This window comes from Ranitomeya imitator, chromosome 8, assembly GCF_032444005.1.
Source record: "Ranitomeya imitator isolate aRanImi1 chromosome 8, aRanImi1.pri, whole genome shotgun sequence".
Taxonomy (NCBI): domain Eukaryota; kingdom Metazoa; phylum Chordata; class Amphibia; order Anura; family Dendrobatidae; genus Ranitomeya; species Ranitomeya imitator.
In genome coordinates this window covers 19,821,619-20,109,976 of record NC_091289.1, presented here as the reverse complement: position 1 = coordinate 20,109,976, position 288,358 = coordinate 19,821,619, and the positions used below count along the sequence as shown (strand labels likewise).

Here is a 288,358-nt window from a genome sequence, read left to right as displayed (position 1 = left end):
TTATTGCCCAGTCACGTAGTATATTGCCCAGTCACGTAGTATATTGCCCAGCCACGTAGTATATTGGCCAGCCACGTAGTATATTGCCCAGTCACGTAGTATATTGTCCAGTCACGTAGTATATTGCCCAGCCACGTAGTATATTGCCCAGCCACGTAGTATATTGCCCAGTGACGTAGTATATTGCCCAGTCACGTAGTATATTGCCCAGCCACGTAGTATATTGCCCAGCCACATAATATATTGCACAGCCACGTAGTATATTGCCCAGCTACGTAGTATATTGCCCAGTTACGTAGTATATTGCCCAGTCACGTAGTATATTGACTAGCCACATAGTATATTGCCCAGCCACGTAGTATATTGCCCAGTCACGTAGTATATTGCACAGCGATGTAGTATATTGCCCAGCCACGTAGTATATTGCCCAGCCACGTAGTATATTGCCCAGTCACGTAGCATATTGCACAGCGATGTAGTATATTGCCCAGCCACGTAGTATATTGCCCAGCCACGTAGTATATTGCCCAGTCACGTAGTATATTGCACAGCGATGTAGTATATTGCTCAGCCACGTAGTATATTGCCCAGTCACGTAGTATATTGCACAGCGATGTAGTATATTGCCCAGTCACGTAGTATATTGCACAGCGATGTAGTATACAGCACAGAACCACATAGTATATTACCCAGCCACGTAGCATATTGCCCAGCTACGTAGTATATTGCCCAGCCACGTAGTATATTGCCCAGTCACGTAGTATATTGCCCAGCCACGTAGTATATTGCCCAGCCACGTAGTATATTGCACAGCCAGATAGTATATTGCCCAGTCACGTAGTATATTGCCCAGCCACGTAGTATATTGCCCAGCCACTTAGTATATTGCCCAGCCACGTAGTATATTGCCCAGTCACGTAGTATACAGCACTGAGCCACGTAGTATACAGCACAGACACGTAGTATATTGCACAGCCAGATAGTATATTGCCCAGTCACGTAGTATATTGCCCAGCCACGTAGTATATTGCCCAGCCACGTAGTATATTGCCCAGTTACGTAGTATATTGCCCAGCTATGTAGTATATTGCCCAGCCACGTATGTCAGGTTAAAAAATAAAAAATAAACATACTCACCTTCCGATCCGAGGGCCCCTTGTAGTTCTGTCACTGCGCGGCAGCTTCCGGTCCCAGGGTGTGATGACGTCGCGGTCCCATGACTGTGATGTCATGGCAGGTCCTTGTCGCATACCATCCTTGCCACCGGAACCTGCCGCTTGCATGGAGCGGTCACCGGAGCATCGCGAGGAGCAGGAAAGGCGGCGGAAGGTGAGTATATGATGATTTTTTATTTTTTAAATTATTTTTAACATTATATGTTTTTACTATTGACGCTGCATAGGCAGCATCAATAGTAAAAACTTGGTCACACAGGGTTAATAGCGGCGGTAACGGAGTGAGTTACCTGCGGCATAACGCGGTCCATTACCGCCGGCATTAACCCTATGTGAGCGGTGAGCGGTGACTGGAGGGGAGTATGCGGGCGTCGGGCACTGACTGCGGGGAGGAAGGAGCCGCCATTTTCTTCCGGACTGTGCCCGTCGCTGATTGGTCGTGGCTGTTTTGCCGCGACTAATCAGCGACTTGGATTCCATGACAGACAGAGGCCACGACCAATGAATATCCGTGACAGAAGGACAGACAGAAGGACAGAAAGACGGAACAGTGCGGAAATAACACTACCATACTCTACTTATATATAGGGGTGGAGCCGCATATTCATCACTGTAATGAGCGGTACCACGTGACCGCTCATACAGGACAAGCTGCCGACGCTGAGAGAAGGCATCGCGGGAGCTGGGTGAGTATTTCTCTGCAAGCGGGCGGGCGCACGGGAGGGTGAGAGGCGGGAGGTGACCCCAAACTTTATTTTTAACAAAAAAAAACTTGATTTTTCATCCCTTCTCTCCTGCAAGTGCTGCTTTCAGCCGAGCAGGACAGAAGGGATGAATGCCTATCTGAAACTAAACCTGTCAAAAACTGAACTCCTCGTGTTCTCTCCCTCTACTAACCTACCTTTGCCTGACATTGCCATCTCCGTGTGCGGTTCCACCATTACTCCAAAGCAACATGCCCGCTGCCTTGGGGTCATCCTTGATTCTGACCTTTCATTCACCCCCCACATCCGATCACTGGCTCGCTCTTCTTACCTGCATCTCAAAAACATTTCTAGAATTCGCCCTTTTCTTACTTTCGACTCTGCAAAAACTCTGACTGTTTCACTTATTCATTCTCGTCTGGACTATTGTAATTCTCTACTAATCGGTCTCCCTCTTACCAAACTTTCCCCGCTCCAATCTGTCCTGAATGCTGCTGCCAGGATCATATTCCTCACCAACCGTTACACCGATGCCTCCACCCTGTGCCAGTCATTACACTGGTTACCCATCCACTCCAGAATCCAGTACAAAACTACTACCCTCATCCACAAAGCACTCCATGGCTCAGCACCACCCTACATCTCCTCCCTGGTATCAGTCTACCACCCTACCCGTGCCCTCCGCTCCGCTAATGACCTCAGGTTAGCATCCTCAATAATCAGAACCTCCCACTCCCGTCTCCAAGACTTTACACGTGCTGCGCCGATTCTTTGGAATGCACTACCTAGGTTAATACGATTAATCCCCAATCCCCACAGTTTTAAGCGTACCCTAAAAACTCATTTATTCAGACTGGCCTACCGCCTCAATGTATTAACCTAACGATCCCTGTGTGGCCTATTTATAAAAAAAAAAAAAAAAAAAAAGGTTCCTCGCATCATGTTCTCATACACTTTATGCAGTATTAGCCCTCTGTGTCTGTACTGCTACATACTTAGGCAGGTAACTGGTTCATGCAGCTTTACATGAACACCTGAGCCTTACACTATGGCTGGTCCGAATAACTAAAGCAATTGTTACCGTCCACCTCTCGTGTCTCCCCTTTTCCTCATAGTCTGTAGCTTGCGAGCAGCAGGGCCCTCACTCCTCCTGGTATCTGTATTGAACTATATTTCTGTTATGCTGTAATTGTCTATTGTCTGTACAATTCCCCTCTATAATTTGTAAAGCGCTGCGGAATATGTTGGCGCTATATAAATAAAAATTATTATTATTATTATTATTAATGCCGACTTCAGCACCACACGCAAGGGACTGCGCAGTCTCTCCTGCACGGTCCGTGTGGTCCTCAGGCGGCACACGGCTGCCGCACGTGTGCCACACTGATGTGCCACGTGAGTACACGGACACGGATAACTCCGGTACCGATTTCTCCGGTCTGGGAATTATCTGGACGTGTGAGACTGGCCTAATAGAATACTAGATAGGAGCGGGATGGTGAAAGCTCCTGGTCACGTGCTCATTTTTCCTATCAGCTATGTGTCTTCTGGATCTGTAAAATGATACACAGTATACACAGGTACTATAATTTACATAAAATCAGCTTATTATTTTTTTCGCATTACCTCTCCCATCTGTTTACACCACTGACAATGCAAGTTTTCCTTTCCAAGATAGAAGGAAATTTTATGTGGTCAGAAATAGTCCTTTTGCCCCATATGTTTTAGAAAAAAAAAAATGCATCATTTGCATGGAAATTTACATTCAACTTTTTGATTTTTTTCCCCTAATTAGAAAACTTTGTAAAAGTTTGAGACAAGTTTCAGAGTATTATGCTGACATCTAGTGGTAGATAATGATAATGACAGCACAAGATGTTAAAGCCTAATTCTATTTAACCACTGTCCCTTTGCAGACAATTTTTGTTTCTGCAGAGGTGTCAGCTGTGGCGTACAGCTTAGGAGCTGAGTCTAACTTTTGGGATCGGCTAGCTCTGATCGCTCTGTTTAACTAATTGCAAGCTCTGTGAATCGTGACAGTGGCAAGTGGCCGGATATGGGAAGCCGTTGGTGTTGTAATGGCACCCTGGGGCCTACCTAGGGGTCCTGTAGCTGCCATTTTTGGATACCTATAGAGGTAAACTTGTAACTGGGCATCATAGGAGAGTTGTAATTTTACAATGCACTGAAATATTCTAGCATTTCAGTGTCTTGCTCAAGTGATTGCAGGTTCATATACCCCAGGACAGTGATGTGAACCTTTTAGAGACCGAGACACGTTTCACGTATACCAGTTTATATTCTAATTTCTTTCATTTTGCTAAACATGTATTTGATATTGCAGTGTGTGTAATTGTCCAAATAAATGATACACTGCTCAAAAAAATAAAGGGAACATTAAAATCCCACATCCTAGTCCTAGATATCACTGGATGAAATATTCCAGTTGCAAATCTTTATGTATTACATAGTGGAGTGCACTGAGAGCAATAAAACATAAAAATGATCAACGTAAATCACGACTAATATCCCATGGAGGTCTGGATTTGGAATGATATGCAAAATCAAAGTGGAAAATCAAATTACAGGCTGATCCAACTTCAGTGGAAATGCCTCAAGACAAGGAAATGATGCTCAGTTGTGTGTGGCCTCCACGTGCCTGTATGACCTGACTACAATGCCTGGGCATGCTCCTGATGAGGCGGCGGATGGTCTCCTGAGGGATCTCCTCCCAGACCTGGACTAAAGCATCTGCCAACTCCTGGACAGTCTGTGGTGTAACGTGACGTTGGTGGATGGAGCGAGACATAATGTCCCAGATGTGCTCAATCGGATTCAGGTCTGGGGAACGGGCGGGCCAGTCCATAGCTTCAATGCCTTCATCTTGCAGGAACTGCAGACACACTCCAGCCACATGAGGTCTGGCATTGTCCTGCATTAGGAGGAACCCAGGGCCAACCGCACCAGCATATGGTCTCACAAGGGGTCTGAGGATGTCATCTCGGTACCTAATGGCAGTCAGGCTACCTCTGGCGAGCACATGGAGGGCTGTGCGACCCTCCAAAGAAATGCCACCCACACCTTTACTGACCCACTGCCAAACTGGTCATGCTGAAGGATGTTGCAGGCAGCAGATCGCTCTCCACGGCGTCTCCAGAATCTGTCACGTCTGTCACATGTGCTCAGTGTGAACCTGCTTTCAACCACGAAGAGCAGTGTCGAATCGGCCAACCTTGGTGTTCTTTGGCAAATACCAATCTCCCTGCATGGTGTTAGGCTGCATGCACAACACCCACTTGTGGTTGCAGGACCCTCATACCATCCTTATTGAGTCTGTTTCTGACAGTTTGAGCAGACACATGGATGTTAGTGGTCTACTGGAGGTAATTTTGCAGGGCTCTTGCACTACTCCTCCTGTTATTCCTTGCATAAAGGAGGAGGTAGCGGTCCTGCAGCTGGGTTGTTTGTTGTGAATTCTGTGGCAGAGCTCCCTCCTGTGGTCACAAGTGGTACTTCGGCTGATTCTCTCTGGGAGCTTCCGTTTGTGGAGGAAACTGGTACTGCTGCTTCTGAGTTTCCTCCCTCAGGTGATCTGGTGAGGTCGTTAGGTGCTTCTCTACTTAACCCCACCTAATGCTTTGATTCATGCATCCTGTCAATGTTCCAGTGTTGGACTTGTGTTTCTCTGGATCATTCCTGTGGCCTGCTGCTCTGCATAGCTAAGTGCTTCTTTGCTATTTGTTGCTATTTTTTCTGTCCAGCTTGTCTATTTGTTTTGCTGGAAGCTCTGGGACGCAAAGGGTGTACCTCCGTGCCGTTAGTTCGGTACGGAGGGTCTTTTTGCCCCTTTGCGTGGTTTTCTTTAGGGTTTTGTGTAGACCGCAAAGTATCTTTCCTATCCTCGTTCTGTCTAGAATATCGGGCCTCACTTTGCTGAATCTATTTCATCTCTACGTTTGTCTTTTCATCTTACTCACAGTCATTATATGTGGGGGGCTGCCTTTTCCTTTGGGGTATTTCTCTGAGGCAAGGTAGGCTTATTTTTTCTATCTTCAGGCTAGTTAGTTTCTCAGGCTGTGCCGAGTTGCATAGGGAGCGTTAGGCGCAATCCACGGCTGCCTCTAGTTGTGTTTGGAGAGGATCAGGGATTGCGGTCTGTAGAGTTCCCACGTCTCAGAGCTCGTTCTGTTATTTTGGGTTATTGTCAGATCACTGTGTGTGCTCTGACCTCCATGTCCATTGTTATACTGAATTGCCTTTCATAACAGTACAAGAAGCCAAAAGTACTAATGATTCTCAATAGAGGGAAAAAAGAAGTTCTGAGACCATTTTTTTTTCTTGGCATTGTGTTTTGTCTTTTTTTTCCCCTAGACATTTGGGTGGTTCAGTACACAGGTGTAGCGATGGACATTAGAAGTCTGTCTTCATTTGTGGATCAGCTCTCGGCAAGAGTACAAAAGATTCAAGACACTATTGATCAGAAATCTATGTTAGAACCAAGGATTCCTATTCCTGATTTGTTTTTTGGAGATAGAACTAAGTTTTTGAGTTTCAAAAATAATTGTAAGCTATTTCTGGCCTTGAAACCTCGTTCCTCTGGTGATCCAGTTCAACAGGTTTTGATTATTATTTCTTTTTTGCGTGGTGACTCTCAAGACTGGGCATTTTCTCTTGCGCCAGGAGATCCTGCATTAAGTAATATCAATGCGTTTTTCCTGGCGCTCGGATTGCTGTACGATGAGCCTAATTCAGTGGATCAGGCAGAAAAGAATTGGCTGGCTCTTTGTCAGGCTCAGGATGAGATAGAGGTATATTGCCAGAAATTTAGAAAATGGTCAGTGCTCACTCAATGGAATGAATCTGCCCTGGCAGCTATGTTCAGAAAGGGTCTCTCTGAAGCCCTTAAGGATGTCATGGTGGGATTTCCTATGCCTGCTGGTTTGAATGAGTCTATGTCTTTGGCCATTCAGATCGGTCGACGCTTGCGTGAGCGTAAATCTGTGCACCATTTGTGTATTACCTGAGCTTAAACCTGAGCCTATGCAGTGCGATAGGACTTTGACCAGAGTTGAACGGCATGAACATAGACGTCTGAATGGTCTGTGTTTCTACTGTGGTGATTCCACTCATGCTATCTCTGATTGTCCTAAGCGCTCTAAGCGGTTCGCTAGGTCTGCCACCATTGGTACGGTACAGTCAAAATTTCTTCTGTCCGTTACCTTGATCTGCTCTTTGTCATCATATTCTGTCATGGCGTTTGTGGATTCAGGCGCTGCTCTGAATTTGATGGACTTGGAATATGCTAAGCGTTGTGGGTTTTTCTTGGAGCCCTTGCAGTGTCCTATTCCATTGAGAGGAATTGATGCTACGCCTTTGGCCAAGAATAAGCCTCAATACTGGACCCAGCTGACCATGTGCATGGCTCCTGCACATCAGGAGGTTATTCGCTTTCTGGTGTTGCATAATCTGCATGATGTGGTCGTGTTGGGGTTGCCATGGCTACAAGCCCATAATCCAGTATTGGATTGGAAATCCATGTCGGTGTCCAGCTGGGGTTGTCAAGGGGTACATGGTGATGTTCCATTTTTGTCAATTTCGTCATCCACCCCTTCTGAGGTTCCAGAGTTCTTGTCTGATTACCGGGATGTATTTGATGAGCCCAAGTCCGATACCCTACCTCCGCATAGGGATTGTGATTGTGCTATCAATTTGATTCCTGGTGGTAAATTCCCAAAAGGTCGACTGTTTAATTTATCCGTGCCTGAGCACACCGCTATGCGCAGTTATGTGAAGGAATCCCTGGAGAAGGGGCATATTCGCCCGTCATCGTCGCCATTAGGAGCAGGGTTCTTTTTTGTAGCCAAAAAGGATGGTTCGCTGAGACCTTGTATAGATTATCGCCTTCTTAATAAGATCACTGTTAAATTTCAGTACCCCTTGCCTTTGTTGTCTGATTTGTTTGCTCGGATTAAGGGGGCTAGTTGGTTCACCAAGATTGATCTTCGTGGTGCGTATAATCTGGTGCGAATCAGGCGAGGCGATGAATGGAAAACTGCATTTAATACGCCCGAGGGTCATTTTGAGTATCTAGTGATGCCATTCGGACTTGCCAATGCTCCATCAGTGTTTCAGTCCTTTATGCATGACATCTTCCGAGAGTACCTGGATAAATTCCTGATTGTGTACTTGGATGACATTTTGATCTTCTCGGATGATTGGGAGTCTCATGTGAAGCAGGTCAGAACGGTTTTTCAGGTCCTGCGTGCTAATTCTTTGTTTGTGAAGGGATCAAAGTGTCTCTTTGGTGTGCAGAAGGTTTCATTTTTGGGGTTCATCTTTTCCCCTTCTACTATCGAGATGGATCCTGTTAAGGTCCAAGCCATCCATGATTGGACTCAGCCGACATCTCTGAAAAGTCTGCAAAAGTTCCTGGGCTTTGCTAATTTTTATCGTCGCTTCATCTGCAATTTTTCTAGTATTGCCAAACCATTGACCGATTTGACCAAGAAGGGTGCTGATTTGGTCAATTGGTCTTCTGCTGCTGTGGAAGCTTTTCAAGAGTTGAAGCGTCGTTTTTCTTCTGCCCCTGTGTTGTGTCAACCAGATGTTTCTCTTCCGTTCCAGGTCGAGGTTGATGCTTCTGAGATTGGAGCAGGGGCTGTTTTGTCGCAGAGAGGTTCTGATTGTTCAGTGATGAAACCATGCGCTTTTTATTCCAGGAAGTTTTCGCCTGCTGAGCGGAATTATGATGTGGGCAACCGAGAGTTGCTGGCCATGAAGTGGGCATTCGAGGAGTGGCGTCATTGGCTTGAAGGAGCTAAGCATCGCGTGGTGGTATTGACTGATCATAAGAACCTGACTTATCTCGAGTCTGCTAAGCGTTTGAATCCTAGACAGGCTCGTTGGTCGCTGTTTTTCGCCCGTTTTGACTTTGTGATTTCGTACCTTCCGGGCTCTAAAAATGTGAAGGCGGATGCTCTGTCTAGGAGTTTTGTGCCCGACTCTCCGGGTTTATCTGAGCCGGCGGGTATCCTCAAGGAAGGAGTAATTGTGTCTGCCATCTCCCCTGATTTGCGGCGGGTGCTGCAAAAATTTCAGGCTAATAAACCTGATCGTTGTCCAGCGGAGAAACTGTTTGTCCCGGATAGGTGGACAAATAAAGTGATCTCTGAGGTTCATTGTTCGGTGTTGGCTGGTCATCCTGGAATCTTTGGTACCAGAGAGTTAGTGGCTAGATCCTTTTGGTGGCCATCTCTGTCGCGGGATGTGCGTTCTTTTGTGCAGTCCTGTGGGATTTGTGCTCGGGCTAAGCCCTGCTGTTCTCGTGCCAGTGGGTTGCTTTTGCCCTTGCCGGTCCCGAAGAGACCTTGGACACATATCTCTATGGATTTTATTTCAGATCTTCCCGTCTCTCAAAGGATGTCAGTCATTTGGGTGGTCTGTGATCGCTTTTCTAAGATGGTCCATCTGGTACCCTTGTCCAAGTTGCCTTCCTCCTCTGATTTGGTGCCATTGTTCTTCCAGCATGTGGTTCGTTTGCATGGCATTCTCGAGAATATCGTTTCTGACAGAGGTTCCCAGTTTGTTTCGAGGTTTTGGCGAGCCTTTTGTGGTAGGATGGGCATTGACTTGTCTTTTTCCTCGGCTTTTCATCCTCAGACTAATGGCCAGACCGAACGAACCAATCAGACCTTGGAAACCTATCTGAGATGCTTTGTTTCTGCCGATCAGGATGACTGGGTGTCCTTTTTGCCTTTGGCTGAGTTCGCCCTTAATAATCGGGCCAGCTCGGCTACCTTGGTTTCGCCATTTTTCTGCAATTCTGGGTTCCATCCTCGTTTCTCTTCAGGACAGGTTGAGTCTTCGGACTGTCCTGGTGTGGATACTGTGGTGGACAGGTTGCAGCAGATTTGGACTCATGTAGTGGACAATTTGACCTTGTCCCAGGAGAAGGTTCAACGTTTCGCTAATCGCAGACGCCGTGTGGGTCCCCGACTTCGTGTTGGGGATCTGGTTTGGTTATCTTCTCGTCATATTCCTATGAAGGTTTCCTCTCCGAAGTTTAAACCTCGTTTCATTGGTCCTTATAGGATTTCTGAGGTTATTAATCCTGTGTCTTTTCGTCTGACCCTCCCAGATTCTTTTTTCATACATAACGTCTTCCATAGGTCATTGTTGCGGAGATACGTGGCACCTATGGCTCCATCTGTTGACCCTCCTGCCCCGGTTTTGGTGGAGGGGGAATTGGAGTATATTGTGGAGAAGATTTTGGATTCTCGTGTTTCAAGACGGAAACTCCAGTATCTGGTTAAATGGAAGGGTTATGCTCAGGAGGATAATTCCTGGGTTTTTGCCTCTGATGTCCATGCTCCCGATCTTGTTCGTGCCTTTCATGTGGCTCATCCTGGTCGGCCTGGGGGCTCTGGTGAGGGTTCGGTGACCCCTCCTCAAGGGGGGGGTACTGTTGTGAATTCTGTGGCAGAGCTCCCTCCTGTGGTCACAAGTGGTACTTCGGCTGATTCTCTCTGGGAGCTTCCGTTTGTGGAGGAAACTGGTACTGCTGCTTCTGAGTTTCCTCCCTCAGGTGATCTGGTGAGGTCGTTAGGTGCTTCTCTACTTAACCCCACCTAATGCTTTGATTCATGCTTCCTGTCAATGTTCCAGTGTTGGACTTGTGTTTCTCTGGATCATTCCTGTGGCCTGCTGCTCTGCATAGCTAAGTGCTTCTTTGCTATTTGTTGCTATTTTTTCTGTCCAGCTTGTCTATTTGTTTTGCTGGAAGCTCTGGGACGCAAAGGGTGTACCTCTGTGCCGTTAGTTCGGTACGGAGGGTCTTTTTGCCCCTTTGCGTGGTTTTCTTTAGGGTTTTGTGTAGACCGCAAAGTTATCTTTCCTATCCTCGTTCTGTCTAGAATATCGGGCCTCACTTTGCTGAATCTATTTCATCCCTACGTTTGTCTTTTCATCTTACTCACAGTCATTATATGTGGGGGGCTGCCTTTTCCTTTGGGGTATTTCTCTGAGGCAAGGTAGGCTTATTTTTCTATCTTCAGGCTAGTTAGTTTCTCAGGCTGTGCCGAGTTGCATAGGGAGCGTTAGGCGCAATCCACGGCTGCCTCTAGTTGTGTTTGGAGAGGATCAGGGATTGCGGTCTGCAGAGTTCCCACGTCTCAGAGCTCGTTCTGTTATTTTGGGTTATTGTCAGATCACTGTGTGTGCTCTGACCTCCATGTCCATTGTTATACTGAATTGCCTTTCATAACAGTTGTTGCCCTGCTAAGGCTCTGTCCACATTTCCTGGTGCACTGGCCTGTTTCCTGGTATCTGCTACATGATCTGGACACTGTGCTGGCAGAGACAGCTACCCTACTTGCCAAAGCTCACATTGATGTTCCATCCTGGATGAGCTGTACTGCCTGAGCAACTTATGCAAGTTGTAAACTCCAACTCCAAGTGGCCAAAACAACAGCCAAAAATGATGAGAACAGAAAAATGGTCTGTGGTCACCCCCTGCAGAACCGCTCCTTTATAGGGGTTGTCTTGCTAATTGCCGATAATTTCTACCTGTTGTCTGTTCCATTTGCACAACAGCAGGAGAAATTGATTCACAATCGGTGTTGCTTCATAACTGGACATGTCGATTACACAGAAGTGTGATTGCATTGGAGTTACATTGTGTTATTTAAGTGTTCCCTTTATTTTTTTTCGAGCGGTGTGTATTAATGTTGAACCTTGGAATAAAAATAAATTTGATAAAGAAGTATTACTGTTTTTTGTTCATTTTGCCTTAAAAATAAAACAAAACAGAAAGATCTGAAACACTGTATGGACTCCAAAATGGCAGCACTGCAAAAAACAAGCCCTGATATACAGTAGGTCTATTAAAAAGTTGTGGCTCTTAGAAGACGAGGAAGAAATATCAAACGCTAAGAGGGGCCTACTGGGACCCGGGACTCACCCAAGGTGTCTGCATAAACCGTGAGCTTGCACTGTATGTAGCATACATAGGGAAAGGGATAAAAGCAAGTATAGCTGAAGCGTCCCTCCTCTCTCAAGGTGCAAAATCCGATAGATGGAAAGTCAGGTGCAGCTGTGCATCCATAGGGGTCCGGTCAGTGGAGCACCCCCAAGGGCAGTGGGGTACTCGGAACCGGGTACTTCGGTTCTCGGGGGGGGATGTCACACTGGCTGACCTGGTCCGTGGCCCTCGGGAGGTCCGTTGTAAGAGGGAAAGGTCTTTAAAGGGATAATGTTCGTGACACCACCTGTGGTATTCGGTCAGGGTGACCGACGCTGCTTTAAGGGGTCCACTGGGGTGATGTTATGGCAGCTAGATGGTGTACCTTCCCACAGGTGTAGGATGTCCCCAGGGCTTCCCAGTGTGTGGATGGTGGATGGTGAGAGGCGCAGTGAAGAACGAGGACACAAGGGTGCAGTCTCTTTACCTTTTACTGAAGGCTTCAGCATCCACAGTCCAGAGCACCAGACCACGGGGCAGGCAGAGTCCGGCCGGTTTGGAGGCAAATCCAGAGTCCCCTTATCCAGGTGGAAATCAGTAGCCTTCCTCTAGTGCCTGGGCGTTGTAGTCCCTTACTGCTAAGCCTCTCATAAGGTCCTCACAACTGTTGTAGATGTTTTAGGTGTTATGTCTCTCTCTGTCCCCCAGATGGATAGGACAAACCCGTATGACTGGTGGCTTGAGCCTTTTTACAGAGATTCTAGCACGCCCCGGCCTCCGAGAGTTGCCACCTTGCCTCCTGGGTATAGGTCGGATCAGTAACTTGCAATTAGCTGTCCTGCCGGTGTCTGGAGCAAGGCATAAAGGACTGTTGCTCCCTCGGTGTTCCGGCTACGGGGATCCTGCGCCTCAGAAGGAGGCAGCCTGTGCAGGGCAGAACTCCTTCTGGTTTCCACTCCTTTTTCTATGACTTCTTCTCACTCTCTACAATACAGCTCTCTGTTCGTGTCCTTTCTTAGGAACTGCCGCACGTGGTGGGGCAGGCGCAGCTCCGTGAACTTCCGTCTAGGCCTCTGACAGGATCCCACCCCTGTCGGGGACCAACTACCTGAGCCGAAGCTCAGTCAGCAACTGCCTGAGCCAAAGCCCAGATAGCATCTGCCTGAGCTGAAGCTCAGCCAGCAACTGACTACCTTCCTATCCAGGCCACCAGTTTTACCTAATTGTGAAGAGTGCCCTAATAAATAGGAGCATAGCTCCCCCTGGTGGACTGGAGTGTGAAATGTGTTGTATGTTGGTGTTACCTTGTAATGAGATCTCCTTTATTGCCTCCAAACGTAACATCACTCCCCCTAGAGGGAAATTACATTACTGCAATGACCAGGACCCTGGGGCGCTGCATCAGCATTGCTTTTAGCTACCTTTTTGCTCTATGCATATAGCATATTCTACTTTAATTTATGAAGTTAATTGGAAAGGGTGGACAGGATGGTAAGGATCATAGATGGACAACCCCCTCCCCCCCCAAAAAAAACCCATAAATATAAAAATTACCACAGATTTTAGAAAGCGCTGAATCACTGCACATATCAGCTGTTTCCTCTGTAGACACGAGTTATGTAAAAGCCACAAAAACGTCACCTCTGGAAATCTATTTTCATCCTGTTTACCCAACTGACAAGCAAGTTCTGCTTTCTAAGATTTCCGGAGATGTGCACAGTCTTGTGCACTATTCCTCGTCTTGACTTGTTTATACAAGACTACAAAAAGACATTTTTTTTCCAGAAACAGCGCCACTCCTGCCCAAAGGGTGAATCTGGTATTGCAGTTCATTCTCATATAAGTGAAGTGGATTGAGCTGCAATACCAATAACCAATTGTAGTGTGCTCTGTATATACAGCGGAAGCACTCCATAAATATATGGGGTGGGCTCAGGAGCTGAGCTGCTCCATACAGAGCGGGTGGTGGCTGTATTATACAGCTGACACCTGAAATTAACTCCTGTGATTGGAACTAGCAACAGGTTCACATCCTTGATGGCGCTGTCATTCATAAGGCCTCCTTCACACGTCCTGGTGATTCCTGTACAGAAATAAATAGTACTGGTGAGATCCGTGGTCCGTGTCTGTGTGCCATCCTTAAGGACATATGTGACATCTGTGAATCCGTGTGACACATGCCAGCGCCTCTGAAAAGCAGTACAGTTCATGCTGATCTGAAGTGCCGGCTCCTGAAGCCTGGGATCCTTTTGGGATATTGGCCCCTTCCCCAGATTAGTAACATCAGCCCCCAGCTGTTGGCTTTACCTCTGCTGGTTCTGATAATTATGTGGCAGTCCACGTCATATTTTTATTTAATTGTTTATTTTATTTAGAAGGGACAGAGCGGGTGCTGAATACAACTCCCATCATTGCCTTCTGGTTGTGCTGATCTCAGTGAATGTAGACAGGTGAATGGTGGACAGGTGAATAGTAAACAGGTGAATGATGAAAAGGTGAATGATGGTCGTGTGAATGGTAGATAGGGGAATGTAGACAGGTGATTGGAAAAAAGGTAAATGGTGGACAGGTGAATCTAGACAGGTGAATAATGGAGAGGTGAATGGTGGACAGATGAATGGTAGAAAGGGGAATGTAGACAGGTGAATGATGGACAGGTGAATTATGGAGAGGTGAATGGTAGACAGGGGAATGGTAGAAAGGGGAATGTAGACAGGTGAATGGTAAAAAGATAAATGGTGGACAGGTGAATGTAGACAGGTGAATGGTGGACAGGTGAATGGTAGACAGGGGAATGGTAGACAGGGGAATGGTGGACAGGTGAATGATGAACAGGTGAATGGTGAACAGGTGAATGGTAGACAGGGGAATGGTAGACAGGGGAATGGTGGACAGGTGAATGGTGAACAGGTGAATGGTAGACAGGGGAATGGTAGACAGGGGAATGGTGGACAGGTGAATGGTGGACAGGTGAATGGTGGACAGGTGAATGGTAGACAGGGGAATGGTGGACAGGGGAATGGTGGACAGGGGAATGGTAGACAGGGGAATGGTGGACAGGTGAATGATGGACAGGTGAATGGTGGACAGGTGAATGGTGGACAGGGGAATGGTAGACAGGGGAATGGTGGACAGGTGAATGATGGACAGGTGAATGGTGGACAGGTGAATGGTAGACAGGGGAATGGTGGACAGGTGAATGATGGACAGGTGAATGGTAGACAGGTGAATGGTAGACAGGAGAATGGTGGACAGGTGAATGGTAGACAGGGGAATGGTGGACAGGTGAATGGTGGACAGGTGAATGGTGGACAGGTGAATGGTGGACAGGTGAATGATGGACAGGTGAATGGTGGACAGGGGAATGTAGACAGGGGAATGGTGGACAGGTGAATGGTGGACAGGGGAATGTAGACAGGTGATTGGAAAAAAGGTAAATGGTGGACAGGTGAATGTAGACAGGTGAATGGTGGACAGGTGAATGTAGACAGGTGAATTATGGAGAGGTGAATGGTAGACAGGTGAATGGTAGACAGGGGAATGGTGGACAGGGGAATGGTAGACAGGGGAATGGTGGACAGGTGAATGGTGGACAGGTGAATGGTGGACAGGTGAATGGTGGACAGGTGAATGATGGACAGGTGAATGGTGGACAGGTGAATGGTAGACAGGGGAATGGTGGACAGGTGAATGGTGGACAGGGGAATGTAGACAGGTGATTGGAAAAAAGGTAAATGGTGGACAGGTGAATGTAGACAGGTGAATGGTGGACAGGTGAATGTAGACAGGTGAATGGTGGACAGGTGAATGTAGACAGGTGAATTATGGAGAGGTGAATGGTAGACAGGGGAATGGTAGAAAGGGGAATGTAGACAGGTGAATGGTAGACAGGGGAATGTAGACAGGTGAATGGTAGACAGGGGAATGGTAGAAAGGGGAATGTAGACAGGTGAATGGTAGACAGGGGAATGTAGACAGGTGAATGGTAAAAAGGTAAATGGTGGACAGGGGAATGATGGACAGGTTTTTGTTTTTGTCTTATTTTTTATGGTGTACGTCTTTAATTGTTTAATAAAAATGATTTTATTGGGCTAAATAAGATGGTTGTGCTTTTCTGTGTCACTACTGTTGACAGTAATATGTGATATGGACGGAATGGTTAGGTGGCATTTTATATATATGAAGCAGGGGGATCAGGATAAACACACATCTATAATGGTAATCTATATGAATCCCATATAATAGCCCTATAAAATGTATCAGAACAGCCGGAGATAACCACGGCTCAGATAAATCATCCTTTATTTCCCAAAGAATGAACACTTCAACCTTAAGTGATTGTGACGAGGTGATAAAAGAAATGTGAAGGAACTAATTGCAGAAAGGTAAAAAAGCAGAAAGATTAGATCAGCGCAGGCTGAGATATAAATTACCATATGAGTATAGTAACTGATAAAATAAAACTACACATACACTGAACTGATGAAAGTGGTGGAGGTGCGGAGGGGGCATTACCTGAAATAAGGGATGTGGCTATGGGGGAAAATTTTAAAGGTGCAATTCGGGGCCACATACATTATCCTCCTACGCGCTGTTATTAAAAAACTATGATACTATACAGCTAGAAATTACCTTAAGTTGATCTCTTAGACCTTATGACACAGTTGTCTTTACTTTGAAAGTTTACGCCAGAGTGACTGTATGATATAGAAATGGTGAGCTAAACAGAAAGAACCGCCTGGCTGATAGCTGCAGCTTGTACTGAGCAAGGTGAGATCTCAGCAGCGGAGGAGGGACACTGAGGAGCTGTAAGTGGGAAAAGATTGTGTTAAACTTTCATAGCCACCGCTTCATTCACTTCTGTGGGTCTTAAGGGAGAGGTAGTCCACAGGTGTGATCACCACTCCCTTTAAGTGAGTCGAGCAATGGTTACACAAGTGCCTTAATGCTCCATTCACTTGGGGGTCAAAGGACTCCAGTGAGCAGAACTCACACCCATCATACTTTTAGATTTTTCACTGGATTTTTTAAAAATTTAACCTTGAGTATCTCCTCCAATTTTTGCCGCTCCCCTGATTCTGGAACAGTTTTTCTTTTTCTCCTGTTCCCCTCCGTTCCAAAGTTATGCCCTCCGGCAATATACACATTTTCCCTTCAGCCAAGTGGGTGTGTAACATCGAAATTAACTGTGTGCGTGGCCTTGTTTTGATTCGCCAGTGTCAGATGTGAAAAGGCAAGCGCCCGCAGAGATGCCCTGTGGTACACGCCCAGTTGGCTGAAGGGAAAATTGACACCGTTATTATCAGGGGGCCATAACTGTAGAACGGAGGGGAGCAGAAGAGAAAGGAAAACTGATCCAGAATCGGTGAAGCGGCGGCAATCGGAGGAGGAACTAATTTAAATTGAAAAAAAAAGTAGTGAAAAGTTTTCTTTAGACCCAAACTAGACCTCCAGGGATATTAGGTGTTAACCCGCAATCATAGACATTATTGTTAAAGGGATTGTCCGGGACTATAACATTAATGACGTGTCCTTAGGATAGGTCATCAATGTCTGATAGATAGGGATGTGACACCCGTCCCCCCGCCGATCAGCTTTTCCCGGGGGCGGCAGCCAGGACTGTTCAGTTACGGAGCTGCACAGCACAATTCTGTTGACTGTATAGTATAGTGGCCGCCGCCGGGTACTGCACCCCCACCCCCTATTTAAATCAATGGGGGGCAAATGTGCAGCTGATCGGCGGAGGTGTCGAGTGTCGGACCACCACCGATCAGACATCGATGACATCCTAAGGATAGGACATCAATGTCAAAGTCCAGGACAACCCCTTTAAGTCATCATTCTAGACTTCCAGTGCTGAAGCCGGGGGTCCTGGTGGGAACTGTGTAGAAGGGTAATGGGGTCCTATTGCAGTCACAGGAACCATCTCACTAACTGAGAACTTCGTGGACAGGTCATCCCTTTGGTCAATTATTGGTTGGGGGGGGGGCGGGGGTGTGATACCAAATTTCCACAGCCCTTGATACACAGATTCAGGTCACTGACCTGTATCAGAAGAGTCACTGGATTTCTATCATTATGTCACTCGCTTATTATCACTCGCTTTGACGATGATGCCATTTCCTATTGCGAAATCTCACATGTTTCCGAAGACAGAGGAGATAACGCGGTAACCTGCGGCGGCGTCATCGGAGAACAATGTCACGACGGTGATGACAATGAGTCACTGTGTGAAAGTGCAGAATGCTCAATAAGAAGAAAGCTGTCACACTGTACATTCAGAAAACCGGACAGTCACTGGACACGATCGGTGCCGGACATGTATACTTGGGTCGGGAGAATTCCTACCGAAAAAATCTCAAAACCTTTACCCATTCTTTCTTCTAGAAACAGCGCCACACTTATCCATGGTTTGTGTCTGGTATTGCAGCTTATATATATTTACTAGATGGTGGCCCAATTCTAACGCATCGGGTATCTATAATATAACGCTGGGAGCGTCACTCTGTCTGAAGCCTTTATAGACTGCGCAAGCGCCGGCGCCGTCTGGACTCCAAAGAGTGACGCAGCCCAGGAGATCGCGGTATGCGTAAGCACTGAACGCACACCGCGATCTCCAATGGAGAAGCAGGGACATGCCAGGAGGGTAAGTATGCTATATTCACCTGTCCCGTTCCAGCGCTGCGCGCCGCTCCATCTTTCGGGTCCTCTGCCTGTGACGTTCAGTTCAGAGGGCGCGATGACGCCCTTAATGCGCGCTGCCCTCTGACTGACCAGTCACAGCCAGAGGACCCGGAACATGGAGCGGACGCAACGCTGGATCAGGGCCAGGTGACTATAGCAAGTGTCGGGGGCCTGAGCTAGCGGCGACTCCGGCACCTGACCCCCACAGCGCGCCTGCCTGCTCAGGCCCCCCAGCACTCGGCGCCTAGTGACGATAGGTGAGTATGTTATTTTTTTTTTTATATATATCGCAGCACCATACGGGGCATATAATACTATGGAGCATCTTATGGGGGCCATCAACATTTATAGAGCAGCATACGGGGCATATACTATGGAGCATCTTATGGGGGCCATCAACCATAATGTAGCAGCATATGAGGCATATACTATGGAGCATCTTATGGGGGCCATCAACCATAATGCAGCAGCATATGAGGCATATACTATGGAGCATCTTATGGCGGCCATCAACATTTATGGGGCAGTATACGGGGCATATAGTATGGAGCATCTTATGGGGGCCATCAACCATAATGGTGCAGCATACGGGGCATATACTATGGAGCATCTTATGGGGGCCATCAACATTTATGGAGCAGTATACGGGGCATATACTATGGAGCATCTTATGGGGGCCATCAACATTTATGGAGCAGTATACGGGGCATATACTATGGAGCATCTTATGGGGGCCATCAACCATAATGGTGCAGCATACGGGGCATATACTATGGAGCATCTTATGGGGGCCATCAACCATAATGCAGCAGCATACGGAGCATATATTATGGAGCATCTTATGGGGGCCATCAACCATAATGCAGCAGCATACGGGGCATATACTATGGAGCATCTTATGGGGGCCATCAACCATAATGCAGCAGCATACGGGGCATATACTATGGAGCATCTTATTGGGTCCATCAACCATAATGGTGCAGCATACGGTGTTGTGAATTCTGTGGCAGAGCTCCCTCCTGTGGTCACAAGTGGTACTTCGGCTGATTCTCTCTGGGAGCTTCCGTTTGTGGAGGAAACTGGTACTGCTGCTTCTGAGTTTCCTCCCTCAGGTGATCTGGTGAGGTCGTTAGGTGCTTCTCTACTTAACCACACCTAATGCTTTGATCCATGCTTCCTGTCAATGTTCCAGTGTTGGACTTGTGTTTCTCTGGATCATTCCTGTGGCCTGCTGCTCTGCATAGCTAAGTGCTTCTTTGCTATTTGTTGCTATTTTTTCTGTCCAGCTTGTCTATTTGTTTTGCTGGAAGCTCTGGGACGCAAAGGGAGTACCTCCGTGCCGTTAGTTCGGTACGGAGGGTCTTTTTGCCCCCTTTGCGTGGTTTTCTTTAGGGTTTTGTGTAGACCGCAAAGTTATCTTTCCTATCCTCGTTCTGTCTAGAATATCGGGCCTCACTTTGCTGAATCTATTTCATCCCTACATTTGTCTTTTCATCTTACTCACAGTCATTATATGTGGGGGGCTGCCTTTTCCTTTGGGGTATTTCTCTGAGGCAAGGTAGGCTTATTTTTCTATCTTCAGGCTAGTTAGTTTCTCAGGCTGTGCCGAGTTGCATAGGGAGCGTTAGGCGCAATCCACGGCTGCCTCTAGTTGTGTTTGGAGAGGATCAGGGATTGCGGTCTGCAGAGTTCCCACGTCTCAGAGCTCATTCTGTTATTTTGGATTATTGTCAGATCACTGTATGTGCTCTGACCTCAATGTCCATTGTGATTCTGAATTGCCTTTCATAACAGTACAGGAAGCCAAAAGTACTAATGATTCTCAATAGAGGGAAAAAAGAAGTTCTGAGACCATTTTTTTTTCTTGGCATTGTGTTTTGTCTTTTTTTTCCCCTAGACATTTGGGTGGTTCAGTACACAGGTGTAGCGATGGACATTAAAGGTCTGTCTTCATTTGTGGATCAGCTCTCGGCAAGAGTACAAAAGATTCAAGACACTATTGATCAGAAATCTATGTTAGAACCAAGAATTCCTATTCCTGATTTGTTTTTTGGAGATAGAACTAAGTTTCTGAGTTTCAAAAATAATTGTAAGTTATTTCTGGCCTTGAAACCTCGCTCCTCTGGTGATCCAGTTCAACAGGTTTTGATTATTATTTCTTTTTTGCGCGGCGACCCTCAGGACTGGGCATTTTCTCTTGCGCCAGGAGATCCTGCATTAAGTAATATCAATGCGTTTTTCCTGGCGCTCGGATTGCTGTACGATGAGCCTAATTCAGTGGATCAGGCAGAAAAGAATTTGCTGGCTCTTTGTCAGGGTCAGGATGAGATAGAGGTATATTGCCAGAAATTTAGAAAATGGTCAGTGCTCACTCAATGGAATGAATCTGCGCTGGCAGCTATGTTCAGAAAGGGTCTCTCTGAAGCCCTTAAGGATGTCATGGTGGGATTTCCTATGCCTGCTGGTTTGAATGAGTCTATGTCTTTGGCTATTCAGATCGGTCGACGCTTGCGTGAGCGTAAATCTGTGCACCATTTGGCGGTATTACCTGAGCTTAAACCTGAGCCTATGCAGTGCGATAGGACTTTGACCAGAGTTGAACGGCAAGAACACAGACGTCTGAATGGGCTGTGTTTCTACTGTGGTGATTCCACTCATGCTATCTCTGATTGTCCTAAGCTAGGTCTGCCACCATTGGTACGGTACAGTCAAAATTTCTTCTGTCCGTTACCTTGATCTGCTCTTTGTCATCATATTCTGTCATGGCGTTTGTGGATTCAGGCGCTGCTCTGAATTTGATGGACTTGGTTTTTCTTGGAGCCCTTGCTGTGTCCTATTCCATTGAGAGGAATTGATGCTACTCCTTTGGCCAAGAATAAGCCTCAATACTGGACCCAGCTGACCATGTGCATGGCTCCTGCACATCAGGAGGTGATTCGCTTTCTGGTGTTGCATAATCTGCATGATGTGGTCGTGTTGGGGTTGCCATGGCTACAAGCCCATAATCCAGTATTGGATTGGAAATCCATGTCGGTGTCCAGCTGGGGTTGTCAGGGGGTACATGGTGATGTTCCATTTTTGTCAATTTCGTCATCCACCCCTTCTGAGGTTCCAGAGTTCTTGTCTGATTACCGGGATGTATTTGATGAGCCCAAGTCCGATGCCCTACCTCCGCATAGGGATTGTGATTGTGCTATCAATTTGATTCCTGGTGGTAAATTCCCAAAAGGTCGACTGTTTAATTTATCCGTGCCTGAGCACGCCGCTATGCGCAGTTATGTGAAGGAATCCCTGGAGAAGGGGCATATTCGCCCGTCATCGTCGCCATTAGGAGCAGGGTTCTTTTTTGTAGCCAAAAAGGATGGTTCGCTGAGACCTTGTATAGATTATCGCCTTCTTAATAAGATCACTGTTAAATTTCAGTACCCCTTGCCTTTGTTATCTGATCTGTTTGCTCGGATTAAGGGGGCTAGTTGGTTCACCAAGAATGATCTTCGTGGTGCGTATAATCTGGTGCGAATCAGGCGAGGCGATGAATGGAAAACTGCATTTAATACGCCCGAGGGTCATTTTGAGTATCTAGTGATGCCATTCGGACTTGCCAATGCTCCATCAGTGTTTCAGTCCTTTATGCATGACATCTTCCGAGAGTACCTGGATAAATTACTGATTGTGTACTTGGATGACATTTTGATCTTCTCGGATGATTGGGAGTCTCATGTGAAACAGGTCAGAATGGTTTTTCAGGTCCTGCGTGCTAATTCTTTGTTTGTGAAGGGATCAAAGTGTCTCTTTGGTGTGCAGAAGGTTTCATTTTTGGGGTTCATCTTTTCCCCTTCTACTATCGAGATGGATCCTGTTAAGGTCCAAGCCATCCATGATTGGACTCAGCCGACATCTCTGAAAAGTCTGCAAAAGTTCCTGGGCTTTGCTAATTTTTATCGTCGCTTCATCTGCAATTTTTCTAGTATTGCTAAACCGTTGACTGATTTAACCAAGAAGGGTGCTGATTTGGTCAATTGGTCTTCTGCTGCTGTGGAAGCTTTTCAAGAGTTGGAGTGTCGTTTTTCTTCTGCCCCTGTGTTGTGTCAACCAGATGTTTCTCTTCCGTTCCAGGTCGAGGTTGATGCTTCTGAGATTGGAGCAGGGGCTGTTTTGTCGCAGAGAGGTTCTGATTGTTCAGTGATGAAACCATGCGCTTTTTTTTCCAGGAAGTTTTCGCCTGCTGAGCGGAATTATGATGTGGGCAACTGAGAGTTGCTGGCCATGAAGTGGGCATTCGAGGAGTGGCGTCATTGGCTTGAAGGAGCTAAGCATCGCGTGGTGGTATTGACTGATCATAAGAACTTAACTTATCTCGAGTCTGCTAAGCGTTTGAATCCTAGACAGGCTCGTTGGTCGCTGTTTTTCGCCCGTTTTGACTTTGTGATTTCGTACCTTCCGGGCTTTAAAAATGTGAAGGCGGATGCTCTGTCTAGGAGTTTTGTGCCCGACTCTCCGGGTTTATCTGAGCCGGCGGGTATCCTCAAGGAAGGAGTAATTGTGTCTGCCATCTCCCCTGATTTGCGGCGGGTGCTGCAAAAATTTCAGGCTAATAAACCTGATCGTTGTCCAGCGGAGAAACTGTTTGTCCCGGATAGGTGGACAAATAAAGTGATCTCTGAGGTTCATTGTTCGGTGTTGGCTGGTCATCCTGGAATCTTTGGTACCAGAGAGTTAGTGGCTAGATCCTTTTGGTGGCCATCTCTGTCGCGGGATGTGCGTACTTTTGTGCAGTCCTGTGGGATTTGTGCTCGGGCTAAGCCCTGCTGTTCTCGTGCCAGTGGGTTGCTTTTGCCCTTGCCGGTCCCGAAGAGACCTTGGACACATATCTCTATGGATTTTATTTCAGATCTTCCCGTCTCTCAAAAGATGTCAGTCATTTGGGTGGTCTGTGATCGCTTTTCTAAGATGGTCCATCTGGTACCCTTGTTCAAGTTGCCTTCCTCCTCTGATTTGGTGCCATTGTTCTTCCAGCATGTGGTTCGTTTGCATGGCATTCCAGAGAATATAGTTTCTGACAGAGGTTCCCAGTTTGTTTCGAGGTTTTGGCGAGCCTTTTGTGGTAGGATGGGCATTGACTTGTCTTTTTCCTCGGCTTTTCATCCTCAGACTAATGGCCAGACCGAACGAACCAATCAGACCTTGGAAACCTATCTGAGATGCTTTGTTTCTGCCGATCAGGATGACTGGGTGTCCTTTTTGCCTTTGGCTGAGTTTGCCCTTAATAATCGGGCCAGCTCGGCTACCTTGGTTTCGCCATTTTTCTGCAATTCTGGGTTCCATCCTCGTTTCTCTTCAGGACAGGTTGAGTCTTCGGACTGTCCTGGTGTGGATACTGTGGTGGACAGGTTGCAGCAGATTTGGACTCATGTAGTGGACAATTTGACCTTGTCCCAGGAGAAGGCTCAACGTTTCGCTAATCGCAGACGCCGTGTGGGTCCCCGACTTCGTGTTGGGGATCTGGTTTGGTTATCTTCTCGTCATATTCCTATGAAGGTTTCCTCTCCGAAGTTTAAACCTCGTTTCATTGGTCCTTATAGGATTTCTGAGGTTATTAATCCTGTGTCTTTTCGTCTGACCCTCCCAGATTCTTTTTTCATACATAACGTCTTCCATAGGTCATTGTTGCGGAGATACGTGGCACCTATGGTTCCATCTGTTGACCCTCCTGCCCCGGTTTTGGTGGAGGGGGAATTGGAGTATATTGTGGAGAAGATTTTGGATTCTCGTGTTTCAAGACGGAAACTCCAGTATCTGGTTAAATGGAAGGGTTATGCTCAGGAGGATAATTCCTGGGTTTTTGCCTCTGATGTCCATGCTCCCGATCTTGTTCGTGCCTTTCATGTGGCTCATCCTGGTCGGCCTGGGGGCTCTGGTGAGGGTTCGGTGACCCCTCCTCAAGGGGGGGGTACTGTTGTGAATTCTGTGGCAGAGCTCCCTCCTGTGGTCACAAGTGGTACTTCGGCTGATTCTCTCTGAGAGCTTCCGTTTGTGGAGGAAACTGGTACTGCTGCTTCTGAGTTTCCTCCCTCAGGTGATCTGGTGAGGTCGTTAGGTGCTTCTCTACTTAACCCCACCTAATGCTTTGATCCATGCTTCCTGTCAATGTTCCAGTGTTGGACTTGTGTTTCTCTGGATCATTCCTGTGGCCTGCTGCTCTGCATAGCTAAGTGCTTCTTTGCTATTTGTTGCTATTTTTTCTGTCCAGCTTGTCTATTTGTTTTGCTGGAAGCTCTGGGACACAAAGGGAGTACCTCCGTGCCGTTAGTTCGGTACGGAGGGTCTTTTTGCCCCCTTTGCGTGGTTTTCTTTAGGGTTTTGTGTAGACCGCAAAGTTATCTTTCCTATCCTCGTTCTGTCTAGAATATCGGGCCTCACTTTGCTGAATCTATTTCATCCCTACGTTTGTCTTTTCATCTTACTCACAGTCATTATATGTGGGGGGCTGCCTTTTCCTTTGGGGTATTTCTCTGAGGCAAGGTAGGCTTATTTTTCTATCTTCAGGCTAGTTAGTTTCTCAGGCTGTGCCGAGTTGCATAGGGAGCGTTAGGCGCAATCCACGGCTGCCTCTAGTTGTGTTTGGAGAGGATCAGGGATTGCGGTCTACAGAGTTCCCACGTCTCAGAGCTCGTTCTGTTATTTTGGATTATTGTCAGATCACTGTGTGTGCTCTGACCTCCATGTCCATTGTGATACTGAATTGCCTTTCATAACAATACGGGGCATATACTATGGAGCATCTTATGGGGGCCATCAACCATAATGCAGCAGCATATGAGGCATATACTATGGAGCATCTTATGGGGGCCATAAACCTTTATGGAGCAGTGTACGGGGCATCTACTATGGTGCATCTTATGGGGGCCATCAACCTTTATGGAGTAGCGTATGGGGCATATGGATGGGAGCAACAAAATACAGAATGGTGGCGCAGGATGGTAGCAGCACATGACAAAATTAGGGCGCAGGATGGAAGCTACATATATCAATATAAATGCTCGCCACCCGGGCATAGAATGGGTTCAATAGCTAGTTCTAGAATATTTATACATATTAGTCCAAGAAAAGTCAAGAACACATTCCACTATATTGATACACAAGAGGCCTAATAACTATATAAATCAGGCCACAGAATGTTTGAAACATTCTGTGGCCTGATTTATATAGTTATTAGGCCTCTCGTATATCAGTTCTAGAATATGCATGTATGTATATAGCAGCTACATAGTATATAGCAGAGGCCACGTAGTATATAGGAGCCATGTAGTATATAGCAGACATGCAGTATATAACACAGCCCATGTAATATATAGCACAGCCCACACAGTATTTAACACAGCACACGCAGTATATAACACAAGCCATGCAGTATATAACACAGGACACGCAGTATATAACACAGGACATGCAGTATATAACACAGCCCACGTAATATATAGCACAGCCCACGCAGTATATAACACAGGCCACGCAGTATATAACACAGGCCACACAGTATATAATACAGGCCATGCAGTATATAACAGTGGCTGCACAGTGTATAACACAGCCCACTCAGTATTTAACACAGCCCACGCAGTATATAACACAGCCCATGCAGTATATAACACAACCCACATAGTATATAACACAGCCCACGCAGTATATAACACAGGCCACGCAGTATATAACACAGGCCACGCAGTATATAATACAGGCCACGCAGTATATAACAGTGGCCATGCAGAGTATAACACAGCCCACGCAGTGTATAACACAGCCCATGCAGTATATAACACAGCCCACGCAGTATATAGCAGCCACGCAGTATATAACACAGCCCATGAAGTATATAACACAGCCCACATAGTATATAACACAGCCCACGCAGTATATAACATAGCCCACGCAGTATATAACACAGGCGACGTAGTATATAGCAGCCACGCAGTGTATAACACAGCCCACGTAGTATATAGCAGCCACACAGTATATAACACAGCCCATGCAGTATATAACACAGCCCACGTAGTATATAACACAGCCCATGCAGTATACAACACTGGCCACGTAGTATATAGTAGCCACGCAGTGTATAGCACAGCCCACGTAGTATATAGCAGTGTGGGCACCATATCCCTGTTAAAATAAAAAATTGTTATATACTCACCCGCCGGCGTCCAGCGAAGCTGTCCCGATGCGCATGCTGCTGCAGCCAGCTTCCGTTCCCAGGCTGCATTGCGAGGCCGCTAAGTCTTCTAGGTAATTTCGCAATTCATCTCTGTGAACGGAAGCTGGTGGCAGCCGCGTCGGTGGACGACGGAAGGTGAGAATAGCAGATATTTTTTTTTTTTATTATTTTTAACATTAGATCTTTTTACTATTGATGCTGCATAGGCAGCATCAATAGTAAAAAGTTGGTCACACAGGGTTAATAGCAGCGTTAATGGAGTGGGTTACCTGCGGCATAACGCGGTCCGTTAACACTGCCATTAACCCTGTGTCAGCGCTGACTGGAGGTGAGTATGGAGCGGGCGCCGGGCACTGACTGGACGGAAGTAGGGAGGGACTAATTCTTGGCCGGGCTGTGCTCGTCGCTGATTGGTTGGCCGTGGGATTTCCGTTACAGACATACAGACAGACAGACGGAAGCACCCCTTAGACAATTATATATATTTATGGCAATATTTCTGAAGAAATCGGACCATTTCATAAAGTGATAAACCAGTCTTGTCCAGCAGATGGCGCAGCAGTGCTTTGTGTGTTCAGGACTGGCAGGTAGTAGTCACCTATCTGCATATCTGGCACACCCAAAGGTTTGTGACCCATAAACCTTGAAAGCGTGCACACAAAAGATTAGAAGGTCGCACGTCCTTTCCAGGGTTTTTATCTCCTGTCTGTAATAAAAAAAAGTGTAAAGTAATCAGTCGGAAACTCTTAAGTAAGTTGATTACGTAAATAGTTTTATTTTAAAAACTTTATGCTTATTAATAAAAGTTTCCTTCAACAAAAGCGACCCCAGAGTAGTTACATATTGTGGCACCATAAGCCTCAGCATGTTTATTAGAGCAAAACAGTCTCAATCAGATTTGTCAAATATTTATTTTTTAACAGTGTCATTTCTCGAATATTCCTGCGCCTGGCATGGTCTAACAGGCCACCTTAGCTTGCGTACCTGGAGGCCATTATTTGACCCGGCGGCCCGATATTACATCACAGGGGCGTTTATTAGGTGGGAGAAGGATCCAAATGTAAGTGAAGAACGGCCGCCGTTACACACTGTCAGAACTGGAAAGGTGGCTGCGCATGTGCGCTATCTCCATTCATTTCTATGGGAGCTCTGATCTTGGTGACTTTGTGGTGAGTCTTTGTGGGTGTATACGCTGTATATTACCAGTGCACGCCCGTCCTGACTGTCCGTGTAAGTGTTAGCAGCCGCATGGCTGTCCCTGGCCATCTGTATGGCGAGATCCCTGTGTAATCACCTCCAGCCATCCCGCTATAGGACACAACTGTTTTTGCAAATGATCTGTGTAGGAAATGACTGACACAAGGCAACATTACAATAATAGGTTTGTGTAAAGGATTTATATTTAATGATAGATTTGTTTCCCCTCGATAATATAGCTCTGACGTACTCTGTAGCGCTGTACAGGGACGACCATCATTCATGCTAGGGACAATTTGTAAAGAAGCCAATTAACCTATCAGTATATTTTTGGAGTGTGGGAGGAGACCGGAGAACCCAGAGGAAACCCACGCAGACACGGGGATAACATACAAAACTCCACACAAACGCCCGTGGTCGGATTTGCTTCCATGACTCGAGTACTGCAGACACCAGTGCTAACCACTGAGCCACCGTGCCGCCCGAGAGATGGTGAGAAGACGTTATTATGGTGGAAGACTGAGATGTGACTTTCCACCTGTCTTCTGGATGCCTTCATCCACGTTCTGCCATCTTGGCCGGACCGATGGTCGGACTGATGATGGAGCTGGGTGGTCGGTCTTCTGGATGCCTTCATCCACGTGCTGCCATCTTGGCCAGGCCGATGGTCGGACTGATGATGGAGCTGGGTGGTCGATCATCTGGATGCCTTCATCCATGTGCTGCCATCTTGGCCGGGCCGATGGTCGGATTCATGATGGAGCTGGGTGGTCGGTCTTCTAGATGACTTCATCCATGTGCTGCCATCTTGGCTGGGCCGATGGTTGGACTGATGATGGAGCTGGGTGGTTGGTCTTTTAGATGACTTCATCCATGTGCTGCCATCTTGGCCGGGCCGATGGTTGGACTGATGATGGAGCTGGGTGGTCGGTCTTCTAGATCAGGGGTCCCCAACTCCAGTCCTCAAGGCCCACCAACATGTCATGTTTTTCAGGATTTCCTTAGTCTTGCCCAGGTAATAATTGCATCACCTGTGCAATGCAAAGGAAATCCTGAAAACATGACCTGTTGGTGGGCCTTGAGGACTGGAGTTGGGGACCTCTGTTCTAGATGACTTCATCCATGTGCTGCCATCTTGGCCGGGCCTATGGTCGGACTGATGATGGAGCTGGGTGGCCGGTCTTCTAGATGACTTCATCCATGTGCTGCCATCTTGGCCGGTACGATGGTCGGACTGATGATGGAGCTGGGTGGTCACTGATAGATCTTCTCAGGTTGGGGAGACAAGAACCAACTTCCTCCTACAGTAGTTGCACCCAAACTTCTCTGTGTCGAGAGAATTCGTCCAACGTCTGACTCTGGGGTGGGAGATTATATTAAAGAATGATCCTATAGGTTCAAACACATCCAACATAAATGACACAGGTCCTTCATGTCTGACCGCAGAGGCCGTGAAGCAGCGGTGCTAGTGGAGCGCTCCCAGACACAGGGCCACGCGTTTCGGTACCGGGCCTCTCTGGTTCGGTTCTGAGGCAGTCACGGTGGCTAGGTCCGGTCCGTGACCCTGCTAAGGGGCGTCCAATAAAGGTGATGGTACAGTCTGTCAGGGGTTTGTGACGCCACCTGTGGTGTTCGGTCAGGGTGACCGACGCTGCTGTGGGGTCCGCTGGGGTGATGGAATGGCAGCTGGATGGTGTAACTTCCCACAGGTGAAGTATGTCCCCAGGGCTTCCCAGTAAGGTAGATGGTGATGGTGTGAGGTGCAGGCAATAACGAGGACACAGGGTTGCAGTCTCTTTTCCTCTTTACTGAAGGCTTCAATATCCTCAATCCAGAGCACGTTCAACCAGGCTATCAGAGACCGGCCGGTCCGATGGGCACATCCAGAGTTTCCTTCACAGATGGAAATCGTTGCCTACCAATAGCGCCTGTGTGTTGTAGTCCTATCCTGCTGAGCATTCAGAATAGTCCTCACAACTGCTGCTCTCGTTCGTTCGTTCTCTACAGCTCTCTCTCTCTCTTCTTTGGTTCCAGATGTTTCTGGTTAGTTTCTAACGTCCCCCAGATATGTTATGGCTAGGACGTCACCCATTTGACGGGAAGGCTTGGAGGTCTTCCGGGACCCTAGAGACGCCCCTCTCCCAATGTTGCCCCCTATGTCTTCGTAGGTGTAGCAGGTAGACAGCCAACCTATGATTAACTGTCCAGCGGAATTTGAAGTAAGGCCTGAAGTCAGTTACTCCTATGGTGATCCGGCCACCGACTACGCGCCTCAGTAAGATGTTGCCTTCCCCTCTCGGCACGACTCTTACTGGCTCTCCTTTTTGCTTGATCTCGTTTACACGTTTCCACAATATCCTTCCCTTCGTGTCTCCTTCTTAGGATACCGCCGCAGGGTGTGCAGGCGCGGTTCCGTAACGTTCTGTTCTGTTCGCTAGGCACCTGCCAGGTTCCCACGCCTGACAGGGACCCCCCTGTGCCTTCTCCCTGCAGCACCCCCTGCCACGGGATGTTGCCTGAATCCAACCCAGTCAGCTTCTGACTAACTTCCTCCCCAGCCCCTAGTTTTACCAGTGTGAGGAGTGGCCCAATAAATAAAGCCTTTTTCTCCCCCTAGTGGCCGGAGTGTGAAGTGTAATGTGTTCTGGTGATACCTGGTCAGGAGAACTCCTTAGTGCCATCGGACGTGCCGCTGCTCCCCTTAGTGGCAGAGCGCTATACTTCAACGACCAGGTTTCTGGGGCGCTGCAATAGTAACTAACATGTACACTCCACGATCAGTATCAGGCTCCCGTCTGTCCGTGGTTTATGGGCGTCGTATCTTACCTGTACGGGCACTGGTATAGCACTGGGTAGTGGTACTCCCAACAGTGGAGTACATTAATGAGCGGGAAGTCAGGGTGAATCTGTGCCGCCTTCTCACAATATTGCATCCATAGCGGGTGATGCCTAAAGTCTCCATTGCCATCGATGAGCCAGCAGGCGGCATGACACATCTCATGGATCAATGTGTCTCGGAGTCGATCTGAGGACAAAGCAGCATTTATTTACAATCAGGAGTAAAGACGTACGGAAGATGTCACCGCAGCAAATTCATAAATTGTGCCCTAAGTGAAGCCTACTTGCAGAGTCGCAGACTTTGTCCGGTAACTGGATGATGGCGTAGCACTGCCCGTTATTCTCCCGGAAGCCGGTGCCACCGGCCATTGTACACAGTCTTTTATTCCAGCTGATGTCCGTATATGTAGGAAGCTATGGAGGAAAGAAGGAGAAAATACAGAATATATATATACTGTATAATGGATACACTAACCCTATATGTAACCGTCCATTCACTATCCCCCATATCACCCCATGCCTACAGAATACAGAGGTATATACTATATACACTGGATACACTAACCCTAGCTCTAACCCTCCAGTCACTATCCCCTATATCACCCCATAGCTACAGAATATAGAGGTATATACTATATACACTGGATACACTAACCCTAGCTCTAACCCTACAGTCACTATCCCCCATATCACCCCATAGCTACAGAATATAGAGGTATATACTATATACACTGGATACACTAACCCTAGCTCTAACCCTACAGTCACTATCCCCCATATCACCCCATACCTACAGAATATAGAGGTATATACTATATACACTGGATACACTAACCCTAGCTCTAACCCTACAGTCACTATCCCCCATATCACCCCATACCTACAGAATATAGAGGTATATACTATATACACTGGATACACTAACCCTAGCTCTAACCCTACAGTCACTATCCCCCATATCACCCCATACCTACAGAATATAGAGGTATATACTATATACACTGGATACACTAACCCTAGCTCTAACCCTACAGTCACTATCCCCCATATCACCCCATGCCTACAGAATATAGAGGTATATACTATATACACTGGACACATTAACCCTAGCTCTAACCCTACAGTCACTATCCCCCATATCACCCCATACCCACAGAATATAGAGGTATATACTATATACACTGGATACACTAACCCTAGCTCTAACCCTACAGTCACTATCCCCTATATCACCCCATACCTACAGAATATAGAGGTATATACTATATACACTGGACACATTAACCCTAGCTCTAACCCTACAGTCACTATCCCCTATATCACCCCATACCTACAGAATATAGAGGTATATACTATATACACTGGATACACTAACCCTAGCTCTAACCCTACAGTCACTATCCCCCATATCACCCCATACCTACAGAATATAGAGGTATATACTATATACACTGGACACATTAACCCTAGCTCTAACCCTACAGTCACTATCCCCCATATCACCCCATACCTACAGAATATAGAGGTATATACTATATACACTGGACACATTAACCCTAGCTCTAACCCTACAGTCACTATCCCCCATATCACCCCATACCTACAGAATATAGAGGTATATACTATATAGAGCAAAAAAGGGGAGAATCCAGCGCAGCCTAAGGTTAAGACGCAATACATAAAGTGCAAATGCACATATTAATTTCTAACTGTATTTTCAAAATGAGACATTTAGCAAACAATTGATCAATTCTTTGAGCCACCCCGCCTCTTCACGGCAATCTCATATTGGGGCAGTCCTACACTACGTTTTTTATATTCGCTGTGCCATAAAGGCCTCCTAAATGAACTAAAAGCAAGACCACATTAAAAGCATGCTGTACCTGGGGCATTACTGAGTCACCCCCATGGCGCCAGAGTAGGCAAGCGAGGATAAAGGTTGACCAGGTCCAGACAGACATTTCGGATCCAACCTCCACACTGCCCATCCAGAGCCACAGATGAAGAGTGAGACAGGCTGAGACACAGGTGGCGGGGTGGCTCAAAGAATTGATCAATTGTTTGCTAAATGTCTCATTTTGATAATACAGTTAGAAATTAATATGTGCATTTGCACTTTATGTATTGCGTCTTAACCTTAGGCTGCGCTGGCTTCTCCCCTTTTTTGCTCTATATACTATATACACTGGACACACTAACCCTAGCTCTAACCCTACAGTCACTATCCCCCATATCACCCCATACCCACAGAATATAGAGGTATATACTATATACACTGGGTAACAGGACCGCCCCCCATTTAAAACAGTATCCTCAAAAAATAAAATAAATACATTATTGCAGTAATAATTAATTAGCCCCTATGGTAACAATATTCCACATCCTGGCCCCGTGTGTCTCATTCCTGGCTCCAGCCATATGTTCTCCTATCCTGCCCCCATGTGATGTCCCATCCTGCCCCATATGATCTCCCCATCCCGCCCCATGATCCTGCCCCATCTGTCCCATGATCCTGCCCCATGTGTCTCCATCCTATACCATCTGTCTCCATCCTGCCCCATCTGTCCCATGATCCTGCCCCATCTGTCTCCATCCTGCCCCATATTCCTGCCTGATCTGTCTCAATTCTGCCCCGTGTCTTCATTCTGCCCTCTGTCACCATTCTGCCCCCTGTGTCACCATTCTGCCCTTTGTGTCTCCATTCTGCCCCGTGTCTGCATTCTGCCCCTCGTGTCTCCATTCTGCCCACTGTCTCCATTCTGCCCCCTGTGTCTCCATTCTGCCCCCTGTGTCTCCATTCTGCCCCCTGTGTCTGCATTCTGCCCACTGTCTCCATTCTGCCCCAGTGTCTCCACTCTGCCCCAGTGTCTGCATTCTGCCCCTCGTGTCTCTATTCTGCCCCACTGCCTCAATTCTGCCCTCTGTCTCCATTCTGCCCCCTGTGTCTCCATTCTGCCCCCTGTGTCACCATTCTGCCCACTGTCTCCATTCTGCCCCAGTGTCTCCATTCTGCCCCACTGCCTCCATTCTGCCCAGTGTGTCTCCATTCTGCCCCCTGTGTCTCCATTCTGCCCCTCGTGTCTCTATTCTGCCCCCGTGTCTGCATTCTGCCCCCGTGTCTCTATTCTGCCCCAGTGTCTGCATTCTGCCCCTCGTGTCTCTATTCTGCCCCAGTGTCTGCATTCTGCCCCCGTGTCTCTATTCTGCCCCAGTGTCTGCATTCTGCCCCCGTGTCTCTATTCTGCCCCCGTGTCTGCAATTCTGCCCCCGTGTCTCTATTCTGCCCCCGTGTCTGCATTCTGCCCCCGTGTCTGCATTCTGCCCCCTTGTCTCTATTCTGCCCCCGTGTCTGCATTCTGCCCCCGTGTCTGCATTCTGCCCCTCGTGTCTCTATTCTGCCCCAGTGTCTGCATTCTGCCCCCGTGTCTGCATTCTGCCCCGTGTCTGCAATTCTGCCCCTCGTGTCTCTATTCTGCCCCCGTGTCTGCATTCTGCCCCCGTGTCTGCATTCTGCCCCCTTGTCTCTATTCTGCCCCCATGTCTGCATTCTGCCCCCGTGTCTCCAATCCTGCTCCCGTCCTTGTGTCTTCATCCTGAAACATTGCCGCTTTCAATTAAAATAATAATAAAAAAAAAACCTTTCTTCTTACCTGGCCGCGCTCCTGCGGTGAAGAGAAGATCCCTCCCGGCGTTTCAGCGCGCACTCGCCAGCGAATGACAATGACGTCATAGGCTGGCGATGCGCGCTGACGTCAGCTGCCAGCCTCCGATTGGCTGGCGGCTTTAACCATTGCCTTGCGGGCCCGGAAGGCAAACTGAACCTGCGTCTCAGATGCAGGTTTACGATAGAAGCCGCCTACCGCTGGGACCCGGGCCCAGTGAGCAGAAGAGACGGGGCCCAATGCGGGCTCCCTCTGCCCACCGGGCCCCATACGCCAGTCAGGGCAGTAATGCCCTGATGACGGCCCTATATACAGTATAACTGTAACCCTGCATCCCCGTATCGCCCTATGGGGTGTGTTATAAGTGAATACCTGGTTCTTAAAGACGGTCCAATTATAAAACTTGTATGGACTTGTGTGGAAATTGGTGACATATTTGGATGTGGGAGAAAACAGATCTCTCAGTAAACAGTTATTGATGGGACGCTCCAGTCTCCTGGTTAGAAAACATCAATGATATATACTATGGTCGTACGCGACCTGCAGACACACAGCTGACGCCATATCTGAGAAGATGCCAATAACTGCGCCACCTCGCGACCAGATAACATGACCCGGATAATACGGATATATAGGAACACATTACCTCGCTGTCTCCTCCTGCACAAACTTGAATTGGGGAGATTTGGGCTCTGGAGAAAAGAACAAATATTGTCATTAACTTCTGTGTCGTTCAGTTTACATAGGTAAATCATCAAGATCCGCCGCTGGCAGCTCCCTATGCAATTGTCGATCAATAACGCTCCAGATTTGCTGAATAGGAGGCAAGTCTGGGGATGCTGCAGCCATGGTAGCACCTATAGCACCACTGGCTCCATGAACAGGTCGATGTATGATGTCTGCGTATAGGACAGTCCTTTAGTCGTAGGTACAATGAGTGATATCCTCACAGATCTGTGTTTTGCTACATTCAGAATAAACAAACAATACAAACATAGAACGAGTCTTTGTGTCTGCAGCGTTCCTTCCCGGCCTCAGACCCGTCGTCTTCAGGCTTCACATGACCTGACGTGACGAGGGGAAGTTTTACCATCGTGTCAAACTCATGATTCCGGCATTATGTAATTGTTTATTATACTTATTATCAAAAAAGCAGCGTTGGACAGTGGGAGACATTGTTCCCCTCTCACTACCAACCGAGCCGTTGCCAAAACACTTGAAAGTATTTTGTTCTTAAAGCCGATGATATCTGCTGATACGACGAGGCTCCGTAATGATAAGATGATTATATTTGTGGCATTGTTGGATCCGTCTATATAACTGAGTTCATATTTGCAACATGACTTCTGATTTTAAAGGGAATGTGTCATAAATAAGACCTCGTGATTAAATAGGGTTTTTAGGCCATTTCTGAACATTTGTTTTTATTTTTAATTTTTCAATCTGTATTTTTTTTTTAAATAGAAAACTTGCTTCTTCCGTACTGGGCACTAAGGCTAATCTAGACTGACCTGTCCTGTAAACTCCGGAAATCCACATGGACATTAGCAGCAACAGACTGACGCTGACCCTAGGGTTTGTATAAAAGCATCTAATGAGCGTGTGCAAACGTCATTAGGAAGAGAGGGGGAGCTGTGACATGTCCTATTGTGATTGATGTCCTTTGTTATTAGATGTTACCTGTGATTGTAATCCTGCCAGTAATGTAATGTATGTACACAGTGACTGCACCAGCAGAATAGTGAGTGCAGCTCTGGGGTATAATACAGGAGGTAACTCAGGATCAGTAATGTAATGTATGTACACAGTGACTGCACCAGCAGAATAGTGAGTGCAGCTCTGGGGTATAATACAGGATGTAACTCAGGATCAGTAATGTAATGTATGTACACGGTGACTGCACCAGCAGAATAGTGAGTGCACCAGCAGAATAGTGAGTGCAGCTCTGGGGTATAATACAGGATGTAACTCAGGATCAGTAATGTAATGTATGTACACAGTGACTGCACCAGCAGAATAGTGAGTGCAGCTCTGGAGTATAATACAGGATGTAACTCAGGATCAGTAATGTAATGTATGTACACGGTGACTGCACCAGCAGAATAGTGAGTGCAGCTCTGGGGTTTAATACAGGATGTAACTCAGGATCAGTAATGTAATGTATGTACACAGTGACTGCACCAGCAGAATAGTGAGTGCAGCTCTGGAGTATAATACAGGATGTAACTCAGGATCAGTAATGTAATGTATGTACACAGTGACTGCACCAGCAGAATAGTGAGTGCAGCTCTGGGGTATAATACAAGAGGTAACTCAGGATCAGTAATGTAATGTATGTACACAGTGACTGCACCAGCAGAATAGTGAGTGCAGCTCTGGGGTATAATACAGGATGTAACTCAGGATCAGTAATGTAATGTATGTACACAGTGACTGCACCAGCAGAATAGTGAGTGCAGCTCTGGGGTTTAATACAGGATGTAACTCAGGATCAGTAATGTAATGTATGTACACAGTGACTGCACCAGCAGAATAGTGAGTGCAGCTCTGGGGTATAATACAGGATGTAACTCAGGATCAGTAATGTAATGTATGTACACGGTGACTGCACCAGCAGAATAGTGAGTGCACCAGCAGAATAGTGAGTGCAGCTCTGGAGTATAATACAGGATGTAACTCAGGATCAGTAATGTAATGTATGTACACGGTGACTGCACCAGCAGAATAGTGAGTGCAGCTCTGGGGTATAATACAGGATGTAACTCAGGATCAGTAATGTAATGTATGTACACAGTGACTGCACCAGCAGAATAGTGAGTGCAGCTCTGGGGTATAATACACGATGTAACTCAGGATCAGTAATGTAATGTATGTACACAGTGACTGCACCAGCAGAATAGTGAGTGCAGCTCTGGAGTATAATACAGGATGTAACTCAGGATCAGTAATGTAATGAATGTACACAGTGACTGCACCAGCAGAATAGTGAGTGCAGCTCTGGAGTATAATACAGGATGTAACTCAGGATCAGTAATGTAATGAATGTACACAGTGACTGCACCAGCAGAATAGTGAGTGCAGCTCTGGAGTATAATACAGGATGTAACTCAGGATCAGTAATGTAATGTATGTACACAGTGACTGCACCAGCAGAATAGTGAGTGCAGCTCTGGAGTATAATACAGGAGGTAACTCAGGATCGGTGCAAAATAAGGATGTAAACGTTTATCTGATGTGGATTTTACCTACCGTATGTATAATGTTAAAATAATGATCAGAACAGGAGCATAGTTTATATCACAGCATGATTTAATATCATAGACATAAGATTGGATAGATAGATTGATAATAGATAATAGATAAATAATGGAGAGATTGATATTAGCTAAATATCGACTCTTCGTAATATTTGATGTTTATTTTCCATATTTTAATTACATGCTGTATTTCCTTAGTGAGGGATGTGTTAAAGTTGCGATTCATAAACAGATATTAATAATGTGCTATGTTGATTTTTCACCATAAGTTGTGAATCCACCGCTGTTCCCCATAACCTCAGCTTCTCCCAGGGGCTCATAATAAATAATCTCTGTATTTGTGGATTCTATAACTGTGAATCTCATTTATACTGTGTAGTAACTTAGAATGTGGCACGTTTTTCATCAGGTCTTCGAAGACGCACAAATTGGATATTCCTTAGAGACGATCCTTTCGATTCTCTGTGCTTTGGTCGGTCTTCTGGGGCAGCTGATCTTCACTTCTGCGCCCGGCATTTCCCTATATCGCCCTCCTTGTATTCTGGTTACGTGTGGCATAGCAGCTCAGCACTCTTCATTTAATTTCTATGAGCTGCAATACCTGACACAGCCTGCAGAGACCTATGGCGCTATTTGTGGAAGTCATTTTTTTTCTTTATTGGGACGGATGACGGTTTACACGTTATATGATCGAGTGATAATTAAATGTCGACACCAGACGTAGCGGTGCACCTACACTTCCTGGCATGGCGGTATAATCACTGGGGTCATCAGCTTCACAGTCACTGACGAGACGCTGCCTTTTACCTCCAGGCTGTCTCTCTACAACACTTTGTTGTTTTGTCACCATATACGCGGCATTGCAACATTGCGTTATAGTAAGTAAATGGGTCACTATGGCATGGTGCACATGGCAGGGAAACTATATGGCGGTACATGCAATTACCAATGGACCTTCATCTGCCAATACATGGTGCCTCTGTAGGGTACCACACATTTTTAGGGATGTTTTCCCCTAAAAGTAATACTATGTAAAAGCTTATGGAAAAAGGCAAACTGGTGAAACACGGTGGCCACTAGAGACGGCCACGAATACATTTAGCGTGAATTGAATTGACCAGAAAGATATTAAAGCAAAAACATTCTTACACTCACCTCTCCTTAGCCCTCCCCATCCTCCACCACCACCGATCCGCCAATCGACTCATCTGTCTTCTTTTTACTCTCGTAAGTGGGCCTCCACCAATGCCGTACTTGACTTGGCTTCTCACCATCACATGGGGCGCTAATGGAGCACTAAGGAGTGTAGAGCAATCCTACAGTCCTAAAATAACAGTGAATATCTTCAATAAAGGCAAATTATTAGTTATATGAGGCATACCTATAAAGGGGAAAGTGCAAGGGAGTACACAGATATTCTGGGGCCCCAAACCAAAGGTCCAAATCATGTTTTCATGATCAGGAGCCTATAAGGGATGACAGAGGGGCTTCATCCTTCTGTAAAACAATTTAGGCATTGTAGTTGCCGTTGATACTGTAGTCGCCATTGATGTTGTAGTTGCCCTTGACATTGTAGTCACCATTGATGTTGTAATCACCATTGATGTAATCAGGGTGATGTTGTAGTCGCTGTTGATGCTGTAGTTGCCCTTGACGTTGTAGTCACCGTTGATGTTGTAATCACCATTGATGTAATCAGGGTGATGTTGTAGTTGGTGTTGATGTTGTAGTTGCCCTTGATGTTGTAGTTGCCGTTGATGTTGTAATCGGGGTGATGTTGTAGTTGGTGTTGATGTTGTAGTCACCATTGATGTTGTAATTGCCCTTGATGTTGTAATCGCCGTTGATGTTGTAGTCGCCGTTGATGTAGTCATCCTTGATGTTGTAGTCGCCATCGATGTTATAGTCGCCGTTGATGTTGTAGTCGGCATCGATGTTATAGTCGCCGTTGATGTTATAGTTGCCATTGATGTTATAGTTGCCGTTGATGTTGTAGTCGCCATTGATGTTATAGTCGCCGTTGATGTTATAGTTGCCGTTGATGTTGTAGTCGCCATTGATGTTATAGTTGCCGTTGATGTTCTAGTCGCCATTGATGTTATAGTTGCCATTGATGTTGTAGTCGCCATCGGTGTTATAGTCGCCATTGATGTTATAGTTGCCGTTGATGTTGTAGTCATCATCGGTGTTATAGTCGCCGTTAATGTTATAGTTGCCGTTGATGTAGTCGCCATTGATGTTATAGTTGCCGTTGATGTTATAGTCGCCATCGATGTTATAGTTGCCGTTGATGTTGTAGTCTCCATCAATGTTATAGTCGCCGTTGATGTTATAGTCGCCATCGATGTTATAGTCGCCATTGATGTTTTAGTTGCCGTTGATGTTGTAGTCGCCATCGATGTTATAGTCGCCGTTGATGTTTTAGTTGCCGTTGATGTTATAGTTGCCATCGATGTTATAGTCGCCGTTGATGTTATAGTCGCCGTTGATGTTGTAGTCACCATTGATGTTATAGTTGCCATCGATGTTATAGTTGCCATCGATGTTATAGTCGCCGTTGATGTTGTAGTCGCCATCAATGTTGTAGTCGCCGTTGATGTTGTAGTCGCCGTTGATGTTGTAGTCGTCATCGATGTTATAGTCGCCGTTGATGTTGTAGTCGCCATCAATGTTGTAGTCGCCGTTGATGTTGTAGTCGCCGTTGATGTTGTAGTCGCCATCGATGTTATAGTCGCCATCGATGTTATAGTCGCCATCGATGTTATAGTCACCATTGATGTTGTAGTCGCCATCGATGTTATAGTCGCCATCGATGTTATAGTCACCATTGATGTTGTAGTCGCCATCGATGTTATAGTCGCCATCGATGTTATAGTCACCATTGATGTTGTAGTCGCCATCGATGTTATAGTCGCCATCGATGTTATAGTCACCATTGATGTTGTAGTCTCCGTTGATGTTGTAGTCGCCATCAATGTTGTAGTCGCCGTTGATGTTGTAGTCGCCATCGATGTTATAGTCGCCATCGATGTTATAGTCGCCATCGATGTTATAGTCACCATTGATGTTGTAGTCGCCGTTGATGTTGTAGTCGCCGTTGATGTTGTAGTCGCCATCGATGTTATAGTCGCCGTTGATGTTGTAGTCGCCGTTGATGTTGTAGTCGCCATCGATGTTATAGTCGCCATCGATGTTATAGTCACCATTGATGTTGTAGTTGCCATCGATGTTATAGTCGCCATCGATGTTATAGTCACCATTGATGTTGTAGTCACCATTGATGTTGTAGTCACCATTGATGTTGTAGTCTCCGTTGATGTTGTTGTTGCCTTTCAGCACATTGTCTAAGGAGAATAACTGCTGTGATCAGAGCTAACTGGCACCGGCCAGGTTTGGAGCGGATGCTGCCTATCTTCCTCCTGCTTCTGACATACATATAGTTTTTGTATTGGAGGAATGGAGCTTACAATTACCCCTCTGGGGTTGGGCATATTCATGTTGGCATCTGGGAAAAAAACTGGTGTGACATTTGAATGATAATTATACATTTTACAATTGCCATTTCAGCAGTTCTTCAACGCTGAAGAGATCCGATAGGTGACTCTAATTAGCAATTTACTGACTTGATAACATTTCTGGGGGTTTGGCTGCAAGTGAAATTTGAATGTCTCCATCCACAGGGAGCAATGCCTGGTACAACACAATGATAGGGAATTGCTATGTAAGCGATTTGCCAATGTTTCCATCACGATGGTTTCGATGACAGAGCTAGCATTCCCTATAAGTGTAACACAGGCGGGTTCTGGTGGAGAATCTGTGCCCTTAGTGTTCCCTTTCAGTAATCTGCAGCATCTTGTCACGTTAGGAAGGAAACGCTTCTTTAGATACGGTCAGGCATTGCAGAAATGCGCTATATGAATTAACCCCACGAGGACGGGGTGGGGCTGCATATCTCGTTAAATGGTTGCATTTTTCGGCAGTCTTGAACCAGAATGCCTGAAAACAGGGAACAATAGCCTGCATTCGGCTACATAATTGGCAGAAAGAGAATAGAATTTCAAACATCTCCGACTCTGTGAAAGGATAAGTCACGTTTACGAGAATTCTGCAGCATATTATTTAGCACGGAGGGTCTTTCTAATGAGAATTTCCCACCAGTGGAATGAGAGCGATGGATGGATTCCAAAAACTGATCACTTGCTACAAACTGCACCTTACTTTAGCACTTAACGTCGCAGATAGTGATGAGCGACCGTGCTGGGATGAGGTGTTATATGAGCATGCTCGAGTGCTAACCGATTGTCTTCGGAGTGCTCGAATTATATGTTCTAGTCCCCGCGGCTGCATGTCCCAGCACGGTCGCTCATCACTATCTGCTCCAAACCTCCCCAATTTATGGGCAGCTACAATGCGACGGAACATATATACGTGCATGGTAAAAGTGAGGTGTCAGAACCGGAGCATTGGGGGATCAGAGGAGGTGATTATATCCCCGTTTGCTTTTTTTTCCGCCACAATAAAATTAGTCTGGTAACTAGGGTTGAGCGACCTTGACTTTTTTAGGGTCGAGCCGGGTTTCATGAAACCCGACTTTGCCAAAAGTCGGCGACTTTTGAAAATGAACGATCCGTTTCGCTCAACCCTACTGGTAACCCCTTTAAAAAGGACCTGTCATTTGGCCAAAATGTGTAATTTTACCTGGTGTAAATGCCGCCGTTCTCCAGAATCCGGCATTTTTTTTTCTTTTGTTCCTGCGCCTCTCCATTCCTGAGATCTCTGTATATAAATTAATCTTCTCCACCAAGTGGGCGTGGCCCTTCAATTCTAGGTGACCACGCCTACTTGGAAAAAAGGCTTGATTTTAATACAGGGAAAATAAAGGTCAATAACTCGGCAACGGAGAGGCGCAGGAACTAACGAAAAACAGCGCCGAGTTCAGGAGAACAGCGGCAAGAGACAGGTCCTCCTTAAAGGAGAATGCAATAAAAAGGATGCAAAGCAATCTTTACTCAAACTGCTTTACAAGCAAACAGTTAAAAATGCCAGGAAGTGGCTGTTTTGTACCAGTTGCTGGATTTAAAAAAAAAAAATTACGACATTGTTGGGCTACCCCAAGGATAGGTCAGCAATGATCAGTGAGTGTCAGAGGTCCTGAACCTGGAATGGAAAAGTGGAACACAACAGCTCCATTGACGTGTAGTGGTCGACCTTAGGTACTACAGCTCAGCTGCTATTCACTTTAATAGGAGCTCAGCTGCAGTACCTGAGAACGACCACCAAAAGTGAATGGCGCTGTTCTATTCCAGAAGCATGGAGCTGATAACAGCTGATCAGTTTGGTGTCAACCTGGAAAATCCTTGTAATCCAGCATTCGCAATGTACATCTGGCCACTAACACAGCTGATTGGCGTAGGATCCTGTTGTCGGACCCCCACTTATTTAATATTGATGACTTATCCAAAAGTATAAGCCATCGATATCTTAAACCCCTTTAACGTGAATTAACCCCTTAAGTGATGACCAGGAGGTCTCAAAGCCCTTTTTGTGTCATTGATACACAGCAGTAACTTGTAATGGTAGTTTGGATAATTTGGCTCATAAGAACATGAAGAGCTAATATGATTATCCTCCGGAGGAACTGAAAGCTGTGATGATGATTGTCACATGATATGTGTGACGGACAAACTTCTGCTATAGGGACGCCGCACACATCTGATCGTCCTGAAAGGGGAAACCCAGGAAAATCCTAAAATCAATTTAAAGGAGTACAACTGGAAATGACTGTAATATAAAATGAGTTACAATCATGCAATGCATTAACCAGGTGTGCCACTAGGGAGTGGTGTTTCCAATATTTTTATGCTCGTTGTTTCCATTGTTTATCATAATTTTGTCTTTTCAAAATTCTGTGCTGATTTATCAATTTAATGTTCGGAGATCCATTCTTCTGAAACAGAGAACATTAAATCCCCTGTATAGAAGCAGCATTTAAAGCTGAAATTGTGGCTACTTTGAATCCACCACTAGAGGGAGCTTTAAAGCTTCCTGCATTCTATAAGTACACAGTATGGTAGTAAGCTCCCTCTAGTGGTGGCTGCAGGTAGTCAAAATGTTACCGTTTCGCTCTACACCTATGCAGAGAATTTGGAGCATAATATAAAGAATAGAGCTCTCACCACTATTAAAGTATAATAAAGGAGTATTTCTAGAATTCAAAGTTATTCCATATGCATAGGATAAGGAATAACTTAATGATCGCTGAGGGTCCAACCACTGGGACACGCGAGAACAGGGCTCTGGATCGGAGGGGAGATGGAGCATGTGCACCTCAGCTCCAGTTATGTTCCGATCCTCTTTCCGGATCCAGTACTTTGAGTGATCTCTGGGGTCTCGATAGTTGGACTCTCAGTGATCAGTAAGGTATTCGCTATCCTATGGATGGGTGATGATAACTTTAAATTTTGGGGAATAACCCTTTAAGAAATTAATAGCAGACTTTTGTACTTATTTAGGTCCTCTGTTAAGACGCTGCACACAGAAGGGCGACGGAAATCAGACTCCTCACTGTGTGTCACGACACAGAATTTTGCATAATCCTGAAATAGCCAATCTGGTAAAAATCCTGGAGTGAACACAAGGGTTAATTTATTCATATTATTATTAATAATAATATTTTTATTTCTATAGCGCCAACATATTCCGCAGCACTTTACAGTTTAGAGGGGACTTGTACAATCCATTGATTTCTTGCTGTTAGTTATATAGTTAATACAGTTGGGAAAAGACAAATTTTCCATCACGATCAACCAAAAAAGGGAAAAAGACAAAGGGAAGAGAAATGAGCACAACCACAATGCATGATCCGGACCGCCCCAAAAAAGAGCCCAGCTTTCCTTCCTTATCTCAATTGTCGATCCACTGGTCCAAACATTCAGAAAAGAACTTTACTGTCACGTCACAGCTGTGCAGGTAGATGCACGCTCCACTAGATGGCAGTAGAGTGGAGGGAAGACTGCAACATTTGCCAGAGCAGCGCTGCAGCGAGGTCACCACCAGGTGGCAGCATGGTAGTCAAACAAGCCGAGTCAAAACCAGGAGAGTAACGTATTACCAAGGGGAAAATCAACTCAGAGTCAGAGACGCACCAGAGGGTCAATACCAGACAGAAGCAAAAGTACCAGGAGCAAAAGACAGAGTCAGGTCAGAGTCAAAGCCAAGTCAAGTGCCAGAGAGTCTAAACACGAAGGGAAAACACTTAGTCGGAATAGGGGGAGGGGAATGAACAGACACAGGAGACAGTCAGGAATCGCAGCAGGACAAAACAGGATATAACCAGAGTCACATACTCACACGGTAGGCAGAAGCTATAACTGACACCGCCTGCAGGATGCAGCGGAGATAAATAGCAAACCTGAGACCAGACTGAGGCTGAGAAAAGTTAACCCCTGACATGATCGGACCGGGAAAAGAGAAAACGGGACTCAAAACCGGGTCTTGATCATGACATTTATGCATTTACACAAGCATCAAATCACTCCATATTGCAGACAATGATGTGGGGAGAGGTTCCTGCTGCAGCCAGTTGTATTACTGACACGCACAGGACGGTGATGAATGGACACAAAGAGAATTGTCTGTCATTTTGGGACAAAATAGGATCAATAAAAACAATAAAAAGTGGGAGATTAAGGGAGGAATTGCTGAATATATATGTTTATTTTATTTCTTTAGGATTTTTCTGTTTTCATTATTTCTTTAAACAATGGAGTGTGGAAGAGAAGGGGGAAAGGTCATAGGTGTCAAAGGAATTTGTCATTTCACGGATGAGTGAGGACAGATCTTATTTTACACTCATTAAACACAATGTCAACTTTTTCCATCCCCGCCCCGGTTCACCTCTACCTGGCAACGTGGCACGGTGCATCGCGGGTCCAGCAGCCGTCTATAGGGTTAAATACTGGATCGTGTGCGCATTTGCCTTTTTGAAAAATAAGTTAAGTGTTAGAAATACAATGTAAACAGATAACAGCTGCGATGAGAGGGAACAAATGGCTCGTGTGTGAGTCAGCAGAATGCAGAAAATACTGGGAAAAATCTGTGAAAAAAAATAAAAATACTCTGCAGGTTCCTCCATTTCAGTAGCAAAAAAGTGGATACAAACAATTGAAAACTGGTAAACAGCCCCAAGCTACGGCTCACTGTTCTGTTTTATCATTATCGCAATTTCACCCCCCCTTCAAAGAAGAAAACACATTCTAGATTTTTTAGAGATTTAAATGTTGAAAATTATTTTTCTTTTCTAAATTCAAATTAATTCGAGCCTCCCAAAAGTCACACGGAAAAAAAGGGAACCGCAAAGAGACGTAGCCTGTGTCAATTCGCAATCAATAGATGCTTCTAGCCGATTTTTGGGTGCGTTTATAGGAAGGACGGGGTCGGGACTTAAAGGGGTATTCTAGGGAATGTTATTCTCTGCGTAAGGGCGGGTGTAGACGAGCGTATTTTTGGTCTGAGTGCGATCTTATAAAATTACGGATTGCACTCAGACCAATGTTATACTATGGGGCCGTTCACATGTCTCATATTTTATTTGGACAGAGACTTTCCCCCCAAAAAAATCGCTGCATTTTTGAGTTAGATCTCATATTCGGACCGTAGTCTGCCATGCAAGTCTATGAATGAGTGGAAAAAAATCGAACTGCACTCGGATGGCATCTGAGTGCAGTCGGATTTCCACTGAACTTACTCTATGGAGAAGAGGGAGACCTTTTTTTCTCCATCTTCGCCTCATGCAAGAGAATCGGATCACACTCTGATCAGTGTGTGATTAGTGTAATCGGCTCGATTCGAATCTACGGCCGTCTGCACCTGCCCTAATGAAACGTTATACCATTTTTTCAGTATACTATCTGTATCAACTTCTTGTGCTTTTCAACATCACTGCTTGCTGTCATTCAATAGGAACCACCGGGAAAAAGACAAAACTCTGTCGTGTTGGTGTGATCACTACCCAGGTGCTCAGTTCGTTACTGTTATCTGTATCCCCTAGAAGTAAACAATGAAAATATTTAATAAACAAAGGAAAAGAAGAGATGTTTACAAATAAGCGGAATTTCTACAGATACTAAATTAGTAAAATTGCATAACTTTTCAGTATTCAAAAAATAACTTTTTTTTTTGTTGCTAAATCCCAGAATACTTCTTTAAATCCTACCCCAGTTCTGCCTGGGGCAGCTAACAATTTTGTTGACACCGTGATGTTGTGCAGCAGCAATGTGTTCCTATGGCACAGACAGGGTTAGCACTTGATCTTGCTTATTCAGATGGGTTCCGTAGATGCTGGACAGCATCATAAGTCTAAAAAAAGAGCGCTCCATCTGTAAATGCAATTAATGAGCTCCTGGCTGACACTGATCGTGGGGCACAACAACATAAGGATAAACTCTGGACAGAAGGGGAGGGTATGACAGGTAGCTTTCCAGTTTATATAGTTTTACTTAGAGGTCCAGTGATGACATACAGGTTCAGAGGGTCCTTAATAACTTGGATTGGTATTTTACTTTGCATTGATTCTCAGCTATATGACCAACTTTTTTTATATTTATTTCCCCTTTAAATCTGCACTAAGCAGGTTTATACTATTGATTTATATTAGGGAATAAGATTTTCTGTGTAGGGATGACGCAGTATTTCAGTGCACAGTGTTAGTGGTCGTATATTTAAGGGCATGTGCACATGAACCTTCCTGATAAAGTGCTCAATACATTTAAAAAAAAAAAAATAAATAATAACATGTGCACTGTAATGTCAAAAACGACTTGCTGTGCACATGTTCAGTCTTTTTTAACTTCTTGTAACAGCTCAAGGCTTCGAAAGAAGTGACCAATTCATTCTTCTGGTGGCTTCCGCTTGGAAATCGCTCGCAGTAAGTTCACACTAGGTTGTTTTTTAGTGTTTTTTTGCAACAAAACTTGAGCTCTTAGCAGGAAAGAAGCTGCAAAAAATTCTTTGTTTGTTTTCTTGTGTTTTTTTGTGCATTTAACACATGTGGAATTAGATACTTAACAAAAAAGTGTGAAACATCTGAAATGATGTCTTATATTCTAGGTTCTTCAAAGCAGCCACCTTTTGCTTTGATGACTGCCTTGCACACTCTTGGCATTCTCTTGATGAGCTTCAAGAGGTAGTCACCGGAAATGGTCTTCCAACATTCTTGAAGGAGTTCCAAGAGATGTTTAGCTCTTGTTGGCCCTTTTGCCTTCACTCTGCGGTCCAGCTCACCCCAAACCTTCTCGATTGGGTTCAGGTCTGGTGACTGTGGAGGCCAGGTCATCTGGGGTAGCACCCCATCACTCTCCTTCTTGGTCAAATAGCCCTTACACAGCCTGGAGGTGTGTTTGGGGCCATTGTCCTGTTGAAAAATAAATGATGGTCCAACTAAACGCAAACCGGATGGAATAGCATGCTGCTGCAAGATGCTGTGGTAGCCATGCTGGTTCAGTATGCCTTCAATTTTGAATAAATCCCCAACAGTGTCACCAGCAAAGCACCCCCACACCATCACACCTCCTCCTCCATGCTTCACGGTGGGAACCAGGCATGTAGAATCCATCCGTTCACCTTTTCTGCGTCGCACAAAGACACGGTGGTTGGAACCAAAGATCTCAAATTTGGACTCATCAGACCAAAGCACAGATTTCCACTGGTCCAATGTCCATTCCTTGTGTTCTTTAGCCCAAACAAGTCTCTTCTGCTTGTTGCCCGTCCTTAGCAGTGGTTTCCTAGCAGCTATTTTACCATGAAGGCCTGCTGCACAAAGTCTCCTCTTAACAGTTGTTGTAGAGATGTGTCTGCTGCTAGAACTCTGCGTGGCATTGACCTGGTCTCTAATCTGAGCTGCTGTTAACCTGCGATTTCTGAGGCTGGTGACTCGGATAAACTTATCCTCAGAAGCAGAGGTGACTCTTGGTCTTCCTTTCCTGGGGCGGTCCTCATGTGAGCCAGTTTCTTTGTAGCGCTTGATGGTTTTTGCCACTGCACTTGGGGACACTTTCAAAGTTTTCCCAATTTTTCGGACTGACTGACCTTCATTTCTTAAAATAATGATAGCCACTCGTTTTTCTTTACTTAGCTGCTTTTTTCTTGCCATAATACAAATTCTAACAGTCTATTCAGTAGGACTATCAGCTGTGTATCCACCAGACTTCTGCTCAACACAACTGATGGTCCCAACACCATTTATAAGGCAAGAAATCCCGCTAATTAAACCTGACAAGGCACACCTGTGAAGTGAAAACCATTCCCGGTGACTACCTCTTGAAGCTCATCAAGAGAATGCCAAGAGTGTGCAAAGCAGTCATCAAAGCAAAAGGTGGCTACATTTAACCTAGAATATGACATATTTTCAGTTGTTTCACACTTTTTTGTTAAGTATATAATTCCACATGTGTTAATTCATAGTTTTGATGCCTTCAGTGTGAATGTACAATTTTCATAGTCATGAAAATACAGAAAAATCTTTAAATGAGAAGGTGTGTCCAAACTTTGGTCTGTACTGTATATACACTGCTCAAAAAAATAAAGGGAACACTAAAATACCACATTCTAGATATCACTAAATGAAATATTCCCGTTGAAAATGTTTATTCATTACATAGTGGAATGCGTTGAGCACAATAAAACATACAAATGTAAATAAAAATTTATATCCCATGGAGGTCCGGATTTGGAATGATACGCAAAATCAAAATGGAAAATCAAAATACAGGCTGATCCAACTTCAGAGGAAATGCCTCAAGACAAGGATCTCCCTACAATGCCTGGACATGCTCCTGATGAGGCGGCGGATGGTCTCCTGAGGGATCTCCTCCCAGACCTGGACTAAAGCATCCGCCAACTCCTGGACAGTCTGTGGTGCAACGTGACGTTGGTGGATGGTGCGAGACATGATGCCCCAGATGTGTTCAATCAGAGTCAGGTCTGGGGAACGGGCGGGCCAGTCCATAGCTTCAATGCCTTCATCTTGCAGGAACTGCCGACACACTCCAGCCACATGAGGTCTGGCATTGTCCTGCATTAGGAGGAACCCTGGGCCATCCGCACCAGCATATGGTCTCACAAGGGGTTTGGCAACAAATCTTGAGCTCTTAGCAGGAAAGAAGCTGCAGAAAAAAAAAATTCTTTGTTTGCTTTCTTGTGTTTTTTGTGCATTTTTTCCTGCGGTTTTGGCACGCTAGATTTGTCTCTTGTGCATAATGATAAAGTTTAGTGTTGAAAAAAAAAGTCCTACTCTACAGAATCAGGATTTGGCACAAAAAATGCAGCAAAATCTGATACCTGCGTTTTTGGTGCGTTTTATTTTACCACCTGTTCATTTCAATGGGAGCAAAATGCTAAAAAAAAAACACTAAAAGAAGTGCAAAGAAACATGCAAACACAAAATCCTGATGACAAAAAAACAAGCTGTGTGCATGAGATTTCTGAAATCTCATAGACTTGGCTGGTACTGTAAAACGCAGCTGAAAGTTTGCATAAGAAAAGCTTAAAAAAAAAACCGAAGCAAAAACGCCCAGTGTGAACTTGGCCTTATCTATATATATAGTTGACAAAAAAAAAAAGATGCAGGAGACAAAGCCGCTGCAACAATGTCCAAAAAGTCGTAAAAAAAGTAGAATATGCTCCTGAAGCGTCTTCATAAAGTCAGCAGTTACACCGACATCTATATATAAGGAGGTTTCCCCAGCTCAGTAACTGATGACATAAAGCTAGAACATGCCAGTGTTTAATGAACAGCCAGGGTCCTACCTCTAGGACCACCACCGCAGACCAAAGCGCTAGTATAACCTGTAGAAAACGATTTTGCCAGTTGGGACTCTTACCGATCCTGAGATCCGGGCATCATAAATGTCCTGGTATGATATCGCAGTGGCTACACAGGTGCCACCGCTCCATCCATTCTGTACGGCTCTCTCAGATCAGAGGTTGGACCCCCCATGACTTGCAAGTTGGAGTTATTTTGCGTGATCTATATATATAATTGTCTAAGGGTTTTTCCGTCTGTCTGTCTGTCTGTCTGTCTTTCTGTCTGTCTGTCTGTCCTGGAAATCCCGCGTCTCTGATTGGTCGTCACCATGGCAACCATTATGACATCATCATCACCATGGTAACCGTTATGACATCATCATCGCCATGGCAACCATTATGACATCTTCAGCACCATGGCAACCATTATGACACAATCATCAAATGCAACCATTGTGACATCGTCGCCATGGCAACCTATTATGACACCATCGCCACGGCAACTATTATGACATCATCACCATGGCAACCAATATGACATCATCATCACCATGGCAACCATTATGACATCATCATCACCATGGCAACCATTATGACATCATCATCACCATGGCAACCTTTATGACATCATCACCATGGCAACCATTATGACATCATCATCGCCATGGCAACCATTATGACATCATCACAATTGCAACCATAATGACATCATCGCCATGGCGACCATTATGACATCATCGCCATGGCAACCATTATGACATCATCACCATCGCAACCATTATGACATCATCATCAATATGGCAACCATTATGACATCATTATCACCATGGCAACCATTATGCCATCATCATCACCATGGCAACCATTATGCCATCATCATCACCATGGCAACCTTTATGACATCATCATCACCATGGCAACCATTATAACATCATCGCCATGGCAACCATTATGACATGGTTTGTCTATATTTGCCCCGTATTCACATGTAAAGCGCCATGGAATAAATGGCGCTATAAAAATGTATAATAATAATAATAATAATAAAATGACATTATCGACATGGCAACCATCTATATATATAATTGCCTAAGGGTTTTTCCGTCTATCTGTCTGTCTTTCTGTCTGTCTGTCTGTCTGTCTGTCCTGGAAATCCCGCCTCTCTGATTGGTCGAGGCCCCCAGGCCTCGACCAATCAGCGACGGGCACAGTATCGACGTAGAAATCCCGCGTCTCTGATTGGTCGAGGCCGCCAGGCTTCGACCAATCAGCAACGGGCACAGCGACGATGATGTCATAAAGGACGTAGATATCCCACGTTTCTGATTCAGCGACGGGCACAGTATCGACGTAGATGTCATAATGGTTGCCATGGCGACGATGATGTCATAAAGGTTGCCTCGACCAATCAGCGACGGGCACAGTCTGCCGCGAATTCTGGAATCATCATTGTCCATATACTACGGGGACATGCATATTCTAGAATACCCGATGCGTTAGAATCGGGCCACAATCTAGTATGAAAATAATTGTTAGCTCGTTGGCTGGTCATGACTTTGCCAAGCTGTCTGTTGGGGAAGGGGGTCACTGAGCAGAACATAGTATGCATTTGTTCGGACCATAACTGATCGGTGGGCATGCAGGCTGTCAGACCACCACCAATCTAACATCACTCACTTATTCCAATAATTAATATTAAGCTAGTGGATGACCCCTTTCCTACACTCACACTTACTGCCATAATAATCCTGTGCCATAGTGACAAACCCCAGAAGTTTTTGGCGGGCTAAGACTTGGACTCCTCGGCTAAGACTTGGACTCCTCGGCTAAAACTCGGATTCCTCGGCTAAGACTAGGACTCCTCGGCTAAGACTCGGACTCCTCGGCTAAGACTCGGACTTCTCAGCTAAGACTCGGATTCCTCGGCTAAGACACGGACTCCTCGGCTAAGACTCGGAATCCTCGGCTAAGACTCGGACTTCTCGGCTAAGACTCGGACTCATCGGCTAAGACTCGGACTCATCGGCTAAGACTCGGACTCATCGGCTAATTAATATTAAGCTAGTGGATGACCCCTTTCCTACACTCACACTTACTGCCATAATAATCCTGTGCCATAGTGACAAACCCCAGAAGTTTTTGGCGGGCTAAGACTTGGACTCCTCGGCTAAGACTTGGACTCCTCGGCTAAGACTCGGATTCCTCGGCTAAGACTAGGACTCCTCGGCTAAGACTCGGACTCCTCAGCTAAGACTCGGACTTCTCAGCTAAGACTCGGATTCCTCGGCTAAGACACGGACTCCTCGGCTAAGACTCGGAATCCTCGGCTAAGACTCGGACTTCTCGGCTAAGACTCGAACTCATCGGCTAAGACTCGGACTCATCGGCTAAGACTCGGACTCATCGGCTAAGACTCGGATTCCTCAGCTAAGACTCGGATTCCTCGGCTAAGACTCGGACTCCTCGGCTAAGACTCAGATTCCTCGGCTGAGACTCAGACTCCTCGGCTAAGACTCGGACTCCTCGGCTAAAACTCGGACTCCTCGGTTAAGACTCGGACTCCTCGGCTAAGACTTGGACTCCTCGGCTAAGACTTGGACTCCTCGGCTAAAAATCGGATTCCTCGGCTAAGACTCGGACTCCTCGGCTAAGACTCGGACTCCTCGGCTAAGACTCGGACTCCTCGACTAAGTCTCGGACTCCTCGGCTAAGACTCTGACTCCTCGGCTAAGACTCGGACTCATCGTCTAAGACTCGGACTCCTCGGCTAAGAATCTGACTCATCGGCTAAGACTCGGACTCCTCAGCTAAGACTCGGACTCCTCGGCTAAGACTCGGACTCCTCAGCTAAGACTCGGACTCCTCGGCTAAGACTCGGACTCCTCAGCTAAGACTCGGACTCCTCGGCTAAGACTCAGACTCCTCAGCTAAGACTCGGACTCCTCGGCTAAGGTTACTTTCACGCATCAGGTTTTATTGCATCAGGCACAATCTGTCGAATGTTGGGAAAACCAGATCCGGCGCAGATTGTCAACAGCTGATGCGACGGATCCATTTTTTCGACGGATCCGGCTAGCATATCTAGATTATTGGAAATTTGGAGCATGCTCAGTTTAAAAAAACGGAATGCGGCGCCGGAATCCACCATTTTCTGGATCCGGCACCTTCCGGCTTCCATAGGCTTCCATTCTAGCAAACAGCCGGAAGTGCCGGGTCCGGCGCTTCCGGCTTTTTCGCCGGAGACAAAAAACGTTGCTATGGACGTTTTTTTCCAGAAACTGGAAACGGCAGATTTGCCGTATCCGGCGAAAACCGGACGAAACGAAATGTCATCCGGCGCAATCCGGCACTAATGCAAGTCTATGGGAAAAAAACTGGATCTGGCGGCAACATACGCCGGATCCGTTTTTTTAAAAATTTAGCCTGACAGCGAAAACCTGATGTGTGAAAGTAGACTCGGACTCCTCGGCTAAGACACCGAATCCTCGGCTAAGACACCGACTCCTCGGCCCCGCTAATCTCAAACATGAATGCACTTTATCGCTACATCCATGTATAATAACCAGTGAGGGAGCACAACAATGTGGCTTTTTGGTAGTAAATCTGGGAAAAGGACCCAAGAACTACAAACTACTCCTTTGACCAAATTTTATTTTGGTGTTTTTTTGCCGCCATATTTGTATTGCACACTGTTCACAATATTGTTTTCCTGTTTTGTCACTTGTAGATGAATGTGTGACTCAGTCTTCATGCTAATAATAGTGGTGTATCTAACACATTATGGGGTCCTCAGCACGGAATATAACATTTCCACATGTCAGACTATGATTTTACAGTCTAATTTGGAGAGCGAACCATTAGGCGACACATTGGAGCTCGGCTGTACCTGGCTCCAGACACATCACATAACCTCTACCTATGTATTGAATGACCTATGTAAAGTTTTGCAAACTCTGATGTCCGTGTTTTTCCTATGTAAACCTAGAATCTGCTCCTTTAAGCACCTTTATGATTGTCGCCTAAAATTTACTCCCTCCATCTAAGTACATTAGTGGTAGAGAGGAGCCCGTAGAGGCGATGGGCAGCCTCAAAAGAAACAACGCAGCCTACGCTCTATACATTGTATCTAAAGAGATCTGCCTTATTTATCAATGATTTCAGTAATAGGAAATAGTCCTTACTCCCAGAAATAATTGTATTACAAAGGTATTCACCTTCATAGTTACCTGAGCACAGAAATCTCCAAGGGTGCCCAAACTTTTGCATCAGCCCATTTTCCTTAGAGATCATTTCATCTTCAACTTGCTTAACTGTTCACAATAACAGTAATTTTGACCAGGGGGGCACAACCTTTACATGCCGCTGTAGACAGATATGAAATAGATAATGAATACATAGATAGAGAAATAGATAGATATTAGCATAATAGAAATAGGTGTTAGTTAAATAGATAGATATTAGGCTGAGATTATAATATACAGTACAGACCAAAAGTTTGGACACACCTTCTCATTTAAAGATTTTTCTGTATTTTCATGACTATAACTATGAATTAACACATGTGGAATTAGATACTTAACAAAAAAGTGTGAAACAACTGAAAATATGTCTTATATTCTAGGTTCTTCAAAGTAGCCACCTTTTGCTTGGATTGACTGCTTTGCACACTCTTGGCATTCTCTTGATGAGCTTCATGAGGTAGTCACCGGGAATGGTCTTCCAACAATCTTGAAGGAGTTCCCAGAGATGCTTAGCACTTGTCGGCCCTTTTGCCTTCACTCTGCGGTCCAGCTCACCCCAAACCATCTCGATTGGGTTCAGGTCTGGTGACTGTGGAGGCCAGGTCATCTGGCGTAGCACCCCATCACTCTCCTTCTTGGTCAAAAAGCCCTTACACAGCCTGGAGGTGTGTTTGGGGTCATGGTCCTGTTGGAAAAGAAATGATGGTCCAACTAAACGCAAAACGGATGGAATAGCATGCCGCTGCAAGATGCTGTGGTAGCCATGCTGGTTCAGTATGCCTTCAATTTTGAATAAATCCCCAGTAGTGTCACCAGCAAAGCCCCCCACACCATTACACCTCCTCCTCCATGCTTCACGGTGGGAACCAGGCATGTAGAGTCCATCTGTTCACCTTTTCTGCGTCGCACAAAGACACGGTGGTTGGAACCAAAGATCTCAAATTTGGACTCCTCAGACCAAAGCACAGATTTCCACTGGTCTAATGTCCATTCCTTGTGTTCTTTAGCCCAAACAAGTCTCTTCTGCTTGTTGCCTGTCCTTAGCAGTGGTTTCCTAGCAGCTATTTTACCATGAACGCCTGCTGCACAAAGTCTCCTCTTAACAGTTGTTGTAGAGATGTGTCTGCTGCTAGAACTCTGTGTGGCATTGACCTGGTCTCTAATCTGAGCTGCTGTTAACCTGCGATTTCTGAGGCTGGTGACTCGGATAAACTTATCCTCAGAAGCAGAGGTGACTCTTGGTCTTCCTTTCCTGGGGCGGTCCTCATGTGAGCCAGTTTCTTTGTAGCGCTTGATGGTTTTTGCCACTGCACTTGGGGACGCTTTCAAAGTTTTCCCAATTTTTCGGACTGACTGACCTTCATTTCTTAAAGTAATGATGGCCACTCGTTTTTATTTACTTAGCTGCTTTCTTCTTGCCATCATACAAATTCTAACAGTCTATTCAGTAGGACTATCAGCTGTGTATCCACTAGACTTCTGCACAACACAACTGATGGTCCCAACACCATTTATAAGACAAGAAATCCCACTTATTAAACCTGACAGGGCACACCTGTGAAGTGAAAACCATTACCAGTACTCTACCTCTTGAAGCTCATCAAGAGAATGCCAAGAGTGTGCAAAGCAGTCATCAAAGCAAAAGGTGGCTACTTTGAAGAACCTAGAATATAAGACATTTTCAGTTGTTTCACACTTTTTTGTTAAGTATATAATTCCACATGTGTTAATTCATAGTTTTGATGCCTTCAGTCTGAATGTGCAATTTTCATAGTCATGAAAATACAGAAAAATCTTTAAATGAGAAGGTGTGTCCAAACTTTTGGTCTGTACTGTATAAAGATAGAAAAATTAATAGATTTAATAAAGATTCTTGATAAATGATAGCTAAATCAATAAATATTAGTGATGAGCGAACGTGCTGGGATGAGGTGTTATCTGAGCATGCTTGGGTGCTAACCGAGTTTCTTCGGCATGCTCAAAAAATATGTTCGAGTCCCCGCGGCTGCATGTCTAGCTGCTATTTGACAGACACAACACATGCAGGGATTAGCTGTCTGTCAGACATGCAGCCACAGGGACTCGAACATATTTTTTGAGCACGCCGAAGAAACTCTGTTAGCACCCAAGCATGCACAGATAACACCTCATCCCACCACGTTCGCTCATCACTAATACATATGTATTACCTGGATTAAATAATAGCAGACAGGTAATAGATAAAATTGATAAGTAGATGTAACATGGATATAAATAGAGAAAGAGAGACAAAGATATTTATTAAAGATAGATAATATAAAATCGATATGAGATGTAAAAAAGAAAGAAAGAGATAAAGAAAAGAAAGAAAGAAAAGAAAGAAAGAAAAAAGAGAGAGAAAGGTAGAAATGGAGAAAGAAAGGAAGAAAGAAAGGGAAAAGAAGGAAAGAGAAAAGAAAGAAGGAAAGAGAAAATAAAGTAGGAAGAGAAATGGAAGAAGGAAAGAGAAAAGAAAGAACCAAAGATGAATGAAAGAAGGAAAGAGAAAAGGAAGAAAGAGGAAAGAGAAAAGAAAGAGAAAAAGAAGAATGAAAGAAGGAAAGAAAAGGAAGAAGGGAAGAGAAAAGGAAGAATGAAAGAAGGAAAGAAAAGGAAGACGGAAAGAAGGGAAAAGAAAAGAAAGAAGCAAAGAGGAATGAAAGAAGGAAAGAGAAAAGGAAGAAGGAAAGAGAAAAGGAAGAAGGAAAGAAAAAAGAAATAAGGGAAGAGAAAAGGAAGAAGGAAGGAGAAAAGAAATAATAGAAAAGAAAGGAAAGAGGAAAGAAAGAAGGAAAGAGAAAAGGAAGAAGGGAAGAGAAAAGGAAGAAGGAAAGAAATAAGGGAAGAGAAAAGGAAGAAGGAAGGAGAAAAGAAATAATAGAAAACAAAAGGAAAGAGGAAAGAAAGAAGGAAAGAGAAAAGGAAGAAGGGAAGAGAAAAGGAAGAAGGAAAGAAATAAGGGAAGAGAAAAGGAAGAAGGAAGGAGAAAAGAAATAATAGAAAAGAAAGGAAAGAGGAAAGAAAGAAGGAAAGAGAAAAGGAAGAAGGGAAGAGAAAAGGAAGAAGGAAAGAAAAAAGAAATAAGGGAAGAGAAAAGGAAGAAGGAAGGAGAAAAGAAATAATAGAAAAGAAAGGAAAGAGGAAAGAAAGAAGGAAAGAGAAAAGGAAGAAGGGAAGAGAAAAGGAAGAAGGAAAGAAATAAGGGAAGAGAAAAGGAAGAAGGAAGGAGAAAAGAAATAATAGAAAACAAAAGGAAAGAGGAAAGAAAGAAGGAAAGAGAAAAGGAAGAAGGGAAGAGAAAAGGAAGAAGGAAAGAAATAAGGGAAGAGAAAAGGAAGAAGGAAGGAGAAAAGAAATAATAGAAAAGAAAGGAAAGAGGAAAGAAAGAAGGAAAGAGAAAAGGAAGAAGCAAAGAGGAAAAGTAGGAAAGAGAAAAGGAAGAAGTAAAGAAGGAAACAGAAAAGGAAGAGGAGAAAGGAAAGAGAAAAGAAACAATGAGGGTATAGAGGGGAAGCCATTAGTTAATCAGTGCTACACATTACTCCGAGTTTATGGAGAGTTCAGGGGCTGACATTCTCCCACCGTACTGCATACATGTGAGCGGCCGCTAGGTGGCAGCAGCCATATCCGGGAGCCCAGAATCCAGGAGCTGTCAGTACAGCAGTGTGCACGGTGCAGGGACAGTCAGGGCTGTCAGCACTCACACACAGGCGGACGAGGAGCAGCCTGCACTCTGCACTCTGCACTCTGCTGCTCTGCACTCTGCACTCTGCTGTCCTGCACTCTGCACTCTGCTGCTCTGCACTCTGCTGTCCTGCACTCTGCACTCTGCTGACCTGCACTCTGCTGCTCTGCTGACAGCTGGAGACATGCAGGCTGAATCAGGGATTGTACCTGACTTTGAGGTTGGAGAAGACTTTCATGAAGAGCCCAAAACATATTACGAGCTGAAGAGCCAGCCTCTAAACTACAGGTCAGTGCCATCTGCTTCTTCCATGCAGCACCCTATGATAATACAGAGTTTTGCAACATGGTGTCATGAGTTCTATGTTTGGCAACAATGTATATTTGTGTCTTCTGTATTGCAACATTGTGTCAGCCTAGCTGCACGCTTCCCATGGGACATGGAGTCCACATCAGGCATGGCACAGTAAAGCATGGTGGAGTCTGGACTGTTCTGAGGGCTCTCAGTCTAAGTTTTCTGCTGTGGGCTGCATTGTATTTTGGAGTCCGTGGGGCTGAATATAAATGACCGCCGGCTCCACCATAGAATGTTCTGCTGTGTATAGTGATAATAATGAGTGCTGCTCAGTGCTTGCCCCGCCATACAATAAGGGGCTGTATGCAGAATGTATTTCTTTGTTAGGGGGGGTGAGGGAGTTTGCAAATTAGTGGCTGCAGTATATCTATTGAACCTTGCCTGCTGCGAAACCTCTTGGATGGCAGAGGTGGTAGTCACTTCTGTCCTTATCAAAGGGTTCAATTATTTAAAGGGGAATTGCACATTTTTTCTTCTGTACATTTGAACATGATAATTTACCCTTACCGACGTGGGCCAATATTGACCTTCGTTTGCCTGTTTTACCACCAGCAATTGTGAAAACCATAAATAAATAATTAATTTGGCGGTTAGATACAGAACATGATCATATGATTACTTTTCATGTAGGTAAACACTACAGGGAAAGATCGTTACATTGATTATTTGTTAGGGATGGTTAATGGAGTTCATTTGCAGGGTTTGATTATGGAAAACACTCATTTAAATGTTTGTTTATTTTTGCTTTTTGATTAGTTTTATGCAATGCTGTATCGCTTGGAGCAACGGTTCTGATTTCTGCCCTAGCCATTTAACCAAATGTCATGGGCAAGCTAATGTGGCTTGTTGGCCTCCACCACTGGCACTCAGCACCAGGACACCTGCCCCTGTAAGCATTTATTAAACCTTTAGGCCGGGTTCATATGTCGCGGATTTGCGGTATGGATTCCGCCCTAAAAAGTGCAGCGATTTACAGTACAATACAAGTAAATGGGTTTTTCTTAATCCCAGTTACACTTTGGCGAAAAAATTCTGCAAGAAAATGAAATCTTAATACGGATTTCATATCTGCATCATCCTGATTAATTTGCAGATTTTATCCCATTTGATGTTTAGTAAATGGAGTAGGGTCCAATCCGCAAACTCCTCGGTCTTCTGACAACTGACTCAGTTCTTCTACCTCTATAGTTGACAGGAGCGTTTCAACCTGCATTACCCACAGGGCCATAGCCTCTGCTAGTTACCTACAAACAATAGAGATTCTATATCTAGAATATGTTGCTAACCTTTGTTGTGCCATTGTATCCTTTGTGTGACCTTTGTGATGAGTGCACATAGGCGCAGACCTCCAGTTTCAGTTTTTTAATTGTTCTGGTTTATTTGCTGGAATCAATAGTTGAAGCTGCTGCACAAAGTGATTGAAAGAACATATATATATATATATATATGTGTGTGTATATACGGCTCAAAAAAATAAAGGGAACACTAAAATCCCACATCCTAGATATCACTGAATGAAATATTCCAGTTGCAAATGTTTATTCATTACATAGTGGAATGCGCTGAGAACAGTAAAACCTAAAAATGATCAATGTAAATCACAACTAATATCCCATGAAGGTCTGGAATTGGAATGATGCTCAAAATCAAAGTGGAAAATCAAAATACAGTCCAACTTCAGTGGAAATGCCTCAAGACAAGGAAGTGATGCTCAGTAGTGTGTGTGGCCTCCACGTGCCTGTATGACCTCCCTAGAACGCCTGGGCATGGTCATGATGAGGCGGTGGATGGTCTCCTGAGGGATCTCCTCCCAGACCTGGACAGTCTGTGGTGAAACATGACGTTTGTGGATGGAGCGAGACATGATGTCCCAGATGTGCTCTATTGGATTCAGGTCTGGGGAACGGGTGGGCCAGTCTATAGCATGAATACCTTCATCATGCGTGCACATGAGGCCTAGCATTATCATGCATCAGAAGGAACCCAGGGCCAACCGCACCAGCATATGGTCTCACAAGGCGTCTGAGGATCTCATCCCGTTACCTAATGGCAGTCAGGGTGTCTCTGGCTAGTACATGGAGGGCTGTGCGGCCCTCCAAAGAAATGCCACACCCACACCATTACTGATCCACTGCCAAACCGGTCATGCTGAAGGATGTTGCAGGCAGCAGATCGCTCTCCACGGCATCTCCAGACTCTGTCACGTCTATCACGTGTGCTCAGTGTGAACCTGCTTTCATCTGTGAAGAGCACAGGGCGCCAGTGTTGAATCTGCCAATCTTTTTGTTTACTGGCAAATGCCAATCACCCTGCACAGTTTGGGGCTGTAAACACAATGCCCACTTGTGGTCCTCGGACCCTCATACCACCCTAATGGAGTCTGTATCTAGCAGTTTGAGCAGACACATGGATGTTAGCAGCTTGCTGGAGGTCATTTTTCAGGGCCCTGGGACTGCTCCTCCTTTTCATCCTTTTACAAAGGCTGAGGTAGTGGTCCTGCTGCTGGGTTGTTGCCCTCCTACGGCCCCCTCCACATCTCCTGGTGTAGTGGCCTATCTCCTGGTGTCTGCTTCATGCTCTGGACTCTACGCTGACAGACACAGCAAACCTTCTTGCCACAGCTCGCATTGATGTGTCATCCTGGATGAGCTGCACTACCTGAGCTACCTGAGCAACTTGGAGTTACACTGTGTTGTTTCAGTATTCCCTTTATTTTTTTAAAGGGGTACTTCCGTATCCCACTTTCTTTTAATTTCCTCTGGATATGCCATATGCGCATTCATCGCTGATACTCAAAAAAGGGACTTCATTGTGCACCACAAGAGATGGAGAGGTTGCATCCACGCATGGCTCTTTCCATTTGTATGGTACTTCCAAAAATTCTATTGAGGCCTTGCTCACATCTGCATGAAAAAAAGCTCCAATGTTGATTCTGAAAAGTAGGAGATGTCACCAGGAATCTTAGCGCATTTTTTATCCCATTCACTTACTGTATGGAAGTACGCACTAAAAATCTACCAAAAATCTGTTTAGTCTCAAAGGGAACCTGTCAGCACGATTCTACATATGAAAGTAGTGAACTGGCTGTTTAGGTGCTTCGCCCCTATTAAAAATAATACCTTTTTGATAGAGAACCGATGTTCCAGTAGTGAGAAATTTAGAGTAAAAGCCACATGCAAATGAAGCTAGGAGTGCAAAGAGGCGTGTCAGTGAACTTGGAAGAAGCAGTCCAAATGCATTGACACACCCACAATTCACTTCCAGACTGATTTGCATATAGTTTATACACCAGATTTATCACTACTGGCATGTTAGATTTCTAAAAAAAACTTTTTTTTACTGGGGTGCAATCGAAGAACTACAGCACTGAAGAAAAAAAAAATAAATGCAGCTTTCCTATAATGGTTTCTATACTGTTTGACCTACTATTAAGTGGCTAGCGATATAGAAATGTTTTCTGTAGTCACATTCTAGTCTAGAGGTGGGGATGTATTGACAGTGAGACATAGTGTTAGTAGTTATATAATAGTCATCAAGCTGAGAAAAGTTGACAACAAACTTTCCTAAACTAATAGCACGGGGGCATCACTCATAATCCTGCAGGTAGATTTTCCCTGGGCAATTCCTATGATAATAAGTGATGGTATATGGATAGGATGAGGCATCATTTATTGATCGTGGGGGTCCGTTTGATGGGACACTCATGATTCTCTAAGGCTATGTTCACATTTGCGTTGTTGTGTGTTGCGTCGGCGACGCAACGCACAACGCATGCACAACGCATTAAAAAAACGCATTGTTTTGTGACGCATGCGTCCATTTTTGGCTTGATTTTGGACGCCAAAAAAATGCAACTTGCTGCATCCTCTGCGCCCTGACGCTTGCGCCAAAAATGACGCATGCGTCACAAAACGCAAGACAACGCATGTCCATGCGCCTCCATGTTAAATGTAGGGGCGCATGACGCATGCGTCGCCGCGGCTGCGCCCGACGCAACGCTAATGTGAACGTAGCCTAAATGAAGGGTCTTAGCAGGTGGCTATGAGTGTCGCAGTCTAGGACATATGTCTAAGGTACCGTACTTTGTCAGTCATCAGTCTCGTGACCCTAAATCATAAAGTTACGGCAAATCAAGGTGTCATTATTAAAACTTAACGTTTTGGTCCAGGATAACAATAGAACATGGCTGCTTAATTCCAGCGTCACCATAGTCCACACGTTGTGTGCGGTCCCTCACGTTAGCTCCATTCACTTCAATGATTTAATTTGCAAATAGTCTTGATTAGAGATGACGACTCAATCAGTAATTAATGGAATTTGATCATCTCTTTTCTTGATTAAAAATGTCAACATTTTATGTATACAGCTCTAAGGCAAGCATGAGTGTCTCCATGGTTACATGCGACAAACAAGCCCCCCTGTAGCCTGTATCTCCCAGTGTAAGTCTAGTACACTTTCTTTTACACCAATGTGGAACGTTATCTGTTTTGTGGACTTGTTAATTGGGACTGCATGACAAGGCCAAATTAGATTTTCCAACTGAGGGGACTGTGTTTTGTTTGTTTTGGTTGCTTTTAAATAAAGCTAATTGAAGTGAACTCCCTTGGCCTGATTAATCAACAGTGCCCAGAAGAAATACTGTCCTTGTTGCCCGTAGCAACCAATCAGAGCTCAGCTTTTATTTATAAACCTGCTGTAGTAAAACGAAAGCTTTGCAGTGATTGGTTGCTATGAGCAACAAAGCTATTTTCTCTTTTAGACATTTCTGATTAATCTTCTCCCTATATTTATGTACTCTGTCTAGTGATTTGTATGAAAATATCTAAAAAAAAACTTGTTAATTTCGGACACTAAAACAGTTTTTCTAAATTTGTTCAGATAAATGCATTTCAAATACCAGACAAGACTCCTATATAAATATAAGACCCCTTAACAAATATGAAACCCCAGTCAGGACCCTTGCCTGACTGTCGGACTCCTATATCAATATCAGACCACTGACCAGACTTCTATATGAATGTCAGATACCAGACTTCAATATAAATATCTGACCCTATATAAATATAATACCCCTACATAAATATAAGACCCCAGACCAGACCCATATATGAATATGAGACTCGTATATAAATATAAGACTTCAGACCAGACCGCTATGTTAACTTCAGACCCCAGACCAGACTTCTATATGAATGTGAGACCCCTATATAAATATAAGGCCTCAGACCAGTCCAATATATTGTGAGACCCCAGACCAGGCCCCTTTACAAATATAAGACCCAAGACCAGACCCATATATGAATATGAGACTCGTATATAAATCTAAGACTTCAGACCAGACCGCTATATTAATGTCAGACCCCAGACCAGACTTCTATATGAATGTGAGACCCCTACATAAATATAAGACCCCAGACCAGACCCATATATGAATATGAGACTCGTATATAAATATAAGACTTCAGACCAGACCGTTATATTAATGTCAGACCCCAGACCAGACTTCTATATGAATGTGAGACCCCTACATAAATATAAGACCCCAGACCAGACCAATATATTGTCAGACCCCAGACCAGACCCCTTCATAAATATAAGACTACAGACCAGACGTCTATATGAATGTCAGGTGACAACCACACACACACATAATATATATACAGTTATATGAAAAAGTTTGGGCACCCCTATTAATCTTAAGCTTAATGTTTTATAAAAAATTGTTTTTTTTTTTGCAACAGCTATTTCAGTTTCATATATCTATATGAATATCAGACCCCAGACCAAACTATTATATAAATATAAGACCCAGCACCAGACCCCTACCCCAATGTATTAGACCCTATATAAGTAACTCCTATATAAATATCTGACCCTGAGATCACAACCTTATATAAATATCAGATCGGGCCCCTATATGAATATCAGATCCACGACCATACCTCTAAATAAATATAAGAACCCAGACCATACCCCTATATGCATATCAGACCCCTATATAAATATCAGCTTCCATACCATACTCCTCCTCTCAATATATTAGACCCCAGATCAGATGCCTATATAAAGATATATATATATATATATTTACATATTTATTTAACCCAAGACCAGGCCCTAAATAAATATCAGACCTTACACCACATCCTTGAATTAATTCAGAACTCAAACCTTGTAATGTATTCAGACCCCCAATATTAATATCAGACCCCAGACCAGATCCATAATGTAATTGTAAACCTCAGACCGGGCCCCTAATTTGTTTTTGGACTTCAGATTCCTTATATTTATTCAGACCCCCTTTAAAAAGATACTTATAGTAATATCATACCCCAGACCCCTAAATATATTTGAATTTTATTCCACATATAATAAATGATCCAAGATCAAAAAGGGTGATTGGCAGTAAAAAGTAAAGTAGCTTGCGTCCCATGTGTATCTGCTCGGAATGGTTGTCAAGAAGTCCGTGGATATTAAGGGTCCAAAAACCGTCTTTGAACAGTGACCCTCTTCTTCTCATGCCCACACTATTTCCTAGAAAACCCCCTTTCCTGGGACTTTCATGTATAATACATGTATGTGCAGTTCCTTTTTTTACCTCTATTCTTTTACTTATGCAAATTTTGCATCCCCCAAAACACTCATCCTAGAAAACGAATGATTAATATATCCAGACTCATGCAGATTTGCGCTGCGTTCTACCACGTCGCTCCTATAAATAGGTTTGCAGAGTGTCCATTTTTTCACCTTCCCGTGCAGAGCTCCATACAGGGACATTTATTGTGGGGGGGCGAGGGCTTTGCCGTAGAGCTGGGGCTGTTTGCACATAGTGCTGACTGTTAATCCAGATGTGTCTACCAGCCCTGCTATTGCAGAACTCAACCATTCCATCTGTTTCTGCTTTTTAACTTCTTTGTATGTCAGTGTGTAATGTTTGTTCTAGGAACGACCGTTAATGAGCTCTAAGCAGATAAGAACTCAAAACTGATCAGAGATGGAGAATTTTATTTTGACTCATTCAATTTATCTATCTATCTATCTATCTATCTATCTATCTATCTATCTATCTATCTATCTATCTATCTATCATCTATCTCTCTATTAACTATCTTTCTATCATCTTTCTATCTATTATCTGACTATCTATCTATCTATTATCTGACTATCTATTTTCTATCTATCATCTATCTATTATCTATATATTATCTTTCTATCTATCTGTTATCTATTTATCTATCTATCTATTATCTATCTATCTTTCTATCTATTATCTATATATTATCTATCTATTATCTTTCTATCTATCTATCTCTATTATCTATCTCTCTATCATCTTTTTATCTATTATCTATCTATCTTGTATCTATCTATTATCTATCTATCTATTTATTATCTCTCTATCTATCATCTTTCTATCTATTATCTATCTATCTATTATCTATCTTTCTATCTATTATCTTTCTATCTATTATCTATCTATCTTCTATCTACCTATTATCTATCTATCTATCTATTATCTATCTATCTATTATCTATGTATCTATCTGTCCATTATCTATCTATTATCAATCTACAGTTGTGCTCTAAAGGTACCGTCACATTTAGCGACGCTGCAGCGATCTAGACAACGATGCCGATCGCTGGAGCGTCGCTGTGTGGTCGCTGGAGAGCTGTCACACAGACAGCTCTCCAGCGACCAACGTTGCCGAAGTCCCCGGGTAACCAGGGTAAACATCGGGTTACTAAGCGCAGGGCCGCGCTTAGTAACCCGATGTTTACCCTGGTTACCAGTTAATGTAAAAAAACCCAAACACTACATACTTACATTCCGGTGTCTGTCGCATCCTCCGGCGTTCTGCTTCCCTGCACTGTGTAAGCGCCGGCCGTAAAGCAGAGCGGTGACGTCACCGCTCTGCTTTACGGCCAGCCGGCGCTGACAGTGCAGGGAAGCAGAACGCCGGGGGACGCGACAGACACCGGAATGTAAGTATGTAGTGTTTGGTTTTTTTTAACATTTACACTGGTAACCAGGGTAAACATCGGGTTACTAAGCGCGGCCCTGTGCTTAGTAACCCGATGTTTACCCTGGTTACCAGTGAAGACATCGCTGAATCAGCGTCACACACGCCGATTCAGCGATGTCTGCGGGAGATCCAGTGACGAAATAAAGTTCTGGCCTTTCTGCTCCGACCAACGATGTCACAGCAGGATCCAGATCGCTGCTGCGTGTCAAACACAACGATATCGCTATCCAGGATGCTGCAACGTCACGGATCGCTATCGACATCGTTGTTAAGTTGTTTAGTGTGAGGGTACCTTAAGGTTTACATACCCCGGCAGAATTTTTGCTCTCTTGGCCTTTTTTCAGAGAATATGAATGATAACACCAAACCTTTTCTCCACTCATGGTTAGTGGTTGGGTGAAGCCATTTATTGTCAAACTACTGGGTTTTCTCTTTTTACATCATAATGACAACCGAAAACATTCAAATGACCCTGATCAAAAGTTCACATCCCCTGGTGATTTTGTCCTGATAACCTGCTCAGAAGTTGACACAAATGGGTGTGAATGGCTATTAATGGTAACATCCTCACCTGTGACCTGTTTACGTGTGTGCGTAAAAGCTGAGTGAGTTTCAGGGATCCAGACAGACTCTTGCATCTTTCATCCAGCCACTGATGTTTCTGGATTGTGAGTCATGGGGAAAGCAAAATAATTGTCAGCGGATCTACGGGGAAAGGTAGTTGAACTGTATAAAACAGGAAAGGGATACAAAAAGATATCCAAGGAATTTATAACGCCAGACAGCAGCGTTCAAACTGTGATTAACAAATGGAAAATCAGGTTCTCTAAAAACAAAACCACGGTCGGGTAGACTAACAAAAATGTTGTCCATAACTATCAGGAAAATTGTTCGGGATGCAAAGAAAAACCCACAAATAACATCAGTTGAAATATAGGACTCTTTGAAAACTAGTGGTGTGGCTGTTTTAAGGATTCTCATTGGCTGTAAGCCATAATCATCAACATTAACAGAAATAAACACTTGAAATAGATCACTCTGTTTGTAATTATTCTTTTTAATATATGAGTTTCACTTTTTTGTATTGAAGAACTGAAATAAATAAGCTTACAGGTAATAGAATGGTTAATCCAGTCTTATCTTCTGCGCAGGTGCCGACGACTCACTGCGCAGAAGCAGAGACTCACCGGCACCTGCGCAGGCGGATAAGTTTCACATAACCATGCGAGTAGACGGCGCATGCGCGGGAATACAGCGCTGCAACTGCCCATCACAGGTCAGTGTGACCTGCATGGGACAGGGTTGCCATTATAATGAGGGGCTTCTAGGCACCGCACGCCCCGAAACCTGGAAGAAATCATTAACATAAAATAACATTGTAACTGCATTTCTCAAGATCTACACCCCAGCGGTGAGGCATACAGGTAAGACTGGTTTAGCCATTCTACTACCTGTATGCCCATAGTAATAGCTTAAATTCATCCGGGGGGGGCGTTTACCGATGCTCCTCGCGCGCTCCGGTCTCAAGATTGCATTGCGGTCTCGCGAGATGATGACGTAGCGGTCTCGCGAGACCGCTACATCATCATCTCGCGAGATCGCAATGCATGGAGCTGTCACCGGAGCGTGGCGAGGAGCGGGAAAGGCCTGACGGATGGTGAGTATATAACTATTTTTTATTTTTTTAAATTATTTTTAACATTAGATCTTTTTACTATTGATGCTGCATAGGCAGCAACAATAGTAAAAAGTTGGTCACACAGGGTTAATAGCAGCGTTAACAGAGTGCGTTGCACCGCGGCATAACGCGGTCCGTTAACGCTGCCATTAACTCTGTGTGAGCGCTGACTGGAGGGGAGTATGGAGCGGGCACTGACTGTGGGGAGGAAGGAGCGGCCATCTGCAGAGATGCATTGATTTCAATGTGTCTACGTGTGTCAGTGGCTCCGGTACGTGAGGAAACTGTCACCTCACGTACCGGAGCCACTGACGTGTGAAACCGGCCTTATAGAAAAAGTCTACACCTCCACCACATGGATCTCTATGTAGTGCCCACTCGGGTCAGGAAGACTTGATGCCCCTTTATGGCTGTGCACTCAGCAAATGGGAAATCTAGAATGCTTCTATTGTAACCTTATTGCCAATTTTCAGTTTTGTTTTTATCTATATATTTAATTTTTACTCTATAAAGTGTGAAGCAAAATCTGGAAACTGTCAATAAGTAGACAAACAAATAATGACCAATTGAATTTAAGAATGTTCTAATTATCACATTAGAAATATTAAAAATAACCCAATTGTAAATGTAATGCCTGCTGCAGTGCAGTAGCACACAACCTCCACCAGGGGTAGAGGGTGAAGGAAAACAGGTATCCTCTCAGTGAAATCACAGAGCAGCAGGCAGGAGCCACTAGGTGGCGAAAGAGTGGTCAGACAAAGCCAGGTCAGCAACAGAGAGGGAATGAAGTACCAGAGGTCACAGCAATACACGTGGTCAGAAACAAGCCAAAGAAGTCAGAGCCGAACGGGAGCAGGAAAGCCAGAGACGCAAGACAGTCAAACAGGTCACAGAACAAGCCGAGTCAAATACCGAAAGGTCACAACACGGGGAGCGAGTACTACAACGAGCGGAGTCACAGGGGAAACACAGGAACGGCACCTAGGTAGACGGGCAGAGGACAAATCAGGGTATAATGGGGTCAGCTGCTCAAGCCAGAGACAGGAACTATAACTGACACTGTTAGCAGGTAACAGCGGACTGAATTAGCCGGACAGATCCCAAAATGAGGCAAGAAAGATTAACCCCGACATGACCATCCTGGGGAGAGAATAATCAGAAACAAACCCCTGGACTGGATCATGACAGTAAACTTTGATATACAAACTAACCCTACCCTTTTTCATAGCTCTCTAATGAAACCTTGTAAGTAGAGAAAAACTAACCCGAACTTAAGAGTTTGGTGTTTGTATTGAACAGTTAGTGTCCGGTGTTAAACTTCTCCTGGAAATCCATTGTAATGATCGGAGTAACGAGGGAAGTCTGTTGCAGTGAAGAGAGAGAATTTTCTGGCTCAAAAGTTCTGGTCGTCTTTGTTTTTCAATGGCGTTTGAGTTGTTATTCAAGTTCAGGTAAAGTTCTAGTACCAGAATCGAACTTCCAGCGGATCCCCTCATCCCTACTTTTAAGCCAATGTCAACTCTGTAACTGGTTTTGTCACATCAATTGGGTTATTTAGCCAAAACAGAGAGTGAAAGATCTCCATGTATGGACAGTTGTTTCAGGCTCATGCCCCTCATCAGTGCAGAGTCAGGCACAAGTTGGTCGGGTTCAAGAAATAAACTTCTTGTAGAGAGTACCAGATAAGAAGATTTAGGGGCTGAACAGGGAAAAAAAGATATACAAAGATAAAGAACTCTCTCTCTCTAATGCCACCTTCGGCTATGTCCACATGTCCAGTAACGATCTGTTAGGACGGATCCAGCAGCAATCCGTTGGCAAAAAGTTGTACAGACACAACAACTTTTTAGTCCGTTTTTTAAAAAAAACTGATCTCTGCTGGATCCGTTCTTTAACATTGAAGTCTATGGATCCATTAATTAGCCTTCCGTTTTTCTTCTTTTTTGTAAAGGATCCGTTACAAATAGAAGAAAACAAGTGGCTAACTAACGCATCCGTTTTCCGTAGAATTCAATGTTAAAAAAAAAACGAATGCAGCAAAGATCTAAATTGCATCTGCACAACTTTTTTTTTGCCAACAGATTGCCACTGGATCTGTTCTAATAGATCATTACTGGACATGTGAACATTGCCTAAAGAACCACGAAAACAGCTGACAATAAGTTGGCTGAAGATCCTAGTTAGTAAAGTTCCATATAGGATTGTCTTATAGGGAGGTTCCCCTAGTAGTCGGCACAAAAACTTTCTTCCTTTTGGATGAGAACTTTTCTGCATATCTTTTTTTCCCCAGGAAGTATTGCCTGAGTAATAAATCCCCCTATGCCGGCTTGACGCCCCCCACATGGAGAAACTTTAACAACTAGACTTCCGTATCATTGAGCAAAGCTCCATAGAAGCAAAACATCATACAATAAAAATGCAAAAAGATATAATAACAATAGAAGATCCGTCCATGACACCAGTAAAGGAAACTGTCAGATTTTGATCAGATAAACAATACGATATTCAATATTTACATCTTTTGGTTTTCTCCGTTGTTGCAATACTAAGTTGTTAAAAAGTTCAGGTTTCTCCATTTATCTCTTGCGGCTCATAACTGACAGGCTCTTCCTCAGTGGCCATAACTGATCAGGCGATCCTCCAATATAAGCTGTTTCCATGAGTCACAGACCTACACATTACCGACCGTATCTCTCTCTATCTGGGCATCTTTAGATCTTAGACAAAAGCAGATACATTGTTTCACGTTGGATAGCAACTCTACAAGAAGGAAAAAAAACAGAATTCACCCCCCACCCCACCATTGAGTTGAGTTGGGGCTGAGCAACAGTTTTAAGTGACACATTTGTAAAAAAAAAAAGCCAAGCATGCTTGCTCAGTTGTAGCCCCTTAAAGGGGTTGTCCAGTTTAGCAGGTGGGTAGGTCATAAATTGCTGAACTGGGAGCCCCACTGTTTCAGAGAGCAGGACACTGAAGTGTCTCATTTGAATGTTTTGATATCTACTCATGCGAACCTTCGTGCCATTCATTGTCTATGGGATAGTTGAGTATCTTTGCCAGTACCATAGACAGTGGAGTGGTGGCGTGCATTTGCCTTTTAGATAGGCATTGATTTATTCAAACGTAGCTCTGAATAATTTTGGGGATCAGTGAAGGTCTCTATTATGGGACCCTCAGCAATTTATCATCTATCCTGTGGACACTTCCCTTTAACAAGTTTCAGCTATGCCCTTAAAGGGGTGCTCTCAAGTTTGAAACTTATCTCCAATCCAAAGGATAAGGGATAACGATCCGATTTGCAGGGGGTCCGACCTCCGTGACCCCCACCACCGATCCTAAGAACTGGCTGAATGGAGCGGAGGTCTCACCATTCATTCTAATAGGAGCACTGAAGGTCTGCCGAAATCTTCCATTAAGAACGAATGGTGCGGTAGTGCACATGATCTCGGGATCGGTTGGAACCCCAGTGATTGGAAAGTTATCTCACATTCCGTGGATAAAATAGAAAGCGCCGTGACTCTTCTATGTCTCCTGTGTTCGTTATCTTCTTTTCTGATGAGTTCAGCAAAGTTTTGTCAAGTTTTCTACAGTTGTAAAAGTGTGATGAAACATTACAATAAGTCAGGTGTGGGTAGTGATATAATAGTAGTGATGTCATCTGAACCTCTGTCCTCCTGTCCTGTATGACATCACTTTACGGTGTGTTCAATCTTATCAACTAAGTGGAAACACATACTACCATAAACCACGCCAGGCTAAGAATAGAAGGACAGCCCTAGGGAAAAAATACCGTCCGATTTTCCACTTTTAGCTTGTGACATCATCACCGATAGACAGGTAACCTTTACAGGACGCCGCACCCTTCTCGTTCTCACGGCTCCTTCCTCTGTTACATCACCGCTTCCTAGGATAGCTCACACCTTCTAATGAGACAAAGGTGAGCATAGCTTGAGCATTAGGCAACTGCTTACATAACAATTTCCTGATACAATCCGTCATTGGAATCGTTCCCTTCGTGATTGATTCTAGGAGCTGTTTGATTTCTGTAAAAATCTTTCAGATTCCAAGGATGATTTTAGAATAAAAAATCGGGCCGATCATACTAGCTCTGCCACAATTTGATCCGAATGTCATCCGAGTGTGATCTGATTTGTATGAGAAAGTCACATCACAGGTGCGGAGAAGACAGAGACGGTAATTTTTCCATTCTCTGTGTCCCCTGTAATCGGACTGCACTCGGATGACATCTAAGTGCAGTCCAATGTTTCACACCCATAGACTTGTATGGGTGCTCGTGATACGATTATCGGTTTCAGGGCTCGTTCACGTTTGCTTATGACACGGATAAGTGCTATCCGATGTTTAATCAGATAGCACACGGCCCTATGTTATACTATGTGGCAGTGCCGGTCTGCGATTATTTTCTCACGCCGATTTGGCATGAAAAAAATCACACCATGGTGCAAGTGCATCCAAGAATCCAAGTCTATGGGTGCGTGTGAAACATTGGACTGCACTTGGATGACAACCGAGTGCAGTCTGATCATCGCAGACACAGAGAATGGAGATGATGGAAATAAAAAATCACAGATCTGCGCTGCCCTACAGTGTAACATTGGAAGTAGTGCCATGCGGGTCGTGATCACAATCTCTGGTCTAGTTCATCCTAAAGGCGTTGGATGGGGTTGAGGTCCGGGCTCTTGTTCTTCCACCAAACTCCCCAACCAGTTCTGTCTGGACCTTGTGCGTTGGGCACAGTCATGGGGAGCAGAAAGGGGTCTTCCCCAAACTGATCCCTACAATTGTCCACAATTTCTTGTGCTGGAGAATTAAGAGGAACCTGTCACCTGGTTTTCCCAATATAAACTGAAGCCACCAAGTGAGGACGGAGCAAAGCACCGTAACGTTCATGCTCCAGCTTTACTTACAGGTCGTGGGTGCTTTTTTGTCCTCCCTCTTGGCGCATGCGCAGTACAGTACTTTGTTTTGCCAGTGAAGAGTAAAGTACACCAGGATGGAGAATGGGGGCACTGTGTGGGTGACGGAGGACACATGAAGCAGGACAGGGGGACGGTAATCGCAGGAAGAGAGATGGCGCTGAGCAAGACCAGCAACCCCCATCAGACCGGACCGCTCCGTATGGGGGGATTATAAAGGGTATTTCTGGGATATACGGGCGGGGTTGGGGGTTTATATGCAGGTTGCTAGAATGCTGTAAAAAAGTGTAAAACAAAAGGTGGTAAAGGTGATGGGCTTAGTTATATTGGGAAAATCTGGGGACAGGGTTAGGGATAAGATTTCTATTCAATAACTAAGGAACCGAGGCCGCCCCCTGATAACAGCCCATAGTATTATCCTCCACCATCTGTACAGTGGGCACAATGCAGTCAGGGGGTAACGTCCTCCTGGAATCAGCGAAAGCATACTCCTCCATCAGACGTCAGATAGAGAAGTGTGATCCATCACTGCACAGAACACGTCTCCTCCAGAGTCCGGTGGTGGCGGCTTTACACCACTCCATCCGACACTCGGCATTGTGCTTGGTGATGTAAGGCTGAATGCAGCTGCTCGGCCATAAAGCTCCCAGTGGGGGGCGCAGTGTTTGTGCTGATGTTAATACCAGAGAAGGTCTGGACTCTGCAGTTTTGGGGTCAGCAGAGTGGTGGTGACTTTTCTGCCCTCTGCTCCTCAGCACTAGGACCGCCTCTCTGTAAGATTACGGCGTCTCCACTTTATGGCTGAGTTGTTGCGGTTCCTTTTATTTTTCAGTAATATCTCTAACAGGTGATGGGGGAAGATTCAGGAGGAAGAAATGTCATGAAAGGACTTGTTACCTCAGTGGCTCCTATTACAGGACCGCGCTGGTATCAGGAGCTCTGCACCACCGGCCGATCTGTCAAAGGCAAATAGCATGGCGGGGGCCTAATGTGATACACCAGGGAAACAAGGGTGTAGATGTTATACGCCAGGGGGAGAGGGTGTGTATGTTGTACACCAGGGGTTGAGGGGCCTGATGTGGTACACCAGGGGGTGAGGGTGTGGATGTTATATACTAGGGGGTGAGGGTGTGGATGTTATACACCAGGGTGGTGAGGGTGTGAATGTTATACACCAGGGGGTGATGGTGTGGATGTTATATACTAGAGGGCGAGGGTGTGGATGTTATATACCAGGGGGCGAGGGTGTGGATGTTATACACCAGGGGGTGAGGGTGTGGATGTTATACACCAGAGGGTGAGGGTGTGGATGTTATACACCAGGGGGTGAGGGTGTGGATGTTATACATCAGGGGGTGAGGGTGTGGATGTTATACACCAGGGGGTGAGGGTGTGGATGTTATATACCAGAGGGCGAGGGTGTGGATGTTATACACCAGGGGGTGAGGGTGTGGATGTTATATACCAGGGGGCGAGGGTGTGGATGTTATACACCAGGGGGTGAGGGTGTGGATGTTATATACCAGGGGGCGAGGGTGTGGATGTTATACACCAGGGGGTGAGTGTGTGGATGTTATACACCAGGGAGTGAGGGTGTGGTTGTTATATACTAGGGGGCGAGGGTGTGGAAGTTATACACCAGGGGGCGATTGTGTGGATGTTATACACCAGAGGGGTGAGGGTGTGGATGTTATACACCAGGGGTGTGAGGGTGTGGATGTTATACACCAGGGGGGTGAGGGTGTGGATGTTATACATTGGGGGGCGAGGGTGTGGATATTATACACCAGGGGGTGAGGGTGTGGATGTTATACATTGGGGGGTGAGGGTGTGGATGTTATACATTGGGGGGTGAGGGTGTGGATGTTATACACCAGGGGCTGAGGGTGTGGATGTTATACACCAGGGGCTGAGGGTGTGGATATTATACACCAGGGGGGTGAGGGTGTGGATGTTATACACCAGGGGGTGAGGGTGTGGATGTTATACACCAGGGGTGTGAGGGTGTGGATGTTATACACCAGGGGTGTGAGGGTGTGGATGTTATACACCGGGGGTGAGGGTGTGGATGTTATACATTGGGGGGTGTGAGGGTGTGGATGTTATACATTGGGGGGTGTGAGGGTGTGGATGTTATACACCAGGGGGTAAGGGTTTGGATGTTATACAGTGGGGGGTGTGAGGGTGTGGATGTTATACACCAGGGGGTAAGGGTTTGGATGTTATACATTGGGGGGTGTGAGGGTGTGGATGTTATACACCAGGAGGGAGGGTGTGGATGTTATACATTGGGGGGTGTGAGGGTGTGGATGTTAAACACCAGGGGGTAAGGGTGTGGATGTTATACATTGGGGGGTGTGAGGGTGTGGATGTTATACACCAGGGGGGAGGGTGTGGATGTTATACATTGGGGGGTGTGAGGGTGTGGATGTTATACACCAGGGGGTAAGGGTGTGGATGTTATACATTGGGGGGTGTGAGGGTGTGGATGCTATACACCAGGGTGTGAGGGTGTGGATGTTATACACCAGGGGGTGAGGGTGTGGCTGTTATATACCATGGGGTGAGGGTGTGGATGTTATACACCAGGGGGTGAGGGTGTGGCTGTTATATACCAGGGGGTGAGGGTGTGGATGTTATACATTGGGGGGTGTGAGGGTGTGGATGTTATACACCAGGGGGGAGGGTGTGGATGTTATACATTGGGGGGTGTGAGGGTGTGGATGTTATACACCAGGGGGTAAGGGTGTGGATGTTATACATTGGGGGGTGTGAGGGTGTGGATGCTATACACCAGGGGGTGAGGGTGTGGATGTTATACACCAGGGGGTGAGGGTGTGGCTGTTATATACCATGGGGTGAGGGTGTGGATGTTATACACCAGGGGGTGAGGGTGTGGCTGTTATATACCAGGGGGTGAGGGTGTGGATGTTATACAGCAGGGGGGTGAGGGTGTGGATGTTGTACACCAGGGGGTGATGGGTCTGGAGTAGAAATCTGAATTTAACGATTAAGACGTGTCCAATATTTTGAACAATATGGGGTAACAAAACAGATTTGTAAACATAATCTGAAAATAATCCGGGTCACTTTTATATGACAATTCCTAACAATTCACGATGGACTTATTGAGTGTATGAGTGAGAAGAGCTGACAATATATTAGTACCGGCTGCCCGGGAAATGTGCAGATGGGAGAAGTGAAAAGCCAAATATGCTTAGCGGTCCATTAGAAAGTCATAAATCATCATCCCCGTCCCTCCATTACAAGTGTGAATGATCTCCTAATTGCTATTCATCAAGGCTGAGCTGTCCGGACGTTTCCTACTTGTCGTGGGGATGTATGAAAATAAATTTAGTTCAAAGAAGTTGTAGCATTTTACTTTTCTTGTATATATACACTACCGTTCAAAAGTTTAGGGTCACACAGACAATTTTGTGTTTTCCATGAAAACTCATACTTTAATTAATCCAATGAGTTGCCAAAAGAATTGAAAATCTAGTCCAGACAACTGTAAAGCAGTTAATACAAGAGAAGATAGTATTCGGCTACAGATGGATCTGGATAAGTTGGAAACTTGGGCCGAGAGGTGGCAGATGAGGTTTAACAATGATAAATGTAAGGTTATACACATGGGAAGAAGGAATCAATATCACCATTACACACTGAATGGGAAACCTCTGGGTAAATCTGACAGGGAGAAGGACTTGGGGATCCTAGTTAATGATAAACTTACCTGGAGCAGCCAGTGCCAGGCAGCAGCTGCCAAGGCAAACAGGATCATGGGGTGCATTAAAAGAGGTCTGGATACACATGATGAGAGCATTATACTGCCTCTGTACAAATCCCTAGTTAGACCGCACATGGAGTACTGTGTCCAGTTTTGGGCACCGGTGCTCAGGAAGGATATAATGGAACTAGAGAGAGTACAAAGGAGGGCAACAAAATTAATAAAGGGGATGGGAGAACTACAATACCCAGATAGATTAGCGAAATTAGGATTATTTAGTCTAGAAAAAAGACGACTGAGAGGCGATCTAATAACCATGTATAAGTATATAAGGGGACAATACAAATATCTCGCTGAGGATCTGTTTATACCAAGGAAGGTGACGGGCACGAGGGGGCATTCTTTGCGTCTGGAGGAGAGAAGGTTTTTCCACCAACATAGAAGAGGATTCTTTACTGTTAGGGCAGTGAGAATCTGGAATTGCTTGCCTGAGGAGGTGGTGATGGCGAACCTGGAGCAGAACAATATTGTATCATACAATTATTAGGTTCTGTAGATCTGGGGATTTATTATGATGGAATATAGGCTGAACTGGATGGACAAATGTCTTTTTTCGGCCTTACTAACTATGTTACTATGTTACTATGTTAATATGTTACATCGACAAGGTTAAAAAAAAGATTTTTACTTGAAATAATAATTTTCAACATCAATGTTTCCTCCCTTTGCAGCAATTCCAGCATTGCAGACCTTTGGCATTCTAGCAGTTCATTTGCTGAGGTAATCTGGACAAATGTCACTCCATGCTTCCAGAAGCTCCTCCCACAAGTTGTTTTGGCTTTATGGGCACTTTTTGCACCATACGGTCAAGCTGCTCCCACAACAGCTCAATAGGGTTGAGATCTGGTGACTGCGCTGGCCGCTCCATTACAGGTAGAATACCAGCTGCCGGCTTCTTCCCTAAATAGTTCTTGTATAATTTGGAGCTTTGGGTCATTGTCCTGTTGTAGGATGAAATTGGCTCCAATCAAGCGCTGTCCACAGGGTATGGCATGGCGTTATAAAATGGAGTGATAGCCTTCCTTATTCAAAATCCCTTTTACCTTGTACAAATCTCCCACTTAACCAGCACTAAAGCAACCGCAGACCATCACATTACCTCCACCATGCTTGACAGATGGCGTGCACTCTTCCAGCATCTTTTCAATTGTTCTGCATTTCACAAATGTTCTTTTGTGTGATCCAAACACCTCAAACTTGGATTCGTCTGTCCATAACACTTTTTTCCAATCTTCCTCTGTCCAATGTCTGTGTTCTTTTGCCCATATTAATCGTTTCCTTTTATTAGCCAGTCTCAGATATGGCTTTTTGTTTGCCGCTCTGCCCTGAAGGCCAGCATCCCGGAGTCGCCTCTTCACTGTAGACGTTGACACTGGCGTTTTGCGTGCACTATTTAATGAAGCTGCCGGTTGAGGACCTGTGAGGCGTCGATTTCTCTACAAACTACAGACTCTAATGTACTTGTCTTGTTGCTCAGTTGTGCAGCGGGGCCTCCCACTTCTCTTTCTACTCTGGTTAGAGCCTGTTTGTGCTCTCCTCTGAAGGGAGTAGTACACACCATTGTAGGAAATCTTCAGTTTCTTGGCAATTTGTCGCATGTAATATACCTAATTTCTAAGAACAAAAATAGACTGTCGAGTTTCACATGAAAGTTCTTTTTTTCTGGCCATTTTGAGAGTTTAATAGAACCAACAAATGTAATGTTCCAGATTCTCAACTAGCTCAAAGGAAGTTCAGGATTATAGGTTCTCTAATCAGCCAAACTGTTTTCAGCTGTGCTAACATACTTGCACAAGAGTTTTCAAGGGTATTCTAACCATCCATTAGCCTTCTTACACAGTTAGCAAACACAAAGTACCATAAGAAAACTGGAGTGATGGTTTTTGGAAATGGGCCTCTATACACCTATGAAGATATTGCTTACAAACAAGATATTTGCAGCTAGAATAGTCATTTACCACATTAACAATGTATAGAGTTTATTGCTGAATCATTTAATGTTAGCTTCATTGGAAAAAACGGTGCTTTTCTTTCAAAAATAAGGAAATTTCTAAGAGGCCCTAAACTTTTAGACAGTAGTGTACATGATGTGGAGACCCCGGGGGGCCGCTGCCCCTTCTGCCCATGCCGGCCCTGTTCAGGGTTGTTTGGTCGGAGGTTCTGTACCTTTAAGAACCGTCCCCCTGTTTGTGACTTTTTCCTCCTTGTATGTTTACTCATCACCATCTTGTTTGTTTGAGAAGACAATTGCACACATGGTAGTAATATTTTATTTAAGGATGTTTGTGGCAGCTTTTTTTTTTTTTTTTGGGAACTGTGAAATATGTTCTGCGATGTTAAACGTTGCCTTCAATTGTTTCTAAATAAAGATGGGAAGGAAAAACAGAAGTCATTTGGAGACTTAAAAAAAAAAAGAGAACAATAAAAAAACATTTTATACTCGGCCTTTATTGCTGAGTTTTGCATTGGGGAGCGGCATGTAAAATATGCGAGGTGGAAGCGCTGGCGGCTCTCCATCAAGACTCAGCATTACTGCCTCTGCAATAGGGGAGAATACATTAATGGATGGCTTATCAATGCTTAGAGTAAAGGGCTAGGGATGAGCGAACGTCCTCGGATGAGGTGTTATCTGAGCATGCTCGGGTGCTAAACAAGTGTCTACGGCGTGCTATATTCTAGTCTCCGCACCTACATTTCTCGCGGCTGTTTGACAGCTGCAACAGCCTGTTTGTTAGACAATCCCTGCATGTGTCAAACAGCCGCCAAACATGCAAGCGCGGAGACTCGAACATATTTTTCGAGCACGCCGAAGACACTCAGTTAGCACCCGAGCATGCTCAGATAACACCTTATCCCATCATGTTGGCTCAGTCATCACTAGTATGGGCCAGAAAACAGGAAGGGCTAAAGGGACCATTTTATACTTACTAACTCTCCTACAACGTGAGAGAAAGAGGAGATCTCCCCAACTCCTGGAAGAGTTGGTAACTTTTGCCAATAATAGAAATAATGCAACGCTGTGTACTTGCAGCCACCACTAGAGGGCGCTCACCGCATACAGTGTTATTATAGGGCTTGATATATATACAGTACATAGTTGAGAACGTCACGACTTCTCATTGTATACAGGGAGTTACAAATCTGTATCTGGAAACCGAACTCCAGCAGCGTAATCATATGTAACCTCATCATGTGTGGGACGCGGCGGGACATATCGGACCCTGTAGTGTAGGATAGTGGAAGCCATTCATCATATGTAAAGTATCTCAGAAGGAACAATGGACGTTTCTGTGCTTTCCTAGAGATTACTGATCTATTGTGTCTGACGGAGAAGCAGCTCTTCAGACAGATTTTTTTTTGTTTTCGTGTTCATGACTGATATATCTCTCCTCGTGGGGTAGGTGGTGAGGAATAAGCAACTCTTTACGAAAAAAAAACAGGTTTGCTCCTCTCAAGTTTCTGGGGGCTGATTTGTCACCCACATGTTTGAGTCACAGTTACAGAAAATTTGTTCTCAGATCGATCGTGTCCACGCTGACGGTAATGAGATGCTCAGAACAGAGGAGGGAGGAAGAAAAGGATTTTTTTTTTTAATTCTGTTGGATTTTGAGTCATTCCAGACTGCTGTCCCACTGGGAGCGAACGTGCTGGGATAAGGTGTTATCTGAGCATGCTTGGGTCCTAACCTAGTGTCTTCCTCCTGCTCGAATAATATGCTTGAGTCCCTGCAGCTTCATGTCTTGCAGCTCTTCAATAGCCACAACATATGCAGGAATTGTCTGTTTGTTAGGCAGTCCCTGCATGTGTTGTGGCTGTCGGACAGCACATGTTTAGAAGCGGCATGGAGTTGTCAGGCTTACTAGATGACGTAGATCATCAAAGTTCGAGGTCCGGTGGGTACAAGGGCTACGGTCATTGGTGCAACAAGCAGATGAAGTATGTGGGAAACAGGTAGCAGAGGTACTGGAGACCACAGGTGGGCAGGTGAGGTCTTGGAGACTGCAGGTGGGCAGGTGACATCTTGGAGACTGCAGGTGACATCTTGGAGACTGCAGGTGGGCAGGTGACGTCTTGGAGACTGCAGGTGGGCAGGTGACGTTTTGGAGACCGTAGGTGGGCAGGTCACGTTTTGGAGACCGTAGGTGGGCATGTGACGTCTCGGAGACCGCAGGTGGGCAGGTGATGTCTTGGAGACCACAGGCAGACAGGAGATTTCCTAGAAGCTGCAGGCAGACAGGAGATTTCCTGGAAGCTGCAGGCAGACAGAAGATCTCCTGGAAGCTGCAGGCAGACAGAAAATCTCCTGGAAGCTGCAGGCAGACAGGAGACCGGAAACCGATAGCATTGGTCCTGAAAGTCGCAAATGGACATGTAACAAAGGTCCTGGAAGAGTGCAGACAGGTAGCATAAAGAACTCTGGATCAACTACAAAGTAAAACAATGATGTGTCTTGGTGAGCCTAATATAAACCCATGCAGATAATCACATGGGATCACATCAGGCCATATGCAAAGCCCAACGAGCCGCACAACAGAGTTCAGCGGACAAGGGTGAGTGGGGCAAAGCCCAGATCTGGGACAGGTGTGTAACAGGAGGATATTATACAGCAGTACTGAACAGTGTAGCTGTGAATGCAGCAAATGGGTGAGATAAATACATTCTAGAAAGCAACAGCACCATCTGTCTCCCCGTCGCTGTCTTCCTTTCCCCTCTCCATAGACTTTAATAGGCAGCTGTAACCTGATTCCTCAGTCAGCTGGCAGTATAACTTGACTTGAGCAGATTTTATCTTTTTTCCAGAGTGAATGATGAGTTCAGGAGGCGAGAATGAGAAGTAACTTATCAGTAGATCAGATATTTACAAAGTTTTTTTTATTTTTGATTTAACTATTGATTTATTCAAAGTGTTTTTTGATCGCAGTATTTTTTTTTTTTTTTTAACTCCATCTCTACCATATCATTTTTTTTAATTACATCTTCATTAGCATTGTGGTACTTTAGCTTAGTATTACATACTGGAAACAGTCAACAAGCAGGTTCACTATAAATGTACTTGTGTACTTGCGCTGCAATGATAGCCGTAGTGAATTAGCTTCAGTATCGTAGGAATCCGATTAAAAAGTTTGGCGCATGGGAAGAAACTCGCACGTACATGAATGAAGCGAATAAATTCTGTTTACTATAGAATGTATCGAAAAAGGAAAGGTGTTCTGTTTTTATAGTGTTTGTTTACGATGTGTAAAGGGGCCACAAGCCGATAATCTGTGGTCGTTTGGCAGAAGTCTGCTGCGCTGCGCAGTCACAGCCGCCTCCCCGCACAGAAAGAATTGTGGTTCTGTTGGAACAACAATATAATGGGCTCAGCACTCGCACGTTTCCCTTGTGTATTGTTCCTTCCTTTATTATGTGTATTTAGAGAATGCCATGCACAGAAAACCGCTGACGGTATTAATGCTCTGGAATGAGGATCATCTGTGCAATTTTACAGAATGTAATCGCTGCATCTCTCTGGCTCGCTCTCCGCTCCGTCAGTACAAGAGCTTCTTTTCCAGCCCCGGGCAGAACACTGCTTGGCCATTGTGTGGGCAGCACAATGTAAGACTGGCACCACACGTTGCCCGCTGTCTCTTAGTGTTTGAGATCTTGTTCGCTGGGCGGTCCGAACGTTACTCCCAAGGGTTGTCCCATAACCAGCATGTATCACCTGTCCGCAGGAGTCACACGAGCCACTCTAATGCCAGGCAGCTGCCCTACTTGCTGATGGTTTCCAATTTGCAACACATTTTATTGCTTCCTATTCAGAGGAATTCAATAAGTTATCCATCAACTTATGGGCCCTGATTTAAGGGGCTTTGGCCATAGGAAACCAGGCTTTGGCCACATGGTCAGTCCAACCCTGCTAATAGGAAGTGTTTGGAGTTAAAGGGGTTGTCCCAAAATCAGTATCTTGCACCTATCCACAGGTAGAATAATTAAGATATGATCGTGGGGGTCCAACCGCTGGGATTTCCAATGATCAAAAGAAACGGGGACCCAGTGTGCCCTATCAGATGAAGCATTACTGAGCATGTGCGACCACTGATTTCCTTCATTCATTGTCTATAGGAGTGGTGGTCACACATGATGACTTATGCTCCGTTCACACCGAAGACTTTGGACTCCCTGATCTCAGGAACAATGCAGGTCCCAGCAATAAAAATAATAATAATAATTATCTATCTATTCATCTGTCCACCAATCCTTCAATCCATAAGGATAATAAATAATAATAATACAATTATAAATATAATTATCTATCTATATATTATCTATTTATCTATTATCTATTTATGTCTATTATCAATGTATCTATTATGTATCTATTATCTATTTATTATCTATCTATGTATCTATCATTATTACTATACTCCTGGGATTATGAGACCTCACTTTTAACTCCAAACAGTTAATAATGAACATTTCTAAATATATTGTTAGCAAGGCTTGCGATTTGATTTGCGTAATGCCATGGGGCCCAGGGCCATAGGGGTCCCACAGCCCCTTAACTTGGGGAATAAACCGCTCTCAATCTACTTCTGGCTTTTTAATCTTTCACATTAAAATTTAGCAGTAAAAAATGCGCCTGCAAATTGGAAACCATAAACAAGTAGGGAATATTCCGATGACTGAGGTTACTGCATCTCATGTGAATATGAATCAAACCCAACTTATTTACACTTACTTGCTTAAGTATAAGTATTCCTATAGTCTTGTTTCTACATAGCTAATGCTTTTTTTAAGTATTGGGTTAGGCAATGCTCCTTGGGAAAAAAGCTAGACAGATTGGCTCTCTTCCAGGCTGGCTCTCTGCTGCCATCTATTGGAAGCATCTGCTCTGGAAATGTAGGAGCCTTGCAGCATGACTAAGGTTAGATAGCCAAACCAAAGTGTTCTCCAAAAGGAAATGAATTGGGTTTCAGAGTTTATACAAGTTTATTCAGGAATTTATAGAGGTAAATAATTGATTTTGCCACCTTGTGTGCACTAGTGGAATTGCACTATAATAGTGCAATTAGTGCAATATTATTATTGCTATATATACTGCAATATTATTATTATTATATTATATATATATATATATATATATATATATATATATACTGTATATATAGTGTCTTCACTGACATAGGTCTTGGCCTCTCGCTGAGACAAGGTATGGACATGATGGCAACAAAATAATGAATTAATTGTAGGATGTGATCATTATCAGTAAATCTGGCAAAATAGGCTTCTTGTTGTTTTTCTCCATATTGTAATATTTCAAAAGATTAGCAAAAGGTAGAAAAACTTCTTTGAGCAAAAGTGTTGCTCAACAGTCCACTGTAAGCATCTACATAATTTCTGAACATTTGTAATGCCTTCTTTCTCCTGTGGGGGCACTGCAGGGAAATCAAGTACAGTACACTTGGAATGATTTTTTTTACTTTTTTTTAATCTTTTTAGGCTTTCATTATTCTTTATATTACAAAAATTGAAATGAAAAATTCTCTGACGGCTCCTAATGTTCATTCCAGACGACACACCCAAAGTGAGAGCCGGAGGCCGCAGGTCAGAGTCAATCCATCAGGCTCTTCTCCTTTCATAACTTTCTCTTTGGGACAGTTCCACCAGGATTTGGACTGATTGCAGGAATGTTAGGAAGATTTTTATTTTTTTTTTCAAAGCAAATTCCTCAATTTGGACTTTTGTGCAGATTATTAAGGGTTAATTGAATATTAAATGCTGAACTGTCCCTTAAACAGGCTGTCTTATATTAAATAATTATTTTTTTTCTTTTGGGGGGGGGGGGAGGGGAGGGTTGGGGTGTAGAAAGGTCTGCCCCGTTAGTGTTTATACACTGCTCAAAAAAATAAAGTGAACACTTAAACAGCAGAGCATAACTCCAAGTAAATCAAACTTCTGTGAAATCAAACTGTCCACTTAGGAAGCAACACTGATTGACAATCAATTTCACATGGGGTTGTTCAAATGGAATAGACACAGATGGAAATTATTGGCAATTATCAAGACACAGTCAATAAAGGAGTGGTTCTGCAGGTGGGGACCACAGACCACATCTCAGTACCAATGCTTTCTGGCTGATGTTTTGGTCACTTTTGAATGTTGGTTGTGCTTTCACACTCGGGGTAGCATGAGACGGACTCTACAACCCACACAAGAAGCTCAGGTAGTGCAGCTCATCCAGGATGGCACATCAATGCGAGCTGTGGCAAGAAGGTTTGCTGTGTCTGTCAGCGTAGTGTCCAGAGCCTGGAGGCACTACCAGGAGACAGGCCAGTACACCAGGAGACGTGGAGGGGGCCGTAGGAGGGCAACAACCCAGAAGCAGGGCCGCTACATCCGCCTTTGTGGAAGGAGGAACAGGAGGAGCACTGCCAGAGCTGTTATGTAGGCAATCCAGTGACACAGTGTGCCAGCAATCAGAGCACATACAGTGATTTGATAATAACCCAAAAACAATAGTACGAGCTCTGAGACGTGGAATCTCTGTAGACCGCAATACCTGAACCTATCCTAAACACAACTAAAGGCAGCTGTGGATTGCGCCTGTCACTACCTATGCAACTCGGCACAGCCTGAGGAGCTGACTAGCCTGAAGATAGAAAAACAAGCCTGACTTGCCTCAGAGAAATACCCCAAAGGAAAAGGCAGCCCCCCACATATAATGACTGTTAGCAAGATGAAAAGACAAACGTAGGGATGAAATAGATTCAGCAAAGTGAGGCCCGATATTCTAGATAGAGCGAGGATAGCAAAGAGAACTTTGCAGTCTACAAAAAACCCTAAAGCAAAAAACCACGCAAAGGGGGCAAAAAGACCCACCGTGCCGAACTAACGGCACGGCGGTGCACCCTTTGCGTCTCAGAGCTTCCAGAAAAAACGAATAGACAAGCTGGACAGAAAAAGTAGCAACAAAAGCAAAGAAACGCTTATCTAAGCAGAGCAGCAGGCCACAGGAAAGATCCAGAAGCTCAGGTCCAACACTGGAACATTGACAAGGAGCAAGGAAGACAGAATCAGGTGGAGTTAAATAACAAAGCAGCCAACGAGCTCACCAGAACACCTGAGGGAGGAAGCTCAGAAGCTGCAGTACCACTTGTGACCACAGGAGTGAATTCAGCCACAGAATTCACAACTGTACCCCCCCCCCTTGAGGAGGGGTCACCGAACCCTCACCAGAGCCCCCAGGCCGACCAGGATGAGCCACATGAAAGGCACGAACAAGATCTGGAGCATGGACATCAGAGGCAAAAACCCAGGAATTATCTTCCTGAGCATAACCCTTCCATTTAACCAGATACTGGAGTTTCCGTCTAGAAACACGAGAATCCAAAATTTTCTCCACAATATACTCCAATTCCCCCTCCACCAAAACCGGGGCAGGAGGTTCAACAGATGGAACCATAGGTGCCACGTATCTCCGCAACAAAGACCTATGGAATACATTATGTATGGAAAAGGAGTCTGGGAGGGTCAGACGAAAAGACACAGGATTGAGAATCTCAGAAATCCTATACGGACCAATAAAACGAGGTTTAAATTTAGGAGAGGAAACCTTCATAGGAATATGACGAGAAGATAACCAAACCAGATCCCCAACACGAAGTCGGGGACCCACACGGCGTCTGCGATTAGCGAAAAGTTGAGCCTTCTCCTGGGACAAGGCCAAATTGTCCACTACCTGAGTCCAGATCTGCTGCAACCTGTCCACCACAGAATCCACACAAGGACAGTCCGAAGACTCAACCTGTCCTGAAGAGAAACGAGGATGCAACCCAGAATTGCAGAAAAATGGAGAGACCAAGGTAGCCGAGCTGGCCCGATTATTAAGGGCGAACTCAGCCAACGGCAAAAAGGACACCCAATCATCCTGGTCTGCAGAAACAAAACATCTCAGATATGTCTCCAAGGTCTGATTGGTTCGTTCGGTCTGGCCATTAGTCTGAGGATGGAAAGCCGAGGAAAAAGACAGGTCAATGCCCATCCTGCCACAAAAGGCTCGCCAAAACCTCGAAACAAACTGGGAACCTCTGTCAGAAACAATATTCTCAGGAATGCCATGCAAACGAACCACATGCTGGAAGAACAAAGGCACCAAATCAGAGGAGGAGGGCAATTTAACCAAGGGCACCAGATGGACCATTTTAGAAAAGCGATCACAGACCACCCAAATGACTGACATCTTTTGAGAAACGGGAAGGTCAGAAATGAAATCCATTGAAATATGTGTCCAAGGCCTCTTTGGGACCGGCAAGGGCAAAAGCAACCCACTGGCACGTGAACAGCAGGGCTTAGCCCTAGCACAAATCCCACAGGACTGCACAAAAGTACATACATCCCGTGACAGAGATGGCCACCAGAAGGATCTAGCCACTAACTCTCTGGTACCAAAGATTCCAGGATGACCAGCCAACACCGAACAATGAAGTTCAGAGATAACTTTACTAGTCCACCTATCAGGGACGAACTCTCCGCCGGACAACGATCAGGTTTATTCGCCTGAAATTTTTGCAACACTCGCCGCAAATCAGGGGAGATGGCAGACACAATGACTCCTTCCTTGAGGATACTCGCCGGCTCAGATGAACCCGGAGAGTCGGGCACAAAACTCCTAGACAGAGCATCCGCCTTCACATTTTTAGAGCCCGGAAGGTACGAAATCACAAAATCGAAGCGGGCAAAAAATAACGACCAACGGGCCTGTCTAGGATTCAAGCGCTTGGCAGACTCGAGATAAGTAAGGTTCTTATGATCAGTCAATACCACCACGCGATGCTTAGCTCCTTCAAGCCAATGACGCCATTCCTCGAATGCCCACTTCATGGCCAGCAACTCTCGGTTGCCCACATCATAATTACGCTCAGCAGCCGAAAACTTCCTGGAAAAGAAAGCACATGGTCTCAACACCGAGCAACCAGAACCTCTCTGTGACAAAACCGCCCCTGCTCCAATCTCAGAAGCATCAACCTCGACCTGGAACGGAAGAGAAACATCTGGTTGACACAACACAGGGGCAGAACAAAAACGATGCTTCAACTCCTGAAAAGCTTCCACAGCAGCAGAAGACCAATTAACCAAATCAGCACCCTTCTTGGTCAAATCGGTCAATGGTTTGGCAATGCTAGAAAAATTACAGATGAAGCGACGATAAAAATTAGCAAAGCCCAGGAATTTTTGCAGACTTTTCAGAGATGTCGGCTGAGTCCAATCCTGGATGGCTTGGACCTTAACCGGATCCATCTCGATAGTAGAAGGGGAAAAGATGAACCCCAAAAATGAAACTTTCTGCACACCGAAGAGACACTTTGATCCCTTCACAAACAAAGAATTAGCACGCAGGACCTGGAAAACCATTCTGACCTGCTTCACATGAGAGTCCCAATCATCTGAGAAGATCAAAATGTCATCCAAGTAAACAATCAGGAATTTATCCAGATACTCACGGAAGATGTCATGCATAAAAGACTGAAACACTGATGGAGCATTGGCAAGTCCGAACGGCATCACTAGATACTCAAAATGACCCTCGGGCGTATTAAATGCAGTTTTCCATTCATCTCCTTGCCTGATTCTCACCAGATTATACGCACCACGAAGATCTATCTTAGTGAACCAACTAGCCCCCTTAATCCGAGCAAACAAGTCAGATAACAATGGCAAGGGATACTGAAATTTTACAGTGATCGTATTAAGAAGGCGGTAATCAATACATGGTCTTAGCGAACCATCCTTCTTGGCTACAAAAAAGAACCCTGCTCCCAGTGGTGATGACGATGGGCGAATATGTCCCTTCTCCAGGGATTCCTTCACATAACTGCGCATAGCGGAGTGTTCAGGCACAGATAAATTAAATAATCGACCTTTAGGGAACTTACTACCAGGAATCAAATTGATAGCACAATCACAATCCCTATGCGGAGGTAGGGCATCGGACTTGGGCTCTTCAAATACATCCTGATAATCAGACAAGAACTCTGGGACCTCAGAAGGAGTGGATGACGAAATAGATAAAAATGGAACATCACCATGTACCCCCTGACAACCCCAGCTGGATACCGACATAGAGTTCCAATCCAAAACTGGATTATGGGTTTGTAGCCATGGCAACCCCAACACGACCACATCATGCAGATTATGCAGTACCAAAAAGCGAATAACTTCCTGATGTGCAGGAGCCATGCACATGGTCAGCTGGGTCCAATACTGAGGTTTATTCTTGGCCAAAGGTGTAGCATCAATTCCTCTCAACGGAATAGGACACCGCAAAGGCTCCAAGAAAAACCCACAACGTTTAGCATAATCCAAATCCATCAGATTCAGGGCAGCGCCTGAATCCACAAACGCCATGACAGAATACGATGACAAAGAGCATATCAAGGTAATGGACAGAAGGAATTTGGATTGTACAGTACCAATGACGGCAGACCTATCGAACCGCTTAGTGCGCTTAGGACAATCAGAAATAGCATGAGTGGAATCACCACAGTAGAAACACAGACCATTCAGACGTCTGTGTTCCTGCCGTTCAACTCTGGTCATAGTCCTATCGCACTGCATAGGCTCAGGTTTAATCTTAGACAATACCGCCAAATGGTGCACAGATTTACGCTCGCGCAAGCGTCGACCGATCTGAATGGCCAAAGACATAGACTCATTCAAACCAGCAGGCATAGGAAATCCCACCATGACATCATTAAGAGCCTCAGAGAGACCCTTTCTGAACAAAGCTGCCAGCGCAGATTCATTCCACAGAGTGAGTACAGACCACTTCCTAAATTTCTGACAATATACTTCTATATCATCCTGACCCTGGCACAAAGCCAGCAAATTTTTCTCAGCCTGATCCACTGAATTAGGCTCATCGTAAAGCAATCCGAGCGCCAGGAAAAACGCATCGACATTACTCAATGCAGGGTCTCCTGGCGCAAGAGAAAATGCCCAGTCCTGAGGGTCGCCACGTAAAAAAGAAATAATAATCAAAACCTGTTGAATAGGATTACCAGAAGAATGAGGTTTCAAGGCCAGAAATAGCTTACAATTATTTTTGAAAGTAAGAAACTTAGTTCTATCACCAAAAAACAAATCAGGAATAGGAATTCTTGGTTCTAACATAGATTTCTGATCAATAGTATCTTGAATCCTTTGTACATTTGTAACGAGATTATTCATTGAAGAGCACAGACCCTGAATATCCATATCCACACCTGTGTCCTGAAACACCCAAATGTCTAGGGGAAAAAAAAGGCTGAACACAGAGCTGAGAAAAAAAAATGATGTCAGAACTTCTTTTTTCCCTCTATTGAGAATCATTAGGTTGGCTCCTTGTACTGTTATGTAGGCAATCCAGTGACACAGTGTGCCAGCAATCAGAGCACATACAGTGATTTGATAATAACCCAAAAACAATAGTACGAGCTCTGAGACGTGGAATCTCTGTAGACCGCAATATCTGAACCTATCCTAAACACAACTAAAGGCAGCTGTGGTTTGCGCCTGTCACTACCTATGCAACTCGGCACAGCCTGAGGAGCTGACTAGCCTGAAGATAGAAAAACAAGCCTGACTTGCCTCAGAGAAATACCCCAAAGGAAAAGGCAGCCCCCCACATATAATGACTGTTAGCAAGATGAAAAGACAAACGTAGGGATGAAATAGATTCAGCAAAGTGAGGCCCGATATTCTAGATAGAGCGAGGATAGCAAAGAGAACTTTGCAGTCTACAAAAAACCCTAAAGCAAAAAACCACGCAAAGGGGGCAAAAAGACCCACCGTGCCGAACTAACGGCACGGCGGTGCACCCTTTGCGTCTCAGAGCTTCCAGAAAAAACGAATAGACAAGCTGGACAGAAAAAGTAGCAACAAAAGCAAAGAAACACTTATCTAAGCAGAGCAGCAGGCCACAGGAAAGATCCAGAAGCTCAGGTCCAACACTGGAACATTGACAAGGAGCAAGGAAGACAGAATCAGGTGGAGTTAAATAACAAAGCAGCCAACGAGCTCACCAGAACACCTGAGGGAGGAAGCTCAGAAGCTGCAGTACCACTTGTGACCACAGGAGTGAATTCAGCCACAGAATTCACAACACAGAGCCCTGCAAAATGACCTCCAGCAGGCCACAAATGTGCATGTGTCTGCACAAACAGTTAGAAACCGACTCCATGAGGATGGTCTGAGTGCCCGACGTCCACAGATGGGGGTTGTTCTCACAGCCCAACACCGTGCAGGACGCTTGGCATTTGCCACAAAACACCAGGATTGGCAAATTTGCCACTGGTGCCCTGTGCTCTTCACAGATGAAAGCAGGTTCACACTGAGCTCATCTGACAGACGTGACAGTCTGGAGACGCCGTGGAGAGCGATCTGCTGCCTACAACATCCTTCAGCATGACCGGTTTGGCAGTGGGTCAGTAATGGTGTGGGTTGGCATTTCTTTGGAGGGCCGCACAGCCCTCCATGTGCTCGCCAGAGGTATCCTGACTGCCATTAGGTACCGAGCTGAGATCCTCAGACGCCTTGTGAGACCATATGCTGGTGCGGTTGGCCCTGGGTTCCCTCTGATGCATGATAATGCTAGGCCTCATGTGCATCATGATGAAGGCATTGAAGCTATGGACTGGCCCGCCCGTTCCCCAGACCTGAATCCAATAGAGCACATCTGGGACATCATGTCTCGCTCCATCCACCAACGTCACGTTGCACCACAGACTGTCCAGGAGTTGGCGGATGCTTTAGTCCAAGTCTGGGAGGAGATCCCTCAGGAGACCATCCGTCACCTCATCAAGAGCATGCCCAGGCATTGTAGAGAGATTATACAGGCACGTGGAGGCCACACACAATACTGAGCATCATTTCCTTGTCTTGAGGCATTTCCACTGAAGTTGGATCAGCCTGCAGTTTGATTTTCCACTTTGATTTTGAGCATCATTCTAACTCCAGACCTCCGTGGGATATTAGTTGTCATTTACATTATGTTTTATTGTTCTCAACACATTGCACTATGTAATGAATAAAGATTTACAACTGGAATATTTCATTCAGTGATATCTAGGATGTGGGACTTTAGTGTTGCCTTCATTTCTTTTAGCAGTGTAGTTTCTCTCATTTCATTATCGGGGTCTGGGAGAAGATACATTTATCTGTTTTCTCCAGTGAGTAACTGCGGTGACCGAGAACGATTGTGATCTTCGGCCGAACACTGTACGATGCTGATAATTTATATCTCACGAAGGAACGGAATTTGTCCAGTACGGTTTACGTTCTACCAGGAGATAAATCATATTTAAAGGGATCCTTCAGCTCATGTCAGAATTATTAGCATCCTCCAATAATCATGGGGCACAATTCAGTATTGCCTTTATGCCTTTTTTTTAATTCTTTTTATTTAAGTTGTGCCTATTTTAACCCTTAACTCTATTTTAGATCATTTCACTTTTTTTATGTCATTTTTATTTAGTGTGAGGCTTTCAGATATTTTTGACTGATTTATCAAATATGCAAATTTTTTACGCACAGTCCCTCCCTGGAGGAAGTATTAAATATTCAGAAGTTTTTTTTGTTTACATTTTGCCACATCTTTACCCAAAAAAAGTCACAAGAAAAGGTAAAAAAAATAAAAGGTGAAAAAAATAAAAAAGCATGTTTTTTTTTCAGTTTGTGCAAAATTCATGAAGAATTTGTAGAAAAAAAAGTATATATCACAAGAGAAAAAAAACAGAAAGTGTCTTTAAACAAAAAAAAAGAAAAAAGATGTGGCAAATGATGGATGGGGCTCATTGTCTGCTCAATGCCAGGCTGGCACTAAGTGCTGCTGGTTATAGGTAATAATTTGTCTGGGTGTTGATTAATGCATTGCCTATACTCTTTTGGATAGTTTTGGAGGAGAGCAGCGCTCAGCTCAGCTCTTCTGCTCTTTTATTTTAGCAACCGGACTCCCCATCCCCCTAAAAAAAAAAAAAAAAAATGTGAACAAGAGTTTAAATGCCCTTTAAATTCTATATGAAGAACGTTCATTGATATGAAAAAAAATAATAAATAATTGCGCCTTATTGTAAATTTGTTTGGTGACTATTTGGTGATTTACCTCCTTGCTGACGGTTTCTTTATAACAACTGTTAAGAGTTTCATACAATATTGAAAAATAAGTGAAACATTAAATAATGTAAAAAAATGTTGTGCTGTTGGTGCAACATTTACTTTTCATGACAATTTGGTGACTTACCTACTTGTTTACAGTTTCCCTGTAAAAACAGTGAACACTTTTATAAGACATATAAAAAAATAAGTAGAAAAAAAAACCTGTAATATACATATTTACTATAAAGAGGTTATACTTTTACAATTTTGACTATTTGGTGACTGTCATTCTTGCTGATGGTTTCCTTGTAACAACAGTGAATACTTTTATAAACGCAAAAGATAAGTAAAAATAAAATGTAATATATGTAGATATTTATTATAAAGGGGCTTATCTTTACAATTTTGTCTATTTAGTGACCGTCATTCTTGTTGATGGTTTCCTTATACCTACAGTGAACACGTTCATACACCATTGAAAACTATGTGGAAAAAAAAGTAATGAATATATATTACAATTGGGTTGAACGATACATTTTGATGACTTACCTGCTTGTTGATAGTCTCCCTGTAAGAACAATGACTATTTTTTTTATAACGCATAAAAAAAGTAGAAAAAAACTGTTATATATATATATATATATATAGATATATATATATATATATATATATATATATGTATATATATATCTATCATAAAGAAGTTATATTTTATCATTTCGACCATCTGGCGACTGCCATGATGCCATGATTGTTGATGGTTTCCTTGTAACAACAGTGAATACTTTCATAACCATAAAAAAATAAGTGGAAGAAACAGTAAAATGAATATATATATATATACAGTACAGACCAAAACTTTGGACACACCTACTCATTTAAAGATTTTTCTGTATTTTCATGACTATGAAAATTGTACATTCACACTGAAGGCATCAAAACTATGAATTACCACATTATATACTTAACAAAAAAGTGTGAAACAACTGAAATTATGTCTTATATTCTAGGTTCTTTAAAGTAGCCACCTTTTGCTTTGATGACTGCTTTGCACACTCTTGGCATTCTCTTGATGAGCTTCAAGAGGTAGTCACCGGGAATGCTTTTCCCTTCACAGGTGTGCCCTGTCAGGTTTAATAAGTGGATTTCAGCATCTTGCAGCGGCATGCTATTCCATCCGGTTTGCGTTTAGTTGGACCAGCATTTATTTTTCAACAGGACAATGACCCCAAACACCTCCAGGCTGTGTAAGGGCTATTTGACCAAGAAGGAGGGTGATGGGTGCTACGCCAGATGACCTGGCCTCCACAGTCACCAGACCTGAACCCAATCGAGATGGTTTGGGGTGAGCTGGACCACAGAGTGAGGGCAAAAGGGCAACAAGTGCTAAGCATCTCTGGGAACTCCTTCAAGATTGTTGGAAGACCATTCCCGGTGACTACCTCTTGAAGCTCATCAAGAGAATGCCAAGAGTGTGCAAAGCAGTCATCAAAGCAAAAGGTGGCTACTTTGGAGAACCTAGAATATAAGACATATTTTCAGTTGTTTCACACTTTTTTTGTTAAGTATATAATTCCACATGTGTTAATTCATAGTTTTGATGCCTTCAGTGTGAATGTACAATTTTCATAGTCATGAAAATACAGAAAAATCTTTAAATGAGAAGGTGTGTCCAAACTTTCGGTCTGTACTGTATATATATATATATATATATATATATGTGTGTGTGTGTGTGTGTGTGTGTGTGTGTGTGTGTGTATATATATATATATTAAAGTGGTTGTACCTTACAAATATGACTGTTCAGCAACTTTCATGCTTCTTGATGGTTTCCCTGCAACAACAGCAGATTCTTTTCGAACACATGTAAAAAAAATAAGTATATACAAACTGTAACATTTATGTAAATAATTATTATAAAGAGGTTATACTTTATAATTTTGACAATTTGGCAACTGTCATGCTTCTTGATGGTTTCCCTTTTACAACATTGAACACTTTAATGCACCATTGAATAATAATAGCAGTACGGCAATGAATATACATTGTAACGACGTTGTGTTTTACACTTCACGATGTCTTGCGATTAATGAGTGAATTGAAGCTTCACGATCTGTTTTCGTGCGGTTTCTCGACATAATCGTTTCCCTCATGAAACAGTCGCATTGTCCCCGGTTGAACCAATTTTCGGTCTAAGTAACAGTTGAGTTATTACTTTTTTTTAACTTGTAAATGTTTTTTTTTTTTTTTTTTACTTTGGTAAAAACAGATATTTATCTCAGCCGGGACACTAGATTACAGTCACTTTCTGCAAACAAAATCAGCATTTATCTTTAGAACAAGAAATCTTTTGTTGGATTAGAACAAAGGTACAGTGAACGTATAGCGCGGCCGCTCCTGAACGCACGTCAATAGGTAGAGGAATGCCGGGAAAGCAGAAGACTGGCGAGAAGGGGAATATACAATCACGGCGGAATTTCTTAGGAAAATTAGAATTAGTCAGAATTCCAACAAACTCTATAATTTCAGATGTGAAATATTTCAGCAATCTTTCCCTTAATAAACTCTTTTTTTTTTTCCTTGATTCTATTTTGTCTGAGTAATAGATAAAGAAAATATCTCTTTGTCTTAGAAGATCAACCATGTCCTCCCCGCTATCCTCCTCATCCTCACTGTCCTATATGTGTGCATGTAAGACAACTGGCTCCAGCAGGAACCTCCCTCCCCCCTATTTTCCTGTCTGAAGAGATAGCAAAGTCCTGCCCCTTTGGCTAAGATGGAATTGATCAAGGAGAGATTAATCGCTGTGTTCTCTGCAGAATTAACTATCAATAGTGCCATAGAAGCTGTGGTGTGCTACCAATGGTGGAAAACCTAATGCCTACAATGGGGCTTTGGTGGAAGGGATCAGACTCTGAATTGCCTCCTATTACCTATTATCATAGTGTTTGCCTGCAGCTACTAGTAATGGCAATTCATTGTAAAGATTGTTCAAATATAACTCTATTTATTTATTATTTATTTAATTAATAATTAATTAATATAACTGTATTTGTTATTTAATTAACTGTATTTATGCAATTGCACATAGCTCCATCTAGTGGTGGCTGCAGGTAACTAGAATTTGTCAATCCATAAAGAATGACTGAATTAGAGGTGTGAACACTCAGCGTCCTCTCCATTCACATGGGGGCCTCATTTATGGGATTACTGAGAGTCCTAGCTGTCGGACCCCCCCCCCCCCCCAACTATCAGGATGTTATCACCTATCCTACGGCTATGGGGCAATCTTCTGATCTTAGTATGTACCCTTCAATCTGTAAGTTGCGGACAGCACAGTCTAGATAAGGAGGAGCTGAGCAGATTAATACATAGTTTTAGGAAAATAATGAAGGTATTAAACAACAACATCACAAAATATCACCAGTATAGTAACTCTGTTGTCAAAATATTGGATAAATATGCACCCAGTCGTTGAGCAACTAGACATGGGAGAGGGGTGTGGAAACCACACAGAAAAAACGACCAATATGGGTATATTATAAATATGAAAAAATCTTTATTAATACAAAAAATACATAAGTATGAATACAGTGAAAGGGAAAATATATACAGATCCCTGGACTACAGTGGTACAAGCAGAAAAAATGCAACAAATCGCCACTATACAAGAAAGGACGCGTACACCGGAAATCCAGACACCATAGTAGAAAAAAATGTGTGCTGGTAACTAGACACACATACTAGCTCTACGTCAAGATGGTAAATATATGAAGCACCAGCCCAATACTGTCCAACATATGTAGCAAATAGGGTCACACATAAGACTGTATACCACAATGGGTTATTTAACAAGCTACATTGGGAAGTGCATACATGCAGCACCTGCATATAGAACAGATATATATATAGAACCGGGCAGCACGGTGGCGCAGTGGTTAGCAGCGCTGGGGTCCTGGGTTCTAATCCCACCCAGGACAACATCTGCAAAGAGTTTGTATGTTCTCCTGTTTGCGTGGGTTTCCTCCGGGTACTCCGGTTTCCTCCCACATCCCAAAGACATACTGGTAGGAAATTTAGATTGTGAGCCCCATCGGGGACGGCGATGATAATGTGTGCAAACTGTAAAGCGCTGCAGAATATGTTAGCGCTATATAAAAATAAAGATTATTATTATTATATCCATACAACAGATGAAATCAAGCATAAGACCATAAGCCATCCTGGGTTGTTGTAATCCTGTATGGATATAAGCAGGGCCACAACAGCAATGTTAGAACGCACTGGCAGAGCCGTATATGAGACGCCCCCTGACGAAGGAGCTTCCGCTCCGAAACGCGCGTCGGGCGGACGTGCACACCGGACCCCGACACTTTGTATGCTCCCATGCTCAGGTAATTATTAGGTATGCCCATGGCAATTTTGCCTGGCTACTTCTCTGCCTTGCAGCTATTAGCCGCACTATTAGGTCTGTTTTAGGGTGCTCATATATTGCCTTGTTTAGGATGGCTTTTCTCATATACGGCTCCGCCAGTGCGTTCTAACATTGCTGTTGTGGCCCTGCTTATATCCATACAGGATTACAACAACCCAGGATGGCTTATGGTCTTATGCTTGATTTCATCTGTTGTATGGATATCTGTTCTATATGCAGGTGCTGCATGTATGCACTTCCCAATGTAGCTTGTTAAATAACCCATTGTGGTATACAGTCTTATGTGTGACCCTATTTGCTACATATGTTGGACAGTATTGGGCTGGTGCTTCATATATTTACCATCTTGACGTAGAGCTAGTATGTGTGTCTAGTTACCAGCACACATTTTTTTCTACTATGGTGTCTGGATTTCCGGTGTACGCGTCCTTTCTTGTATAGTGGCGATTTGTTGCAGCGGTCGCCACCATTTTTTCTGCTTGTACCACTGTAGTCCAGGGATCTGTATATATTTTCCCTTTCACTGTATTCATACTTATGTATTTTTTGTATTAATAAAGATTTTTTCATATTTATAATATACCCATATTGGTCGTTTTTTCTGTATAGTTTTAGGAAGGAGATATTTTATTCATTTACATTCTTGCTCTTTTGTGCTTAGGAGTCCAGTGGGCGGAGCTATTCCATGCTTGACAGCTAGATGTGGTTACTTGGGGAAAGACATATGTATGTTTTTAGGAAGAATGATATGGCTTTTGTCAATAGTATTGTAAATGAAAAATCCCTTTAACCCCTTAGTGACCACCAATCACTGACCTGAGATATAAGTGAAAAAATGCAGCAGCTGTCAGCGGTACACATCAGTCACCATCAGTGTTGGATCCGACCTTTAACCCCTTAGACGCTGCCGTCAGTATTGACTACGGCATCTAGATGGTTAACAGAGCGCGGGGGGGGGGGGGGGGCTTCCTCTTTAACCCCATCGACACCCTGAGTTTGGGACTGTGGCAATCCACAGCCAAATGACAGCCGGAGTCTGCCGACTATAGTGACCTGCTCAGAAGTTTGCAACATTTAGGCGGTAAAAATAACATTTTTTAAATTCCTGTTGTGCCAATTTGCATTGTTCTTGAAAAGCACCTGAAGGGTTAATAAACTACGTGACAGCGGTTTTGCATATTTTGAGGGGCGCCGTTTTTAAATTGGGGGTTTTCCAATATGTAGGTCCCCCAAAGTCCATTTATAACTGAATAGATCCCTAAAAAAATAAGTTTTGTAAATTTTATTTAGAAAAAAATGAAACATTTCTGCTACAATTTTACAGCATCGAACATCCTAACAAAATAAAAGAACGGCGCTGATGTAAAGCAGACATGAAGGAAATGTTATTTATTAACTCTTTTGTGTGGCATGACTGCCTAGATTAAAGGGATAATCATTCAAAGTTTGAAAATTCCTAATTTTTAGAAATTTTTGGTCAATTGTCTGTTTTTTTTTTTTTTTTATAAATAAAAGCAAAAAGTATCAACCTAAATTTACCATTATTATAAAATATAATGTGTCTCAAAATCACTGGGACATGTAGAAACATTCCAGAGTTATCGGCGCATAAAGTGACACGTCAGATTTGAAAAATTTGGCTTAGTCGCCATTTTTTGTCAATGTTGCTTTTATTTTTCCTCCAAAAGTTATAAGGAGAATCAGATTAAACGTAAAGGTTTTATCCAGGACAATTTTTTACTATTGGCTTAAAAACTAACCTACAGGTATTTGTTACTTACCTACAGTACTTGTTGTGCCCGATGCTGATCTGCCGGCACAGAGCAGTCACAGACAGCTTCTGCTGACGTCACATCGACAGAGCAGCATCTTCTCTTCCACTCGCCTCTGTTGACTGGGAGTGACTTGTGATGTCAAGCTGATTGACAGCCAGCTCCCTGCTTCCTAACTGCGGGGAGCCGGCTGTCAATCAGCATGATGTCGGCTCTTAATCAGCATGACGTCTGCAGTCACGCCCCGTCGATAGATCAGCAGGAAGAACTGCTCTGCTTATGTGCAGCAGCTGATTTGCACCCAGAAGCCAATGATCAATCTCTGTGTCTGTGCCAGGCAGAGCAGGCAAGTAGTTAGCAACTGGGAAACCGTAACATCACTGAAAGTTGGATCCCATGTTATCAGCTGTGTATAGAGATGTTACCTGTAAATGTTAATCCTGTCTGTGATGATAATGAGACTTCTGAAAACTTTTTCTAAAAGAACTGGAAGTAGATATCTAAATTAGCCCTTGTGGCCAGTGTGAAAATTGCAAGATTTCTAATTTTATTTATTTTTTAATAAAGATCTTTATATGGCAAAACAAAACTTTGCCAATATTACCTATATACACTGCTCAAAAAAATAAAGGGAACACTGAAATACCATATCCTAGATATCTCTGAATGAAATATTCCAGTTGCAAATTTTTATTCATTGCATAGTGGAATATGTTCATAACAATAAAACATAACAATTATCAATGTAAATCAAAATGAATATCCCATGGAGGTCTGGAGTTGGAATGATGCTCAAAATCAAAGTGGAAAATCAAATTACAGGCTTATCCAACTTCAGAGGAAATGCCTCAAGACAAGGAAATGATGCTCAGCAGTGTGTGTGGCCTCCACGTGCCTGTATGACCTCCCTACAACGCCTGGGCATACTCCTGATGAGGCTTCGGATGGTCTCCTGAGGGATCTCCTCACAGCCCTGGACTAAAGCATCCGCCAACTCCTGGACAGTCTGTGGTGCACTGTGACGTTGGTGGATGGAGCGAGACATGATGTCCCAGATGTGCTCAATCGGATTCAGGGCCAGAGGAACGGGCGGGCCAATCCATAGCTTCAATGCCTTCATCTTGCAGGAACTGCTGACACACTCCAGCCACATGAGGTCTGGCATTGTCCTGCATTAGGAGGAACCCAGGGCCAACCGCACCAGCATATGGTCTCACAAGGGGTCTGAGGATCTCATCTCGGTACTTAATGGCAGTCAGGATACCTCTGGCGAGCAGATGGAGGGCTGTACGGCCCTCCAAAGAAATGCCACCCCACACCATTACTGACCCACTGCCAAACCGGTCATGCTGAAGGATGTTGCAGGCAGCAGATCGCTCTCCACGGCGTCTCCAGACTGTCACGTCTGTCACATGTGCGCAGTGTGAACCTGCTTTCTTCTGTGAAGGGCACAGGGCGCCAGTGGTGAATTTGCCAATCCTGGTGTTCTGTGGCAAATGCCAAGCGCCTGCACAGTGTTAGGCTGTGAGCACAACCCCCATCTGTGGACATCGGGCACTCAGACCATCCTCATGAAGTCGGTTTCTAACCGTTTGTGCAGACACATGCACATTTGTGGCCTAATGGAGGTCATTTTGCAAGGATCTGGCAGTGCTCCTCCTGTCCCTCCTTGCACAAAGGCTGAGGTAGCGGTCCTGCTGCTGGGTTATTGCCCTCCTACGGCCCCTCCATGTCTCCTGGTGTACTGGCCTGTCTCCTGGTAACGCCTCCAGCCTCTGGACACTACGCTGACAGACATAGCAAACTTTCTTGCCACAGCTCGCATTGATGTGCCATCCTGGATGAGCTGCACTACCTGAGCCACTTGTGTGGATTGTAGAGTCCGTCTCATGCTACCACGAGTGTGAAAGCACAACCAACATTCAAAAGTGACCAAAACATCAGCCAGAAAGCATTGGTACTGAGATGTGGTCTGGGGTCCCCACCTGCAGAACCACTCCTTTATTGAGGGTGTCTTGGTAATTGCCAATAATTTCCATCTGTTGTCTATTCTATTTGCACAACAGCATGTGAAATTGATTGTCAGTCAGTGTTGCTTCCTAAGTGGACAGTTTGATTTCACAGAAGTTTGATTTACTTGGAGTTATATTCTGTTGTTTAAGTGTTCCCTTTATTTTTTTGAGAAGCGTATATAAAACTCAAAATCTGTAGTAGCCCGCTCTATACAAATCCACAGTTCTCACTCAATTTGAGTGAAATTTGGCACGCCCCCTCTCCACACACAGGAGCACAATACTGTACACGTTACATCTCGCCTCGCTAGCGTCTTCCCGTCATGAGATTGGCGCCCCCGAAGTTGGGCCCTATACATATAATGGAGAAATGTGAAGGTGAAAGTAAAAGTGCTGAGGGGAAAACAACAGTTATGACTGACAGGGACGGATTATAGCGATGGTGCCAAAGAGTCGCTGCTAAAGGGGCCGCACCACCACACACAACACACAAACATTTCAGAAACACCATACATACATCACACAGAGGGCACACATACACCAAGTCATAAGCATGACACCACACAAATCCCACAACACACCACACAAACACCACCCCACAAATACCACGCACACCACACACACATGCAGACACACTCGGATGGATGCACCCTACGCATAAGGACGAATATTACTGAGAGCAATATTGGTCAGGCGAAAAATGCCTCACAGTAAGATTGCTTTCTATACAGGGAGCTTTCATCACTGAAGCTGCTGAGGTAAAGTGAAAGCTGAGCTCTGATTGGTTGCTATGGGCAACTAGACAAGTCTGCCTGTGAGGCGGTTTTCATTACTGAGATGCGAGCTCCTTCAGGTCTTAGTCATTCTGTGTGATGGCTGCTCTGGAATTACCATTCATCTTATTACATCTCTTATCAGTGTCAGGGGAATACTTAAGGGTCATAATACTAAGGACTGTTTTTTTTTTTTTTAAATGCCGCCCAAAAAACAACCATCTATTGGGCAAGTTCATCCAAAAGCTAAAAAAGCAAAATTGTGTCAAAATCAATAAAAATGTTGAAATTAGAAAAAAAAAGTTGTTGTTCACATCAATGTTCCGACAAATTAGGCTACTTTCACACTAGCGTCGGAATCTCCCCGTCGCAATGCGTCGGGCAGAGATTCCGACGCTAGCGTTTGACGCACTGCACAACGGGTGCAGCGGATGCATTTCTCCGGCGCATCCGCTGCCCCATTGTGAGGTGCGGGGAGGTGGGGGCGGAGTTCCGGCCGCGCATGCGCGGTCGGAAAAAGCGGTCCGTCAGGAGCAAAAAACGTTACATGTAACATTTTTTGCTCCCGGCGGTCCGCCACAACACGGCGCAACCGTCGCACAACGGTTGCGACGTGTGGCAAAGCGTCTCAATGCGTCGCTAATGTTAATCTATGGGGCAAAAACGCATCCTGCATACAACTTTGCAGGATGCGTTTTTTTGCCATAAACGACGCATTGCGACATCTGGCAAAAAACGCCAGTGTGAAAGTAGCCTTAGTAAAATGCCAAAATAATAAAAATTTAAAGTGTAACATTTTTTTTTACTGTAGCACTCTGAAAATGTCAATTTCAGGGTGACACTGGAAATTTTACTTTAGCTACCATAACCAATAACAACATATTTTCCGCGAGCGAAGTACTAGTTTTTAAATATATTTAACTGGATTTAACCCCTTTCTGACCTCGGACAGGATAGTACGTCCGAGGTCAGATACCGCGCTTTGATGCAGGGCTCCGGCGGTGATCCGACATCAAAGCCAGGACATGTCAGCTGTTTTGTACAGCTGACATGTGCGCACAATAGTGGCGGGTGGAATTGTGATTCACCCGCCACTATTAACTAGTTAAATGCCGCTGTCAAATGCTGACAGCGGCATTTAACTACCGCTTCCGGCCGCGCGGCCGGAGATGAGCGCATCGCCGACCCCCGTCAAATGATCGGGGGTCAGCGATGCGTCAGGATGGTAACCATAGAGGTACTTGAGACCTCTATGGTTACTGATGCCGGTTTGCTGTGAGCGCCCCCCTGTGGTCGGCGCTCATAGCAAGCCTGTAATTAAGCTACATAGCAGCGATCTGATGATCGCTGCTATGTAGCTGAGCCGATCAGTCTATGCCTGCTTCTAGCCTACTATGGCTATTGAAGCATGGCAAAAGTAAAAAAAAGTTAAAAAAAATTATGAAATAAATAAAAAAAATAAGTTTAAATCACCCCCCCTTTCGCCCCATTCAAAATAAAACAATAAAAAAAATTCAAACCTACACATATTTGGTATCGCCTCGTTCAGAATCGCCCGATCAGTCATTAGAAAAAAGGATTAACCTGATCGCTAAACGGCGTAGCAAGAAAAAATTTTAAACGCCAAAATTACGTTTTTTTGGTCGCTGCGACATTGCATTAAAATGTAATAACAGGCGGTCACAAGAACGTATCTGCACCAAAATTATATCACTAAAAACATCAGCTCAGCACGCAAAAAATAAGCCCTCACCCGATCCCAGATCACGCAAAATGGAGACGCTACCGGTATCGGAAAAAGGCACTTTTTTTTTTTTAGCAAAGTTTGGATTTTTTTTCAATACTTAGATAAAAAAGAACCTAGACATGTTTGGTGTCTATGAACTCATAATGACCTGGAGAATCATAATGACAGGTCAGTTTTAGCATTTAGTGAACCTAGCAAAAAAGCCAAACAAAAAACACGCAATTTCACCGCACTTGGAATTTTTTTTCCCATTTTCTAGTACAAGACATGGTAAAACCAATGATGTCGTTCAAAAGTACACCTCGTCCCGCAAAAAATAAGCCCTCACGTGGCCGTATTGACGGAAAAAATAAAAACGTTATGGCTCTGGGAAGGAGGGGAGTGAAAAACGAACACGGAAAAATGGAAATTCCCAAGGTCATGAAGGGGTTATAGGTCATTTTCTGTAAACATTTGTCTTATGTGGTTTCTGTTGCTTTAAGTCACCTGTCTTTGTGAGCGTCTCACGGAGGCTTCATTGGGGGCCAAATAATTAAATCCTCACCAGCCTCAGGATACATTGTCGCTGCGGAAGGCTATTTTTTCTTTTTGCTGCAAAAGCAGTTCCATTTTTTTTTTCTTTCCTTGAGTGCGCACACTTACTGCATTTTATTACCATTCCTTTTGCTGAATTTTGGCATTTTTTTTTGCTAGTTCGCCCTAGACATTGCTGATACTTGCTGTATATCTCGTCTGCTACTATTTAATGTTACTAAGACGAGCCCTTATATTATACTGTAACAATGTCTCGGCGTCTTCTTAGGCCGGCGTCACACATGCGAGTTTTACGGACGTAAGAGCGCAGAAACTACGTCCGTAAAACTCGCAAAAAATACGGCACAATTATTCTCTATGCCTCTGCTCCTATCTGCCGTATTTTACTGATCAGTATTATACGGCTTTCTACGGCCGTACAAAATCGCAGCATGCTGCGTTTGTCACCGTACTGCGCAAGAAATACGCCAATGAAAGTCTATGGAAGCGTGAAAAATACGGATTACACACGGACAAGCAGTGTGACTTGCGAGAAATACGCAGCGCTGTTAGAGAGAAAAGCCGGTAATTCAGTGCGGTGTACAGTAAAATCACACTGACAGCTTACAGTAGAATAGGTAGAATAAATGTGTACACATAGAATAGGTATATATATATATATATGTCAGTGAGACACATATATGTATATATATTACTATTTTTTCCAGCGCTAGACAGCTTGAAAGCCGGTAATTCAATTACCGGCTTTTTCTTTCTCCTTCCTAAACCCGACATGATTTGAGACATGGTTTACATACAGTAAACCATGTGTTCTCTCCATTTTTTTTGCAGATTCCACACTACTAATGTCAGTAGTGTGTATCTGCAAAATTTGGCCGTTCTAGCTCTTAAAATAAAGGGTTAAATGGCGGAAAAAATTGGCGTGGGCTCCCGCGCAATTTTCTCCGCCAGAGTAGTAAAGCCAGTGACTGAGGGCAGCTATTAATAGCCTGGAGAGGGTCCATGGTTATTGGCCCCCCCCCTGGCTAAAAACATCTGCCCCCAGCCACCCCAGAAAAGGCACATCTGGAAGATGCGCCTATTCTGGCACTTGGCCACTCTCTTCCCATTCCCGTGTAGCGGTGGGATATGGGGTAATGAAGGGTTAATGCCATCTTGCTATTGTAAGGTGACATTAAGCCTAATTAATAATGGAGAGGCGTCAATTTTGACACCTATCCATTATTAATCCAATTGTAGTAAAGGGTTAAATAAAACACAAACACATTATTTAAAATTATTTTAATGAAATAAAAACAATGGTTGTTGGAGTATTTTATTCTACGCCCAATCCAGTCACTGAAGACCCTCGTTCTGTGAAAGATAAAACATAATAAACCAACAATATACTTACCCTCCGCAGATCTGTAACGTCCAACGATGTAAATCCTTCTGAAGGGGTTAAAACATTTTGCAGCAAGGAGCTTTGCTAATGCAATGCTACTCCTCCCTGCAAAACCCCGGGGAATGAGTCTAAATATAGATCAATGAGCTATATTTAGCTTCATTTGCGGTGAGGCGCCCTCTGCTGGATGTTCATAGATCGTGGCAAATTTCCTAGAAAGCCTGGGAGCCTTCTAGGAAATTTGCCACGATCTATGAACATCCAGCAGAGGGCGCCTCACCGCAAATGAAGCTAAATATAGCTCATTGATCTATATTTAGACTCATTCCCTGGGGTTTTGCAGCGAGGAGTAGCATTGCATTAGCAAAGCTCCTTGCTGCAAAATGTTTTAACCCCTTCAGAAGGATTTACATCGTTGGACGTTACAGATCTGCGGAGGGTAAGTATATTGTTGGTTTATTATGTTTTTTCTTTCACAGAACGAGGGTCTTCAGTGACTGGATTGGGCGTAGAATAAAATACTCCAACAACCACTGTTTTTATTTCATTAAAATAATTTTAAATAATGTGTTTGTGTTTTATTTAACCCTTTACTACAATTGGATTAATAATGGATAGGTGTCATAATTGACGCCTCTCCATTATTAATTAGGCTTAATGTCACCTTACAATAGCAAGGTGGCATTAACCCTTCATTACCCCATATCCCACCGCTACACGGGAATGGGAAGAGAGTGGCCAAGTGCCAGAATAGGCGCATCTTCCAGATGTGCCTGTTCTGGGGTGGCTGGGGGCAGATATTTTTAGCCAGGGGGGGGGCCAATAACCATGGACCCTCTCCAGGCTATTAATAGCTGCCCTCAGTCACTGGCTTTACTACTCTGGCGGAGAAAATTGCGCGGGAGCCCACGCCAATTTTTTCCGCCATTTAACCCTTTATTTTAAGAGCTAGAACGGCCAAATTTTGCAGATACACACTACTGACATTAGTAGTGTGGAATCTGCAAAAAAAATGGAGAGAAGACATGGTTTACTGTATGTAAACCATGTCTCAAATCATGTCGGGTTTTAGGAAGGAGAAAGAAAAAGCCGGTAATTGAATTACCGGCTTTCAAGCTGTATAGCGCTGGAATAAATATTAATATATATACATATATGTGTCTAATGACATATATATATATATATATATATATATATATATAGACAGTATATATATATATTTTTTTCTTTTTGGGACACATGGATCATTTCTATAGCGGTATGTTGGTTTTGCAAGCCTGCGAGAAAACCACGCAGTACGGATGCCATACGGATTACATACGGAGGATGCCATGCGCAAAAAACGCTGACACACCCTGCCTACGGAGGAGCTACGGACCACTATTTTCGGGACTTTTCAGCGTATTACGGCTGTAATATACGGACCGTATTGTTTTACGCTGTGTGTGACGCCGGCCTTATACTGACACATAAATAAAAGAAAGCCTCTGCCATACAATGGGCCGCCATGTTTGCGGAGCACAGACTTTTACCTGGGCATTCATTCTATGTGAACTTCATGGCAGCAGATATATTCGTCCTCTTGTGATAATCTTCTGCTGATAAAACTGTCATTTTATCAAAACTACAGCAAGCAGCCCATTAAGATAATGTTCACATGTCCAGTAATGATCCATTAGGACGGATCCAGCAGCAATCTGTTGGCAAAAAAAGTTGGTCAGATACAACTTTTTAGTCCTTTTAAAAAAAAACCAAAAAACTAATCTCTGCCGAATCCGTTTTTTAATCATTGAAGAATATAGAGAATGGATCTGATAATCATCCATCTGTTTTTCTTTCATTTGTAACTGATGCACTAAACAAAAAAAAATGAATCCTTACAAAAAAAAACGGATAGCTAATTGGCAAATCCGTTTTCCATAGACTTCGATGTTAAAAAAACGGATCCAGCAGAGATCAGTTATTTAAAAACGAACACAAAAGTTCTGTCTGACCAACTTTTTTGCCCACGGATTGCTGCTGAATCTGTTCTAACGGATCATTACTGGACACGTTGAACATTGCCTAAGTGACACGTCGCTCAGATCCAGGTCTCTGCAGTATGCTGCTCTCGTAAATGGCACAAACCTGGTGACAGATTCCCTGTAAAGGGGGCTTTCCTATGCAACTGACTTGTGGGGGTCTCAGGTGTCAAACCTGAACAGTCAAACATGTTATAGAGCAGGCGGAGCTGAGCAGATTGATATATTGTTATGTGGGGAAAATAAAAATTGGTATAAGGTGTAATTTAGTACATGCAAAATGAAATGTCAATCACTGATTAGGACCGCCCACTGGACTCCTGAGGCTTGTATAGGCAGTGATTTAGACCAATAAATTCCATGTTATACTCAATCTTCTCTAGATAGATAGAAACATAGATAGATAATAGATAATAGATAGAAACATTGATAAAATATAGATAATAGATTGATAATAGATAGATAGATAAAATATAGATAGATAATAGATAATAGATAATAGATAGATAAGATAGATGATAGATAATGGATAGATAAAAGATAACAGATAGATAATAGATAACAGATAGATAATAGATAGATGATAGATAGATAGATAATAGATAGATAATAGATAGATGATAGATAGATAATAGATAGATAGATGATAGATAGATAATAGATAGATAATAGATAGATGATAGATAACAGATAGATAATAGATGATAGATAATAGATAATAGATGTATAGACAGATGATAGATAGATAGATAATAGATAGATAATAGATAATAGATAGATAATAGATAGATAATAGATAATAGATGATAGATAATAGATAATAGATGTATAGACAGATGATAGATAGATAGATAGATAGATAATAGATAGATAATAGATAGATAATAGATAATAGATAGATAGATATATAATAGATGATAGATAGATAATAGATAGATAGATAGATAATAGATAGATGATAGATAGATAATAGATAGATAATAGATAATAGATAGATAGATAATAGATAGATAATAGATAATAGATAGATAGATATATAATAGATAATAGATAGATAGATAGATAGATAGATAGATAGATAATAGATAGATGATAGATAGATAATAGATAGATGATAGATAGATAGATAGATAGATAGATAGATAGATAATAGATAGAAGATAGATAGATAGATAGATAACAGATAGATGATAGATAATAGATAATAGATAGATAGATAATAGATAGATAGTAGATAATAGATGATAGATAGTAGATAATAGATGATAGATAGATAATAGATAGATATTATGATAGATCGATGGACTATAATTATCTGTGAGGCTGACAATCTTCCTGAACACCCAGACATAAGAGCCTAATATATATGCGATTTGCGTTCTGACAATATCGTCTCTTCTTCTCTATGTGACGTCTGGCAGCGGCTGTCGCTGAGGAGCAGATGCCCCTGGATTCCCGGTTCTTTCTATAGGTGATAATGATATGTTTCCCTGCTGCGCCGGTGTTGCATATGATTATATATAGAGCGGCCGCGATGCTGAAGGTGAATTGTGATAAGTCTAAAGTGAATTATTCCGGGACAGGTGTGAAGAGCAGTATAAGACGACCCATAAAAGGCTGAAATATGACTGAGAAGACAGAACCACATAATTCACCCTCGGATTTAACAATCACATCACATCTGTCACCTCTTATATGCCCCTGACAGTGTTTATATACAGTATATATAAAGGAAATTAAATATGTAGGAACCAAAAGAAAAAGTAAAAAATTAAGCAAACTGGGAGTGATGAATAATATTCCACCCTTTTGGGTACACAGCTCCAATGCAGTCCTGTGTATCTTCATGGTTACAGACTACAAGCAAAACGTGTCTTAAAGGGATCCTGTCACCAGTTTTGTCATATAGCAGCTAAACCTATTGCCATATTCAGCACCTGTGCGGCAGTCCATAAATGGTTATATACCCCCTTACTCCCCCTATATATTCCCCCAAAACCTTCTGAAGTTGTCCCGAGATTTATGTTAATCCTGTCGGTCCGGTCCGATAAGCGTCCTTTCTGTGCTCTATATCCCTCCTCCTGAGTGCTGCTCGCTGTCCTCCTGCTTTGATTGACTTAGATGAGGCCTCCTGAGTCATCCACATTGCCCGGCGAAATCTCGCGCCTGCACACTATGCGTTGACCTACTGCGTGTGTACGCACTAATGTTTTTGGCTCTGCCTGCAGTAGGTCAAAGCACGAGCCACAACCTAGCGTTTACCTTGGTGGCTAAAAAGTTCAATTTTGGTCTCCTCTGACCACAGCATCTTCCTCCATACATTTGGGGAGTCTCCCACATGTCTTTTGGCAAACTCAAAACAAGCCTTACAATTTTTGAGTCTAAGTAAAGACTTTTTTCTTCCCACTCTTCCATAAAGGCCACCTCTATGGAGTATACGGCTTATTGTGGTCATTCAGACAGATACTCCAGTCTTTGCTTGGGAACTCTGCAGCTCCTTCAGGGCTACCTTTTGTCTCTGCTGCCTCTCTGATTAATGCCTTCCTTGCCCGGGCTGAGAGTTTTGGTGGGCGCCCTCTCTTGGCAGGTTTGTTGTGGTACCATGTTCTTTCCATTTGATGATAATGGATTTGATGGTGCTCTGGGGGATCATCAGAGATTGGGATATTGTTTTATAACCCAACTCTGACTGGTACTTCTCATCAACTTTGTCCCTGAATTGTTTTGGAGATCTCCTTGGTCTTCATGGTGTTGTTTGGAGATCTCCTTGGTCTTCATGGTGTTGTTTGGAGATCTCCTTGGTCTTCATGGTGTTGTTTGGAGATCTCCTTGGTCTTCATGGTGTTGTTTGGAGATCTCCTTGGTCTTCATGGTGTTGTTTGGAGATCTCCTTGTGTCATGCCGTTGCTGCCGCCGCCACTCCCCACTGCAGCTCGCCGGGTGCGCGCGCGCGTCGCATTCAGCTCTGCGCGTGCGCACATCTGTTTCCTCTGTTGGCGCTCTTTCCTGTCCTCTCCGTCATCCTGGAGGACTGTAACCCGGAAGTAGCTCCCATGCTGCTATGTAAACTGCTTCCTGCTGCTTCTCTGTGCCTGATGTTCATTTGTGTTTACAAGTGCTTCTGGTCACCTGTGGTCTCTGTGCGTTCCTAGCTCTCTGACTTTGGGTCTCCCCCACCCTCTGCAGTGCCTGCCTGTTTCCTGAGTTCCTGCCTTGTTCCTTCAGTTCCTGTTCCTCTGCGGTACCTGCCCTGCTCCTATATCTTTTCCTTGCTTCCGTCAGCCTCAGTGTCTCCATATTGTCCTGCCAGCCTCCGTGCCTCCGTAGCGTTCCCATCTTCTCCCTTGTCTCAGTAGTTCCTTTCTGTTCCCTCTTTCCCTTTGTGCCTGCTGTTTCACCATCTGATCTCAGTCGACCCTCCAGCTTCCGTGGCGATAGTCCCTCACGGGCCTGCCCCTAACTCTCCCTGTATAGGGAGCGGTCCACCTGGTCAGCTCGTCCGAGAGGGGTTCGTCATCACGGTCCAGTGGGTCCACTCTCCGTTTTTCACTGAATCTACATGCTCTATAGGACTGCACTCGGGTGACATCCGAGTGCAGCCAGATTCTTACAGCGTCACAGTAACATCAGGCCATGGACCCCGCTGGAGTCTCCGCCACTCAAAAGGAGTTACTCTTTTTGCGTGAAAACCAAGACTAGGATCATGTCATTTTTAAAGAATATGGAGTCTCGCCTAGCGGCTTTACAGCCTTCTGATCCTGGTATTGCTCCGCAGTTGGTTGCCCTTCAGCAGGAGCTAGGTCAACAACGGGACACTCAGTCCCATATTTTGAATTTTTTGGCCTCCATTAATGATCGGCTTCTCTCCCTCCAGAATGTGGCCTCTGTTTCCACTCCTGTCTCTGCGCCACAACCCTCGCCCCGACTTGCTAGACCTCCTCGGTATGGTGGGGATCCTAAAGCGTGCCGCGGCTTTCTTAATCAATGCCAGTTGCATTTTGAATTGTCTCCGCTACTTTATCCTACCGACCGAGCTAAGGTTGCTTTTATAGCATCCCATTTGGAGGGTGAGGCTTTGGCGTGGGTTAATCCCCTCTGGGAGCGTGATGATCCTTTGGTCTCCCAACTCAATCCGTTCCTGGATACCTTCCGTAAGGTTTTTGATGAACCTGGTCGTCTGGTCTCTACCACTGAGTCCCTCTTTAACCTTTACCAGGGTACTCTCTCAGTAGCCCAGTACGCCATCCGTTTCCGGACTCTGTCCTCAGACCTTGGGTGGAATAATGAGGCTTTGGTTGGAGCGTTTTGGCGTGGTTTGTCTTCACGGACTAAGGATGAGCTGGCGGGACGGGACACTCCCACCTCTTTGGACGATCTTATCTCCTTGGCCATACGCATTGATCTGCGCTTTCAGGAGCGCACTCGTGAGCTTGCCAGAGAGAGGAGACCTCTTCGCCAGACCACTGTTGCTCGAGGGACTTCTTTTTCTCAAGCAGCCTCGGTGGCTTCTTCATCTTCTCCTGAACCCATGCAGGTCGATCGCCTTAAGTCTTCTGAGCAACGCCGCAAGGAGAGACTCGCACAAGTTCTTTGTTTTCACTGCGGCAGTGCCTCTCATCTCTTACGCGCTTGTCCTAAGAAGCTGGGAAACGCATCCGCCTAGGACAGGTAAGAGAGGCCTTCCTAGGTGGTTATGATTCCTCTCCGCCTCTGGTTTTGTCTGTTATTCTACATTTAGGTTCCCGTCACTTTTCTCTGGAGGCTTATGTTGATTCAGGAGCGGCTGGGAACTTTGTTCAGCTCGAGGTTGTTAATAGGCTTGGGATACCTGTTAGACCCTTGGAGACTCCTAGACAAATAGCTTCCGTCGATGGTCAGCCTTTGCGGGAGACCGTCAACTTGGTTACGGAGGAAGTCGAACTTCAGATTGGAGCTCTTCATCGTGAGAAACTGGCCTTTTATGTTTTACCTTCTTTGTCTCATTCTTTCCTTTTGGGTCTTCCTTGGTTGAGAGATCACGAACCCACGCTGGACTGGCGTACTGGAGATGTTCTACGGTGGGGACAGTCTTGTCTGAACAGGTGCCTGCTTCCCGTCAAGCCTGCGTCCTCCTCTCGGTCTGCTTCGGAATCCGTGGGAATTCCTCCAGCCTATTGCGCTTTCTCGGACGTCTTTAACAAAAAGGAAGCGGAGATTTTGCCGCCGCACCGCTCTTATGACTGCCCGATAGACCTTGTTCCTGGTTCTACTCCACCTAGGGGTCGTATTTACCCATTGTCTCCTACTGAGACTCAAGCCATGTCCGAATATATTCAAGAGAATCTGGCCAGAGGCTTCATTCGAAAGTCTTCCTCACCTGCAGGAGCTGGGTTCTTCTTCGTTAAAAAGAAGGATGGTTCTCTTCGCCCATGTATAGACTACCGGGGTCTCAACACCATCACGATCAAAAACAAGTACCCACTTCCTCTCATACCTGAACTCTTTGATCGTCTACGTGGAGCACGAATCTTTACCAAATTGGATCTCAGAGGAGCTTATAATTTAATCCGTATCCGTTCTGGTGACGAGTGAAAGACTGCGTTTAATACCAGAGATGGTCATTATGAATATTTGGTTATGCCATTCGGTTTATGCAATGCACCCGCAGTCTTCCAGGAGTTCGTAAATGATGTTTTTCGGGATCTACTTTACACCTGTGTTGTAGTGTACTTGGACGATATCCTTGTGTTCTCTCCAGATCTGTCTACTCACAGAAGAGATGTACGGCAAGTACTTCAGCGTTTAAGAGAGAATCGGCTGTACGCAAAACTGGAAAAATGTGTCTTCGAACAGTCATCTCTACCCTTCTTGGGTTTCATCATTTCCGACGCTGGTTTGTGTATGGATCCGGGAAAAGTTTCTGCCGTGCTCAAATGGCCGCGTCCTCTTGGAGTGAAAGCAATTCAGCGATTTCTTGGATTTGCTAACTACTATCGGCAGTTTATACCACACTTTTCCTCTCTTTCAGCTCCAATCTCCTCCATGATTCGCAAGGGTGCCAATCCTCATCTGTGGTCGTCTGAGGCCGAAGAGGCTTTCCGGTCCATCAAGCAAGCCTTTGCCTCAGCTCCTATTCTTCATCGTCCAGTGGCCAATAAACCCTTCATCCTTGAAGTAGATGCTTCTGCAATTGGAGCTGGAGCTGTGCTCTCGCAGAAATCCTCTTCTGGTCGTCTTGTGCCCTGTGGTTTTTTCTCAAAGATCTTCTCCTCCTCAGAAAAAAATTATTCCATCGGTGATAAAGAACTTTTGGCAATCAGGTTGGCATTAGAGGAGTGGCGGTACCTCTTAGAAGGGGCTTTACATCGTTTTATAATCTACAGCGATCACAAGAATCTGGCGTATATTCGTTCTGCGCAAAGACTTAATCCTCGGCAGGCCAGGTGGGCCTTGTTTTTCGCCAGGTTTGACTTCGAACTTCGTTTCTTGCCAGGAAATAAAAACTCCAAAGCCGACGCTCTGTCTAGGTCATTCCAGGTGGTGGATTTGGAGGACGAGCCTGCACACATCATTGATCCTGCCAGAGTCATCACAGTTGCTCCAGTCTCTCTCACTTCATTGCCTCCGGGTAAGACCTTTGTCGCTGAAGGGAACAGGAGACGTGTCTTACTTTGGGGTCACGCCTCCAAACTGGCTGGACATGTTGGTTTCAAAAAAACCTTTCGTTTGATCTCTCGTTTTTACTGGTGGCCAACGTTGTCTAAGGATGTCCAAAGTTTTGTCGCCTCTTGTCCTTCCTGTGCCAAGAATAAGATTCCCAGGCAACTACCTTCTGGGCTTTTACATCCTTTGCCAGTACCTTCCACTCCGTGGCAACATTTATCTATGGATTTCATCACTGATCTGCCTCATTCTTCTGGTTCCACCGTCATCTTCGTGGTCATGGACCGTTTCTCCAAGATGGCTCATTTCATCGCTCTCCCAGGTTTACCTTCTGCTCCCGAATTGGCAAAGATTTTTGTTCACCATATTTTTTGTCTTCATGGTCTTCCTTTAGATATTGTTTCTGACCGAGGAGTTCAATTCACCGCCCGCTTCTGGAGATCCCTCTGCAAATCTATGAACATTTCGCTTGATTTTTCTTCGGCCTACCATCCACAGTCCAATGGCCAGGTGGAACGTACTAATCAGACCTTGGTAACTTATCTCCGTCATTTTTCCAATTCTCATCAGAATGATTGGTCTGACTTACTGCCATGGGCTGAGTTTTCTTACAATAACCATCCCAGCGAAGCCACAAACAAATCTCCATTTTTTATCATCTACGGTCAACATCCTGGTCTTCCTCTTCCGGTTCCTCCTGTCTCTACTGTACCAGCGGCTGATCTTCTGTCTAGAGAGTTCTCCAGGGTCTGGCAGGAGACCAAGTCCGCCCTTGAGTCGGCTCAAGTTAGGATGAAGAGACATGCGGACAAAAGACGTCTTGATTCTCCTATATTCCATCCTGGGGACAAGGTTTGGGTTTCTTCTAAATTTATCCGTCTCAAAATCCCTTCACATAAGCTGGGTCCTCGCTATATCGGTCCATTCGAAGTTTTGTCTCGTATTAATGACGTTTCTTACAAACTTAAGTTGCCTGCCTCTCTGCGTATTTCTAATTCTTTTCATGTGTCTCTACTTAAACCTGTAGTTTTTAATCAGTTTCATTCTTCTTCTAACCTTTGTTCTCCTTCGCCTGTTTCCGAGGATGATGTCTTTGAAGTTAGGGACATTTTAGCCATGAAAAAACTTAGAGGGAGAACTTTGTTTTTGGTTGACTGGAAGGGTTTTGGCCCTGAGGAGAGGTCCTGGGAGCCTCGAGAGAACATTCGGGCTCCTCGTATTTTGTCCCGGTTTCTTTCTAGTCTTAAAAAGGAGGGGCGTAAAGATGGGGGTACTGTCATGCCGTTGCTGCCGCCGCCACTCCCCACTGCAGCTCGCCGGGTGCGCGCGCGCGTCGCATTCAGCTCTGCGCGTGCGCACATCTGATTCCTCTGTTGGCGCTCTTTCCTGTCCTCTCCGTCATCCTGGAGGACTGTAACCCGGAAGTAGCTCCCATGCTGCTATGTAAACTGCTTCCTGCTGCTTCTCTGTGCCTGATGTTCATTTGTGTTTACAAGTGCTTCTGGCCACCTGTGGTCTCTGTGCGTTCCTAGCTCTCTGACTTTGGGTCTCCCCCGCCCTCTGCAGTGCCTGCCTGTTTCCTGAGTTCCTGCCTTGTTCCTTCAGTTCCTGTTCCTCTGCGGTACCTGCCCTGCTCCTATATCTTTTCCTTGCTTCCGTCAGCCTCAGTGTCTCCATATTGTCCTGCCAGCCTCCGTGCCTCCGTAGCGTTCCCATCTTCTCCCTTGTCTCAGTAGTTCCTTTCTGTTCCCTCTTTCCCTTTGTGCCTGCTGTTTCACCATCTGATCTCAGTTGACCCTCCAGCTTCCGTGGCGATAGTCCCTCACGGGCCTGCCCCTAACTCTCCCTGTATAGGGGCGGTCCACCTGGTCAGCTCGTCCGAGAGGGGTTCGTCATCACGGTCCAGTGGGTCCACTCTCCGTTTTTCACTGTTTGAATCTACATGCTCTATAGGACTGCACTCGGGTGACATCCGAGTGCAGCCAGATTCTTACAGCGTCACACCTTGGTCTTCATGGTGTTGTTTGGAGATCTCCTTGGTTTTCATGGTGTTGTTTGGAGATCTCCTTGGTTTTCATGGTGTTGTTTGGAGATCTTCTTGATCTTCATGGTGTTGTTTGGAGATCTCCTTGGTCTTCATGGTGGTGTTTGGAGATCTCCTTGGTCTTCATGGTGTTGTTTGGAGATCTCCTTGGTATTCATGGTGTTGTTTGGAGATCTTCTTGATCTTCATGGTGTTGTTGGAGATCTCCTTGGTCTTCATGGTGTTGTTTGGAGATCTCCTTGGTCTTCATGGTGTTGTTTGGATATCTCCTTGGTCTTCATGGTGGTGTTTGGAGATCTCCTTGGTCTTCATGGTGTTGTTTGGAGATCTCCTTGGTATTCATGGTGTTGTTTGGAGATCTTCTTGGTCTTCATGGTGTTGTTTGGAGATCTTCTTGGTCTTCATGGTGTTGTTTGGATATCTCCTTGGTCTTCATGGTGTTGTTTGGAGATCTTCTTGGTCTTCATGGTATTGTTTGGAGATCTTCTTGGTCTTCATGGTGTTGTTTGGAGATCTCCTTGGTCTTCATGGTGTTGTTTGGAGATCTCCTTGGTCTTCATGGTGTTGTTTGGAGTTCTCCTTGGTCTTCATGGTGTTGTTTGGAGATCTTCTTGGTCTTCATGGTGTTGTTTGGAGATCTTCTTGGTCTTCATGGTGTTGTTTGGATATCTCCTTGGTCTTCATGGTGTTGTTTGGAGATCTTCTTGGTCTTCATGGTATTGTTTGGAGATCTTCTTGGTCTTCATGGTGTTGTTTGGAGATCTCCTTGGTCTTCATGGTGATGTTGTGAGATCTCCTTGGTCTTCATGGTGTTTGGTTAGTGATGCCTCTTGTTAATGGTGTTGCAGCCTCTGTGTCCTTTCTGAGAAGGTAAAGTGTATATACTGTCAGACGTGTGACATTAGATTGCACACAGGGGACGTCCTGTCACTAAGCATGGGACTTATGGAACGAGCTGCTTGCACCAGGAATTTTTAGGGGCTTCATACTAAAAATACATATATTTTTCTGACTTCACCATCTTAGACTATTTAGTGCTGATGCATTACACACAAATCGGATTACAAAAATACTTACACACAGGTTGTAATGTAAAAAAAAATAGGTAAAAAGCCAAAGTGAGTGAATACTTTTCGTAAGCTACTGTATTTTTCCTCCCCTCTATGTATAAATGCCTTATTGTAAAAAAAAAGCCTTTAAAAAGAACACTAAACACGGAAAATTTTCAGAAAAAATAATACAAAAAATACTGTTTAATTTTTACCATTATCCTTTGATGCTATCTTAACACACATAAATTTAATAAAAAATAAAAAATGTTCTCTTTGTCTCAGGAGTTTGGCCTCATCCCTTCTCTTCACTATCGTGTGTGGCTGTAAGACAACTTTCTGCAGCAGGAGCCTCTCCCCTTTGGACAAAAGATGTTTAAACCAAAACACCCTTTGTGAAGAGGGTTGGAGTTCCTCCAGCCACAAGCAGAAGATGCAGGAGATTAACCCTTGTACCAATGCAGAATTTTCCACTTCTTTGATTTCGCAGTATGTTTTGGGTCATTGTCCGTCTGTCCTGTGAAGAGCCGTCCAGTCTTCCTGCATTTGGTTGGATCTGAGCAGACAGTATGACCCTGTTCATTGCAGAATTCATCTGCTTCTGTCTTCAGTCACATCATCAATAAACACTGGTGACCCAATGCAATTTGAAGCCATTCATACCTGCGGCCTCCACCATGCTTTACAGATGATGTGTGCTTTTTTCTCATGAGTCGTTCCAAGCCTTCTCCACACTTTCTTCTTCTCATCATCACGGTTCAGATTTATGTTTGTTTCATCTGTCTAAGCATGCTTTTCCAGAACTGGGTGGATTCTTTCGATTTTTTTTTTTGGGGGGCAAAATATAATCGTGCCTTTCTATTTTTCAGGCTGAGTAATGGTTTGCTCCTTGTGATGAACCCTCTGTATTTCTCTCATCACATCTTCTCTTTATGGTAGACTTAGATACGGAAACACCTACTTCTTGAAAGTGTTTTTCACTCGGGTGGATGTTGTAAAGTGATTCTTCTTCACCATGAAAAGGATTCTGCGATCATTTACCACTCTTCTCTTCCGTGGACATCCAGGCCTTTTTGTGTTCCCAAGCTCACCAGAGTTTTTTTTTTTCCTGCAGAACGCACCAAACTGTTTATGTGACCACTCCTAACATTTCTGCTACCTCCCTTATTTTTTTTTTTTTTTTTTTTAGCCTAATGATGGTCTGTTTCTCTTCCATTGAAAACTCCTTTGACCGCATGTTTTGGGTTCACAGCAACAGCTTCCCAATGCAAATGCCACACCTAGAATCAGCTCCAGACCTTTTACCTGATTGATGATGGATTAACGAGGGAAAAAGCTCATGCATCCCATTAAAGAGCTTTTGAGATAATTGTCCCATTTCTTTTGGTCACTTGAAAAAGAGGCAGCTCCATATTAAAAAGCTGTAATTCCTAAACCCTCACTCCAGTTATAATGTGAATACCCTCAAACTAAAGCTGAGAGTCTGCACTTTAAGCTTATATAGATTATCAAAACATACAGTTATATAAGCAGCTAAATTGGCGACACTTGCGTCGGCAGTTCAATCCAATCTATTGCTCTCTGTTATCAGCTGCCTCAGGCAGGTAACAGGCTGACTGCAGCGTTCCGAATGTCCGGAGAATCTGCTGCCCCCATGATGACTACTTTATCTTGTATCTCTCCAGTTTTGTTAAGTGAAACCTTTACGTCCAGCGGAGGAATTATTATTAGCAGCCGCCCTTATCGCTTGCATTGACTGCATATTTGCTAATTTGTCATTTCCACATTGGTCGGAGAGGACAGTAAACAGCGCGGCGGAGGCATCGGGATCCGTGAATGACAACTCCAGATGGGCAACCACAAGCATCTGTGACTAAGACACCCGTAAGCACATCACTGACCACTGAGTCATCTCGGGGGTTAAAGGTGCATCACTATTGCTCGCGTGTTGTCGTTTTCGCCTTCGCCCTGAAGTTATCTTGTTACTTTCTGTTAGTTTTCATTAACTGTGCGGGTCGGGAGTTATCGGATCGCCCCGAGCCTCGGTGTTTGCAGTTCTCATCTATACATTCTTTAATGTGTGTTTTTCGTTCCCGTCGCTGTGATGTATTGTTACATTTGTGCTGTAGGAGCAAACATTTACGGCGATCTATTGAGATGTTTGTTGCGCCCGGGGCGTCTGAGCATGGGATCCTAAAAGTCTTGCAAATAGAATCATGCAAATAAAAGCCAAATATTCGGCCTGGGAAAAAGCTGAATTGTGTGATAATGTCTATTATTAGGTGGGAAAAAAAGTATAAAAGAAGATAAACTAATCAAAAATTCACATAGACGAACGAGACATCTGGATATTACATTGTATTACTTTGGAGAATCCGGGGGTATAGCTAATGGACAACTGTGCTGCGGGTGGGGGGAGACAAACGATTACTGTTCCTTGGCCTGGCTTGATATGGGTACTAGTGATGAGCGAACGTGCTATGATAAGGTGTTATCTGAGCATGCTCGGGTCCTAACCGAGACCGAAAAATATTATGGGGTTCGCACGGCTGTGTGTCTCACGTCTGTTGCTTCGGAGTTCTTTATGCTACCTGTCTGCGGTCTTCCAGGACCTTTGCTACATGTCCACTTGCGCCTTTCAGGACCAATGCTATCTGTTTCCGGTCTCCTGTCTGCCTGAGGCTTACAGGACATCTCCTGTCTGCCTGCGGTCTCCAAGACATTACCTGCCCACCTGCGGTCTCCAAGACGTCACCTGCCCACTTGCGGCCTCCAAGACGTCACCTGCCCACTTGCGGCCTCCAAGACGTCACCTGCCCACTTGCAGTCTCCAAGACGTCACCTGCCCACTTGCGGTCTCCAGTACCTCTGCTACCTGTTTCCACATACTTCATCTGCCTGCTGCACCCATGTCCGTAGGCCTTGTGCCCACCGGACCTTGTTATCTAAGGATCCACGTCACCTAGTGAGCCTGACAACTCCATGCTGCTTCTAAACATGTGCTGTTTGACAATCGCATCACATGCACGGATTGCCTGTTTGTTACGAAATCCCTGCATGTGTTGAACAGCAGCGAGACATGTAGCCGCGGGGACAGATTATCCGAGTTCACTAAAGACGATCGGTTAGGATCCGAGCATGCTCAGATAACACCTCATCCCAGCACGTACGCTCATTACTAATGGGTATTCCAATGTACTAAGGCTGGCCATATACCGTGTCCATAAGTCTGATAGCTTTGTCTCAATCCCTAGATGTGCATGCATGATCAGCACAGTCGAGCATCCATGTGGTGTCAATAGAGTGCTGCCCGTCTGTTCTAATGGTGACTCATCTCCTTTCCGAGCAAGAGGATTGGACATGTTGAAATCCAACTGCCTAATCCTTCTTTTCGGTACATCTGTATTCATGATTAGGGACAATCAAGAGACCTCTATATACAGCTGTTCTGGTTGCACTAATATTCTGAGCCCCCTAAATTGTGCCCCCTTTAAATAGACGACATATGCACCGTTATGGGTTCACCCTTCCCAGACACAGCAGGGGCATCTGTCCGCAGGGTGGGACGCCGGCCTGATTCATCCATGGAGTATGAGACAGAAGATGATCACCATGGCCTGGAATGGGCGTGAAATATATGAGTTGATGACCTGTAATTCTTGGTAATTAGAACGTTCCTGATAGAGCTAATCAAGAGCATGGATCCTAAAGTAACCCAGTGAGTGATGTTCACATCTTATCAACGGCATGATTGAATATCTTCGACACTTGACCACTATGACCAACTTTTTATCCAGAATAGCTGATATTCTCCCACCAGTTCCCATTATCCAGTTTGTATAATCTTTATGCCAATTCCAGGAGGAATAACCGAGTACTGGCAGAATGCACGATTGTATCAGAATGCTTCATAAGAGACCCGTCATTCAGGTGGAGCCCAGTCCGTGTCCCTTTGTAGACCCGGAATGAGTATTTTTGTGTAGTTCCTCGGTTGCACCTTCCGTATTCTTCTTTGCTACTTCGTCTATTCCTTGCACGTATTCGCAGATTTTTCCTAGGTGGCTTCCCCTTTATGTAGGAGCCCGGGGTTATCCTGACCCTCTGTCCTAACAATAGAAAGCGGAATTCATTAATGACTGCATTGTTGTGAGTGATGTTCACAGTCAACACCCAACTGGTATTAAAAATCCATTGGTTGTGGAAAATTAATCAACACCAAATGAATAAATCCTATTAATTAATGTTAATAAATCTACAAAAAATATTCAAGACACCTTTAATATTCCAATTTGGTGACAATATTTGGTTTCTTCTCTATAATTTGTCACTGGTCTGAACTTCATTGCAGTCTACTTCTTAAAAAATTGACATTTATTGCCTCCACTAGGTGGCGCAGTGGAGCAGGAGAATTGAGCAGCTGCCTCCTGACTGCTGCTCTGCTCCCCGAAATAAAAAGTAACAGCTCACATAGAGGATGGGGAATTGCTCAGTGGATCCATAGGTATGGGCCATCCTGCGGAACGGCCGCTTATCTCCGCCCTATGTTTCTTCTTATAAAATAACAATTAATACTCTAGTTCCTTTAATTTTGTATTTTTTATGTATATTTAAAAAGATCACTTTTGGTTGTGCAGCCATAATCCTTAGCAAGGTACCACACTTGAAGATGACACAGTAACTCAGCATTTTAGTCTTTCAGCATTGGTCCTGCATTAAACTACAAGTATAGGCAGCTTAGGGTTCCAGCATTGGTCCTGGCTGCTTAGTGTTTAGCATGGGTCCTGGCTGCTTAGTGTTTTAGTATGAGTTTAGGCTGCTTAGTGTTTCAGAGCAAGACTTGGGCTTGACTGCTTCGTTTTTCAGCATTGAAGCTTATTGGGTCCTTGCTGCTTAGTATTTTAGCATGAATCCTGGCTGCTAGTGTTTTAGTATGGGTCCTGGCTGCTTAGTGTTTAGCATGTGTCCTGGCTGCTTAGTGTTTAGTATGGGTCCTGGCTCCTTAGTGTTTAGCATGGGTCCTGGCTGCTTAGTGTTTTAGCATGTGTCCTGGCTTCTTAGTGTTTAGCATGTGTCCTGGCTGCTTAGTGTTTAGCATGGGTCCTGGCTGCTTAGTGTTTAGCATGGGTCCTGGCTGCTTAGTGTTTAGCATAGGTCCTGGCTGCTTTGTGTTTAGCATGGGTCCTGGCTGCTTAGTGTTTAGCATAGGTCCTGGCTGCTTAGTGTTTAGTATGGGTCCTGGCTGCTTAGTGTTTAGCTTGGGTCCTGGCTGCTTAGTGTTTAGCATGGGTCCTGGATGCTTAGTGTTTAGCATAGGTCCTGGATACTTAGTGTTTTAGCATGGGTCCTGGCTGCTTAGTGTTTAGCATGGGTCCTGGCTGCTTAGTGTTTAGAATGGCTCCTGGCTGCTTAGTGTTTTAGCATGGGTCCTGGCTGCTTAGTGTTTTAGCATGGGTCCTGGCTGCTTAGTGTTTTAGCATGGGTCCTGGCTGCTTAGTGTTTAGCATGGCTCCTGGCTGCTTAGTGTTTAGTATGGCTCCTGTCTGCTTAGTGTTTAGCATGGCTCCTGGCTGCTTAGTGTTTAGCATGTGTCCTGGCTGCTTAGTTTTTTGCATGGGTCCTTGCTGCTTAGTGTTTAGCATGGCGCCTGGCTGCTTAGTGTTTAGCATGGCGCCTGGCTGCTTTGTGTTTAGCATGGCGCCTGGCTGCTTAGTGTTTAGCGTGGGTCCTGGCTGCTTAGTGTTTAGCGTGGGTCCTGGCTGCTTAGTGTTTTAGCATGGGTCCTGGCTGCTTAGTGTTTTAGCATGGCTCCTGGCTGCTTAGTGTTTAGCATGTGTCCTGGCTGCTTAGTGTTTAGCATGGCTCCTGGCTGCTTAGTGTTTAGCATGGGTCCTGGCTGCTTAGTGTTTAGCATGTGTCCTGGCTGCTTAGTGTTTAGCATGGGTCCTTGTTGCTTAGTGTTTAGCATGGGTCCTGGCTGCTTAGTGTTTAGCATGGCGCCTGGCTGCTTAGTGTTTAGCATGGCGCCTGGCTGCTTAGTGTTTAGCTTGGCTCCTGGCTGCTTAGTGTTTAGCATGGGTCCTGGCTGCTTAGTGTTTAGCATGGGTCCTGGCTGCTTAGTGTTTAGCATGGTCCTGGCTGCTTAGTGTTTTAGCATGGCTCCTGGCTACTTAGTGTTTTAGCATGGGTCCTGGCTGCTTAGTGTTTAGCATGGCTCCTGGCTGCTTAGTGTTTAGCATGGGTCCTGGCTGCTTAGTGTTTAGCATGGGTCCTGGCTGCTTAGTGTTTAGCATGTGTCCTGGCTGCTTAGTGTTTAGTATGGGTCCTGGCTGCAAAGCATATCAACAATAGTCTTGAATGATGAGTACTTCTGCACAGATTAGGTTTGGTTGCATGTCATCCAGGGACCTATTTATATTTGACACAGAGTCTTTTTCAGGCATTTCGGAATTTTCCTTAAGTTTCCCTCCATTCTCTCTGACCCCGTTTTTACAGTTGCTCTTTCTCTGTAAGTTACACTTCCTTAATGTTGCTCTTTTTAGTTCCCGATCTCATTTGTTTCTTGGAAATCCATCTGCTGCTGCTGCAGTTGAACTTTTAGGAGACTTTGTGATTGGAAACTATACACGTATACATGGGTGATTCACCAGGTTCCCTTTTATTCTGTGTAACATACGTTTTAAGATCGGGCCGACCTCTGTTTTCTGCACTCTGAAAGCCGACTACATAATGCGACCTACACATGAATACAAGGTGTTCATTAAACCACTCACAAGAATATAAAAGTCAATATTGAGTTATTAAACAGATTTATAAATAAACATGAACCACACAAATAATGATGAATGTTTGAGGATTCGAAAAAGAGGATAAATCAAGTATGGAGAAAGGAAGTGGTGGGTCAGGTCTAACCTCAGGTATAGTAATAGGTATAAGCAATGCCAAAGGCAAAATATTAGCTGCTTTATCAATGAGTATATGGCCCAAAATTCACCCAATTCAAACATGCTAGTCCATTTAAGCAGAGCTGAATAGATTCAGTGGTTTTCAATAGTGTAATCAAAGAAGACCTTGAATGTCACCCCGACGCGCGTTTCGCACTGATGCTTTCTCCTTGTGCGAAAAATAAAAAAAATTCTACCAACATCTTTTTTGCACAAAATCACGAATGACATGATGGATAATTTTCTGATTTCCTTTAAAAGCTGCAGTTCCAGACACAACCTATGCGTAGGTGTGGCGCTATTTTGGAAGATAGGAGCCATGTTTTTGCAATGTTTGAAAACCCCTTTGAAATTATATAAAAATCCCAAGTCTAAAGTTGTGCTGCCATTTAGGACCCCCAATATGCCCACCATTCCCCCAGTCGTTATCCAATCAGGTTGTACGCTGGAGTAACACCTCCGGCTCCTGTCACACTGAGCAGGACCCATGTCTCCGCTATTGTATCGGCAGCGCTCGCCGAGACGTCTTGCTGCTAAACTTCTTGACCTTTGCTTCGTGATTCCGTAATCCTCGAGAGTTCCTGTATTTCTGTTTCATTGTGTAATTAAAGTGACAGCGTTCCCTTCTTCACAAAATGACTAATTTTTTACCAAATTTAGATTTTTTTTTTATATATATATATATATATTATTTTATTATATCAGATTTTCGGGTCATGAGAAATGTCATATTGTATAAGTCTTTGATGCAATACGTTCCTTGACAGGTAAAAGATGATCCAAGGCTTAGATAGGAAAAACCCTTTAATGCCCAGCGCAGTGCACCACCCATGCACCTTCACGTCTCCTCCCTAGGATTTGCAGGACCCTAAGGGTCAAAGTGGCTTCTGAGACCCCTGGTCTGTTTCTGAGACCCCTGGTCTGTTTCTGAGATTTACGGCATTCTTTCCTTGTCTACTGTTGAAATATCCCTTTAAGAAGTATTATATTTGTCCAAGAAGCTTTGAACCCTCAGTGGCTAAGATCCCTTTTACACTGCCCTGGTCTTAAAGGGATTGTCCAATACTAAAATATTTATGACTTATCCTCAAGATCCATCATCGGTCAATATCAGATTGATGTGGATTCAACATTCAGCACCCCCCATTCACTATTAAGAGGGTCCTAAGCCTCTGAAAGTACAGACTGTATGCTGCCCGAAAACTACAGTGCCGTACACTGTGTAGTGGCCGTTCCTGGGTACTGCAGCAAATTTCGTATTGGGAGCCCCAAGACCTGCTGATCAGTGGGATATACAGTGGGGCAAAAAAGTATTTAGTCAGTCAGCAATAGTGCAAATTCCACCACTTAAAAAGATGAGAGGCGTCTGTAATTTACATCATAGGTAGACCTCAACTATGGGAGACAAACTGAGAAAAAAAAATTCAGAAAATCACATTGTCTGTTTTTTTAACAATTTATTTGCATATTATGGTGGAAAATAAGTATTTGGTCAGAAACAAACAATCAAGATTTCTGGCTCTCACAGACCTGTAACTTCTTCTTTAAGAGTCTCCTCTTTCCTCCACTCATTACCTGTAGTAATGGCACCTGTTTAAACTTGTTATCAGTGTAAAAGACACCTGTGCACACCCTCAAACAGTCTGACTCCAAACTCCACTATGGTGAAGACCAAAGAGCTGTCAAAGGACACCAGAAACAAAATTGTAGCCCTGCACCAGGCTGGGAAGACTGAATCTGCAATAGCCAACCAGCTTGGAGTGAAGAAATCAACAGTGGGAGCAATAATTAGAAAATGGAAGACATACAAGACCACTGATAATCTCCCTCGATCTGGGGCTCCACGCAAAATCCCACCCCGTGGGGTCAGAATGATCACAAGAACGGTGAGCAAAAATCCCAGAACCACGCGGGGAGACCTAGTGAATGAACTGCAGAGAGCTGGGACCAATGTAACAAGGCCTACCATAAGTAACACACTACGCCACCATGGACTCAGATCCTGCAGTGCCAGACGTGTCCCACTGCTTAAGCCAGTACATGTCCGGGCCTGTCTGAAGTTTGCTAGAGAGCATTTGGATGATCCAGAGGAGTTTTGGGAGAATGTCCTATGGTCTGATGAAACCAAACTGGAATTGTTTGGTAGAAACACAACTTGTCGTGTTTGGAGGAAAAAGAATACTGAGTTGCATCCATCAAACACCATACCTACTGTAAAGCATGGTGGTGGAAACATCATGCTTTGGGGCTGTTTCTCTGAAAAGGGGCCAGGACGACTCATCTGGGTACATGAAAGAATGAATGGGGCCATGTATCGTGAGATTTTGAGTGCAAACCTCCTTCCATCAGCAAGGGCATTGAAGATGAAACGTGGCTGGGTCTTTCAACATGACAATGATCCAAAGCACACCGCCAGGGCAACGAAGGAGTGGCTTCGTAAGAAGCATTTCAAGGTCCTGGAGTGGCCTAGCCAGTCTCCAGATCTCAACCCTATAGAAAACCTTTGGAGGGAGTTGAAAGTCCGTGTTGCCAAGCGAAAAGCCAAAAACATCACTGCTCTAGAGGAGATCTGCATGGAGGAATGGGCTAACATACCAACAACAGTGTGTGGCAACCTTGTGAAGACTTACAGAAAACGTTTGACCTCTGTCATTGCCAACAAAGGATATATTACAAAGTATTGAGATGAAATTTTGTTTCTGACTAAATACTTATTTTCCACCATAATATGCAAATAAAATGTTAAAAAAACAGACAATGTGATTTTCTGGATTTTTTTTTCTCAGTTTGTCTCCCATAGTTGAGGTCTACCTATGATGTACATTACAGACGCCTCTCATCTTTTTAAGTGGTGGAACTTGCACTATTGCTGACTGACTAAATACTTTTTTGCCCCACTGTATAGGTGTCACCCCCCCATCATGCGATATTAAGGACCTCACCTAAGTATAGGTAGATAATATTGTAATCTTGGACAACCCCTTTCATGGTGGCTATAGAGGGTTCCCATTGATACCATCACTATAAAGCTTTCCGCAAGTATTTAAATGCATCTCTCCCATTTATTCTGAACAAGAGTCCAGGGCCAAAATGAGGGTCCCCTCCCCCTTGCAATATTTCTCCAAAAATAACAGACAATGGGAGGGGACCAATATCATCAGTAACTGTTTATAAAGTTCAGATATTTTCCACATGTTGAAATAGTGAAGTATTAAAAAAGACACATTACAGTGTATAAAGGTTATAAACAAGAGCCCGGGGCCGGGGCTGCGGATTCCAGACGTAATCCAATCCTTTTTCTAAGAATCGCATCAGAAATAAGAGCAAGACTATAATTAGAAACACATCAGCATTAATAGAGATATTTCTTCTTTGACCTAATTCCCCCACCTACTTGTGTTCCTCTAACAGGAATGTGTCATCACAACATCACCTAGTGTTTAAATCTAATTTTTATCTTAAATGTATTTTTTTTACATTTTTCATATCACTCGGTATCCCCCCAAAATCATAAACTTACAATTATCACTATACTAGACTCACATTTGATGGTCTGTACAGATGACTTTTCAACAGACCCATTATCCTTAGAGACTGGGTTACAGCAAACGGTAACACCTCTATATACAGTAGATAACACAGGATCCACCATTCACAATAGGTGAAGTCACAGCTCACCTCCTCCTCCTGTACAATGACTGATAACACCTCTATATATAGTAGATAACACAGGATCCACCATTCACAATAGGTGATGTCACAGCTCACCTCCTCCTCCTGTGCAATGACTGATAACACCTCTATATACAGTAGATAACACAGGATCCACCATTCACAATAGGTGATGTCACAGCTCACCTCCTCCTCCTGTACAATGACTGACAACACCTCTATATACAGTAGATAACACAGGATCCACCATTCACAATAGGTGATGTCACAGCTCACCTCCTCCTCCTGCACAATGACTGATAACACCTCTATATACAGTAGATAACAAAGGATCCAAAACTCACAATAGGTGATGTCACAGCTCACCTCCTCCTCCTGTACAATGACTGATAACACCTCTACATACAGTAGATAACACAGGATCCACCATTCACAATAGGTGATATCACAGCTCACCTCCTCCTCCTCCTCCTCATGTACCTTGACTGATAACACCTGTATATACAGTAGATAACACAGGATCCACCATTCACAATAGGTGATGTCACAGTTCACCTCCTCCTCCTGTACAATGACTGATAACACCTCTATATACAGCAGATAACACAGGATCCACCATTCACAATAGGTGATGTCACAGCTCACTTCCTCCTCCTGTACAATGACTGATAACACCTCTATATACAGCAGATAACACAGGATCCACCATTCACAATAGGTGATATCACAGCTCACCTCCTCCTCCTGTACAATGACTGATAACACCTCTATATACAGTAGATAACACAGGATCCACCATTCACAATAGGTGATATCACAGCTCACCTCCTCCTCCTGTACAATGACTGATACCACCTCTATATACAGTAGATAACACAGGATCCACCATTCACAATAGGTGAAGTCACAGCTCACCTCCTCCTGTACAATGACTGATAACACCTCTATTTACAGTAAGTAACACAGGATCCACCATTCACAATAGGTGATATCACAGCTCACCTCCTCCTCCTGTACAATGACTGATACCACCTCTATATACAGTAGATAACACAGGATCCACCATTCACAATAGCTGATGTCACAGCTCACCTCCTCCTCCTAATACCTCTATATGCAGTAGATAACACATTCTTATAATTCCTTTTTTATATTTTCATTCAGCTGGGTTTCCCATGGATAAGACAGCACCACTTTTGTCAGTGGTCATTTCCGGTATTGCAGCTCAGCCCTTTTTTCTAAATGAATGGGGCTGAGATGTGATAGTATTATTATTATGATTATTATTATTTATTTATCATATACGTCCTATGGAATTGGTAGTGATATTTTTCTTATTTTAAAAAGAAACAAACAATAATTATTTTAACCTCAGACAATGGCTATGGGAGCGTGTTTTTCCAGCAGGCATGCTAGGAGTTGTAGTCCTCCGATCTATAGTATTATTATTATTAGGGACATAGCAGGATGATTTCCAGCCACGTTCTGTTAACCATTTACGTCTTTACGATGCAGCGTATTGCACCCACGGTTGTTCTCCTGCCGTGTCAGTTAATGTATGCGAGGCGATGGGCAGGATTTCTGGACAGGTTCAGCAGGATCCCAGGTTATCCGTCATTGCTCAGTCACATTTGCCAGTGGGCTTTACACTTCTCCGCCTGTGGATTTGCCACCAGGATGCTGATCTGACACTGCTGGGAGTTTGTGCTTCTTCAGTTTCTGGAAGCTGCTGCTGCTGCTGCTGATCAGGGAGACTTTTTTTTTTGTACTTGCTGCTGTTTTTTTTTTTTTTTTGGTGGTGTTGCCTGGAACATGAATGCACTTTGCTTACTGCGCCAGCGGATGAAATATGACCTGAGAACAAGGTGAGTTCCCTTCTGAGCAGAACGCGGCGATAGCAGATGGCCGCACGCCCAAGTCTGCGCTTTTTACATTTCTGACTTCAATATTCCCTTTATAAAGTTTCATGAGTTTCTATCATTCTAACCAATATTATATTGTTATTGTTACTTATTTAACACAATAGTTTCATGTTGTACAATAGAAAAATATATCTTTTATACAATATCTATATCTCTTTTTATAGCTTTCCTAAACAAATTCCGTCATTAATCTAATAGAATGTATTTATTGTTATTACGTTGAATATCTTACATAGAAGGATGTAGACAAAATAGATTGGAGGCAGCACAGCAATGGAAATGAGTGAATTATGAGAATGAGGAGCTGAACCGTCGCACGTATCTGTGTGAATAACGTCCAGATCTTCACTGATCTGCATTGGAGATGGTTTTCTACATCTGGAGGCTTCTTGGCTGATTGACTGCGAAAGTATTAGTACTGTGCTGCTATATCTCTTGCGCATGCGCACTGTCTCTCGCAATATATTCCCTCTTGCTACTTCTTTTAAACCGCAGCGTTTCCGCAGCGGATTTTCCGCAAAGTGTGCACAGCATTTTTTTTTTTCTCATTGATTTACATTGCACTGTAAATCAATTGCGGATCTGCAGCGTTTCTGCACCGCAAAAAACACTGCGGATCCGCAGAGAATCCGCAACGTGTGCACATACCCTTAGATTTTCTGTAAGAAGCCTCCTACTCTGCACTCATTACCTGTAGTAATTGCTCCTGTTTGAACTCGTTACCTGTATAAAAGACACCTGTTCACACACCTAATGACACTCCAACCTCTCCACCATGGCCAAGACCAAAGAGCTGACTAAGGACACCAGAGACAAAATCGTAGACCTGCACAGGGCTGGGATGGGCTGTAGAACAATAGGCAAGCAGCTTGGCGAGAAGGCAACAACTGTTGGCACAATTATTAGAAAATGAAAGAAACACAAGATGACTATCAGTCTTCTTCGGTCTGGTGCTCCATTGAAGATCTCGCCTCGTGGGGTAAGGATGATTGAGAAAGGTCTGGAATCAGCCCAGAACTACACACGAGGACCTGGTGAATGACCTGAAGAGAGCTGAGACCACAGGCTCAAACATTACCATTAGTAACACACTATGCTGTCATGGATTAAAATCCTTCAGGGCACACAAGGTCCCCCCGCTCACCCAGCACATGTCCAGGCCCGTTTGCAGTTAACCAATGACAATCTGGATGATCCAGAAAAGACAATGGGGGAAGGTTATATGGTCAGAGGAGAGCAAAATGGAACTTTTTGGCATCAACTCCACTCACAGTGTTTGGAGGAAGAAGAAAGAGGAGTACAACTCGAAGAACACCGTCCTAACCATGAAGCATGGTGGGGGAAACATCATACTTAGGGGGTGCTGTTCTGCAAAAGACATAGGAGGTCTGAATTGTATTGAAGGGCGGATGGATGGGGTCTTGTATCGGGAGATTTTGGCCAACGATCTCCTTCCCTTAGTAAGAGCACTGAAGATGGATCGTGGCTTGGTCTTCCAACATGAGAATGACCTGAAACACACAGCCAGGGCAACTAAGGAGATGCTTCCCTACTGTAGATAGGTAGATGATAGATAGATAGATAGATACATAGATAGATAGATAGATAGATAGATAGATAGATAGATAGATAGATAGATAGATGGATAGTTAGAAGTATGGATGGATGGATAGATAGAAGGATGGATGGGTGGATAGATGGTTGGATAGGAGGATGGATGTATGGTTGGATAGATGGTTGGGTGGATGGATGGATAGAAGGATGGATGGATTGGATGGATGGACAGATGGTTGGATGGATAGAAGGATGGATGGATAGAAGGATGGAAGGATGGACGGATAGAGGGATAGAAGGATGGAGGGATAGAAGGATGGAGGGATAGAAGGATGGAGGGATAGAAGGGTGGATGGATAGAAGGGTGGACGGATAGAAAGGTGGACGGATAGAAGGATGGAGGGATAGAAGGATGGAGGGATAGAAGGATGGAGGGATAGAAGGATGTAGGGATAGAAGGATGGCCGGATAGAAGGGTGGACGGATAGAAAGGTGGACGGATAGAAGGATGGATGGACGGATAGAAGGATAGATGGACGGATAGAAAGATAGATAGACGGATAGAAGTATGGAGGGATAGAAGGGTGGACGGATAGGATAGCTAGAAGGATAGATGGATGGATAGAAGGATGGATGCAGAGGTTAGTCTTCTGCTCATTATGTGATACTTTTTGTAAGGAAATGCTTTGAGCTGTAAGACACAACAATGGACGCCTTCCAGACTTTGGTGCCGGGACGCTGCTTGGTGAGTTCCTCGCCCGCCGCGCGTCGCTCTTGCTAGTTGTGCACACACAGTTTGGACGTTCCCCATCTGTGGGAAGAATGCGATAAAGCGAATGTCCTTGCAGATATATGTTCCAGGATGTATGTGTTTGTGTAAGAAGGTCGTCCTAACCTTGAGACAGAATGAGGAGGGCACTTGAGGTAAAACATAATTCCTACAGTCCGTCATAAAATATTATCATAGAAAACCTCCAGTAAGGAGATTGTCTCTCTATTGTTCACCCCCAGAAAGGTAAAAAAAACCCTACAAAGAGCGATGGACCCGGCGCGTCCGTGCATTACACGAGCAGCCTGTGCATTGGGAACCGTGTCATACTCGCACTGTCCTGTGGTGGCGCTGCAGTAAAATGTAACACATTATATTTGAAAAAAAATAAAATGAAATAAAAAACATTTAAAAATAGGAAAAAAATGTAAAATTTGAATCCTCATCCTTTTCTCATTTATTTTTTTGAAGACCGTTAAGGACCAATTTTTTAAATACACATCATGTCATGTCATAGTTCTCTTTAGTGAGGATCTGTACCTTGTTGTTAAACAGTGATCATTAGAAAGAACATTTTGGACTCATCTTGAGGTCTCCCGGTTTGCTGTCATTCAGGGCAATAGGACTGTAATGTGACAGCTCCTCGTGGGCGGTGCCTGCTCTGATTGGCTGAGCATTACCATTGCTTTCAAAGGGTAACTGAAGTTTTAATCATTTTTTGATAGATTATAAACCCTTTGTAATAGAGTTAATCAACAGGGTCCAGGTCCTGAGACCACCACCAATGATAGAAGTACTCCACATATCCTAAAGCAGAGCAGTGCTTGGCCCTAAGTGAAGGAAGCCCTGCCACCTAATCTGAGCGATCAGTGAAGGTCTTAACTATATGTATCCGTGATCCCCCATCGTCTACGTGACTCGTCATCCGTGGAGCACCGCGGAGCCACTGTCTAACCAGCTCAGGTCTGTGGTTGTGCACACGTAACCTTATTTCCACCCCTGGGCTAAATTTGGAATTGGCTTTGTACCGGCTGGTTGTCTTTTTCACCGGATCACAGCCTCTTTTTTTATGTTACAAACTTAATTTGAAAGTGTCAATTTGCAGTGGAAATGAGCTGAAAATCTTCATCGGAAGCCGGTGGAGCGCGGGGAGTTGCGCTCCGTTGGATCGTCGCCCTCCCAGAGCGGCGAGCTCTCACCCGGTCTGTATATTATTGCAGGTGATAGAACTTGCATCACTTTGCTTAGAATCACTCCTATTAATAATCCTCGGAGCCTTCAGTGTTACTAAAAGTATTCTAGCTCCAGGCGAGTTCTAACGTATAGATGGAAAACGCTTACTACAATGATTTTTTTTTTTGTTCTTTGCAATTCTGCTTCTTTGCATTTTTTTTTTTGCCCCCCTCAATGCCTTGAGATCGGCTGTTTCGGCCTCTGTGATGTACAGTCTTGGGCAGGCGTCTGTGCAAATAGTTTGGGACGTTGCAGCAAAGCGGAGTGGACTAAGGAGTTTAGCCGTGCGATAGCGCCCCCTATCGGTCACTTAGGAACAGACCAGTGCTGCCTATGGAGTAATTTACACTCCACTCACTAACAGCTTTTTACAGTCAGTTCATAGTACTTTAATCCTGAACAGCGCCCCCACTTCTCCATAGGTGGTACTTGGTATTGCAGCTCATCCAATTCCGCATACAAGCCTTGGAGTGCAAAAATAAGTGCGCTGGAGTAAAATGCGCCAAATTATTTCAGCCTTTTAATAAATTTCAGACATGTACTCTAGTCCCTCGGTGGAGGGGGTCAACACTTTTGTAATGAAAATTGATCGTGAATTTTTCAGCCGTGCTAAGATCCACCCAGTTTTCCAAATGTTGTCCGGGACTGGCATAGAAAGACATAAAGTCTGAATATTTTGCCTTATTGTTATGTGCCCCCTGGTGCCAGCCACAGATTGGTCAGCGCCTGCTATTTCCATTCTCTCCGTTGATCTGAATGTTACTCTTGGGATAAATATAATTATACCGAAGCTGCAGATTTTGCAGTCGTATTGGATGATGCAGTCACGGATGGTTTATTTTATCTGTGACAGAAACAAAACAGCTGATAACATCGAGAGGGAGGGTAAAAGCATCAATTTCTGCTGTCCAAACATAGCAGGAATGAAAACTGATTGGGAAACTTTTCTGACTGTGCTTTCCGGCGGCCGTATCTAAGGCAACACATGTAGATGCTGGTAATAATGTGTGTTCCTGTAATTATCTGTGGTCCGGAAGCACTGAGGCCATCTACAGGTGCTTCTCGCAAAAATAGATTATCAACAAAAAGTTAATTTATTTCAGTTCTTCAATACAAAAAGTGAAACTCATATAGAGTCATTACACACAGAGTGATCTATTTCACTTGTTTATTTCTGTTAGTGTTGACGATTATGGCTTACAGCCAAAGAAAACCAAAAAAGGCATTATCTCAATAAATTAGAATAATTAACAAAAAACACCTGTAAATGCTTCCTAAGTGTTTAAAAAAGTTTCTTAGTCTGTTTTAGTAGGCTCCACAATCATGGGGAAGACTGCTGACTTGACTGATGTCCAGAAGGCAGTCACTGACACAATCCACAAAGAGGGTAAGCCACAAAAGGTCCCTCAGTCTGTTTCAGTAGGCTCCACAATCATGGGGAAGACTGCTGACTTGACAGATGTTCAGAAGGCAGTCATTGAAACACTCCACAAGGAGGGAAAGCCACAAAAGGTCCCTCAGTCTGTTTCAGTAGGCTCCACAATCATGGGGAAGACTGCTGACTTGACAGATGTCCAGAAGGCAGTCATTGACACACTCCACAAGTAGGGTAAGCCACAAAAGGTCACTTAGTCTGTTTCAGTAGGCTCCACAATAATGGGGAAGACTGCTGACTTGACAGATGTCCAGAAGGCAGTCATTGACACACTCCACAAGGAGGGTAAGCCACAAAAAGTTCCATAGTCTGTGTCAGTAGGCTCCACAATCATGGGGAAGACTGCTGACTTGACAGATGTCCAGAAGGCACTGGAGTTCTGTATCAGAAAACTAGCGATGCAGCTGCTAAAAGATATGATAAAAAATAATTGCCACAGTTTTTTTTATTGTAGGGGAATAGGAGGAGTGGGGATGAGAACCACTCCCCAACCACTCCATATACCAGACCTCTTCCCTTCCCTAATAACCTCTTTTATCAACATCACTGCAGAGAGATCACTCATCTCCTTTCCAAATCACACCTCACCACCTGTGCACTTGACCCGATCCCTTCCCACCTGCTCCCCAACCTCACTAACATGCTCATTCCAGCCCTAACCCATCTCTTCAACCTATCACTATCTTCTGGTACCTTCCCCTCTGCCTTCAAACATGCCACCATCACACCCATCCTAAAAAAAAACTAACCTTGACCCAACTGCTATGCCCAGCTATCGCCCCATATCACTGCTCCCATTTGCTTCAAAACTCCTTGAGCAGCATGTCTATGCTCAACTTTCCTCTCATCTAACTCTCTCCATGACAACCTCCAAACTGGCTTCCGCCCCCACCACTCCACCGAAACTGCCCTGACCAAAATTCCTAATGACTTACAGCCAAAACTAACAGACAGTTCTCCATCCTCCTCCTTCTCGACCTGTCCTCTGCCTTCGACACAGTCGATCACTGCCTACTGCTACAGATTCTTTCTTCTCTTGGCATCAAAGACCTTGCCCTTGGCCTAGGACAAGTCATAAAGTCCCATGGCTTCCAGTACCACCTGTATGCGGATGACACTCAGATCTACCTCTCTGGCCCAGATGTCACCTCTGTGCTGTCCAGAATCTCGGAGTATCTATCAGCCATATCCTCCTTCTTCACCTCTCGCTTCCTAAAACTCAATGTAGAGAAAACCGAACTCATCATCTTTCCCCCATCTCGCGTATCCCCCCTACCTGATCTATCTATTATGGTAAACGGCATCACGCTCTCTCCCGCACCTGAAATCCGCTGCCTTGGGGTAACTCTCGACTCTGCCCTGTCTTTCAAACCGCACGTCCAAACTCCGGCCACCTCCTGTCGCCTCCAACTCAATAATATTTCCAGAATCCGTCCCTTCCTCAGCCCACAATCTACCAAAACTCTTGTGCATGCCCTCATCATCTCCCGCCTCGACTACTGCAACACCCTCCTCTGTGGCCTCCCCGCTATCTCTCTTGCACCGCTCCAATCTGTCCTCAACTCTGCTGCCCGGCTAATGCACCTTTCTCCTCGCTACTCCCCTGCTTCTCCCCTCTGCTATTCCCTCCACTGGCTCCCAATTCCCCAACGAATCCAGTTCAAACTACTAACACTGATCTACAAAGCCATCCACAACCTGTCCCCTCCCTATCTCTGAACTAATCTCCCAATATCTTCCCTCACGTGATCTCCGATCCTTCCAAGACCTCCTACTCTCCTCCACACTTATTCGTTCCTCACACAACCACCTCCAAGATTTATCCCTAATATCCCCCATCTTCTGGAATTCCATGCCTCAACACGTCCGACTATCCACCACCCTCGGATCCTTCAGACGGAACCTGAAAACCCATCTCTTCAGGAAAGCCTACAGCCTACAATAACCATTCTGCCACCCCACCACGACCTGAGTTGCTGCCTCACCACCACCCGAGCTGCTGCCTCACCACCACCCGAGCTGCCGCCTCACCACCACCAGAGCTGCCGCCTCACCACCACCAGAGTACCCGAGCTGCTGCCTCACCACCACCCGAGCTGCTGCCTCACCACCACCCGAGCTGCCGCCTCACCACCACCAGAGTACCCGAGCTGCCGCCTCACCACCACCAGAGCTGCCACACCCCCGACCTTCTGTCTCTTCCCCATTATCCCGTAGAATGTAAGTCCGCAAGGACAGGGTCCTCTCCCCTCTGCACCAGTCTGTCATCGTAAATTTGTTTACTGTAAACGATATCTATAACCCTGTATGTAACCCCTTCTCATGTACAGCACCATGGAATTAATGGCGCTATATAAATAAATAATAATAATGAGTTTATAGCTATCAACCTTATAAAAACTATATACGGTAATTAAAAAGTGACTGTAAACCATCCTAGACATTGTATCACCAAATGAACACTTGTTACTGCACCCAAAGATAATGCATTATCTTACAAGAAATAAATGAGTTCTCAGTTTCCCAGATCAGTGAGTCACTGTGGATCCTGTAAAGCAGGCAGAGCGTAAACCACGTAGCAGAAATCAAAAGTGGAATCTAAAGCTTTGCTTACGAGCGACATTCTTAATTTTTGTCTACAAAGGACTGTGGTTAAAATACTCGCTCCTCGCACATTTTTCTCAAAGGAAAAAAAAAAAAAAAGATTGCGGTCGGATGACAGTGCGCAGGTTGGACAGGAGTACACACATTTCTTCACTAGAGGGCGCACGGTAACATGCCAGGCCGCTATTATCAAAACTTGGAGATGAACATGTTCATAAACTTTTGATTATTTCTTTTTGCCCATAAAATGAGCAAAACATCCTGAGAATTGTTTGACTTAAGTAAAAAAAAAAAAAAAAAAATCGAAATTTTTTTTTTTTTAGTATTTTTGGGGTGATTAACCCCTTAATGACAGACATGTATGTGTCAATACTCCTTATGGATATATGCCATATATATCTCGTATAGTGCTCTCTTGGATCACGCCCATTGTACCAATGGTGAAGGCAGTCCATTTGCCCCCCATAAAGTTGCTACAGACCTCCATACAAGATTAAAATAATAATAATAAAATACCCCATGATATCAGCGGAACTGGACCACCATCTGATGTGTAGGAGAACCTTCCGTCTGATCACTATTGGGAGAGAGAATGATCGAGAATACTTCATGTGATCTTTTTTTTTTTAAATCAGGGGTATTGGCCGCTGCCATAAGTTCCTGGCAGCTGCTTTTGTTCTTATCTCGTCATTTGAAAACAGATGCATGCTCAGCCAAACTGAGCGTGCACGAGTAGGGAGGAGTAAGATGGGGTAGGTATGGGCTTGAACGATCCTTCAGGGGTGATAGATTTTGGAAAACTTTGGTGGCAGTCAAGTATGTGACCCTTCCTCCATGCTCTCGCCCCTGACACACACAATTTCCTTGGAATCACCCGTATTTTGAACGAAGAAATTAAACCCTTATCCTGTTTCATTGGGGGAGGTTCAGATTCGGCGGATCTATCCTTAGCGCCACTTTTTTTTTTTTTACTGGGGGCTAAAAATAGTGGTAGGTCCTGATCGGAGCCGTCGGAATCTCGCCGGCCGTTACATCTTGTCCTATAGTATAAATAAAATAAGCAGCTCGGGACTTTGGAAAGGTTAGAGCTGCTAAACAAGCCGCGTTACACGCTCCGGGCCGCGCACCGCCACAGCTGCGAAGGGATTAGCTGCCGTCTGCGGGCGATTTCTGCTGTTATAGACTGGGGTCTTGCTTTCAGTTTGGATACCGCCGGCGCATAGAAGCTGCCCAGTCCTGCAGAATTTTCTGGCGCGGGGAGCTGTTTACATGAGTCGGGAGCTGGCACGGCACCAACCATACCTAAAATACCTCTGAATAGTGCGAGCGGGCATCCGACCGCAGAGGATACGGCTAACAATAGACAGAGATTATTGGTTATTTTTAGAGGTGTGTAAAGGATCTGCACAATCCGCCGCCGGGGGACGCTGCTCTGGAGGGAGGCTATCGGCGGCTGCGATTGTTCCGCCTGTGCATCCTGCCAGTCCGGTCTGCTCACTGACGTCCGTTCTTCTTTTCATCCAAAAAGAAAAGGAGATCAAAGCCAGGAATCCTAAAACGAAAGATTAGGAACATTTACATTTTACCTTTTGGATTATTATTTAAACTATTCTGACACTTTAGTCCACAGACAATGGCGTACCAGTAATAGCGGCAGACCATGGGGCCACTATGGAGCCCGTGAGTTGGGGGGGTCCGCTTCCCGCGCCTGACATCGCATTTCAATTGCATCAGCATCCTGGAGACAGATACAGTTGAAAGCATTGATGGAAAAAGGAGCCGTCAGCTTCCTCCTCCATGATTCTCCCTGTGCGTCCTGACGTCTGAGCGCAGCGGGCGCGATCACATCACCATATTGCGCCCCCTGCACTGAGATGTGCAGAGCTCCAGACTAATTCCCCAAGGAAACAGGGAGAGGGGAGTTCCAACATACAATTTGGGGGCATCGTGCCATTAAGAGGGTGATTATACTGTTTTGAGGGCTATGTGGGGGGCCATTATACTACTTGGAGGGCTTTGTGGTGGGCTATTATACTGTTTGGAGGGATATTGGAGGGCTGTGTGTGGGGGCTTTTATACTGTTTAGAGGACTATGTGGAGGGAATTATACAGTTCAGAATCCTAAGTGGTGGCCATTATACGGTTTGGAAGGCTGCTTGAGGGCAATTATACTGTTTCAAGGGCTATGGGGGGATTATACTGTTTGGAGCACTAGTGGGGGCCATTATACTGTATTGTGGCCTTTATACTGTGTGGAGGGTTGTGTTGGGGCCATTATATGGTCTGGAGGGCAAGTGGGGGTGATTATACTGTTTGGATTGCTAGTGGGGGCCATTATACTGTATGAGTGCCATTATACTGTGTGGATGGTTGTGTGAGGGCCATTATACTATATGGAGGGTTGTTTGTGGGCCATTATACTGTTTGGAGGGCTAGTGGGGGCCATTATACTATATGAGTGCCATTATACTGTGTGAATAGTTGTGTGAGGGCCATTATACTATATGAAAGGGTAGTTTGGGGGCCATTTTACTGTTTGGAGGGCTAGTGGAGGCCATTATACTGTATGAAGGCCATTATACTGTTTGGATGGTTGTGTGTGGGTCATTATACTGTGTGGAGGATTGTCTGGGGGCATTATACTGTTTGGAGGTCTAGTGGGGGGCATTATACTGTTTGGAGGGCTAGTGAGGGCCAGCATACTGTATGAGGGCCATGATACTGTGTGGATGGTTGTGTGCGGGTCATCATACTGTATGGAAGGTTGTCTGGGGGCCATTATACTGTGTGGAGGGCTAGTGGGGGCCATTATACTGTATGAGGGCCATTATACTGTGTGGATGGTTGTGTGAGGGCCATTAAACTGTATGGAGGGTTGTCTGGGGGCCGTTATACTACATGTGGAGGGCTAGTGTGGGCAATTATACTGTTTGGAGGGCTAGTGGGGGCCATTATACTGTATGAGGGCCATTATACTGTGTGGATGGTTGTGTGAGAGCCATTCTACTGTATGGAGGGTTGTCTAGGGGCCATTATACTGTGTGGAGGGCTAGTGGGGACCATTATATTGTGTAGAGGGCTAGTGGGGGCCATTTTACCGTTTGGAGTTACACCTGTTTGGACTTAGGTCATCGATATCAAGTTGTTAGTGGGTCTAACACTCCACTGAGTATGGAATAGCGGCGGGGTATGGAATGGCGCAGCTCCATACACTGTGCAATGGCCATTCTCACCTACTGTAGTTTAGATCACATTGAACAAAATGGGAACTGAAAATATTGTTGTTTTTTTTAAAGATTTTAAAGTATTTTCCCAAAATTACAAAAAAGCATGCCTCAAAAATCCACATCAGTGATTGTGTCCTGAAATTCGGATTTCTGCTGTATGTATTATTTGATGCAGATGTGTCCTCCAGACTTGTAATTCAGGAAGGACTAATCTGCTCCTCACAAAAATATTCACTTTAACCTTTTAAAAAAAATTCTTGACACTTAGTACAATGACAAAAATATTTTATCCATAGGGATTTGGATGTAGAGACCCTAATCAGTAGACTAGCTGCGCTGTTATGATCTATGGGCCGGACATAGATCGCCCTGAGGCTCCGCCTCCAGAGCTTATTATAATGAGGCATTACCAGTGTGAGACATGTAGATCAGGAGAGCAGACTGTCAGTGATTACATGTCTCACACTGGTAACTCCTCCTTTCATTTATGATAAGCTCTGGGGGCGGAGTCTCAGGGAGATCTATGTCCGGCCCATAGATCCTAACAGCTAATTTACATACTAAGAAAAATGTGGATTTGCCTGGAATAAGACATCGGATCGTAGATATCAAGGTGTCATTTTATTCATCTTCCTATGACCTACATGCCCATATAGACGACTTAGGAGGGTGGATCCTACTGACAAAAAAACAGTGCAGGGATATCTTAAAATTTTTTGTTCTCTTACCAAGCCTTTGTATAAAGTGATGGATAAAGATAGACCATGTTTTATAGGAAATCTCCCTAATTTTGTACTGTTCCAATATTTCCTGTAATTATTTGAAAACATTGCAGAATGAATGATTTTCTCACTTTTAGTGGCCGACTCCCTCCCTGTAAGATCGAGTGGCCGACTCCCTCCCTGTAAGATCGAGTGGCCGACTCCCTCCCTGTAACATCGAGTGGCCGACTCCCTCCCTGTAAGATCGAGTGGCCGACTCCCTCCCTGTAAGATCGAGTGGCCGACTCCCTCCCTGTAAGATCGGAGTCATTTCGGATGGTTTATCTTAGAACGATCTGCAATTATCCGGCGTCTTTTAGTTTTTCTTCTGTGTATTTTGTCTCCAGCTTTCTGCTGAAGTGGATCCACTTCTCTATGTTTACAGCCAGTGCACAATCAGTCTAGACTAAATTGCCTCCTTTTCCTAAAAAAAAAAAAAGGCAAAATTAGGATTTTATTTTAGCTCTCATCGTTCACTGTGCCGCTGCAGGAATCTACCAACAAGGGGCGTCGGGGATGCGAGAATGGCATATTTATAATCATTAATATCCTGAGTGACAATCTCAGCTCTGCTACATCTACACGTGTCGTATACAGTAAGCTGACAACTATAGGGATGGCACAGTGGTGTGTAATATATGACAAACTCAGCTCTGCTACATCTACACGTGTCGTATACAGTAAGCTGACAACTATAGGGATGGCACAGTGGTGTGTAATATATGACAAACTCAGCTCTGCTACATCTACACGTGTCGTATACAGTAAGCTGACAACTATAGGGATGGCACAGTGGTGTGTAATGTATGACAATCTCAGCTCTGCTACATCTATACGTGTCGCATACAGTAAGATGACAACTATAAGGATGGCACAGTGGTGTGTAATGTATGACAAACTCAGCTCTGCTACATCTACACATGTAACCATAAAGTGATGGCACAGTGAGGTGTACTGACTGACAAGCTCAGCTCTGCTACATCTGCACGTGTCGTATACAGTAAGCTGACAACTATAAGGATGGCACAGTGGTGTATCGTATGACAATCTCAGCTCTGCTACATCTGCACATGTAACAGTAAAGTGATGGCACAGTGAGGTGTACTGACTGACAAGCTCAGCTCTGCTGTATCAGCACATGTCATATACAATAAGCTGTCACAGTGAGACGTAATAAATGAAAAACTCAGCTCTGCTACATCTGCACATGTCATATACACACAGTAAGCTGACAACTATAAGGATGGCACAGTCAGGAGTGCTGAATAACAAACTCAGCTCTGCTACATCTGCACATGTCTTATACAATAAGCTGACAATTATGAGGATAGCACAGTGAGAGGTGCTGAATGACAAACTCAGCTCTGCTATTTCACAGCAACATGTGGCTGTGCTGATGAAGCCTTATAATTGTAAGGACGGGGGTCCTGTCTCTGCCCCCCAATACATTGATCGGGGGAGTGATTTGTAACTTGTACAGTCTTCTGCCAGCAGGTAAAAAACGAATGAAATTTTCGCAGGTGGCGACATCGACTATTTACACATCTCACTGATGGGGCTCAGGGCAAAGAATGATTAATTTTTGGCTATTGGCCAGTATGGTTGTGCTCATAAGCAGGAAGCAAGGGGTTAAATCAGTTGATACAGAGCAGATTATGTCACAATGGAGTTGCCCATAGCAACCAGGTAACATTGTAGACAAGGTAGCAAGCAGCTCATGTTGGCGCCATGGGAGACTCCATGGTTGTTTCCCCATAGTGAACTATAAGATGAGCCCCTCTACCAGAGAGACCCCCAAATGTGCTCCGCCTTTAAGAGTTGTCTCATGAGCACAACCCCTGTCCATATGCCCAATTTGAAGGGGTCTCATGCGTCACTTAGCTTCCCCAGACTGACTGTGGCCTCCCCCCAGTAAAATCAAATGTTTGGGAGCTTAGGATGAACAGCTGATGGCTCAGGTCACATTATGTCCTAATACTTTTTTTTTTAACCAGGACCCTACTGAATTGATAAATGAGACTATTCAGTCTGTATGAAGCCACCACTAGGGGGAGCTCACTGTATGTGGATTTATAGTATTGAAATCAATAGGAGCTGTAATAAGTCTGTCTGCAGTGAGCGCCCTCTGGTGGCTGCTGCAGGTTTCTTCTAATATCAGTCACTTCAGAAAGGCGAAGCAGCGTCGCTCCAGAGTTGGCGGAATTATAAAAATAGGCGTAAATAGGGTCCTATATGTAACATAGTAACATAGTTAGTAAGGCCGAAAAAAGACATTTGTCCATCCAGTTCAGCCTATATTCCATCATAATAAATCCCCAGATCTACGTCCTTCTACAGAACCTAATAATTGTATGATACAATATTATACAATATATGGTATCTATAAATTATCTATTTATCTATTATCTACCTATTTATTATCTATCTATCTATTATTATCTATTATCTATCTATTTATCTATCTATCTATTATTATCTGTCTATATCTATCTATTATCTATCTATTATTATCTACCTATTTATTATCTATCTATCTATTTATTATCTGTCTATATCTATCTATTATCTATTATTATCTATCTATCTATCTATCTATTTATCTATCTATTATCTATCTATTATCTATCTGTCTATTATTATTATTATCTATGTATCTATCTATTATCTATCTATCATCTGTCTATTACCTATCTATTATTATCTATCTGTCTATCACCGATCTATTATTATTATTATTATCTATCTCTCATCTCTCTATTTTTCAGCAGTTTCCCTCCTGTCTACACAGCTCAGTCATTCTCCCCATATACAGGTGATGTAGCAGAGGTGACTTTGTCCTTTCCCCTTGCAGCAGGGGTGTGATGACTTTTCCATAGATGTCCCCTGATACATTCCCACCACACAGTGCTCTCCGGTGGGACACATGGTGGCCAGTCCTCCTCCTCCCTATAACCTGTGCCCCCGCTGCCCTTGGCGCCCCCTCTGCCCAGGTAGCGGCTGGATCGGGCAGGTCTGTCATGGCCGGCAGCTTGTCTGGATTGGAGTTGCCGCGGTATAAGGCGGCGCCTCCCCCTGACGCTGCTCAGCCACAACTTCATTTGACTTTCACCGGCCTCCAAGGGCTCCAGAGCACCGGAGGGGAGAAGTAGTGACGCTGGGGGTCCAGCTGTGACACCGGGGGCATGGAGACGCTGGGGGTCCAGCTGTACCAGCCCTGCTTCTATGGGTGAGTACCGGGGCCCCTCTACAGCAGGGTACATGTCTCCAGTATTGTGCTGGTGTTTATTATAGCGCTGCGTCTGGAGGCTGGTGGTGTCCGGGGCGTGATGTGCACTGGAGGTTAACCATTTATCTGCTGTACAGACTATACAATGGCACAGCGGACACTGTGATGTGCACTGGAGGTTAACCATTTATCTGCTGTACAGACTATACAATGGCACAGCGGGCACTGTATGATGTGCACTGGAGGTTAACCATTTATCTGCTGTACAGACTATACAATGGCACAGCGGGCACTGTATGATGTGCACTGGAGGTTAACCATTTATCTGCTGTACAGACTATACAATGGCACAGCGGACACTGTATGATGTGCACTGGAGGTTAACCATTTATCTGCTGTACAGACTATACAATGGCACAGCGGACACTGTATGATGTGCACTGGAGGTTAACCATTTATCTGCTGTACAGACTATACAATGGCACAGCGGACACTGTGATGTGCACTGGAGGTTAACCATTTATCTGCTGTACAGACTATACAATGGCACAGCGGACACTATATGATGTGCACTGGAGGTTAACCATTTATCTGCTGTACAGACTATACAATGGCACAGCGGACACTATATGATGTGCACTGGAGGTTAACCATTTATCTGCTGTACACAATATACAATGGCACAGCGGACACTGTGATGTGCACTGGAGGTTAACCATTTATCTGCTGTACAGACTATACAATGGCACAGCGGACACTGTATGATGTGCACTGGAGGTTAACCATTTATCTGCTGTACAGACTATACAATGGCACAGCGGACACTGTGATGTGCACTGGAGGTTAACCATTTATCTGCTGTACAGACTATACAATGGCACAGCGGACACTGTATGATGTGCACTGGAGGTTAACCATTTATCTGCTGTACAGACTATACAATGGCACAGCGGACACTGTGATGTGCACTGGAGGTTAACCATTTATCTGCTGTACAGACTATACAATGGCACAGCGGGCACTGTATGATGTGCACTGGAGGTTAACCATTTATCTGCTGTACAGACTATACAATGGCACAGCGGACACTGTATGATGTGCGCTGGAGGTTAACCATTTATCTGCTGTACAGAATATACAATGGCACAGCGGACACTGTGATGTGCACTGGAGGTTAACCATTTATCTGCTGTACAGACTATACAATGGCACAGCGGACACTGTGATGTGCACTGGAGGTTAACCATTTATCTGCTGTACAGACTATACAATGGCACAGCGGACACTGTGATGTGCGCTGGAGGTTAACCATTTATCTGCTGTACAGACTATACAATGGCACAGCGGACACTATATGATGTGCACTGGAGGTTAACCATTTATCTGCTGTACAGACTATACAATGGCACAGCGGACACTATATGATGTGCACTGGAGGTTAACCAATTTATCTGCTGTACACAATATACAATGGCACAGCGGACACTGTGATGTGCACTGGAGGTTAACCATTTATCTGCTGTACAGACTATACAATGGCACAGCGGACACTGTATGATGTGCACTGGAGGTTAACCATTTATCTGCTGTACAGACTATACAATGGCACAGCGGACACTGTGATGTGCACTGGAGGTTAACCATTTATCTGCTGTACAGACTATACAATGGCACAGCGGACACTGTATGATGTGCACTGGAGGTTAACCATTTATCTGCTGTACAGACTATACAATGGCACAGCGGACACTGTGATGTGCACTGGAGGTTAACCATTTATCTGCTGTACAGACTATACAATGGCACAGCGGGCACTGTATGATGTGCACTGGAGGTTAACCATTTATCTGCTGTACAGACTATACAATGGCACAGCGGACACTGTATGATGTGCGCTGGAGGTTAACCATTTATCTGCTGTACAGAATATACAATGGCACAGCGGACACTGTGATGTGCACTGGAGGTTAACCATTTATCTGCTGTACAGACTATACAATGGCACAGCGGACACTGTGATGTGCACTGGAGGTTAACCATTTATCTGCTGTACAGACTATACAATGGCACAGCGGACACTGTGATGTGCGCTGGAGGTTAACCATTTATCTGCTGTACAGACTATACAATGGCACAGCGGACACTGTGATGTGCGCTGGAGGTTAACCATTTATCTGCTGTACAGACTATACAATGGCACAGCGGACACTGTGATGTGCACTGGAGGTTAACCATTTATCTGCTGTACAGACTAAACAATGGCACAGCGGACACTGTGATGTGCACTGGAGGTTAACCATTTATCTGCTGTACAGACTATACAATGGCACAGCGGACACTGTGATGTGCACTGGAGGTTAACCATTTATCTGCTGTACAGACTATACAATGGCACAGCGGGCACTGTATGATGTGCACTGGAGGTTAACCATTTATCTGCTGTACAGACTATACAATGGCACAGCGGACACTGTATGATGTGCGCTGGAGGTTAACCATTTATCTGCTGTACAGACTATACAATGGCACAGCGGACACTGATGTGCACTGGAGGTTAACCATTTATCTGCTGTACAGACTATACAATGGCACAGCGGGCACTGTATGATGTGCACTGGAGGTTAACCATTTATCTGCTGTACAGAATATACAATGGCACAGCGGACACTGTGATGTGCACTGGAGGTTAACCATTTATCTGCTGTACAGAATATACAATGGCACAGCGGACACTGGTGTGATGTGCACTGGAGGTTAACCATTTATCTGCTGTACAGACTATACAATGGCACAGCGGACACTGTATGATGTGCACTGGAGGTTAACCATTTATCTGCTGTACAGACTATACAATGGCACAGCGGGCACTGTATGATGTGCACTGGATGGTTAACCATTTATCTGCTGTACAGAATATACAATGGCACAGCGGACACTGTATGATGTGCACTGGAGGTTAACCATTTATCTGCTGTACAGACTATACAATGGCACAGCGGACACTGTGATGTGCACTGGAGGTTAACCATTTATCTGCTGTACAGACTATACAATGGCACAGCGGACACTGTGATGTGCACTGGAGGTTAACCATTTATCTGCTGTACAGACTATACAATGGCACAGCGGGCACTGTATGATGTGCACTGGAGGTTAACCATTTATCTGCTGTACAGACTATACAATGGCACAGCGGACACTGTGGTGTGCACTGGAGGTTAACCATTTATCTGCTGTACAGACTATACAATGGCACAGCGGACACTGTGATGTGCACTGGAGGTTAACCATTTATCTGCTGTACAGACTATACAATGGCACAGCGGACACTGTGATGTGCACTGGAGGTTAACCATTTATCTGCTGTACAGACTATACAATGGCACAGCGGGCACTGTATGATGTGCACTGGAGGTTAACCATTTATCTGCTGTACAGACTATACAATGGCACAGCGGACACTGTATGATGTGCGCTGGAGGTTAACCATTTATCTGCTGTACAGACTATACAATGGCACAGCGGACACTGTGATGTGCACTGGAGGTTAACCATTTATCTGCTGTACAGAATATACAATGGCACAGCGGACACTGATGTGCACTGGAGGTTAACCATTTATCTGCTGTACACAATATACAATGGCACAGCGGACACTGTATGATGTGCACTGGAGGTTAACCATTTATCTGCTGTACAGACTATACAATGGCACAGCGGACACTGTGATGTGCACTGGAGGTTAACCATTTATCTGCTGTACAGACTATACAATGGCACAGCGGGCACTGTATGATGTGCACTGGAGGTTAACCATTTATCTGCTGTACACAATATACAATGGCACAGCGGACACTGTATGATGTGCACTGGAGGTTAACCATTTATCTGCTGTACAGACTATACAATGGCACAGCGGACACTGTGATGTGCGCTGGAGGTTAACCATTTATCTGCTGTACAGACTATACAATGGCACAGCGGACACTGTGATGTGCACTGGATGGTTAACCATTTATCTGCTGTACAGACTATACAATGGCACAGCGGACACTGTATGATGTGCACTGGAGGTTAACCATTTATCTGCTGTACAGACTATACAATGGCACAGCGGACACTGTGATGTGCGCTGGAGGTTAACCATTTATCTGCTGTACAGACTATACAATGGCACAGCGGACACTGTGATGTGCACTGGATGGTTAACCATTTATCTGCTGTACAGAATATACAATGGCACAGCGGACACTGTATGATGTGCACTGGAGGTTAACCATTTATCTGCTGTACAGACTATACAATGGCACAGCGGACACTGTGATGTGCACTGGAGGTTAACCATTTATCTGCTGTACAGACTATACAATGGCACAGCGGACACTGTGATGTGCACTGGAGGTTAACCATTTATCTGCTGTACAGACTATACAATGGCACAGCGGACACTGTGATGTGCACTGGAGGTTAACCATTTATCTGCTGTACAGACTATACAATGGCACAGCGGGCACTGTATGATGTGCACTGGAGGTTAACCATTTATCTGCTGTACAGACTATACAATGGCACAGCGGACACTGTATGATGTGCGCTGGAGGTTAACCATTTATCTGCTGTACAGACTATACAATGGCACAGCGGACACTGTGATGTGCACTGGAGGTTAACCATTTATCTGCTGTACAGACTATACAATGGCACAGCGGGCACTGTATGATGTGCACTGGAGGTTAACCATTTATCTGCTGTACAGAATATACAATGGCACAGCGGACACTGTGATGTGCACTGGAGGTTAACCATTTATCTGCTGTACAGAATATACAATGGCACAGCGGACACTGGTGTGATGTGCACTGGAGGTTAACCATTTATCTGCTGTACAGACTATACAATGGCACAGCGGACACTGTATGATGTGCACTGGAGGTTAACCATTTATCTGCTGTACAGACTATACAATGGCACAGCGGGCACTGTATGATGTGCACTGGATGGTTAACCATTTATCTGCTGTACAGAATATACAATGGCACAGCGGACACTGTATGATGTGCACTGGAGGTTAACCATTTATCTGCTGTACAGACTATACAATGGCACAGCGAACACTGTGATGTGCACTGGAGGTTAACCATTTATCTGCTGTACAGACTATACAATGGCACAGCGGACACTGTGATGTGCACTGGAGGTTAACCATTTATCTGCTGTACAGACTATACAATGGCACAGCGGGCACTGTATGATGTGCACTGGAGGTTAACCATTTATCTGCTGTACAGACTATACAATGGCACAGCGGACACTGTGATGTGCACTGGAGGTTAACCATTTATCTGCTGTACAGACTATACAATGGCACAGCGGACACTGTGATGTGCACTGGAGGTTAACCATTTATCTGCTGTACAGACTATACAATGGCACAGCGGACACTGTGATGTGCACTGGAGGTTAACCATTTATCTGCTGTACAGACTATACAATGGCACAGCGGGCACTGTATGATGTGCACTGGAGGTTAACCATTTATCTGCTGTACAGACTATACAATGGCACAGCGGACACTGTATGATGTGCGCTGGAGGTTAACCATTTATCTGCTGTACAGACTATACAATGGCACAGCGGACACTGTGATGTGCACTGGAGGTTAACCATTTATCTGCTGTACAGACTATACAATGGCACAGCGGGCACTGTATGATGTGCACTGGAGGTTAACCATTTATCTGCTGTACAGACTATACAATGGCACAGCGGACACTGTATGATGTGCGCTGGAGGTTAACCATTTATCTGCTGTACAGAATATACAATGGCACAGCGGACACTGTGATGTGCACTGGAGGTTAACCATTTATCTGCTGTACAGAATATACAATGGCACAGCGGACACTGGTGTGATGTGCACTGGAGGTTAACCATTTATCTGCTGTACAGAATATACAATGGCACAGCGGGCACTGTATGATGTGCACTGCATGGTTAACCATTTATCTGCTGTACAGAATATACAATGGCACAGCGGGCACTGTATGATGTGCACTGGATGGTTAACCATTTATCTGCTGTACACAATATACAATAGCACAGCGGGCACTGTATGATGTGCACTGGAGGTTAACCATTTATCTGCTGTACAGAATATACAATGGCACAGCGGGCACTGTATGATGTGCACTGGATGGTTAACCATTTTTCTGCTGTACACAATATACAATGGCACAGCAGGCACTGTATGATGTGCGCTGGAGGTTAACCATTTATCTGCTGTACAGAATATACAATGGCACAGCGGGCACTGTATGATGTGCGCTGGAGGTTAACCATTTATCTGCTGTACAGAATATACAATGGCACAGCGGACACTGTATGATGGGCACTGAATGGTTAACCATTTATCTGCTGTACACAATATTCAATGGCACAGCGGGCACTGTATGATGTGCGCTGGAGGTTAACCATTTATCTGCTGTACAGAATATACAATGGCACAGCGGGCACTGTATGATGTGCGCTAGAGGTTAACCATTTATCTGCTGTACAGAATATACAATGGCACAGCGGGCACTGTATGATGTGCGCTGGAGGTTAACCATTTATCTGCTGTACAGAATATACAATGGCACAGCGGGCACTGTATGATGTGCGCTGGAGGTTAACCATTTATCTGCTGTACAGAATATACAATGGCACAGCTGGCACTGTATGATGTGCACTGGAGGTTAACCATTTATCTGCTGTACAGAATATACAATGGCACAGCAGGCACTGTATGATGTGCGCTGGAGGTTAACCATTTATCTGCTGTACAGAATATACAATGGCACAGAGGGCACTGTATGATGTGTGCTGGAGGTTAACTATTTATCTGCTGTACAGAATATACAATGGCACAGCGGGCACTGTATGATGTGCGCTGGAGGTTAACCATTTATCTGCTGTACAGAATATACAATGGCACAGCGGGCACTGTATGATGTTCGCTGGAGGTTAACCATTTATCTGCTGTACAGAATATACAATGGCACAGCGGGCACTGTATGATGTGCGCTGGAGGTTAACCATTTATCTGCTGTACAGAATATACAATGGCACAGCGGGCACTGTATGATGTGCGCTGGAGGTTAAGCATTTATCTGCTGTACAGAATATACAATGGCACAGCGTGCACTGTATGATGTGCGCTGGAGGTTAACCATTTATCTGCTGTACAGAATATACAATTGCACAGCGGGCACTGTATGATGTGCGCTGGAGGTTAACCATTTATCTGCTGTACAGAATATACAATGGCACAGCGGGCACTATATGATGTGCACTGGAGGTTAACCATTTATCTGCTGTACAGAATATACAATGGCACAGCGGACACTGGTGTGATGTGCGCTGGAGGTTAACCATTTATCTGCTGTGCAGAATATAGCATGGCACAGTGGGCACTGTATGATGTGCTCTGGATGGTTAACCATTTATCTGCTGTACAGAATATAGCATGGCACAGTGGGCACTGTATGATGTCCACTGGATGGTTAGCCATTTATCTGCTGTACAGAATATACAATGGCACAGTGGGCACTGGTGAGATGTGCACTGGAGGTTAATCATTTATCTGCTGTGCAGAATATAGCATGGCACAGCGGGCACTGGTGTGATGTGCACTGGATCGTTAACCATTTATCTGCTGTACAGAATATACACTGCAGGATGGCACAGTGGGCACTGATTAATGTGCACTGGATGGTTAACCATTTATCTCCTGTTCAGAATATACAATGGCACAGTGGGCACTGGTGTGATGTGCACTGGATGGTTAACCATTAACCATTTATTTGCTGTGCAGAATATAGCATGGCACAGTAGGCACTGGTGTGATGTGCACTGGATGGTTAACCATTTATCTGCTGTACAGAATACACACTACAGATGGCACAGCAGGCACTGTATGATGTTCTCTGGATGGTTAACCATTTATCTGCTGTACAGAATATACACTACAGGATGGCACAGTGGGCACTGTATGATGTGCATTGGATGGTTAACTATTTACCTCCTGTACAGAATATAGCATGGCCCAGCGGGCATTGTAAGATGTTCTCTGGATGGTTAACCATTTATCTGCTGTACAGAATACACACTACAGATGGCACAGCAGGCACTGTATGATGTTCTCTGGATGGTTAACCATGTATCTGCTGTACAGAATATAGCAAGGCCCAGCGGGCATTGTAAGATGTTCTCTGGATGGTTAACCACTTATCTCCTGCGCAGAATACACACTACAGGATGGCACAGCGGGCACTGGCGTGGTATGCACTGGATGATTAACCATTTCTTCTGTGCATAACAAGCTCCATCTAAGCAATGAATCTGCAGCTGTGCAGCATTGAGGACAGTGAAGTTAATCCTCTCCTGACCAGATAACCCATCGGTTACACAGTAGCTTTATAGCGTAGTGATAATGAGCCTGATACTCTTGTTTTACTAATAAAGTCTCTATTATATAACATAGGTCTGTATTTACATTACTAACATCCCGGGGGAATGTGATGCAGCAGTGCTGGAGTTGTACTGATGGTTCACTGTAGGATGTCTTTGTGTCTCTGGAGATGTCAAAGTAACAAATTCATTGTATAGGTTAACTCTTGATATGCCTTACATAGTTATAGTTTAAAAAAAGGCCTAGGTCCATCAAGTTCAACCTTTACAGAGGCGCAAATTCTTATTCTCATAAACTGCAGATTTTAGCTGTGATGAGATGACTCTGTAGCTCCAGTATCAGCTGGCGGAGTTCTGCTCTGGAGCTGTGTATTCTGCCCTCCTGATGGACACTCCATTATTTCCCATTTAAAGGAAGCTGCTGCAGTCAGTGATGATGTGTATATTTAGGATGACGTCCCGTTATCATGGCGTCTGTGTCATACGTGTATACATAGACGGTGCGGACCGCGGAAAGATCACAGGAGACTTTATAGTGTATTGTTACTACCGTCACCGCTCTTCAGAGTCTACCTATCGTGCACATATGATCTCTGTGATGTCATTAGCCCCCGATATGAGGGCGTCACTGTGTTTGGATATATAGACACTATAGGACTATGTTCCATCAATGTTCTATATCTGTCACTACCACTTGCAGCTTTTGTTTTCCTCATAGTGAAGCCATTGCTTTGAGGCAGTAGTGGCAGTATTGCCCCCACAGCTGGCAGGTGCTGCCCTGTTATCATGGCGGCGTCCGGTGCATTACATGTGTAACCCTGCAGTCATTGTATGTGACGTGCCCATACAGAGCTATTTCCACAGGAATCAGCTGGCGGTGACCCTGTGTGAGAGGGCACGCGCCTCCGTCATACTTCTCGGTCTACACGCTGGGAGCCGGTTAATCCCAGTTCACTGTGATGTGTGCGCTTGTGTTTGGCACAGTGACCCTGCACGCCCGTCACACGCCCCTCACACTCCTCCCCAGCATGTGACACACACACCTTCTACATGTGACACACACCTTCGTGTGACGTGTGATCGACACTCCCCTGGACATGCGACAGACACTGCTCGAACGCTGACATCCTCCTCTGCAGCATCAGACCTCATGATAAGTCACAGTCAGTGCACTTAGTTTACATGCAGTCCTATGCAAAACTGAAGGTAATCATCATAGTGAGTCAAGGGACAAACTTTCTATACCGGACTAACTTATAACAATACCAGTCCGCTACGTAAAGTATAACTATACCATAATACATCAGAAAATAACATAAAACTCAAGAGCCTGGGAATGGGGACCCCAATAACCCCCGCAGGGCGTAAATAATGTGAACTAATCAACCAGTAAAATCAATAAATCTCTATTTATATGTACAGAACATTAAAACGTATTAGAAAGATGCCCGTGGTGAGGGACACAGAGGTAGCCAGAAAAAAAAAGATGTTTCTAATGTACTAACAGATATGAGCAGTGTTGAGCGATACCTTCCGATATCCAGAAGTATCGGATTAGATCGGCCGATATCCAAATATCCAAAAAATATCGGATATCGCCGATACCGATTCCCGATACCAATGCAAGTCAATGGGACACAAATATCGGAATGTAAATAAGCCCTTTCTGTCCTTCTACATCCTGTTCCGGAGGGGGGAAGGGTGTGGGCGGACACTGTGAGTGTCTGTGTGTGTGCGGGTGGGGTCTGTGCGGGCCTGCCGGGGATCTGTACGGGACTCTCAGGGGTCTGTGCGGGCTGCCGGGGGTCTGTGCGGGCCTGCCAGGGCTCTGTGCGGGTTGCTGGGGCTCTGTGCGGGTTGCTGGGGCTCTGTGCGGGCCTGCCGGGGCTCTGTGCGGGTTGCTGGGACTCTGTGCGGGCTGCCGGGGCTCTGTGCGGGCCTGCCAGGGCTCTGTGCGGGATGCTGGGGCTCTGTGCGGGTTGCTGGGGCTCTGTGCGGGCCTGCCAGGGCTCTGTGCGGGCTGCTGGTGCTCTGTTCGGGTTGCCGGGGCTCTGTGCGGGCCTTCCGGGGCTCTGTGCGGCCTGCCGGGGCTCTGCGCGGGCCTGCTGGGGCTCTGTACGGGCCTCTCGGGGGTCTGTGCGGGCTGCTGGGGGTCTGTGCGGGCTGCCGGGGGTCTGTGCGGGCCTGCCAGGGCTCTGTGCGGGTTGCCGGGGCTCTGTGCGGGCTGCCGGGGCTCTGTGCGGGCCTGCCGGGGCTCTGTGCGGGCCTGCCAGGGCTCTGTGCGGGCTGCTGGGGCTCTGTTCGGGTTGCCGGGGCTCTGTGCGGGCCTGCCGGGGCTCTGTGCGGCCTGCCGGGGCTCTGCGCGGGCCTGCTGGGGCTCTGTACGGGCCTCTCGGGGGTCTGTGCGGGCTGCTGGGGGTCTGTGCGGGCTGCCGGGGGTCTGTACGGGCCTGCCAGGGCTCTGTGCGGGTTGCTGGGGCTCTGTGCGGGTTGCTGGGGCTCTGTGCGGGCCTGCCAGGGCTCTGTGCGGGCTGCTGGTGCTCTGTTCGGGTTGCCGGGGCTCTGTGCGGGCCTGCCGGGGCTCTGTGCGGGCCTGCCGGGGCTCTGTGCGGGCCTGCCGGGGCTCTGTGCGGGCCTGCTGGGGCTCTGTGCGGGCCTGCCAGGGCTCTGTGCGGGCTGCTGGTGCTCTGTTCGGGTTGCCGGGGCTCTGTGCGGGCCTGCCGGGGCTCTGTGCGGGCCTGCCGGGGCTCTGTGCGGGCCTGCCGGGGCTCTGCGCGGGCCTGCTGGGGCTCTGTACAGGCCTCTCGGGGGTCTGTGCGGGCTGCTGGGGGTCTGTGCGGGCTGCCAGGGGTCTGTACGGGCCTGCCTGTCATGATCCCAATGGCAGGGGATCACAAAAAGGACAAGCACAGATACAAACAAGCTCTAGGGCGATGGAACCTGAGCTGACCGCGACCCTGAACCTAACACACAAATAAAAGTAGCCGGGGAACGTGCCTACGATGATCCTAGACGTCTCGCTCCAGCCGAAGATCTAACTTCCCCTATCAGAAGAAACACAGACCTCTCTTGCCTCCAGAGAAATACCCCACAGCAAATAGCAGCCCCCCACATATAATGACGGTGAAATGAGAGGAAAGCACATACGTAGTATGAAAACAGTTTCAGCAAAATGAGGCCCGCTAAAGCTAGATAGCAGAGGATACAAAAGTGAACTGCGCGGTCAGCGAAAAACCCTTCAAAAAACCATCCTGAAATTACTTGAACTCATGTGCCAACTCATGGTACATGAAAAGCAATTTCAGCCCACTAGAGCAACCAGCAGCAGAGAATCACATATCTGCAGGCTGGACTAAAAACCAAATTAAGCAAAACACAAAACAGGAAAATCCAAACTTAGCTTGTCCAGAAGGTTCTAGGAGCAGGGAGCAGAGGTAACAAGACACACTGGATACATTGATAACCGGCGAGGAAATGCCAGCAAAGCCAGGTTAAATAGGAAACTCCCATATGCTGATGGAACAGGTGGAACCCAGAAACCCAGGAAAGACAAGTCACCCAGTACCATCAGTAACCACCAGAGGGAGCCCAAAAACAGAACTCACAACACTGCCAGGGCTCTGTGCGGGTTGCTGGGGCTCTGTGCGGGTTGCCGGGGCTCTGTGCGGGCCTGCCAGGGCTCTGTGCAGGTTGCTGGGGCTCTGTGCGGGTTGCCGGGGCTCTGTGTGGGCCTGCCAGGGCTCTGTGCGGGCTGCTGGGGCTCTGCGCGGGCCTGCTGGGGCTCTGTGCGGGCTGCCAGGGCTCTGTGCCGACCTGCCGGGGCTCTGTGCGGGCTGCCAGGGCTCTGTGCCGACCTGCCGGGGCTCTGTGCGGGCCTGCTGGGGCTCTGTGTGGGCTGCCGGGGCTCTGTACGTGTGTGCAGGCATCGTCCGATGGGACTACATGTATGCATGTAGTATGTATGTAGTATGTATGTTTGTTTTTTTTTCAACACATTAGCCGGATGATGGGATTACTACTGTCCCATCATTGGCTAATGTGTCAGTCACTGTCACTATAGCAGGCATCGTCCGATGGGACTTGTAGTCCCATCGGACGATGCCTGCACACACGCACAGACCCCCGGCAGCCCACACAGACCCCCGGCAGGCCCGCACAGAGCCCCGGCAGGCCCGCACAGAGCCCCGGCAGACCCGCACAGAGCCTCGGCCGCCCGCACAGAGCCCTGGCAGCCTGCACAGAGCCCCGGCAGCCCGCACAGCCCCGGCAGGCCCGCACAGACCCCCGGCAGCCCGCACAGACCCCCGGCAGGCACGCACAGACCCCCGGCACGCAAGCACAGACCCCCCACGGTCATGCAGAGAGCCCGCCCGCACACACACGCAGTCTCCGCCCACACGACGCCCACACTCCATTATAGTGCATCATTGCACTATGGGAACTTCCGATTCCGGTATTGCAAAAGTATCGGAACTCGGTATCGGAATTTCGATACAGCGAATATGGGCCGATACCCGATATTTGCAGTATCGGAATGCTCAACACTACTAATAAGGGAAATGGAAAAAGTAACATACTTTCTAATAAATAACCATGTATTCCCACCACCCTAATAAATATCCTACAATCAAGTAAAGTCTAGAATACATATAAAGCTGTGCAGTATTACATGACGTAATAAGGTGATAATACCTTTGCTACAGGTCTTTGCAAATGCAGTGTCTGGCTATGTGTCCCGCTACCCCGACGCGCGTTTTGCCCAGCTTCCCTTGTGAGTCAAGGAGCAAAACTTACTACACCGGGTTAACTTCGTTCTACTACATCTGAACAGCAAAGTTCTCCGTGACTAGTTGCACTAATTTAAATTTAAGATTTAATGGAAAGTGATAAAATAATAATAGGAGTTCTTAAAGGGGTTCTCCATTAAAACAAGCTATCACCTATCCCCAAAAAATCTTGCTGATTGGTGGGTACCCACAGATTGCATATTGGGGAGCTTACATCCATGTTTCAAGAGGGCACTGCAGGTCGGATGCCTGACCAGTTCTCGATTCATTACCTATGGGGCAACTGGAAAAAGCCTAGCGCAGCCCTCTGCAGACCCATAGGGAATGAATGGAGCACAGATCGCACATGCACACTACCACTCCATCCTTCTGCCTGTAGGTGCGGGTCCCAGCGGTCGGTTAACTTGTTTTTAAATGGACATCCCCTTTAAAGGAAATATTTCCATCAATAATCTGGTGGAGAAATGGACAGGGTTTTTCTCTCTGGAGGATCTGCTATGTTCATATGTTGCACAGATGCCTGTTCCCAGTTTGTAATTGTTGGTTGTTGCTTCCAAAACTACCAGCAACACTACCAGGTGTCTGTTGGTTTCGAAATACACCATGCAATGCGTCAATTCCCTTGGAGGGGGATTGTAGCTGATCACTGGGGTCACGACATAAAAAAACCCCTGTGATTTGAAGTTATTTTTAGGGGACCTAAGATTTCTGAACTGAGAAAATGTGCCACTTGTGAGAACAGCTTCAGTGTCCTATGACAACACTTCTTGCTCTTGTGAGGCAGCAGCTCTGTGTGATTGCAACAGTCAGATCTCATATTCGATTCTCTTAGATGCGGAAGACAAATGACAGCTGGATTCAGATTTCTTGCATGTACAGTGACAGGTCTTTTCCATGTGTTCTCTTACGGAGAGACCTGTCCATCACGTGGAGCAGGGTGAGGAAGAATCGGTCAGGGGGTTGTATACTCACATCTCTCCTTATGGTTCCTGGCTGACTTTACAAACTCTCTCTAAAATGCCTCAGCCATGTGGTTCAGGTTTCCTTTAAATTCTGTATTATACACCAGAGCTGTATTCTCAAATCTGCTAACTGATGTTGTAAACTCCCCAACAGCTTACTTGTGCTCTGTCATGCGTCGCGTCTGGGTTCGAACTCTTGAGCCTGTGCTTTGTGGTCGACTTCCCTGTCCGCCAAGCCACCGCAGATACACCTTTTCTCTAGGTGTTTAGTTCTGTTTGTTATACTTGCCGCAGTCTTTTTAGGTTAACAGGTCTTTTCATTTGTCTGCCCTATCACCTTTCGGGTGCACCTTTACATAACTTTCCCCCTGCTGGTATTTCCTGCTGGTGATAGTCTCATTTGGATGTCTAGCTATACTGATAGAGTAAACCAGTCAGTGAAAGACCAGCTGGGGTTTATCTCTTCTGTTTTTCGTTCTTTAACCTTCACCTATCTTCTGTTTCTTGTTAGGCAGTAGGTGGTTTATTTTCTATCAGAACATATTTAAGCCTTTGTGTATTTTACTCACTCTGGGATCTTTTTCTGTTTCAGCACACTTTCCCTTTTGTAAGTAACTTACACTCTGCTCTGACCTCCGGTCAACGGCCAGTTATTTTCCAACTATGACTATATTTCAAAGAGTCAGATCATCAGAGCAAAAATAAAGAAAACAGATAATGCTGGAAGATTTCAGCTCTGAAGCCTGCAGAATTGTGAATTCTGCTCTAGACGATAATGTAGTCTTTTGGCAATACATTCAATTGTTTGGTTAGTCTGTTTGATAAATGAATGAAAGGAGAACTGTATCAGAGAAACATAAATCTTGTCCCAGTAAAGGAACAAGTCACTTGCTACCCCAATACCCATATCCAACCAATGGTAGTCGCTGACTCAAAATAAAAATGCAAATAACTCATGATTTGTATCCGTATAATGCATTTTCTTTTGCTTTTGTATTTTTGTTTTTATAATTTTGTGACCCATTGAAAAGTGTACGAGGGTGAAGGAATTTTATTGCACAAACATGGGCAAAATGAATGATTGAACTGAGGTCACAGGACATCAAAAAGTTTGATGCCGATGTGGAAAGAGTCAGTACTGACTGATGATCAGATCTTTGATAAGGGTAAATAATGGACATCAGAATTCCGGGATCATCACATTAGAGATGAAAATAATGTAAAAGCTGTGTCACGTTGTGAAACTTGTTATGTCGGGGTAAAGGATGTATTACAGTTCACAGATACTTTTTTTGCTATGCATGTTCCAGACCCTCAGTTATTAAACAGAGAGGTTCCAAAGAGCGGTTCTTGGCTCTGAAGGACACTATCAGACCCATGCATCACACAGAAAGCTCGGTGATTAAAATGGGATTTGTGTAATACTTCATTTCACCTGTAGGGGAGCTGTAGGAAATGTCAATACTTGAGTTCCTTCACAGATTACAGCTGATTGTCTAGACTTCTAGGAAAAACTACAAACAAAAAAGGATTTCCAAAAAGGACATTTCCTTTAAGCATGTTCAGGCATTAATGAATAGAAGTCAGTATCTGTAGGGGCCCATGGAAATTTATTGATGACCATATCTTCATATTTGGGTCTCAAAACCACATTTTTGCTTTCATATTTTGGAGGTTTCTAGTTCTAGCAGGTCAATCCCATCTTCCTATATGGATAATTTTTGGATAGTGCTTGGAAGAACAAGCGGTTTTGCTATTTACTGTTTATAAAATTTGGAGTCGTTCTTGAGATATTAACGCTTTTCTTTGGTTTACAGCTCATTGCCTAGGAGACCGACCACAGTAGGTGTCTAGCTTGTAAGCACTGCGCTGAATCTGGCCAGGATAAGGTGGTAACAGTGCGCTCCATCGATTCTGGCTAGTTTCAAAACATCACTTAGAACCTCAATAGAAAAGAGCTTCTAAGCCCTGCGCGTGTTATGCTGTCTAGCGGCAGTGGTCGGTCTCCAAGGCAACGAGCTATAAACAAAAGAAAGTGTTAATATCTCAAGAACGGATGTAAATTTTTACGAGCAGTAAATTGCAAAAGTGCTTTTATTTATAAGCACTATCCAAAAAATGTCCATACATAAAGATGGGAATATCCCTTTAAGTGACCACTCTCCCAATTTGAAAAGGCATATCCATCCTATACAATTCCTTTTAAAGGAACAGTAACACAATCCAACCTATATGAAGCATCTAAATAAATTGCATGGCTGTAGATTAATTAATATGAGACACCAGTGCTTCTTTCCATGGCTTTCTGAGATCTTTGCATGACGAATTGTGCCAACAGGAAAATGGCTAATTAGGAATTTAAACTCCCGAGTTGCCAATTGGCTATTGTTCTATAATTCATAGCAAATCTTTATACAAAGCTGTGCCACCGAACAGTGAGATTGACCATGTTTTTCTGGGAAAATTGGAAAGCAAATTGATTTTTTTTGCTAGGCAGTATGTATGTTAGGAAGTAGTTGGTTTATTTTCTATCAGTACATATTTAATCCTTTGTGTATTTTACTCACTCTGGGATCTTTTTCTATTCCAGCACACTTTCCCTTTTGTAGGTAATTTACACTCTGCTCTGACCTCTGGTTCTTTAATGTAGTATGCTATTTCTCTGACACCTCAGCACTTCAGTCCCCATCTGCGTGAGACTTCAGAATCAGAATACAATATATTCTTCGGAAATTTTCCGGTAGATTTGCTAATTCTTACAGGAGTTTGAGATGTCTCTTCTAAGACTTGCTGATTTTTGTGCAAAACCCGGAGGTCTTCTTCTGCCTGAAGTCCCATGGACATGACAAATTTTTAGGGAGTCTGGAAGATCTTTCTTTTTTCTTGGAGACTACTAGATATTGCAATTCTTGTGGGAGTCCAGGAAGTCTCTTCTTATGCTGGGAGCCTCCCAAAATTACTCTTTCTTTGGGGAATACTGGAGTCTCCTTGAGAAGTCAATTGTTTTGGGAATTTGAGTGGTGTTTTTGTCTTGCTAAAGCCTCTCAGATTAGCTGATTTTAAGTGGATTCTGTGAGGTTTCTTCTTCTCCAGGAGCATCTCAGATGTGCTGATTCTTGTTAGAGTACGGAAAGTCTCTTCTTCCAGGAGCCATCCGAATATGACAATTCTTTTCAGAGTTTTTAACGTCTCTTCTTCTCTGAAGAGTCTTCCAGTTGTGCCAGTTCTTCTTCCTGGAGCCTCACGGACGTTCCTGACTTTTCTAGGAGTCAGGGAGGTCTCTTCTATTTTCAGGAATCTTCTGAACGTGCCAATTCTTTTGGACATGAAGGATTTTTATTCTTCTTCCAGTAGTTTTCCAAGCATGCAAATTCTCCTGGTAATCTGAGTGGTCTCTTCTTCTTCCAGAAGTTTCTTAGACATGTCAATTATTTTGGGAACCTGAGAAATCTCTTCTTCCAGTAGTCTCCTGGTCATGCCAAATCTTCAGGGAATCTGAAAGGTCTCTTTATCCAGAAGCCTCCTCGACCTGACAATTCTTCTGGGAATCTGAAAGGTCTCTTTATCCAGAAGCCTCCTCGACCTGACAATTATTCTGGGAATCTGAAAGATCTCTTTATCCAGAAGTCTCCTGGACCCGCCAATTCTTCTGGGAATCTGAGAGGTCTCTTCTTCTTCCAGGAGTTTCTTAGACATGTCAATTATTTTGGGAACCTGAGAAGTCTCTTCTTCTTCCAGTAGTCTCTTGGTCATGCCAATTCTTCAGGGAATCTGAAAGGTCTCTTTATCCAGAAGCCTCCACGACCTGACAATTCGTCTGGGAATCTGGAAGGTCTCTATCCAGAAGCCTCCTCGACCTGACAATTCGTCTGGGAATCTGGAAGGTCTCTTTATCCAGAAGCCTCCTGGACCTGACAATTCTTCTGGGAATCTGAAAGGTCTCTTTATCCAGAAGTCTCCTGGACCTGACAATTCTTCTGGAAATCTGAGAAGTCTCTTCTTCTGAACAGGAGTTTCCTGAAAATGCCAATGCTTATTTTTCTTTGAACTTCCTCGACATACTGATTTTCTTGGGAGTCTGGACATCTTTTCTTCTTCCAGAAGAGGTCATTTCTTCCTCCTGGAGTCTTAGAGTTGGCAAGTACAGCCATAAAATGCTGGGATATATTTTCTCGTTATCTGTAACGTGAGGGTCACATTTTACTGGTTTTACGTTTTAGAAGGTCCTATCTTGAGGCCCCCAATAACATTAGTCCTCCACTGGAAGGGCCTTAGGGGAGTTCTCTTTAAAACACTGCTCAGATAAAGTGACTTTTAATTAGGAATCTAATGCCGGTGAGTGGTGACACAAGTCAACATGACAGAGCAAAATGATTGAGTTTAAGGCTGTGTCCTTGGCAGGAGAATATTTAACACGATGCCAAGTTATTTTTCCATTTCAAGCTGTGCCAGCCAGTAGGATTGCTAAATAGAATGCCTTCACATCCCACAATCAATTATTAAATCCAGGAATGTAGCACAAAGGACTCTAGAAAACCAACTTCGGTTACCTTCTTTGTAGGGCAAAAGCAATTTTATCACAAATCGGGTGCGATTATGAAAAATTATTATTTACATGATAAAAAAAATGTACAAAATCTGCTATAGGAAAATGTTGTGTAAAAAAGTGTGCTCACTAAAAATTGTGTCAATGGGTTAAAGGGATTATATTCTTTTCACATTCTGCTTTAGACAAGCTGATCTGTCGGGAACCCGGGGTGATAAGTAAACTGGCAGGATGTGATCAATTCCGCAGCAGTGCCTCCGCAGGAGAAATGAGGAATGACAGCCCTCATTCAAATCAGTGGGCTGTCTGTGTATTTACAGACAGGCTGGGTCCTCCAAAGTGTGAGACGCTTTATCCACTCTCTATTTCAGCCTTCTAAGTGAAAGTGTTTCTTTAATTCTTTAAGGGGGTTAGTTTCAGGTGGCCAATCCTTTGGACAGATCATTGACACCTTCCCAACACAGGACGTACTAGCAGTAAGTCCTAAGTCGGAAGCCGGTGTATGGACCAGGCTCAGGATCTGAGCCCGCTCCACACATGGTAGATGCTCTATGTGTTACACAGCCGGCATCGACCTCATACAACTGTTAACCCTTTAAATGCCATTCTCAACTTCTGACAGCGGCGTTTAAGGTTCGTGGTTCAGGGGACTCACTGTTTCATGAGCAATTTTTCTAAAAAATATCTGAGAAAAAAGAAAACCTTTACAAGTTTGGTATGGTTGTAATCGTACTGACCTGAAGAATCGTGTTATGGGGTTATTTTTATTTTTTTTTTAACTGCACAGTGAATGCTGTAAAAACAAAATCCAGAAAACAACTGCTATTTTTACATTATTCCAACTTACTTATAAACCTTGGAATTTTTTTTGCCCTTTCCAGTTCATTATATGGGAAAATGATGAATAATAATAAATAATAATAAAAAATAATTAAAAACTGTAACAAACCGCTCTCGTGTGGCTATTGGATCGCCCCGTCAGGGCAGCGGGGTACTCGGTACCGGGTCCTTCGGTTCACAGTGGGGATGTCACGGTGGCTGACCCGGTCCGTGGCCCTGGGACGTCCGTGTAAAAGGGAAAGGTCTTTAAAGGGATATGTTTGTGACGCCACCTGTGGTATTCGGTCAGTGTGACTGACGCTGCTTTTAGGGGTCCGCTGGGGTGATGTTATGGCAGCTAGATGGTATACCTTTCCACAGGTGAAGTATGCCCTCAGGGCTTCCCAGTGTGTAGATGGTGGATAGTGTGAGGCGCAGTGAAGAACGAGGACACAAGGTTGCAGTCTCTTTACCTTTTACTGAAGACTTCAGCATCCATAGTCCAGAGCACCAGATCACAGGGCAGACAGAGTCCGGCCGGTTTAAAGGCAAATCCAGAGTCCCCTTGTCCAGGTGGAAATCAGTAGCCTTCCTCTAGCGCCTGAGTGTTGTAGTACCTTACTGCTGAGCCTCTCATAAGGTCCTCACAACTGTTGAAGATGTTACAGATGTTATGTCTCTCTGTCCCCCAGATGGATAGGACAAACCCGTATGACCGGTGGCGTGAGGCTTTTTACAGGGACTCTATCATGCCCCGGCCTCTCGTGGGTGCCACCTTGCCTCCTGGGTATATGGGCGGACAGGTAACATGAAATTAGCTGTACTGCCGGTCTCTGGAGCAAGGCATAACGGATCGTTGCTCCCTCGGTGTTCCGGCTACCGGGATCCTGCGCCTCAGAAGGAGGCAGCCTGTGTAGGGCAGAACTCCTCTGATATCCACTCCTTTGCTATGACTTCTTCACCTTCTCTACAATACAGTTCTCCTTCAGTGTCTCTTTCTAGAAGCTGCCACACTCAGGGAAGGCACAGCTCTGTGTCCTTCTGTCTTGATCTCTGACAGGATCCCACCCCTGTCAGGGACTAAATACCTGAGCAAAGCTCAGCCAGCAGCTAACTAACTTCCTCCCCAGGCAACCAGTTTTACCTAAGTGTGAGGAGTGCCCTAATAAATAGGAGCAGAGCTCCCCCTGGCGGCCTGGAGTATGAAATGTGTTGCATGTTTGTGATACCTGGATTCGGTTGTCTTTCTTTGCCTCCAAACGTAACATCACTCCCCCCTAGAGGAGAATGATATTACTGCAACGACCAGGACCCTGGGGCGCTGCACTATCTCACAGGGATATATAAAAAAAGTATGATTAGTGGGGGAAAGAAAACAAATGAGCAAAAATTGAAAATTTGATGCCCCCCCTGTTCTCATACCGGTTACCAAAAGGAGCTGATCTGCAGTACCCTACAATGACCACTACACACTGTATGGCACTGTGCCTTTCCTGCTCCGTATAATTTGTGCTTCCTGCTGTCGCTGGATCTGATTGGTGGAGGAGCCGAGTGTTGTAGTCTGGTGAAAGATGGGTCATCATCCTCTTTTTCACAGTATTTGAGAATGTGATCTCTAAACCATACAACCCCTTTAAGAATTAGTAACAACTTTTGTTCTCAACCCACATGTTCAGATATATACGCTTACACCTGTATTCTACCTATACCTACCCTGGCATAATTGCTGGGTAATAAATTCTGTGCCTCCTTTTGTGACCTCCAAGTCTCGCCTGCCAACATCTTCTTTATATAGTGTCCTAAATGACAAGCACGTGGATGGGACAGCGTGTTCCGAAGCCATCGTCTCAGTCATAGTTGCCTAAGCTGAAACCTCAGTCGCCACTTTCCAAGAAATATAAAAATAATCTGTAACGGGATAAAGTTATACGATCTCGCAGATATTTTATCGAGGAGCTGTAGTATTCCATCCCACCACTAGGTGGCAGCACATTCTTAAATATTCGATTTCCGGAGCGATGGCACTTACTATAGAAAGGTGGCAGAAATATCCTAAAATCACATTTTGTACAGCTTATGCCCTCTTCTGCTCAATAGTACACTTTCCACCTAAACAGGAATTTTGCAAAGTTTAGATAGGTGATAAATTCTTTTCACCGGAGAAACCCCTTTAAGTAATAGTAAATCTTCAAGAATATTGGGGCCCCCTTCATTATAACCCCCGACATGTTCCAATTTTGTAAGTAACTTTCAAATTAACGTCCCTTATACCATTTATGTACAATCGCATCTGACAACTCCTTGAACAACCATAGGTCAGGTATAAACATATCCACCCTAAATCCCAATCCAGCGTTAATGTGGCTGTGACCAAAGGAGACAATGTTGACGGGGCTGTAAATAACGCCATGTGAGTATTCAGCGTGCATAGTGTTTGCATAAGCTTGTCCAGCCCTCCTTCAGGGAATAAAGCGGAAATCTGCCTCTGGACACGACAGATGCCAGTAGTGAAATCACGTTCATCACATGTTTTCCATCCAGTAGTAAATAAACACTTTCTTTTATAGTTAATGACCTTTATTCGAATCATAGGAAGCTTGTGATTGTTTTGCAATTCACCAGGGATCATTTATTTAACGAGAATTATGTTTAGGATCAAGTCATATTGTCATTTTGGTTTTAGATTTTATAGGAAAGACACACATTGCCCGCATCCTCCACCAAATGCGAGATTACATTTTCCTGCACCAACCTCTATGCCCAGGAAGGTTCCTCCAAACCGGCACCTCAGAATTTTGTAATTACACCCCTGCCACCCATTATTGCGTAGTCTATACATTGGTAATCTACCCTCCTTTATGAAAAATTAGATTGCATTATGACTTTTCGATAATTTTATCTAGATCCAGAAGGATAAATGAGTCGCCGCCTTGGTTGGCTCCATAATCCAGACGTAATAGTAGATACTGGTGATAACCACTAATGGCTACCAATGTAATGAAGTGTTATCACCCAAGGTTATGGTGTCATAGCTCTTCTTAAAGGGATTTTGATCAAAAGGTACCGTCACACTTAGCGACGCTGCAGCGATACCGACAACGATCCGGATCGCTGCAGCATCGCTGTTTGGTCGCTGGAGAGCTGTCACACAGACCGCTCTCCAGCGACCAACGATGCCGGTAACCAGGGTTAACATCGGGTAACTAAGCGCAGGGCCGCGCTTAGTAACCCGATGTTTACCCTGGTTACCATCCTAAAAGTAAAAAAAAACAAACACTACATACTTACCTACAGCCGTCTGTCCTCCAGCGCTGTGCTCTGCACTCCTCCTGTACTGTCTGTGTGAGCACAGCGGCCGGAAAGCAGAGCGGTGACGTCACCGCTCTGCTTTCCGGCTGACCGACGCTCACAGCCAGAGCAGGAGGAGTGCAGAGCACAGCGCTGGAGGACAGACGGCTGTAGGTAAGTATGTAGTGTTTGTTTTTTTTACTTTTAGGATGGTAACCAGGGTAAACATCGGGTTACTAAGCGCAGCCCTGCGCTTAGTTACCCGATGTTTACCATGGTTACCAGTGAAGACATCGCTGAATCGGTGTCACACACGCCGATTCAGCGATGTCTACGGGGAGTCCAGCGACCAAATAAAGTTCCCCGACCAGCGACAGCACAGCAGGGGCCAGAGGACGCTGCAACGTCATGGATCGCTAGCGATATCGTCTAGTGTGACGGTACCTAAAGATTACCATTCCCAAGGATATCAGTTTACATAATCGGGGAAAGCTGAAGGCTTTGACTCCTTCAGAGTGGGAGGCAGTAAAGGTACCTTCACACTAAACGATATCGCTAGCAATCCGTGACGTTGCAGCGTCCTGGCTAGCGATATCGTTTAGTTTGACACGCAGCAGCGATCAGAATCCTGCTGTGATGTCGTTGGTCGGAGCTAGAAGGCCAGCACTTTCTTTGGTCGCTGGCTCTCCCGCTGACATCGCTGAATCAGCGTGTGTGACACCGATTCAGCGATGTCTTCGCTGGTAACCAGGGTAAACATCGGGTTACTAAGCGCAGGGCCGCGCTTAGTAACCCGATGTTTACCCTGGTTACCATCCTAAAAGTAAAAAAAACAAACGCTACATACTTACCTACCGCTGTCTGTCCCCGGCGCTCTGCTTCTCTGCTCTGGCTGTGAGCACAGCGGCCGGAAAGCAGAGCGGTGACGTCACCGCTCTGCTTTCCGGCTGCCCGGCGCTCACAGCCAGAGCAGAGAAGCAAAGCGTCAGGGACAGACAGCGGTAGGTAAGTATGTAGCGTTTGTTTTTTTTACTTTTAGGATGGTAACCAGGGTAAACATCGGGTTACTAAGCGCGGCCCTGCGCTTAGTAACCCGATGTTTACCCTGGTTACCGGCAACGTTGGTCGCTGGAGAGCGGTCTGTGTGACAGCTCTCCAGCGACCAAACAGCGACGCTGCAGCGATCCGGATCGTTGTCTGGATCGCTGCAGCGTCGTTTAGTGTGAAGGTACCTTTATTAAGTTTCTGTCTTAGGCTAGTTTCCCATTTGCGTAGGTGGTAAAAAAAACGCGGCGTTTTGACGCGTTTACATGTATTTTTTTCCTGCGTTTGCGTTTTTGAAACGCATGATGAGAAGTGTGTGACAGCTGCTAATCATCAAAATCAACTAGAAGACCCACTATAAACAGAAATAGCTAGGGTTAGGGTTAGAGTTAGGATCCCTAGGGTTAGTGTTAGGGTTAGGATCCCTAGGGTTAGGGTTAGGATCCCTAGGGTTAGGGTTAGGATTAGGATCCCTAGGGTTAGGGTTAGGATCCCTAGGGTTAGGGTTTGGATCCCTTTATCACCTTGATGGTGGGGGGTGGCTTATCAGTGTGTATTCTTGTTTTTTTCTATAAAAACGCAAGCAAACGCACGTGCTTAAAAACGCATGCGTTTACATAGACAGCAATACGTTTTTTTTGCCGCAAAGAAACGCATGCGTTTTTTTGCGGCAAAAAAATGCCTCTAGAAATTACTACATGTTGCATTTCCGCAACAAAACGCAAGCATAGAAACAACGCATGTGTCGTCAAACGCGGCAAAACGCATGCAAAAAAACGCATGTGTTTTTAATGTTAAGTATAGGAAAAAAAACGCATGCTTTTTTTGCGCTAAAACGCAGCAGCAAAAAACGCAAATGTGAAACCAGCCTTACTATGGCTAATTAATGGGATCTGTAAAAAGCACAAAGTCCTATTACATTCTGTACACCAGAGATATCTGCTAACAAAATACTCATTTTATTGTTTTACTCCTCCCCAACCCCCATACATCATACTTTCCCACATTAACGTTGGTAAGAAAGGGACCTCTAACCCCTGCCCCAAGTTCACCTAAAACTGGAGGAGAATGCCAATGTTTGGGCAGAGTTTACTTAAGCACTGCCCTTTTTTGACCTGGGATTTACCTGAGTTTGATAGAATTGTTCAGGACAATTTTGGCAAATTTGTGATTATTGGAAGCTCTATATATACATGTCCGCTCAGCCCCTTAAGAGCAAAAGGATTGGTCTTGTCAGGACAAAGCAAATATCTTAGACAAGCAATGGGCAGCATGGTGGCACTGTTTCTTTGCAACTCTGGGGTCTTGGGTTCAAATCCCACCAAGGGTGACATATATAAAGAGTTCGTACATTCTCCAAGTGTTTGTGTGGGTTTCCTCCGGGTTCTCCAGTTTCCTTCAACACCCCAAAGACCTACTGATAGGGAATCTAGATTATGAGCCCCAATAGAGACCGTGGCAATAATGTGTGCAAAGCGCTGTGGAATCTGATGGCGCTATATAATTTAGCAGAATAAGTTACTGGACCTGTAGGTCTGCTTATGGCTACCATTAGTCTGTCTACCATAAAATCGAACGAAAACAGCAAAAAAGTTCCTTAATAAACGAATGCCGTCATCTTAAGTTGATTTTGTCCAATATCTAGGGGCATCCCAGGGCAACTCGCCCCATCACACAGAGATACATTATAGTTACCTACTCAAAGCAGCTTTTGTGCTTCCTATCAAACCCAACATCATCATCAACACTGAGCGCCATTCTCATAACTCTGAGTAATAGTCATTCGATTCTCTCCATCAGCTCTTAGTGCTGCAATCAGCAAAATTCTGACAACTTCAGATTGTGACTTATTCCTATTTAGTCTAATAACAGTACTACATTGTGTTGTTGGTGTTGAAATATAGGTAAGTGGAAAACTAGGGGCCCCCATATTCTATAGAACCCCCCACCCACAATAGCTATGACTCCGAAGAGCAAAGATGGGGAGATTTTTTTGAACGTTTGAAGGAGTAGCATGTCAACTTTTAAACCTTTCATGACATCCGCCGTATATGTACGGCGTATGTTGGAAACAGGTGTGTGAGGACCTCCTGACTCAGATATCAGGAGACACGGAAGGATTTTACAGATGGTTCTCAACATGTCTGATCCATCTGTTTAATTAAGTTTGTTTACTGCTGTCTTCTCATTCAAAGCACATGCCAAAATAAAGGTGCATGTATATAAAGGGTTGGAATAAATAGCGGATGGCCAACGTCTGACATGTATGGCCGACTTTAGGTTGGAGTAGGTGAGCTGTATTCAGAAAAGGGCACTAGGACTCATGTAATAATTGGTCATGTCACGTCCTCCAGAGAGTGGGTCCAAAAAGGGGGTCCTGCTCCAAATCTACCGAAAAAGCTCAAAGGACCAAGTTGCCTATATCTAATGGAAAGCAGGGATAATTCGAGAAGAAAATACATTTTTCTACTCACCATGAAAAGGAGTGTAAAACAAGAGCGAATGAGTCAAACCATGTGGCCGCTATTAAAACAAGGAAGCCACCTCCAAATTGTTGAAACCCTAAGATTAAAATCTTCTCGCTAAGAAAAAGCCTAATTTTAACCTCCTCTTTTTGGTCCCTTTGAAGATCCAAGATCCATTTGAGATCAACCTCCACAAACTCAACTGGCTCTACCAAATGTTGGATCATTTCTACAGTCATGTCCAAGCCATGTCTTGGTGCCAAAATGATCACTTTCTCCAGATCCGATCCCTTCAATAGTCTCGCTGTTAGCACCAGTTATGTATTCGGCGTCTAGACATATCTCCTGGGTAAAAACCAAAGGAAAAAGACATCAAAGGATTGGAGCATTGTCTTAAACTGTGACGGACCAGGGATGACGGAGCCGTCCTACGAGAAAGGATGTATCATGTCTTCAGTGGTTTCAGTCTTCTACCAGTGCTCTACTAATCCCATATTCCCTGCTAATGTTCTTGGGAAATTGATGTCATATTCCCAGGTCCGCGGTCATGTTCTCCGAGGTTTCATGCTTGTAGGCCTTATATTATGGCTTCCAAACCCTATGGAGAAGGAGAAGTAGATACAATACGATATTATTTATTGATCCCGGGGGAGATAGTCCAACGTTTGCCCCAATAATGGTCATGGTCCACATATTGGAGTATGCTCGGAAAGTGTGTGATGGTCTCCAGAAAGACCTCGGTGGGAGCTGATAGGAACAGCCGCTCGGTTATCAATCCTTTACGAGACCGATTTGTACAGTAGCTTGTGATGTACATTGGAAGCGTGATGGAGAAACCAAGATTTAGTGTCCGTTACAGGAGATCACCGCCATAATGACTTGTCTTGTTGGAGTATAGAAAACATTTTTGATCATAGTGGAAAGGCTAAAAAAAAAAGTTAATTAAAAAAAATTCTGTACTGATACTTTTTGGACTGAAAGTGGCTGAGCAATCTGCTGATCTATAATGTCCCTTTAAGGGCATTTGGGCAGCAGTATAGTTTTTAGGAAACAATCCCTTTATGTCACACAAGTGAATATGTGACTTAGGTTCAGAGGTGAAGCCTGAAGATGCTCATGCCCAATGAAAAATCTGTAGCAGCCCTCCAACATAGAATAGTATGGTAACATGCGCTTTACGTACATATATTAGAATGTTCTCTGTCCCCTAGAAGTAATGACGTTTACTGTCTTTTCTTTCTTAATTTTTGGTTTTATCATTGTAAAGGAGGAGGAGGTGAGCTGTGACATCACCTATAGTGAATGGTGGATCCTGTGTTATCTACTGTATATAGAGGTGTTATCAGTCATTGTACAGGAGGAGGTGAGCTGTGACATCACCTAATGTGAATGGTGGATGCTGTGTAATCTACTGTATATAGAGGGGTTATCAGTCATTGTACAGGAGGAGGAGGTGAGCTGTGACATCACCTATTGTGAATGGTGGATCCTGTGTTATCTCCTGTATATAGAGGTGTTATCAGTCATTGTACAGGGGGAGGAGGTGAGCTGTGACATCACCTATTGTGAATGGTGGATCCTGTGTTATCTACTGTATATAGAGGGGTTATCAGTCATTGTACAGGAGGAGGAGGTGAGCTGTGACATCACCTATTGTGAATGGTGGATCCTGTGTTACCTCCTGTATATAGAGGTGTTATCAGTCATTGTACAGGAGGAGGAGGTGAGCTGTGACATCACCTATTGTGAATGGTGGATCCTGTGTTACCTCCTGTATATAGAGGTGTTATCAGTCATTGTACAGGGGGAGGAGGTGAGCTGTGACATCACCTATTGTGAATGGTGGATCCTGTGTTATCTACTGTATATAGAGGGGTTATCAGTCATTGTACAGGAGGAGGAGGTGAGCTGTGACATCACCTATTGTGAATGGTGGATCCTGTGTTACCTCCTGTATATAGAGGGGTTATCAGTCATTGTACAGGAGGAGGAGGTGAGCTGTGACATCACCTATTGTGAATGGTGAATCCTGTGTTACCTCCTGTATATAGAGGTGTTATCAGTCATTGTACAGGAGGAGGAGGTGAGCTGTGACATCACCTATTGTGAATGGTTGATCCTGTGTTATCTGCTGTATATAAAGGTATTATCAGTCATTGTATAGAAGGGGAAGAGGTGAGCTTTGATATCACCTATTGTGATTGGTGTAGTTTCAATTTCCAAACGAGCCTTGGTATAGCCTCCTCTTAGAGCCTTGTATTCGTCCATGCTCTGTCTTTTTGATAGATACATTTAAATAAAAATGTACCGAGTTTGTAAACACTTTTGATTGAGGAGGTTGTCTGATCTGGGACATTTTGAATATATTCACAAAATATTCTGTAAATGTCCCTAAGATTTAGGTTCTAGTGCCGCATCTCACATCTGTATCAAGGACGAGGCCTCATTGCACATTGCTGAGAAGAGAGAGGTGACTGCACGTTCGCAGTTCTCTCCATTCATTTCCATAGGCGATCCCAAAATTGCCAAGCACGCTTGCACTCCAATTTTCAAAAATGGACATACAAATGCCTGGAGAGAGCTACACATGCATGGCCACCTCTTCATGCCTTCCATCCATTTTCAGCATGGAAGCAGGTGCCAACGCTCAGGACGAATGCCGTTCCCAGTTTGTTTATACAGTTGATAAGCAGATTTATGTGTCTCCATGGCAACAGACTACAAACAATCTCAGTGTAGTCTGGCCCTGCAGGACCCCTCTAGATTATTATTCTTTATTATTATAGCACCATTTATTCCATGGCGCTTTACATGTGATGATTTGTTTAGAGCTTTTAACCATATACATGCATAGTTTTGCACAAGAGCTGCGTACAAAAAAATATATTTCTAAAAAAAAAAATATTCCAGATGTAGATTTTTAAAAACAATTATTTTTGATGTATTGGAAAAATACAAAGAATTGTTGCACAGCGACCCATTCCCCACGTAAGAGCACATGGATGTGGGAATCTCACTTTCTCGCCTTCTTGCCGTTGGACAATATAGAATTATTATTATCCTCCACATTATAGAATGAATATCTTGGTACCTGCAGCTTATCGGAATTTCACTTTCTTCCTTTATTAATTGCTTTTTTTTTTTTTCATTTTACGAGTATCACAGTCAATGACTTGTCTTGAGCAGCTAATTAGTGCGATTACTCCACCGCTGCGTTAGCCTCGGAACAAAGGTTTCGGTCCTGGTTTATCAAAAGGATCAGACACTTCGGGAATGCTGCGACCTGACAGGTCTTAAATAACAAGACAATCTCTTACCTCGGAAAATCGGCTTTGGAGTCCGACCGATTCATTGTTTGATCTTACCTTCAAACAGAGAGCGCACCCCCTTCTCCTTCAGCGCGTTATGGGAAGTCAATGAGCAACCCAGAGGTTGAGGTTTGCCGCGGAACCGCAAGGGTAACGGGCTACCGGCTGCGCGCGAGGATGTGTTTGGCGCAGTCTGTTATACATCCAGATTTTTCAGATGCGTTCTCGGCTTCTAATTAGCAGCGAATGTGACGATGGATGTGGAATTGTTTGGGAAATATCAGGATCCGACCTTGCGGTGAGAAGTCTGACACTGTGTTAGCAAAACTGTTAAGGATCTCGGAGGTTTTTCTAAATATACTATGGCAAGAACATCAGCAGGAAGTTAAGAAGAGGTGTACTGACTTCCTGCCAAAACCATCTGTGCAGAGATGATCTTATTTGCGTCTCATGTTAAAGGGACTCTGACCGGTCTGTTCAAACCAAGCACAGGCGCTCAGTGCAACTTGGCGTGGCCAAACATTTAAGTACAGGAGTTTGGTGCGCCGTGGCGTGGCCAAAAGTGTAAGTATAGGCGCTCGGTGCGCCATGGAGTGGCCAAAAGTGTAAGTATAGGCGCTCGGTGCACCATGGCGTGGCCAAAAGTGTAAGTATAGGCGCTCGGTGCACCATGGCGTGGCCAAAAGTGTAATTATAGGCGCTCGGTGCACCATGGCGTGGCCAAAAGTGTAAGTTTAGGCGCTCGGTGCACCATGTCATGGCCAAAAGTGTAAGTATAGGTGCTCGGTGCACCATGGCATGGCCAAAAGTGTAAGTATAGGCGCTCGGTGCACCATAGCATGGCCAAAAGTGTAAGTATAGGTGCTCGGTGCACCATAGCATGGCTAAAAGTGTAAGTATAGGTGCTCGGTGCACCATGGCATGGCCAAAAGTGTAAGTATAGGCGCTCATTACAGCATGGCGTGGCCAAAAGTGTAAATATAGACGCTCGTTGCACCATGGCATTGCCAAAATTGTAAGTATAGGCGCTCGATGCACCATGGCGTGGCCAAAACTGTGAGTACAGCTGCTTGATACACCATCGTGTGGCCAAAAGTGTAGGTGCATGCACTTGTTGCACCATGGCATGTTGAAATATTTAAGTACAGGAGTTAGGGGCACCATGGCATTGACAAATGTGTAAGTACAGGAGCTTGGGGCGCCATGCCATGGCCAAATCTTTAAATACAGGAGCTTGGGGCACCATGGCATATCTAAAAGTATAAGTACAGACTCTCTTTGCACCGTGGTGTGGCCAAAACTGTAATTACAGCTGCTCGGTGCACCATGGTGTGGCCAAAAGTGTAAGTACAGGCACTCATTGCACCATGTTGTGGCCAAAAGTGTAAGTACAGGCACTCATTGCACCATGGTGTGGCCAAAAGTGTAAGTACAGGCACTCATTGCACCATGGTGTGGCCAAAACTGTAAGTACAGGCACTCATTGCACCATGGTGTGGCCAAAAGTGTAAGTACAGGCACTCATTGCACCATGGTGTGGCCAAAAGTGTAGGTGCATGCACTTGTTGCTCCAATGCACGTTGAAACCTTTAAGTACAGGGGTTTGGGTCACCATGGCATGGCCAAATGTGTAAGTACAGGTGCTTGGTGCACCATAGCATAGCCAAACCTTTAAGTACAGGACCTTGGGGCGCCATGGCATATCCAAAAGTGTAAGTACAGACGCTCATTGCACCATGGCATGGCCAAAAGTTTAAGTACAGTCACTCGGGACTCCATGGTGTGGCCAAACATTTAAGTGCGCCTTCTGACCTGCTTGTTTCCTCTCCCTTCTTCCCCTTTTCAGGTTCCAGCCCTGGTGTACTCCTGCAGCCCTTTGATGGTTTACTCCTACAAGGTTGTGACCAATCTCCCCAGTGTGCAAGGATCTGCAGTGGAGCTCCACATGGAGGTGGCTGCAGATCCCTGCAGGGTCAGGAGGGTTAGAAGTGAGAAGTGGCGCCTCCCTATCACAGGATTGGAGGGGTCTCAGAGCGCCAATTTGGTTTCACTATACAATGTTAAAGGGTTCACTGGCAAGTAAAAAATATTTTTACAAAATGAACCTCCAGATTCCCTGATGGTGTCTTCTTCCTAGTGCAGTGATGATATCCAAACACAGAGACCGCTGCAGCCAATTACTGCTTGATAATCTTTTGTCCTGTTTCTGCTGACAGGGCAGAGTGGGGAGGCTCCTGCTGCAGCCAGTTGATGTACAGGCAGACAGGGCAGAGTGGGGAGGCTCCTGCTGCAGCCAGTTGACATACAGGCAGACAGGGCAGAGGGAGGAGGCGCATGCTGCAGCCAGTTGACGTACAGGCAGACAGAGCAGAGGGAGGAGTCTCCTGCTGCAGCCAGTTAATTTACTGGCAGACAGGGGAGAGGGGGGAGGCTCCTGCTGCAGCCAGTTGAACTACAAGCAGGCAGAGCAGAGGGGGAAGGCTCCTGCTGCAGCTAGTTAATGTACAGACAGACAGGGGAGAGGGGGGAGGCTCCTGCTGCAGCCAGTTAACGTACAAGCAGACAGAGCTGAAGGGAGAGGCTCCTGCTGCAGCCAGTTAATGTTCAGGCAGACAGGGGAGAGGGGGGAGTCTCCTGCTGCAGCCAGTTGTAGTTCAGGCAGACAGGGCAGAGGGGGGAGGCTCCTGCTGCAGTCAGTTGACATACAGGCATACAGGGCAGAGGGGGGAGGATCCTGCTGCAGCCAGTTGGCAGACAGGGGAGAAGGGGGAGGCGTCTGCTGCAGCCAGTTGACATACAGGCAGACAGGGGAGAGGAAGAGGCTCCTGCTGCAGCCTGTTGATGTACAAGCAGACACAGCAGAGGGGAGAGGCTCCTGCTGCAGCCAGTTAACGTTCAGGCCGACAAGGGAGAGGGGGGAGGTATCTGCTGCAGCCAGTTGACGTTCAGGCAGACAGGGCATAGGGGGGAGGCATCTGCTGCAGCCAGTTAACGTACAAGCAGACAGAGCAGAGGGGGAGGCATCTGCTGCAGCCAGTTAACGTACAAGCAGACAGAGCAGAAGGGGGAGTCTCCTGCTGCAGCCAGTTAATGTACAGGCAGACAGGGGAGAGGCTCCTGCTGCAGCCTGTTGACATACAAGCAGACAGAGCAGAGGGGGAGGCTCCTACTGCAGGCATTTAACGTACAGGCAGACAGAGCAGAGGGGGGAGGCTCCTGCTGCAGCCAGTTGACATACAGGCAGGCACAGAATAGTGAGGAGTAAAAGAGGGAACAAGGCTTAGCTACTGAGACACACAAAGAACATTTCTGCATATTATTTCTCAGTTTAAATTGTAGTTTCAGAAAAAAAGAATCAAAGAAAAAGTGGAAATTAAGAGGGGGAATGCCGGGATTTTTTTGTGCATTTGTTTCTATGTTTAGTGTTTTCTTCAAATGTTATTTTCTTTGGACATTAAAATAATCTTGTAAAAATAAGCTTATTGCATATTGTCCTGCAGATAGGACCCCAGAAATCAGCTACATTAATTTTCCTGCAGTGCCACCACTGGGGAAATGAGGTATTACATAATGCATGAACAGGTCTGGTCCTACAGATAGAGACCCTCTTTGTAACTAATTAACGGAGGGATTATAATATTTTTTTGTAGCAGGGTCTGAGTCAGTATATCTTTTATAATGACTATGTTGCATGTATTGCATTTCTTCGTTTTCACCCTTTCTTGGCCAAAACTGTTGCCGATGGTTCAGTCTGTGAATGGTTTGGATGTGTAGAGTCCGGTGCAGACCCCCGTCCCCCCATGCTTTGTGCACAGCGATAATGTTCCCAACTAATTAGGAGTCTATCTCTTTGGCTTTTTTCACAGCAGCTCAGCAGAGCATCCAGGAGCGTCCAAGCCTCCACTAAGCTCCTCCAATATGACATCACGGATTTTGCTACGCCAGCAGCTCATGCGTGAGCAGATGCAGGAGCAGGAACGTCGTGAACAGCAACACAAGCAGCAGGCAGCTCAGTTCATGCAGCAGCGAGTAGCAGCCAGCCACACATCGGCCATCAACGTCAGCGTGTCCTCCAGCCTGCCAGCCGCTGCCCAGGTACCAATGGAAGTTCTCAAGGTACGTGTCTTCCTTTCTCACTTTTCTCCCGAAAATCTAATTAACCTCCCACACCTTAGATATTATTTACCTATCAACCGCGATCTTGCGCTCAGTGACTAAAGGATGGACTCTCAAATAATTAATTGGCAAGTCAGCTTTGCTACATCGGTCCATTGTTTCTTAAAGCTTTTGGGAAGTTTTCACGTTACTTTTAATGTTCTTTGCAAATCGTCTGCACATCGTTTTTATAATCTATATGTAGCAGTGCTGAATTGGTTAATTGCATCATTGTTGCAGCGCCGGATTGATCAGATGTTGCAGAGCTGATAGGATTGGCAAAACTGAACTTATCCTATGCAGCAGGGCTGAGTTTGTTCGACAGAGGTTGTCGTTGATGGAGCAGTGTTGAGTTTATCGGATGTCATTGGGTTGAGTTTATCAGATGTCATTGGGTTGAGTTTATTGGATGTTGTTGAGTTTATTGGATGTCGTTGGGTTGAGTTTATCGGATGTTGTTGAGTTTATCAGATGTCGTTGGGTTGAGTTTATCGGATGTCATTGGGTTGAGTTTATCAGATGTCGTTGGGTTGAGTTTATCGGATGTCATTGGGTTGAGTTTATCAGATGTCGTTGGGTTGAGTTTATCGGATGTCGTTGGGTTTATTGGATGTCGTTGGGTTGAGTTTATCGGATGTTGTTGAGTTTATTGGATGTTGCTGGGTTGAGTTTATCGGATGTCGTTGGGTTGAGTTTATCGGATGTCGCTGGGTTGAGTTTATCAGCTGTCGTTGAGTTGAGTTTATCGGATGTCAATGGGTTGAGTTTATCGGATGTCGTTGCGTTGAGATTATGGAATGTCATTGGGTTGAGTTTATCGGATGTCATTGGGTTGAGTTTATTGGATGTCATTGGGTTGAGTTTATCAGATGTCGTTGGGTTGAGTTTATCGGATGTCGTTGGGTTTATTGGATGTCGATGGGTTGAGCTTATCGGATGTCGATGGGTTGAGTTTATCGCATGTCGTTGCGCTGAGGTTATGGAATGTCATTGGGTTGAGTTTATCAGCTGTCGTTGAGTTGAGTTTATCGGATGTCGATGGGTTGAGTTTACCGGATGTCGGTGGGTTGAGTTTATCGCATGTCGTTGCGCTGAGGTTATGGAATGTCATTGGGTTGAGTTTATCGGATGTCGTCCGGTTGAGTTTATCGGATGTCGTTGTGCTGAGGTTATGGAATGTCATTGGGTTGAGTTTATCGGATGTCGTTGGGTTGAGTTTATCGAATGTCGTTGGGTTGAGTATTGGATGTCATTGGGTTGAGTTTATCAGATGTCGTTGGGTTGAGTTTATCAGATGTCGTTGGGTTGAGTTTATCGGATTTCGTTGGGTTGAGTTTATGAGATGTAGCAGAGAAGAGTTTGTCATGTAATCCAGCTTAAGGTGATATCACAAGGTGTTACGTGTGGTTTAGTGCTGGATACGTGTTGTCAGAGGCTACTGATGTCAGCGGGATCCATACCGTGTGAGGGCTGATGCATGGCAGGTAGGTTGGGTTTAACCCATCCAATACTGCTTAATCTGACTATAGGTAGCCGCAGAGGAGGTTTGAGAACCAATAGTATCAATCCAAGCCATGGGCTGCTCTTACATAGTACTGCCCCGAAAAGTGAAATGACGAGTTCGGCCCTGCTACATCTGTAACTTGCGTTTATTCCTGCCTCTTATATCATCAGCGTCTGTGCACGAAAATAACGTAACCACCTGCAGGGAGGATAACACTTTTACCACGGGAGTCATCCGAAGTGTAAAACTGATCATTGTGGCCCCTGTCTTGTTAAAAAGCCGCGATTTAGAGGATTAGTAATGTCGGTGGGAGTGATTTACCTCACATGGCTGAAATCAGTGAAGTGAGGGACCGTTCAGGGCACGTTTATGGAGTAGGTGGCATTCTAGTCTGATAAGAACCACAAATCCCAGCGGACACTGTCAAACACATTTGGTTTTTTGAATAGCAGTACGGCTCTATGCACACCCGGCCACAGTCTACACCGGAGGAATGTCTGATAGAAGAATTACAGCCACATACACAGCGTAGTCTTATCAGTACGGATGCATTTTAGTGCTGTGACAACCCGTTTAAATGGTCGCTGTCATTTCAACCAACTCTGCGTAAATCAATAGTATAAGTTAAAATACGAAAATTTGTAATATACCTTATCAGAGAAATTAGGTTATTTCTCCACTTATGAGCCACTTTTCCTCACCCTGCCTCCTGAACTCATCATATACTGACAAGATCGACTGTCAACTCACTGAGTGATCAGGTTACAGCTGCCTAAGTGTTTCCCTCGCTCAAAGCTGAATTCACATAATACAGGATGTAACTCAGGATCAGTAATGTAATGTATGTACACAGTGACTGCACCAGCAGAATAGTGAGTGCAGCTCTGGGGTATAATACAGGATGTAACTCAGGATCAGCAATGTAATGTATGTACACAGTGACTGCACCAGCAGAATAGTGAGTGCAGCTCTGGAGTATAATACAGGATATAACTCAGGATCAGTAATGTAATGTATGTACACAGTGACTGCACCAGCAGAATAGTGAGTGCAGCTCTGGGGTATAATACAGGATGTAACTCAGGATCAGTAATGTAATGTATGTACACAGTGACTGCACCAGCAGAATAGTGAGTGCAGCTCTGGGGTATAATACAGGATGTAACTCAGGATCAGTAATGTAATGTATGTACGCAGTGACTGCACCAGCAGAATAGTGAGTGCAGCTCTGGAGTATTATACAGGAGGTAACTCAGGATCAGTAATGTATGTACACAGTGACTGCACCAGCAGAATAGTGAGTGCAGCTCTGGAGTATAATACAGGATATAACTCAGGATCAGTAATGTAATGTATGTACACAGTGACTGCACCAGCAGAATAGTGAGTGCAGCTCTGGGGTATAATACAGGATGTAACTCAGGATCAGTAACGTAATGTATGTACACAGTGACTGCACCAGCAGAATAGTGAGAACAGCTCTGGAGTATAATACAGGATGTAACTCAGGATCAGTAACGTAATGTATGTACACAGTGACTGCACCAGCAGAATAGTGAGTGCAGCTCTGGAGTATAATACAGGAGGTAACTCAGGATCAGTAATGTAATGTACAGTGGGGCAAAAAAGTATTTAGTCAGTCAGCAATAGTGCAAGTTCCACCACTTAAAAAGATGAGAGGCGTCTGTAATTTACATCATAGGTAGACCTCAACTATGGGAGACAAACTGAGAAAAAAAATCCAGAAAATCACATTGTCTGTTTTTTTAACATTTTATTTGCATATTATGGTGGAAAATAAGTATTTGGTCAGAAACAAACAATCAAGATTTCTGGCTCTCACAGACCTGTAACTTCTTCTTTAAGAGTCTCCTCTTTCCTCCACTCATTACCTGTAGTAATGGCACCTGTTTAAACTTGTTATCAGTATAAAAAGACACCTGTGCACACCCTCAAACAGTCTGACTCCAAACTCCACTATGGTGAAGACCAAAGAGCTGTCAAAGGACACCAGAAACAAAATTGTAGCCCTGCACCAGGCTGGGAAGACTGAATCTGCAATAGCCAACCAGCTTGGAGTGAAGAAATCAACAGTGGGAGCAATAATTAGAAAATGGAAGACATACAAGACCACTGATAATCTCCCTCGATCTGGAGCTCCACGCAAAATCCCACCCCGTGGGGTCAGAATGATCACAAGAACGGTGAGCAAAAATCCCAGAACCACGCGGGGGGACCTAGTGAATGAACTGCAGAGAGCTGGGACCAATGTAACAAGGCCTACCATAAGTAACACACTACGCCACCATGGACTCAGATCCTGCAGTGCCAGACGTGTCCCACTGCTTAAGCCAGTACATGTCCGGGTCCGTCTGAAGTTTGCTAGAGAGCATTTGGATGATCCAGAGGAGTTTTGGGAGAATGTCCTATGGTCTGATGAAACCAAACTGAAACTGTTTGGTAGAAACACAACTTGTCGTGTTTGGAGGAAAAAGAATACTGAGTTGCATCCATCAAACACCATACCTACTGTAAAGCATGGTGGTGGAAACATCATGCTTTGGGGCTGTTTCTCTGCAAAGGGGCCAGGACGACTGATCCGGGTACATGAAAGAATGAATGGGGCCATGTATCATGAGATTTTGAGTGCAAACCTCCTTCCATCAGCAAGGGCATTGAAGATGAAACATGGCTGGGTCTTTCAACATGACAATGATCCAAAGCACACCGCCAGGGCAACGAAGGAGTGGCTTCGTAAGAAGCATTTGAAGGTCCTGGAGTGGCCTAGCCAGTCTCCAGATCTCAGCCCTATAGAAAACCTTTGGAGGGAGTTGAAAGTCTGTGTTGCCAAGCAAAAAGCCAAAAACATCACTGCTCTAGAGGAGATCTGCATGGAGGAATGGGCCAACATACCAACAACAGTGTGTAGCAACCTTGTGAAGACTTACAGAAAACGTTTGACCTCTGTCATTGCCAAAAAAGGATATATTACAAAGTATTGAGATGAAATTTTGTTTCTGACCAAATACTTATTTTCCACCATAATATGCAAATAAAATGTTAAAAAAACAGACAATGTGATTTTCTGGATTTTTTTTTCTCAGTTTGTCTGCCATAGTTGAGGTCTACCTATGATGTAAATTACAGACGCCTCTCATCTTTTTAAGTGGTGGAACTTGCACTATTGCTGACTGACTAAATACTTTTTTGCCCCACTGTATGTACACAGTGACTGCACCAGCAGAATAGTGAGTGCAGCTCTGGAGTATTATACAGGATATAACTCAGGATCAGTAATGTAATGTATGTACACAGTGACTGCACTAGCAGAATAGTGAGTGCAGCTCTGGAGTATAATACAGGATGTAACTCAGGATCAGTAATGTAATGTATGTACACAGTGACTGCACCAGCAGAATAGTGACTGCAGCTCTGGGGTATAATGCAGGATGTAACTCAGGAGTATAATACAGAAAATTAACCATAATCAGTACAGGATTAGTAGTGGAAAACATTTACAAAGTTACTTTTAATGCAGATTTTATCAGTATATTTTCTCTACAAGAATATAATAGATGCATATACCCGTACAGATCCTATGCTCTAGATTTCCCTACTATTTTTCATTTCCGTACAATTGAGAGTTTTCAGACTATCAGTTACATCACAGGCTTCACCTGCATGATCGCTCGCTCCTTACAGTCTCTGAGGATAGTTTTACTGTGAAGTGTGATTTATATCATCCCGGTCTTCAGACTATGAGGCTCAGGTATAGACAATTTATCCTACATGTCCCAAGGAAACCAATTTTTGTGCTTTGTTTTTTTCTTTCCATCTCTACAAAACTTAAACCTAAAGTTTGTTTTGTTTACTTAAATTTGCTCTATTGTTCCCTGTTATCTGCCAGACTAACTGTATTGGGATGAGGGACACAGGGATTTCAGAATGCTCCTTGTCCCTTTGATCACTCCCTGATATATAGTGTACGTCTGACTATTATTTTTTCCAGAAAGTTCTAGAAGGTTTGGACTTTAACTCCTCGTAGCCTGTTTGTAGTTTTTTTTTTTTTTCAGATCATCATTGCGATTCCTTCTTTTTTTGTTTGTAACTCAAATGAGTTGCTGGCTACAGAAGCTTTCATTCCTTGTTAGATGAGAATCGGCAGGAGCTTGTTAGTATCTGGGCACCACGGGGACATCTAGCTTCCTAATTACTGGAAAATTCTCCATGCTTAAGAATAGATTTAATTTCACACATTGAGATTTAGACCAAAGAAAGTAAAAAAGGCAAACACAATGCATCTTTATCGGGGAGAAACGAGATTAGGCTCCCTCTTCGGAGACAATAAAGACGGATTATTACTGGCGGAAGTAAATAAAAACACTTGTGTTGCGGAGAAATGGCTGATTGTTCCTATACTTTACATTGAGAATCGGTGGGGTAATTTATTATTTCAGTTGCAACCATTCCGTAATCACTATTTAAAAAAAAAAAAAATAGATGAATTATTAATATTGCTCCAGTTTTGTTACCTGGACACTTTTTGAAAAACTCAAATCCATAATGTTATGGATCAACAGGTGAGGTGGATTCTCTAAGCTGCAGGTCGGCTGAGCAGCACGGGGCGGAAGCGTTGGTGCAGCGACTTAGATATGAATAGCTGTTAGTTACCGGTCCCGGCTCCAGCGCTAGGCTTTGATTCCTTTTCCTAAAACTAGCTTGATTTGTGTTAATCCACGTTGGGTTATCGTTGTAATCCAGCAAACAACTCTGACATCGTCAACCAAGACCTTTTAAGGTTGGCTTAGGTGTTGTTCCCTACCTGGGTGTTCAGTGTGACGCCAGTCGCTACTCACGGATAAGCCATGAGGCTGGGTAGTCAAGAGGTTCGAGGTCAAAAACCAAGTGAATGCGTCTTAGACAAAGGGGTGAGACAAAGGCATAGTCAAGAAACCGTCCGAGGTCAGAATTCCAAGAAGATAGCGGATCACGACAAAAGGGCTAGGCAAAGGGATGGTCAAGACAAATCCAAGGTCAAGCAGCAAAGATTAGAATGCAAGACAAATTACTCAGAGCACACACACACCTTGTAAGTAGGGTTGAGCGACTTTTACTTTTGTAGGGTCGAGTCGGGTTTCGCAAAACCCGACTATCTCAAAAGTCGAGTCGAGTGAAATCAGCCGATTATCGCGAAAAGTCGGGGATTGACCGAAACACGAAACCCAATGCAAAGTCAATGGGAAATCTCTCTCTCTCTCTCTCCGTCCCTGAACAGAAAAGCTGGTGTTACACATTGCATATCGCTACAGCGCACAAGATGACGATAGGCGTGCACGCCCCTAAGACCTATGTCATCACTCTGCCCACGCTCCTTCATTGGCTGAAAAAATGGCGCCAAACGCGTCATACGAAACGCGACTTTGGCACGAAGATCGCCGACCAGCATGGCCGATCCCAAAAGTCGGCGACTTTTGAATTTGTTCGATCCGTTTCGCTCAAGCCTACTCGTAAGCAAAGCTATAATTGGCACAATCTAAGACACAGAGCTGGTTAAATAGCCAGGTAATTACTCTGGACAGGAGACACATGGATGAAGCCCCGACACACCATGGTCCTGATTGGACATGCATACTGTCACTCCAGACACTGACAGTGCAGGACACCTCAGCATCCAATTGGACGACTGAGCTATCACTCACCATACTCAGCACTCTCCATTATTACATTGAACAGAAGAACTGTCATTCACTGCATCCAGACACTCTGCTTGGAGGAGTCATGACATTCATGAAGTAGAGCATCCTGCTATCACCTACTTTTCCAGGAGTTTGACTCATCTTCCACTTGACTTTACTCCTTCCAGGTCTCTAATTATTTTTCCAGGTACTCCTGACTGCTATCCAACAACCAGCTCCTATTTCCAAGCTGATTCTTCTGCTGTTGCACTCTCATCTCTGCTGTGTCATGTTTCATGTTTACAAACTTGTCTTCCCTGCTATCAAAGTACGTGATAATTTATCTGTTTCTGCTATCCTTGTACTCTTGCACACTTACAAGGAAACTCTTTCTGTGTGTAATCATGCATCAGTTTCAAGATATCAGATAGCATATACAACTCTGCCATCCCTGTGTTTATGCTAACTTCTGGTAGCGAGATACTAGCTTGCCCAGAGTAGTCGGTAGGGGGCTGCCATCAGGAAGCTTAATGTGGCGGTCCGAAATGTCTCCCCTAGCGGCTGCATTTTGCCTCCCTGGGGACTGGGAGTCGGACTTTCTCTGAGTCGGCTGTCAAGCTGACAGTCGGTTCACAGAAGGTGCAACGCACCGGCTTCCATGAACATTTGTTCTCGCGTCTTTCACTGCCGGGTCAGAGTGATGTCAGCAGCGTAATCAGGTCATGTGATCATGCTACTAACATCACTCTCTGGCACTGGAGAGGCGCGCATTGGTGGTAAGTTCTTTAGAACAGTGGAGCTGAAGACACTGAAAATTCAGTATAATGGGGAGATTTAGCATTGGGGAGATTTAGTGTGTGGGAGAGATTTAGTGTGGGGGAAGGGATGGGAGAGACTTAGTGTAGGGGATGGGTGTGGAAGATTTGAGGACAGAAGTTTGGGAAGCAAGGAAGGGACAAGTGCAGACACATTATGGGGAGCGGGAAAAATTTGAAGACACTGTATGAGGAGCAAAGGGGGAATGAGGAAACCGTACAGGGGGATGGGTGCAGACACAATATGGTTAGTGGGGGGATGGGTGCAGACACAGTATGGTGAGCGGGGAGATGGGAGCAGACTAGTGATGAGTGAATATACTCGTTACTCGAGATTTCCAGAGCAGGCTCGGGTGTCCTCTGAGTATTTTTTTAGTGCTCGGAGAATCATTTTTTTTTCTCCGCAGCTGGATGATTTACAGCTACTAGCCTGCTTGATTACATGTGGGGATTCCCTAGCAACCAGGCAACCCCCACATGTACTTAGCCTGGCTAATAGCTGTAAATCATTCAGCTGAGGCGATGAAAACTAAATCTCCAAGCACTAGAAAATACTCGGAGGACACCCGAGCATGCTCGGGAAATCTCGAGTAACGAGTATATTCGCTCATCACTAATGCAGACACAGTATGGTGAGTGGGGGGATGGGTGCAGACACAGTATGGTGAGTGGGGGGGATGGTGCAGACACAGTATGATGAGTGGGGGTTGTGTGAAGACACAGTATGAGGAGCAAGGGGGGAATATATGCGGTGGTCGGTGCAGACACCGTATGATGAGTAGGAAATAGGTGCAGACACAGAATGTAGAGGATGTGTGAGAACACAGTATGGGGAGTGAAGGGTGGAATTTATGTGGACACAATATGGCGAGCGAGTGGAGGTTTGAGTGCAAACACAGTGCGGCGAGTGGGGGGATGGGTGCAGAAACAGTATGAGTAGCGAGGGGATAAATGTACGCAGACAGTATGGATACCAGAAAACCTCTGAGCTTGCTTATACATTTCTGCTATTCCTGTATGTAACCACATTCCCACAGCAAGATGCCAACTGATTATACATCTTTGCTGTTATTATGACTTCCCTTTTTGAAAAAGCTGTAACGCGAAACGTGCGTCAAAGGGAGCAGTAGGGAGACGCATGGTCACTGCCTTTGATAATGGGTAAGCATGATTAAGCCCTTAGGGGAATCTTATTATGTATGATGCACTGATATAATCTTTAAATGCAGATTTGCTATTTACTATGATTGATCCTTTTGGTGCAACATTCTTGATCTAGCCCACCCTTGGGAATATGTGACCTAGTCTCCCTTACTGTACCAGCATGTCTCCTTGATTTCCTTCTTGTATGTATATTTGATACTGTTTGTCGTACTATTATTAATAATAATACAATTTTCTACTTTTTACTCTATGGTGGTTTTTTTTGTACTCTATCCTGTTGTGTATATTCATCTCTTTGCTGTTATTGTACAATCCGTACGTCTAGCTCAGCTGCATCTAGTGCTTCCAGTCTTGCTTGCCCATCTATACTGGTCATCACTGATCCAGCAGAACCAAGCATGGAACAGGCATCTTTGAACAGCAGTGCTGATGCCAAGGTGATCCACAGCAATCATCTTTGATTTCAAGAAGAACTTAGTAGCAAGTATTCAGTGTCCCTGTAGCGCCCCTAGAGGAGAAATTAGGCATTACACATTGAATTCAATGGACTATCTGTGTAATACCTAGATGTGTTGGGTCCTCCAGAAGGGTAGACGCTATCTGTGGCTAATTAATTAGAAACATATATATGGGACCCCCCCCCCCAAATCCTTCTTGTCTTAGAAGATGCCACTTCTATAAAAGACACTGGTTTTATACTGAGGCTTAAGATCATCAGCTTCCGCCTCTGCTAGATCAGAGTCCACCGTGGTCAGGTGGGCCATTACGACCCTATATCAACCGTCGTCACCCACTCCACCATTCTGTCCATTAGCGTTGGTCAACTTATTACCGTAATTTTAATTTCCTTCCTCCGAGTTTTTATCTCTTAACGTCTATCCAACATTTTTTATTACAGCAGGGGACGTAGAAGGCGTAGAATAGTCCATTGTCCGATCTAGTAACACCAAGGTATCTCATCGAGGAGGCAGGGGACATGTAGGAAGACAATGACTAAGGAAGAAACCTAATGATTGCACGATCATAATTACATGCGGATTAATCATTTTCACAGCCCCGGTGGCTACTGCTCCCTGCGCTGACGGTGATTGGTTCTTCTATGCTTAAAATACGTCTTTCTGATCACACTGAATACTTTGAGTGTTATCTCTTATTTCTGGGAGTACAGGGACATATATATATATATATCTGTCAAAGACTATATTATAGGAACCAAAGGTGAAATATTACTATAATTATAACCCCCAGGCATCAAAATAACAAGTCCGACCTGTGGAAATTGCATCAGTCCTTCGTAATTAACTTTGTGTAAAACTGGATCTTTATACATTAGGCAAAAAGTTCTAAACTTCTCATTTCTGCCAATTAGTAAGACATTCCACTTACAATGTAAAGAGTATGTATGTCTATGTTTGTTTCTTTTTGCAATTGGTTAAAACCATTTCAGAGATACTTTGCAACTTTTGTCTTGAAAACAAAATCTCCCACCGTTTTGTGTATGCAGCTCCTAGGCAGATCTATAGGTTTTCATAGTTACAGACTACAATTAAACCATGGGTGTAGTCTGATGCTTCATCAGGTACTACACTATTCCTTCTTTTTATTTAGTTTTTTTAGTGGTGTTATGATAGGTTTCTCTTTAAATCTAAGACATGACTTTATACTGTAGATGTCTATGGCTACTAGATTTAGCTAATTAGCTAGGAAAAAAACCTGCAATGGACAAAACGCGCAATAGGATATTATCTGGGCAGATGTTTTAGAAAAGAATGTTCACTGGCGTGCTCACCTGATCAAGTTGTGTGCACACAACCACTGGAAAAGATTTAGGCTGCCGCAGACCCACGATGAAGAAATCACGTCACTGGAAGCAAATGGGTTAAACTGCACGGCTGTCGAAGGATGGCGGAAAGACGGGAATCAATTTCTGTGGTTTATTGGTCAACGCGCTTCGAAGGTTCAAACTTCTTCATCAGGACAAAACAACGGTAATCATGACGGAAGGACGGGAATCAATTGCTGCGGTTTATTGGTCAACGCGTTTCAGACTTCTTCATCAGGACAAAACCACGGTAATCATTAAAGATTACCTTGGATTTGTCCTGATGAAGAGGTTTGAAACTTCGAAACGCGTTGACCAATAAACCGCAGCGATTGATTCCCGTCCTTCATCCTTCAGTGTAACCCATTTGATTCCAGTGCCATTAGGTTTTGCTTATTGATTTCTACAGTGTTTATTGAGCACTTTCCTATATCTAATTTTTGGCAAAGATCGGTAAGTGCCGGTAATTTTTGGGATTCAATTTACATGACAGCCAGGTGGCCCACCATTTGTCAGATTCTTTTGAGGGCTGTGTAGGGGTTAATGCAATACATTACACTCACCCGTCCTAGATTCTTGCCTGCCGTTATGCCGCCTCCGCCCTAGCCTCCCAAGCTTCTGTGCCGTTCTTCAGTTATTCCGGCGTTGAGGCCAGTGATTCATCTCACATGGCCACATTGGCGATAACGTGTCTCATTGATGTTAGTGACATATCTCACCCCCAATGTGACCGTGTAAGGCCAATCGCTCAGAAAGTAGTGCCGACACAACTGAAGACCACCGTTCAAAATCGGGGAGATACTTAAGGACAAGTGAGTATAATGTGTGTTATTATTTTTCAAATCCTTCCTCTCCATTTATTATAGTTAAACATCTGGAGAGACTTCAAAGCGTAATTTCATGGCACTTTTATTTTGGACTATTTGGACTGAGTTGAACCTCCTTCCTGAATCAAGCGAATCTGCCCAATACTAATTTTCAGAGATTTTGTCATCTTTACTTAGTGTCAATTATCTTGGTGGCCATTACTGCTTCCATAGAAGTTCCACAAGTCCTAAACGGAAATCTATTTAACTTTATCTTTTTGCATCCGATATTCTGATCGCACTCGGCCATTCAAGTTAATGAGTCCATGGAAAAAATTGGACTTCACTTGGATCCGATTATCACTCACTGACAGAATGGAGAAGATGGAGACTTTTTTTTTTTCCATCTTCTCATCCGAAGAAATCGGATCACACTGTGATCACTCTCTGATCAAACACTGACCAGAGTTTGATCAGAGTGAGATTTGCATAATCGGACCAGTGTTCTCGGATGAGAGAATAAATGCTGGTGTCACCTTCGTCATACTCTGACCCATAACTCTCATCCTAAACCCAACTCCTTAACGTTTACTCCAGTAAGGAAGAGCACGTTAACTAAGCAGATTGAAAAGGTACGAAAGTACCACCCATTTGCCCTTTAGAAGTCTTGTAAACTTGGAGGAAGATCCTTTTGTAAAATGATGGCCAAAAATTTTTCCAGAAACAGATATGGTCTCCAAATGAAATATTAATGGAGTTGTCCACTGCTACGACAACCCGTTCTTGAACGAAATGTTTGACCCCGATAAAATAAAAAAAAACTATACTCACCTCCCATGCCGGTGCCATTCCAGTGGTGTCAGCACTCGCGGTCCTGGAGCTTCGGTGTGGTGGAATGACACATGGTGCCGGTGCCCACTAAATGCTGACGTCACTGTCCCGGTCTTCATACAGACTGGACATGATGAAGAAGTCTGGGCTGCAGCTGATCTCTGGCTTCCTCTGCATGTTCAGTCTGTATGAAGGGGGGACAGTGACGCCAGTGCTGATTGGGTGCCGGGAACCACGTGTCATTCCACCGCACAAGAGCTTTGAGACCATGAGTGCTGACACCACTTGAACGGCGCCAGCACGGGAGGTGAGTTTAGTTTTTTTTTTATTTTATCTGGGCCAAATATTTAGTTCAAGAAGGGGTTGTCCTAGTAGTGGACCACCCCTATAAACGTGAAGGAAACTGTAACTTTTACCTTTGAGATGGTCTGCTTTGTCCTATTCTTTTTATTAGATTGGTCCCCTCTGCCAATATGCTGATCACTGAATATCCCAATGATGAGATCAGTCAGGTATAATCTCTTGGAGAATCTGGCAGAATTTTTTTTTTCTACAGCACTTCTACAGGTGAAATGAGGTATTACACATTTCTCATTAAAAACAATAGCTGTCCGTGTCATGCATGGATATGCTGGGTCCTCCAGAGTATAAATCGCCATTTGTAACTAGCTTAGTCTCAAACATGATAATTCTGCCTTGGAATTATTTTTTTTTTCTAACTTTGACAGCCACTTTAGTTCGACTTTCAAAGTTTTCTTTCTATAACTTGTTCTGTGACTTTGCTCGAGTTTAAAGTAAAGTTAGAGACTATACAGGTTTTTTTTTTATTCTCGTTTCTTTTGTTCTTTGATTTATTGCCGTTCCATCTCGTACACCTCTAGATTTTGCTCTCTCATAAATCAGTGTTTGCTTTGTTAAGAATTTTCTCCAGGTTGGTCTCTTAGTGCAAGAAAACAAAGTGTTCTGAAAACAGGTGCATGAGCTGCTGCACCACGAATCTGCCGAACGTCTGCAGCCATTCATATTGGAGGCTGGCAGCAAGCGGTCGAGGTCATTGCTGCGGCGGATAAGGTCTACTGTGGGTATAGCAAATATCATATCTTTTCTATTATGTTATTTTTGGATTGTTCTACTGGACAATAGCCTTCAACATGGTCTAACTTATGGTCAGCCATAATTGGGACTAGAAGTTTGATTGTCTATCTTTAGAAGAGGCCATAAGTTTGTAACTAGATGAAAGGGCTACAGGGTTTTATGGGCCATGTCAATCAGTATCAGGCATGGTCACGTCTTTGAGTATCAGGCGTGATCACACCCATGGATACCAGGCATGCTCACACTGATAAGTATCAGACATGGCCATGCAAGTGAGTATCAGGCATGGTGATGCCCGTGGGTGTCAGGCATTGCCACACCAATGAGTATCAGGCATGGTCATGCCTATGAGTTACACGCATGGCCACACTCATGAGTATCAGGCATGACCACACTCATGAGTATCAGGCATGGTTACACCTGTGATTATCAGGCATGGTCACTTCTATGGGTATTAAGCATGGCCACACGCATGGGTGTCAGGCATGGCCACACTGATGAGTATCAGGCATGACCACACTCATAAGTATCAGGCATAGTCACGCCTGTGAGTATCAGGCATGGTCGCTTCTATGGGTATTAGGCATGGCCACACCCATGGGTGTCAGACATGGCCACACCCATGGGTACCAGGCATTGTCTCACTGATGAGTATCAGATATGGCCATGCAAGTGAGTATCAGGCATGGTCATGCCCATGGGTGTCAGGCATGGCCACACCAAAGAGTATGAGGCATGGCCATGCCTGTGAGTTACAGGCATGGCCACACTCATGAGTATCAGGCATGGTCGCTTCTATGGGTATTAGGCATGGTCACACCCATGGGTGTCAGACATGGCCACTCCCATGGGTACCAGTCATGGTAACACTGATGAGTATCAGACATGGCCATGCAAGTGAGTATCAGGCATGGTCATGCCCATGGGTGTCAGGCATTGCCACACCAATGAGTATCAGGCATGGTCATGCCTGTGAGTTACAGGCATGGCCACACTCATGAGTATCAGGCATGGTCACACTTATGAGAATCAGGCATGGTTACACCTGTGATTATCAGGCATGGTCACTTCTATGGGTATTAAGCATGGCCACACCCATGGGTGTCAGACATGGCCACTCCCATGGGTACCAGTCATGGTAACACTGATGAGTATCAGACATGGCCATGCAAGTGAGTATCAGGCATGGTCATGCCCATTGGTGTCAGGCAAGGCTACACCAAAGAGTATGAGGCATGGCCATGCCTGTGAGTTACAGGCATGGCCACACTCATGAGTATCAGGCATGTTCACTCCTATGGGTATTAGGCATAGCCACGCCCATGAGTATCAGGCTTAGTCATGCCTGTGAGTATCAGGCATGGTCACTCCTATGGGTATCAGGCATGGTCACACCCATGAGTATCAGCCATGCTCACCCCTATGGGTATCAGGCATGGCAACGCCCATGAGTATCAGGCTTAGTCATGCCTGTGAGTATCAGGCATGGTCACTCCTATGGGTATCAGGCATGGTCACACCCATGAGTATCAGCCATGCTCACCCCTATGGGTATCAGGCATAGCCACGCCCATGAGTATCAGGCTTAGTCATGCCTGTGAGTATCAGGCATGGTCACTCCTATGGGTATCAGGCATGGTCACACCCATGAGTATCAGCCATGCTCACCCCTATGGGTATCAGGCATGGCAACGCCCATGAGTATCAGGCTTAGTCATGCCTGTGAGTATCAGGCATGGTCACTCCTATGGGTGTCAGGCATGGTCACACCCATGAGTATCAGACATGGTCACACTTATGGGTATCAGGTAGCACATCACCCCTAGTGCTGGACATACTTTTGATGTAGCTTATTTGGCTGATGCTTATCTGTCTCAACTTCTCCAATTTTCAGTGGGGAGAAGGGAGAAAGCCACTACCAAAAGTCTGGATTACTTCCTCTAAAGAAAATTGAAAGGATTAGGATCCAAATTCACAAGTACCCAGTTGTTATCTCCCTGATGGTGAAGGGTTGGGAGATCCCAAACTTATATACAGTAATAGTCTCCCATCACACCAAAATTGGTGGTTTTCTACCTACTTTTATCCAGTTAGTATGGAGGCCCTGAGTGACCTTATCATGAGTAACCTAAGAATCAGATGGCAATTACTAGCAGTACTTGCTATGTCATATCTGCAGCACATGTTCTTTCTGCCAAGCGTTTGACATTTTTCTTTGTGGGATGTACCAAAAACCTATAATAAATCTACAATGTCTAAACATGGCCTTATAGAGTTTGGAACTGACATGGAAATCATATTGTTTAATACGGTCCTGCATTTGTGGAAAAAACAGGCACAACAACCAGTGTCCTAACAAAGTCTGGTGCGATTGCTTTTACCTGTAGAGCAGCAATGGGGGAATGTGATTTAAATGGATCCCCTCCTTCAGACAACCACAAATATCCCAGCAATCAGATGTAATGTATGGAGCAATCGGACATCAAGTATTTAATTTCCCCACAGCGCCTCCACAGGACAACTGAGGCATTATACCTTTCCGATTGAAATCATTTAATTGCCCATGTAATGTACAATGCCACATTGTTAATGCAAATCTGTCACCAGACTGCATGCATTGTTAAATAGATCCTTGGACCTGATGAAGCCTGTGTACTTACATTGAAATGTAAGGACATTGTATAGTCGTTATATTACAATGAGGGTTTTATGAGTCTCCTAAAGCACTTTAGAAAGAATTATAGAGACATTCTTACTTGGATTTGCCAAGTAATTATTGTATATCAACTTCATCCGGTGTAAAAGATCTATAGAATAATTTATACAGTTTCTGTTGTAACATCTGGTGCCAAATTCGCTTTAAAATATAGTGTAAATGGCCACTGGTTGCCAAGGCTAACTGATGAGGGTCATGTTCATCACCCCTGTTATTAACCCTGAATATAAAAAGAGGGTAAGAACATGTTTTTCCCATTCATATGATCCCTTTAATGGTGGTGTTATATGTCATTCCATACAGCATGGATTCCAGCTGTGTACATGACCAGCACCCAACAGTAATTGATGCAGTTGGAATTATCTCCGTTCGCACAAGTGTGACAATGGCATGTAACAGGCTACAACATGGCAGCCATCGGTACTGATTGTGGGGTGTCTATTGTCAGTTGTGCCCCTTATGAACACCATCATCATGTCCGCTATGTGAGATTTCCTATAAATCCCAGCTAATTGCCAGACTTCATAGGAGATTATTATTATTTATTATTATAGCGCCATTTATTCCATGGCACTTTACATGTGAGGAGGGTTATACATAATAAAAACAAGTACAATAATCTTGAACAATACAAGTCATAACTGGTACAGGAGGAGAGAGGACCCTGCCCGCGAGGGCTCACAATCTACAAGGGATGGGTGAGGATACAGTAGGCGAGGGTAGAGCTGGTCATGCAGCGGTTTGGTCGATCGGTGGTTACTGCAGGTTGTAGGCTTGTCGGAAGAGGTTGGTCTTCAGGTTCTTTTTGAAGGTTTCGATGGTAGGCGAGAGTCTGATGTGTTGTGGTAGAGGGTTCCAGAGAAGGGGTGATACGTGAGAGAAATCTTTTATGTGAGTGTGGGAAGAGGAGATAAGAGGGGAGTAGAGAAGGAGATCTTGTGAGGATCGGAGGTTGCGGGTAGGTAAGTACCGGGAGACGAGGTCACAGATGTATGGAGGAGACAGGTTGTGGATGGCTTTGTACGTCATGGTTAGGGTTTTGTACTGGAGTCTCTGGGTAATGGGGAGCCAGTGCAGGGATTGACAGAGGGGAGAGGCCGGGGAATAGCGGGGGGACAGGTGGATTAGTCGGGCAGCAGTGTTTAGAATAGATTGGAGGGGTGCGAGAGTGTTAGAGGGGAGGCCACAGAGCAGGAGGTTACAGTAGTCAAGGCGAGAGATGATGAGGGCATGGACTAGGGTTTTTGTAGATTCTTGGTTTAGGAATGTACGGATCCGTGAAATATTTTTGAGTTGAAGTCGGCAGGAAGTGGAAAGGGCTTGGATATGTGGTTTGAAGGAGAGATCAGCGTCAAGGATTACCCCGAGGCAGCGAGCTTGTGGGACTGGGGAGAGTGGGCAGCTGTTTACTGTAATGGATAGGTTCATTGGGGGGGGGAGGAGGGGGGTCGGGTGAAATGGGGGAAAGACAATGAATTCTGTTTTGTCCATGTTAAGTTTTAGAAATCTAGCGGAGAAGAAGGATGAAATAGTGGTCAGACATTGAGGGATTCTGGTTAGTAGGGAGGTGATATCTGGTCCAGAGATGTAGATCTGTGTGTCAACAGCATAGAGGTGATACTGAAAGCCATGAGATTCTATGAGCTGTCCCAGGCCAAAGGTGTAAATGGAGAAGAGCAGGGGCCCTAGAACTGAACCTTGCGGGACAGATAGGGGGCGAGGTGAGGAGGTGGTGTGTGAGTGGGAGACGCTGAATGTCCGGTCTGTTAGGTATGATGAGATCCAGGATAGGGCCAAGTCTGTGATGCCAAGGGATGAGAGGGTCTGTAGTAATAGGGAATGGTCCACTGTGTCAAAGGCAGAGGACAGGTCCAGGAGGAGGAGGACAGAGTAGTGTTGCTTGCTCTTGGCGGTTAATAGGTCATTGGTGACCTTAGTTAGATCAACATTTTTCACAATAGTATTGCATTGTATTCCATGGACGATCAAGCGATCGCAGGTTCAAGTCCTGTAAGTGACTACCGTAATTAAAAATGCAAACACTTTTATAAAGTTTTTGTAAAAAAATATATATGTATATGAAATGTTAAATTACTCCCCTATTCTGCATGTGTAAATAGCAAAATGTAAGAAATTAAAAAAAATTGAAAATATACTTGGTATTAGCAAAAAACATTAAAAAGTGTTTGAACAAAAATAAAAATAAAAGTTTAAATCACTCCCCTATTCCGCAAATGTAAAAAATAAAAATATATTTGGCATTGGCATGTATATAAATTCCTGTCAGAATAAAATTGGATATTTAGCTTTCCTGTAGTGATTAATGGCAGAGAGAATTTTTATATTGAATAATTTTTAGACTGATGTTCTTAATTTTTTTTTACATATTTTACTTTATATAGAATAATTCTGAGAATAAATTCATTATATCAACTACAATAAGGAGGGTGCACTTTCTCTACTAAAATTTTGATTTTCAGCTTTTCTATAGTGATAACTGGCCGATAGAGAATTTTTATATTGAATAATTTTTAGACCGATGTTCACAATTTCTTTTGAACGTATCTTTCTTTATATAGGCTAATGCTGAGGATAATTGGTTAAATACACTACAATAAAGAGGGTGAGCTTTCTCTGTTAAAGTTTTATTTTCATCTTTTCTATAGCGATTACCGGCAGAGTGAGAATTTTTATATTTAAATAATTTTTAGACCGATGCACAATTTTTATATTTTAAATTATATCTTACTTTATGTGGGTAAACACTGAGAATAATCTGCTTATATCAACTGCAATAGGGGGAATGAGCTTTCTCTGCTATAATTTTGATTTTCAGGTTTTTTAAAAATTATAAATTGGTTCAATTTTTGCCATCTTTTTTTTACAATTGCAACAGATTTCTCACTTTTATTTGTTTTTTTTAGATTTTAATTTATATGATCTTTTAGAAAGACATATAACTAGAATTGCTGACTTAAAATCTAAAATCCTTTACTGGATTTTTTTTTTTGATGACCTACAGATTTTGGGCCAAAATAAGTCACATTTTTTTAATTTATAAAGAAAAAAAAATTGAACCAGAAATGTTTTAATATTTTAAGCTCACGACAACCATTAACTGCTTCCATAACTATATAAATCAAATACTTTATAGAATTATTCTTTATTATTTACGGGAAAAATATTTAAAAATGTAAAAAAAAAAAAATTACATTTTTGAAAAAAAAAAAAAAAAGATATATTTATCTGAGTTTGTTATGGTTGTATAACTACTTTCTTTTTTTTTTTTCTTTTTTTTTAACAAAGCTAAAGTTTGTGAGTGAATTAAAAGTGACAAGCGAGAGGCATTCCTGCTTTTCAAAAGAGGCTTAAGGAATTTCTTTTTGGCCAGGCTACAACTATGCAGCCTTCTACCCAGTACTGCATGGTAAATTTAACCTGCCCGACTGTGCCACGAGATTAACTTTTTTTTTTTTTTTTTCCCCCGTCGCTAACAAAACATGGCAAAATTAGATTAAAAGTACCAGGCTGAACTCCAGAATCTTGGACGTAGATACACTTAAAGTCGGGCAATCTTGTCCGCTGCCTGATTTCGGCTCTAATCACTAGCGGGAACTTTAACCTTTTAAGAAATAAGTCGAGGATGAATTTTTTGGGGATCAGCACGAGAAAAAAAAAAAACGTACACAGATTTACCACACACTGCTTAGTAATTCATCAAGGAATGTTGGTAATTAGCCTCCCTGCTTTACCTCTCTAGGCTTAAGACAGTAATGCCTTCTGCTTCATTATCAACAAGTTTGTAGTTTTTGCAGCCTGGCTCGGAAACAAAACCGATATTGTGAAGTGCGCTGGCATTTAACGTCTTGTACCTGAGAAAACGAAGGAGAAAAAAAAAAAAGTGACATACATTCCAGGTCTTAAAAGTGGATGACTCAACTGGATTAATAATGTATTCCTATCGTTATCAAATGTAAAATACTATTTAATTATTAGGAATTTATATTTAATCAATAACATGTTTATTTTTTCAAATAGATTGTTTTTTAGAAAATTAAAAACATTTAAAAAAGTGATTTATTTTAAAAATATGTAATTCTTTTTACTTTATTTTAGATGTCTTTATTATTATTATTATTATTTTTAGTATTATTATTATTTATTTTATTTTAACGCTGTTTTTCTTTTTGCTATAGAGGTTGTTTCCTCTTGTTACAATGATAAAATTGCAACGTTCTTGTAAAAAACAAGCAACTTGGCAATTTATTTCTTATTAAAGATCTTCTCTGTTCTCCAGGTGGATTAGCACAAAACTACGGTAGTTACAATCCCTAGTTACTGTACTAGGGAACTTCTAGATGTATTTACTTAGAAAAACAAACAAAAACTTATAGACAACGTTGGACTTTGTTCTTTTGACTCATCAAGGAAAAATGTTCTAATATCTCACCATCAATCTATATAGAACCTGAGCACCCAAACTTTAATTTTCATAGTAATCTTTGTAGCTATCAACATCAAGAAATAGACCCCGGTGCCAAGTAATTGTTTCAAGGTGTTTCCAAAATGTGTCCTAAATGGTGTCTACTGTTGAATTTTTGGGTGGCTGCTGTATTATTGTTTTATTGTTGTGTCAGAATGTGGGTCCACCAGTGGATCTTCTGGTTTTCTGATGGACCAGTCCAACAATGAAGTCAGATTGTCACGGGTTTACCGCGGCAGAGAGGAGCCAGATAACCGCAGCATCTGATTTCTCCTACTCCTGCACTGTTTAGAAGCATTTCACCTGCATATTAAACGATGCTGGTTCCTTTTAGTAGTGCAGGGGTTGATCTGCTCAGATGAGAGCTCTTGGAAGCTTTCCTGCATTAAGGCTCTCAGCTGTTCACTGTTGGCCATTCCCCTCTCCTATATATTCAGGGCCCTGGCAAGCACTCATTGCCAGAACAAGCTTCATGCTGCATGGTTAGGAGATGATGGTTTGTTTTTGTTTGAGAAGACGTTTCGTGGATTTATCTGAGATTGTTGCGAGGTTTTGGTTGTGTGCTAAATTCTCATCCTCCTACTTTGGTTTTACACCATCCTCCACTCCCTGGTGTTTACCTCTGTTGTTTGTGTGAGTATATTTGTATGATTGGTATTTTCCTCTATCCCTGTTGTATTACCTTGTTAGTCTGGACGATGTATTACAGTACATTACTACTCTCCTCTTCCCTGTATGGTGGAAGGGTACAGAGGGTGGATTCAGGAGCTAAGGTGTGGAGAAACGGGGTCAGTGGGTGCTCTGGCCTGGCTGTCTTTAGCAAGACTGCATGGACCACGGCTCATACCATTGAACGCCCGCTCTATCTCCCAGTGGGCAATACACTACACAGACAACACAGGGTTAAGATAAAACAGTGTGGCAATACTTTATTGAACCACAACACACAATAGCAAACAGAACAATCCCAACATGGCTGCAATTGCTTGATTACATGGGCGCATATAAAATATCACTGCGTCTCCACGTATTTCCAGTATGACATGATATCAGAGCTCCCAGGGTCGCTACTTCATCTGTGGTGGATGAACGCACAGAGAAGAGGTAATGACAAGCATACGGAGATGACCAAGAACTGTCCATAGAGTCCATATACGGTCCAAAGCTAGTTGACACGATGTTAGAGCTCCCAGGGTCGCTACTCCATCTGTGGATGAACGCACAGAGAAGAGGTAACGACAAGCATAGGGAGATGACCAAGAACTGTCCATAGAGTCCATACAAGGTCCAAAGCCAGTTGACACGAGAGTCACCACCTGGCTTATCTGACCATCTCCATGGAACCAGGTGACCAGCGGGTCCCAAACCTGGCTTTCTCCAAACATATCCATGGTTCTGAGATGGTCACTGGATCAGATCTGTGTCCTTCCAACCGGAGCCGAAAACCCCTAGGTTGTTTCCTATAGAATTATAGATTAGTGTCCCTCGTGATCGTGCCATGATGAATTGGCTGCAGCCCTTTCTCTTGTCTGTTGGGTGGTTTGCAGAATGTCTGGCTGGTAGCTCTGTGTACTTCAGTCTCCCCCAGGGTGTGATCTCTGAGTCTTTTTATACCCAAGGCATGTAAGCTATTTTTAGAATTACCCAGTGTCCTTTAGTTCAACATCAAGATATGGCAAACAATGGTGATGAGATTACGTAGTACTACTTGACCATTCAATCTATTTGCACAGTCTTTCCTTCACCAAGTCACCAAGCTAGTTCTGGAATTCAATGCACAATTAGCATATCAGCACACAGCAGTAAACAAAGATAAACACACACTATGTACAAGTCACTATTAGAGACTAAAGGTATCGTCACACTCAGCGACGCTGCAGCGATATAGACAATGAGCCGACCTAAACTAGATCGCTGGAGCGTCGCTGTTTAGGTCGCTGTAGAGACGTCAAACACAGCAACTCCAGAACGATGCAGGAGCGATCCAGTGACGTAACGGCGACCCACTTCTCGTTCTCGCTGGTTGTTACCTCCATGTCAAACAGCCGGAGTGTACCGATCCAACACACATTCAGGGGCCCTATGCTCGTGGCTGGCGTCGTTGCTTTTGATGTCAAATATGGCGATACACGCCTACCTGGCGACGAAATAAGGTTCTGGACTTCTATCTCCGACCAGCGATGGCACAGCGGGATCCAGATCGCTGCTGCGTGTCAAACACAACGAGATCACTATCCAGGACGCTGCAACGTCACGGATTGTTGTCGTTCTCTTTGCAAAGTTGCTGAGTGTGACGGTACCTTTACACTGTATGTTAAATGGTATCAGTTTGAAAGTCTGTCTTCTTGAACCACCAGACATGAACACTTAAATGCACAAGCCAATATACAGATGAAAAAGTCAGTTCTTATTGGTTTGCAAAACGTAACTGTCTGGGTAATTAAGATACAATCTGGTTTCTTCACATAAGGAAAGGTACATGGCCCCGGCGTCTTCACCATCAGAAGTAATCCAGGGAACAGCGTGAGCTAGGGCGCCCACAGCGTTAGGGACAAGGAAGGATCCCCTTGACTTGACAACACAGTTGTGATACAGATATGATACTTTAATAGCCACAAAGATGGTGAAACTATGTCTTCAAAGCTTTTTTGTTGTCTGTAGGGAAAGGATGGGACGACGAAACGGCAGCGAGGGATGCTGGTGTCCAGACAAAGGTCGGTTCAATCTGATTCCATGCAGTCTGGCTGGACTTGTCTATGAAACGACAATGGTGGAGTTAGTTGTAGCTTTCTTTAGGACATGAGACCAGTTGAGCGTAGATAACAGAGATGTGAAAATCATTTTATTGTCAATTAGATATGAGCTAAACAGGATTATCTGGAGATCCCTTAATAAAAAAAGAAAGAAAGCTATATTAAATAAATCTGGCACATGAAACATATGTGGAAAAAAAAAATCTGCAACAGGAAGCGAGATGTTTACCAGATTAAATAGTGTAGAAATGTCAAATTATTTTCACTTAATCGGATTTCATAGGTACTGTGTTGCGTAAAAGGCTGTGAAATGTTAATTTGTTAGTGCCTTATATAAAGCTTGCGTGCAGATTTCTACAACATCTGGACAGGAAGGTTACAGTGACTCTAATTGCTGCAGCTTTTTGCTATCACTTTAGGTGCTGACCGTGATATTTATACTTCTGGTATTACGGTTGCAGAACCAACCTTACCGAGATCTTGCCTAATTATGGAACATAGCTTTGATTGCTAAAGGCTCCATAAATTGTAGCTTAAGAAAGAGCAGGTTTGGGGGAGTTGACAAATATATGGGGGTTTTATAAGGGCACTAGTATTTGGTAATATTTGGGCAGGTCAAGGATTATTCCCATCATCAAAGGTTATTACCTCTCCGAAGGGCCCACTTTTGGAAATATTCTGAAAAATGTGGTGAAATGGAACGAAAGCCTCGCATACCCACCACCATTCCTTACTAGGTTGGGTACTGTGCATTTCAGAGGCCTGTTGGGATATGTTTGGGGCCTGGTGGTCGGACCTCAACCACTCCATAATTACCGTATGCTTTGGGTAGGTATCCACTTTTAATGTTTGGAATGACCATTTAACACCCTGATACACAACATTTCATCATTGTATGGCAGTTAAGTTCTGGCATGTAACGCAGCATTTTGTCACAAATTTCACAGAAAATTCGGATTAGTCAGAATCCAAATTTTGTAAGATTCAGTTCCAATGAATCTAGCAATATGTCGGCCAGCCAGTCTTTTCACGACCGTGATAAAAAAAATATCACCTATCCTACCACGACAGTTCGCCACTGAATCCTCTTGTTGATGTTCTTCCAGCCTCCAGATCTTCTTCTTCTTCCTGCCCCCGGTCTTCACTTTGGGTACTCCTGCACTGACTAGTCATCATGCTGTCATGTGGAGCACGACGCACATCATTGATGTGAATCGTGCCGTAGGCGACCCCGTGAGGCGAAGTTGGTGCAGGAAAACCTGAAGAGGGGACCAGACATGAGAAGAAGATTCAAAGGCTGGAAGAAGATCCAAAGCGAACATCGGAGGACTAGGAGGGGTGCTGCGGTGTCAGGATAGGTAACGGGCATAACTACAATTGGTGCAGGGGTTGCAATTGTGCCCGGGTCCTAAGAGCCCAAAAAGTAACTATGGCACAAATAAAAAGACCATTGCTATTAAAGACTTACAATAATTGGGGGTCCCATTGGAGCTTTTGGGGTCCATGAGCTTCAAGTTAAGCCACTGATAGGTAATAATGTTTAGTTATTTTTAACCCCTTCATAGCCCTCCATGTAATATGCGGTGAGGTCTGGAGAGGCATCAGAGCATAATAAAGTCTTTTGGGGGCATCTTTGATCCATGACAAATCAGCCTGGTCTGAACCTAATTTTTGGGTCAAGGCGGATGCTTGAAACCCTAATCAAATTTTTTTTAAATTTGTAAATCACTCTATCATAATATTATTTAGGATATGGTGGCATTCATGGAGAACCATTTGGCTGAAAAATACAGTATATATATACAGTACAGACCAAAAGTTTGGACACACCTTCTCATTTAAAGATTTTTCCATATTTTCATGACTATGAAAATTGTAAATTCACACTGAAGGCATCAAAACTATGAATTAACACATGTGGAATTATATACTTAACAAAAAAAGTGTGAAACAACTGAAAATATGTCTTATTTTCTAGGTTCTTCAAAGTAGCCACCTTTTGCTTTGATGACTGCTTTGCATACTCTTGGCATTCTCTTGATGAGCTTCAAAAGGTAGTCACCGGAAATGGTTTTCACCTCACAGGTGTGCCCTGTCAGGTTTAATAAGTGGGATTTCTTGCCATGTAAATTGGGTTGGGACCATCGGTTGTGTTGTGCAGAAGTCTGGTGGATACATAGCTGATAGTCCTTCTGAATAGACTGTTAAAATTTGTATTATGGCAAGAAAAAAGCAGGTAAGTAAAGAAAAACGAGTGGCCATCATTACTTTATGAAATGAAGGTCAGTCAGTCCAGAAAATTGGGAAAACTTTGAAATTGTCCCCAAGTGCAGTGGCAAAAACCATCAAGCGCTACAAAGAACCTGGCTCACATGAGGACCGCCCCAGGAAAGGAAGACCAAGAGTCACCTCTGCTTCTGAGGATAAGTTTATCCAAGTCACCAGCCTCAGAAATCGCAGGTTAACAGCAGCTCAGATTAGAGACCAGGTCAATGCCACACAGAGTTCTAGCAGCAGACACATCTCTACAACAACTGTTAAGAGAAGACTTTGTGCAGCAGGTCTTCATGTGAAAATAGCTGCTAGGAAACCACTGCTAAGGACAGGCAACAAGCAGAAGAGACTTGTTTGGGCTAAAGAACACAAGGAATGGACAATAGACCAGTGGACATCTGTGCTTTGGTCTGATGAGTCCAAATTTGAGATCTTTGGTTCCAACCACCGTGTCTTTGTGCGACGCAGAAAAGGTGAACGGATGGACTCTACATGCCTGGTTCCCACCGTGAAGCATGGAGGAGGAGGTGTGATGGTGTGGGGGGGCTTTGCTGGTGACACTGTTGGGGATTTAATCAAAATTGAAGGCATACTGAACCAGCATCGCTACCACAGCATCTTGCAGCGGCATGCTATTCCATCCGGTTTGCGTTTAGTTGGACCATTGTTTATTTTTCAACAGGACAATAACCCCAAACACACCTCCAGGCTGTGTAAGGGCTATTTGACCAAGAAGGAGAGTGATGGGGTGCTACGCCAGATGACCTGATGGTTTGAGGTGAGCTGGACCACAGAGTGAAGGCAAAAGGGCCAACAAGTGCTAAGCATCTCTGTGAACTTCTTCAAGATTGTTGGAAGACCATTCCCGGTGACTACCTCTTGAAGCTCATCCAGAGAATGCCAAGAGTGTGCAAAGCAGTCATCAAAGCAAAAGGTGTCTACTCTGAAGAACCTAGAATATAAGACCTATTTTCAGTTTTTTTACTCTTTTTTGTTAAGTATATAATTCCTCATTCCATTCATAGTTTTGATGTCTTCAGTGTGAATTTACAATTTTCTTAGTAATGAAAATGCAGAAAAATCTTTAAATGAGAGGGTGTCTCAAAACTTTTGGTCTGTACTGTACATATATACATATATATATATATATATATATACACGGTATATACATTTTGATGCTATAGCATCTACTGTATCTGCTGTGACAAATGTTTGCATCATTTCACTGTGATCATGAAAAGACAGATACGGTAATCAAAAACTACTATGACACTTATTAGGCTCTGTGCGCACAACATCTTTTTAAACTCAAGTTCATAAAAGTCTGAATTTTTTTCTTGTGTTGTTTTTTTTAATCATATCCTGAGCATTTTTCTCACGTGTTTTAGGTCTTAGGGTTTTTCGAAGGCTTTTACCTTGATTTTTCTTATGTATTTTTTACTGTTGTTTTTTCACTTCCTTGAATAATGAAGAATCCGCTAGGGTTTTTTTTACGCTAAAACAATGGCAAAATGCTCCAAAAAATGTCTGGGCATCTTTTGAGTATTCCCTTTGACTTGTAAAATGCCAAAACAAAATAGACATGTAACTAGATTATTACAAAAAGGATGAATGGTGAGCAGTTCTTCATTTTAAGCTTCATGTTATTAAAATAATAATAATAATAATATGTTATATGAAATAACAGGTTTGCTATTTTAAAGGGAAAGAATTGGTAGCACTGGTGTCTGCACTGTAACAAATTAAAATATGCTGCTTTCATAAATTAGAAGATAATAACTACAAATTGTATACATGAGATTATAAAGCTGCTGCTTCTCTGAGAATGTACAGGAGCCTAAAAATACATTATTTATAAGCCGTATATACGGAAAGCTTGTACAACTATCGAGGGGAATAATTAGTTTTTATATTCCTGTATGTGAAATTTAAAACTGTAATATTCCCAGCATGCAATGTGAGAGAGGAAACAATTATTTCCAGGCTTAAAGAACACTCTGCAAAACTGATATAATGAGAAATCACTAGTGCAGGATCTGCAGGGGCGGGGCATGACGCAGGGATATACATTCCACCAATGAGAGAATACCTGTCATGCTCCGCCCCCTCGGTGCTTGCATAATGAATAACAAAGTATTAGTTTTGCTAGAAGTTTCCCTTTTACTATTTCATTACTCCTCTTTTTTTCCCTGTATTTTCTCCATTTATATCCAAAAGTGAAATTCAGAAAAAGGTTGGTTTCTTGTAATTTAAGATCAATATTTGTGGTGGTTCAGATGTCACTTATTCAACCAGGGCTTGACATATCTGACAATGAAGTGTAGATAAACGTCAATCTAAATGTGAATAAAGCCCTGGAAATACTTTTTGGATAGCTTTTAGCCTAACTCTCCTTTCTTCCTGAACCCTCTCATACACATGCACACTTAGCTCGGCCAAGTGAACTAAATAGGGAGAGGGTAGTAAGGCGCTACCAGATACCTCTGTCGGTGGCTTATCTTTTCTGAGCCTAAAGGGACCCGCATAGGGAATGTCGCAAATTTCCTCCAATAGCAGATGTTGGGGAAAGTTAAAGATCAGTCAGTTCAATGTCAACATGCCCGATCAGTAAATTATATCTACTGTAACCAGCATTCCGGAAGCTACCTGAACAGTTGGGTGCCACCTCGACCATGACCTTTCAGATTAGACTCCCCCTTGACATGATTGTAACAGATAGGGGAGCGATCTGTAAGATGGTTGGGGCATCATGCTGTACCTTTATTCTCAAAAACACTGCGCCGGATGGTAGCAAAAGTAAATCCCGGAGAGGAATCGAAGCCCTGTTCAACGAGTTAATTGAACTTCCTCAGTAAATGGTTAGAAACACATTTGGTAAAGGGGGATCCTTTCTTAGTGACATAGTGTGCACTTTGGTGATAGTTCTGGTAGCCATTGTGATACTTGGTTGCTGCCTCGTGCCCCGTGTTCGGGGCATTGTTTCAAAGGCTATAGACAAGGCAACAGAACAGAGACAAGACCTGTTGCCGGACTGCACCCTGTGATAGTGAAAGATGGCGAGTACTACGACCAACTGTTGGATGATAGCTTTGACAAGAGCATGAATGTGGCGCCCGTATTGTTTCCTTGCTTGTTGTTTCTTGTGTGTGTGTGTCCATCCGATGTTGTGACAGGCGGAGAATCCGGTGAAGCAGTGTAGGAAGACCGGCTTTTTCAGTTAGGGGAGGAGAGTGTATATTAGACCGGCATTTCGGTTGGAACAGCCACCCATTGCCACCAGAGAAGGGAATTGTGAGATGAGGATTTGTATTTATTTATCCTGACTCCATCTTGGTTTCTTTGTACGTGCTTCTCTTTCCTTGCAAGATGGAGTCTATGATCGGATAAAGGGTCTCAGGAATGTCTTTGTCTGCAGACATAGAAATAATGGAGCAAGGAAACTAAGTGTAGGGCGACACCTAGATCCAAAAGCTGGGTGATAGAAACTAAGTGTAGGGCAACACCAAGACCCAAAAGCTGGGTGATAGAAACTAAGTGTAGGGCAACACCTAGACCCAAAAGCTGGGTGATAGAAACTAAGTGTAGGGCAACACCTAGACCCAAAAGCTGGGTGATAGAAACTAAGTGTAGGGCAACACCTAGACCCAAAAGCTGGGTGATAGAAACTAAGTGTAGGGCAACACCTAGACCCAAAAGCTGGGTGATAGAAACTAAGTGTAGGGCAACACCTAGACCCAAAAGCTGGGTGACAATAATGGTAATTCTAGACAAATGAAAGTATGTATGCTAATGCCAGCACATATTTAGAGATAATCTGAGCCAATTATATTGTTACAGTGCAGGACTATTAATAACCTATATAAACCCTCTACGTCATGATTTAAAGGGGTTTTCCACTACATTGATTTTGATGACCACTGGGATCAGTGTTGGGATAATGCCCGACACACCCCACCAATCAGCTGGCATGACATACAGTGTACAGAAGGTATTACCACCACTCCGTCACACTGTTTAATGGCCGCTGACAGGTACTGCCGAGCACCTACTCGGTATCGGACCCCACAGAGCTGTTATTGATGACCTATCCTATGGATAGGTATCGAGGCATCTGTAAAAGTCTGGTCCATCAAAATATGAAATTGTACCCCAAATTGCTAAAAATAAAACCATCAATTTGCCACGCAGTAACCAAGCCCTCACTCAGCTCCATCGATGGAAAAATAAAAACATTATGGCTCTTGGCAAATGCCGACCCAAACCCCAATTTTTTTTTTTTCTATACAAACTTCAAATTTTTTTCTTTTCCCCACTTAGGTAAAGAAAAATGTATACACGTTTGGTATTGTCATACTCATACAGACCTGGAGAATTATTTTACCAGGTCATTTTGTATCACCCACAATATACTGTAAATACTAAACCCAAAAAAAACAATGGTGGAATTGCATTTTTTTATTCACCATTTTTTCCACTTGGATTTTTTTTCTACCTGTTTTCGAGCACATTGTATGGTAAAATTAATGTTACCATGATAAACTACAACTCATCACGTAAAAAAAAAATACAAGCCCTCTATGGAAGAATAAAAAAAAGTCATGGCTCTTGGAAGAAGGAGTGAAAATAATGAAATAGCAAAAAAATGAACATTGGCTGCACAGGCAAAAAAGGACTAATATCTGGGACATTTATGGAATATCAATAGGATATGGCATAAATGTCTGATAGATGCAGGACACGGCCGTGAGACCTGCATTTTTCAGACATTTATGACATATCCTATCATATCCATACATGTCCCACTTGGGAAAACCCTTGTAACGTAAAGTTGTTTATTATACTTTTTTCTACTTTATATACTTTAAGTTTTAGTGTGTTTTGTGTATTTGTCTTTGTTATTGTTTTTGTCTGAGATTTTGTATTTTGTTTTACATATGGACATCGTAGTCATCTTCATTTTGTTGTATTTTTTTGTCCTCTTTTTTTTTTTTTTCCGGCATGACGTCGATCAGACAGTAGATGCTTTTCCAAAGGTTAATGACATTCATTAGCATCTGGTAAATCCTTTATTTTAAACCTAGAGAAAAACACATGATGAAAGCCTAAGTGTTTTCTTTCCTCCTTGCACAGAAGACCGGCTCTGTGTACTTGGATCATTCTGTTTTGTTTTTTTTTTACATGAGAGCTGCATATCTTTTCGAGTTACCCCATCATGTGAATCTCCCTTCTAGTACACTGAACATATTATCGGGTTTGAGACTGAGAGGTGACAGTGTAAGTCTTATGATCTGTTAAGTATGCGACGGTGAGACTATCCCTTCAGGTGGTCAATCTTGTATACGAGACTGGGTTGATCCTACAGCTATGTTTTCTATATAAAATCTTAAAAACAATAATAAAAAATCAATCATAATCTGAATAAAGTATAAACAAAAAAATGAGTTAAAAAAAGTTTTTTCCCTTCCAGTTAAATAAAACAACAAAATAATACAAAAGTAGTCTTCATCTATTAATCAGAATCTCCCTTGAGGACCTAATTAAAGGTTTGTTCTCTACAGACAGTGACTCTTTTATTGAAGGGATCATTATGGAAATCATAGCTGATCTGGAGCAAGTGTTTAATTCCCCAACAGCACCTCCACAGGCGAAGTGAAGTATTGCACAGTTCACAATAGGATGTCTATGTAACACATGGACATGTCGGGTCCTCCAGAGAGAAACACTTTTTATAGCTGCCATGCCAGCCAATACACGATGGGACCTGAATGGGGAGACCCCTCTATTATCTCAGAATTAAGTAAGAGGGTATTTGGAAATGTGTTTTATAAATCGGACAAGAAATTGTACTATTGGAACGTGGGGAATAAATCTGTCACTTTGTCATTTGTAGATCATGTAGGATACCAAACGATTTATTGTCACTGGGAAATATAATCTTCGGGGGTCATGTTCTAGAGATGACCTCTTAATTGTACTTTTATCCTTTTTGTCATATGTTGTTGTAGCTGTCCGAGAAATGGCATGAAAAGACTTTACGAGCCTTTGTATAAAACCCTCTGCCCATGGTACAGTGGCCCCCTCATAAGTATTGACGGCCTCAGTTTTACAACCTGCACTAGGGATGGTCGTAGTGAAATTAGCACTGTTACACGGTATGTGTGGGCTGTTCTTAGCGGTTTTATAGGCTGATACAATCCATGCCAATGATCCCAACCCGTTGCTCCTCAGCCATTGCAAAACTGCCAGTGCCAATGTGACCGGACAGTCACTAAATAGATTATCCTGCACTGAGATGTCTCTTTCAGTATTAGCCCTGCATGGTGGCATCACCTTTGATTATGCAATAGGGTGACCAAAATTTCTATAAAACTCTCTGTTAAAGCTGATCATGGTGGGGCTCCATTGAACAATGGTGTTCCATTGTTTCTTTAAACACCTTTGAACACCACCACATCCCTCATCCCCTCAATGCAAAATGACATAATTCTTGCTTTATCTTATCTTCTTTTCTAGATCCTTTGGAAAAGAGCAAGTTCGTCATTTTGTTTTTGGGTTTTGTTTTTTACGACTTTCATTGTGAAGTAATAGTGACTTGACAACATGATTCTCCAGATAAACAGCTAGAGTAATGAAGCGAACCATAATAATAATAATAAAATTAATAAATCTGTGCCATAGATGGAAAGTGGTAACGTCCAAGTGGAAACAGGAGTTGACAGCCTGGCGTTCCCACACCTCGACGCGCGTTTCACCATTAGCTTCTTCTGGGGGCGACTTTTCCTTGGAGCTATTTTGTGATTACTAGGTGTCGGTTCACACTGCTTATATTGTATTTTTTACATGGTCTTTCCTGCATTGATTTATTACGTCCATTGGGGATGGTAACCCTTTTATCTAAATTTTTTGGGACCTGTTGAGCTGGTAATAAATCTCTCACATTTTGTGGTGATATTCTCCTGTGGAGAGTCATTTGACCCTATCTACATAGTTTCAAGTTGGGATTTGTTTACCCTCTTTTGTTTGATTTGATTGTCAGGACTCATAAGGCCCTCTGTTATTTAATGTGTTTTTAAAGGTTATTTCCAATAAAGGTGTATTTCTTAAAAAATTATTATGGTTCGCTTTGTTACTTTAGCTGTTTATTTATAACCGGAGTATGGTGGATGATATTGTGTTTGAAGTGCCATAACCTCACTATTGGGACATTTTGAATTAATAACATTATTCTCCAGGTCAGTGCGACTATGGTGTTATCAAACTTGTATATCTTTATTTTTCTTAATTAAGTGGTGAAAAAAATTTCAAAAGTTTGGACAAAAATATTTTGGTTTATGTCACCATTTTCCGAGACCCCTAATATTTGTTCTTTTCCTTGACTGGAGCAATACAAGGTTTATTTTATTTTTTTGCATATGAGTTGACAGTTTTATTGCTATCAATTTGTACATACCATTTTTTGATGAGTGGAGACCGAAAAAACTGCAATTTTGATGTTTTGAGTTTTTCTTCCTTATGGTGTATTTACCATACGAGTTAATTAATTTGGTATTTTTATGGAACGGACATTTACAGTTGCAATAATACGAAATGTTTTTACTTATTTTTTAGTTTATGTTTAATGTTGAAAAAGTGGGTTTATTTGAATTTTTAGATAAAAAAAAACTTTTTTTTTTTTTTTTACAGAATTTTTTATTTACCTTAAGAGACTTGAAACTGTGATTATTTGATTGCTTATACTATGAACTACAATACTGGGCAGTGGTGGACTACCATGGCAGCCGGGGGCCTTCGCTATCATCATGTTGTTATTCCTTTTAAGCTCAGCTGCAGATCATGATTAACACCATATACTGCAATACCACAGTGCTTCACATTCACAGGAGTGCCAAGCTGGCGATGAAGGGTCCTGGTTGCCATGGTAATTCCTCAGTGTCCTGTGATTGTGACTGACAACAGCATCTATATGGTTAACAGCAGAAATCTGATTGCAGCACCAAATGGTTAACAGCAGCAATCGGAGCACAGTCCTGGCCACTGCTGTTAGAGACAGCTGCAAACTATGTGACACCATCGGCATCTCCCATGGACCCCAGAATATTTGCAAAGGGATTAAAGGGGTTTTCTAATAAACATTAATAACCTATCTAGAGGATAGTTTATAAATGTATAATTGCGGAGGAGACCAATGGGCTTAAATTCCCCTGTGTGAATGGAGCAGTAGTGAGCATGTGTGACCAACAACATTTCCTGTAGATGGTGAATGGAGCAGTGGTTGCACATGCTCACTGAGGCTCCGTTCACAGCTCCATGGTTGGTGTGGATCTCAGCAGTCGGACCCCAAGGATCATACATTTATCATTGATACTGGTGAAGTACCTTGTCTATAGGAATAAAAAAAAGCATTCTAGAGGATCCTAAGATGGTCACTTACTTTCTGACCTCTGTAATAAGGTTGTTGCCTAGTTGAGACAAACTCTTTAAGGACCATCTGCGCTCACTTTCGAGAATCTTCTTGAACTTTAACAGTTATTTAAAAAAAAATCAACCTCCATAATTCGTTAAGTCCTGATGGTTTTATGTCTTGGAGAGATTATTCAACTTTTTAAATATTTAAAAGACTTTTTGAGCTGAAGGCAAATGGGTCAAAATTCCAGATTTGTTGTTTATTGTCTGTGACGTCTGGAATTATTGACTAAGGGCTATTTCAACTACACAGTTGAATCCCGTCCTAACAAAATCTTCATTCATTGTTTGTCCAGTCCTTTGGCACTTTGCATTCCTTGGGTGGCTCTCGGACAGACGTGTTTTTTTTTTTTTAGACAATTGCCCTTTGTTGTCTTTTGATGAATAGCGCAAAAGAAAATAACTTCTTAAAACCAAATAAAGTTTCTGCGGACATCAGTTTACTTTGTTCTTTGAACATTTCTTCTGGGTATGAAGAGAAAAAAAAATTATCTGAGCGTCTCTGACCACTGAGAAACCACGCGAAATTTTTTTTTTTTTTGCGAAAATTGAAAATGTCAAAACGTCATTGTTATCGGATAACAGAGATGCTATTGAGAAGCTGATATCGTTAGTAGACGCTCTTTGACATTTCATGTACTTTCCCTGCCAATACAATGTGACGATTTACATGGGCGATGCTGACTAGAAAAAATAACAGCCCAGATTCTTAAAAATATTATTCTTTTGGATGTTTCATAATGAATTAATTAAAAACTGATAGAGTACCACAACTGAAAATTGTTTTATTTCTTTTTCTCAAATTATTGGAAATGTGGCACCCCTGAAGTTCATTGGGAATAAGTCGAAGGAGTGAAATGAGTAGAACGGTCATCATAACCCCTTAAGAATCGGACAGTTTTTCATTTTTGTTCTTTCGTTTTTTCTTTCCCTTATTCCAAGGGCCATAACTTTTCTATTTTTCCATTGACGTAGCCGTGTAAGGGCAAAAATTACTTTCTCTTATGAACAGCAGCTAAACTCTGGCTATCACAGGAGTACTGTCATGACAGGCACAGGGGTCATTAGCAGATCCCTTGGCTGTCATGACAATCAATCGGTGCCTTGTAATCACGTCACTGGCGTGTTTATCGGCACATAGAATAGAGCGCGAAAGCAGGGGGGCAATTTGACAATGGCATTTGTCAGGATAACAGCCACAGGTTGTTAGAGGCAGATGATGGTCGATTAAATCAACCATCATCTGCCAGGAAAGATGCAGGGTCGACTTGTGAGCTCACATCAGAGTCAGGGAGACGGCATATGACGTTTTTTGTTTTTGTTCTTTCATTTTTTCTTCCCCTTATTCCAAGAGCCATAATTTTGCTATTTTTCTGTTGACATAGCTGTGTAAGGGCTAAATCATAATATGTTATGAACTCCAGCTAAACTCTGGCTATCACAGGAGTACTGTCATGACACAAGAGTACTGTCATGACAGGCACAGGGGTCATCATCAAACGCCTGGCTGTTATGGCAACCCATCTGCGCCCCGTAATCATGTCACGGGCATGTTGATGGGCGCATAGAACAGAACCGCCAGTAGGGGGCAATTTGAAAGTTGCACTTGTCAGGTTAACAGTCATGCGCTGCTAGAGACAGATGATGGCCGATTAAATCAGACATCATCTGCCAGAAAAGATGCGGAGTTGACTTGTGAGGTAACATCAGAGACAGGGAGACGGCATACCCTGTACGTAATAAAATGTTAAAGGGGACCTGTTGCCAAGTCGAAAAGTGGTCTCTTTTTTGCTCTTCTTTTATTCCTGCTGCTTCACTAAGTTCTCTGTATTTAATTTTTTTTAAAATCCGCCATACAGTTTTTATTTAACATTAATTTTTGGAATCTTCACAAAGTGGGAAGTGTCTCATAGGATATTTATGCTAAACATCCTAAAGACACGCGCCTAGATAATTCTGAGAGCCACTCCCCCTTAGTAAAAAAAGCATAAAAATGTGCACTAAATAAAAAGGCCCTTATCTCTGGAACCAAATAGTGGATTTAAAAAATAAAAAGCAGAATACTCGGGGGAATAGATGAAAAGCAAAAATTGGCCACTTTTGCCCTTGTGACAAATCTACTTTAAGGAACTTCTTACCTTTTTTTTATCTTTTCTGGAATCTAGAGATAAAAGAGAGAGTCCGTATATATGGCATAGCTAATAAAAGTCCTACCTAACTTATCACCCACCAAAATCTATGGCTATAGGACAATTCCCTCCCTGCAAGGGCCTGATAGCAGAAGCCTGCTCTGCCCCTATGGTACTCACGCCTGCGCCAAAGGTCTTTTATTACATGTGATGCTAAAATCAAACAGAACTCCGTAAATGTCCAAAAAGTGATGGAAATCCAGATGAATGAGGCATTGACGATGCCACCGCTGTCCTCTTATTAATGATGACTTAGCGGTTACTTAACCGTAGCAATATTAATCGCAGGAGATTATCACACTAGAAATGTACTGCTTGACTATAATGGCTTTATTGTCAGACTGCTCACTTAATCCCTCCATGGCAGCCCCCACAAAGCTCCCAAGTCTTGAAAGGTTTCCTGAAGACTAGTTAGCTTCTTAACTGGAAAGAGGTTTAAAAATATTTTTTTTTGTTTCTAACAACAACTTTCATATAAACACGTCCTAACGAAAGACAGACAATGGGGGAGAGTTACAAAAAGTGTCTCCAAGAAAAACGGTCCAAAACAGCCAATCGCAGTGTAGCTTGTAGCAATGATTTCATATTCTAAGCTGTTCTGTGATTGGTTGCTGAGGGCAACAAAACCTTTGGAATTGATTGCTGTATCATTCCTTAGACTTTTCAGAATATTGGTTATTTTCATGCCTATTGACCATACTTTTCATCGTGTACACATATTATTCATATATATTAACATACAATACATTTAGACAAACATGCACACGTATATACAAACTAGATGGTGGCCCGATTCTAACGCATCGGGTATTCTAGAATATGCATGTCCACGTAGTATATTGCTCAGCCACGTAGTATATTGCCCAGCCACGTAGTATATTGCCCAGCCACGTAGTATATTGCCCAGTCACGTAGTATATTGCCCAGCCACGTAGTATATTGCCCAGCCACGTAGTATATTGCTCAGCCACGTAGTATATTGCCCAGCCACGTAGTATATTGCCCAGCCACGTAGTATATTGCCCAGCCACGTAGTATATTGCCCAGTCACGTAGTATATTGCCCAGCCACGTAGTATATTGCCCAGCCACGTAGTATATTGCCCAGCCACGTAGTATATTGCACAGCCACGTAGTATATTGCCCAGCCACGTAGTATATTGCACAGCCACGTAGTATATTGCACAGCCACGTAGTATATTGCACAGCGATGGAGTATACAGCACAGAGCCATGTAGTATACAGACTTAAAATAAAAAATAAACATATACTCACCCTCCGTTGAAGTCCTGGCCCTGTGTGCGGTGCACGCGGCAGCTTCCGGTCCCAGGGTTGGTATGGGCGCAGGACCTGTGATGACATCGCGGTCACATGACAAGGATGGTATGTGACAAGGACCTGCCGTGACGTCATGGCAGGTCCTTGTCGCATACCATTCTTGCCACCAGAACCTGCCGCTTGCATGGAGCGGTCACCGGAGCGTCGCGAGGAGCGAGAAAGGCAGCGGAATGTGAGTATATAATGATTTTTTATTTTTTTTAATTATTTTTAACATTAGATCTTTTTACTATTGAGGTTGCATAGGCAGCATCAATAGTAAAAAAATTGGTCACACAGGGTTAATAGCAGCGTTAATGGAGTGCGTTACACCGAGGCATAACGCGGTCCATTAGCGCTGCCATTAACCCTGTGTGAGCGCTGACTGGAGGGGAGTATGGAGCGGGCACTGACTGCGGGGAGGAAGAAGCGGCCATGTTGCCGCCGGACTGCGCCCGTTGCTGATTGGTCGTGGCAATGGTCGTGGGCGTTTTGCCACGACCAATCAGCGACTTGGATTTCCATGACAGAGGCCACGACCAATGAATATCCGTGACAGAAAGAAGGAAAGACAGAAGGACAGACAGAAAGACGGAAGTGACCCTTAGACAATTATATAGTAGATATTCATTCATTTATAGAAACATGCACACATACAGTATGTGGTATGTCATAGAAATGGAAAAAAACTATGTTGCCACTTTGTGGTTCGCCGCCTTAGGCTACTGCCCCTGTAGCTGCACATAAGATGGATCTCAGTCGGTATGTGCTGTTGTCAATGCAATATAATGTAGTTGATGCGTGATTGTTGTCACATACTGAGCTGCTGTCACTCGGAGTACACGGGGAGTTCAAATTATTCCACCTACATCTCGGATTATTTTATAAGTGGATTGTGTTCTGTAATGATCCGTTAATTTGCACAGGAAACACAGAAGAGAAAATATTCTGCCGCATTATCCAGAATTATAGTACAAGGAAATTAAGAAGCATTTATTGTGTTAAATCAAGTCATTATTTAACATGCATTTCGGAGGTCACTGCCTCTGAGATCTCAGTGCTGCTGGGTAAACCCTGTATTATGAGTATTAGTTTGTATTCTAAGTCTGTGTCTGTTCCCTGTTTTCAGCCAAATATTTTTTTCAGATACAGTGAAAACTCATTTTTTTGTTGAACAGTGTGTTTTGTAGCAGTAAAAAAAAATGCAATAAAAAACAGATTAAAACTACTATTACAGTATTTTACTATCAGGGATGAGCGGACTCGTGGAAGTTTGGGTTCTGGTACCTGACCCAAACTTTATTTCAAAGAATTTCAAACAATGGGGACGCAAACTTTTGATCTTGAAAATTCTCTGCCTTTCCTTTCCCATAGTGCTTTTCCCATAATGTGTATAGCCTGTATAAAAGCCAAAGCAAGGAATGCAGCAGCCAGTTTAGGATTAATCTGGATAGTGAATGTACACCAAATTTACAGCTGAACAATAGAGATAGGGAGAGAAAGCATTACTGAAACACTTAATAAACATTACAGATTGTGTGTGACAGCACAACAGTGACAAGAAGCTACTATTTATATACCAATTGTAACGGAAGTGGTGGAACCACTGTGCCGTGGTCCCCGGAGAGCCTGGAGGGGCGTGACTATGTAAGCACCTGGCTTTTCACTAGAGCCCCTGATGGTGGGGTTAGGCTTGGCTCCCAATGAACACCAGGTGCTAATCTGCGACAGACCACGGACACACGGCAACTGACCCCCAAGGGACTGGCAGCAGGCACAGCCCGGAGAGAAAGAACAGCTGAAGCAGGCAGGCACAAGCTGGTGTGAGCTGGTACGGCTGATATGCAGACGGGTACGGCAAGTGCTGGTGGGTCCGACTGATGTACAGACTGGTACGGCCGTTGCAAGCGGATCTGGCTATAGTACAGATTGGCACAGCAAGTGCAGGCGGGTCCTGCTGTTATATAGGTTGGCAGGGCAAATGTAGGTGGGTCCGCCTGTTATTCAGGTCGGTACGGCAAGTGCAGGCGGGTCCTGCTGTTATATAGGTTGGCAGGGCAAATGTAGGTGGGTCCGGCTGTTAATCAGGTTGGTACGGCAAGTGCAGGTGGGTCAGACTATAATTCAGACTGGCACGGCTGATGCAGAGGAGTCCAGCTGAAATGCTGACTGATAAGGCAAGTACTAGCAAGGTGAATAGGAACAGATAGATACTAGCGGGACTAGGGGAAAGGGACCTGAGAACTACGAAGCATGTTTAGGAACAGACTAACAACATTGCACAGGCACCTCCATGCAGGTGGAGGTGCCTTAAATAAAAAGAGTCTCTCAGCCAGCTGGGGACACTTTAGGACGGTGCATGCGTCTCCTTTATGCACTGTGCACGCACCCCAGGCAGCAGCCGACGAAGTAGGAGGAGCGGGATGGGTGCCACGGTGGTGAGTGAGTCTGCAACCCTGCCGTGTGAGAGGGTCAGCATGCAGGGACGCCAGCTCTACACCAATAGCTATATATGTTGGGGTCACGTTGACATTACTAAGGCTATGTTTGCATTAAAGAGCTTAAAAGGGGTTGGATACAGTCCTAGGAGACCTCTCAGTGCAATGTCTTTACAGGGCAATTAGAGGCCCATGCAGACTAGATTGTTTCTCACAGTTGCCGAAAATGAGATGGCGGTACTGACATGATCTCAACACCAATGCTCGACAGTGTTAAGATCTGGGGATTATGAAGTCTGGGGCAAGCAAGGAAAGCTCACTCCAAGGAAACAGCCAAGTATATAGCCCTCATGGCATGATGCCGTTTCCTTCTGCCAGGGGGTAAACAGCTGCCATGAAGGTGTGAACTTGGTTGGGGTCAATGCTTTGGAAAGTTTTACTGATAACCAAATGTGGTGCTAGGTGAACATTAACTTCACCATTACTCCATTGATCCATGCTACTTGGGTCAAATTCTGACTTTCCCCATAGCATAATGTAGCAGAAATCTAGATTTATCTGACCAGGCATTGGGGTTCCATGCTCAGTGATGCAAACTTTTGCTATTTTGCTCATCGGTATTATCTTCCTGTTCCTCTAAGCAATGGCACTCAAACTGGTTGTCTGCTGTTATAGCCCATCCAAGCTAAGAAATTATGAATTGTGCTTTGGGACACATTGGATACCAGTGTTATATTTTGTTGTTTTTTTTCTTTACTATGTACATCCTGCTCTCTAAAACGATTCGGTGTATTTTATTACTGATATGGCTACTCCCAATGATAAAGGGCTACTCCCAAAATTGTCAAACATTTAATCATTAGAGATGAGCTTATCAATCAGCATATAATAAAATTAATCAAGAATTTTTCAAGTGTATATTATTTGGCGAATCTAATATCTGTGTGCAAAAACCCAGGACAATGGTGGTCTGCCATTTTGCTGGAATCTTTTAAAGGCTGTTTATAGGAAAAATGATCCTCCTGTTTTAGGTGTTCACCTGTCTTGTACAGCTCCCTGGTACTCCTCACTGGTTTTTGGTTGTTTGACCACTTCATCTGTGGTCATGACGCTATTGACGTGCTTCATGACGTGTGTTGTTCCTCCATGTGACTGCGTGAGGTCAATCACTGGCCTGAGCTTTGGAGAGGCAATGCTAAGAACCAAAAACCAACATGGAGGAGTGAGGAGGTGTGGTGGTGGAGGTGGCACAGGACAGTTGAGTATTAGAATCAGTTCACACATCCTGTCCCAATAGCAACATCAGTGGTCTGTGTCCAATGCACAGGCGTTGATGTTCCACCACTTACCTGCTTGTTTTGATTATCTGGCTTGGTGCGATGTCACACGTGCATCATGTTGCACCGACGACATCACGCCACCCCGTCTAATATAAAAAAAGAACCACTGAAGACAGCAGTACTCCCATGCACCAACCACAGACCACTCTCTTGGCCGATGGAATGGTCATGCGAATCACACCAACTCTAGTGAGTATAATGAATCTTTTTACTATTTTTTGACCCCTTACCTCTCCTCCATTGATTATTATTTGATTTTTTTGTCTGGAGAAAGCATAGTGAGGACATTCAGGGCTCTCGAAGGTTGATTTGAACAAGTCTGCCGTAAGCGAATTTCAGGAGAAATTCTTCGTCTCTTCGTCATCTCCATATAATAATGCAGATGGTAACACAAGATGATATCCAAAATCTCTGGCAAATCTCAAATATTGGAATTCCTCAATGGACTTTTTCAGATTTTTAGGAACCGTTAGGATCCACTATATACGACCTGTGATAAATGAGCCAAGCGGACTGTAGGCAGAGGCTCGTGGAGGAGAAGGCACATGGAGGGTTGAGCCTGATATTGCCCACGAGATGCACATGCAGATCACAGAAACACAGAGGATGTGGTCAATGAAAAGATTGCCAATTCATGTCATAGCGTTCTGCACAGGAGGCGGGTGAGAAATATGACCTAAGGGGAAATATCTGCACATGAAGAGACAAAAATGTGGGGCGGACACCAGATCTAAATGGAAACTCGTTAGTAGAATATCACAAGACGTGGTAATTACCAACATTCAATACTACTCAATTCTTAAGTCGAAATGTAATCTTTCCAAGGAAATTGTATAAATTATCATTCCCTTATTATGGTTAATTGAAGGAACATCCCAATAAAAACTTGAGAGTTTGAAAAACTATTACGATTTTTTAAGTTTTCGGAGCCAGTTTGGCAAAATGTTCCACCATGACCTGAATTTTATGGTGGCTCCTCAGAGAATTGGGCTTTGGCAGTGGCAGGCTTTCGGCATCAGGCAGCATGATGGGTGGGGGCAGTGATGATTGATTCCTGGTCATGGTAAGATGTAATCACGTAGGACTGTTGCATTGTTCACGTGGATTCCTGAAGAAGTTGATATAAGGGATTGTCCTTTCTACCATAAAAGAGTTGGTCAGACGTTGACAAGTTTTCAGTAAATGCCTAGTAGGGCGGAGTGCTGGTGTACTTTGCAAGAGACTATGTAAAGTTGTTCAGTTTGCACAGATGTAACCAATAACAGGGCAATGTCAATGGGAGGCCCGCAGCTCTTAGAATGGCTTCCACGGAAAGAAGGCTTAAGATTCTCTGTCTTCCAGGTCCCGGGAGAACCCTGGCCTTCACCTTCAGGGGCGATCTAATAACCATGTATAAGTATATAAGGGGACAATACAAATATCTCGCTGAGGATCTGTTTATACCAAGGAAGGTGACGGGCACAAGGGGGCATTCTTTGCGTCTGGAGGAGAGAAGGTTTTTCCACCAACATAGAAGAGGATTCTTTACTGTTAGGGCAGTGAGAATCTGGAATTGCTTGCCTGAGGAGGTGGTGATGGCGAACTCAGTCGAGGGGTTCAAGAGAGGCCTGGATGTCTTCCTGGAGCAGAACAATATTGTATCATACAATTATTAGGTTCTGTAGAAGGACGTAGATCTGGGGATTTATTATGATGGAATATAGGCTGAACTGGATGAACAAATGTCTTTTTTCGGCCTTACGAACTATGTTACTATGTTATCTTTAAGCCATATAATGTGATCTGTACCTATACAAGGCCCCCTGGGTTGCATCCACAGAGTGACTGCTTGTTGGTGGAGTAAGTTGGCAAAGAAAAGTCAGAATGTTGGGTCAGTTACAAGAGTTGATGATCGGGAATAAAATCTCAAGGCAGGAGGATAGTCTAAACACAAATCGAGGTCAAGGACGGCATGAACAAATCAGAGCAATGCAACTGGAGAGAGCAAGAACAAGCATGATCTACAACTGGCAACTAGAAATAGTCTCCTATGGGTTTAAGTAGTGTGTAGCCCGGCCCAAGGCAAGCAGGGAGCTAATGAGATGACAATGTTGGAATTAACCCACAGGCTCCCTGCCTGGATGGAACCATAAGTCTCAGAAACAAGTGTGCCATTCTTATATAGGGACTTTTATGAATCCCGATTTTCTTGTCAAGCATTTTTAAAGACACAAAACTGAGGAAAACTTTTGAAAAACGTTTTATATTTCCTCTTTTTGCGGAAGAGTGGGGAGTCCATTTCCTGAGCCCCCCACGATCTCTCAAGAGAAGGCTCAGGAATGGTCTTTTGAGTGATCAGTGGGGGACTCTCGACCCTGACCGCTATGGATCTACAGGGGAATTAAATGGCCTCCAAAAAAAAACACAAACATTTTCAAAAGTTTAGTTGCTTCCTAATCTCCGCTGTCTATGAACCGACCCACGTTATCACAGAAACACTAAGATGTTTCCCTTTACATAGAAGGATGAGTGATAATTTCGGAATAATTATACATTATGTTTTGGTGGAGTTACTTGAACCTAGGTTACAACAATGCGTCCATTTTCTGCCCCCTGTGGAGCCCTGCGGGAATCTCGGAGGCTTTACGAAAACAATCTGGCTATTTTATCATGGCAGTAAAAAAGTATTTTTGCCTCTGAATAGAGCGCTTTCAATAGTTTTAACCTTTTTGTTAAAAGGGCAGATCCCATGGCATAGAATCTCAGATACTGGATTGTGCTAGACATTCTTAGCATATACCTAACCTTTACTTAGGGCCATAGATCACGTGGGCATTAGAATAGATTTCACCATCATTTTTCGAAAAGCTACATTATGGAGCTGAACTGTAATTCCACACACACGCCATGAGCAATGGTGGCACTGTTTTGGGGGGAAAAAAATCAGCCATGTTTTTTTTCCCATCCCATAAAAGTGGGAAATGCAGTTACAATCCAGTAAGGCTGGTTTCACATTTGCATTTTTTGCTGCTGCGTTTTAGCGCAAAAAAACGCATGCGTTTTTTTCCCTATACTTAACATTAAAAAACGCATGCGATTTTTGGCATGCGTTTTGCCGCCGCATGCGTCTTTCTATGCATGCCTTGTGTTGCAGAAATGCAGCATGTAGTAATTTCTAGCGGCGTTTTTTGCGGCAAAAAAACGTATTGCTGTCTATGTAAACGCATGCGTTTTTAAGCACATGCGTTTGCATGCGTTTTTAAACGCATGCGTTTTAATAGAAAAACACAAGAATACACACTGATAAGCCAACCCCCAACCCTAACCCTAACCATAAGGGATCCTAACCCTAACCCTAAGGGATCCTAACCCTAAGGGTTAGGATCCCTTAGGGTTAGGATCCCTTAGGGTTAGGGTTAGGATCCCTTAGGGTTAGGATCCCTTAGGGTTAGGGTTAAGATCCCTTAGGGTTAGGATCCCTTAGGGTTAGGGTTAAGGTTTGGGTTAGGGTTAGGGTTAGGATCCCTAGGGTTACTAGGGGTCCTAACCCTAACCCTAGCTATTTCTGTTTTTAGTGGGTTTTATTGTTGATTTTGATGATTGGCAGCTGTCACACACTTCTCATCATGCGTTTCAAAAGCGCAAACGCAGGAAAAAACGCATGTAAACCCGTCAAAACGCCGCGTTTGTATTAAAGCATGCAAAAACGCATGCGTCTAAAAAACGCAGCGTTTAAATGCGTTTTTTCACCAAATGCGTTTGCGTTTAAAATGCTGCGTTTTTAAATGCAAATGTGAAACCAGCCTTACAAAGATGGCATCAGTGGTCAGGTGATGCATAGGAAAAAAAGTTGGTCCTATACTAAAAGTCAAAATAGAGTCTCTTTATTTGGCAGAATTAGGCACCACTGTGACTTGGCCCAGCACTTTACCTCCATCACCCATTATGACCATCAATTTTTTTTCTTTTCATTTTTTGGGGCTTTTTAAAAAGGAAATGTCCCCAGATTGCAAAATACATTAAAAATAAAGAAATAAAATAAATTAGTAATAATAAAAAAAATCAATCTCAATCAATAGTCAAATCTTTTATGAAACTTTATAATCTGGCATGTATTTTCTCCAGTATCTGTGGCAGAAATTGGTTTCCGCTGACAATTTGCAGTTTCAATTGATGCAGACGCGATACCCATGGCAGTTTTTGGATAGAGTCCAACCAGAAACTGGTTTAATATGTGACATATTGCGGGAAAACATAAACAACACAGCTCGTTTCAGCCATGAAAATGCATATTTTCCGCACCAAAATCCATGGGTGAAAACTCCTTTTGAACGTAACCTTATTGTGTAAAAGTACAAAAAAAAATTTAAAAAAAATTAAAAAAAAACTCCATATTTTTACAGACAACAAAGTTACCATAACTTTTTTTTTTGCTGCAGAAAAAGCAGGGCCAAAAAGTAAAAATGGTAAATGTTTTTTTTAAAATATTTTGCATCCCGCATAAAGAAAAGATAATAAAAAGTGATTAATAAATTGTATGTATCCCACGATGTGCTGCAGAAAAATCACAACCGTCACCATCATCTCGGTTCTCTTATTAGTTTGGTAGTTTTCCTGTATGCTGTGATACAGAAGTATTGCAGTATATAGAATAAATAATCATAAGATCAAGTTGCTTAGGGGGAAGTAAAAAAAAGTTTAAAAAAAAAGAAAAAAAAAAGTATAATAAATATTTTAAAAAATAAATATAAAACTTTGATTCACGCCATTACTCCCCCTCTCTACCAAGTTCTAGAAAAACTAAATAAATAAAAAATAAATATATTCGGTATCATTGTGTGTGTAAAAGTACATAAAGTTTTTTTAAACCATTTTTTGTTTGATGCATTTACCCCCCAAAAACGTTGCAATCAAAGTCACATGTACCCCAAAATGATATCAATAAAAATGTCAGCTTATCACGCAAAAATCAAGCCGCCACTATTACTGGAAATATATTTAAAAAAAGTTACAGGTCTCAGAAAATGGTGATACAGACCAAATTTTTTTTTACAAAGTTCTGAATTAAATAAAAAAAACAACAACTAAATAATAAAAAAAAAATCATGCCAGTTTGGGATCGCCTGATCTGGAAAATCATGATATCAAATCATTTTTCCTGTACGATGAACGCATAAAAAATGACGAAATAATGAGTGTTTTTTTTTAATCATTTGACCCCATTTGGAATCTTTTTTTTGCGTTTATGTGATAAAAATGAACTGTGTCATTCGAAAATACATTAATCCCATATACAACACTCGTGTAGATGTGTCGGAGGAAGAATAAAAAAGAAAGTTCTGACTCTTGGAAGAAGCAGAGGGAAAAAAAGAGAAAAAACAGATAATTGCTAGTGATGGAAAGGTTAAGGGGTAAAATGAAACGTGCGGTACTAGGGGGTAGTTCTGTGTCTTAGGGGGGTTTATGGAGCTCTGTGCCTATCCATAGCTATAGCGATGAACATGTATCAGAAACATTACAGAATGTTAGATCTAAAAGCGACATGATCGTAAAAAGTGGAGATTTTATTCCAGGAGTTGCAGGGATTTTTTCTGGCCAGGTGCTGGCGGCAGGGACAGTTTTAGACAAAGTGGGGCCGTGGGCAAAAGTTTAAAGTGGGGTCCTAAATGCTGCTATATTGCACCATCACACTGAAACATTTTGGTTGCATTTACTTATGCTGAGTTCAGGCTGTTAATCAAGCTTAATAGACAATATTGAAGTCGTTCAGCGCTTGTTTCTCGGCTTCTTTACACCGAATAACAAAAAATGATAAACAATTCAATCACTCTATGAATAGGCAGCATTATGCTCATTTAGTATAATGCGCCCCATAGTCTTCCTCATAGTATAATGCACAGCCCATAGTCCTCCACATAGTATAATGCACAGCCCATAGTCCTCCCCATAGACCTTCCTGTAGTATAATGTGCCCCATAATCCTCCATATAGTATAATACACTCCCCATAGTCCTCCATATATAATGCACACCCTATACAGTACAATGCATCCTGCAGCCCTACATATAATATAATGTACCCCATAGTCCTTCATATAGCGTAATGCACCCTATAGTCCTCCATATTCTATAATGCACCCACATAGCCCTCCATATAGTACAGTGCATTCCCCACAGTCCTCCATATAGTATAATGCATTCACCATAGTCCTCCTTATAGTATAATACACTCCCCATAGTTCTCCATATAGTATATTGCATACACCAAGACCTCCATACAGTATAATGCACCTCATAGTGCTCCTCATAGTATAATGCACAGCCCATAGTCCTCCACATAGTATAATGCACAGCCCATAGTCCTCCCCATAGACCTTCCTGTAGTATAATGTGCTCCATAATCCTCCATATAGTATAATACACTCCCCATAGTCCTCCATATATAATGCACACCCTATACAGTACAATGCATCCCGCAGTCTTCTATAATGTATAATACACCCCCATAGTTCTCCATATAGTACAATGCACGCCATAGCCCTACATATAATATAATGTACCCCATAGTCCTCCATATAGTGTAATGCACCCTATAGTCCTCCATAGTCTATAATGCACCCACATAGCCCTCCATATAGTACAGTGCATTCCCCACAGTCCTCCATATAGTATAATGCATTCACCATAGTCCTCCTTATAGTATAATACACTCCCCATAGTTCTCCATATAGTATATTGCACACACCAAGACCTCCATACAGTATAATGCACCTCATAGTGCTCCATATTGTATAATGCACTACCCATAGTATAATGTACCCCATAGTCCTTCATATAGTATAATTTACTTCCCATAGTTCTCAATATAGTATAATACACCTCATAGTCCTCGATACAGTATAACACATACACGATATAGTACACATAGTATAATGCACTCCCCAAAGTCCTCGATAGAGTATAATGCAGCCTCCACATAGTAAATATAGTATAATACACAGCCTATAGTCCTTGATAGAGTATAATGCAGCCCCCATAGAGTACATATAGTATAATGCACTCCCCAGAGTCCTTAACAGAGTACTATGCAGCCCCCATATAGTATAATGCAGCTGCTGTATAATATAAAGCAGCCCCCATATTGTATAATACAGCCTCTATATAGTATAATGCACACCCCCATAGTCCTTCAGTATTATGGCCAATATTCACCTCTCCCCCTTCCTCCGCTGCTCCGGTATCTGTAGCTCGTCTTCTCAGCAGCTCCATTGCCCGACGCAGAGGGGGAATGATGGGAGAGGGAGCATCACGCTTTCAACTTTATCGGTATCTATGATGCTGATATAGTTAAATGTGCGATTTTGGGCATGGGTGAGGCCCAGAGCTAGCGCTGGCATTGGGTCCTGCTGACTCACGGGCCCCATATGGGTCTGGTGCTTTTAGCGACACGCCACTAGTTGTGGGCCCCTGTAGGAGTGGGGACTCTTGGCAAATGCCTAGTTTTCCTCACCCTAACGCTGGCCCTGACTGGCGGAGGATTAATGAAAAAGATATAATCAGCAGGTCTTATTTCCTGTGACAGGCTGTGCAGCTCTGGGGTATAATACAGGATGTAACTCAGGATCAGTAATGTAATGTATGTACACAGTGACTGTACCAGCAGAATAGTGAGTGCAGCTCTGGGGTATAATACAGGATGTAACTCAGGATCAGTAATGTAATGTATGTACACAGTGACTGTACCAGCAGAATAGTGAGTGCAGCTCTGGAGTATAATACAGGATGTAACTCAGGATCAGTAATGTAATGTATGTACACAGTGACTGCACCAGCAGAATAGTGAGTGCAGGTCTGGGGTATAATACAGGATGTAACTCAGGATCAGTAATGTAATGTATGTACACAGTGACTGCACCAGCAGAATAGTGAATGCAGCTCTGGGGTATAATATAGGATGTAACTGAGGATCAGTAATGTAATGTATGTACACAGTGACTGCACCAGCAGAATAGTGAGTGCAGCTCTGGGGTATAATACAGGATGTAACTCAGGATCAGTAATGTAATGTATGTACACAGTGACTGCACCAACAGAATAGTGAGTGCAGCTCTGGAGTATAATACAGGATGTAACTCAGGATCAGTAATGTTATGTATGCACACAGTGACTGCACCAGCAGAATAGTGAGTGCAGCTCTGGAGTATAATACAGGAGATAACTCAGGATCAGTAATGTAATGTATGCACACAGTGACTGCACCAGCAGAATAGTGAGTGCAGCTCTGGGGTATAATACAGGATGTAACTCAGGATCAGTAATGTAATGTATGTACACAGTGACTGCACCAGCAGAATAGTGAGTGCAGCTCTGGAGTATAATACAGGATGTAACTCAGGATCAGTAATGTAATGTATGTACACAGTGACTGCACCAGTAGAATAGTGAGTGCAGCTCTGGAGTATAATACGGGATGTAACTCAGGACAGTAATGTAATGTATGTACACAGTGACTGCACCAGCAGAATAGTGAGTGCAGCTCTGGAGTATAATACAGGATGTAACTCAGGATCAGTAATGTAATGTATGTACACAGTGACTGCACCAGCAGAATAGTGAGTGCAGCTCTGGAGTATAATACAGGATGTAACTCAGGATCAGTGCAGGATCAGTAATGTAATGTATATACACAGTGACTGCACCAGCAGAATAGTGAGTGCAGCTCTGGGGCATAATACAGGATGTAACTCAGGATCAGTAATGTAATGTATGTACACAGTGACTGCACCAGCAGAATAGTGGGTGCAGCTCTGGGGTATAATACACGATGTAACTCAGGATCAGTAATGTAATGTATGTACACGGTGACTGCACCAGCAGAATAGTGAGTGCAGCTCTGGGGTATAATACAGGATGTAACTCAGGATCAGTAATGTAATGTATGTACACAGTGACTGCACCAGCAGAATAGTGAGTGCAGCTCTGGGGTATAATACAGGATGTAACTCAGGATCAGTAATGTAATGTATGTACACAGTGACTGCACCAGCAGAATAGTGAGTGTAGCTCTGGGGTATAATACAGGATGTAACTCAGGATCAGTAATGTAATGTATGTACACAGTGACTGCACCAGCAGAATAGTGAGTGCAGCTCTGGGGTATAATACAGGATGTAACTCAGGATCAGTAATGTAATGTATGTACAGTGACTGCACCAGCAGAATAGTGAGTGCAGCTCTGGAGAGTAATACAGGATGTAACTCAGGATCAGTAATGTTATGTATGTACACAGTGACTGCACCAGCAGAATAGTGAGTGCAGCTCTGGAGTATAATACAATAAGTAACTTGTGAGCAGTGCAGGATCAGTAATACAATGGAGATATCTATAGGAACTTGACTATTTTGCCCTGCTTCAAGAAGTGCATTTGTGAGGTCAGTCCTTGATGTTGAGGAGAGGTTGGGATCACAATCTCTGGTCCAGTTCTTCACAAATGTTCTAAATGGGGTTGAGGTACGGGATCTATGTTGTCGACTGCCAACAATCTTTCCCAACCATGCCTTTATGGACCTTGTGCACTGGGCACCGTCATGGGGAAATAAAAGGGTCTTCCCTAAACTGCTACATAAACTTGGAGTCTACAATTGTGCAACATGTATTTTGTACTGAAGAAGTAAGATTTCCCTTCACTGGAGGTGAGGGGCCTTGACCAGTCCTTGGTGATGTACGGCTGCATGCAGCTGCTCGGCCATGAAGCTCCCGGTGGCGCGCAGTATTTGTGCTGATAATTCCAGGGGAGGTCTGGACTCTGCAGTTATGGGGTCAGCAGAGCGGTTGTGACTTTTCTGTCCTCTGCTCCTCAGCATTCGGCCCCCTGTTCTCTAAGGCTACGGGGTCTCCACTTCGTGGCCGAGTTGCTGCGGCTCCTTCCACTTCTCAATAATATCACTCACAGGTGATGTTGGAAAGATTTAGGAGGAAGAAATGTCATGGATGGACTTGTTACCCCGGTGGCTCGTGGCTGGTGTCAGTGTCTGCCCCATTTACCAATCTGACATGTTAGTATAGACAGATGGCATGGCGGGGGTAAGAGATTATACCCAAGGGGAATGGGACCGATTGAAAAGCCTGCATCATTCAGTGATTAATACTTGGGTCCCACCACTTTTGTCCGTATAACGTTTCTTCAATATGTATCGTTTAACTAAAAATCCAAATGTTGAAATATTTTAAACTTTTTCTCAAAATCCCATGATATTGCAATCTTTGACATAACAAAAACTTCCATTCACTCAGGAGACGGGACTAGAAAAATAAGTTATTTTTAAATGATAAACTCAAAGACCTACGGCAATTCAGAGACAACAAATGTCTATTCTGTCCCGGAGCCGAATGAATGTCCTCTGTAAATCTGTGGTATGCTCATCCCCCTCGGTCCCAGCTCCATTATTCCAACATCATAAACTTATTCGTGGGTTGATCAATCAATTACTGTGAAAATATAGACGATGTTCCCGGAACACGACCCGTTGGACCCTCTATGGCTTATATGAAAGATGTGTCCGTGCCCATTAATTATAATAAAAATATAATATCTTCTATCGTCCTGCCACAATACTTTCATTGAAAATTTTACAATTATTGGGGTAGAAATAAATAGTTATGTAGTCACGTCGTTTTTATGTTTTGGGACATTGTTGAGGAAATTTCGGGCATGCTTGACAACTTTCTGAAATTGGCATCAGAGGTGGAAGAGTTTTGTGGTCTATGGGGCAAATCATTGGATATTTTCAGACCTACTCTGCCCCTAGTCTGCTCCCACAATGTGCACCCTCTAAACACTTTGCACCCTTCCTGCATAAAATGCCAATTCAGAACAAACCTTTCGGAATCATTATGGGAAGGTTTTGGTGTGACCCGGCAGATTTGTCAACTCCTCCACGAGTCTGGGAGATCTCTCCTTTTTTGCAGGAGTTGTACCCTTAGAGTTAATTAGTCGCAGTTAGACCATGACAGAGATGAGCTAGAAGACCACGGAGTCTGATTTCACATGCTCCTGCACTGATTAGAAGCACTTCACCATCATATTAAACAGTGCAGGTTTCTTCTAGCAGTGCAGGGGTTAATCTTTTCAGTTGAGAACTCCTGGAGCTTTCCTGCTTTGATGCTCTCAGCTGTTCAGTGTTGACCACTCCATTCAGCTATATATACTCGCTTCCGCCAATCAGGGATTGTCAGTGTTAGTTTCATACTGCCTGGTGCAGGAGTAGGGGGTGTTGGTTGTTTTTGGAGGCATTTGATGTGATGCTTGGTGATTTGTCTATGTACATACCTTCATCCTCTACTATTTGGTTTTTCCTTCCTTTATTTCTCGGTGTGCCACTCTGTTGTTTGTGAGTGCATATTTGCATGATTGGTATTTTCATTTATCCCTGTACATCTTTCCTTGTTAATATGGATTGTTTATTCTCATACACTACAACTCCCCACTTTCCTGAGTGGGGGAAGGGACAGATAATGGCTGATTAAGGAGCTCAGCAAGGCACGTGATCCCAGCGTCTTCACCATCGAAAGTAATGCTTGTAGAAGGGTTTGCTAGGGTGCTCCTAGATTTAGGGATAGGGAAGGAGCCCCTAGCCTCAGGATATTCAACAGTGCCATGACATAAACTTTGCAGTAAATGTGATAAACTGGGATGCCATACTGATTATGTCAATTCAGCATCCATTTTTGTACACACCTATTGAGTCCTATGTGCATTCTGCATTATTTTTTTTTACAATCGCTTCAGAAGGAAAAATGCTCATCTGAACTAGTTCATTCACTTACATTGGTCTGTGTGCCATGTGTGCGCCATATTGCTGTGTTGGGAAATGCACCGTGTGGGCAATCTACTGTGGGGGAATGCATGGTGGGAGAATCATATTGTGTGGGGGAATGCACTGTGGGGTCATCATACTGTGTCGTGAATGCACTGTGGGGGAATCATACAGTGTGGGGGAATGCACGGTGGGGGAATCATACTGTGTGGGGGAATGCACTGTGGGGTCATCATATTGTGTCGGGAATGCACTGTGGGGTCATCATACTGTGTGGGGGAATGCACTGTTGGGTCATCATATTGTGTGGGGGAATGCACTGTTGGGTCATCATACTGTGTGGGGGAATGCACTGTGGGGTCATCATACTGTGGGAGAATGCACTGTGGGGTCATCATACTGTGTGGGGGAATGCACTGTGGGGTCATCATATTGTGTAGGGGAATGCACTGTGGGGTCATCATACTGTGTGGGGGAATGCACTGTGGGGTCATCATACTGTGTGGGGGAATGCACTGTGGGGTCATCATACTGTGTGGGGGAATGCACTGTGGGGTCATCATACTGTGTGGGGGAATGCACTGTTGGGTCATCATACTGTGTGGGGGAATGCACTGTGGGGTCATCATACTGTGTGGGAGAATGCACTGTGGGATCATCATATTGTGTGGGGGAATGCACTGTGGGGTCATCATACTGTGTGAGGGAATGCACTGTGGGGTCATCATATTGTGTGGGGGAATGCACTGTAGGGTCATCATACTGTGGGGGAATGCACTGTGGGGTCATCATACTGTGTGGGGGGATGCACTGTGAGGTCATCATACTGTGTGGGGGAATGCACCGTGGGGTCATCATACTGTGGGAGAATGCACTGTGGGGTCATCATACTGTGTGGGGGAATGCACTGTGGGGTCATACTGTGAGGGGGAATGCACTGTGGGGTAATCATACTGTGTGGGGGAATGCACTGTTGGGTCATCATACTGTGTGGGGGAATGCACTGTGGGGTCATCATACTGTGTGGGAGAATGCACTGTGGGGTCATCATATTGTGTGGGGGAATGCACTGTGGGGTCATCATATTGTGTGGGGGAATGCACTGTGGGGTCATTATACTGTGTGGGGGAATGCACTATGGGGTCATCATATTGTGTAGGGGAATGCACTGTGGGGTCATCATACTGTGTGGGGGAATGCACTGTGGGGTCATCATACTGTGTGGGGGAATGCACTGTTGGGTCATCATACTGTGTGGGGGAATGCACTGTGGGGTCATCATACTGTGTGGGGGAATGCACTGTGGGGTCATCATACTGTGTGGGGGAATGCACTGTGGGGTCATCATACTGTGTGGGGGATGCACTGTGAGGTCATCATACTGTGTGGGGGAATGCACTGTGGGGTCATCATACTGTGAGGGGGAATGCACTGTGGGGTCATCATACTGTGTGGGGGAATGCACTGTGGGGTCATCATACTGTGAGGGGGAATGTACTGTGGGGTCATCATACTGTGTGGGGGAATGCACCGTGGGGACATCATACTCTGTGGGAGAATGCACTGTGGGGTCATCATACTGTGTGGGGGAATGCACTGTGGGGTCATCATACTGTGTGTGGAGTGGGCATTGTGCGTACCTTTATACATATTGCCATGTTCTTTCTTCAAAAGGTAATAGGTGTGCTACTGTCCTTGATTTTGCCATGGATTATGGATAGTTGACAAATTATGGATATTTGATATAGTTGTTGGTTAAGAGTGTAAAGCAAATCTCATTTTACAGCCCCATTAAGAGACGAGACATTCGCACAAACCAGAGCTTTGTCTAAAGCAAATATGCCTGATTAACTGTAAACCCTAGAATTAGTTCTAGCATTGACCATGTAAAGCAGTTAATAAGGTCGGCTACAAGGTGCTTCCGAGAGTACGGATGTTTTGACGTGATCGGTACGAGCTCATCTTTATATCACTCCACTTCCTATGGTTGGCGCTGATATAGGAGAGGTAAAAGATATCACAGCAAACATAGCATGCACGTCCGACCCAACGTGTTCCACCAAGCCTTGCTCCGTATCTCTCCACGGAATCTTCTCGTTCTGTCTCTTGTGTCTCCTTTCATTGACTTGTCCACCGTTGTCTGATTATAAGGAGGCTTTTTGTTTTTTGGCAGACCCTTGTCAAATGCTTCTTTAAAGTTTGTTGACCTAAGGGGTAAGAGGAGGGGTGGGAGACTCTTTGTTACTGAAGACAAGGTTGACCTCCAGATATGGCTCCAGACGGGTTGACTTAAACAACCAAAGGATGAATATGGACATACATGGAGACGATGGGGCTCAAGCTCAAGTTGACCTCAACCCCCTTCCTAATTGCAGTGGTTAACAAAAGAGGCAAGAGTATGCCTCTTAAGGGATGAGATGGGGTGATATGACATAACGCCAAGGAAAATGCCCAAATTTCATTTATGGACGCCCCTTCAACTATATCCGACTATAAGGTTACATTTCTAAAATATAAAGTTCTCTTATGTTTTTGCTATTTTACAGCACAAAGTCATACATCGTGTATACATACAGGGATACAGACAGCATATACTATAGGACCAACAATGTTTATGATTAAAAAAAGGAATGTTTTTGTCCTGGTCTGCAAATACAACCATGGTATATTTCAACAAAGGGTTATTCCCATCTTCATATATGGGTATTGTCGGATTGAGCGTATCAATACAAGAAAGTTAGCAATTTACTGCTTATTAAAATCCTCAACCGTTCTTGAGATATTAACACTTTTATTTGCAGCTTGTTACCTTGGAGACCGACCGCCGCAGCTACACAGCAGAACATGCAAAATGCTTGCAGTCTCTTGACCATTGAGCTAGTTATCACTGTTTTGAAGTTGGCCAGACTCGCCGGAGTGAAAATGACATACTTATCTCGGCCAGATTCTATGCAGTGTCTACAAGCTAGATAGCTGTGGTGGTCGGTCTCCTAGGCAACGAGCTGTAAACAAAAGAAAAGTGTTAATATCTCAAGAACGGCTGAACATTTTAATAAGCAGTACATGGCAAAAGTGGTTTATTTTACAAGCACTATCCAACAATATCCATATAGAAAAAAAGGAATAACCCATTAAATTACTTTATCACTTATGGGGGGGTCTTCTACTTATGTAAGGATGGTCAGAGTAGGGCTAGGATGAATTGCGGCAGTGGCCATTTCAGATCCCATATCACTTATGGGGGTCCTCTGAGGGCTAGGATGCAGTAACCTCTTAATGGCGTAAAGATGCCAAAAGTCACACATTTTTAGCACAATAATGTTGTGACATTTCGAGCAGTTTTATGCCCCCAAATTCTGGGGAAGGCGGCTTAACCCTGCTGTTCTGTTGGTCAAAAATGAACTTCAATATTCTTTAAAATATTCAAGATGCGGCTCTGAAACCCGTGGCCGACCGACCCATCCTCATTTAAGTCAATCAACCACAAGTTTCAGAACCGCATCTTGAACACCCCAAAAAATACCAAAGTTCAAAATAGGTCTCCCCAGACCGAACAGAACAGCAGGGTTAAATAAATGAGGCCAATGCAGTTTCCTTTAAGGAGAACCTGTCACTTGTTATAAATTTATAAAATGTCTAAAAATGTTTTACCTGCCGTTCCCCTGAATCCGGCGATGTTTTTCTTTTGCTCCTGCACCTCTCCGTTCCTGAGATATGGACCCCTATTATCAATTTATACATTTAGTTTTAGCCAAGTGACCGTGGTCCTCAACTCTTCTCTGTGGGCGCCTCCCTGAGGACCACGCCCAGTTGGAAAAAAAATAGACTAGATTTATACACAGAGAAGAAGGGGCCATATCTCCGGAATGAGAGGAGCAGGAACAAAAGTAAAATAGGAACCATTTAGAACAGGCAAAATAAAAGTCCTACATATTTATGGTAAGTAATGGATCAAGTACAAAAAGTCCAGTGATTGCCAAAAATATGATCGGTCAGAATGGAATTTGTTTTTGGACAGGCCATCCAGAGTTTTCTTTTTAACCCATGCATTGACAGCTGTATAGTCACCATTCACTGCCATGGTAGAGGCTTGCCGGGGGCTTAATAATTGCGGCTGCGGGAGTGTGTGACTGCGCCCTTGCGGGAGGGGGGCTCGTCAATGCTGGTGCACATTTCAGCTGGATATGCCTCCGAGGACACACATTTAGGTGAAGTGCACTGTGGCCGGGTCCCTGCACCACAATTCACACTGCCAGCCAATCAGAAGCCAGCAGCCGACGGCGGCTTGTATGTCACTTGCTGCACATGGCAGTGATGTCATAAGCTTCCCGTCGCTTGCACGCTGAAGTCAGTTGCCAGCTTCTACGCCGGCTACAGCAGATGGCGGTGCGCGCGGTAGGAACAGGGGAAGATGAGTGAAATTGTTTTTTTTATTTGTTGAAGAACAGCAGCAGAACCGTGGATGTAAACACTAGGATGAGCCCAGAATGGGGGACAAATATACCAGGATAGGTCCAGGATGGGAGACATATAAACCAGGATGGGTCCAGTATGGGAGACATATATACCAGGATGTGTCCCGGATGGGAGACATATATACCAGGATGGGTCCAGGATGGGAGACATATATACCAGGATGGGTCCCGGATGGGAGACATATATACCAGGATGGGTCCAGGATGGGAGACATATATACCAGGATGGGTCCCGGATGGGAGACATATATACCAGGATGGGTCCAGGATGGGAGACATATATACCAGGATGGGTCCCGGATGGGAGACATATATACCGGGATGGGAGACATATATACCAGGATGGATCCTGGATGGGAGACATATATACCAGGATGGATGACATATATACCAGGATGGGTCCCGGATGGGAGACATATATACCAGGATGGGGCCAGGATAGGAGACATATATACCTGGATGGGTCCAGGATGGGAGACATATATACCAAGATGGATCACATATATACCAGGATGGGTCCTGGATGGGAGACATATATACCAGGATGGGGCCAGGATAGGAGACATATATACCTGGATAGGAGACATATATACCTGGATGGGTTCAGGATGGAGGTCATATATACCAGAATAAGGAACATATATTCCAGGATGGGAGATATATACAACTGGAAGGGGCCTAGGATGAGGGACATTAGTACATAATTGGAGCAAGGGCATCATGTACAGTATGTCTTTATAGGATTTAGAATGCTAAAAGGGCCCATACATCTGACCAACATGCATTGGGGCTGAGGTCCAAATTTTCCATTGGCGCCCATTCACACCACTAACGGTCGCCTAATGTACATGACCACCTTTAGTACTAGACCCATCCTCCCCAATCAGTGGCGAATTGTCTTCCGACCCCAAACCTGGACCACAAATTTACATTGAGTCCTGATACAACTTATCACTTGAGCATATAAATGGTGGAACCGTCCCATAGTAGGAATAAACGGAAACTGTACACGTGTGATGGAAACTTATGCGTAGAAATTTTATTTAAAAAGAAATGGAAAATAGAATGGAAAAAAAAAGAACAACTTTTTAACCTTATGGATTAGAAGGCATGCCTTTGTGTATCAGTAGCACTGGAACAAAAGATGAATAGACGGAACGCCTGGAGCGCTTTGTCAATTTGACTTTGATAACACAGCCTCCTTAAAGAGATCCTTTTATGTTTATGAAAAAGCATGATGTCAAAGTCGTTAAAAAAAAATAGTATCCAAATAAATAGCTACACTGGCATTGCCTCCGAAAAAGCCTCTTGTATGAAGCGTTTGTTTCTTTACACGCGTAACTAATTAGCTGAGCTTATTATAAGCCCTGGACTCCAGTAATGAAGTTTCTTTAGCACACTTTAAAAAAAAAACTTGTTTGTGGTGGTTGTGTAAGGCTGCGCTCCTGAGCCAAAATTAAAGGATTTAGGTTAAAGCTCAAACTAATATGCTGGAAATGCTTGACTACAACCATTACCAGGTGAGATTCCGATTATTTATTTATTTATTATTATTTTATGTATTATTTTTGCTACATTTATATATTTGTTTTTTACAACTTTTTATGTCTTGAATTTGGCATCGTGATAGTATTGAAAGTAAATCTATTGTCTTCATCCTTCATCTTGTGCAACGGACTTTTATCTTTTTAACAGTTCATCAATTTATCGCAAAAAATGTGTAAATTCCGTACGTTTTTTCCTTCTTTAAGTAATTAAACATTTTGAAAATTAATTCTATTCCTTAGTTTTATCAATAGTTCAGTTATTAGCAATTTGGTGCTTTTTCTATGTTTTTGATATATGGTTATTTTATTAATGTATTTTTTTTTTTGTTTTTAATTAGTTTTGTTCGTAGATTTTTAAAAGGAAAAACATTTACCCTAAATTGGCTTTTGACTCCTGGGAAATATCTAGATATTTTTTTTCGATTAGATGCTGTATAAATACTTCACGGTTTTGGTTCAAAAATTGAAAATAAAACCTGCAAATTATAAAAAGCAAAAATGAAAATTTTAAAAACCTTACATACGTTATGTCTTATGAGTAGTATATAATGTAAGGTAAATATAGCCAAGTATTGGACACTCGGAAAAGGTTAAAAAATACACACTTTACTCACTTTCGAAAGTTTTTGAAAATAAGGAAAAGTATTAAGAAATAACTTGTTGCCTGATTATTTACTTATGTATTTAAAAAAAAAAAGAGTGAGTGTAGTTTTAAGGGGATTTGGCCTTATTTGGGGGGGGGGGGGGGGGGGTGGCATTTGGTGCTACCGGTATAATGGTAGCACCAATGTCTTCTGCCATTTTACAAACCTCACAACCCCAAATCTGTTTGTTAATATGACAGCTCAGGATCGGGGCCGGTATCACGGGGATGAATTTTCGTCTATTCGATAGAATGTATTTTTTGGCATATTTTGGTAATAACCCCTGTGATACCCATAGCCATAGTCCATGGCTTTAATGACCTGACTTTTCCAATGTCAAAAATAATTGAAAATATCAATTTTTGGATTTTTAATTTTCCACAAAATTTTTCCAAAAATGTTGCCATTTTTTGTAGTTGACTAGATAACTTTAGGCTGTCTTCACCTAGATCTTACAAAGAAGGGGCCTATGTTCGGGCTTGCCAACTCCTTGCATGTTCTGACGGCCGCGGCTTAATATGAGACCAATAATTCATCCCCATTTTTTTCTTCCAGGTGCAGACTCACCTTGAAAATCCTACGAAATACCACATCCAACAAGCACAAAAGCAACAGGTGCAGCAGTACCTAACGACAGCCAAGCATCCCAACAAAGCACTAAGTCTGCCCTGTCCGAACCAACCTGGGGAGCACATGATGCCGCCGGGGAGCAGCGCACCCAACAGTCCCATGGCCATGCTGACTCTGAGTACAACCTGCGAGAAAGAAGTGAGTATCACTCCTCCGATAGGGTCACTTCTCTTATTACCTGTGCTACTGCTAACATCACAAGTAAAATCTAGCTAAAGGTTTAAAAAAATACTTTCTTGGGCCACATTTTTTATTTGAGTTTTTATTTTCAGACTTTTTCATCCTCTTTTTCCTTCATTCTTATATTTTTTTCTTCCTTCATCTTTTACGTCTTTTTTCTCAGTTCTCCTGTTCCTTATTTCACTTTTTCATTTTTCTTCTTTTCTTCCTCTTCTTTTGCATCCTCCTTCTTTTTTTATATTTTTCTTACTTTTTTCTCCTTCATTTACATTTTCTACTTATTTTTCTACTTCTCATTACTTTATTTCTCACTTTTCTGCCCTTCTTCGTATTTTCCTTCTATCCTCATATTTTATTTCCTCATCTTCCGTTCTCTTTTATTTTCTTCTTATTTTCTTTCTCTTTACTTATTCTTTGTTTTTTTCCTTTTCTTCTTTAATTTTCTTCCCCTTGTTCATTTCTTTTATTCAGTTCCTTATCTTTTATTCTTTTATTACTTTCTCTTGTTTCTTTTCTTATTTATTGCAACTTTCTTTTCCCTCCGTCTTCTTTTACTTTTTCTTCTTCCTAGTTCTTTTCATTATTCTTTTATTTCTTTCTGGCTTTATTTTTTTCTCTGCCTTGTTTTACGCTTTATTCTTCCTCATTCTTTCCCTTTCTTTTCCCTATTATTGCTTTTATCTTTCTCCTCTTCCTTGTTCCCCCTTTCTTTTCCTTCTTTGTTTTTACTTTTTCTTTTCTTTCTTTCTCCTTTCTTGTATTATTTTCTATTCTTGCTTTATTTTTCTCTGTCTTTTACATTTTATTCTTCCTCATTCTTCATTCTATTATTGCTTTTATTTTTCTCGTCTTCCTTGTTCCTCCTTTCTTTTCCTTCTTTTTTTTACTCTTTCTTTTCCTTCTTTCTCCTTTCTTTTATTACTCATACCTTTATATTGTCATTTAGAATTTTCTTTCTATCGCTTCTTCTTCTTCCATTTTATATTTGCACTTCATTAAAAAAAAACTTCTAGAAACTTTTTTTTTTTTTTAATGAAAAATTATGATAAATATTTAAATGATTAGTGTCACAGAATTCCTTTTTAATAATGAGGTGTTCGCACCTTTTTCACTGCAGGTAAATACAAGGGTGTGAGGATGTGACACCCCAGATTAGCTCGATATGCAAATGACTATCCTCTTGCAGAATTTGTAGATGTTGGATATTTGCATACGTGGCTGTGAAATTTGGAGGTCGTATTTAGAAGGAACTGCATTAATGATTGCTATATACAGTGTTGGGACGTCTATAAAAGGTTTCGAGGTCACAGAGCTTCAGATTTCCTTCCTTATCTCATTAACATGTTAAATAGAAAACCTGGAATTAATAAAACTTTACTTTGCGTAACTCTTCGAGGTGTGAACTCCACAAATAGAATCGACCATAAATAAATCCGCTTCAGACGCTAATGATGCAGACGTAAATATACAATCATTGAATTAACCTTTCCGAAAAAAGGAAGATAGCAAATCAAATTTATGTGATTCCACCTAATTAGAGTGTACCCCCAACTTCTAAAACTTTTTTGCTTTATGTCCAAATTTCCTTTTTTTTGGGGGGGGGGGGAGGGGTGATGCAGAGCTCCAAATACTTAGAGATAAAGAAGAAAAAAAAATCACTTTTGAAAACTTTTCATATGTCAGAAGTTTCGGTTAGCGGGAGTCTAGGGCAGCAGCTGGAAAAGCAGAGATGGGCTCAGTTGAGCTGTTTTGGCCCTTGGTTTTTATGATTGTGGGGGGGTCTCATTATTTAGACCATCACTAGTCAAAATGTCTATTCACGATGGGATATCAACATTTTTCCTTATTCTTTAAATATTAAAATTCTTTTTGCTCATATCCACCACTAGGGGGAGCAAGCTGCATACATTTTATATTGAGCTGAATGGGAGCTGCATGGTAAGCTCCACCTAGCAATATAATCCATTTAAAGGGAACCTGTCACCCCGAAAATCGCGGGTGAGGTAAGCCCACCGGCATCAGGGGCTTGTCTACAGCATTCTGTAATGCTGTAGATAAGCCCCCGATGTTACCTGAAAGAGGAGAAAAAGACGTTAGATTATACTCACCCAGGGGCGGTCCCGCTGCTGGTCAGGTCGGATGGGTGTCTGTGGTCCGCTGCGGTGCCTCCCATCTTCTTTCCATGACGTCCTCTTCTGATCTTCAGCCACGGCTCCGGCGCAGGCGTACTTTGTCTGCCCTGTTGAGGGCACAACAAAGTACTGCAGTGCGCAGGCGTCGGAAAGGTCAGAGAGGCCCGGCGCCTGCGCACTGCAGTACTTTGCTCTGCCCTCAACAGGTCAGACAAAGTACGCCTGCGCCGGAGCCGTGGCTGAAGATCAGAAGAGGATGTCATGGAAAGAAGATAGGAGGCGCCGCAGCGAACCAGAGACGCCCATCCGACTGGACCAGCAGCGGGACCGCCCCTGGGTGAGTATAATATAACATCTTTTTCTCCTCTTTCAGGTAACATCAGGGGCTTATCTACAGCATTACAGAATGCTGTAGATAAGCCCCTGATGCTGGTGGGCTTACCTCACCCGCGATTTTTGGGGTGACAGGTCCCCTTTAAAGAGGGCCTGTCATTTGTTATATATATATATATATATATATATATATATATATATATATATATATATATAGTGTAAATGCTGCTTTTCTCCTGAATCCGGCGATGTTTTTCTTTTGTTCCTGCGCCTCTCCGTTCCTGAGATATGACCACTTCTTCCCTGCATGTAATTCTAGTCTTTTTAGCCAAGTGGGCGTGTTCCTCAATTCTATTCAATAGATAACTCCAAGAGGGACACGCCCATGAGTAGATTTATATACAGCAAAGAAAGGGCCATATCTCAGGAACGGAGAGGAGCAGGAAAAAAAGAAAGACATCGCCGGATTCAGAAGAACAGCGGCATTTACATTTGCTACTCTAACTTGTAACATAATTTTTCCAGGACTACAGTATTTATTGGCTTATCTTTAGGATCATCGATCGATATCAGATTGCTGCCAGGATGACGTCACCTCCCGTGTTTATTAGATGCAGCTCTAGAATTTGTGATAGTGGCCACTAGAGGGAGCTCACTCAAAATGTTGAGTTAAATGGGAGCAGTGTTAGTCTGTATGCGGTGAGCTCCCTCTAGTGGCGACTACAGACAACTGGCATTTGTCTATGCTGGAGAATTAGTCATGAAAGCTGAACTCCGAACCATTACCTCTTTACTTTTTGCAGATGGACGACGTGATTGACGACATTATAAGCTTGGAATCTAGTTATAACGAAGACATTCTCTTGATGGATCCGGCAATGCAGATGGCAAACACGGTACGGCGGTGTTCCCTAGTAACTATTTGTGTTATTATACGTCTATTACACTATTACACATCATTAAGGTCATGTTGCATTATTTGATAAGAGTTTATGCACGGCCGCGTGTCGCAAGTCTTAGATTTACTCCAGAAGGCGGCTTGTAGACATGTCTAGGTTGGAGACTATATACTAAGTATAAAGGGGGTGAACCCGGAATTTTAAGTTATTTTGTATCCACAGGCATAGGATGGGTGATGATTTACTGATTGCTGGGGTGTTAAGTGTTAGGACCCCCGGCGACTCTGAGAATGGGGCTCTCTGTTGAACATGTACATGCTCGTCCTTTGCTCCATTCATTGTCTAACGGACCTAGAAAAAAGAAAGGAGCTCATTTTGTGCTTTTTCATTTCTTAATATATCTTCATATCATCCAGAGCTTAATTTTCCTGATATATGATACAATGCACAATCTTGTATGTGGCCATAGATGTAAAATGATAATGTCTTCACCTCCTAAAGCCACCACTAGAGGGAGCTAACTGAATACAGTTCATAGATCGAATTCACTGACAACTCAGATAGCTCCCTCTAGTGGCGGCTGCAGGAAACCATAATTTTAACCATTGATTCCATTTGTTGCTGGGGTTTTAAAGCCACTTTGATATAGATAATACAAAATAAACTAGAATAGAATTTTAGAACTGAAAATAACACTGTGATAAAAGATGGAAATTAACATTTTTTTTAATGTATGTATTAGTTTTTTTTTATTATATAAACTGCTTTTTAATCCAATTTATTCTTGAGAAAGATGAATGGCGATCAGTACGACTCCCACGCTGTTGCACGCTCTAGATTTTCTTCAGTTGCCAAGTGATATAATGATAACGGCATTGTGGTTTTTTAAAAGAGTTTTCCATGTTTGGAGACGTTTTTATTCTTTAGGGCTAAAAAAATCATTTTTATAGTTGGTTTTTCATTAAAACTTTTGCACCTTTTTCGCCTTTGTGTCGCACTGTCTGAGAGTCCGTCAGTGAGCGCACGCTGATTGGCCAATGGGAGAGCTTGTTACTCTTTTATCTGTCTTTTTCGGAGCTCCTCTCAGCTAATTTAGGACAACAGACGTTGAATGTGCAAGAAAAAAAAGAGTTGGTCAAAGACAAACGGTGCAAAATTTTTAATGAAGCCAAACTGCAGAAGTGATTTTTACCCCCAAATAAGTGCATTGAACTGAAAATAAATAAATAAATAAATAAAAAAAATAAAAAATTAAATCCCTCTTCTATTTAATTCTATTGAGCCATTTCTGGGATAACCTCCATTACAGCTTAGAAGTAAAAAAAAATTATATATAAATATATATATATATATATATAATTTTTTTTACTATTATTATTATTTACTATTATTATTATTATATAATAACTTTAAATTACTGTATATATGTTTGTGTATTTATGTATATAATGTATATATATATATATATATATATATATATATAAATACACAAACATATATACAGTAATTTAATGTTATTATATAATAATGTAAAATTAATATATAATAATTTAAAATTAATGTATAATAATAGTGTAATATATATATATGTATATATTATATTTTATAAAGTTATATTATAATTATATTATAATTATTCCATTATATATTAGATATTATAAATATATTAGTATTCATTATTATTATATATTATATATATATATATTTTTTTTAATTTTTTTTTTACATTTAGAAAAAATGTAAATTGTGAAAATTTTTGTTTATAATTAGTGTATAAATATAATATATTATTTTTCTTTTTTGGGGGGTGGGGGTGACTTCAATGATAATTTGCTTTGTGTACCCGTCACTGTTCATTATACATTGTTAGAACAGATTTAGGTTTTATTTTTTTGCAGGTAAGACAAGCTGGATCATACCTCCCCCATGTAAGTTTCCCAAAAATTATTTTACTTCAGCTGTGACTTTAAATTTGATCGATCTCCATTAACCCCTTCATCTTTGATCCTGTAGACTTATCTGTATTTTACCCTTTTAGATAAATATAGAACATTTATCTACATTTTTTTTCTTTTTTTTTTCCAGATGCCCGTATCTGCAAGTTTGATTGACATTTATGGAAATCAAGGTATGCCAGCTCCAGGGTTAGATATCAGTAATTCATGTCCTGCTAATCTTCCCAATATCAAACGGGAGCTTACAGGTAAATGACTTACATAATAGAGAGGTTCAGACTTGGAGCGAGTTACTACAGCCAGATCCATGAGATACATCCAGGAAAATGAAAGGATCGATAATCCATCGATATCCCCGGGAATCTGACTCCATACATCACACGTACATATGTTACCCTGGCACAGCGCCGTACATGTGAGTGTGGCTGAACCTGGTATTGCAGCTTCCACCTATTCTCATAAATGGGGCTGAGCTGCAGTACCAGTGTCAGCCACTACTGTACCCATGGCGCTGTTCTGGAGTAATGATTAGGACCCTCTTATCTGATTGGTGCGGTTGTCGTGAATCAGGTGAGGTCTATAGATAGGTGAATCTGCCTAAATTAAAAATTTGCAGATTTATTAAAAATTGTGCACATTTGGTGCAAATTGAATTAGTTGGGAAGGGGTTAAAAGCCTATCTTTTCCAAACTAATCAATATTAAGGTTAATCTTAAACGCTTTTAAAGTTGAACTTTGAACAAAAAATTTAAAATTTGACCCCATTATCCTCCAAAGAATCCCCCGCATAGTCCACCTATGACTTATACGGTGTTTTCCCCCCTGTAGCGCAGCAAGCAGTAAAGCAACCTGCTGCTTTGCAGCTGTCATAAAGCGGAAACGTGTAGATTTCAGCTAGAACCCCTCTGCAGGTCTGCATATAAAATACTGCCCCCTGCTGGTCAGGGCATGCAGTGCGTCCCTCCAGTTCTGGGAACTATAAGTCCCAGCACTGCATGCGGGTCACGGGAGTAGATTATTCTCCATGCAGACTCTGAAGCCGTAATCTCTGCACTGACTTCAGGGGTTTTGTATTTTTCTCCTGTTTGTGCATTTTTCATATTTTTAATTTTTCACCCTTTTTGCCTGAGATTGCGATGTTTGGAAAACGATTGCCAAATACAGCAACCACTCTAGACGAATCATCCGATCCCCATGCCCAGACGACCCCTTTAAAAGAAGTTGTTGACTTTTGAAGCCATTTTTTTTTCTTAAATCCACGTATTTTGGGCTAAAAATCTTTTTTTTTTGCTATTTTATGTAAACATTTTGCACCGTTTGGCTTTTACAGGCTCTTTGTTTCTTGCACATTTCAACTTTGATGTGGTCTGCGGTCATAAATCAGCTGAGAAGAGCTCAGAAAAAACAAACTCTCCATCGAATAGTCAGACTGAGCTCACTGATGGACCCTCAGTTAGCTCATTCTGCAGCCAGACAATAGATACAAAGAAAATGACTTATTGGCATATATATGTATTTAGAGGAAACGATGAGCCTGATCTGACAATATAAACTGAGCACAAAGCCTTGTAGGGAATGTAGCGCTTATAAAAATGGTATCTTTAGGGCGTATTCACACTGCATCTTTTTCTGCCTAGTAAAAATAGCTCTCAAGCAGAATATGCCTCCTTTTCTCAGAAGTTTTTTAAGTTTTTTTATAGTTTTTTTTTTAAGTTTTATTTTCAGTGTTTTTTAACACCATTTTCCGAGTTTTTATTTTCAGTGTTTTTTTAACACCATTTTCCAAGTTTTTATTTTCAGTGTTTTTTAACACCATTTCCCAAGTTTTTATTTTCTGTTTTTTAACACCATTTTCCAAGTTTTTATTTTCAGTGTTAACACCATTTTCCAAGTTTTTATTTTCTGGTTTTTTTTAACACCATTTTCCAAGTTTTTATTTTGTTTTTTTAACACCATTTTCCAAGTTTTTATTTTCAGTGTTTTTTTAACACCATTTTCCAAGTATCTTTTCATTTCTATTAAGCAATTAAGCACCAGTATATATTTTTCACAAAAAAAGTGCAAGAAGATGACTTGTATTGTGAGTATTGTGGCATTTTCCATAAAAAAAAAATGGACTAAGACCTGATGGTCGAAACGCGTCGGCGTTGACCACCTGGGACCCCCATCTCTTTTTTGCAAATGTTTGCATTTTAAAGTGTTTTCAATAAATTGACTTTTTAGAAGATCCATGCTGGAGATTATTTTTTCTTTTTCATTGCTGGCTCTGGACTACGCCCTTGACCAAGGCGGCTCCGTGCATGGACATCATTGCACTGTTGAGGGATTGGTGAGCTGACTTATTTTCTTCCCATTTTTTCCTTTTTCCCTATTTTTATAAAAAAAAAATGGCAGATAAAGACAGTGTGAACACACCTCAATTTTATCACCACCATAGTCCATGCAATCTTCACACTGCCAGACCAGTAATGGCGGAAATCTAATGATTTTGCATCTTGCTTATGATAAGTCATGGCAATGATAACGATGGGTGCAGACTGCCATCTAGTGGCCAAAATAAAAATTTCATTTCAGGACCTTTATATGCTATCAGTTAAAAAATAAAGACCCCCGATTCATCATTTGTTTTTTTATTTTTGTAATTTTTCTGTTCTTGGGGAACTCATTGAAATTTTTTCATGCCATATCCTTCAAAATGGCAAAAATTTGTGCACAAAATCAAAAGTGCTCTTCATTTTTGTCTATTTTGTTTCCCCCAAAATGTGTGAAAATAAGAAACTTTGTAATATATATCATTAGAAAAATCCACTTCTTTCTCCTCCTGGAAAGAAGCGGATTTCTCTGATAAGATATGTTACAAAGTTTCTTATTTTCAAGTTTACTATGGATTTATAAAATAAAAATTAAATGTATAGTTACTTTTTAAAAGAAATAAAAAAATATGATAATATTTAATAATATATCATATTAAATAAAAATTAAAGCTACAGTTACTTTTTAAATGTTATCTGTTTATTTTTATTTTTGCAAAAAGTCGCCTGTTCTGTTAAAATGTTGCAAAGTTTATGGGCTTCCATAAAATCACTCTAGAGGAAGTACATAGTGGATGCTTTCCTGAAACGGAAAGTACTTGCAAGCAGCATAATACAAAGAATAGCAGGTTTACCCAGAATCCTTTGCAGTAGGCGGAGCTATGCAAATCATCTCTTTCCACCCCTGTCTAATCCACAGCGCTTGGAACCGCCAAGCGTGCAATGCTGCGGATTAGTTTCTAAATTTACACAGCCAACCAATTCCTACCTGTGGACACGTGTTTCGGGCTTTAGGCCCTCATCAGCACAGGGCTGGAATTGGTTGGCTGTATGGAGTGGGGCTCGGTGAGCAAGCGATACATATATGCTAGCCACCTTAGGGAGAGACCCAAGTTGGGCTAAATGTAGCGGGACGAAATTTAGAAACTAATCCGCAGCATTGCACGCTTGGCGGTTCCAAGCGCTGTGGATTAGACAGGGGTGGAAAGAGATGATTTGCATAGCTCCGCCTACTGCAAAGGATTCTGGGTAAACCTGCTATTCTTTGTATTATGCTGCTTGCAAGTACTTTCCGTTTCAGGAAAGCATCCACTATGTATTTCCTTTAAGTAGAGGGCTTTTCGGTCTCTTTCGTCCCGCTACATTTAGCCCAACTTGGGTCTCTCCCTAAGGTGGCTAGCATATATGTATCTAGAGGAAGTAGGGAGACTGGAGGACATTTATGCAGAAAAGTTTTGCAACTTTTTAAAAAGGCAAAAAAAAAAAAACCATCTGGAAACCATTAAACGCTGCCGCAATAATGAACATAAAAGAAAATGTATAGATAAAAAGTATGTAAAATAAACTTTAAAATGGCACAAATAAAAAAAAATTCTAAATAAAAAAACACGTAAAAAAAAGCACAAAATAAAAAAATGTAAAAACAAAAAGCATAAAAAGGCACACATAAAAAAAACTAAAAACAAAAAGAATGTAACATAAACTTTAAAAAAAGGCACAAAAAAATGTAAAAACAAAAAGCATGTAATATAAACTTTAAAAAAAGGCACAAATTAAAAGGGTTTCAAGGTGCGAATTAAAAACAAGGAAAAAAAAACACCACAAATCAGTAAGTAAATGAAGCAGGAGATTGTAGCTCGTCTGTCAGCAGTCCTATGTAAGGCAGGTTTCACACGTCAGTGGCTCCGGTACGTGAGGTGACAGTTTCCTCACGTACCGGAGACACTGACTCACGTAGACACATTAAAATCAATGTGTCTCTGCACGTCAGCGTGTTTTCACGGACCGTGTGACCGTTTGAAAAACACGGAGACATGTCAGTGTTCGTGGGAGCGCACGGATCACACAGACCCATTAAAGTCCATGGGTCCATGTAAAACACGTACCGCACACGGATGCTGTCTGTGTGCAGTCCGTGTGCCGTGCACAAGACAGTGCTACTGTAAGCGCTGTCCCCCCAGCTTGTGGTGCTGAAGCCCCATGGGAGGTGGAGCCGCATATTCATCACTGTAATAAGCGGCACCACATGACCGCTCATAGAGGACAAGCAGCGATGCTGAGAGGAAGCATCGAGGGAGCTGGGTAAGTATTTTAATGCCAGCGGACGGGCGCACAGGGGGAGGGAGGGGGGAGATTACCGGGAACTTTATTTTAACAAAAAAAAAAAAGATTTTTCATTCCTTCGCTCCAGCGAACGCTGCTGGAGAGAATAAATGAATGGGGCTTCAGCACCACAAGCTGGGGGGACAGCGCTTACTGTAGCGCTGTCTCCTGCACGGCACACGGCTGCAGCACGTGTGCCACACTAATGTGCCACGTAAGGACACGGATAACTCCAGTACCGATTTTTCCAGTACCGGAATTATCTGGACGTGTGGGACAGGCCTAAGAAAAACAACAGCCATATCATCATGATCTGCCAAGTCACAAACTCAGCTCTGCTACATTTTTTAGCGATCACGTCGATCCCGATCAGCTCTTATATTCCTGCATTCTACATATCACTTAATTTCTAACTTAAAAAAAATATTTTTTTTCAGAGTCGGAGGCCAGAGCGCTCGCCAAGGAGAGGCAAAAGAAAGACAATCATAACCTTAGTACGTTGAAACAGTTCAGTGTGTGTTTGTCAAGTGATGTTATTATGGCAGCTTATGTATGAGGCTGGAGAGATAAGCCCAGCACATATAGTGCTGGCATGGTGCCAGTGCCATTTTCACACCCTTTAATAGTCTGATCACATGCAATTTCAATGCAGAAACTTAATGACTTGTATTTTGCATTAATTGCAAAAACTTAAACATTTTTGTAGAATTTTTTTTCACATAAGTGGAATCCCGGTTCCTTGTCATGTGACCTCATAAACAATATATTATGCAATATTCGTTAGTACGCACTTGTGCAATTATATCAGTTGCGTTTCTGTAAATCTCATCCTAACGACCCAAACATCATTATACGGCCAAATTATGGGGATCCTGAATTTTTGGAAGTGCAACATCTCCCTCTAGTGGCCATATATCATTACTGCAGGTTTCAACAGTTCTTTAATTTAATCTATGATTTAAATAGGGAGGATGAATTAACAGTAGTCCTATTAATCCAGCATCTATGGGAATTTATTGGTGCCGGATTATCATATTTTTTTGAAATGGCACATTCCGGATTATCAGATTGTAAAATGCCAGATTATAGGAATATCGCTTTTCGAAGTTATGCATCCGCTCCCGCTTACGTATTACACTTTTATCCTCCTGCAGTTGAGCGAAGGAGAAGGTTTAACATCAACGATCGTATAAAAGAACTGGGAACCCTCATACCCAAATCGAATGACCCGTGAGTATAATCTGGATTTTCAGCATATTTTTATATTCGGGAGCAGTAATTTGCAGATTGAGGTTCTCCCATCAGAACGAAACGAGCCGAGCTTCAGTGTGAATCTTGGAGAGGTGTAGAGCAGCCGTCTCATGAGGCAGGAGGAAGATTGCATACTACTTCAATGTCCTTCTAGATTACTATAACCCTGTAAATACCTGTAGTTATCAGATCAACCACTGGGGGCAGTAACCACCCTCTCCCCCTTTAAGAATATTGTATTATCGTGATTCAGCATAGGTGAGAAAGCGTCGACTTGGTTGGTTTATTGCTTGTAGATTATAAATATTTACATGTTAAATGATGGGCTAGTGATTATACACAAAAAAACAGTTTAAAAAAGCAGAGCTTCGGTTTAAATCACTAGGACTGGCGAGAGCACCCTCCTGAGACTTTTAGGACACAGGAGGTTACTAAGAATATCCCCATATAGTTACATAGTAACATAGTTATTAAGGTTGAAGGAAGACTTTAGGTCCATGTAGTTCAACCCATAGCCTAACCTAACATGTTGATCCAGAGGAAGGCAAAAAAGAACCCCATGTGGCAAAGAGTAAGCTAAACATTGGGGAAAAAATTCCTTCCCGAGGAAGGACTAAATTATATAGGGCAGATATAGAGAGGTGGACAGAGAGCTAGAGGATGGGCTAGTCCTTATACACAGAAACCAGTGTAAAGAAGCAGAGCTGCAGTGTAAAGCACTAGGGCGGGGGAGAGCACCCTCCTGAGACTTTGAGGAGACAAGAGGAGACTAAGAATATCCCCATATACTTGTACTAAAGTATATAGGGCAGATATGGAGAGATGGAAAGAGAGCTAGAGGAGGGCTAGTCCTTATACACAGAAGCCAGTGTAAAGAAGCAGAGTTGCAGAATAAAGCACTAGGGCGGGGGAGAGCACCCTCCTGAGACTTTGAGGAGACAGGAGGAGACTAAGAATATCCCCATATACTTGTACTAAAGTATACAGGGTAGATATAGAAAGATGGACAAATAGCTACAGGATGGGCCAGTCTAAAAAAGCAGAGCTTCAGTGTAAAGCACTGGGGATGGGAAAAGCAAAATCCCGAGACTTTGAGGAGACAGGAGGTGAGTAAGAATAACCCCATATACTTGTTCTAAAAGTATATAGGGCAGATATAGAGAGATGGACAGAGAGCTAGAGAATGGGCTAGTCCTTATACACAGAAGCCAGTCTGAAGAAGCAGAGCTTCAGTATAAAGCACTAGGGCGGGGGAGAGCACCCTCCTGAGACTTTGAGGAGACAGGAGGAGACTAAGAATATCCCCATATACTTGTACTAAAGTATACAGGGTAGATATAGAAAGATGGACAAATAGCTACAGGATGGGCTAGTCTAAAAAAGCAGAGCTTCAGTGTAAAGCACTGGGGATGGGAAAAGCAAAATCCCGAGACTTTGAGGAGACAGGAGGTGAGTAAGAATACCCCCATATACTTGTTCTAAAAGTATATAGGGCAGATATAGAGAGATGGACAGAGAGCTAGAGAATGGGCTAGTCCTTATACACAGAAGCCAGTCTGAAGAAGCAGAGCTTCAGTATAAAGCACTAGGGCGAAGGAGAGCACCCTCCTGAGACTTTGAAGAGACAGATAGAAAGATGGACAGAGAGCTAAAGGATGGGCTAATCTGAAGAAGCAGAGCTTCAGTGTAAAGCACTGGGGATGGGAAGAGCACCCTCCTGAGACTTTGAGGAGACAGGAGGTGACTAACAATACCCCCATATACTTGTACTAAAGTATATATGATAGATGTAGATAGATGGAAAGAAAGCTAGACAATGGGCTAGTCCTTATACACAGAAGCCCGTCTGAAGAAGCAGAGCTTCAGTATAAATTACTGGGGATGGGGAGAGCAAAATCCCGAGAATTTGAAGACACAGGAGGAGACTCAAAATTACTTTATAATTTCACTAAACAGTATAAAGGATAGATTAAAAGAGACAGACATAAAGCCAGAGGCTGGGCTAGTTCATATATAAAGAAGCCAGTCTGAGGAAGCAGAGCTTCACTATCAAGCACTGGGGAGAAAAGAATCCTGAACCTCCGATAAAACAGGAGATGACTCAAAACTACATTAGATTCTTATACTAAAAAATATGTATGATGGAAAGTGAGAAAGAGAGCTAGCGGATGGGCTAGTGCTTATACTCAGCAGCCGGTGCGAAGGAGCAGAGCTTCAGTATAAAGCAGTGAGGATGGGGAGAGCAGTGTCTTGAGCCTGTGATGAGACGGGGGGGCTCGGACTTACACATTCTGTATACAGTGTAGACATGGACAGGTGGTGGGCTCATGCTCATACTCAGCGGTCATCCCGGCAGGACAGAGCTTCAGTGACATCAGCAAATATCACATCGGTCTCACAAGAGTATTTTAATCCCACCTAATTCTCCATTCTAGGGACATGAGGTGGAACAAGGGAACGATCCTGAAAGCCTCGGTGGATTATATCCGCAAACTGCAGCGAGAGCAACAACGCTCCAAGGAGGTGGAGAATAAGCAGAAGAAGCTGGAGCATGCGAACCGCCACCTGCTGCTCCGAATACAGGTCAGCAGACAGTGCAGAACCTGCACCCCCAAAAGTCTCCCTGCACGTCTCAGTGCGGGAGGCTTTATAACATGCTGTAACCTTTCTGTGTCCGTCTGATTCTTTACCTAAGCTTCAGCACAACGTGCGGCACCTCACATCACTTGTATTTATTTATTATTTATTACACTTATATAGCACCAACATATTCCGTGGCGCTGTACATACATTATCTTCACTCACTGTCATCATTGGGGCTCAGCTCCCTATTTTAAAGTATTTTGGAGTGTGGGATTATAAGGGGTAAAGCTATTTTTTGCTGGGATCACCAGGTTTGTGTAGGGAGACTTTTTGGCCTTGCAATGCTCCTGTAAAATATGCAAGTAGCCTTTTCACGGAGGAAGAGAATAGAGACTCTAGCGGCAGCTATTCTATTCTAGTCAATATTGGCATTTTAATGAGTGAGCGAGGAAACTGGAATACATGGTTAGATAATAGATCAATAGATAGGTCTACAAAAAAAATATATTTTTTGTCATCATCGCAGGTGACTTTGTACTTTTCTGAATCATCTTTTTGTCCTGATTTCAAAAATGTCTCAATTCCTTATCATTTAGAGTTCCTTTGAACACATCATCTCTCATAAGCTCTCTGATCTGAGGGCCAACAAATACCCCTTTCTTTCAGTTTTGCTGGTGAAATTCTGGAGAATTTCGGTGAAACGTACTGGAACCCTTGTGAATTTGTCTTTCCCATGGTTTTCACAAAGTTTTTAATCAATCCTAGCTTTATATGTAATGAAGGAAGAAAGATTTTTGTTGGAACAACTAAAGGATTATGCTGAACATTGTCTCTACCTGGAGCATAGATGTTTCTCTGTCCCCGATCACGACTAACATAATGCTCTATTGTATTTCTACCGTCCCATAAACACAAGAAGCAACGCTGTTTTGTGAAACCTCCTTGCATTCCCATTAGCAGACCAATCGCTTTCAAATCTCCACAGATATTCCATTGATGATGCTTATAATGTATAGCATCCAAAACAACTGACGGATTTTCATAACTTTCCTTTAGATGACATGGGTGAGCAATAGGGATCGATGGTTTCATATTTCCATTGTGAAGCACCACTGCTTTCAAACTTCTCTGGGACAAGTCAATAAACGATCGCCAATCTGCCAAAAAATACTCATGATTCAGTTCTTCAAAGAGGCCATTCACATTGTTACAGTACACCATTGGTCCATCAACTGTGATAAATTGTGTAGAGACTCAAAAAAAATAAAAATGTGATGAGCCGACCGACTATATGTAGATATTTCCCCAGAGATGACCGAGGCAGCTTGTATTTAGAACTGATTTTACTGGAAGTAATCTGGTAGATAACTATATACATTTGTGAGGTAACCGGGTCAGCCTAAGCCTTACAGAGGAACATTTGCAGACGGGCAGCTTCTCAGTGTGATATTGGCTGCTTTCAGGTTCTCTCTCTGGGGAGACCCTCACTCAGTTACACCTCGGTGGCTGCGCTGTTTTCTTCCCTCTGAGGCGACTTGACCTCCCAGAAATGCACTGAAAATCCTCTCACAATGGCGGCTGTCCGCTGCCTTCCCTTTTATCTCCCTGTGGCAGGGCTAGAGGCCTGTCTCCTGTCAGTCTCACACACCAGTCCTTGCTGCCATCACCATCCTTTTCTGACTGACTCAAATCTTACCGCCTCATACGTTAGCTCCTCCCCATAACATGTGACTTTCCGAGAAGCAGTCATTGGTTGGCTGCACTGTCAATACTCCTTCCCATAAAACTCACTAAAACCTTTACTGATGTTGTCCGTGTAAGAAAATTCACAATTAAGTAAGACAAGCAAAGAAATGGGAATAACAGGAAAAACCACATACCTTGAAAATGCAGAAATAACGTAATAACAAAACTACTTCTATCTCAGAAACTTTATGTGATAAAGCAAAACTAAGCATATTTTTGGAATCCGCACATCAAACTTCATAAAACAGACATATTACCTTTACTGATGATTTTTTTTGTGTTGACCAGTGTAATAGATAGATAAGTTAGATTATAGATAATAGATAGATAGATAGATAATAGATAGATGGATCACTAGATAATAGATAATAGATAGATCATAGATAGATCAATAGATAATAGATAGATAGATGATAGCAGGAGAGATAATAGATAGATAAATAGATAGATATATAGATAGATAGATAGATAGATAGATGATAGACAGATAGATAGATAACAGATAGATAACAAATAAATAGTTAATAGATGAATAGATAGATAATAGATAGATAATAAATATATAATAGATAGATGATAGATAATAGATAGATAGCTAGATAGATAGATAATCAGAAAAAAACAAGCAGCACTCCAAAAATCAAAGTGAAAAACTGCGGCTTTACTGATCCATTAGCAGCAATGTTTCGGCAGATTTCTCTGCCTTTCTCGAGCTTGAGAAAGGCAGAGAAATCAGGTGAAACGTTGCTGCTGAGGCCCCTTTCACACTTCCGTTTTTACAATCTGCACAGGATCCGTCAAAATGTTGAAAAGACGGATCCTGTGCTGATTGTAAAAAACGGATGCACTGGAGCCATTTTTTTGACGGTCCAGTTTATCCTAGAAAACTATGTGCACACGTTGTGTATGTGTCTTCACCGCGGTTTTTCGCTGCGCAAACGCATACAGAACACAACGCATGATAAAAATAATAAAAAATAAAAATAAAAAAAATCGTGATATTCTTACCTTGCGGCGTCCCGTGCAGCCCCCGCAGCCTTCCCAATGCTTGCAATGCGCCGTTCCCAGTGATGCATAGCGAGACAATGACCTGTAATGACGTTGTGATCTCGCGAGACCGCTACGTCATTGGTTCATTTCGCAACGCATCACTGGGAACCAGAGCTGCCGGCAGCATCGCGAGCTTCGGGAGTGGGGGGGGGGGGGGGTGGTGGTGAGGTAGGAAGGCCATGGGGGCTGTGCGGGACGCCGGAAGGTAAGAATATCACAATTTTTTTTTTTATTATTATTTTTAACATTATATCTGTTTACTATTGATGCTGCATAGGCAGCATCACTAGTAAAAAGAGAGCGAGCGAGAGAGAATTTCCTCGACAGGAAATTCTTCCACTCATGCTCAGTTTGAAAAGATGGCACCCGTCCCTGGATTCCTGCTTTTCACAGTAAGCGACGGATCCTGCACCCATAGGCTTCCATTATAGCCAACAACGGGCAGCGCAGGATCCGTCGCAGAGCGATTTTCCGACGTGCAGAAAAAACGTTCCTCTGTGCGTTGTCTCCACCCGACGGACAGTAATTTTACGACGGATCCGTTGCACGACAGACGAAACATGTGACCATGCGTCGCGATCCGTCGCTAATACAAGTCTATGAGAAAAAAACGCATCCTGCGGCCAAAATCGCAGGATCCAGTTTTTTCACAAAACGACGCATTATGACGGGAGATGAAAGACGGAAGTGTGAAAGAGGCCTAAAGCCACGGTTTTTCACTTTGATTTTTGGAGTGCGGACTGTTTTTTTCTGATTTTCTATTTTGGAGGTTTGGACATCACCTTTACAGGTTTTATTGCAACCGTGTTTTTTTTGGTAGTGCTGCCAAATTTTCTTGCATTATTAGATAGATAATAGATGATTATATAATAGATAGATGATAATAAATAGATAAATAATTAGATAATAGATACATGATAGATAGATAGATAGATAGATAGATAATAGATAGATAATAGACAGATAGATTAATAGATAGATAGATAGATTGACAGATAGATAGATAGATAGATGATAGATAGATGATAGATAATAGATGATAGATAGATAATAGATAGATAATAGATAGACAGATAGATTAATAGATAGATAGATAGACAGATAGATAGATAGATGATAGATAGATGATAGATAGATAATAGATAGATAGATAGATGAACAAGTGACAGATTGCAATTTACAAGCATCTCTGGATTCTTCCGCAGAGGATATAATCTCTCTCTTATATATAGGTCTCATTCCCTGATCTCTCAGCCCCTTCTCCCCTGATATAAAGCCTTCAATGTCAGACCAATTATAGCTCATTTACATTTCTTTTACTTCCTGCACAGTTTTTCTCTCATTCATCACTAGGCACCTTGATAATGAGCTGAAGGTGCGAATATCTGCACTAAATAGACATAGGTTATACCGGTGCCAGAGGGCCCTTGTGTTATACAATGATAAAATTAGCTTTGTGAAAAATACATGTGCACTGACACGTGTCATAGCCTTATTCTATAGTGAGCGCAGTAACCAAAACGTTTTTCTTAATGAATCTCAGTTTGGGCCGATGATAGATCTGAACCCGACCTGTGTACACGCTCCTGTAAGTCTGGGCGCTCATTACGGAGTGAGTCCTGTTCCATTTTCCGAGTGGAGTGTTGCTTTCTCATCTTTAGTCCCCCATTTATGAAGCCACCTTAGAAATGAAAGGTTTGTCCCATAAATAGCCTAAATCACCAGGATAGGGGATAAATGTACAATTGCTGGGGCAATAAACTCAAGATTAGAGGTTCCAAAGTCCCCTGTGTGGGTGGATCGGTAGTGAGCATGTGCGACCACTTCTTCATTTGTTGTCTTTAGGAGTGGTGGTCGCACATTGTTAGGGTGCGTTCGCTACCCGGGGTCCTCCGTGCAGGAGAGGAACCTGCTGCTGGCAAATGGCGGCGCTATATGGCGTTATAAGCGAACTCTGTTAACTCCACAGATTCGCTAGAAACAAGATGCTGTGCCCTGTTAACCTCACAGAGGTAAACAGCTACCAAACAGAGCAAAACTGTGGTCATGCAGTCAGAGAAACAGGCAAACAACTCCTCACAGGAGGTGCCGGTATTCTAACGGCTTATTTCAGCCAAGGCCCTGAATACACACATACAAACTCCTCACCGGAGGTGCCGGTATTCTAGGGGCTTATTTCAGCTAAACCCTAACCACATCCAGACATGACCACACTGGCGCTGAGCCCATAGACTTTGGTTTGATACTAGCGCATGGCCGTGCGGCCATGCAAACCTTTTATAGCTGCAGCAGACAAGGACCTTCCAAGTGGTCCAATAGGAGCTGCTACAGGGCCTGAGCGTGTGACCCCCGACCTCTAATGAGAAGTCCTCCCGTGGGCATGCTCAGTGTGTGCAAAGCAGGATTTAGTCCCAGAAAAGCCTGCACACCGGTGACCAGTGCTGGCTACAAAAGCAGAACCAGGAAAGGCAGTAGTAACCCTTTGCACAGTATGGGGCTGAGCGAGACGCTGGGACCGATGTCTCCGCTGAGCAGGCTCCACTGCGGCTGAAGCAGAATGGGAGACCGCAGCAGACACGGCTCGAGATTCCCCCTGTGCAGCAGCGGGAACTCGACTCCTAACACACATTCTCACTACTGCTCCATTCACACAGAGGACTTTGAGACCTCTACGTTGATGATCAGCAATCAGGCTGCCATTTACCATCTATCCATTATGATTAAAAGTAACGCAGTATAAGGTTCATATTCTATAGGCAGCACGGTGGCACAGTGGTTAGCACTGTAGTCTTGCAGTGCTGGGTACAAATCCAAACAAGGACAACATCTGTAAGGAGTTTGTATGTTCTCCCTGTGTTTGCATGGGTTTCCTCCAGGGTCTCCGGTTTCCTTCCACACTCCAAAGACATACTGATAGGGAATGTAGATTGTGAGCCCCAATGGTGACAGTGATGTCTGTAAAGTGGTGTGGAATGGTGCTATGTAAGTGAGTAAAATATATTAGAAAATAAATAACAAATATTTAGAGATTAGTGAATGGAATCATAATTTATCACAAATTTCCCCAAAATACGGATTCTCCTAAATCTAAATTTTTCTCAATTCGATTGGCACATATCCGGTAAAATAGGTGTTAGTTGACCATCATTTTTTTGGATTATTTCAAAGGCCAGTAAGGGGTTAAAAAATACCTGTTCTTAACCCACCCCTCTCCTTTCCTGTCGCTTCATTTCCCTGCCCAGTTTCCTGGTCTTTGCTTTGGATTTTCTGACCTATAGTCTAGGGATCTTCCAACTTTTGGTCTTTGGGTTTTCTGTCACTGAGAAGGCCTTAAGCAGTCATGTGGGCTCGATGCGTACTTGAGGCCGCTGCAATTAGCACTGAAAGACCAAAGACTGGAAGATCAAAAGACTGGAGCTCGGGAGATTGAAAGTCCAGAGCGTTTGGGGACCTTTGGTGGCACTATAGTTGAGTCGCAAACCTAGGACTGGTGAATATGGAATAGAACTTATTGTTTTTTATTTAACGCTTCTCCTCCGTTTTTTTTTATGTTTTTAGGGTCTGGACTCGGAATAAAAATTTTCAGAAAAATTAACTAGTAAAATCTTTTTTTTTTTTAATTTGCCAATCTTTGTTCATATTTTGATGGTCACCATTTTTGCTTTGCACCTTTTAGGAGCTGGAAATGCAAGCACGAGCCCATGGACTTTCCATCATGCCAGCTACTGGCCTCTGCTCTTCCGATCTGGTGAGCCGCGTCATCAAGCAGGAACCCATGTTGGACAGCTGCAACCAAGAAATGTTGCAAAACCACCACGATCTTTCCGGAACCTCCACCCTAGATCTTAACGATGGCACCATCACTTTTAGCAACAACATAAGGAACATTACTGACTCTCCCACCGCCTATAGCATGCCAACAAAGATGGGCTCCAAACTGGAAGACATATTCATGGACGATCCTCTTTCTCCAAGAGTCCACGAGGCTCTTCACTCAGTATCTCCCGGCACCTCCAAAGCAAACAGCAGGAGAAGCAGCATCAGTATGGAAGACAACGACCACCACTGTTAGCATTGGGTGTACAACACCCTCTTACGGACTTCCATATCCTGTACTATTTTGGAGCAGTAGATTTCTAGATAGTTCAATTTGATAGAAATTTCTCTGTGTTTCATCCATAGGCCAGCACTTATGCTTTATTATTATTTTTAGAATTTTTTTGTAAAGATACTTGTGTATTTTATTACTTACTTTGCCTTCAAAGTATTGCGCATGAGAGATTTAGTTCTAGCCAAGTCAAAGATATAACTGATTGTCAAGTCAGATTGATTTCAGCCAGTAGCCCTGTATCAGCGGTTTGGTATCTGTCTGTTTGGGATGAGATTGCAATGAACCATTTGTCATTACAAGCATTGCGATGAATGTGTAGAAACCAATTATCTGTATGCCATGGAGAAGCTTCCATTGATGGAATAATGAAGGATTAGAAGAAGTGAGAATTTCTTGGATATAGTCAATGGCGTACATAAAAGAGTGGAGGTCCCATAGATACGAGCATAATGTGTTCCCATTATGGTGCGTAAGTTTGTGTCCCATAGTAGATTGGCCTGGTGGTTGTTTCCTCCTTTTACAACCTTTCCTGTACTTTTGTAATAATTATCCTCTGCTTTTGCTAAAATTGCAGTTCCTCGGGGGAGGGTCTTATGCAAATTTATGCTTCCAATTACAGAAAAAAAAGGTGTGACCACATAAGGATGAACCTCCTACTGCCTTTATGTTATGTACGCCCTTGACTGTAGTAGACACTGTAGGTGGTTTTTGGCTCAATGTTTCAATTTCCATTACTCAGAAAATATATAACAGAACCTGTTAAGACATTTCAAGCAATATTTTTTATTTATTTCTTTTTTTTTTTTTACCTTTATAATGTGATCTCAGGATTTAAAAAAAAAAAAGTTTCATAGTGCGCCTCTAATTTGGAGGTTGCCCAAATAATATCTAAGGTATTTGTAGTATGTGTAGCATAGTTTTCTAATATGGCTCGGGTCTGCGACCACACTTTAATGTTTTATTCAGGTCTTTTCTGTAAAATTCTACTCTAAAAGAGGACATAATGATAAAATCAGAGCAAAAACTGACAATTCAACCCATTCAAAAGTGATGTTTTTTGTCGTTCAGGGCCTGAACTAAGCTTTATATAGTGTATTCCCATCTCATGGTGTGGTTGGATATTGCTTTTTAAAAAAAGGTGGGGCTTGACCTTTTGGACCTCCACCAATCATAAAAATGAATGGGGGTCATTGCTGATTCAACATTTTTGACCCTTCACCGTTTTTCCATGAACTGTTGTGTTCAGAGGGAAAACTATGAAGGGACCGTTGGGGATTTCTAAGGAAGGGCTTGCCCACTTTCATAAAGTGATCTTATCTCAGAGGGGATGTCCATTCAAGTGCATGTACTCGGGGCTTAATACAATTTTTGCAGTTGGGTTTCATTAATATTTTGCACTGTTTGCCTTTTTTCAGCCTCTGACTGGCACTGTCCATTGTTCGTTGCAGAATGAGTTAACTAGGAAGCCATCACCGAGCTTATTCTGACGGGAAAGTTTGTAACTTTTTATGTATTTTTCTGAACTCCTCTCAACTGATTTATAACCAGAGATCAAGTCAACTTTCAATATGCAGGGAAGCAAAAAGCCCATAAGAGCTAGCCAAACTCTGCAAAAGTTTTAATGAAACCCAATTATTTTTTTAAAGCCCAAAACACATGTATTTAAGTAAAAATAAAACTGACCTCCAAATATGGACAACCCCTTTAACATTTTGATCAATTTGTGTACCTATTGTAGTAACTGCATATTTTCCCTTACCTGTGATGGCAAAATTGGAATATTTACCCTTTTTTTACCAGTAATCTAGAAACTACAGCAAGCAGCCATTTTAATATGATATCGTCTAATAACTGAGAGTTCCACTGATTGGACTGGTTTATAAAAAGAATGTCTAGAACGTTAAAACAAGTCACTTTACTACACGGATACGTCCATCAGGTAATACAGAAGCTTTGATAATCTGGTGCTGGATAGGTTTTGTTGATGGTTAGAAACATTTTACTAGAATTAAAACATTTGTCAAAATCCCACCCCCATCAGAAAATGAAAAGTTAAAAAACAACACCAAGATTCGAGTAAAAAAAAGTAGAAAAAAAATCCTTAGGGTGGATTTATAGTAGATGCCCCAACCACCACCTCCATGAGAGACAGAAAAGTAGAACAAAATCCAAGGGACTACCTTCACTGCCATCAGAGGCAAAAAAAAAAGTAAAAACATTCCACGGATCAACCAGTACCGCCATAAAAAAACCTATGTGAAAGTATAGATGGTGGGACTCCAAAAGACACAAAAAAGTAAAAACAGTCCTTCAGAGATTAAAAAGAGAATAGAAAAAGTCCAAGGAACCCAAACTTCCTCCATCAAAGTTAATAAAGTATTCAAATATCCATAATGTGGAAGTATTGACAATGGAAAACCAACACTATCGCCACGAGATATAAAAAATAGAAAAAGTCTTAAAGACCCCACCATTACGACGATTGGAGACAAAAAAGGTCATAAAAAATCCATGATGTAAAAGTATAGACTATGGGCTCACCACCATCAGAGATCAAAAAGAAAAAGTAAAAGGTACGTCTCGCACCACCAACATCAGAGACAAGCAGATAAAACACTCATAAAGTGAAAGTATAGAAGATGGGTCCACCACCATCAGAGATGAAAAAGTAAAATAAGTACAAGGGACACCCACCGTTATCATAGACAAGCAAGTAGAAAAAACGTTCATAAAGTGGAAGTATGGATGATGAGACACCACACCACAATCACTATTAGGACAGAAAAATTGAACAGAAACCATGAAGTCGAAGTGCAGAAGTTGAGATTCCACCAATCTTGAGCAAAGGTCCGATCCTTGTTCATAGTCATCTACAGTGCCTACAAGTAGTATTCAACCCCCTGCAGATTTAGCAGGTTTAATAAGATGCAAATAAGTTAGAGCCTTCAAACTTCAAACAAGAGCAGGATTTATTAACAGATGCATAAATCTTACAAACCAAACAGTTTTGTTGCTCAGTTAACTTTTTATAAATTTTAAACATAAAAGTGTGGGTCAATTATTATTCAACCCCTAGGTTTAATATTTTGTGGAATAACCTTTGTTTGCAATTACAGCTAATAATCGTCTTTTATAAGACCTGATCAGGCCGGCACAGGTCTCTGGAGTTATCTTGGCCCACTCCTCCATGCAGATCTTCTCCAAGTTATCTAGGTTCTTTGGGTGTCTCATGTGGACTTTAATCTTGAGCTCCTTCCACAAGTTTTCAATTGGGTTAAGGTCAGGACACTGACCAGGCCACTGCAACACCTTGATTTTTTGCCTCTTGAACCAGGCCTTGGTTTTCTTGGCTGTGTGCTTTGGGTCGTTGTCTTGTTGGAAGATGAAATGACGACCCATCTTAAGATCCTTGATGGAAGAGCGGAGGTTCTTGGCCAAAATCTCCAGGTAGGCCGTGCTATCCATCTTCCCATGGATGCGGACCAGATGGCCAGGCCCCTTGGCTGAGAAACAGCCCCACAGCATGATGCTGCCACCACCATGCTTGACTGTAGGGATGGTATTCTTGGGGTCGTATGCAGTGCCATCCAGTCTCCAAACGTCACGTGTGTGGTTGGCACCAAAGATCTCGATCTTGGTCTCATCAGACCAGAGAACCTTGAACCAGTCAGTCTCAGAGTCCTCCAAGTGATCATGAGCAAACTGTAGACGAGCCTTGACATGACGCTTTGAAAGTAAAGGTACCTTACGGGCTCATCTGGAACGGAGACCATTGCGGTGGAGTACGTTTCTTATGGTATTGACTGAAACCAATGTCCCCACTGCCATGAGATCTTCCCGGAGCTCCTTCCTTTTTGTCCATGGGTTAACCTTGACTCTTCGGACAAGCCTGGCCTCGGCACGGGAGTAAACTTTCAAAGGCTGTCCAGGCCGTGGAAGACTAACAGTAGTTCCATAAGCCTTCCACTTCCGGATGATGCTCCCAACAGTGGAGACAGGTAGGCCCAACTCCTTGGAAAGGGTTTTGTACCCCTTGCCAGCCTTGTGACCCTCCACGATCTTGTCTCTGATGGCCTTGGAATGCTCCTTTGTCTTTCCCATGTTGACCATGTATGAGTGCTGTTCACAAGTTTGGGGAGGGTCTTAAATAGTCAGAAAAGGCTGGAAAAAGAGATAATTAATCCAAACATGTGAAGCTCATTTTTCTTTGTGCCTGAACTACTTCTTAATACTTTAGGGGAACCAAACAGAATTCTGGTGGGTTGAGGGGTTGAATAATAAATGACCCTCTGAAAAGACTTTTCACAATTTAAAAAAAAATAAACAAAGAAATAACATTCTTTTTTGCTGCAGTGCATTTCACACTTCCAGGCTGATCTACAGTCCAAATGTCACAATGCCAACTTAATTCCAAATGTGTAAACCTGCTAAATCTGCAGGGGGTTGAATACTACTTGTAGGCACTGTATGTCCATTGACATGAGTGGGATTTTCTGGAGCCTTTATTACGCTGAGTAGTATATGTCTGCATTAGGTTGTGACTTAGAAGTGTCCTTTACAGATTATGGAAGGCCTATAGACCCTTGTTGGTTGGTCTAGAAAACACTGGAATTTTAGATTACCATAAGTTGTGAAAGATGTTAGAAAAGTGGAAGATACTGTCCAGAGAAGAAACATATACTCTGTTGATACACTCTTTAAGCAAAATTTGAGTAGGTCATAAAGTTATGAATTAATGTTTTTGAATCCACATTTTTGGTTAAAAAATGATTTGGAGGAACCCTTCCTTAAAGGTGGCCAAAAAAGTTAGAAGTGGGTTAATGATTGAACAAGCATTGAATGAGCAATTGTCTGGTGAACAAACTATACACAAATGTGGCCACACACAATCTTAATCTCTATTAGTAGATACCGTTGTTCTCTTGGCCATAAATGTTCAATGACATCGAAGGATGAAAATGTTTTTTCTTGAATGTTCAAAGAATCTGGCAACTACTGGACTAAAATGTTATTTGTGTGTCATCTGTTGGAAAACACATGGCTAAATTTTACTCAACGAACAATTGTTTTGGTTGAAATTGTTCAATGTGATCAACTTTAGACTATGGTGTACGGCCGTCCTAAATCTCTATTCACCCCGCGTCAATAAAACGGGAGCTAAAATGGGTCAAGAACACCAAATGCTGCTTTGTGCTGAGAGTACATTGTTTCTGGAATTAAGACTCGATACAATCTTAAATTTCCAATGAGACTTGGAGTATTGGATCTGATGCTTTTGGAAAGAAATGAAAGAAAAACACCCTAAAAATTCTCTAACTAATTGCAATAATTTATTCAGGCTTTTGCCTAAACTTAGGATCATTACAGTTAAGACAAAGAGGTATCAAACAGAAAATTAAAAACTAAAATTGCAATTTAAGTAATAAAATAAAAAAGTTCTAGAAATCAAATTTTTGTAAAATATTTTGATAAATACAGTACAAGGTTTTAGAAACAAAACACAAGGAAACCACCCTAAAAATTCTCCAAATAATTGCAATACTTTATTGCCTAAATTTGGGATCATTACAGTTAAAACAAAGAGGTATCAAACAGAAAATTAAAAATTAAATTGGAATTTATGGAACAAAAAAAAAGTTCTAGAAATCAAATCCTGAAAAATATTTTGACAAATAGCGTACAAGGTTTTAGAAAATAAATAAAAGAAAAACCCCATAAAAAATCTCCAAATAATTGGAATACTTTATCCAGGATTTCCCCTAAATTCAGTATCACTACAGTTAAAACTAAAAGCTTATCAAACAGAAAATTAAAAATGAAATTGCAATTTAAAAAATTTAAAAAAAAAAGTTTTGAAATTAAATTTTGAAAAATATTTTGACAAATGTAAGTAAAATGGTTTTTTTGAAAGTCCATCCTTTCTAAACGTTATTGGGCAGAAAAGAAGGAGAGTACTTCAAAAATAGAATATAATTTATTAATTTGCAAGATAGATTTTGACTTTTTTTAAGTTTTGTTTTTTAATTGTGTAATAATTTGACAAATTTTGATGAGTCAAAATGCACTTTTTTTATATTATTCGAATGCATCTTAAAAGTGCTCAGTTTTTGCCAACTATTTTTATTTTTTTTATATATGTGTAAAGAAGGGTTATTTTTTTTAATGTTATTACAGAGATCTTAGGGATTATTATCTTTTAATTATTCTTATGGGATTAAAGGGGGTTTTTTTTTGGAAGGGGATTTAGTGATTTTAGGTTGTTTAGAAAAAAAAATTATATTTATTTCTAGAGGTTTATTAAACTTGTTTGAAATCTGAAATTATTTTTGGTTTTTAATGATTCGGTGTTTAATTTTTCTTTTTTTTTTTCCTTTGGGAAAATGTGAATAATAAACACATTTTATGCTGTTTATTTCGATCTTATCTGAAGGCGTTCTGTAGGAAAACTGGTATATCTTGACATAACTGTTACTTATTGATATATTTGGAATTTAATCTACATCCCAAGATGTACAGATAGATTTGTTGTATTAATTATTCATGTAGATCTATGCAATAACAGTAGTCATAAATGTATTTTGATCAAAATTAGGAATATTCCGACGCGGAATGTTCGGTAATCTGATTTTTTTCTTGTGTAGAAAGGACTTTTTTTGTCTTGTAGTAGTCAGAATAGAAATTCTCATTCAGAATGAAGTGCCTTAAGGAACGGCCTATATTTGTTTGGACTCTACGCACAGACTGAAGTGTGGCTTAGTTGAACCTAATTAGAACAGTGAAGTAAATTGTAAACCTGGATGTTTCCAAATGTTCTAGTCAAACCTTAAGTGCTTCCAGAAATATGTAAAATTTCAATGTTTTATCGTGTGACGCGAAAGCCGATTTCCAGGCAGTCAACTTTTTGTTAGAATTTAATTTTTTTTTTCCGAGGCTAAAAATTAGATTTTCAATCCTTAAAGGGGATGTATCATCAGAAAATAATCGAATGTATAAATCAGGTTTTTATGTAAATTTTACACAATTTTAGCATTGTTCTTTTTATCATATCACCATTTATATTAAAAGGAAAAATAGAAATCTTGCAATTTGCATACTGGCCACTGGGGCTAATCTAGACCCCCAACTTCCTGTTCTTTCAGGAAATTCACATGTACATTAGCAGCAGTAGACTCTTTTATATTGAAGCATCTAATAAGCGGGTAAAAAAAAGTCATTGTGAAGGAAGAAAGAGCTAATAGAGTTGTGACATCATCTGTTGTGAATGGTGGATCCGATGTTATCTACTCTATATAGGGGTGTTATCAAATATTATACAGTAGGATGTGAGCTGTGACATCACTTATTGTGATTGGTGGATCCCCTGGTATCTTCTGTATATTAATCATTGTACAGAAAAATGAGAAGGTGACCTGTGACATCTATTATGAATGGTGAATCCTGTGTTATCTACTGTATATGGAGGAGTTATCAGTGATTTTGCAAGGGGGGAGGAGGTGAGCTGTGACATCACCTACTGTGAATGGTGGATCCTGTGTTATCTGCTGCATATAGAGGTGTTATCAGTCATTGTACAGGAGGAGGAGGAGGTGAGCTGTGGCATCACCTATTATGAATGGTGGCTCCTATGTTATCTACTGTATATAGAGGTGTTATCAGTCATTGTACAGGTGGAGGAGGTGAGCTGTGATATCACTTATTGTGAATGGTGGATCCTGTGTTATCTACTGTATATAAGGTGTTATCAGTCATTGTACAGGAGGAGGAGGTGAGATGTGACATCACCTATTGTAAATGGTGGATCCTGTGTTATCTACTGTATATAGAGGTGTTATCAGTCATTGTACAGTACGAGGAGGAGGTGAGCTGTGACATCATCTATTATAAATGGTGGATCCTGTGTTATCTACTGTATATAGAGGTGTTATCAGTCATTGTACAGGAGGAGGAGGTGAGCTGTGACATCACCTATTGTGAATAGTGTTTCTACTGTAAATGTATAAAGTGTCATTGTTATCCTTTGTTATTAATGAAATTTACTCCTGAAAGAACATGACTTGTGAGACTAAAATAGCTCCAGTGTCCAGTTTGAAATATTTTTTTTTTTTACAAAAAACGTTAAAAAAAAATCATTTAACTCCAAACCTTGGTGACACATCAGATTTTCTGATGACACATTCATGCTTATTTCAGTAGTTACTTGTATTGTCTTTTCAGAGCTTTGGATTGTGAGTATCCTCTGGTCACTAAGGTATTACTATTCACAATGCTAGTGGGTCCTGTGCTCTCATCCTTCCTGTTTTAATAGGATTCATCCCATTGACCAAGGAAAAAATAGTTCCCAGTGACCTTTTGATTTATAAATTTCCATGAGTCGCATTGGAACAATGGTGCAAAGTAGAGATATAGGAAAACATCCTCCGTAATTGTTGTTCTACAGTCAATCTGATAAAATAGACCTGTTTGAAGCTCCTCAATATGTGACTTGCAAAGGTTCGACCCGGAAAGAAGAGGCTACATTTCTCTGGTTATGGTTGGGATTTCTTATTTTTTCCCATTTACAACAATTTTTGAGTAGTTGACCCCTAAGAATTAGGTAAGACTAGGGTTGAGTGCACACAGCATCTTCTTCAAGCAGATTCCATCCAGAATCCTCCTGAGACAACGGTTTCCTGAAGCGACTTCACTTGGGAAAACTCGGTGGCTGCGCCAGTGTCTAAGAGACGCCTTTTGCACGTAGCTTATCAGCGTTGTAGTTCCCGAAGAATGATTTCGACAACGTGCACACTGAGTCTTTTTGCTGAGTTTTTTTGTTTAGAGGAAGCTGAGCAGAACCTCCATTTTTTTTAAAATTTTTGCATTTTTCAGGAGTCTCTGAAGAGTTTCCTCTCGGTTTCTACTCCAAAACTTCCCTGAAAAACTCATTTTGCAAATATCCTTAGGGTATGTGCACATGGAGTTTTTCAAGGAGTTTTTGGAGTTATATGAACACTCAAAATCTTCCGACAAATTTCAAAATTCCTCAATAACAAAATCTGCAAAAACTTAGCCAAAAGACTTTGTGTGCACGTGGCCTTATTGTATGTGTCCATAGACTTTTTCTATGAATTTTTGGAAGCGGAATCTGACCAGAAACTCTCCAAGTCTCAAAATTCTTCAAAAACTTTCAGTTTCCTCTCAATTTCTACTCTGAAAACTGAGCAAAAAGACTTTGTGCGCACAATAGCCTTAGGCTGGATTCACATGTTCAGTTTTTGTGGTTATTTTTGGTGTCGTGTTTGATGCAGTTTTTCTAGCCAGGAGCCAGAAGTGGATTCTAGATATAAAGTGAGAATTTTTACTTCTAATTCCTGCTGGATCAATTTCTTGATTTGGCACAGAAACTACTCAAAAAACTTCATCCATGATTCCAGTCGTAGAGTAGCAAACTATAGTTCCCAAGAGTCTTCAAATGTGGTAAATTATTTGTAACCCTAGGGGCAGAGAATCTAGCCAAATTCTTTAGGATGTAACCTGCTATTCTACTTAGTAGTAAAAAAATCCTACTAGTACCATAATAAAAACGTATAGCTTCAAACCTCTCCTTTGAATAAAATCGATGTAAAAGTTAGAAAAATGATATAGACTCAGGTTGTGTTTAGAATCTTTACTTCAAAACCAACATGCACATTGGCCTCTAAAAACCTTTAAATGCAAAATTTTATTCTACACCATTCGTTCCGTGGGTAAAATCCTAATAGTACCATAATAAAAACTGTTATAGCTTCAAACCTCTCCTTTGAATAAAATCGATGTAAAAGTTAGAAAAATGACATAGACTCAGGTTGTGTTTAGAATCTTTACTCCAAAACCAACATGCACATTGGCCTCTAAAAACCTTTTTAAATGCAAAATTTTATTCTACACCATTCGTTCCGTGGGTTTACAAAAATAGGATGGCATTTATCACACTTTCCCAATTATTCAAAACTTACCATTTTTTGGCACCAATTATATATATATATATATATATATATATATATATATATATAAATTTATTTCATTTTGTTTTTGAATATGAAAAATAAATATCGTATTGATTCTTCTTAATGTTCGTTATGATTTCAATTGATTGTTTTCCTTTATTCAACTTTTTTAAATAACGTTTTCTAGATTTCAAAATTTAGAATGTGTGATCCTTATTTTTTAATGTGACTTTTTATTTTGGTTAAGTTTTCAAATCATTTTTTTCTTTCCATAACTTTTTTTTTTCCAAATTTCCAAATTTAGAATATTTGATCCTTTTCCTTTTAAAACTAGTATTAATGTGACTTTTTATTTTGTTTGATAAAGTTTCAATTTATTTTTTTCTTTAACATTTATTTAATGTTTTCCAAATATCCAAATTTAAAATATTTGATCATTTTCTTTTCAAAGTGAGTATTAATGCGACTGTTTATTACTTTTTTTTATGGCAGATGACAATAGTAATAATAGTTAGGAATAAATTATTGTAAACATTTGTAAATGATTTTTTTTTTTACAACTGGAAGATGCAGTATTAGCATTCGATAGAAACTCAGGTACGATCACTTCGTGTTCATTAATTATGCTTTTAGTGTCACAAAATACGTAGAATATGTTATAATCAGGACAAGAGTTTCCTGAGATGGGTGCACGTTTTTTAGAAATGGTTTTATTTTAGCAAACTCTTGCAATGATGATCTTACGGAATTGAGAAAAAAGATTTGCAGGACCCTGGTCTGGAATCTGTAGTGCCTGGACCGGAGCTTGGTCGGCAATCCATGGCGCCTGGACCAGAGCCTGATTGGCAATCCGTGGTGCCTAGAATGGCTTAATTGGCGATCCATAGCACCTGGACCAGCGCTTTGTCGGCAAGCCTTAGCGCCTGGACCAGAGCCTGGTCATCAATCCATGGCGCCTGGACCAGAGCCTGATCGGCAATCCGTGGTGCCTGGAACAGCTTAATTGGCGATCCATAGCACCTGGACCAGAGCTTTGTCGGCAATCCTTAGCGCCTGGACCAGAGCCTGGTCATCAATCCATGGCGCCTGGACCAGAGCCTGATCGGCAATCCGTGGTGCCTGGAACGGCTTAATTGGTGATCTGTAGCACCTGGACCAGAGCTTGGTCGGCAATCCTTGACGCCTGGACCAGAGCCTGATTGGCAATCCGTGGTGCCTGGAACGGCTTAATTGGCGATCCATAGCACCTGGACCGGAGCTTGGTCGGCAATCCTTGACGCCTGGACCAGAGCCTGATTGGCAATCCGTGGTGCCTGGAACGGCTTAATTGGCGATCCGTGGCACCTGGAGCAGAGCTTGGTCGGTAATCCATGGTACCTGGACCAGAGCTGGATCAGCAATCCATGGTGCCTGGACCAGAGCTGGATCAGCAATCCGTGGCACGTGGACCAGAGCTGGATTAGCAATCCGTGGCACCTGGACCAGAGCTGGATCAACAATCCGTGGTGCCTGGACCAGAGCTGGATCAGCAATCCGTGGTGCCTGGACCAGAGCTGGATCAGCAATCCATGGTGCCTGGACCAGAGCCCTCTGAACCTCTTCCTACTTATTGTCTTCATCGGGGCTTTTTGTTTTATTACTAGGATCGGTGTAACATCATGAATCAGGAAAGGCGCCGAGAATGTCGGTAGATAAGTAGATAAGGGCTCTGGTCGGGCAACCACAACTTCATGTTGCCACTTGATTCTTTTTGCTCAACTCTAGAATATTATTATTACTATTGACAAGAGTAATACAAACAAATTGTCATGGGCAAGAAAAGAAATATCAAATTGTAGAATGCTTGGAAATTCGGGAAATGTAAATTACTTGCAGTAAAAATGTATTTTTGTGCTTTAAGAGTTGCATTATGTTTTTTCTCATAAATCAATAGCACACACAAAAATAAGAAACGTTATCATATATATTTTCAAAGAAATCCACTTCTTTCTCCTTCTGAATGAAACTTTAATTCTCAAAATTCTCAGTACACGTGTAAAATCAGTCTTCAGTGAATGCAATTTTTCCCATTAACTGTGATAGGAGGTGACAGTTGGTGCTCTTAATGTTGTATGGAGAACTGTAACTGTCGTTTAAGAAAAACTTTCAGAAAACTTGCATCAGAATGTCTGTGTCTGACTCTAGCTCCTCCCCTCCATAGAACTTTATGAGCACCAGCTGTCATCTCCTGTGAGAGGGGAGGAGAGAGAAGTTCTGTCTCTAGCTCCTTCCTTCTCCATAGAACTCTATCAGGACCAAATTTCATGTCTTATATAGAATATAATAAAATTGTTAGAAATTCTCACATCCCAAATTTGCCTCCTAAATTAGATCTCGTCATCGGTGGAGGATTATGACTCCCGAGCACCCCCGAATGTGACCCCTACAATAAATCTGCTTGAGATATTATAGAAAAATACCTTAAGGTTTAGTGTAATATTTTCCTGCTGATTGAGGTCACAGATTGTATTTTCAGTATTTTTTTAAAAATTTTTTTTAAATTTGCAAAAATTGCAGTAAAATCAGATAGCGCTGCTATGGGTGGACTTAACCCCTAATATACTACATATTAGCGTGCCTTTAAATACCTCTGTTAATTTGCTTTAATTATTAATAGTGCTGGGTGTGGGGGAGGGGCTCCAATCTAGATAGACGATAATAATTCGTATTCTATATATTCGATTATTAGATCTCCACATATCGGGTACATGCACCATTTCTTGTTCGCACGTTGGCCAGAAATGATTTTACTATATGGACGTACCTTTGATAGGCAATTACAGTATTGCATGAATTCTGGGTCATAGTCATCGTTCTAATGACTTTGCAAAGGAACAATCTAGAAAACAAATTGATACATTAGTTATGTTCTAAAGTGAAACGTTTTTCCTTAAGGAGACCACCAAGTTGACGTAGGGAGACTTAAAGGCCATGTAATGCCTCCTGGGAAATAAAATATGCAACTACCCTCTGATTGGCTGGGGGACAGATCTTCAATGTGGGGGTCTAAAGGGTAAAATTTCTCCTTAACACCATCAAACTGAAATAAAATCTGCACAGAGGCAGCTTTCCGAAGCATGTCGTTTGGCTTTGTCTTAAGTCAAGTGGAAAGATTCTTAAAGGGGTCGTTGGCCTTTAATGAAAACTTTTTTATTTTAATTTATTTATGTAATTGGAGATATAGCTCATTTTTGTCATTGGGTTTCACTAAAAATGTTGCACCATTCCGCCTCTTTTTCTCTGAGCTCCTCTCAACTTATTTATGACAACAGACCACATCAAAGTTGAATGTGCGGAGAAACAAAGAGTTTGTAGAAGCCAAAACGGTGCAACATTTTTGCTTGTAGGAAATAAAATTGGGAAACCCCTTTAAAGGGTCAGTATTGACTTACGCGATTGTTACTTGCAAAAGCAACACTAGAGACACTATTCCCTTCTTCCGCGAAGATATTATTTGCATTGAGTTCTGTGTCATGCGTCGTCCCTTTAAGAAGGCTTGAGACAATGTATCAGATTGTTTTAGGGTTCCTTTAATGATATTGATTTTATTGACATACTTTTTTTATTTTACCCGTTTTTTTGATAAAGCAATAAATTCACTGAGGGTCATCTTTTGTCCCGTGCCTTTAAGAAAACTTCCCAATAGTTTTGCTGATATTATAACTTTTTTGCATTCAAGATAAAAAAATAAACAAAATAGCTGCAAAATGCATAAGAAGCACAAAAAAAACGATATTTATGTTGGTTTTCGTATAAACTGCACTGGAAATAGCTTTTGTTTGCATGTGTACCTAGGATTTTTGGTGACAGGGATGAGACGCCTCTTGATTTGTACTGTAATGTTTTGTTGAGGTTGGCTACTTTGGGTGGCAATAAAGTGTATTTCGATTCATATCCGTGTACGGTATGGGTCAATGTAATGTATCCAATGAAGACATTTAAACTATTGTTATTGATAGAATGAATAAAGAATTGTTTTTTTTTCATATTTTGATTTGTTTTTATTTATTTTTATTTTTTTCTACAAAGTAAAAAAGTCTTTAATTTATCAAGAATAAAATCTTAGTTTAATTTAAAAAAAAAATTACATTTAAATTATTCACACGTTTTATGTTGATGGTTGACTCCCTAACAACCGGATAATTTTTCCTTTTTTATATTTTAATGGACTGTACATTAATAGATGCAGCGATAATAATTTTTTTTTTTTCAATGCTTTTTTTATTTCTCTTTTTATAGGGGTGGATTCCAACATTTATATTTATTCTAACTTTTGTAATATTTTTAAACTCTTTTTTTTTTTTCATTTTCGTACCTTAGTTCTTAGTAGAAGTTTTAAACCTGTGATCCTTTGATTGCTTGTTCTGTAAATAGTGTAAATGACGGTCTCCTATGAAGCTCAGCCTGTGGCTTGGCTTCACAGGAGTGCCAAGATGGCAGCTATGGGCGCCTTCATCAGGCTCGTGCGGCAATAGTAATTCATAGGCTTCATGCGATGCGATCGTGATGAAAGTTCCAGTGATCACTCCATATCCTGCTGTCAGTGCATATTAACAAACTGTAGTAGTTAGCACAGTGCTATCCGCTGTCTTCTCAAGTTTGTCTATCATAGCATAAGCCTGTAGCTGTTGCATAGTCAAACATGTAATTGAGACCCAGAAGTGAAACTTTATCCCCTGGGTCTGTAAAAGAGCCCCCTCCAAACATATATGGGTTTTTTTTCTAATACCGGTATGTGGCAAAGATTCTCCGAGGCCCTTATAGCTACTAGGTGACAGATTTGACTTTTACCCCTGCATGCCCTATAGAAAATTGGTTCTCATAAACAGGGGTAGTTCCCTTTTAGGCTCCAATAGTTATTCTAATGTGGATTTGTCTATAGATTTCACAATATAAACTTCATTTCTTACTACAATATCCTTCATATGGATACAGAATATCCATTAACCACACACAGGAAATATGAATTCAATCATATATTATTAAACATATTAAAAAGAAATGCAGCATACAAAAAGGAGGACACATGTATGAGGATGAAACAAAAGGGATAAATCAAGTACATTATCATGGATATTATTACTACATAGATTTCTTAGACCCGATAAGACTGGTGTGTCCACTCAACTTTTGCAATTACTTTGTTCTTGCTTTGGTTTTATAATACTTTTTGACAGTTCAAACTAAAACCCTGCTCATCTAGCCTGAATGACAGCTCCTGAGTGTTCCTCCTCCATTCTGCTGATTTTCTGCCCACCTAGCCTGATTGACAGCTCCTGAGTGTTCCTCCTCCCTGCTGCTGAATCTCCGCCCACCTCACCTGATTGACAGCTCCTGAGTGTTCCTCCTCCCTGCTGCTGAATTTCCGCCCACCTATCCTGATTGACAGCTCCTGAGTGTTTCTCTTCCCTGCTGCTGAATTTCCGCCCACCTATCATGATTGACAGCTCCTGAATGTTCCTCCTCCCTGCTGCTGATTCTCTGCCCACCTAGCCTGATTGACAGCTCCTGAGTGTTTCTCTTCCCTGCTGCTGAATTTCCGCCCACCAAGCCTGATTGACAGCTCCTGAGTGTTTCTCTTCCCTGCTGCTGAATTTCCGCCCACCTATCCTGATTGACAGCTCCTGAGTGTTTCTCTTCCCTGCTGCGGAATTTCCGCCCACCAAGCCTGATTGACAGCTCCTGAGTGTTCCTCCTCCCTGCTGCTGAATCTCCGCCCACCTCACCTGATTGACAGCTCCTGAGTGTTCCTCCTCCCTGCTGCTGAATTTCCGCCCACCTATCCTGATTGACAGCTCCTGAGTGTTTCTCTTCCCTGCTGCTGATTCTCTGCCCACCTAGCCTGATTGACAGCTCCTGAGTGTTTCTCTTCCCTGCTGCTGAATTTCCGCCCACCAAGCCTGATTGACAGCTCCTGAGTGTTTCTCTTCCCTGCTGCTGAATTTCCGCCCACCTATCCTGATTGACAGCTCCTGAGTGTTTCTCTTCCCTGCTGCTGAATTTCCGCCCACCAAGCCTGATTGACAGCTCCTGAGTGTTCCTCCTCCCTGCTGCTGAATCTCCGCCCACCTCACCTGATTGACAGCTTCATAGTGTCCTTTCTCGTATCTGCTGAATTTCTGCCCACCAAGTTTGATTGACAGCTCCTGAGTGTTCCTCCTCCATTCTGCTGATTTTCTGCCCACCTAGCCTGATTGACAGCTCCTGAGTGTTCCTCCTCCCTGCTGCTGAATCTCCACCCACCAAGCCTGATTGACAGCTCCTGAGTGTTCCTCCTTCCTGCTGCTGAATCTCCAACCACCAAGCCTGATTGACAGCTCCTGAGTGTTCCTCCTCCCTGCTGCTGAATCTCCACCCACCAAGTCTGATTGACAGCTTCCGAGTTTCCTTTCTTGTATCTGCTGAATTTCCACCCCCCTATTCTAATTGACAGCTCCTGAATGTCCCTCCTCCACATTGGTGAATCTCCACCCACTTAGGCTATATGATAACTCCTCAGTGACCCTCCTTGCTGCTTAATATCCACTCGGGTTACCATGCTGTTGAATCTCCTCTCACGTTTCCTGATGGACAGCTCCTCAATGACCCTCCTCCCTGCTGCTGAATCTCCTCCGCTAGTTTCATGGACAACTACTAAGTGACCTTCCTCCACTTACCTAGCCTGATGGACAGATCCTGAGTGACCCTCTTCCTTGCTTCTACATCTCCATCCACCTACAGAAATCGACAGCTCCTTATTGTCCCTCCTCTCTACTGCTGCTAAAATCCCACATTGCTAAGTACAAGCTGCAGCGGTCAATCCGGATAGGTGTATCGAGATTTTATACATTTGGACTCATAAACTTTGTCATAAAATGTTTATTTTATTATCAGTATACACAGCCAATCTGACATGGGTTGCAAAAGCAAATACAACAGCCTCATCAGGTTTAAGAGATCTAAAAATGTTTTTACTGTGAAGCCAATGACACCAGCTTATAAAACTGACCTAAACTGATGCCAAACGTGACCACTGCCAAATATGTTTTTCTTTTACTAGTCAATAAATTACATAAAATGGTAAACAGTGGAACACTTGTACATTATCTTCAACCATTTTTTATTTTCAGAAACATAACAATCACCATCCATTGTAAACAGTCAAAAATAATACATGAATCTGCAAATGACGTCAAACATAGCAAATCCTCATCTACCCACCCTGTAAGAATAACAAAACACATCCCTTTTTGTGACTTGTCAGAAAAAAACTAAATTTCCTGTATATTTGCATTTTGAAGAAATCTAAAAGATCAAATTAGTTTTAGGACTATTCATTTCTGTAAACTACAGCAGGTATCCCTTTAAGTGCCAGCGTAAGACGCATATTTTACCCCGTAGACAAGAGGGATACAAAATGGCAGTGTGTTTTCATTACCATAAGAAAACCCGTCAATCAGTCGATCACAGAATCTTGTGACTTTATGGGGAACATACAAAATAGAAACAAAAACAGAACATTGAAAACAAACAAGAGGATGTTCTAACCACTAAAAATAACCAGCACGAGTCTGGAATTAGCACATGGTGTCCGATCGTGTCGGGGGAGCTAGGAATTTATGTAACCGGTCATATCCCTTGTCTCGAAATCAGAACAAAAGCTTTTAAATATTGTGAAGGCACCTATGAAGTATTGACTAAAAACTAATTATTTGAAAAATAAAAAAATAATAGACACCTTGGCTTTGGCAAAACTGTACATCTAGAATTTTTTTCCTTGGCAAAAGATCTCAAGGCGCCTTCTATGTTCGTTAGTCAACATTCATGAAAACCTCTATGCGTCCTCAATGCTTGAGAAAGTACGTATTGTTCAAAATACTGTTTTTCTTAGAAACTATCGCAAATGATCCACTTTATGGAACATAAAAACATTTTTCATTGAGATCCACCCAAGCATTTTCACCAAACCTACATTCCCTAGGAATTCACTACAAAAATAATACTGTACCCCATATCTTCGAGCATGTCCATACTTTTATGTCACACTTCTGTGTTGTGACAAATATCACCGCCATTCTATCAAAAGGGCAATGCTTTATGGGTAGAGTTGAGCAAATTTTTTAAAATTCGGTTCCAATTACGATCGGCGGCGAATATTATTTTTTGCAATATTCACCGAACATCATTGGTGACAATGGGAGTAGAAATGAATATGGAATGGAATCGATAGTAAAGCATAAATTCGGCAAAATTAAGGTACCAATATGGCACAAATATGGCAAACTCAGATTCGGCGACCGATTCCGAACATATTCGCTCAACTCTAGTTTCTAGCCCTTTCTCAAACCAGTCCCCATGCCAGCATAGAAACCAATCTTCCATCTTAATAACAAAAAAAAAAAAACTCATTAAAATTAAAGAAGACTTTGACCCTATAATGAGGGGGTTATCAAACACATCACTCGTCAGAAGTAGATTACTTCCCAAGTCATTGGGTTAATTATTTCTATTGAATATTCAACAGAGTTTTCGATCGGGTCAAATTCGTTTTTCTTCTCCTTCTGACGTACTCAGGTTTTTATCTAACATATTCTGCGTCTGTCATTATAGTAATTCTGAAACTCTTATTTCATTCACTCGAAATTCCCAAAAAAACTTCAAATTGAGACACACAATCTATTCTTTCTGCTCCTATACCGTCTACCAACTACGATAGATTATGTAAGACAGTTTTTGAGATTCTTCAGAACTTCAGTCGTCTAGGAATATTCTTGTGGACATAGTTCATGAGATTCTTGATCTAGGTTGATAACGTTTAGCAATCTTCCGTCGTGATCTAGGTTGATAACGTTTGGCAATCTTCTGTCCACTTCTCAAAAGCTCTTTTCATTGTTTCTTCATCAACATCGTTGAATATTTCTGCCAATAGGAAAATTCATGAAGTCATAAAAAAGTTAGTCCTGAGAATTCTAAGAACCAATAAGAAAAGCAATAAAAAAATATATATTCTTTACAGCATACAGATGTGTCAACCCTTACCCTACCATGAATTTTGTTATGGACTCCAATTTCTCACAAAGCAAATTCGATGTTAGAAAATCTCTCAACAGGTTGCAATTTATCTCACAAAGACTGGATGACCACATATGGACACACAAACAACTCTTCACAGAGTATCATTTTTTTTGCAAAGTTGGTGAACTTGTCCCGCTCGTCTTGGGATTTGTGGGGCCACGATGAAAGGTAAGAAAGGACACATCTGTACAAACCGAATGTTAATCATGGTCAATCGTTAAGGAACTTTATTAGACTGTATAAGGTCCGCTATTTTTTATTTTAAATATGTAGATTGAATCACAGAAATCTATTATTTTAAGAAGACTTGGGAAAAGCAGAGATTTGAAAGCCACTTACATGCTTTTTTTTTCCACAGGAGTGGACTGGAGACAAATCCCCTAAAAAAGTAATTAATAACTTTGCATGGTGGACAAAATTATGCAAAAAAAATGAAAGCTTAGTTACTCTTTAAGTTTTGGTGCTATCTCATTTTAGAGAGGCTAATTAATTATTAGTTTCCTAACCCAGGTCATACTATTATCAAGAATTAAGTAGGTATTCCAACATGTATTGAACATTCATGAAACCAGTGACTCCACTACTGCTACTCCGATATTCACTTTTCATATGACCGCTGCAGCCAATCATAAAACAATTCCTTTAATCCCTTACTGACATACGACATACCGGTACATCATACACTGGCTCCCTGACTTTAGTGCGTGCTCGTACACCAAGCTCTCATCTTTCCCGGCAGATGATGGCTTTGTTATTCAGCCACCATCTGTCTCTAACTGCTGTGGGTGGAGCAGAGCGGAGGTAGTGGCTGTTAACATTGGAAATGCCTCTGTCAATCTCTGATAGCGGCATTTAATGCTTACTGACAGGGGGACGCGTCATTCCACGCGCCCATCGGTGTGATCACAGGGCGCCGATGAGGTTGCCATGACAGAAAGGAGTCTGTTGAAGACCCCTGTACCTGTCATTATTGGACTCCTTTTTTTTTGTGCTATTTTTGTCCTGCTTTTCAGTACGTCACATGGTAAAATATATGGTGCCATTCAAAAGTATAACTTGTCCTGCACAAAAATAAGCTCTCACACGTCTATGTCAGAAGAAGAATGCAAAAGTTATGGCACTTGGAATAAAAGGAGGAAAAAACGAAACAACAAACAAAATCGCCTGGTCATGAAAAGATTAAGAAGACCACCTCAGATCTAGATAAGATTTTCTATTCTTGTATAACCTGTTTATATTAATCACCTGTTTTTAGATTATCCCCATTTTTTTTGCGAGGAGGTAGACATGTGGACGTCTGAAGGTGGAGCAATTCTAAACGTATTACTTACCTGCAGTTCCCAGACCGGTAGGGAGAGGAAGTCGTAGTTTCCCCCCACTGTGCTTGAGTCTCTCCCCTAGTGCTGTCTTTATGAGGTGTAGGGTGCAGTCCTTGTGCCAGACAGGCAGTTCTAGGGTTCTCATGCATTCTACAGTCCGTGTTTTCTCTTCAGCTGTCAGAAGCCCGCTTTCAGATGAGACATATGTCATAAAAGCCATGTCAATGTTCACAGCCTCCCCATGCATTAGGGCTGGAAGGACCTTCTGGAAGGCAAAACAAATATCTGAAGGAATGTCACAGTGTAGAGGAATCATTATTATTCTCATTTACACATGGAAGCATGAAAAGCAATATAATGAAACTGAAAGGGAAAATATACAGATTTGATATTAGAAAAAAACTTTTTGACAGTGAGGGTGATCAATGAGTGGAACAGGCGGCCATGAGAGGTGGTGAGTAGTGATGAGCGAGTGTACTCGTTGCTCGAGCATGCTCGGGTGGTCCCCGAGTATTTATGACAGCTCAGAGGTTAAGTTTTCATTGCCACAGCAGCATGATTTACAGCTATTAGCCAGCTTGATTACATGTAGGGATTACCTAGCAACCAGGCAACCCCCATGTGTACTCAGGCTGGCTAATAGCTGTAAATCATTCAACTGCCGTGATGAAAACTAAATCTTCGAACACTAACAAAATTTCGGAGGTCACCCGAGCGTGTTCGGGAAAACCCGAGAAATGAGTACACTCGCTCATCACTAGTCGTGAGCTCTCCTTCAATGGAGGTCTTTAAACAGAGGCTGGATAGACATCCATCTGAGATGGTTTAGTGAATCCTGCATTGAGCACGGGTTGGACATGATGACCATGGAGATCCCTTCGAACTTATGCCAGCTTAGGAGTCCACAGCCCCAACTGACAGAATACAGATCTGCTCCATTGACCATCACTGAACTCATGGATACGTTTGGGAAACTCAGGACATGTACCCACCAGTCACCTGAGTCCCATGGATACGTTTGGGTAAGCTAGGCAATGTGGTCACTGGTCACATAAGCTCCATGGATACATTTGGGAAAGCCAGGATTGGGACCCACCGGTCGCCTGGCTCAATGGAAATGTTTAGAGGAGCCAGGTTGTGACCCTCTGGTCACCTGGCCTTGTACCTCAATGGATTGTCAGCTTCCTAAGCTTGCTGTTACTTCCTCTCTGTGCGTGCCACAGGTGGGGTAGACAGCCCTGGAAGATCTGAAGTCACAGCTGCTCTAATCCCGGCGTGTCAGCGGAAGGGTGAAACTGTAATTTTGCACCATCTTTGGTATTTTGTTGGGACTGGTCTGTATGTTAGTGTTTTATTTGGCTGTTTTTTGTTTAATAACATATTGCCACACTGATTTGCCATCAGCCTGTGTTGTCTGAGTAGTATTATGCCCATAGTAAAAGGAGAGTGGAAATTCGGTGGGATGAGCCATGGTCTATGCGGATTCGGGCTAGCAGACTAGAGCACCCACAGACCCCCATTTCTCCACAAAAGTGATTTGCAAAGTTTCATAACTTTACATGTTGGACAAAACATATAAAAAAATATAAATAAAAGTTTAGTTACTGGCTTAATAAATGGTTGTCTAACAATACTATCATGATGCTGATAACTGGAATTCTTCTAGGAGATCTGGCCCAAGGTGATCAGTTCTTCTGCAGTGCACCACACATGGGTTATACGGTTCCCAGTGAAATCACAGGTATACCAGGTCCTCCAGAGTATATATGCACTAGCTACTCAATGGTTGGTTCCCCCTCATATATAGACAAGCTCTTCAGTAATGGGATTTGTCTTTATTACACAGATATTATCATTTAAGAATCTTGCGCTATGGAGCCTTGATGGATGAACTCCCTGTAGGAAGATTGATCCTGCGTAAGCCTAAATAGGTCCACCAGGGTCTTATAAATATATAGTGTTTACCATTTCAAGCTCTGGGCTTATGACATGTCCATAATCCACCAGTCTTTCGAGATCATCCTCCCACAGGTTAGGTGCAAGCTCTTCCAACATTGTCTGAATGGCCAGTCTGGTGGCTGTTAATGCAGCATCTCCATGGCTAGCAAGACCATTCCTGGACTGAAACTTTGTATCTAAAAGATACTTTCCATGACTTTCCAGTAGCTCAAATAGCCCCTTATGCTTCATTAAAGCCATCTGAAAAGACAAAAATAATAAATTATGACACACTTTAGTTGAAAAACATTCCTTACCCTAATTAAGTTTTTATTTTGCATCCTGGCTTCTACTAATTAGCTTCATTCCTGATGTTCTGTTGATGACCTTTGATTAGATTTTATCCCAAGATAAGAGGAAGTTAAAAGAGTTGTCCTATCTGGGATATTTCCAGCTTTTCGATAAGATATGCTATAAATGTCTAATAGATGCTTGTCCCATCACCCGTTTTTTACATAGATGCTGGTCCTAGTGGTTAGATATGGCATATCCCAGATGGGACAACTCCAAAAGTTTTACTAAGAAATTATATGTAATCACCTTCAAGATTTCTCCAAGGCCATTGGAAATTTGCCGTCGCGGAATGGTCCGTATAAAGGATCTGTCAAGAAACGTGGCTGCCGGTGGAGTGTAGCTTCCCAGCTTGTTCTTACAGTTACAGAAATTCACTCCATTTTTTGCACCCACACTTGCATCCACATAAGACAGAAGGGTTGTCGGAACTCGGATGTATGGGGTTCGACGCCTGTAAAGAGAGGCAGCAAGGCCAACAATATCCAAGCAAACCCCACCTCCGATGGCTATGACTGGTTCAGTGCGTCTGTCGATTCCAAATTTGTGGATTTCTTCCAGTATGGTCAAGACAAGTTCCATTGACTTGGTTTCTTCTGTTGTCTCGAGAGCCAGGATCTTAAAAGTGACATTATTGGTCTCAAAATACTTTCTGACTTTGGATCCATATATCTTTTCCACATTTGTGTCCATCACAACGAAACGCTTTTGGATCTTCTTTTGGTAAACCTCAACTTCTTGAGGATCAGACACATGGCCATAAAGGAGGGTCATGTTATTAGGATCTAGAAGGTTTTGGGTTTCGGTCACTTTATAGCAAAAGGAAATGGGTGTTTTCACAGTCCAGGAGACTCCAGACTCCGTTACAGTTTCCCACCTGTTTAAGAAAATATGGAACATAAATGTGATAATTCAGCAACTGACAAGAACATCTTTAACTGTTTAAGACAAATTGAAAGTTATAAATCATTCCCCGATATTTTTGCTTTCAGTTAATATTTCAACAGTTGCAGAATTCTTAAAAAATCTAAATCATTTTTATTTTCTGCTGCATTTTTCCACTTTTTTTCTCCCCAAAACAACATTATACCTGTTCACAGGTTGTATGTGGTATTACACCTCATTCACTTTAATGGAAGCATCAGACACAACCAATGAACAGGTGCGTTTCCGAAAGAGAGAAAGCTTTTTACTAATCATGGAAAACCTTGGCTCCTATGTCTAAAAGTTTAGTATAAGAGTCAAAGAAGATTTTTTTTGTTAGATTAGCTGCTATTTTAGTCTCAGTGTGGAGTCCCAAAGTTATGTGCACATTGATATTTTTGAGGCAGTCATAAACTACTACATTTTTTGAAATTGAAATACTCCTTCTTTTTGGAGTTTTCAAAGTTATTGTTTCCTTGAGAGATTTTGAAGTGTGACTGCTGTTCAGAGCCGCCGGGTCTGAGCGCAGCATGAGCCGGAAGTGGATGCTGCTAAAAGCCTATGGAGACTCAAAACGAGGCTCGGTAGGCTTCTATCGATGGAATCGGGGAACATCGTGGGAAACCCCTGACAAAGCTGCCGGTGAAACACATCTAGGGGTCACTGGACCAGCTCTCACACATCTTTTCCCTCTGGACACAGAGGGGGAAGATTATAATTGTATAAAAATAATTAAAATAAATAAAATAATGTGTATTTAATTTTATATAATTAGATAAAAAAGGATTAAAAAAATAAATGCAAATGCAAATAAATTATATAAAATTATACTTTTATATATAAAATATATATTTTTGTAATTGTAATTTTACATAATTTATTTGCATTTATTTTATTTCTTAAAGGGAACCTGTCACCTGAATTTGGCGGGACTGGTTTTGGGTCATATGGGCGGAGTTTTCGGGTGTTTGATTCACCCTTTCCTTACCCGCTGGCTGCATGCTGGCTGCAATATTGGATTGAAGTTCATTATCTGTCCTCCATAGTACACGCCTGCATAAGGCAAGATTGCACCTTGTGCAGGCGTGTACTATGGAGGACAGAGAATGAACTTCAATCCAATATTGCAGCCAGCATGCAGCCAGCGGGTAAGGAAAGGGTGAATCAAACACCCGAAAACTCCGCCCATATGACCCAAAACCAGTCCCGCCAAATTCAGGTGACAGAGTCCCTTTAATTTATTTTTTATATACTTATATAATATGAAATGTACTATTTTTATATACTTTATTTATATACATACATATTGTCAGTTTTCATTTTGGTGACAGTATTGAGGATCACTCACATGTTTTGTTTTTTTAACATTACCAGTATTGTGCTGACTTTAATTCAAAATAAAAAAAAAGAAATGATTAACAAGTTAATTTTTCTTCTTTTACATTTTCAAGTCAAAATTTGACTATTGGGGCAAAATAAGGTAACTGGGTGAAAAGGACGGTGAAAGATGGATCTAAAGTAAATATTTTAAATAGTAATTAATTAAACTCAGATATTTTTATTCTTAAAAGCATCATCTTTTACATGCAATGATCAGTTTTAACCAAAAAAAATAATATTCTGTTTTCAAAAGAACTTTCATGCTCTAATATTTAAGAGTTATATTATTGCATCCCAAACATACTATTATTTGAGGACTTATTATTATTATTATTATTATTAATTAATTAAGTAAAAATACATTTGAAAAAAATGTAATTATTGGTTTTGATTGCACACACATTATTTTTTATAAGGTTTTTATCTTTATTCTACCATTTAGAATACAAAGTTAATAAATAAAGTAACCAAATAAATTAAAAAGATTGAATATTTAGGAATGCTTTTTTCCTTCACAGGTTGTTGCACATCTTTGGGATGTTGAGCACTTACATTTTAGCCTGAGAAACGATGACTTGATCTTCTTTCCACGTTGTTGGAATTTCTTGTCTACTTTCGACACAATTCCAAGTGTTCTTCACTTGGATGAGCAGATATTCCTTCTGTTTGCTTCTGCCTCCGGGGGTTTCTGTCTTTGTTGCCCCTCTGACAGTGGTAACGGTGTACAGCTCTCCTGCAGGCATCTTTGTAGGGTTGTTTTTTTTTTAGAGGTTAGCTAAGTTTTTCTTCTGAAAGCCAAAGCTAGACCTTTTGGAAAAATGAGATGTTTTATAGCGTTTGGACAGCCAGTAGCTTTGTCAGGGAGTGGCCATCTCACCTGCCTATAGTTTATAAAACTTCTGTTGTGTAACATCAGGATTCTAATCAGAATAACAGGTTGTGTAAGAAATATTTGCTGACAATGACTTAATATCTAACGCTGCATTCTTGTGTGACAGAGGGTGGAAGTTATGAAAGTTGCTTTAATTAACTAAAAAAAACTCACTGAGTAGAACCAGAAACGTAGCTGCTTATAAAACTCTTGCATAACTTTAGTAAGCCATCCATGCTTAGGGAAATGCAATCAATAGATCAGAGATGTAAGTGCAGTTATTAAGGGCACATTTTGCATTGAAATTAATTTTTGTAATCTATCCATAAGATATTTGAATTTAAGGATTGTTTAAGAAGATGAACTTTAAGAACTGTTGCAATTTCCCCGTCTATGCTCTGCACAAAGGTTGGTTCCATTCACTTATGGATTTTACTCTGTACCGCCACGGTCTCTTGTGGCTTCTACACCACTACCTCACCCATAGATGCAAATTTCAGTGTTGAAGGGTTCAAAATACTCTTCCCAGTGTGGCCAACACAGTTCCAAGCCAAATCTCAGCCAGAAAACTAACTCTACTGCAACTTTCATCATTTGCTTCTAAAGTGCAGGAGGAGGGAGGACTTTCTCATACTCAAACTCATGCTTGGCCAACACACTCTTGACCCCACCAGTCTTTTTACTGTGCCAGACCAGGTTGGACAGATTTTGCCTTAGGCATCAAATTGGCCAATCTCAAAGCAACCTCTAGTCACTACAGTTTCGGACTGGTGCCCTCACAGCTCTCACCAAATAGGCAATGGCTCCCAAAGTCTCTGAGTTTCTTAACCAGCTCAGCAACTTTGTTTATTATTATTATTTATTGATATAGCACCATTGATTCCATGGTGCTGTACATGAGAAGGGGTTACACACAAATTACAGATATCACTTACAGTAAACAAACTAACAATGACAGACTGATACAGAGGGGCGTACATTCTACAGGATTATGGGGAAGGAGAGAATAGGTTGAGGGTTGCAGGAGCTCCGGTGTTGGTGAGGCGGTAGCTTCGGTAGTGAGGAGGCAGCGGGGTCAGTGCAGGCTGTAGGCTTTCCTGAAGAGATGGGTTTTCAGGTTCCGTCTGAAGGATCCGAATGTGGTTGATAGTCAGACGTGTTGGGGCAAAGAATTCCAGAGGATGGGGAATATTCGGGAGAAGTCTTGGAGGCGGTTGGATGAGGAGCGAATAAGTGTGGAGGAGAGAAGGAGGTCTTGGGAGGACCGGAGATCACGTGAGGGAAGATATTGGGAGATTAGTTCAGAGATATATGGAGGAGACAGGTTGTGGATGGCTTTGTAGGTCAGTATTAGTAATTTGAACTGGATACGCTGAGGGAATGGGAGCCAGTGAAGAGATTTGCAGAGGGGGGAAGCAGGGGAGTAGTGAGGAGAGAGATGAATTAGTCAGGCAGCAGAGTTAAGGATGGACTGGAGAGGTGCAAGGGTGTTAGCAGGGAGGCCGCAGAAAAGGATGTTGCAGTAGTCAAGGCGGGAGATGATGAGGGCATGCACAAGCATTTTAGTAGATTGACTGTTGAGGAAAGGACGGATTCTGGAGATATTTTGGAGCTGGAGGCGACATGAGGTTGAAGGACAGGGCAGAGTCGAAGGTTACTCCGAGGCAGCGGACTTCCGGTACGGGGGAAAGCATGATGTCGTTGATTGCGATAGATAGGTCAGGTAAGGAAGATCTATGGGATGGAGGAAAGATGATGAGTTCAGATTTGTCCACATTGAGTTTGAGGAAGCGAGCAGCTCTACCTCTCTGTCTCCTCTTTGGAACCCTTTCACTCTCTCCTCTTATGCTGTCTATACTTAGGTCTTGCTCCCCAACTTTATTAAAACTTTTTGAGTCTCTCGACCTCCACATCGATACTCATAATTAGACTAACTAGGCAAGACTCTCAAAGTGCTCTACAGT

General features: G+C 43.1%; 2 protein-coding genes across 8 annotated transcripts; one reads left to right on the top strand and one right to left on the bottom strand.

The window, feature by feature from the left end:
* The first annotated feature begins 58,407 nt into the window (after positions 1-58,407).
* MITF (melanocyte inducing transcription factor) lies at positions 58,408-274,545 on the top strand. 7 transcript variants are annotated; one of them, XM_069736509.1, is made up of 10 exons: positions 58,408-58,720; positions 178,622-178,868; positions 239,608-239,820; positions 243,131-243,223; positions 245,125-245,154; positions 245,312-245,354; positions 250,253-250,309; positions 250,970-251,045; positions 253,502-253,649; positions 260,122-274,545. In XM_069736509.1, exons 1-10 carry the CDS (start codon positions 58,617-58,619, stop codon positions 260,515-260,517), a joined length of 1,407 nt encoding a protein of 468 aa, XP_069592610.1. In that variant the 5' UTR covers positions 58,408-58,616; the 3' UTR covers positions 260,518-274,545. The 7 variants fall into 7 exon arrangements, with proteins under 7 accessions (XP_069592610.1, XP_069592609.1, XP_069592613.1 ...); XM_069736508.1 differs by having other exon boundaries at positions 178,619-178,868; XM_069736513.1 differs by lacking the exon at positions 58,408-58,720 and adding an exon at positions 130,139-130,219.
* Positions 274,546-277,403: 2,858 nt separating this feature from the next.
* On the bottom strand, positions 277,404-286,326 carry LOC138647486 (2-epi-5-epi-valiolone synthase-like). Its single transcript, XM_069736505.1, has 5 exons — positions 286,076-286,326; positions 283,469-284,096; positions 282,896-283,129; positions 280,943-281,195; positions 277,404-279,455 (listed from the first exon to the last, which is right to left on the bottom strand). Exons 1-5 carry the CDS (start codon positions 286,264-286,266, stop codon positions 279,373-279,375), a joined length of 1,389 nt encoding a protein of 462 aa, XP_069592606.1. The 5' UTR covers positions 286,267-286,326; the 3' UTR covers positions 277,404-279,372.
* Between the last annotated feature and the right edge of the window lie 2,032 nt (positions 286,327-288,358).

Excerpts from the sequence above, each read along its gene's own strand:
- MITF (XM_069736508.1), top strand. The coding sequence starts at position 58,617 with ATGCAGGCTGAATCAGGGATTGTACCTGACTTTGAGGTTGGAGAAGAC. Across the intron at positions 58,721-178,618 it reads AGCCAGCCTCTAAACTACAG|CAGCTCAGCAGAGCATCCAG; the intron begins GTCAGTGCCATC and ends CTTTTTTCACAG. Across the intron at positions 253,650-260,121 it reads ACCTGCTGCTCCGAATACAG|GAGCTGGAAATGCAAGCACG; the intron begins GTCAGCAGACAG and ends TGCACCTTTTAG.
- LOC138647486 (XM_069736505.1), bottom strand. The coding sequence starts at position 286,266 with ATGCCTGCAGGAGAGCTGTACACCGTTACCACTGTCAGAGGGGCAACA. Across the intron at positions 284,097-286,075 it reads ATCGTTTCTCAGGCTAAAAT|GTGGGAAACTGTAACGGAGT; the intron begins GTAAGTGCTCAA and ends TTTCTTAAACAG. Across the intron at positions 279,456-280,942 it reads TACCGGTCTGGGAACTGCAG|AAATATTCAACGATGTTGAT; the intron begins GTAAGTAATACG and ends TCCTATTGGCAG.